The sequence below is a fragment of the Silene latifolia genome, chromosome 8, assembly GCF_048544455.1.
Source record: "Silene latifolia isolate original U9 population chromosome 8, ASM4854445v1, whole genome shotgun sequence".
Lineage (NCBI taxonomy): Eukaryota > Viridiplantae > Streptophyta > Magnoliopsida > Caryophyllales > Caryophyllaceae > Silene > Silene latifolia.
The window spans coordinates 109,467,300-109,755,657 of record NC_133533.1 but is presented as its reverse complement, the minus strand read 5'-3'; the positions used below and the strand labels follow the sequence as shown (position 1 = coordinate 109,755,657).

The window sequence follows — 288,358 nt, the reverse complement described above, 5'->3', positions numbered from 1 at the left end:
GATAGGTTTGAGGTGATTGTCGGGATGGATTGGCTAGGTAGGTATGATGCCAGGATAGATTGTAGACAGAAGAGAGTGTCTTTAAAGAGTCTCAAGGGTGTTAAGGTATCCTATAGAGGGTTTGTGGTAAAGCCTAAGTGTAGGTTTATAGCGGTTATGACTTTAAAGTCATGTTTAAGGAAGAAGTGTCCCTTAATCCTTTGTCATGTGAGAGATCACCGAGTAGAGCCGCCGACAACTTCTGAGATTTCCGTAGTGAAAGAATTTGAAGATGTATTTCCTGAGGAAATACCGAGTTTGCCTCCCAAGAGGGATGTCGATTTCAGCGTGGAGCTTAAGCCGGGAACGGGTCCTATATCTAAAGCACCTTATCGTATGGCACCTAAAGAGTTGACATAGTTGAAGAAGCAGTTACATGAGTTGTTAGACAAGGGTTATATCAGGCCTAGCGTGTCACCGTGGGGAGCTCCAGTTCTTTTTGTAAAGAAGAAAGATGGGAGTATGAGATTGTGCATTGACTACAGAGAGCTCAATCGGGTTACAGTGAAGAACAAGTATCCGTTGCCGAGGATTGATGATTTGTTCGATCAGTTAAGTGGAGCTGGTGTATTCTCTAAGATTGATCTGAGGTCGGGGTATCATCAGCTGAGGATAGCAAACGAAGATATTCCTAAAACAGCGTTCCGATCTCGTTATGGTCACTACGAGTATGTAGTGATGCCTTTTGGGTTGACCAATGCGCCAGCAGCTTTTATGGATTTGATGAACCGGATCTTCACACCGTTTTTGGATAAGTTTGTGGTTGTTTTCATCGACGATATCCTAGTTTATTCCAAGACCAAAGAAGAGCACTTGAGGATAGTTTTGCAGACTTTGAGAGAAAATCAGCTCTATGCCAAATTATCCAAGTGTGAGTTCTGGTTAGAGGAAGTGGCTTTTCTAGGCCATGTAATATCCAAGAAGGGGGTATCTGTGGATCCTAGTAAGATTGAGGCCGTTACCAAGTGGGAATCGCCGAAGAATGTTGCTGAGATTCGGAGTTTCTTAGGCCTTGCCGGCTACTACCGGAGATTTGTGAAGGATTTCTCTACCATAGCACGGCCTATGACATCCTTGATGAGGAAAGAAGTCAGATTTGTTTGGGATAAGAGTTGTGAAACGGCGTTTCAGACCTTAAAAGAACGCTTGACCACAGCTCCTATCCTAGCCTTGCCAGAGGGTTGTGAGAACTTTGAGGTCTATACCGACGCTTCAAAGAACGGTTTGGGTTGTGTCTTGATGCAGGGAGGGAGAGTGATAGCTTATGCTTCGAGGCAGCTGAAGCAATATGAGGAGAACTACCCTACTCATGATTTGGAGCTGGGTGCAGTTGTGTTCGCACTTAAGATTTGGAGGCACTACCTTTACGGCGCAACTTTTAAGGTGTTCTCTGATCATAAGAGTCTAAAGTATATCTACACTCAGAAGGAGCTTAACATGCGACAGAGGCGGTGGATGGAGCTGATTGGAGATTATGATATGGAGATCATCTATCACGAGGGTAAAGCTAATGTTGTCGCAGATGCTTTGAGTAGGAAGAGCGTTCATTCGCTATGTACATCTATGTCCTTGCTGAAGTTGAGAGATGAGATGTCTGGATTGGGGATCTTTATGATTCGAGAGGGGAATACCATCGGGGATTTGACGATCGAGCCAGAGTTGTATGAAAACATCAAAAGTAAGCAAGAGCTTGATCCTAAGATCCAGGAGTGGAAATCAAAGGTAGAGAGTGGAGCAACTTCCAGGTTCTCTATACATCCAGATGGGAGTGTTCGTTTTGATGGGAGATGGTGTGTTCCTGACGATGCAGAGTTAAGGAGAATGATCTTGTCTGAGGCTCATTGCACTCCTTATTCAGTTCACCCGGGTGGTGACAAGCTTTACAGAGACCTTAAGAAGACTTTTTGGTGGCCGAACATGAAGAGAGACGTAGCTGAGTTTGTGGCTAGATGTTTGACCTGTCAAAGGGTCAAAGATGAACAAAGGAGACCTCAAGGTAAGATCCAGTCTCTGACAGTGCCTGAGTGGAAGTGGGAGTCGATCTCCATGGACTTTATTGTGGGGTTACCTAGGTCACAGCAAGGTAACAACATGATTTGGGTGATTGTGGATCGGCTAACCAAATCAGCCCATTTCGTCCCCATGAAGGATACTTGGTCTAAGATGCAGCTTGCATTGGGTTACCGAAAGCATGTGGTTCGGTTACATGGTATTCCGAAAGATATTGTTTCCGATCGTGATGCGAGGTTCATATCAAAGTTTTGGCAAGAACTGCAAGAGTTGATGGGTACAACATTGAAGATGAGTACGACTTTTCATCCGCAACCGATGGTCGGACGTAACGGACCATCAAGACCTTAGAAGACATGCTAAGGGCATGTGTTATGGACTTTGGAGGCAGTTGGGAAGACAGACTTGATTTGATCGAGTTTTCATACAATAATAGTTATCATACAAGCATTGGGATGGCACCTTTTGAAGCTTTGTATGGCCGGAAATGCCGAAGTCCAGTTTGTTGGGATGATAGTTCGAGACAAAGTGGTCTTAGGGCCACAATTGGTTCAAGATATGGTTGAGCAAATCCAGTTGATTCGCCAAAAGATGAGAGCAGCTCAAGATCGTCAAAAGAGCTACGCCGACTTACACCGCAGGGACATTGAGTTCGCGGTAGGTGACAAGGTGCTTTTGAAAGTGTCACCTATGCGAGGTGTTATGAGGTTTGGGAAGAAGGGTAAGTTAAGCCAAAAGTTTATAGGTCCTTATGAAATTCTGGACCGTGTTGGCGAGGTAGCCTACAGGTTAGCTTTACCACCAGCTTTGGATAGAGTGCACAATGTTTTTCATGTGTCTCAACTCCGGAAATATGTGAGTGATCCGTCGCACATCCTCGAGATGGAGAACATCGAACTTGATGAATCCTTGTCCTATGCCGAGATTCCTAAGGAGATTCTTGATCGCAAGGTTCGTAAGACCCGGAATGGTGAGACGGTCTTACTCAAGGTCCTTTGGTCTAATCATAATGTGGAGGAAGCCACATGGGAACCCGAGGAAGCTATGCGAGACCGCTTTCCTAACCTTTTTGATCAGGTATGTTTGGTTACGGGGACGTAACCGTTGTCTTTTAAGGGGGTAGGAGATGGTCGCGATAGTGTTTTGTGTTTTCTTTGCTTTGTTTGATTCGTGTCGGGAGATGCGTTTTGGGTAACTTGTTGTGATGCTTGTGTAGTTCCTTGGAGTTGTCTCATGTGATTGTTAGAGTCTTGTGTCGTGGTGTTGTGCTTGTGTGTAGTAGAGTGTGAACTTCGGGACGAAGTTCTTTTTAGGGGGAAAGATTGTAACACTACGGATCTTCTTTGGAGCCTACTCGACCGAGTAGAGCCTACTCGGCCGAGTAGTGCTCTTAGTGCGTGTTATTTCGTTCTGCTGAGGAATACTCGGCCGAGTATAGCGAATACTCGACCGAGTATTGGACACTCGGCCGAGTGTTGTTGCACTCGACCGAGTGTCCGGTTTGGCGAAATTATATTTCGACGGTTTGATTAAGGAGTGATTAGGGTATTTTATATTTCCGCGTCAGTTTCTAATATCACTTTTCACAGCGTTATCATTTCTACGTTACCCTAATCATACCCAAATCATTCCCTAATCATTCCTTTGAGCATTTCGTAGCATCTTTGTGTGGATAATTGCGGTGATTCTTGCGTATAAGTTCTTGTTGCACTGTTGGTAAGTACATCTTTGTAATTATTGCATCGTTTCGGGTTGCTATACATTTATATGGAAGGGGATGTTGGGAATTGTATAAAGTGTAATTGTGTTGTATGATCATTGTATAGGAGAAGACTTCGTAGAGGAGCCTTTTTGATTGTCCGTGTTGCTTACTGCTGTGATTGCTAAGGTAGGGTTTCCCTACTCAGTTTACTGTGCTTTACATGACATGTTGTTGTAATTATCGTTGTCTGTTGATCATCGTAATATGGAGATTGTTATGACAGTGTTGGTGTGAGGGGATTGAGATGACAGTAATGTCATGTGATTGTGATTATGGTGGAGTCACTTGAGGGAGTGGCTTCACACCCTAGTTCGCCCTCCGTGGAACCCGCCACGGGAGGGGATGTGCACATTAAGGGACAGGGATCGTTGTCGCTCGTGAGGAGCTGGACTAGGTGGGATCGGCTGCGGTCACCCACTAGCGGCGAGGATTACCTGTTGCGATGGGTAATCTGGCAGGGCTACACACTTTAGTGTGTAGTCGGTTACTATGTGAGACAGGGTGATTGGGAGTTGATGATGATCAGACGAGTATTGCATTTGTTTGTCTTGTTTGTTGCATAATACTGACCCCGTTGTTGTTTGTGGAATCTGCGGTGATCCATTCGGGGATGGTGAGCAGGCTTGACAGGTTTTGCTAGTGAGAGCTTGGGGATTATCTTGGGAGAATTGCCACCACGAGTCATAGCATCACTGTCTGAGTTCTTAGCGAGTTTTCTTTTATTATTAAGACTTTGAAGTTGTAATTCATTAAGCAGTATTTGGTTTCGGATATTGTAAACTTCGCTTTTTACATTACTTTAATAAATGTGCTCAGTTCAGACGCTTTTGATATGTACTAACCTCGGGCAACCGAGATGGTAACGTACTCTCATGGTAGGGTGGTCCTGGTAAGGCACCTTGGTATGAGGGGGTGTTACAGGGAACCCCCCGGCGCAGGATTACTAGGTCCGGCATCAGCAGAAGACATGACAACGAATATTTAACAAGAAAAAGATTGAAGAATTTGTTTGATTACCTTGGAAGGAAATGTTACACCGAGTAAACGCTTCGAGAAATTAGAAAAAGAAAGGAACTCTGCGAAAGAAAAGCGAAACGAGAGGAAATTTTTGAGAAAATGAAATTTGGAAGGCCAAAATGAGGGGGTAACTGCCCTATTTATAGAGTAAAGCCCACTCAATCCGACCAATCAGAGCAAAGCCCATGAAGCGTCAACCAATCAACGCCGAGCCACGTGTCAAGCATGCAGCCATGGAATGTCAATCGACAAACAGTTACAAAACTTCTTCAACACGCTCCTTGACAGAATGCCAATCGACGTATCTTCTTCAAAACAACCCTTGGTATCTACTTGCCAAACGGCCAGCTGTTCAACCGAGCTTGGGAGCACCGGCTGGGGGCAATCAAAAGCACACGGCACTCGCAACCTTGATCTCGGCCAGCGCCATTCTCTTTTCCACATTTGATGCCCTTTACACATCCATGTGGAGGGGGGATACTACTTGGCCACTTGGCCACTACGTGACAAAAGGTGAAAGCCTATAAATACTCCTCAACCCTCATTGAGGAAGGGATCCGAAAATAAGCTAATAATCCACAATTAATCTGGTATAAACTCCCTTATATCTCTACAATATACTTTGCCAAGTAACACACAACTTAATCCCTTTAAGTTTACTGACTTGAGCGTCGGAGTCAGTTCGCTCGGTACCAAGCCGAGCCCTCAGTTTGTTCATTGTTTCAGGAGAGGCCGAAAGGAAGAGTCAAGCAAAGTCATCATTCTACAAGCTTACGTGGTCATAACACTGCTCCGTAATCACACCCGGAACAGTATTATTTTTAAAAACTTTTTTTATACCACAAAGTTAATGATTCCAATTTATAGATACTCTCAATTTTATTTTATGAAAAGAATAAAAATGATTTAGAGTCTTGTTTATACATAATATGAATAATATTAGTCAAGTCATTCTCAAATAATAATATCAATAAAAAAATTAATAGTTTATAGTTTTATATTGTTTATACTTTAGTTAAAATATTATAGTTCGTGAAAATTATAATATTTGATGAAAAGATTAATTTTAATGAAAAGAATTATATAATGAAATACATTATAATTATTAATTTCTTTATTTATTTAGTGAATACAATTAAATTATCAATACCTTCCTTATTTAAAAAGATGCTTTTTAGAGAAAAAAATTTGTGACTTCACCTATTCTTTTAGTAGATAGGGAATGGTCTTATGAGATCTACTAATTTGAAGATATTTTTTGAAAATATATTATCTGACGTGCAATATTTGACATGATTGACGGTATATTCTTTTTGGCAATGATTTTATATATTTCGATTAGAGAAAGATATATTTCGAGATTTATAATATATGAACCCAAATTTTTTGGCAATGAGCGAGGATTTTTTACTTCGAGATTTGTAATATATGAACACAAATTTTTGGCAATGATCGAGGATTTTTTACTTGTAGCAATATAACAATGATTGACGGTATATTTTTTTTTTTTTTTTTTTGCAATGATTGAGGATTTTATACTTATTTTTTGGCAATCAATTTTTACGTTATTTGTTGGGCAAGATCATTGATATGAGCAAGATTTAGCACATAGTAGAATAGGACGTTATACATATTTTTTGGGAATCATTTTTTACATTAGACTTAGCACATAGTAGAATGCAAAAATTAAAAGCCAATTAGAAGATAATATTTTAGGTGGGAAAAATCGTAGATTGGTCTATTCATTTAGTAAATAGGGGATATTCTTTTAGTAGATAGGGGATGGTCTTATGAGATCTGATAATTTGAAGATATTTTTTGAAGACATATTATCTGACGTGTAATATTTGGCATGATTGACGGTATATTCTTTTTAGCAATGATTTTATATATTTCGATTAGTGAAAGATATATTTCGAGATTTGTAATATATGAACCCAAATTTTTTGGCAATGATCGAAGATTTTTTACTTCGAGATTTGTAATATATGAACCCAAATTTTTGGCAATGATCGAGGATTTTTTACTTGTAGCAATATAACAATGATTGACGGTATATTTTTTTTTGGCAATGATTGAGGATTTTATACTTATTTTTTGGCAATTAATTTTTACGTTATTCTTGGGCAAGATCATTGATATGAGCTAGATTTAGCACATAGTAGAATAGGACGTTATATATATTTTTTGGGAATCATTTTTTACATTAGACTTAGCCCATAGTAGAGTGCAAAAATTAAAAGCCCAATTAGAAGATAATATTTTAGGCGGGAAAAAACGTAGATTGGCCTATTCATTTAGTAAATAGGGGATTATAGGACCTAGATGGTTAATAATATCATTAATCAATGTCTATTGTGGGTCCAAATGATTGCACCTTTTTTCATGAATGCGTTTGTTGTTCCCCAGATTAAGCCTACTATTATCATCTTTTCTATGTCTCCGATCGCCATTGTTGAAGTTGGTTTGGAGGTTTGTGATTTATAAGTGTTGATATGGGGGATCTGGGTTTTTGGTAATTGACTAATTGGTAGAGTCTGGACTTTAGACTTGACAATTGGGTCATTTCGTCCGGTTTGAAACGGGTTCAATTGGTTTAAATTTATTTGGATGGACTTTAGTTTCGGCTTTGGTTCACTTTGGATAGTCTAGAGAGTCTAGCGACGAGAGTGTAATTGGGTCGATAAATATTTTGGTTATTTGCACTTAAAATGATCTGATCTGAATTATTAACTAAACCCGAAAATAAATCGATTCTCGAGATAACCTGATGTTAGTAAACTTTGATAGAATGACAGCTGGGTAAGTCATGTTTGTTGAATTACATTTGATATTTTTAGGGAATTGTTTTTATTTGGATTGTTTTATTTTTAAATTAATAACTTTGACCATTATGCGATTTAGAAGGATTACGATGAATTGGTACGAAAATTCGAGATTTGGTAATTACTTAATGACTTACTTGCCTCAAAAGTGGCCTAGTGTATTATCGATAATATGATCGAGCTATAAGCAAATATCAAACCGAGTTTGTTCTGATAATAATGTGTTAATGTGTATGATTAGGTTTGAAATCCACCTTACAGCTCGGTAAAAAGCTAATTCTTGTTTTGATTTGCTAAATATATTGAGGTGAAAAACATTAGTGACCCTAATTGTTAACCAAGATTAAGACCCTGTTCTTTTGGACTGAACTTATTCTAGGTGGATAAATATTTTGGTTATTTGCACTTAAAATGATCTGATCTGAATTATTAACTAAACCCGAAAATAAATCGATTCTCGAGATAACCTGATGTTAGTAAACTTTGATAGAATGACAGCTGGGTAAGTCATGTTTGTTGAATTACATTTGATATTTTTAGGGAATTGTTTTTATTTGGATTGTTTTATGAATTGAAATTAAATCTAAAAGAGAAAAGTTTGTTGAACCGAAGTAAAAAAGTTGATTTGTGAAGAGAAAAGTTGAACTGAAATTAAATCTAAAAGAACCGAGCCTAAAATGTCCATGAATTATAACGATGAAGGTAAAATACTAAATAAATTTGTGGTAAAAAAATAAAAAAATGTCATGATGATAAAATAAATTTGTGGTAAAAAAAAGAATTAAAAAAAGTGGTGGTTCATGGAGATCAGGCCACAAGGCAATAATGGGCCAAGGCTGCACCGACCCGTTATCCTTCCACTGCCGAGAGCGGGAGGTATTCGCTGCTCTGTGAAACCAGCCTCACGCATTGCCCTCCGCTCTAGGGACCGTTAGATCCAGGCCTACGCCCAAACCAAACGGCCCAACTCTCAGTTTGGAACGGGCAGGCCAGTTGGACGCATGCCATTAGTCCTACCGAATGGCAATGAACCCAGTTCCACAACATTGATGCCCCCACATGAGTTACAAGCTTGCGTTACTCAGCTCGGCGAATGAGAATGCATGTGCGCTGCTTATAAATATGAGATTTTTGTGTTACTTTGTCGATGTGGGATATGTGTTACTCTTGGCATATGGAAACAAGCCTTGCAAACTACTCCGTATATTCTTTTTGGTTACTTTGTGTGAGAATTAATCTTTTAAGATATTTTTTAAATTATATTTTCAATACATTCTTTAGATTCTAATTATTTGTTTATCTTTAATTAAAATACTTTTATAAAAATAAACAAATGGATAAGGTAGAGGGAGTATGTTATATCCCGTGCCATTAAGAATAGAATTTTTTTAATTTTTAGGTCATCAAACTGGAAAGTAGATCAAAATTCACGTTATTAAAGTGGAATTAGTGAAATCACATTTGTGGATTTTGTTATCGAATGTTAAGAAATTATCATTTAAAAACATTCCCAATATGAAAAGGCTAACAAATATATAAGACCCTTAAATATGATATAGGTAAACTGAAAAGTAGATCAGAATTCACGTTATTAAAGTGGAATTAGTGAAATCACATTTGTGGATTTTGTCATCGAATGTTAAGTGGATGGTCAAATTATCATTTAAAAACATTCCCGATATGAAAAGGCTAACAAATATATAAGACCCTTAAATATGAAATAGGTAAACAAATGATCGAGACGGAGGGTGTATTTAAAATTTCGGATTAATATAAGATAATTTCATGCAAGATGTTCACCTTACTGAAAAACGCAACTTAGCCAACATAAATTAAATTACTTAACTATATTATTAACTCTAAAAAAGATTTAGAACTTTATATGCAAAACAAAAAAAATTAGATCAAAATCATAATTAATAACCCAAAAAATATAAAACATTGACTAATTAATGTACGATATTATAGGACCTAGATGGTTAATAATATCATTAATCAATGTCTATTGTGAGTAAAGCACAACTCTACCAAGTGTTCTTCCCAATTTTTCTCACTCTCTTTATAGTCATTCACTTTAAGTGACCCCCATATAAAATACAAACACCTTGTCCATGAAACATAAAACACTCAAACTTAAAAAAAAAAAAATTTAAATTATTTCTCACTATATATCAAATTAAAGTAAATGTTTTGTTGAAACAATACAATTAATTTTATATTTGTTCAAAATCTCAATTTTTCTAGTTTATTGGTATATCACTAGCTAGCGAATTTATAAGCTTATTGTAGATATCTGTATCTGTCACGATACACGTATTTATATATGGTGAAGTAAGAGTGATATATGTAAAGATTGATAAAAGGAGCTAATTTTATTGCATGAAGTGAATAGTTAAAAAGTTGTAAGGTTGTAGTTTTGAAAAGGTTAGAAATATTAGGTTAAGTTTTGTTAAGAAATGGCAGGAGGAGGATTTACAAGTAATGTTCCAGCAGGAAGGGCTGCTATGTATAAATATAAGATCACACCTTACTTCATCTTTGCTTGTGTCGTCGCGGCAAGTGGTGGATCTCTCTTTGGTTATGATCTTGGTGTTTCTGGTATGTCTTTCTTCTTTTCCACCATTTTTATGGCTTTCTTAATGGATCTTCTTTTGTTAGTTAAGGCACTAGCGGAACTAAGGGGTAGTAGGTCAGCTCGTCTCACAAATACTACTATACCTTCAGTTATATAATAAACGAAGCAAATGAAGAATTTTAATTTTTATTTAAATTTTCTTAAAGTAAAAAATCCGTGTGTTAAGAAAATGGGTAGAGAAATCCTAAAGTACAGGTCATTTTAGTTTCGCTTTAGTTTATTTCCTTTTATTGTGGCTCGTTATATATAAATCTGTGTAGATTTTTGGAGTAACTAGAACAACTTTTGTAATGATATACATTTATTTGTCGAATAATGTGTAATATAAGGACTATGGTCTCTTGTCTACGGCGAGGTAAGGCCATAAGGGGGTTCAGAGAGGTGGCCTCGCGCGAGCCCTCGACCATGGGTTGAAAATTTGTTGAAAGAGTTTAAATTGTGAATCCATTATTGTTAGCACATTTGCAATGTTCACCAATTTATGGAAAATGAGACAAAAGGAGCATGTTTACGGATTAATAAAAAGTTTATCCTATTTATACAAGTGGGGTATGTTTAACCTGTTTTCATGTTAAGATGGATATTGTCGTCTTAAGAGAAACTTACCGTTAAATTAAAATAGGATAGATGTTAGTAAAAGGTAATGTCTCTTAGTTATATGTACTAACCCTCCATAATTGAGAGACAAAAGTACTTCACAATATGAGTGACATAGATGAATTCGAGTCTCCTAGGATCGCTAGGGTAGCAAAACTTTGTGAGTTTTAACTTTTAACACTACTGTATTTCCAGAGCTCGAACATGGGAACTCTGGTTAAGATAGAACAACCTCCTACCTGTTACACTATTGTATTTTTATAATTGACTGAGCCTAAATTACGAATTTCGACTAGGTTACTAATGACAGTCAATTTATTTCTTGTGGTGTTAAATGAATTACAAGGGCAATACAATATACGTGAAGGGAATTCAAAGTTATTCAAACCTTCATCGTAATAAGTACCGTGCTTTTGTCTTGTTAAGACGACTATGATTATGTGGTACGTATGACACTCACTCATCTAACAAACATGTTGCAGGAGGAGTGACATCCATGGACGATTTCTTGAAAGAATTCTTCCCTAAGGTATTTGAAAGGAAGCATGCACACTTGCTAGAGACAGATTACTGTAAATACGACGATCAACTACTAACCCTATTCACATCATCCCTATACTACGCGGCTCTAGTATCGACATTTGGAGCTTCAGTTGTGACTCGAACCAAGGGAAGACGAGCAAGTATCTTAGTTGGTGGTGCAAGTTTCTTTGTAGGAGGTATTATCAATGCTTTCGCCAAAAATGTTGCCATGCTTATCATTGGAAGAGTTTTCCTTGGTTTTGGCATTGGATTTGGCAATCAAGTAAGCCTCATAACCCGCGATCCAATGCATTCATTTTCCGAATGTCTTAACATATTTGAATCGAGTCATTCAGATAGGATCAGCTTTGCCGATTCTTAGGTCTTTCAGGAGGACCATTAATGTGTCCTTCATAACCAATAACAAAGCTTCATCCCTATAAGAGCTATAAATATAAAGGTAAATATAAGGAAAATATTAACATCGGGGCTTCTTATTGGTTAGGCAGGACACATTAATGGTCCTCCTGGAGAACCTAAGAATTTTTCAGCCAGTATACCTGTTAGGGGGTGTTCATTGGCCCGGGACCGGAGCGGACCAGACCAAACTCTTTGGACCGAAGACCAAATAAGGGCTAAAAGGTGGACCGAGGACATTAATATTGGTCCGGTCTAATCTGGACCAGAAAAACGTGTGGACCGAACCGGACTGGACCGAATGGATCAAAGTGGACCAAATATGATTGTCATTGACATAGTTTAACATATAAATTATAACTTGAAAAGTTCATAACGATAAAAATAAGCAACATTTTCTTCTTACTAGATTTGAGTACATAATTACACATCTTACAATACGTGTGAACAAAGTAGAAAATAAAATCAATAATGTTACAATTTTAAAGATTATTTTCTCATATAAGTTCGGTCCATGGTCCGGTCCGTGGTCCATTTGGTTTGCTTCAGGACCGGACCGAAGACCAAAGTGGAGTAAATAGGTGGACCGGACCAAATAAAATTCGGTCCGATCTGGTCCGGACCAAATGGTCCGTTCGGTCTAGTCTCTGGTCCGGACCACCGAGTGAACACCCCTAGCTAATACCTGTTATAGTGACAACATGGATTAATTTCCTTCCTTTTTATTTTGTACAATGTTATAGGCAGTTCCTCTATACCTTTCCGAAATGGCCCCGGCCCCAATCCGAGGAGCAGTAAACCAACTCTTCCAACTAACAACATGTCTAGGAATACTAGTAGCAAATTTCATCAACTACGGAACAGAGAAGCTCCATCCATACGGATGGAGAATCTCTGTCGGGTTAGCTTGCCTTCCAGCAAGTCTAATGTTTGTTGGGGGTCTGTTCTTACCGGAGACCCCCAACAGCCTTGTAGAACAAGGCAGGGTCGAAGAAGGGAGGAAAGTGCTTGAAAAAGTACGAGGAACATCAGACGTTGAGGCCGAGTTTGCTGATTTAGTCGATGCAAGTGAAGCTGCAAGGGCTATTAAACATCCTTTCCGAAACCTTCTTGAGAGAAAAAACCGTCCTCAGTTGATAATCGGAGCTTTGGCTCTTCCAGCTTTTCAACAGTTGACAGGAATGAACTCCATTTTGTTCTATGCACCTGTGTTCTTTCAGAGTTTAGGGTTTACGACCAATGCTTCGTTGTATTCATCAACTATCACTAACGGAGCTCTTGTTATCGCTGCGTTGATTTCCATGTCTTTGGTTGATAAGTTCGGTAGGAGGGCGTTTTATATTGAAGCTGGGATTGAAATGTTGGTGGAAATGGTAAAATCAGAAACTCTCGGTTCTTCTTGCATTGTGAAGTAGGGCGTAAGCCTGTGTACGTTTTAGTAGACCTGACAAAACTGACCTGATTGAATATGCTAACAATCGGAACTGAAAAACTGACCTGACAAAACTGACCTTATTAGACCCGTCAAACGGGTCGGGCGGGTCGGGTCATACGGGTCGGGTCAGAAAACGGGTTGGGTCAGAATACGGGCCGAGTTAGATACGGGTCGGGTAATACGGGCCACAGGTCGGGTTAGAGTCAGAATACGGGTCAAGAAATAATTTTTAACGTCTTTTTTAAACGATTTTTTAAATTTAAAAAATATTTTTTTAAAAAGTAAATATATTTAAAATTATTATTTTAATCATATTCATCATATACAATAACTATATTGATATAATTATTAAAATAAAGTTTTTTTAATAATTATTTTATTATTAAATATTAGAAAAGTAATTTAAAATTGACTTTTTGGTTGAATTTTTAATTTTAAGTAATAAAAAATAATTTTTCAAATATAATATATAAATATTAATATTTTTAATAAAATTCATGATTTTCCCTTAACCCAACGGGTCGACCCGTTTGGGTCGGGTCTCGACCCTAAAATAACGGGTCATTTCGGGTTCGGGTCAAACGGGTCGCGGGTCGAAAAACCGGGTTTGTAACCCTAAAAACGGGTCGGGCGGGTCGGGTTTTCGGGTCGGGTCGAATTTTGATAGGTCTAGACCTTATTAATCCACTGAACTTGCTTTCTAATTTTCAGATAGCTGTTGGAGTTACTCTGGGAGTATATTTTGGAAATGCGTCGGGACAAATACCAGCAGGAGTAAGTTACTTCCTGGTGCTAATGATCTGCTTGTTTGTGTTAGCCTATGGAAGGTCATGGGGTCCACTAGGTTGGCTAGTACCCAGTGAGCTCTTCCCACTTGAAACGAGATCAGCCGGTCAAAGCATTGTCGTCTGTGTTAACATGATCTTCACCGCCTTGGTGGCTCAGTGCTTCCTGGTCGCGCTCTGTCATCTAAAATATGGAATTTTCTTGCTCTTTGCGGGACTGATACTCATTATGACGAGCTTCGTCTACTTCTTTCTACCGGAAACCAAACAGGTTCCGATAGAAGAAGTAAATTTATTGTGGAGGCAACACTGGTATTGGAGAAACTATGTTAGTGACGAGGATGTGATGGCGCACACTGGCGGTGGTGGCAAGTCTGACAAGTTAGAAGCATAAGCCCATGTTTTGTGAAAGTCGCGATCATGGATTCGAATTCTGTTACACATTTCATAGGCATGCTCAAAGTCGGAGCCCTTTGCAATAATCAATGTCTCCTCCTGAGCAGATAGTGTTTCAAAGACTCCCGCCTATGTCAGAACAAAAATAGTCTTGTGAGGTTCCGACAACAGTTGCAAGAAGTACATGACTCGCTAAATTTGTACAAAATGAACGAGAAAATGGAGCTCGATACAAAGTTTGTCTTTGGTCACGGACGAAAAGTAAAAGAAGTCACGATTTGAAGGCAGCGGGTTTTAAACAAAAGTCATATATGTCGTCACTCAATAGCTGTACTAGATGAAGAATAAAAACAAGATAGTCATATTCAATTCGTTACATATCATTCCTAAAGAAATTTTGTTATGAATGATTAAGGACTCAAATTGTTTGTTCTATCTCATTTACTCTGTTCATCACGGATTCACGGACTTTAACCAAATTAAAACAACAATAATGTCGTTATGAAATTGGTTTGATAGACCAAATATAAAATTTGAATGGATTTACGACCTTTTTGTAGTTCCACCACCATTACACTATTTCTTTTCCCAAAATCACTTCTAATTTTGAGATTAAAAAAACCAAGGAATATTCTCTCGTGTACCCTTGAACTTTTTCAGTTCATAGACTATACATCTGAGGTAGTACATCTTATTATTTATTTTCTGAGTTTTATTTTAAAGTTTTTGAGTTCTGTTTTAGTATAAAGTTTTTGAGCACATTTACTAAAATATTACACTAAAAAAATATAATATTGCTCAAAAACTATATTTATAAATGGTAATATGCTCAGAAAAAATGTGTATATGCTCAAAAACTACAAGGTCTGAGGTACTACCTCAGATGCGTAATCCTTTTTCTCGAACTTTTTCGTTTTCTAGGTGTACTCCTCGTTTTTTACGAAAAAATTTTGATCGACAATAATTCTCTGTTACGAGTTTAGAAAGCGGTAATTTTTTTTTTTCAAACCAATTATCTCGTCAAGACCTTAAATTTGAAAAAAAAAAAACACCGCTTTTTGAACTCGTAGCCGGTTGTGCTTTGATAAAAAGAATACTGTCATCAGCAAAAAATAAATGAGAAATTCTAGGAGCTCAAAAATAGCTAACATTATTAGCCAATATGAAAGAGCATCGGGACAGAAAATTAATTTTGATAAGTCGGAAATGGTTTTCAGCAAGAAAGTTGGGAATTCTTTGAGGGAAGCAATTAAATCATTGTTGGGTGTCCGAGAGGTAAATAAGCACGAAAAATATCTCGGATTACCTACTATCATTGGACGATCAAAGAAAATGCTCTTCACATGTCTTAAAGAGAGGGTATGGAAGAAGGTGAATGGGTGGAAAGAAAAGTTGTTATCCAAACCCGGGAAGGAGGTCCTTATCAAAGCGGTCGCACAAGCTATTCCGACATATATGATGAGCCTTTTTGCCATTCCGGAGGGCGTCATTGATGATATTCATAGGGTCTTAGCAAGGTTTTGGTGGGGCTCGACTGACACTCAACGAAAATTGCATTGGTTGCGGTGGGAGCGGTTGTGTGAGCCGAAGGCAAATGGGGGAATGGGTTTTCGGGATCTGAGGGTCTTTAATCAAGCTCTTTTAGCAAAGCAAGTGTGGCGTTTAATCTTTGTACCGAATTCTCTCATTTGGACGTGTTCTTAAGGCTCGCTATTTTAAAAATGACACCATATTGGAGGCGAGGAGAGGCTATGATCCTAGTTTTACGTGGCGGAGTTTATGGGGGGCTAAATCGCTTCTTTTGGAAGGGTTGAAATGGAGAGTGGGGAATGGGACGAGTATACGAGTATGGGATGATGCTTGGCTACCTGGTGAAGGCGCTAGTAAGGTTCCCATGCCAAATTTGGAAGCCGACCCGAATATGCGTGTGTCTGATTTGATTAACATGGATAATGCTTGCTGGAATATGGAATTTGTAAGGGAGATAATGGTGCAGGATGATGTAAAGCTTATTCAAAAAATACCGTTAAGTAGTAGGCTACTGGCGATGAATTGTTTTGGTGGCCCTCGACCGACGGATGTTACACCGTGAAGTCAGGTATTGGTTAGGGAGGCGTAGCACGGGCATGGTTAATGGTAGCAGCAACAATCCGTCGATTTGGAATACTATTTGGAAGCTTAAGGTGCCTCCTAAACTCATTCATTTTATTTGGAGGATTTGCACTAATATACTTCCTGTGAGAAAGAGTCTATATAGTCGTCATTGCTCCCCTACACCAACGTGTAATTTCTGTCCCCTCGATGAATGCTGTGACCACGCTATATTTGGATGTGAATGGGCGAGAAGGATGTGGGCTGATAGCGGTTTTGGCGATCTGGTTATGGCTGCCCCGAATGGTATTTGTGAGGATCGTATGGTTTGGATATTGCGCGGAGTTGATGAATTTGATAGGGGTCGTTTTCTTGCTATGATGTGGGCGATTTGGACCATACGAAACCAAAAACTCTTCGAAGAATCACCTCCTCCTGCAGAAATTGTGTGTTCAGGTATGGTGAAAATGGTGACCGAGTACCAAGGGTTTGCAGACCGTGTTTATAATAATCCACAGATGAATTCGGAGGTGGGTGAATGTTCTTGGTCTCCTCCTCAACCAGGCCATGTTAAAGTCAATGTGGATGCTCATTTGGCCGCAAATGGGGTGGTGGGTGCAGGGGCTATTGCGAGAGACGGAGGAAGGGTACTACGGTTCATGTAAGCGAATGGAAGCGGGATGGGAGGTGGAAGTGGCTGAGGCTCGGGCAGCTTTATTTGGCTTTGAAGTGGCGAATCGTTTGGGCATGTCGAGTTTTTCATTGGAAAGTGACTCTCTTAAGGTTGTGATGGCAATTAAAAAACAGAGCAGGGAACGGACCTCATTTGGACTTTGTGTGGATGATTTACGAAATCAGTTGTTGTTAGCTCCGTCTGTTAGTTGTAGTCATGTAAAACGTGGGGGTAATACAGTGGCTCATTATGTGGCTAGGCTATCTGAGTTTGATGGTGATGAGCTTGTTCTTGTATCGGACTTTCCGCAAGCTGTTCTTTCTCTTGCGGAGATTGATCTAATATAATTCCCATGTTTACGTTCAAAAAAAAAAAAAAAAAAAAAAAAAAAAAAAAAAAAAAAAACTCGTAGCCGGTAGTTATGGTTGATCAAAGCTTTTTTAACGAATAAAGTTTGACCGATCATAATTCTCGACTACGAGTTGAGACGTCGGTGAATTCTTTTTCAAACTGAAGACCTATTAAGGACGGTCAATTTGAAAAAAAAAATATCGTATTCTGAAAGAGTTATTGACGGTCAAAATTTTTTTGCAAGTAAAAAGGGGTACATCTTAAAAGTTCAGGGGATAAGCGAGAATATTGCAAAAACTAATAATCAGCACGACGTCGTTTTACTATTTCTTTTCCAAAATCAATTCTAAAATTGAGATTACAAAATTTATCATACGACGCCGTTTTACTCCTATTATACCGACAATTCTACAATCTCCAACACTTGAAATCTTCACTGCTACTGATAAAAGTCAAAAAGATTCAACAGGTATTCTTTCTTAACTATTCTCACTGCATTGTCAATTGGGTACTCACTTAATTAGTTTAGTCCGGTCGACTAAATAAAGGGTAAGGTTATCCAAACATTCCCGTATTACACTGCCATTAGGACTACTTGACTAATTTGATGTTTTTTCAGTTTAATGCACATTATGAGCTAATTTTATCATCAATGTAGTATGTTAATGTATGTTAGTTAGCTTAGCTGGTAAAGCGATTACATTGTGATACTTCTGACTTGTTTCGAAACTCGGGTATTTATTCATTATTGGGCTTGTTTCAGGAGATTGATTGATTGTATGTGCAGTGGTTTAACTTGGGCAACTCTTGATTTTTCTAATTAAGGAAATATGGCTGGCATGATCATGAAATTTGGCAGTCGTTTTCCGGGCAAAAGAAAGCTTCTTTATTTGATGGGTATTTTAGCTGCCCTGATAGTTTTCTACCAGTTTTCAGAATTTTCTATTGGCAGTTATTACTCAGAGTCGTCACCCGGTAAAGAGGCTTCAGTATTTGTTACATTTAGGAGTAGTCCACACCCCAGAATACCGACAATAGTGAATAAGACTGACCTGGTTGAAAGAGTTGATAACATGGCAATTGATGATGATGTCAGTTTTAGCAAGAATATGTCGCGAATGATGAGGTTTAGAAGTTTGTGGAATGGGACTGACTATAGTACATCAGTGGAAGAATCTCACAATGTGAATGCTTCCTCAGACTTTTCAGCTATATCAAGTCCAAATACTAGGGATAGAATGGAATCTCTGGGTACCATGTTGAACTCTCTGTTGGAAATGAACACCACAGTACCATCAACCAATATCGAGCAGGTTGTAGAGTTGGAGGCCGGGTTTAAGAATAGAGACTTGGAGTATAGTTGGAAGAATGAGTCTTGTATATTGGAAAGATATGTAAGGAAGATGAGAGGAACTACTGTAACTTTATCTGAGATGAAGTCGATGTTGCTTAATGGGCCTGCTTCTTCAATCTCGATGGTATGTTGGTGTGATTTTGTATTTTGTATTTTGTATTAAGGGTTTGGGATGTGTTTTAGTTGTTAAATACTTCTACTTCTTTGACTGATATTAGAAGCGGAAGTGGTCTTCACCTCGTGATCGTGAGCTTGTCTCTGCAAGCTTACGAATCAAGAATGCCCCAGTACTAAGGAGTTTTCCAGACTTGCATGCTCCACTTTTTCGGAATGCCTCTGTATTCAAAATGTAAGACAATTTGTTTTAATTCAGCTGATAAGTGCATGGTTTGTTTCACTCAGATTAAAAATTGAAAGCCGCCTTGATCTTGTGCCAGATAAATGACAATGTAGTCTGCCTAAAATTGATCACAACTAAAGAGATATGATGGCATAGTTGCGTATTAGATTCATTCCCCTGTACTGTATAATGAAGTTATAATGAATGCTTCTGCAGGAGTTATGAACTGATGACGCGTATACTCAAAATATATGTATATAAAGAAGGGGAAACGCCCATATTCCACGAGCCAAGGGTACGAGGAATATATGCTGCAGAAGGATGGTTCATGAAACTAGTTGAGAAGAGTAAACAGTTTGTCGTTAGGGACCCAAAAAAAGCTCATCTATTTTACTTACCTTTCAGCTCTAACTCACTGCGCAGCACCCTTCATGATCATAGTATGAAAGACTTGGAGCGATATCTCTCTGGGTATGTGGATATAATCAAGAAGAAACATCGGTTTTGGAACAGAACTAATGGAGCAGATCACTTTTTGGTTGCTTGTCATGACTGGGTGTGTTTTATTAATCCTATAATTATAAACTTCTCTCTCACTTTCGTGCTTATTTAGTTTTGAAAGCTACTAGGGTTTTTGCCTTCCCTATTGATGACGTTTGATCCATCAACTTAGATTTTATAATTTACAAATTTCAATATGGCGAAGAAAATCAAGGAACCATGCAATTAGGCATGTTACGACATGTCGAGTTTTTTTTTTTATTTTTTTTGATCCGAGATTCAGTGGAACATCCTTATCTCAGTCATGACCCCATGAATTCGGCCAATACCGCCTCGAAAAGTGACAATGGCAACTTTTGAGACCTTTCTTTATACTCCCGGCCTCTGTCACATTCATTTGTTTACCTTTTATTAAAATACCCTTCACAATGACTAAAAAAGGTAAACAAATAATTGGGACGAAGGGAGTATAATATATTCCAAAGGGCGCCACATGGGCTAATTTACAGCTCATGGATTTCAAACCTAGGTTCTGAGTATTAGCTTTCAATTCTTCACCAGCTAAGGTAGGAGTAGGCTTAAGCTCAACACTTTACGAGGCATTAGCCAAGTCTTCTCGGCGCCTGCCTTAGGAACACTTTGTGCATAAGACGTTGAAAGTGATGCACACCGCCATGGAAGCTCTAATTTTTTTTCCTTCTGGATACTTCTTTTTGCCTGCTATCCCTATATTGTATGTCAGTCCTCTTCGGAATCCAAAAGAGTATAAATTACAAACCTTTGTTTTGGGTCTATAGCATGTATTTTGTGCTATTTTAACTTGGTTCAGACTTCAGATAGTGTACTTTTGTGGTGTTTGCTTTACTGATAAAACGATCTTGCAATTAGGGTCCCCGAATAACGAGGACGCATATGAGCAATTGCATTAGAGCATTATGTAACACCAATGTAGCAAGAGGATTCAGCATAGGCAAGGATGTAGCTGTACCTGTAACTTATGTTCGTAGTGGAAATGAGCCTACAAGAGACATTGGAGGGAAACCACCTTCAGAGAGAGATATCTTAGCCTTCTTTGCCGGCCAGATGCACGGTTATGTACGTCCACTACTCTTAAAATATTGGGAGAATAGGGCCCCTGACATGAAAATTTTTGGCCCCATGAAGCGGGACGTGGAAGGCAAAGCAGTGTACAGAGAGTACATGAAAAGCAGTAAGTTTTGCATTTGTGCCAAAGGGTATGGGGTCCACACCCCTAGGGTGGTCGAATCGATCTTCTATGAGTGTGTTCCGGTGATTATCTCTGATAATTATGTGCCTCCTTTCTTTGAGGTGTTGGATTGGGAGGAGTTTGCTGTTTTTGTATTGGAGAAAGATATTCCGAATTTGAGGAACATTCTTGTTTCTATCCCTGAAGATAGGTACTTTGAGATGCACTTAAGGGTAAAGATGGTGCAAAAACATTTTATATGGCATAAAGTTCCTGAAAAATATGACTTGTTTCACATGATCCTTCACTCAATTTGGTATAGCCGAGTTTCACGGATGAGGCCAAGTTAAAAAGTATAGGTAGATTCAAGCGACAAGAAATGGGATACAAACTGGATCTAACACAAGCTCAAAAGAAATGTTTCACACAACTATTTTCGTATGACGGATCCATTTATGGACTCTTTTGCAGACTTGTTATCACTAAATGCGAGTTGGTTACCAGGTAAATGGATTTCTGTCATACATTCAATGCAACTTTTCATGTATTACCTAATATTTCCAGTTTAGTTTGTACTATTCATGAAAATCTGAAAGGGTTAAACTGTACACTAAATTATTTCTCGTTGTTGGTATTGATCAGTTATCTGCGTCTCTGCATTTCCAATCAGGACTTCCAGTGCATTACATTCAGAAACTAAAAATTGATCAGTTTTTTCATCTTTTCTTAGCCAGTCTATGAAGATAGGGAGGAGTTAATTCAAAATCACTGACCCTACAAATGACTCAGCACAAACTTGACCCAAGTTACACATTTCTCATGTCTACCATCTATATCGAAAATCATTACCTTGCCACAGGTGGGACTTGGGAGTCTTAGGAAAATGGAATAATATTGTTGTATAAGAAAATCGCATTCCACTAAACTTGGTATCTGAATTTCAGATGGTTGTTTGTGTCACTCTAGGTCTGTAGGAGTATACTTCGGAAATGAGTCAGGACACTTACCAGCAGGAGTAACTGGTGAACGGTGTTAATGATATGCTTGTTTGTGTTGGTCCATGGAAAGTTATGGTCCCCACTGGCTGGGCTAGTACCTATGAGCTCTTCCCACTTTAGACGAAATCAGCCATTCAAAGTGTCCTTGTCTGTGTCAACATGACCTTGACCGCCTTGATGGCACAATTCTTTTTGGCTGCACTCTGTCACCTGAAATACTGAATTTTCTTGCTCTTCGCAGGGTGGATACTTATCATGACAAGCTTTGTCTAATTCTATCAACCGGAAACCAAACAGCCCCCGACAGAACTAGTGATGTTCTTGTGGAGAAATCACTAGTTTGGAGAAATTATGTTTAAGTGATGATGATGATGTGAAGGGCCACCCTGGTAGCAAAACTTCACAAGTTATAAGCACACGTCCTTGATGTGAAAATTGTAGACAATGTGATCATGGAATTTGTTGCACACTTGATAAGCATGCTGGATCGCAGTTTGAATGTTCTTTTGTATATGGGTTTAACGATGTCAAGGAGAGGTATAAGCTTTGGCAGGATTTAAAAAAGAATTTCTGATGTTAATAGAGGGTCCTGGCTTGTTTGGGGGGATTTTAATGCTGTGTTGCATTCTAATGAGAGAATTGGTTCTATTGTTATTGCTGCTGAAACTAAAGAGTTTAGGGACTGCTCTGAGTATTGCGGTCTCCTGGATTTGAAAAGCTCTGAATGTCAATTTACTTGGAATAATAAGAGGTATGGGAATGATAGGGGTTTTAGTAAAATTGATAGGGCCGTGGGCAATGGTCATTGGATGATTAGCATGACTGAATTTGAAGCATAATATGCTCCTGAGGGGAAGTTTAAAACCTTTGTCTTGGATGGAAGGGAGGAAGCCTTTTAAGTATTTCCGTATGTGGAGTATTAATCCTGATTTTCTTATGGAAGTTAAGAATTCCGGGAGTGAATATAGTGCTGTAGTGCCAATGTTCATTCTTATTTCTAAGTTGAAAAACTCAAGGCGACTGTCATAATAAAATGCATTGTAATCCTATGGATACTGTCATAGCTGCTGAGGAGAGGGTAATTGCTGAGGACTACAATGTGATACAGAAGAGATACGTGGCATTTGTGGCTAAAAAATGCAAGGAAAACTGGGTAAAACATGGTGAAATGAACACTAAATATTTCAATGATGTCATTAAAATGAGATGGTGCCATAATACCATATTTACTGTTCAACACGAGACAGGTAATATGTTGCATTCTCAAAAGGTTTCTACTGCTTTCCTTGATTATTATACTTCTCTGCTAGGCACTGCTCCTGAGAGGAGTCCTGTTCATCGACACATTGTTGATTTAGGGCCTAAGGTTAGTAATAGTCTGCATAATGTTCTTTGCTCTGAGTTTACCAACCTTGATGTCAAGAATGCTCTTTAGTCGACGGATAATAATAAGGCTCTTGGGCCTGATGGTTATGGGAACAGCTTTTTTAAGGATGCTTGGGGTATTGTTGAGGAAGATTTCACTAAAGCTGTTTTAGACTTCTTTAAGAATGGGAAACTTCTCAGGGAGCTGAATGATACTTTTTTTACCATAATTCCCAAGATTCGGCATGCCTCAAAGGTGAATGTGGCCTATAAATGTATCTCTAAGATGGTATGCCATAGGTATGGCTGAAATTGGTCCTTAAAGACCTAGTGGCTGAGAATCAGGGAGCTTTGCCACATTTTCATCTGCTTCTGGGCTTATTGCCAATACTCAAAAACACAAATATTTACACTGCTAATATACCTGCTAGTGAGGTGCATAAAATTTTCCTGCTTTCTGATTTTCCCCTTTTAAGTATTTCGGATATTAATCTCTACCAAGAAGTTGTCAAAGATGGACTGTGAGGTCCTAGTTGGGATGGAATCAGGACCTGGGGGAGTAGGCATTTATCCTTACAGGCACGGTATGACCGGACAACTTACTAATTCCATTCTTCTTTCTCTTCACACTTATTGGAGTCCTCAAACAAATACAAGCTATTTGTAGAAGATTCCTTTGGGAAGGGAAAACTACTGGAACTAGAGTCCCATTGGTTGCGGGAGACGTGGTTTGTAGACCTTTGATTATGGGAGCCTGGGAGGGTTAAATATTAAAGACTGTTCTCTATGGAACTATGCTCTGCTAGGGAAGTATGTGTGGGACATTGGGTTCCCTTTGGGTAAAATGGGTTAATAGCATATATTTGAAGAATACGAGTTGGTGGTCGTACTCGACATGTTGGTTGTATGTGGAGACAACTGTGCAGGGGTAAAAAGAAGCTGGCTCCTGGTTTCAATAATAATCAGTGAATACTGAACAATGTGAAATATCTTATTAAAGATGCTTATAAATGGCTGCAGCAAAGGACTCACCCTACCTGGGTCAAAGTTCCTAGGCATAGAATACTTGTGACAGAATTAGCAGATGGAATACAAGTGTTGATGCTACTTGTCTTCTGTGGCAGGTCCAAAATGAATCTTTACAGCATCGATTTTTTGAGTGTAATGTCAATGAAAAAATCTGGGATGATGTGATGAATTGGCTTGGTATTCACATTCAATGTGGTGTCCTAGATGTCATTGATAAACGAATTATGAGAGTTAAAGGTGGCAAAGTTCGAAAGCTTGTTCTCACTGCCAGTGTAAAAAAAAAAAAAAAAAAAAAAAAAAAAAAAAAAAAAAAAAACTACTTTGACCTGGTGGAAAAAGTTGATAGCAAGGGAATTGATGATGATGTCAGTTTTAGTGCGGATATGTCGCGTAACCAGAAATTAAGAAGTTTGTCGAATGGGACCGACTATAGTAGATTGATGGAAGAATCTACAATGTGAGTGATTCTGTAGATTTTTCAGCTATATCAAGTCCAAATACTAGGGAAAGAATGGAATCTCTGGGTACCATGTTGAATTCTCTGGCGGAGATGAACAGCACGATACCATCAAGGCATTAACCAACATCGAGCAGGTTGTGGAGTTGGAGTGCGGGTTTGAGAATAAAGACTTGAACTATAGTTGGAAGAATGAGTCTTTGATGTTGGAAAGAAATGTAAGAAAGATAAGAGGAGCTACTGTAACTTTATGGGAGATGAAATTGATGTTGCTTAATGGGCCCGCTTCTTCAACCTCAATAATATGCAGGTGCTATTGTTTACGAGTATATGCAATCTTAGGTTTGACAGCTGAAAGTCCTTTAATGAGTCATAATTTGCAGTTCATCACATTTCCTACGCTTCTCTGCTTTGAAAGCTGTCCATAGCATAGCAGTGTATAGAAGCTTGATTGATGCTATTTGAAGAAGTTTTCTGTGGTGTGGGACTGAACATCGAGGTAGGGCCGCATCAAATTCCATATAAGTTTTTAGCAGTACTGTCAACAACCAAATTTGGTGTCCACCGGATCCACAAGGTCAGGTGAAGAGTCCGAGCATCACATATTACCCAAAGGTGACGACAGATTATTTAAGACGGGAATTATGGTACGCGATTATTGTTTTCCTCTTACAAGAGTTATGATTATAAACAAATTAAATACGGCTCTTTACCCATACTGGTCCTAGGATTTCCTAGGAGATGCATCAGAGCTCTCGCAGTCCGAGTTCTGATATGAGCCCACATTACCTTCATTTTCTTCATTATCATTTGTAAGATCATCGTCTTTTCCGACCACGAGTGAATCATCTCTAATATTATCCAGCAACGTCGTCAGTCCTACAAACAAAAATTATAACAAATTAATGTATCAAATTACTATCCAACTTTTGAGGCTCAAAACTTTGACTTTCACCAAAAGGATGAAATATAGCAATGAACTCTAGCATTATAAGAAACAAAAGGTTTCAAGCTTAAGACAGATATATCTGCCTTAAGATATATAATTAAAGAATAAAGAATTATCAAGAACATAGCAAGTTAGAAGCATAAAGCATAATTTGTATTCAAATGGAATAAGGTAACAAGGGTGTCACAGAAGGAGCAAAGTTGATACCTTCTTCGCCTACTACGCTGCGATTGGGACTATAGAATTCAACTTGGGACTGTGGAGAAGTCCTAGGGACCTTAAACAGTTCCTTGATCAGGCGTATTTCATAGTAACTCGCTGAACTATATCCTGTCACGTCTTGACGAGAAGGAATGATAGTGATTTTAAGCAGCTCCAAAACCCCAGCATTGCCTAACAAGTAGTTGAGTAATTGCAACAAAATATCCTCAAGCCATGCAACAAAGGGGTGTACTAATATCTCGATTCTCTTGACACGAGTTACTAGACATTGAGGTGCGGAATCAGGTATTGACCAATTATGCTTTGTTGGTTGTAAATATTCTGATAAGTCGAAGGTAAGGACCTCTAAGACAGGACACTGTTGAAGTAAACCCAAGCCGTCCAGGCCGTCCAATACGTATAAATAATCACAACACACTCTAAAGCGTAAATGAGTCAGGCACCTGAAGGTTGTCGAAGCTATGAAAGGTGTCGGGTTCTGATCAGCAGTAGTCAATGATCTGACACCGGAAATAACACTAGAAAGATTCGAAGGCAGGAAGATATCTCTACCCTGGTGATCAGTCCATGGAGAAATTGAACAAGTAAGCAATGCGGTTGGGGAATCCACAAACGATATTTTGTAAGACAACGTTTTGTTGTTGTTGTACTTGTTGGCATCAAAGCTCAGATACTCCAATTTAGGTGCATCGATTAAAACATGAATGGGCTCAGAACATTCCATCTCCAATCGCTTCAAATTCCGATTTGATAAGTTAACAATGGTAGGATTTTCATTCCAAGTATTATACGGTAAATAAATTTTACAGGACAAAACTTCAAGCGACGGGGAAGAAGATACTAGCTTTTCTAAAATCCAAGGATTACAACAACATAATAAATGGACAACAACTTTTTTCAAATTAGGGAGATGAAACGATGAATTACGATAATTATCAAGGTTATAGTCGAGCCTAAGCCACCATGGCTTAAGTTCAAGGACTTCCAAAGACGGTATTTGAAAAATCCAAAGTGGAGCATCCGGAAACATATCCGGCCCACCTTTGCCGAGTAATACTTTCAGTTTTCGAAGATGGTTTGTTTGATGAGATGCCCAATCAAACCATGAAACTATATTATCAGAGTTAGGTTCCACGTCATCTTCATACCCATAATCTCCATCTCCATAGCCACCGCCATCGTTGTGATAACACGGCTGTCGTGATGGCGGTTTTCAACGGTAGTAGAGACAGTATCTCCACTAGTAGGTGATCTGGTAATCCGTTCAATCCCTCTTTGCCTGCCATCCTATTCTGCTGAATTGGTATTTTTCAAAGGATATGATTTATGAAATAGTATATCCGATTACATTAGAATGGAGGGTATATTATATCAAAGTATTAAAACTCGGGTCGCATTAAACCCTACCGTATCCGCTATAACGTTAGCCGTCTCTATTCCAAGTTTTGTACCTATGAAAGATTCAAGGGAAATTTTTACTTATACGGTTATACCCCTCAGGTAGAGCTGATCATGGGCTGGGATGAAAAAAATGGCCCATATGTGTAGGTCGGGCCGGGTCAGACTAAATGAGAGGGCTTATATAGCGACCAAAGCCCAACCCATATGGGCTAAAATCGGGCGTTTGGGCCTAAATGAGCTCCTCGGCCCCTAAAATTTACGACTTCCCCAACAAGATAAGTAGTATAATGCCTTCAACTAGTACTTTAAAAACACACTTAGTATAAAAATCATATAAAGTATGATGAGGTGTGTTAGGCCTGGAAATTCGCACTACCGACAGGACAGGATACTACCCTGACCTGACAGTCATGGTAGGTCAGAAAGAATGATTCAAGTTTGGCACCAATCACCAAGTCTAGACTCCCATATCATCTTTAGGGTCAAGTTCAACCCTGACCTAAAAATCAAGGCAGGATGGTCAGGGTAGCCTGAGCCTGACACCAGGCAGGAGAGGACAACGGTCAAATCTAAGGTTAATATTTGACCGAGTCAAACATAGTTATAAGAGATTATTACCGCATCAATAGGGTAATTAAGATCACATTAATGATTAAGCGCATTTATATGGGCAATTAAGCACAATTAAGGAGCAATTAATATAGTCATTAATGGCAAATATCACGCCTTAATGAGGAAAATTTTATAGCCGTTTAGCCTGGCTATATAAGGAACAACATGAAGAAAGAAGAAACAGATAGGCATTCAAGCTAATACATACTCATACAACACTTAAACTATTTTGTCTCATTCTTGTGATAGTTACTCAAACCATAGTGAAATCCTCTTCTGGCTTGGTGCCCGTGGTTTTTTTCCATTTAAGAGTTTTCCACGTACAAATTCTTTTGTCTTATTATTTACGTTATTTGCATTATTTTTACGTTAACCTACCATGCCCTACTGTGTATATGGTAAAAACCGAGCTAGTTAACCGTGCATAAACCATTTTCTGACCTAATTAAGCCTTGCGCAAAATCCATACAAAATAATTGGCGCACCATTGGGCATCTAGCTCATTAAATATCTTTTTTCCTTTTTTCACAAAAAATCCAAAAAAAAACTTAAAAAAAAATGGCTCAACCAACCATAGAAGAACAATTGACTGTTGCACTACAAAAAGTAGCAGAGATGGAAAGCCTGAAGGAAAAAAATGGCTCAATCTAAGGCTGAAATCCTACAATTGAAAGAATCTGAGTCATCAGACTTCTCAAGATTTGGGAGTCCGAATGGCGCCAAAAAAAGTGATCAACTGATACGGGTCGTCGCAACCCTATCAGAAATAAACCCAAAACGTCTCTAACTAATGCAGCTAGGGAAGTCGGGGTCGAATTCACAGAGAGGCTATTTTGCTAACTACTTGCTAAACTAAGTCTGTCTTAATTGTCACAATTGGGAATTTTGAATTGATTTCTAAACTAAAACTAATCTAAAGTAAAGAGAAAGAGAATGCAAGGAATAAATAAAGAGTAGTTCAATAAGAGAGAGAAACTAGGATTTCGGTTCACTATAGCTGCGACGGTCTAAAATGGTTAAGGTCCGGTCCGGGTATTCTTAGAAGAGCAGTGAATATCTCCTTCCGGTCTCTATTCGCTCTAGATTACTGCTGACTTAACTTCCACCCTCATCAGAGTAATCTAATGCCTAAACTACTCTAGGTCCTTCCGGGCCACTAGGGTAGTCTATTGGTCACAGTCAGGTCCAGTCCCTTCCAATCTTCCGATCTAGGTCAGAAATTACCAAAGGTCTAGCTAGTCGCTGCGCATCGGTTTGCTAGTTAAACAGTTTAAACACCTATGAGGCAATTCTAATTGGTACCTATTCCAGATCTAGGTCATATAAGTTCGTCTACGCCATATATTCCCCTAATCCTAGCAAAGTAAACTAGCTATGCATAATTAAAACTAATCTAACAGAGATAAGGGCCGGGTTGAGAAACTAATCTAGTTAAAGGCATAAGGGGAAAGAGGAAATAATGCATAAAGGACAACTAAACTAAATCCCCCCTACTACTAAGAGAATAAAAATTCTCTTAGTTTTCCCTCCAAAAAGCATCTAGCTAAATAAGGTAATAAATAAAATTTTCTTTCATTACATTATTATCTTTTCAAGTAATATATTCTTATAAATAAACTCTAATAATTTTTTAAATAAATTCATAATTATGATTTTTCATTAAAATAAATAAAAATTGATATTAAATTATAAAGTAGGATTATAAGTTGCTAAATTTTTCAGTAATTCAATAATTATTATTGTAGAGAATAACTTGACACATGCTTACTATTAGCTTCGTGACAAAAAAACATTCACTAAAAAAAATCACAACTTAAATAAATTTTTTTATTAGTTTTCAATTTCAATTTTTTTTTGTTTCATATCAAAATACAATGGAGTGAGCTGATAATTAATGAGGTGCAAATTTTAAAAATATAAATCCTCCTATATATTAAGAGAATACAACTTCTCTAAGATTTTCCCTTCAAAGTGCTCAAACTTATATATGGAAACAAATTAGATTTTCATTTTATTAAACTAATTTTCCATTTAAAATAATCTATACATAAAAATGGTATCTCCTATTATTAACTTCGTGACGAAATTTTTTTTTTAAAAAAAATTTGATGTGGTTAAAATATTTTCATAAAAAAACACAATTCATGGAATTATTCAATTCTTTTGATTAATTTTAATATTAGTTATGTTTTATAAAAATTCGCGAGATATAAATCTAAAATCTATAACTAATACACTAAAAATTAAAATGTCTATATTTACCGCGCATTTGCGCGGGATCTACACTAGTAAGAGAATTAAAGAGAGAAGAGAAAGAATAATAATTCCGAATTTAAAGGAGAGAAATAGTTCATAGAGTTAAGAGGAAAGAAATTATATACTAGAAGTTTTAAGGGAAGAGAGAAAGAGTCAGGGAGATGATCTCCCCCAAAAATATGATCCCTAATACAATGATCTATGCTCCCTATTTATAATAAAACAAACTAGCTAGGTCTAACAAATAAAACAAAGATAGGCTTTATTGCGTCATTTAGTGCGTCGACCAATCTTTAGCAGCGGTCTTCACTCGATCGAGCCGTGGTGGCGTACGATCGAGTAGTTTCCTTAGCATAAGTCCTCGATCGAATGATAAGGACCTCGATCGAACACATTAAGGACTCAAGGTGGTCGATCCAAAAGAGTAGATGACCGGTCGAAATATAAAGAGTTCGATCGAAATGTGTATATTTCAGAGTTCTCGATCGAGAGCTTCAGCGCGTAATTTCCTGCTTTGCGCACTGAATTTCAAACCGCCGCCATTTCTTCGTTACTTGTTCGAATCAAGCGATTTTCATGGAGTTGGAAAGCTAAGATAATAAGCTTTCACCTCCAATTAGAATCAACTGATTATCTGTTGTAGAACTAGAGATATGGTTCTTCAAAGTAGGTACTAGTAGTTTGAAGCTCTTCCTTTGTCCGCTAAGCTTCCTTACTCCTATGCGCATCACCAAAATGGTAGTTCCTAAGCTCCAAATCTAATTGTCTCCTAAATGCAAGCTTGGAAGACGGTTTTAGGCTCAATTCCGCATCTTTAAGCACATTCTAGCAATTAATACAAGAAATCCCAAAGTACGCAATTCGGGGGCATATTCGTAGAAATAACTACTATAATAGCATAAAAATGCGCGCATTAATTTCCTAAAAAGACTATATAAAATGCATGCATCAAAATTCCCGAAACCAAACCTTTGCTTGTCCCCAAGCAAACTAATGCAGCTAATACGGACTAAACAGATAGGAGCAAAACATGGACTAGCTGAAAACCGTCGACTCAAACCATTTAATACATATGAATCAACTACTAATAGCTAAATGTCAAAGCAAACGAATTTATACATATTTCAAAAATAGTTGAACTTGCAAGACTTTCAAAATCGGACTCTCACGGGTCGCTCAATCACACAGTTTAGCACAAGGTGATATATAATGTAAGATAGAAAGAATAAAAAACACTCACCTAACTGCGACCTATAAGAACATGCATGCAATCTAACATGAATAAAGTCTCTACAACCGTACATATGCATTCCAACCAAACTAATGAACAAGACACATGCCGAGGACTTACATTTGGGTAAGTGAGGTAATGGGTAAGAAGGGGCTAAAATGAATTTGGAAATGTGGAGTTAATAGTCAGGCTAGCAACAACGGATCCAAATTTTGAAACTACATCCCAACTTCATACTCAATATATATCAATACAAAACAGTGCAAATTGGATGCACTCAACTCACAATACACCATAAACTTGTCAACTCCCCATAAGATACAAATAAGACATGGAAGTAAAAATCATCTACACAACTTTTCATTTTTCCGCATATGATTTTTTCTTTCTTTTTCATATTTCTTTTTCAACTTTTTATTTTTATTTTTTTTCATTCCAATACCTTTTCATTTTTCTCCTTCATTTTTTTTCACCCATCTTTCCTATAACAGGATACATTAACCAAAACGCAACACAACACATTCCCAACAGGCTACCATTACTAGCTCGGCTAGGGTAGGACAAATTTTGGATTGTAGCTATATGGGACAAAACAAACAATTTGGCTATGTGAAGCTCATGGGTAAAATGAAATAAAGGGGGATTGTCTCTCCTAACATGTGTCACCAACCACAGACCTGAATGCATACAGGTACTAAGTAGACTGAATTCATGCTTATGCAATTTGATGTTACATGCCTTATAAGGAGTAACTACTCACATTCCTACATAAACTGGTCATGAATGACACCAGTTTATAAAGCTCTAAACCTCAGAAAATTATTGTAGTTTGCGAAAATTTTCAGTCAAGTCTACTTGTTCAACATATTTTAAAACGAAATTCGAGATATTGCTAAAGAATTTGCTAAAAGATGTGAAACAATGCAAGGCTTAAGCAAAGAGAAAATTTACAGCAATGAAATACTCCAATCTGACTCAACCTAATATGCAAATTAAACGTGAATTTTTGAAATTTTCAAAAAAATTCAATTTTTATGGGTTTTTTTATTTAATTTTAAATGGGACAACAATGCATGCGGAAAAATTAAAAGTGCAAACAGAAATGCAATAAAAACAATATGCAGACACAGATATGGATGCATACCTTCCCCAAACCAAACCAGACAACGTCCCCGTTATACTCAGCAACAGTATAAAGGGAAAGAGAAATGCAAACTAAAGAAATGAAATAGAAAAATGGAGCTAAGAAACTCACAATAGTGCGAAGGAAGGAAACATGGACCTCCCGAAACCAGCCAGCAATAAGGGAGGTCACAGCCAGCAGCAACAGGTTGGCTAAAATCACGAACAAAATGCAAGAGTATCTGTAAGTTCGCAAATAGCAACCGCACAAAAATACTACCGCAAGAAAGCTAAATTGTCCATAGTCTATAGCCGAGTAACTAATTATTAAACAAAACAAAGCTAAAAGAAATGAAATAAAATGTTCCAAAAACAAACTAAAGAAAATGTTTAAACTTCGGGCTGCCTCCCGGTAGCGCTAGTTTCAGATAGGTCCCAGATCGACCTTCTTTTGATCATCAATCAACACAAATCAATGGCCCCCTACTAGGCTTCTGACTGAATGCAGTCGCTTCAGCGGTCATCAGCTTCACTTCTGGCCTCCAAATCACAGCAACAGAAAAGCAACGGCTCGTCATAGCATCGATCACACCACTATCAGCCCTCTTTCGCACTTTCTTCTTACGCGGGATAGATCCTTCAAATCCTCCTCCCGGGTCTTCTAACCTGTCAAGACCTGTATAAGAAGAAACAAGACGATATTCCTCCAACTTGCTCCCAAACTGGGGCGGAGGCGTCAAATCAACAGCAGTGTATAATTCAACGGAAGGAATAAAAGAAAGCTTATCATAATTAACTAAAGGAGTAGCATTACCTCTAATCGGATAAGATAGGTCCTCAATTACCTTCTGATCGTCACTCTGGATGGGCATAAATGAGGAAACATCATCATTAATAGCAAAGAAGTCCGTCTGCATGGGCTCTGTTCCATAAATTACAGCCTCCAATGCATCCAACTCGGCCTTCCAAATTGGAGAATCACCATACACAACGTCTTCTTTCATATCGGCATCCGGAATAGGCGTTAATTACGAATTGTTGTTGTCCATAGCTACATAATTCGATCGAGAAGGCATAGTGTTCGATCGAAGGCTTTCTTCATTCATATTACTCGATCGAACAGTGCTCGATCGAACAGTTCGTGTGTCTGTTCGATCGAGGTCCTCCTCAAATACACTGTTCGATCGAAGGCTTAAGCTAGCTTGATCGAATTTTTCATACGGAACAACATTGAAGTCTTCGTTTGATGCTTCATTTTCAACAATATCATCAATTTCTGAGTCATACATATCAACATCTTGCTCGACAGCTACTTGAGCCAAATGAAACTCAAGTCTCTTGATAGAAGCATATGTAAATCTCTCAGATTCTTGCACTTGAAGTGCAAGTGTCTTCACTAAAGATCTTCACTCTTGATAGTAGAAGGAGGGACTTGCTGATACAGCGGAAAAGAAAATGAAGGCTTTTGAAACCCCTGCTAATAACACGGATGTGGTGGTCGCACATAGGAATTCTGCGGCGGAAGTGGATAATAGTTTGGGTAATCTCCACTATGATGGTGATAATTTCCTCGCCTAAACAGCTGATAAGCAGAGGCTAGGTAATTATGCGACAAACAATCAATAACATCGTGCCCCACAGCACCACATCTCTCACAAAACACCACCTGCTGCGCCATGGGATGGAACATAGGTGGAGGATCAAAGGTACTCAAGCCTTCCCTTTGATGTTCTTTTTCCAAAATCCTATTTAGCTAGACCTGTAAGACCTATCAAAACAACACTAAAGGAAAAAGATAAGAACTGCCTCAAGGAATAAATTCCTTGAGGCTAAAGACAAACTTAAAATAAAACAAGCAAAAAGCGTCGCCTCCCCGGCAACGGCGTCAAAATTTGATACGGGTCGTCGCAACCCTATCAAAAATAAACCCGAAAGGTCTCTAACTATGCAGCTAGGGAAGTCGGGGTCGAATCTCTACGGTGGCTATGTTGCTTACTACTTGCTAAACTAAGTCTGTCTTAATTGTCACAATTGGGGATTTTGAATTGATTTCTAAACTAAAACTAATCTAAAGTAAAGAGAGAAAGAGAATGCAAGGAATAAATAAAGAGTAGTTCAATAAGAGAGAGAAACTAGGATTTCGGTTCACTACAGCTGCGACGGTCTAAAATGGTTAAGGTCCGGTCCGGGTATTCTTAGAAGAGCAGTGAATATCTCTTTCCGGTCTTTATTCGCTCTAGATTACTGCTGACTTAACTTCCACCCTCATCAGAGTAATCTAATGCCTAAACTACTCTAGGTCCTTCCGGTCCACTATGGTAGTCTATTGGTCACAGTCAGGTCTATTCCCTTCCAATCTTCCGATCTAGGTCAGAAATTACCAAAGGTCTAGCTAGTCGCTGCGCATCGGTTTGCTAGTTAAACAGTTTAAACGCCTATGAGGTAATTGTAATTGGTACCTATTCCAGATCTAGGTCATATAAGTCCGTCTACGCCATAGATTCCCCTAATCCTAGAAAAGTAAACTAGCTATGCATAATTAAAACTAATCTAACAGAGATAAGGGTTGAGAAACTAGTCTAGTTAAAGGCATAAGGGGAAAGGGGAAATAATGCATAAAGGACAACTAAACTAAATAAGAAAATTAAAGAGAGAAGAGAAAGAATAATAATACCGAATTTAAAGGAGAGAAATAGTCCATAGAGTTAAGAGGGAAGAAATTATATACTAGAAGTTTTAAGGGAAGAGAGAAAGAGTCAGGGAGATGATCTCCTACAAAAATATGATCCCTAATACAATGATCTATGCTCCCTGTTTATATTAAAACAAACTAGCTAGGTCTAACAAATAAAATAAAGATAGGCTTTATTGCGTCATTTAGTTCGTCGACCAATTTTTAGCAGCGGTCTTCACTCGATCGAGTCGTGGTGGCGTACGATCGAGTAGTTTCTTAGCCATAAGTCCTCGATCGAATGATAAGGACCTCGATCGAACACATTAATAACTCAAGGAGGTCGATCCAAAAGAGTAGCTGGTCGGTCGAAATATAAAGAGGTCGATCGAAATGTGTATATTTCAACATAATGCTATTGCTCAATCTTTTGAATTCATTGTCCATTACTTATGTCGTTCTAGTTCTCTAGCACCTTAGGGCTTAGATAAGTAAATGATGTCTTGTGATCAATAGAACACACATTCAAGGCTCAACTTAATTACTATGTTATCTTATGAATTTGACAGAAAGCAAAAAATGGACAACTTGGTTGAAGGGAATAATGTAGAGTACCATGCAACATTCTTTTGTACTATCCTTTCCAATTCACATCTTTGACAAACACTGGGGTCAAAGAGGTACCAATTACCATATATAATCCCTTAATTAGTCAGTGTTTGTAAATGATGTGAATTGAAAAGGATAGGATAAACGAATGTTTGCACTTAGGAGGGTGAGCTTTATTGCCCTTTAAATTATTCGTGGCTAAAATCCGAATTAAGCTGGATGTTTACTCAAAAGAAAAAAATTAATTATAGTATGCTCCATTTGTTAAAACTTCAAATCTGTAACATTTGAGATTAGATTTTTGGAGTCAGATTATCTTCTGCTTTTCTTTTCCCCGTCCTTTCCAATTCACATATATAATCCCTTTCTATATTGTATGTAATGCTTCTGTAAGGATTTACTTGTTTTATCCTAACAAACCATTTTCTGTAAACGTCTGTTTATTTTAATTCCTAACTATCACTAATATGTAATTTTGTACTTTTTGCGTCTATTCAGGCATTTACATCCCATCACTGGATGGTACGGATATAGAAATTGAAACCGCAAAAGAACAGAATTAGAGGAACGGGCAAGAAACTGAAATCGGTATGTTACTCGGGTCCTTGAGTCTTGTATAAGACCCTTTCACGTGCAAGGCCAACCCAAATCCTTATGGTTTCCACATTCATTCATAGGAATATGGGTTAGCCTGATATGTATGGCTGTCTCACACAAGTTTATGTGTATTGCCAATTATTAACACTCCCTCCAAATCTAATCCAAAGGCAACATTTACCTTATGACCATCCCCACGCAGAGGTCGCGCTAATTAGGTCGCGACCCGATTTACTCTTAATCCCACTTTATTTATCTTGACCTACTTTCACCCTCCCAAGCAGAAGGTTACGACCTAGGTCATCAACCCAATCATTTTTCACTTTTGAACCACTTATATCTCTCTCCACATTATATCATCTTTACATATATATATATATATATATATATATATATATATATATATAGTGATAAGTTCTTCTAAGTCCCTTTTTTTTTTTTGAGTCCATAAGTCCCTCCCACAACCCTTGGATCATGCATGGTGGAAGGTTGAGATTGAAAGCAAAAAACACACTTAACACTAATGAATTCACTTCTCTCTCTAGTTTTAATAATACATTCACTAATTCATTATCATACACAATTAACACCATATTTTGTCTTATACTTCAAAGTTTATGAAAATTTTGTTAACATTTTTCCTGTTTCGGTATTTTTTTCTTTTTTTTTTTTCTCGAGACAAGTTTTTGTTTGTTTTTTTTTTTTTTTTTTTTTTTTTTCGAGTTAAGTGTTCGACATTTTAGGATTTTACGAGTGTAATTCTAACAGCAAAAAGTGTAATTTTAAGAAATATTTTCGAGAATTTAGCGTTTTACAAGTTTAACTTCAATTTTTTTAGAGTGATTTTAACGAATAATATTTTGAATCTTTGTCATTTTATCACAAGTTATTGTAATTTAGCATTTTACAAGTGTTATTTTAATGACAAAAAGTGTTATTTTAGTCCAGGTAAGTGTAATTTCAGTCCAATGAGATTGTTATTTTTAGTCAAGGAGAATGTAATTTTAGTCCAGAAAAGTGTAATTTTAGTCCAGAAAAGTATAATTTTCAAAGTCAGGAAAAGTATAATTTCAGTCCACTAAGAATGTAATTTTAGTCCATTGAGAGTGTAACATTAGTCCAATGAGAATATGAGAATATGACCAAGTCCATTGAGAGTGTAACATTAGTCCAATAGAGATAAGTGTAATTCTAACAGAAAAACGTGTAATTCTAACAACAAAAAGTGTAATTCTAACAAAAAAAAGTGTAATTTTAGCCAAAAAAAAAGTGTTATTCTAGCAAAAAAAAGTGTAATTCTAACAGAAAAGTGTAATTCTAACAACAAAAAGTGTAATTTTAGCCGAAAAAAGTGTTATTCTAGCAAAAAAAAAAAAGTGTAATTTTAACAGAAAAAAGTGTAATTCTAACAACAAAAAGTATAATTTTAGCCAAAAAAAAGTGTTATTCTAGCAAAAAAAAGTGTAATTCTAACAGAAAAGTGTAATTCTAACAACAAAAAGTGTAATTTTAGCCGAAAAAAGTGTTATTCTAGCAAAAAAAAAAGTGTAATTTTAACAGAAAAAAGTGTAATTCTAACAAAAAAAGTGTAATTTTAGCCAAAAAAAGTGTAATTTCAATGGAGAAAAGTGTAATTTTAACAAAAAAAGATGTAATTTTAACAACAACAAAAAGTGTAATTTTAGCAGAAAAAGTGTAATTTTAGTAGAAAAAAGTGTTATTCTAGCCGAAAAAAGTGTTAAGGTAATAAAAACAAGATCTAATAAATATAAAACAGATTTTTGGAACAATATAAAACATACACCTATTAAAACTAGATCTACAATTTTAAAAATATATCTAATACGATTATGTCAAAAATCTACTTCATATTAATAGATCTAAGATTAAAATAAAAAAATTTACTTCATATTAATAACAACAAATCTATTTGATAGATCTAACATATAAATCAAAGGTCTAAAAAAAGTTCAAAAACTGAATTTGAATAAAAAAGAACCGTGTAAACAAAAGAAAAGCAAAAAAAAAAAAAAAAAAAAAAAAAAAAAAAAAAAAACAAACAAAATAAAGACACGACACACAACAACAACAAAAAATAAAACAAAAACTAAAACAAAAAAGGTGGGTGAAGATCAAAATAAAAGACAAATCTGATAAACACAAAACAAAAACAAAAAAAATCAAAAAAACTTTCAGATCTGAAAAAATGGAGGTGGACGCGGTTGTTGTCGGGTGGTGGTTGTTGGTGGCGTTTTTGGGGCGAGTATGGTAAGAGGTTGGGTGGTGGTTGTGTCGTCAGGTGGAGAGGGCGACGGAGGTGAGGCCGTGAGTGGTTGGTGGTTGATGGAGTGGTCGTGGGGTGGCGTTGTGGTGGCTGGGGTGTCGGGGTGGGATTTTTTTAGGTTTATTTGGGCGTGGGGTTGAGAGGAGAGCAGATCTGGGCGTGGTGGTGGACGGGTGAGTGATTGGTGGTGGCGTGGGTTCGGGTGGTCGTGGGAGGAAGGAGCGGTCGGTGGTCGTGGTGGTGAGTTGTTGTCGGGGTTGTGTGGCGGGTGTGGCAGTGGGGGTGGGTAGTGTTTATGGCGTGGGGTGGTTGTGGCCGTAGGGGTAGGGGTGGTGGTGGTGGCCGTAGGGGTGTCGGGGTGGGATTTTATGATTTTTTTGGGTTTGTATTTGTTTGGTTTCTGAAAAAGGGAGGTTTTTGAGAGAGATTAGAAAGGGAATGTGTTGATGAGAGATTATAGAATTTGTGTGAGATGAGAGAGAAATTAAATGAATGTAAATGTATATATATTAAATTAGTAGATAATTAGAGTTAGTTAAAGATTAATTAGTGTATGTAGAGAGATAGTGGAAAATTAGCTAATTAAACCCTCTTTTTTGCTTTCAATCTCAGCCCTCCAACTTCCCCATCCAAGGACTCTAAGGAGGACTTATGGACTCAAATGTAAGAGGTGGACTCATTATATATATATATATATATATATATATATATATATATATTTATTAATTATTAATATTGTCAGCCAATCACAGATCTCCATATATAGGCCATGAGTTGGGTCAATCTGCTCCACCAAAGGTCGCAAATTGACCACTTCTCTCCCAAGGTCACCATAATTTTTTGGCTAATTGGTGATTAGTGTGACCAAGCAAGGTCATGACCTAGCAATTGACCTTTCTTGGGGATGGTCGAGGTCAAACTTGAAAAACTTTTGAGCGTAAATATAGTTCAAAGTACGATACTTTGTATATTGAAACTACACATATTTGATTTGTCATATTTAAATGAAGAAAAGTACGTCAAAATGTTGCCTTGAAAACCACGCAAAAGTAAATGTTACCTTTGGGGTTTGATCGGAGGGAGAGTATTACCTATTTGACATTTGTGACTCACAATTTGTACAATTTAATCTCTCAGAAAACAAGCTCGACCACCTCAAAAGGAAGCACCAACACCAGAAGGAATACTTGGCATTAGTCTCTCCTTGTATTTTTCCTCTTTTCATCACTAGGGAACTCGTAGGTCAGTTGCTTTCAATCCATACATAGTTTATATGGTTCGACTTTTAGAAAGATCTCAGAAAGCATAGTTTGATCTATTGATGAAGGATTCAAAAAACCAAGAGAAAATTTGCTTTATGCTAAGATTTTGTCTCTCAAATTTTTGCCTTAATTGTCCATCAATCTTGGTGGAAAAAGATTAGTTCACAAAGGGGTCCATTAAGAGATCAAGAAATAGCATACTTCTGCATACAGTTTTTTCTGTTGTTCTAGTACTCCATTTTATTTCCTTTGGATTGGAATGGAACAAAAGCAAAATGACTCACCAAATTAGCCGAGGTTACTATTTCTATTGTGAAGTTGCAGTCATTTAGTGCAAATCTCTCTCGGGTTATTTGGACAATTACTTTGTTATGTTGTAACACAGAAGTAAGGTTGTTTATATTGAACTTCTCCTTATCCCACAATTTATGGAAGCCTTAAGAGTTCAGACACTGGGGTACTGTTGCTTCTAGTACCCGGTTATTTCTTCTAAGTTCCATTAGTGTTCATGGACATCTTTCTAATATCACAGTCGATTTTCCTAACACATTGTAAGGACTGAGGAGTAATAGTGTAACACATGTGGGCAACTTCTTTGTTACTGTCACTTCTATCAAGGATCACTTTTCTCTTTCATTTGCGATTATATTAACTACTAGATTTTGTGCCCGTACGTTGCACGGGTTTCTAATTTGTTTTTCCTCTAATTTTCTGGTCCTTTTCATTTTGTTTTAAATGATACCTATAAATTGTGTTTCAATTACTTAAATAAGGTACTTTGTACCGTTTTTTTAGTCCTAACTTTAATCATATTTTTAATCAAATAACTAAGCCACATTTTAGTTCTAATTATAATTAAATTTTAAATTAAATAATTGTGTCAAATGGATTAACACTTGATTTGCATCGTTTCTCTTAATTTCTTAATTATCTAATGTTAATTAAACCGTTTTGATTTATCTTTCTATTGTCCTATTATACTTCATTTATTAATAGGCTTATTAGATCTCAGTTGAACTTTTTTACCTATTGTTTGGTGCTTTTGTAAGAATGAAAAGGCTCTAACCAAACATATACTCTCTTAAATTTGCGTAATTGTACATACATTTAATTCGTCTTTGTATGCGGTAGTTTGAGTAATCTATCGCATTACGTTGTGACACATTATCGTTATATAATTAGACCATTTTTTATTAAGCGCTTAAACGAATCCGGTTGACACGTGTTTTTATATGTGAGTAATTCTTGTGTAAGACATTGTATGCATATTCGAACATAAAGTAAGTAGTGAGGAAGGGTCATTTAAAAAGTAGATAATCTTGTCGCAATCAAAATATACGGAAAATTACCGGTGTGATACATGTTCACTAATCCATAAAATTGCATCATACATAAAATAAATTATGTTTATCTTAGTCGTTTCAATTTCATTTCACCCATCACCCCCACAACTTACCATCGTCACCCTCCTGCCGAACCGCGCACCACCACCCATTTACCCCAATCGAACACCACAACTATTAGATCAACTACCCCCAATCGCTACCCCAACCTCAGATCTGTTTACCCATATGATATTTACTCGTTTCCGATTTCTATTAATTCCGCATCTATCTTAAACCCAAATTATGACTCATTATCATGGGCGATTGAATTTTACTTGTTATTTGCGGTCATTTTTTTCATCTAATTCTCGGAATGGCATGCAAAATCCCAAATCATGAATCTTCAATTCATCTAATGAGGTTGCTGTATAGAGTCTCTGCTGGATTCATTGCTTAATAACGACATCAACAACTATGAAATGGTGATGAGTTGTAATTGTTGGAATCTTCTATTGTTCCTGATTCGCTGGTTTCGTATTATCCCTCTAAGGTCCGTGCTTTCCCTTTTCGTTTAACATTCAATAGTACTTCCTCCGTTCCACTGAATTGTTTACGTTTGCTTTTTGGGCACTATTCATGAGTGAGAAGAATCTTCAATACAACTTCTAATGTATAACATAAAAGATAGTCATGTGCGATCTTATTTAAATTGTCTTACCGAGTGCATTATGAATATCAAATTTTTATAATTTTTAATAATATGTAACAAAAGATATGAACAAAAGAAAACAAGCATTGACATGCGTGTATAAAGCAAACGTAAACTATCATATGGAACGGAGGAAGTAATTTTTTATTATTTTAAATTAGCATATGGCAGGATGAATACCATTTCAAGGCAACAGTCCCACTGTTTTAAGAGAGACTTAATGATTTTTGCATGCAAATGATGTGGGGTTGTGCTTGATGAACTTGGCATTTGTTAGATTGAAGAGGGTAGTACATTTGCTGTGTTCTTGAATCAGTTGACGAAATCTGGGTCTCTAAATGAAGTTTCAATCGTGTTGCTGAATGAAACAATCGTGCACATGGTCATGGACAAAGGAAAGCATAGTCTTATTAAATTATCCATTGATTCATAACGGCCAAATACTAACTAACCTCTTTTTGTATACTAATAGCAGTATAGTTGAAATTATTGAATAACCGGTACATTTGAAAACACTTCAGTTCTGTTGCATCTGTTGCATGTATCTGGGGCTCCCGGTGAATGGTGGAGGCAGATATATCCTCTGGCCGATCGCTATCCCCATACCGTCTCCTTGTGTAATGATGGTTTTGTTACTTTTCCCGTCATTACTACCGTAGTCTTCGGTGTCTGGCGGGGCGGGTCTTATTTCATTGATGAGCGAATAAGATCTGTTGCAAAGAAAAACTCAACTTAATATAAATTAACTTAATACTGATTGGATGCAGGAGCGAAGACTACACTCAGAGAACATACCTTGGTGCCATATTTGCTTAAAGAACTTGCTGTATATTCTTTTCTAGAGGCAAGTTTAACATTGAAATTAGTTTCTTTATATAGTTAGGATTTTATGAGTTAAAAGATCAATTGGGACAAACGTGGGGGGCGTGGCAGCAACATAATAAATATATCAAGAGACTGACATATAATCATGAACTTCACACGGTTCGTCAGTCTCCATTAAAATAAAGAGAGACCGTCGGCTAATTTGAATTTCTTGACCTTGTAGGGTGAAGGAGTTCAGACAGTTTTCTGAAAGAAGTGACGTGTACAGTTTCGGAGTTTTTCTGCTGGAGTTGGTTTGTGGTCAGGAGGCAACATAATCATATTCACCAGAGTCCGACCATAATTTGGTTGAACGGGTAAGAATCTAAATCTCTGCTGGTATTTATTCTTTATTACTGAATATGAAAAGTATGTAATATCTAATGATAATACATCAATTATTTTCTAAGTAAATAGAAGTAGAAACTCATAGTATGTAGCTGCGCTGCATACAGCAAACTGTAGGTAATATCTAGGAATTGAAAGTAATAACTAATGGTATGTAGCTGTGCAACAGCATCACAGCCTTTATTAAATAATAACAACTAATATTGTGTTTTTTTTTATCCTATTCAGTCTTCCTTGAGATCTATTAAGTCCACCTCCTCGTGTCTTGTCTTCTTGTTACTTGACGTGCTGCTTAATCCCTCGTCATCTGATTCGTCCACGATATGAACTTGTCTTGAACGTTTTGGCTGAGTATGCTCTCCGTTGGTAGTCTGTATTTAGTGGTCGTGTTGTTAATATCCTCATTTGGTTAAATTGAACCCATGAAACATTTAGTAATATTTACCTCATTGAAGCACTTCTCTGAGATGTCAATGATGTTGAAGCTCTTTCTTCTTTTAAGACCATGATTATAATCGGCAACCTTTATTTTGAAACAGAATTCTTTTCCAACGAAGGTGTTGTATAACAGAGATCCGGAATGTGATTGTAGTCTTCATCATCTTCATCCCTCAATTGGTTGGGAATCAAATAAGGTAAGAGCATCTTGTCTAATAAGTTTTTTAGCTTCTTTGTCAAATCTGACGAAAGATGTAGTAGAAGTAGCATCTTTCACTTTTAACTCGATACGATACCTAACCCGAGGAACAGTCATACAGTTAGTTAATAAATATACTTATGCTCAAAAACAAGTAAAATATGAGGTAATATATCCGATGTAGGTTCCTTTTCTCCCGACTTTAACGATAAAGATTCAGTAAGGTCGTCTTACCGCTGAAAGATACGTTGATCGATTCTCAATTTATCCGATCATATTCCTGGGACTATTTTCACCAGTAACAGACCCTGTTACATTAACTCTTTTTTCAACCAGAACATTCCTCTTGTTCAAACAACGGTAGAATTCAATGACCTCAGGCATACGTCGCACGGCTAAACGGGGCCTCATCTGCAACTTGGATGGCAATGGTGGCGGCGGTGGTGGTGGTGGGCCCTTCAGAACCAGCTTTTCTTTGTTTACCATTTTCGGAGACACTGAAGCTCCAAACTCGGTACAGTCTGGTGGCGCGCTTTTTCTAACTTCATCTTTATTCCTATTATTCGTTACCTCTTCATCTATGAGGACCGTAGAAACATAAAGAAGCCCAGATTTGTTAGTAGGACGATAAACTTTGCACAATCTTGTCACACAAACCTTGATTTTCCAATTGTTACTGCCGGAGTCTTCGTTGTCAGGAGGCGTTGGTCTTAGTTCATTGATTAGCGAATAAGATCTGTTGCAATGAAAAATTCAAGTTAATATGAATATGAATTAAGTTAATAGTGTTTGTATGCAGGTACTAAAACTACACATGGAGAAGATACCTTGGTGCCATGTTCGTTGAAAGAGGTTGCAAGAAAGTTTCTTTAATCACAGGTAGAGGTAGATTTGACGTTGACATTAGGGTCTTTTTATAGTGATTGTAAAAATAGTATTTGAGTTATGGTAGAATGTGGAAAAGGAACGTGTAAATAGACAGATTTTGTGTACAAAGGAATAAGACTTTTTAATAAGACTATTTTAATATTATTTGATTTGTGGTAGTATGTGGAAAAGTAAGGGATTTGTGATAAAAGTTGATCACAAATAGCTGTTAGGATAAACAACTTGATCCAACGCAAGGTTGGAGTTCAGATTAATAATTTCAAAAACAAAAATTGGTAATTTTCGAAAGTTTTTATTTTTTTTATATTAATATAATATTTTAATAAGACTATTTTAATAGTATTTGATTTGTGATAAAAGTTGATCACAAATAGCTGTTAGGATAAACAACTTAATCCAACGCAAAATTGGAGTTCAAATTAATAATTACAAAAACAAAGTTGGTAATTTTCGAAAGTTTTTATTTTTTTATATTAATATAATAATTATAATTTTTATTATTATTTTAACTCGAGTGTTTAAAAAAACGTGGGGTCTCTAGAATTGCTCGAAAAAATCTCTATATATATATATATATATATATATATATATATATATATATATATATATATATATATATATATATATATATATATATATATATATATTCGGGATCATATGAGAACCACTAGGATGATGAGAACCATGAGAACCACTAATAATACTACTAATATTAACATTACTAATTAATAATCCTAATAATATTACAATTTACGCGCTCAACTCCCAAACCCTTCAACTTCAATCATTTCCCAATTTTCCCTTTCTCACTCATCTTCTTCTCTCTCTACCACCCTCATCATCCGCGTTTCCAACCGTCGCCATTTCCGTTCGTCTTCTCCGATCGTCGCCGCCGCTCATCTCTACCCTACCTTCATCGTTTCCGATCACCGCTTCTCATATTACGGTTCAATCCATTCGTCAGGAGCATTTTCGCGAGATTTATCAATCTCATTCCTACTAATTCAGGTACTATGCTTCCGATAATGGCGATTGTCCTGTAATTTTATCATGCATGTATTTTTCCCTTCGACATTCATCAATTCCTCCGAGATTCATCAATTCTTATTAAACTATTAACCCTAATTTGTAGTAATTTCCCTAATTAAGGTATTTTAATTGTTATTCTATAATGAATTCTTAGATTCGGGAATGAAATTGTAGTTTTAATGTGTTGAACACATTTGCATAGAAAATCGAGTTATACGTTGCTTATAGTTTAGTGATTTTGCATTTTTGTTTCGATTGCATGTTCAAGTAATTTTAAATAATTGAATTTGCTGGATTTATGAGTTTTTATTCGATTGCATGTTCAAGTACTTTTAGATAATTGAATTTCGTATTTTGTGAGAGTCTTTTGGTTTTAAATGATCTATATTGTTTGGATCTGAAAAAATAGTCGAGTTGCTTGTTGTTTTCGGTATTTTTAGCCAAGTAAGTTGAGGTTTTAGGATACTTGTCCTCTGTCCGTGCATGAAATAAGGTACATCGTGCATAAAATAGGGTTCAATGTGCATCAAATAAGGCCCTGTCCGCATCAAACACGTTGTCACTTTAAAATTAGCAGTAGGTTCATTGTCGATAAGGTGCCAATGCTTAATTAGTAGAGTGCCCTTGACTCGGAAAATCTGCATATTTACCAAAATCTAAATGCTCTCGGTTGTGCATTTGCCGAAATTTCTAATTTCACTTGTGTTAACATCAGTCAATACATTCACAGATATGAGGCGAAAAACTGTTGCAAGGAAGAAAAACACACCAGCCAAAATTACACAAATAAAAGGAGGTCGATCAGTGAAAGATTATTTCCCACCAAACCCAACAAACTCAACTATAAATGATGCTGTTGACCAAAGTATGTTGTAAGAAAACCTGCATAGTTTTGTCTATTTTTATGTTTCATCCCTTCCTTCCCCAAAATAATGATAGACTACATTTTAATGCTCTCTCTAAACTTGGATGCATTACCGTATTCTTTGGCTTAATGTGATATTTCCGAATTTATCTTAGTGTTTTTCGGCATGCTTTATGTGCTTTTCAAATGACGGATCGCTTGTACTCTTTTCCTTACTCGTTCCTATTTCTAGTTTTTTCATTCGAGAGTTCAATTTGTGATGTTTGTAGGTCATTCTCTTCTTGGTCAACTACTTATACATAGCCAAGTATGGCCAATTGGTGCAAGGGGTGGGTAGTCAATATTCATGAAGAAGATAAAGCACTTTTTGTCAAGAATTACGTAAGTGAAAAAAAAAAAAAAAAAGAGGCTATGGGTTTGTCATTTTTGCTCCTTAGCCAAAGTTCAGTTTTCGACAATCGTTATCAAGCCCTACTTGATGATGTTTTCAATAATCAAGATCTAGTGACTAACATATTTAACCAACTAGATTTTAACGAAGATAAGGCAAATATGGCGTTGGTCCGTAGGAATTGGTCTCAGCTTTTCCTCATACACCCAATCGCACCTCGCATTGAACATGCATATGGCATTTCTCTACGGACCAATGATATCAATGGTGTAAGAATTGTTCGTAGGGGTCCTAAACTAATTTATAAACGATGCAAATGCTTTATGATCAAGATTTGGCAGCTAAATTGCTCTCGCATCATCAACAAGAGAAAAATATTTTCCAAAGAGAACATCTAAATGCTCTTGATGATGCTGAACGTGCACATGTGAATGAGTTGCTTCATGCTTTAGCCACGCCATCTCCTGCACGTGACACAAATAGTTGCCATTTCAACAGACTTAGCAACTCGGGCCGCTTTGCCTTTTTTTCGGTTTTTTTCCTCTATTTCGGCCTTTAACGGTTCAGTCTTAAAGTTGCCCTAGTTTCAGTCTTTTGTGGTACTCTTGTATAATTCCATGTATTAAGCCACCTTTGTATAATTATGTAGTCGGGTTTTCCCATTTTCAATGTTGTAAAGCTTTGTCATGTATGGATGATATATGTTTTATTAATGAAGTTTCTTTTCCTTATTTTGTTAATCATCGAGCTTTTCATTGTTTCATAATTACATGAAGTTTTTGGATCTATGGAACAGCCTTGTAGATGCATCAAAAAATAATCTCAGTGCATTAAAATACCCCTGTATATGCCTCAAATAAGCTGCCTTCTTAACCTACTTACTTTGTCAGATAATCCTCCCAACCCAAGTACTCCAGCTGCAAAGCCAGGACAAATTCCTCCTCCACGTCGACAGAGTCCACGTATCCAACCAAGAGTTATCGAGCAAGTACCACCAGATATGCTTTCGGTAACAACAATGGTGAGGGTTTACCTTTTCTTGTCTCTTTTAAAGATTTCAAAGATATGTCGTTTGTTCGAATATTAATGGTGATGGTTTAAGGTGCAATACCCTTATGAATGCATCAAGTAGCGTTGTAGATGCATCAAAAAACAATCCATATGCATTAAACAACCATGCCTTGCGGTTTTCTTCTTGTTCGAATGACAATAGCAAGGGAAAGGGTTTAGGGTTGGATTAGGCGGACCCGCGGTAGCGGTTCCGCCTAATCCAACCCTAAACCCTTTCCCGTCCCGTTTTAGGACACCCGGTCCCCTTTCTAAGATCCCGTCCCCAAAAAAAGGGTTCACTAGTCCCCTTCTAGGGTGTCTTTAGGTTTTCGTGTTCGAATGACAATAGCAAGGAAAGGGTTTAGGGTTGGATTAGGCGGACCCGCGGTAGCGGTCCGCCTAATCCAACCCTAAACCCTTTCCCCTCCCGTTTTAGGACACCCGGTCCCCTTTCTAAGATCCCGTCCCAAAAAAAGGGTTCACTCGTCCCCTTCTAGGGTGTCTTTAGGTTTTCTTGTTCGAATGACAATAGCAAGGGAAAGGGTTTAGGGTTGGATTAGGCGGACCCGCGGTAGCGGTCCGCCTAATCCAACCCTAAACCCTTTCCCGTCCCGTTTTAGGACACCCGGTCCCCTTTCTAAGATCCCGTCCCCAAAAAAAGGGTTCACTCGTCCCCTTCTAGGGTGTCTTTAGGTTTTCGTGTTCGAATGACAATAGCAAGGGAAAGGGTTTAGGGTTGGATTAGGCGGACCGCTACCGCGGGTCCGCCTAATCCAACCCTAAACCCTTTCCCGTCCCGTTTTAGGACACCCGGTCCCCTTTCTAAGATCCCGTCCCAAAAAAAAGGGTTCACTCGTCCCCTTCTAGGGTGTCTTTAGGTTTTCTTGTTCGAATGACAATAGCAAGGGAAAGGGTTTAGGGTTGGATTAGGCGGACCCGCGGTAGCGGTCCGCCTAATCCAACCCTAAACCCTTTCCCGTCCCGTTTTAGGACACCCGGTCCCCTTTCTAAGATCCCGTCCCCAAAAAAAGGGTTCACTCGTCCCCTTCTAGGGTGTCTTTAGGTTTTCGTGTTCGAATGACAATAGCAAGGGAAAGGGTTTAGGGTTGGATTAGGCGGACCCGCGGTAGCGGTCCGCCTAATCCAACCCTAAACCCTTTCCCGTCCCGCTTTAGGACACCCGGTCCCCTTTCTAAGATCCCGTCCCCAAAAAAAGGGTTCACTCGTCCCCTTCTAGGGTGTCTTTAGGTTTTCGTGTTCGAATGACAATAGCAAGGAAAAGGGTTTAGGGTTGGATTAGGCGGACCAGCGGTAGCGGTCCGCCTAATCCAACCCTAAACCCTTTCCCGTCCCGTTTTAGGACACCCGGTCCCCTTTCTAAGATCCCGTCCCCAAAAAAAGGGTTCACTCGTCCCCTTCTAGGGTGCCTTTAGGTTTTTGTGTTCGAATGACAATAGGAAGGGAAAGGGTTTAGGGTTGGATTAGGCGGACCCGCGGTAGCGGTCCGCCTAATCCAACCCTAAACCCTTTCCCGTCTCGTTTTAGGACACCCGGTCCCCTTTCTAAAATATTGTTTTCCTGAAATAAGCTTGTATATGCATGAAATAAGTGTCTTCCGAAGCTAATCTGTGTTTTGTTTGGTGTGCACTAGTCTTATGAATTAATGGACTAACCTTGTATATGCATCAAATAACTGTTTAAGTGCATAAACAACATTCGTGCATGCATGAAATAAACTGTCTTCTTGAAGCTAATCACTGTTTGGTTTGGTGTACAATGGTCTTATGAATTCATGGACCAACAGTGTTTATGCATCAAATAACTGTTTAAGTGCATTAAACAACTTCTGTACATGCATGAAATAAATGTCTTTCGAAGCTAATCTTTGTTTGGTTTGGCGTACAATGGTCTTATGAATTCATGGACCAACAGTGTATATGCATCAAATAATCGTTGAAGTGCATTAAACAACTTCTGTACATGCATGAAATAAACTGTCTTCCTGAAACTAATCACTGTTTGGTTTGGCGTACAATGGTCTTATGAATTCATGGACCAACAGTGTTTATGCATCAAATAACTGTTTAAGTGCATTAAACAACTTCTGTACATGCATGAAATAAACTGTCTTTCTGAAGCTAATCACTGTTTGGTTTGGCGTACAATGGTCTTATGAATTCATGGACCAACAAAGTGTATATGCATTAAATAATCTGTTGAAGTGCATTAAACAACTTTCGTACATGCATGAAATAAACTGTCTTCCGAAACTAATCTTTGTTTGGTTTGGCGTACAATGGTCTTATGAATTCACTAACCAACCTTGTATATGCATCAAATAACTACCTATGTGCATAAAAGAATTTAGTATATACATGAAATAAGCTACCTTACTAATGCTGACTACTTTGACAGATAATTCTCCCAAACCAAACCCTACAGCAGCAGAGGCAAAACAAATTTCACCGCGGCAACGGAGTCCGCGTGTTAAAGCCAAAGTTCACGACGAAGTTGCACCAGAGTTGCCTCCTAACAAGAACAAGAGGAAAGCAGCATCAACAAGCAAAGAGCCAACGCAAAGTATAAAAAGAAGAAAGCGTTCTGACAAGTATAAGCCTCTCCTCACTCGGATGAGTCCTTCCTTGATCACTAATTTCATCAAGTTGGGGCCATCCGAACAGCAAATTGAAGCCATAAACAGTATGGGGTTCGGAGGGTTGTTACAACTTAAGTCAGAAGAAATCAATGGCCATCTGGCCAGATGGATTGTCGAGACATTTAATCCGTTCAATTGTTCATTGATGAACCGCGATCTTGTTATCTCTGATGAGGATGTCCACGTTGCAACTGGACTTCCTATGGGACCGATTGACATTGTTGCGGCTGGAATGTTCTCGTAAGGAAAAGGAGTACACAGAGGTCTGTCAAGAGGTATAAGGCTCGTTTACCACCTCGGATATTACGAAAAAGGTTCTCTTAGATAAGATGATGGAGCAACGGGATGGTGGAGACGATTTCAAGAGGAATTTCCTCATCTATATCGTCAATGTTCTCTTGATGGGGGTAGTAGGTGATCATCCTAGCCCTCGGATATTAAGCTCCCTTTCAAATCTCGCCGATGTCCCTAACATGAATTGGTGCAAATTTGCACGGACCCATATGATCAACAACGTCATGTCGTGGAAGGCGGCTATAGCTAATTCCCCTAAAACTTATTTTAAGGGACCGATTTTGATTTTCCAGATTATCTACTTGGATAGATGTGTTTTCATGACGAGAACGGTGTGTCGATCATTTCCCTTATTAGCGAATTGGACGGATGAGAAAATTAGAGAAAGGGTTAAGTTGGAGAAGCAGAAGGGGGATGGCTTTGGCAAGGGCTCTGTTGAACCCATATTTGCTTATGTTGCACCTCAACATGAACGTGAACCCTGCACTGTACGTTTACCCGAACTCGAACTCGAACCTCAAATTGAACTCGAACCTCAACCCGAACTCGAACTCGAACTTGAAGTCGAACCGGTTGATGAGAGGAAAGAATCCATCAAGGTTTTGGCAAGCACAACCATTCGACTTGCAGACATTTATGGTGACTTTACCAAAGCAATTAGAAATGCTAAGTGTAAGGCTCCCGCATTCCCTACTGTCACGCAAATGTCAAAGTTGGCAGATTGTTTATTTGAAGGATTTTCCTTTCACAAACAGAGTACGTAAGAAGGTGAAAGGGAAGGTCTTGATTGTGAAAGGGAATGTCTTGATTGTGAAAGGGAGGGTGCTACCATGGAGAACATGGAGGAGGATGAAGTGGAAAAGGACAATGAGAAAGATAAGAATGTATTGAAGGAGAGAAAGGAGGAGGTGGCAGTGGAGAAGGAGTTGAAGAAGGATGAGGGTAAAGTGGAGGAGGAGGAGTTGAAGGAGGAGGTTGACATGAGTTGTGCAGATGATGCGTTTCTAGACAATCCCACTGTCATGGCTGAATTAGAAGGGATCCTTAATAATGCATACACTCATGTTGGCAAGGTGTTTGATTCACATCATGAAAATATGTGGAACGAAAAAAAGGAAAAGGAAAAGAGGGATAAGGCGTTTACGGAAGGACCGTCTTTCACCTTTTAGTGGTGATGATGCGCTATATAACTCTCAAGAGTTCCTTGAGTCCAGGTTGCAGTCGCTTCAAGTGTTCCTCATTCAAGCACAACAACTACGATGTCCTGCATTCCGTAGTTCGTCCTTTATCGCCAATATCGCCAATTCCGATCTCATCCCAACCATCCCAACCATCGCTTTCGTAGTTATCTCCTCTCAATTATCGTTGGATGAATCGCCAATTGAGCCTTCTTGTCCAACTGTCCCCTCAGATTATGCCATTGAGAGGCAAGTGGCTGGTAGAAGGGTGCTCCCTAAGAGGTGTGTTGAAGTAGCGAATGTTTACCGGTCACCTTACTTTATCATAAACGTGGACATGGTTCGTGACTTGAGTCGATCGGAAAAACTGGTAGGAGACTATGCATTTTCAGAGGACTTAGATGAAGAGTATGTATCACTCTCCTATATTTTAATTTTATTCGGCATATATGTATTACATTTTCTTTGTATAACACTAAGTTTCATGTTATCATAAGCGTCTAGGGAGGTTTTATTTAGTCGGGTAAGACTCTCACACGAAGTCATATGAAGAGTTTGCTTCTTGATCGTCGAGTTCATACGGATGTCATTTCGTGTGGTGTGATTATTTGAATGAGGCCAACAAATTCAGAAATCGTAAATGCCCTTGCCGTCTATTTATCACGAGACAATCGACGTAAGTGTTCCATGGTCGTTCTCAACCTTGGGATGCATTAGTCTTTCGAATGCATGAAATAATCTTGTAGATGCACGAAATACCAACCTAGGTGCATTAAACAACACTGAACATGCATCAAATAAGTGCCCAATTATTACAAGTTTTTATTCTCTAATACGTGTCACCTAATTTAATGAACAGATTGACTCATTGGATGTCAAATTTGCAGACGTGGAGTTGGTAAGTCCTTCAATATTTTCACATTTCCATGGTTGTTCTCAACTAAGTGTCTTTCTTTTCATTATTGTCTTTGTTTTCAATGTCGTACAGGTTTTCATTCCTATAGTTACACCCTTGCCATTTGTCTTCTGTTACCATGTTAGTAAGAAGCTGTTAGAAGTGATGCACTTGATGTCTCCGTCAACTGACTATTCCCGCCATGTTAGACCTGTGGTATATCTTCAGATCTTTTTGCCATAAAGTGCCTGATTTTCGTCTAATTTTTGTGAGAGATTATTTACTTGTCATTGTTTTACCTTTATCAGAAGAACTTGTTGGGTACGCTTTCAAGTAAGATTCCAAACTTGGTGTCTTCATGGCTTTTGATTCCTAAGTTGTATATTCCGCACGTTGTCGTTGATGTCGAGCATGATACTGGAATCTACCTCATGCGTCATATGGAGATGTACAACGGGGCTAAGGGACGCTTAGGTTCAAAGGTGGGTCGTAAAGGGAGTAAGTCTGTATTATTTAATTCAACCTTTCCTTGTATGTGCATTAAATATGAAGTCACTGATGTTGATTTCTTTTGTTGTTATTGTTCAGAGAGTTGATGTTACACGTTATGTTGTGAGGGTTTGCAATGAAATACTAACTTGGCGATACAACTCTTATAAACTTCAAGTGACGGCTGCAGTAAAGGACTACAAGAATGGCGTTCAGCTTCGGTAATGCGAAATTTTAAGTAGCTTTGTTTTCCGTTTTTCCGTTTTTCCATGTTAATAAAGGAGCTTTTATTTTCCCCTTTTCTCAGTAATCAAGCGCCACATGATGATTTACCATATACAGATGCACACTTGATCAATTATATTCGGAATAATAAGAAGAACAAGGAGTAAGTTCTAACTGACCATACAGCTTTCTAAAAACTTCAGTTTTTGTCCACTCTCTGATGTTCCGTGTTTTCTAATCTAATTGCAACATGTGCATCATTAGTGAGGTCGTTGTAGAAACTGATTGGTTGCAAGTTACCCAAGACGCGCTGGCTGCAGACCTTTGCCGCCAGGAAATTGGGTAATGGATATGGTTATTGATGCTGTTGGTATTCGTACTACAATCGAAAACCCGAGTGTTGTGTATTTTCCGACAATCATAAAGGTATTCATATTCCTTATTGTGTCAAATGCTTGTTTTTGGTTTTTGAAATGACAAAGAATTTTGACAAATGTTCTCAAATTTCAGGGAGTTGTCGGTAAAAGGGGTTTCAAAGTCAATACGTCCTACTTGACTACTTGCCCCTCAATCTAAACACAACCCAACTGGTAAATAAATATTCTCTTACTTTTTTTCCCTTCTCCTTTTTTCGAATGCATTCTTTTTTCATTTGAAGTCGATAAATCCTACTTGACTAGTTTGTAATATTTCAGGCTTTCTTTCCTTATTGTGTGGAGAGATCACATTGGTTTGCATGCGTTGTTGACTTTGGGAAAAGGATGAACTTCATACTCGACTCCAACCTGCCCGGTGCGCCGTGAAGTCGGCAAAAATTTTTAGTTGAACAGGTATGATTTATTAGTTTTTGCACAAAAACATGTTACCCCTCACTTATTATATCCCAGGAAGGTCGCTCAACAGATTTTTGATCGCCCAAAATGCATTGTCGAATGAAAATACTGTTGGTGATCTTAATGTGCATGAAATACCCTTCTATGTGCATGACATACCCTTGCATGTGCATTAAATAGCCTTATACCACAATCACAATCACTCACTGTCTTGTTTTTGTATAGCTCCTGCCTGCTTTGGAGATCATCGCAAGAGACTCTCCAAGATACACAAGGTTGTTGGAGATCAAGACTTTTCAATGGGAGGTTGTGCAAGTGCCTCAACAAAAGAATGGGTATTCTTGTGGAGTTTATTTGTTAAAGTGGCTAGAAAATTTGTGTGATCAAGCATCATGGAGTGATGAGCGTTCTTACGAGGTATAAATTTTTAAACAAACTTTTGTAAACATTATTCAGTATATTTTATTTCAAGCATTTCAATATTTGTTGTCAAATAAAATTTTTACGTAGGATTTGGATGAATATGGTACGAGTATGATTGCACGTCTCATCAAATGGAAGCGAAACAAGAGACAGGTAAATATAAAGAACCTTGAATGCCTAATTTAAATTTTGCCTACTTTTAATCTTCTTTTCATTAGATTCTGTCTCGGAGTGACTTTGACGTAATGTGATATTTTCCCCCGTTTTTTTGTAGGATTATCCCTAGGTGATATTTTCTAAACACTTGAGTCGAGGGATGTGCAAAGGGAGTGGCAGATGACCTAATCCAAAATTCAAACACCGCCATTTTTTTATCGATTCCTTGAGTCGCTGGATGTACAAAGGAGTAGACCCTGGAATATTAGCTTCTTGTGGAGTTTATTTCGAATATGTAGTACACTAAGTCTTGAGAGTACATATTAGATTTTGGAATATGTAAGGCGTGTAAGACATGAAGTCATGTTTTTGGACTAATTCTAAAAACATGTCACGGGGCAACGAAAACGAGAAACAATTTTCAAAATTGGAAAACGAACATGTCACGAGGCAACGAAAACGAGAGACAGTTTTCAAAATTGGATAACGAAAAGGCTGTAATGAAATCTGAAAACATCGTAAATGCATTAAAAACTGTTCCACATGCATGGAATAACAGTGTGCATGCATGAAAAACAGGTTTATTAGACGACAAACTCGGGTTAGGAGGAGCGTTCGAGTTTCATCAGTAATTGCATATCATCTCATTACAAAAATGGTAGCATTTTGGTCAGCTCATTATTTACTACGGTAGATGTTACAAGTAGTTTGAATTATGCGACTTTTTTTGTCGCTTTATTGTAATTTTTTCCCACCATGGATTGAGTGATTAATAATGAATCAATGAAACGGAAAAGCACAGTAAAATTTAAAAACGCTATAAATAAAATGAGAACTTAAACCGTTACTTGCATAATGTGTGCATGAAAAACTGTTCCACATGCATGAAATACATGTGTATGTGCATGAAATACCATTATATGTGCACGAAATAATGGTGACAGAAACACTCGGGCTTTACATTCTAGAAGTGTTGCATTCATTCGTTTGAAGAAAAAAAGTCCAACATCTATCAAATAAAATAAAAAGTCACGAATTATTCAATAAGGCAAATGTCCAATATCTATCAAATAAAATAAAATTCCCAAATTTTTCAATAAGGTAAAATAAAAAATTACTCTACTCATTGTCGGTTGTCCTTCGGTCACAATTCCTACTGTCGTGGTTCGCCATCTCCCCACAGGCCCTGCATTTTCTTAGCGCTTTCTTGGTCACTTCCCCTGCTCGTTCTCTTTGTGAGATCAGCCTTTTCCCGAGCCTTTGTTTTTGCACCGCCTTGGAGGCAAAACCTTAATCTCACTAGGAATGTTTGTTCCTAAAAGCATCCCAATTTCAGCATTCTTGTCCTTTACCTTTGCAATACCAGTATTTCCACTTTCATCAGGGGTAATTTTTACCCTTTCCTTGAACTCACGCAAAATCCCAAGCAACTCATCACAATGCCCAGGACTCTGTTCAACAAGTGCCACACAAGTAAACAACTCTGACCATAACTCGCCAACTTTGTTTTTTCTGTACATCCATTGATGTACAATCAGCAAGCAACTGGCCATTAGGGCCGACGATTGGCTGGCAGGTTGCTAGTTTGCTCCACCGACTAAGCAGGTAGTCACTTGGAACTTTCTGAATTCCCTGATCTTTAAAGACACACAGAGCATGTCGACAGAGCATTCCATGTCTTTCAAACTTCTTGCATGTGCATACCATCGAAACATCATCCTTCTTAAAACCAACCTTATACGTTTTGTTTCGAAGTTGATCTATGATATCTGTGTATAGAATTGGATAGGTTTTATCTTTTTCTTTATCCCCAACACCACATGAATAGCAAGCTGCTTCAACTTCCTTTTGAAACTCGTCGAAAATTGTTGGAGTGTAGATTTCTGATGCATGCTTTTCTAGGGCTAATGGAGTCGACAACTGGGGAAGGAGTTTTTTGATTGTGCAACAAGTTTCGAATGAGTCCATCTTTGAGCATCCATTGCACTCTCAAATCTCATCCAAAACTCAACTAGGGTTAAATTAGGATTAGTGAAGTTCTTTGAAAAAGTGGTTTTTCGACTCGACTGGAGGTCGTTCTCATCAAGCCTCCTAAAAACAGATCACGAAAGTAAGTTGGAACCCACATATTTCTAATGTTGTACTTCTCCTTAAGCCACTCGTTATCCGACAACCCATGAGATTCAACTATTGTTGTCCACCTTTCCTCAAATTCAGGCGGCTCCACATCTTCGCTCCAAACACATCGGTTTATCTTCTTCAGAACTCAAGTATCTTTACATATTACAGCCCTACTTTCTCGTGCAACTTTTTTAGTATGTGCCACATGCAATATCTGTGTTGCACCTTGTCTTTCCAGGCTAATTTCATTCCTTCTTCTATCCCCGCATCTTCATCGGTTATCATACAAACTGGATGACGACCCCCATAGCCTCTACGAATTTCGTAAATAGCCAAGCAAAGGACTCCTTACTCTCATTTATAATAAGTCCAGCCCCAAAGGTCACGCATCTCTTATGATTATCCACGCCTGTAAAAGGACCAAATATCATCCTATACTTGTTTTTTCTAAAGGTCGTATCAAAAGAGGTCATGTCCCCGAATAGCAAATAGTTTTTAATACTAATAGGGTCAGCCCAAAACACATGTGACAATCGACCTATCTCGTCTACCTCAAAATCAAAATAAAAAGATGGACACATGTGTTTTATCTTCATAAAATGCTCAATAAGCATTTGAGCATCCCCCCTACGATAAATAATTTTTGATATCTCTAGAAAAGTTCTTAAAGTCTTCCAATGACGCACCCACATTCCTATAACCTCTAACATACTCCTTGAACAACCTATACGACTTAACTGGACCTATGTTATTTTTGGAGTTGTCAATTATCATTTTTTGTGAACTACATTCAACTCTCTCGTTTGTGTCAAATGTACCATTGTTGATGGTGTTTGTGGCATATGATTATGACCTTCATGAAAATCATATATTTGGTATTTACCCATATCAGGACCTTCCTCCAAAATTCGCTTAAATTTAATACAAGAAGGACATTCTATCCTAGTCCTTTGCCTCCCGTGATTTTTCCCTTTCGCTTCACATACTCCAGCCTTATTACACACAACTTTTTTATGCGTAACGACACCATTTTTAGACTTTTGTGAGCTTAATCTAGTCACAAACCCAGATTCTTTTGCATATGCTTCATAAAACTCAACACCTAGTTCAAGCTTATCGAATAGCATACCAATAAACGGCTTAAGATGGTTGAGACACTCAAAAACCCGATTCGTGTTGCTTGAAGAACCTTCTCTCGCCTCCTCGTCCTCCGCCTCCTCTACTATGATATCTCGCATATGTGGTGCAATTAAAGTAAGAAAGGCGAGGGATACAAAAGCATATGAAATGTACCTTTAAAAAGCTGAAAACATCAAGCAACTACCAGGATGAATAGAATTGTACCTTCAACAAATTCGAAAGTCACAACTTCAGAACATCATTCTCAATCGCTATTGCAGATATTTCTAATATAGGTGACATGCATTAGCTTCAACATTCGCTCCTTCGTTTGTAATGACATTTGAAGAAGTTTGTGATAGTATTGAGGAGTTGTCTTTTCATCATTATTGCTGCAACAAGAAATGTCAAAAATTAAATAAGCAACAATACAACAATATAATTCATGAAATTGAGTCCCCGATTTTAACAAATGTAGGCAATTTCACAATTTCTCCAACCCTAATTTCTCAATTAAGCCAATTTGATTCACAAAATCACATTTTGATGCACCTAAACAGAAATTTGATGCATATAAACAGGAATTTGGATGCACATAAACAAGATTTTGATGCACATAAACGGTCTCCAACCCTAATTTCTCAGTTTCCCCAATTTAATTCATGAAACCCTAATTTCTCAATTAGAACAATTTGATTCACAAAATCACTTTTTAATGCACCTAAACAGGAATTTGATGCATATAAACAGAATTTGGATGCACATAAACAAGATTTTGATGCACATAAACGGTCTCCAACCTTAATTTCTCAGTTTCCCCAATTTAATTCATGAAACCCTAGTTTCTGAATTAAGCCAATTTGATTCACAAAATCACATTTTGATGCACCTAAACAGGAATTTGATGCATATAAACAGGAATTTGGATGCACATAAACAAGATTTTGATGCACATAAACGGTCTCCAACCCTAATTTCTCAGTTTCCCCAATTTAATTCATGAAATCCTAAATTCAGAAGCATGATTTATCAATCCAGAAACTTAAGAGACGAATCAAACCCTAATTTCATGGTTTCAACAAATTTCTCAAATCCCCTAACCCTAATTTCTCAGTTTCCCCAATTTAATTGTCGAAATCCTAAATTCAGAAGCATAATTGTTCAATTCAGAATTCTAATCGGTTAATCAATCCCTAATTTCACGAACAATCTAATGTAATCGACTAAATCAACTAATTTCACAACAAATAATCATAAAGATCAAAATTTTACCTCGAATTTAAAGGCGTCATTGATTGAAGCAGCGTCGAAAGGTTGATTGTCGAAGAATTTATCGTTCGATTGTAGAGAAAGTTAAGGTTTGATTATCGAATAGGCGTCATTGATGGCGGAAGGTTTTCATAGTCGACGAGATGAGTTGAAGAAGAGAGAGAAAGCAAAATTAGAAAATGAGTAAGATTAGTTGGGTTTGGGTAGGACGCGCGAAAAAGTTTGGGCTTTGGTTGAGTTAATCTCAGCCTGTGTATTATTAGATTCAAGGGTTGTTAAGTGGTTCTCATGGTTCTCATTATATGGGTGGTTCTCACAGGATCTCGACCCTATATATATATATATATATATATATATATATATATATATATATATATATATATATATATATATATATATATATATATATATATATATAGAGAGAGAGAGAGAGAGAGAGAGAGAGAGATTGGATTTGGTGATTTTGGTTCTTATGGTGAGTTGTGAGTTGAGGGAATCTCAACCACTAGATTATATTAGAGATGAGTGGCCAAGATCAAATCTTACATGTCATATAAAACCATTGTCATTTACTTATTTTCTCTTTTTTCTAATGTTACTTTTTTTTTTCTCTTTTTTTTTACCTCGTGTTATTATGCTTTTTTTTTACCACTTTGATTTTTGTTTTCTCTTATGTTTTTCTTTAATTTACTCATTATGTTACCTTTTTTTCTTTTTCTTTTTGTATCGGATTTTTTTTTACTTGAAAATTTTTTTACTCTTATTTTTTTTACCTCGTGTTATTATGTTGTTATTGTGCTTTTTTTTACTTTGATTTTTTTTACGACTTTGATTTTTTTTTTCTCTTTTTTTTACCACATGTTATTGTGCTGTTATTGTTATTCCGCTGTTATTGTGATGTTATTCTAGTGTTACTTTGATTTTTTTTACAACTTTAATTTTTTTTTTCCTTTTTTTACCACGTATTATTGTGCTGTTATTCTACTGTTATTCTGCTGTTATTGTGATGTTATTCCGGTGTCATTTTGATTTTTTTACTACTTTGATTTTTTTACTTTTTTTTACCGCATGTTATTGTGCTGTTATTCCGGTGGTATTGTTATTCTATGTTATTGTGATGTTATTCCGGTGTCACTTTGATTTTTTTACTACTTTTGATTTTTTTACTCTTTTTTTTTACAGCATGTTATTGTGCTATTATTCTGGTGATATTGTTATTCTGGTGTTATTGTGATGTTATTCCGGTGTCCCTTTGATTTTTTTTACTCTGATTTTTTTACTCTTTTTTTACCGCAATGTTATTGTGCTGTTATTCTGGTGTTATTGTGATGTTATTCCGATGTCCCTTTGATTTTTTTTACTATTTTTTTTTCTTTTTTTTACCAACTGTTATTGTGTTGTTATTCTGGTGATATTGTTATTCTGGTGTTATTGTGATGTTATTCCGGTGTCACTTTGATTTTTTCTCTTTTTTTCCATGTTATTTGAGTAGTCCACTCGTTCACAAGATGACAAAGCATATTGCTGAGTTCTTGGCTTAGTTCCGAGTATATAGCTTTATTTGAGAATTTACGTACATCCTTTGGACTTGAGTATGCAGACTTTAAGAAATGTATATTAATTAGAGAGCCAAGAAAAAAATAGTATACCACATGTTTTATATATCAGCCCCTAAAATACTAACATTGTATGACTGTTGATCTTCATAAATGCCTAGTCCCTGAAAAAAAATCTGAAGTACTGTCAGGTTTGTTCATGAACTTGTTTCTACCTATGTTACTCGAGCGTCTCCTTTCCTCATTTGCCATCCCCCATGAACACCCTGACGGACTTTGAATCTATACTCCGAGCTCAGTTCGCCACAATTGCAGACCATTACACTCTCCCTGCTCGTGCACCAATTCTGAAACCAATCACCTGTCTTTATTCAAGCATCACCAGCAGCGTTCCGACTTCAAAATATCTACGCCTTGGTCACCACTCGACAATCGTACCCGGACAGATATTCCGGGGATCATACTGTCACCAATTAGTCACCACGTGCTGCTCACCTTGTTCACCGCCGCGCTACAAACAATCAGAAGCTTTCAATTCGCCCATCAGCAGCCTTGAACTGCCTACATGAGAAAATATGCAAGCGAAACAAATCAGCCAACAAGATTTCATAAAATGGATCTAGACTTTAGAGAAAGCTGCTTGAAGAAGGGGCTAAACGAAATTAAGCATAAAAGTTACTAAAATTCTAACGATTAGAGAACCGTAAATAATACAACCAGTTAACAATCCAACGCGCAGAGGCATCAAGAGTCTTCAGCCAACAAGCGTCAACCTTAATCTTAATAAGACTACAGGCCATACCGTTTCCTACCTGATTAAAAAGGATAAATGTTTCTAATTCTCTCCATAAGCTCCCCAGTCAAGGGAGGGACACAAACCCGAAAACTCAAAGCTTGAATAGCAGAAGCAACAGAATTAGAATACATATTGAAGAAACCAGTAATAAAAAAAGTCATACCCTTAAAAATAATTAAATTTCTCCAAACCCAAACGTTCCAGATGATCAAAACAAAATGAATAATTTTAACCTCAGAGCCATCTTGCTTACGCAGGTTCACAAACACATCTGTCCGAGTTGCGAGAATACTTATAAGTTGGTGGAAAGTATATGTTTCCCTCGTTCCAACCAGAAAATACATGTCCTTTTCTCTCTTCACTTCGAAGCTACAAACGAAAAACAAACTAACTAGGCTAAGAAAACTCAGTACTCCAACTGATGACAACCACCAAATGAAAAAAACAACAAATTAAGATCAGATTACAGTGTATAAAGAAGAGCTATTTTGGAAAGCTACAAACCTGATCCTTCTCCAACAAAGCCCGCCAATTTTGCAGCTCAACGAGTGCTCTAATTGATCGATAAGGGATAGTCATGCGGTAATTCAGATCTCCAAGCCAAATGACTCGACTGTGTCAAAATTATAAATGTTTCAAGATTAATACGGAGTATTACTGAATTAGACTCCTTGCTATTAGGAAGGGGTGCATTAAAAATGTCAAAACAATTATTTGTGCTTGATAAAAGATCCAAGATCTTACTCGTGCTCAACTATTGTTTCAGGGGATTTCTCGTCACCTGAATTAGTGATTGTATGAGAAATTGATTTGGGGATTTTGAGTTTTCTAGGGATCGCGATTTTGAGGGAGATGTGGGAATTTGTGGATACTGGAGAGATAGTGTTTTATGGACGTTTGATCTCAGCGGTTGGTTTCCTCTAATTCAATGGTCCAGATTTCCAAACTCACAACTCACCATAAGAACCAAACTCACGAGATCCCGCCTCTATATATATATATATATATATATATATATATATATATATATATAGAGATAGGTTCATATGAGTCCTTAGTTTTGGTTGAGTCCATAAGTCCTACTATCTACCATAGGATTAAGAGAAATGGATGGTGGAGATTAGATGGCCAAAAGCAACTCATTAATTAGAAAAAAAAAAAAATAAACGTGTGATTTGTTATCATTAATAGGTGTTTAGGTTTCCAACAAAACATCAATCATAATTACAAATTTGTTCACATTAATTGAAGCTTCTATTCCCTGTAAAACTTTCACCTTCTCATCCACTTTCATTATTCATTTTTTTTTTGTGTTCATCTTCTCCTTTCTGCCAATATTTTTTAGGTTCTTCATCTTCCCCTTTCAAAAGTGTTTTGCATGCAAGTTAAGGAAACAAGAAATCATACTCATACACGTTTATTGTTACGGAAATTTGTTCTTCTATTTTGTTGGGTGTGTTTTTGGATAAAACGTCATCACCATAATTTTCAATGTCGACATTAAACATGAATGATATGCAGATTGTGGAAGTAAACAATGGTAAGTAATTTGTTCTTCTATTTTGTTGGGTGTATCTTTGCTTTTTCTTTTTTTTTTTCGTTTTTTAGAGGATTAATAGAAGGTGAATAGTCTAAACGATAAAAGTTACATGAGTTGCTAGTTTAGTTATAATTTTTTTTGGAAGAATAGTTATGTAATTTTTAGTGAAAGACGAAAATAGAGTAGTTCGTTTTTTTGTTGTAGGATGTTTTTAAATGTTGAGATACATCTGCATGAAAACCCTATTTTTGGGTTAACAAACTCATTGAAGTTACATATATAGTATTATAGAGTTACATATTATGGCGCTAAAGTTTGAATAATATTTGATTGTTAATATTAAGGTGTTATTCTGATAAAATTACAGTATAATGAGAATGTAGTTTTATGAGCATTATTTACAGAATTGTTGATTTAAAAGTAAACGACTCAGTTTAGAAGTTACAATGTAGGTGCTTTGTAAAAGTTCTGACCTAAAATTACAGTAGTTGTGTAGTGAAATTACATTGTTCAGTGATAAAGTTACACTTTGTCTGTTATTTGAAAAGTGAATCAAAGTTACAAAATTATCAAGTTGAAGTTACATATTTGCAGAATAAATGAAACTTAAATTGTAGATTTTATGCGAAAATTTGATATAAAATTAAACTATTAACACAGTGTAGTTTTATCAGACTGTTGTCTTCGAGGACCAAAGCTGCTGCCAAATATGCTAAACCGAAACGGATGTGCAATAATTGTAAGCAAATGGCACACCATGACAAGAGGAACTGCCCCAATCCGTTTGCAGAGAGTCCACCAACATCAGTTCAATATTCTTTAGAGGAGAGTGAGAATGAGGAAGAAGAAGACGACTCGGAGAAGTTGTTTGAATTAGTTTGTATTTGGTTATTCAAGGTTGTGGAATTGTTTATTTTTGGATTATGGAGTAGTAAATTTTATATTAAGCTGGTTTATTACTGTCAACTTACAGTATCAACTGTACTTACACAATGTTGGATTTAAGTTATATGTTTTGTGAAATGAAGTTACAGTTAGTAGTATAATTGTTTTGGTTTTCCAAATCTTGTGTTTAAGTATGACCATCAACTTGACATTCCATAGCTGAAATGATGAAATGGCACTGCAGTTTGTTGAAATATAGTTCGAAATTGTTTGTCTAGTAACATTTAGAAGTGTAATTTTAGAACTAAATTGTGTAACTTCAGTTGGAGTTACAAATTGTACTACTTAAGTTACACAAAATGTGGACTGAAATAACGGAAAATATACTTTATAAATATATCAAGGTTGAGTAATTTCAAGTGAAAATAGTGTAACTTCAAAGCGCTACTCTGTAACTGTAACTGTGGCAAATGAAATTTAGCTCCTGCCAATAGTTGAAAAAATTTTAAGTCTGCCAACAGTATAAAATGGAGTTATAAAACGTAGGACTTAAGCTACAAGTTTTTGAAGTGGAGTTATGTCATTAGTATTGGATTTCCCAATATTTGTTTTAGTATGATTATCAACTTGACATTCCATATCTTACATTATTAAATGGGACTGAAACTTTGTTGACATATACTTTGTAATTGTAGGTATAATAGCATTTAACAGTGTATCTTTACGCGTTTAGTGTGTATCTTTACTTGGAGTTACACGTTGTGTGGCTTAAGTTACACAAAATATGAACTGGAGTTACAGAAAAGATAGGTTACAAATAACTCAAGGCTGAGTAACTTCAACCCCTTGTTTTGTAACTTCAGTGAATGTATTATGTATCTTTAAGCCATATGTGGTACACGATGAGATATATATACCAAACTGTAATATTGGCAAATGAAGTTACACAATACACTATGTGTAAGATAACAAAAATGATTAAAATGGTTACTCAAAACAAGGCTCGATAATCTTAATTTTAGGACATATTATTTGCTAAATAGAAACAACGTTTTAAGCGAAACTTAATATTGTTTCCAGGTACAAAACAAAACAATTGACATTAATTGATGTTTGCTACATATTCATACATAATCTAAGAACTTGTAGCCTTCCTCTGTGATTTGGAGGATTTTGAAAGTATCTTGGCAATTCTCCGCCTAGCTTGAATTGTCTCCCAAAGTTGGTCTTTTCCAGCAACAAAATGATTGATCCTCTTCAAAACTTCAGCTCGATGGCTGTTCATATCAGCTAGTATAAGGGACGCAGCCAGTTGAGCTTCATTCAACTTAAGTAGGAGTTGAAATAACCTTTTCACACGATATTTCACAGAGATTTGTTGCGTAGGAGGGTCCCCCTTTTCAACTTCTTCAACTTCTTGGTAATATTCTTCATCAGGCATCTATAATAAAAACGATTGAACAATTATAGAAGATTATACAGACAAAAAATTTAGAGAAGCATTAAAAAAAGGAACATCATGAATTTAAAAGGTAAAAAACATGGAACTTGACTAGAATTACAAATTCAAGGACTGGAGTTACATAAATATGACATAAAGGTACAAAACAGAATGTCATTTAAGGGTCTGCATGTGGGAAAAATTTACAAAACGAACTTGGTTGTAGTTACAAAGGAACTGAACTGGAGTTACAAACTCAAGGGTTGCAGTTACAAAGTGCTTAATTGCTTTAAATTGACAGATTTAGAATTTTAATATACCCAAAAAAAATCACAACAGAAGGAAAACAAACAATTTAAAAACTTTAGAGAATGAGAATTAAAAAAGGGAACATCATGAATTTAAAAGGTAAAAAACATAGGACTTGATTGGAGTTACAGACTCAAGCGCTGGAGTTACATAAACAAGGCATAAAGTTACAAAACAGAATGTCATTTAAGGGTATGAATGTGGGAAAAAGTTACAATGCAAAAACGAACTTGACTGTAGTTACAAAGTAACTTGACTGAAGTTACAAACTCCAGGGCTGCAGTTACAAAAGTGGTTTGTTGCTTAATTGGCAGATTTACAATTTTAATAAACCCCCAAAAAAATCACAACAGAAGGAAAACAAATCTATATAATTTTTTAAACCAAATTCAAAATTCAAACGAAATTAATAGTGAAAAAAACTAAACTAATTAGTCTCCCTTAAGTCTTGTAGTCCAAAGAAATTAGTTTGTCTTAAGTGTAAATTTTATATAATGCCAGGTTTAGCAAAAAAAAAGATTTAAGAGAAAAAAACATGATTGATACACAAATTTAGCAAAAAAAAAAAAACACACAAAAACACAGATTTTACAGAAAATAGAAAGAAATAGTAACTAATAATTTTAATACAAAAAAAAAATAACTCATACAAAATTAAATACAAAATAAAAACAGTAAATGAATTCCAATTACAATAAAGTACATAAAATACAAAGATAAATTGAAATTAATTGATAAAGAAAAATAAAGTGATTTGCATAATACTACAACATAAATAAAAGTACAAAAAAAAGAGGAACAATACCGTATCAAAGCGGGTTTATGCAAATGGAGATGATGATGCAAATGGCGGGATGAAGGAGATGATGATGCAGGGTAGAGAACTTGTTTGAAGGAGACGAAGGGTTTGATGAAAACAGTAGATTACTTGTTCGCTGGATGATGGAGTTTGATTTGATGAAAAATAAAATTTGATAATGAAGATGAAGGGTTTAATGAAACGGCTTAGTGTTGGTGTGAAGGAAGGGAAATGTTTTGAAAAATGGGATGGATAGTTAGAGTGATTAAATTAATTTACATGCATTGAAAATTGTTGTGTTGTATTTTTTTAATTGCATGCATAGATAACTACAAACAGTAATCATTAGTGTGGGAGAGAGTGAAATATGTGGGACAATGTAAACTAATCTCAACCATTCATCAAAACTAATCTAACGGCTTATATAAGGACTTACGGACTCAACTAAAAAACAAGGACTTACATGATCCTTTCTATATATATATATATATATATATATATATATATATATATATATATATATATATATATATATATATATATATAGTAATAAGATCATCTAAGTCCACCTCTTACATTTGAGTCCATAAGTTCCCTTTAGAGCCATTAGATGAGGAAGATGGAGGGATGAGATTGAAAGCAAAAAAGGAGGGATTAAAGGTCATTAAACTCACTCTCTCACTACCTATACTAATTAATCACTAACTCTTCCTAATTAACTACTAATTTAATATATATACTTTTCCAAACACCACTTCTCTCTCATATCTCATAATTTCACTCATTTTTTATCTCTCAAAAACCTCTCCTCTCTAAAAACCAAACAAATTCAAAACCTAAAAAAAAAAAAATCCCCTCTCTTCCTCACCAACCCTCCCCACCGGGCACCACCCAGCCCCACCGCCACCACCACAGCCACACTCACCCTCACACGACCACCCCACGACCCCAAAAAAATCACGCTCTCCCACTCACCACCACCCACCCCAACCCGTCACCCACCAGCCCACCACCCCGCCACCCACCAGCCCACCACCCCGCCAGCCGCACCCGCATCCCCACACGACCACCTCTCCTCTCCTCACCACCCGACACCACCACCACACCACCCACCGCATGCTTCCCCTTCCCCTTCCCCTTCCCCTTTCACGTTTTCCAGATCTGGTTTTTTTTTTTTTTTTTTTTTTTTTTTTTTTTTTTTCTTTTTCTTCTTTTCCAGTTTTGTGTTATTTTTTTAAAAAATAAAATAAAATTTGAGTTGGTGTTGTTGGTTGTTTTTGGTACTTTATTCTTCTTCTTCTTTTCAATAATATTTTCTAGATCTAGTTTTTGTTTTTTTCGTTTTTGTTGTTGGTTGTTTTTGGTGTTTAAATGGGTATTGTGGGTGAACTTGGTTTTCATATCTCTTTTCATTTTTTTTTTTTCAGTTTTGGCTGTTTGTTTTTTTTATTATTTTTTTTGTGTTGTGTTGTTGTCAGTGATGTTGTTGGATGTCGTTGGCGGTTTTATGGGTGAACTCGTTTTTTTAAATTTTAGATCTCACTTAATATCACTTTTCTTTGAGTAAAAGTTGTGTTGGTGTTTTTATGATGTTGGAGAGTTGATTTTTTTAAAAAAAAAACAAATGAAAAAGTGTAATGGGGTAGATGTCGTTTTTTTTTTTTAATCTTAGATATATTTAAAATATAGTCTTATTTTTAAGGTATTACACTTTTTTCATTAAAATTACACTTTTTTTTTTATTAAAATTACACTTTTTTTTGCTAGAATAACACTTTTTTCGGCTAGAATAACACTTTTTCCTGCTAGAATAACACTTTTTTCGACTAAAATTACACTTTTTCTGCCAAAATTACACCTTTTGTTGTTGTTAGAATTATACATTTTTTTGTTAAAATTACACTTTTCTCCATTAAAATTACACTTTTTTCTGTTAAAATTATACTTTTTTTTTGCTAGAATAACACTTTTTTCGGCTAAAATTACACTTTTTGTTGTTAGAATTACACTTTTTTCTGTTAAAATTTTACTTTTTTTTTGCTAGAATAACACTTTTTTTGGCTAAAATTACACTTTTTGTTGTTAAAATTACACTTTTTTCTGTTAGAATTACACTTACCTTTATTGGACTAATGTTACACTCTCAATGGACTTGATCATATTCTCATATTCTCATTGGACTAATGTTACATTCTCAATGGACTAAAATTACATTCTCGGTGGACTGAAATTATACTTTTCTGGACTAAAATTACACTTTTCTGGACTAAAATTACATTCTCCTTGACTAAAAATAACAATCTCATTGGACTGAAATTATACTTACCTGGACTAAAATAACACTTTTTGTCATTAAAATAACACTCGTAAAATGCTAAATTACAATAACTTGTGATAAAATTACAAAAATTCAAAATATTATTCGTTAAAATCACTCGGAAAAGATTGAAGTTAAACTTATAAAACGCTAAATTCTCGAAAATATTCCTTAAAATTACACTTTTTGCTGTTAGAATTACACTCGTAAAATCCTAAAATGTCGAAAACTTGTCTCGAAAAAAAAAACGAAAAAAATCGAAACAGGAAAAATGTTAACAAAATTTTCATAAACTTTGAAGTATAAGACAAAATATGGTGTTAATTGTGTATGATAATGAATTAATGAATGTATTATTAAAACTAGAGAGAGAAGTGAATTAATTAGTGTTAAGTGTGTTTTTTGCTTTCAATCTCAACCTTCCACCATGCATGATCCAAGGGTTGTGGGAAGGACTTATGGACTCAAAAAAAAAAGGGACTTAGAAGAACTTGACACTATATATATATATATATATATATATATATATATATATATACTGATTTTATTTTTACACTTTTAGGCACTTTTTCAATATATGAGTGACTTTTTCTAGCTTCCTTTGAGGCATTGGATAATGTTCCGAGTTTTATTTGGGTGGTGAATTATGTTGATGGTAATCTACCCCCTTTTGATTTCTCTTTTTCAGAAACGTATTTGTGCAGTGACAAAGTTAGGTAAACTTTTACATAATATGTGTGGATATATTGTTGTTGACATCTTTGTTTCAAAGAGTCAAATTTGAGTCCGCGTCCGAATGCAAATTTTTGTGACGATTTATATATTGATGAAAGGCATCCCCCTTTAGCATATGCTGTTATGTGGTGTATTTGAAGCTGATAATCGAGAAGAGCGCAAGAACCTATAGTATGATCAGTTGACCCAAGTACAATTAATCTGAGAATCAAGATCGTCTGGTCTTTTTTACCCCTCACTGTCGCTGCTCATGTGGCAAACCCCTCACTGTTTCATGTGCATTACTGGCTAGTAGAAAACTAATCTCAATTTCTGGAATTTTTTGTAGATACATTGTATTTGGGCTGCAGCAGAAGCATACTTAGCTCCTTCTATCGTCTTGACATCTCATACACATGATGGTCGGCATGTTTTTGATGATTTTAGAGAGGCCTATGCTTGGTTAAGCCACAACACAGAGGTGGATGATAAGGTGAATTTGAGTTTCTATCTTTAAGTTCACATTTAGATGTTTTGAGGTTACCTTTTTTAGGGTTTATTTTGCTTCAGGAGCTCATTTTTAGGATGTGTGCCTGTATGTAGGGGTGTTCATTCGCGGTTCGGTTCACCGAACCTCTAATTTAATTCGGTTCGCATACGGTTCGGGTCGGCAAAACTCCGAACCTAAACCGCACCGTTAGAAACGGTTATAAACGGTTCGGTTAACCACTTTAAACGGTTATTAGCGGTTCGGTTACCGGTTAATCGATAATCGTTCTATATTACTTTTTTTTTCAGTTTTCATTAATTTTTGGGAATTTTTTCTAATAGTTTAATTAATTTTCATTATATATTATGCCCAACAATAAAGTTAATAAACTAAACTTTAGCATTAATCAATTTAAGAAATTTTAAATTTGGATACACTAAGAAAATTAAACGAACGAACAAATTTTTATATAATATTTTAATTTTTTGCTTACTTTTTTGTGAAACGGTTCGGTTCGCGGTTAACCGGTTATCTAAAATTGCGAACCTTAACCGAACCTTTTCCATAATAAAGTTAACAGTTCGGTTCAAAGAACCGCTTTGTCGAAACGGTTCGGTTAATCGAACCTTAAAAATGGACGGTTTTTCGGTTTTGCGGTTCGATTATTACGGTTCGGTTTATTTTGAACACCCCTACCTGTATGTGTCATTGTTATTAAGCTTGCAAAGCATGAGATCTACTGATATAACTGTTGACAGTGTTTGTATCCGTCACACTTAGACCATCCGCATCCGTGAATATTCACCAATTTTCACTCTACACTTTTTCACCTATTATCTCTCCAATTCACCATCCACCTCACATTTCCACTCATCACCAAAATTCACCAAAAAACATCAAAAAAAAAACAACCACATCAACAAATACTCAACTTTCCTTCTCTTTCATACTTTACTATACCCCACACTATCCACCACACTTCATTTTAATTATTTGTAATCATATAAATTTTTCGATTTTATAATTTATTGTTATTATTGCAAATTCGATTTTCTTTTTTTTTTTAAACGGCTTTTTTGCATATAAATTAAGGTAAATTCGAAACTCTCATACTTTTATTCGTTTTAGGAGGATTCATATTATTGTGTGAGAAAGTATATTGATATTAGAGTCATTTTATAGAGGGTAAAAAATCATAAATTATGAATATTTTTTTTTTGTAAACAAAAAAAATATTTAATATTACATAAAAGAGCCGTTACATATAGTCATTGTGTGCAAAAAAAAAAGTTGTTGGACTATTTGCCACGTGGCAATCCCTTATTGGGCAGAAACAAAAACAAATTCCACAAAATTTGGCAGGCCCTACCTCCATAATTTTTTATTGATTCTCACACACACTCTCTCCATTTCTCGCACAGGTGAGAATTTTCACACCATTTCACACCCTCTCTCTTCCTTTCTATTATTTTTTATTAAAAAGTAACTTTTCATGAAAATTGTGAAGAGGCGTGAAGAGGCCGTTGTGGCTGTTCTTAGTGAGTGATGTGTTCTAATTCCTTTAAGAAGAAAACATTTGAAGTTTTTTTTTACCGAGGTACAATTAATATATTGGCTCTGATGTAGTGAAGCTTTACATTGGAAACATGGAGTAGTAATAGTACAGTAAATAGCTTGGAAAGCTAAACTAGGTTGGAGTGAGCTAGTAGTAAGCTAGGAGTAAGCTATTTTTTCACTAGACACATAAACAACAGCAGCCGGCAGATCTTATGCTTGGCTAGTTGGCTTTATCTTCAAATACTTCTAGTGGGGGATATATGATCTCCTTCACTTTTAACTTGGATGGTGTAAGGATCCACACCAGCTTCAGGGTTTTGTTCAAATCAATGAAGATTTGTTCAAGGGATGACAATTGAAGCTTCATGGTAAATTCTTGCAAGGCCTACAATCCATAAAACCCGCCTGTTATTCGTAGGCTAAGTAATTTCTGGTGCGAGCAGACAAAAATCAGTCCAGTCGGGGGAGAATCATGTTTCTTAGGAAGCATTAGTATTTCCAATCTTAGAGTTTCGAGGATCGGACAACTTGTAATCAAGTTGGACACCGAATCCCAATCCTTGGGACTTTCGATCCCTTGCTGCAGTAGTTTCAGATTTGGAAGATTTATGTCATTTGGTAGTTCAGTGATTTGTGTGCATCCCAGGCATAGGGTAACTAGGGTAGATGTTTTGTACAATATGGCAGGGATGGAATAACTGTGGCGGTGGCCGTGGGATTGGTAGCAGTAGCTGGGGGATGACCTGTTTTAACTGTGGCGGTGTAGGCCACAAGAGACATGAGTGCACCAGTGCGGTGAGTGGGGGTTTCCAGAGACCGGGACAGGGAAACTTTTCACAGGGTCCTGCACAGAGTTATGCGAGCAACAAACCGGCTGGGTCATGGAACAACAGGGGAGGCCAGAGCAACAACGGTGGGGGTAACCGCAATGGCGGTAATTCTTATCAGAAGCTAGCTACGAACACCAACAACAACCAGGGGTCGAGTGCTAAGCCGACTACCTCAGCTAGTACTGTCCAGGGAGGTGGGCAGAAGACCAGTGGAAAGCTGTTTATGATGGAGAAGAAAGCAGCTGAGGACGACGCTCATGTTATCACTGGTACTTTTCTTGTTAATGGTGTTTATACCTTTGTTTTGTTTGATTCGGGGGCGTCACAGTCGTTTGTATCTTCGAGTCATGTTAAAAGATTGGGTCTGAGAGAGTATGAGTCTGTAAGAGAGGAAGTTTTTATACCTTCGGGTGAGTCTGTATCGTGTGAGAGGTTGTATAGAGATGTATCCATGATAGTTGGGCAAGTTGATCTACCTGTAGACTTGTTAAAGTTTCCTTTAGAGGGCTTTGTGATGATAGTCGGGATGGATTGGTTAGGAAAGTATAAAGCTAAGATAGATTGTCATCAAAAGAAAGTTTCTCTGAGAGGTCCTAAGGGCATTAGTGTGTCTTATCGTGGGTTTGTTGCCAAGCCCAAAGTTAAGTTGATTGCAGCTGTGACCTTGAAGTCCTATCTGAGGAAGGGGTGCCCGTTGATCTTGTGCCATGTGAGAGATGACAGGATGTAGAGTCCGACAGTTGAGCAGATACCAGTTGTGGGGGAGTTTCCATATGTCTTTCTAGAGGAGATTCCGGGGTTGCCACCGAAGAGGGAGATAGATTTCAGTGTTGAGCTGAAACCGGGGGACGGGGCCAATCTCTAAGGCACCGTACCGGATGGGTCCTAAGGAGTTGGAGGAGCTCAGGAAGAAGTTAGATGATCTGATTGAGAGGGGATACATTAGACCTACTGTATCACCGTGGGGAGCGCTAGTTCTGTTTGTGAAAAAGAAAGATGGAAGTTTGAGGTTGTGCATAGATTACAGGGAGCTGAACCGAGTGACAGTGAAGAACAAGTATCCTTTGCCAAGGATAAATGACCTGTTTGATCAGTTGAGTAGCGCAGCAGTCTTTTCTAAGATTGATTTGAGGTCGGGGTACCATCAGTTGAAGATTAAAGAGGAGGACATACCAAAGACAGCTTTCACGTCGAGGTATAGACATTATGAGTATGTAGTAATGCCGTTTGGGTTATCTAATGCACCCGCTGTGTTTATGGATTTGATGAACAGAATTTTCAGTCAGTTTTTGGACAAGTTTGTGGTGGTTTTCATAGATAACATCTTAGTCTTTTCTAAGACTAAGGAGGAGCATGAGGAGCATCTCAGGATTGTGTTGCAGACCTTGAAGGAGCATGAGTTGTATGCAAAGTTGTCCAAGTGTGAGTTCTGGTTGGAGAAAGTTGCTTTTCTAGGGCATGTGATTTCAAAGGAAGGGGTAGTTGTGGATCCTGCAAAGATTGAGGCAGTTACCAAGTGGAAAGCACCAACAAATGTAGCTGAGATTAGGAGTTTCTTGGGTTTAGCTGGGTATTACCGACGGTTCGTGAAAGATTTCTCCAAGATTGCTAGACCTATGACAACTTTGATGAGAAAAGAGAACATGTTTCGTTGGGATGAGAGTTGTGAGACGGCGTTCCAAACATTAAAGGAGCGTTTGACCACAGCTCCAATCTTAGCATTGCCTGAAGGGAGTGAGAACTTTGAAGTGTATACAGATGCTTCAAATAATGGGTTGGGATGTGTGTTGATGCAGAATGGTAAAGTGATTGCCTATGCTTCTAGGCAATTGAAGCCTTATGAGGAGAATTATCCTACACACGATCTGGAGTTGGGTGCAGTTGTGTTTGCTCTCAAGATTTGGAGGCATTACCTATATGGGGCGACCTTTAAGGTATTTTCAGATCACAAGAGTCTCAAGTACATCTTCACTCAAAAGGAGTTGGACATGAGACAAAGGAGGTGGATGGAGTTGATTGGCGATTATGACATGGATATTATCTACCATGAAGGGAAAGCCAATGTAGTTGCAGATGCTTTGAGCAGGAAGAGTGTACATTCTTTGTGTACATCCATATCTTTGATGAGATTGAGAGATGAGGTTGGAAAGTTTGGGATACATATGATCCAGAAAGGGGATGTCATGGGAGATTTGACAGGGCAGCCTGATCTTTATGATGATATTCACGGTAAACAGGTGTTGGATCCCAAGATGGTGGGGTGGAGAGCTGGAGTAGAGAAAGGGACAGTGTCTAGATTCTCTATTCATACAGATGGTAGTCTGAGGTTCGATGAGAGGTGGTGTGTCCCTAATGATGAGGAGCTGAAAAAGACAATCATGACAGAGGCTCATTGTACACCATACTCGGTACATCCAGGTGGTGACAAGCTATACAAGGATTTAAAGAAGACTTTTTGGTGGTCTGGGATGAAGAAAGAAACAGTTGAGTTTGTGGCCCGTTGTTTGACATGTCAGAGAGTTAAAGGGGAGCAGCGACGACCACAAGGTAAGATTCAGTCTCTTGAGGTACCTGAGTGGAAGTGGGAGTCCATTTCTATGGATTTTATCGTGGGTTTGCCGAAGAGTCAGCAGGGTAACAACATGTTAGGGGTTATAGTGGATCGACTGACCAAGTCAGCTCATTTTGTGCCAATGAAAGATACATGGACTAAGGCACAATTAGCTATGGCTTATCGGAAGAATGTGCTGAGATTGCTTGGGGTGCCTAAAGACAATACTCCCACGATACTCATACTCTATCTTATTTTAATCACCTTACCCCACAACAATACTTATTTTAATCATCTTAACTCACAATAATACCTTCCCTCTCTCCAATTACCTTACACCACCACAATACTTTACAGTAAAATAATCCTACCCTTAATTTGCGTGCCCTTTTGAAAGGGGAGAGTTAAAATGAATAGGAGGGAGTATTACTTTTGTAAGATTTATTTGTGCTTTTTGTAATGAAATTAGAGAAAAAAAGGGTGTTATTGTTTTAAAGCTTTTGGTAGGGCTTTTTTTAGAACTTCTTACATTAGAAGCTTTTAACCACAAAGTTACTAGAATCGGACTGAAAGCAAAGAGTTACATGTGCTTAGCCTTTAACTTTCAAAGAACCACATAGAATTATTAGAATCGAGTTGAACGCGAAAGAGTATATGTACGAAGTCTTAAACTTTCAAAGAACAACATGCAGTTATTAGAATCGGCTGAAAGCAAAGGTTATTTGTGCGCTACCTTACCTGACTTGGTATAGTTATCAGTTACTATTGCTTCTATTCTCAGCTTGGTATTTACCTTAGAGTCCCTATCTATTTCATTTCCTTGATCTGCTTTTTCCTCCCTTGCAGAGCTGTGTTCTTATGGGGCAAGTGAAAAGTGAAGAGAATACTGCAAAAAAAAAAAAAAAGTGATGGTAAAAACGTAATCTTTATCTATAATCAGTTTATGGTAAAGCTGATGTTGAATTTGATGATGAGTATATGATAAGGACGATACTGATCTGTGATGATAGGCTAGATAATTATATTTATGGAGGTCATTTTGGGCCGATTGCATTTTGTCATTATTTTCATAATGTTTAATTGCATGTTCTTCAATATTAGTGTAGTTTTCAACTTAATTGCATGTTTATTGTCTGATCCTTATTGTTTGTGTAGTTGAGTATTCCCCATTTGCTGCTTAGTGTAGCTTCAGAATTAGTTCCATTACTATAATACTATGCATGCGGTTTTGAAAACTTCGTAAAAGCTACAATACTGAAAATTATACATTTCTTTTGTTTAAATTACTTTGCTTCAGAATTAATAGGATAGTTATGCATGCAGTTTAACAATTACATCTTCCACCATCTTCAGATGCCCTGATTTTAAAATGTTCTCCAACTTCCTAAAACAAAATATTATTACCACAGTAACCTGCCTTTCATACAAGTTATTTCGCTTTAAAATCACATCAGTACTTATGCATGAAAGTCTTAAATTTTTAAAGAAACAGTTAATGGTGAAATTCCACATATTTACATACGACGATTTATATTTGTTGTTGGCTTTTCCTGGGAGATAAAACACAAGCTCACTCACCCACCGGGAGATAAAACACAAGCTCTTCAAGGCTGGTAATACTTCGAAAATAACTAGACTCATTCCTTCTTACAAGAGAACACATGAATAAAGCTTTATCCAAATGACATACTACAGATTATAGATATTTTGCTAATGTAGGCGCAATCGACGCCAAACCAAACTCTCTGAAATGCAATCACACATTTTCGCTGTAAAACACATTCAAGGGCAAACAATCAACAACAAATGCAGCACTCCGCAAGAAAAAGGTACAAAACAAAAATCTTAACATAACTACACTTTATAAATTTTTACAACCACCTGACAATTTTAATTGTGTATGCTGGTGGGACAGGAAACTTGCCAATCACAGCATTCACTACTAATGCAGAAAAGATACGCATAGAGGCCCCTGACGTCTTCAGAATGACACACTCAGACATCTTCAGAATGACATACTCGGTACACATTCCCATGGCAGCTGCTACTGAAACTTTCCCCGAAACAGCAGAAAGTATCATTATAAAAGCATCAACAGATGTTGCAGACCAGAACAACACGCAATACCACATGAACACAACCAATGACCATTCCACCAACAAAGGGACATCTGCGGCAATAGCTGCACCTATAGCACTCAAGAACGGAGTCAAACAGACGCCCTGCCATTATCTCTATGGAAGTCACATGTATATTATGAACTAGACTAATGCTTTTGACTAATGCCCAGTACAGCCATACTTAGTAACCTTGTGTGAACACTGAAGCTTACTAAGCTAAGTGTTCTGTTCAAAAGCAATACACAATTTCTTTTGATCCTTTTCATCACGGATTGGGTTTATCACGTTTCTCGTCACTTAGACTGTCGATGCTATAATGTAAACCTTTTGTCATCAATGTATAATTTTATATCAACTTATTAACAGCATCATATTACAGTCTAATTATACATTGCTGCTCATTATTTAATTCCTACACCATTTACCAACAAACTACCAAAACAATTCCGATCAGCATTATGCCGAATTGGGGCACCGCGCCCGATAGGGCGCGGTGCAACAACTAGTAAAGAAATAAGAGTCTAGCTTTCAAAATACTCGAGCCTTCAAATGTTGACTTCTATTAAGATTACATTTCTGAATATTTTGAAAATAATTAAATGTTTTTTTATGAAAAAAAGAATATGCCAATGGCATCTGTTGGGTTCCTTGGATTGATGATGACATGTCCATTTAATATGTGCTTTCTTAGTTTTCCTTTTCAGGAATAATTGATCATTTGCAAGTCTTAATCAAGAAGTGTTGAACATTTGCTACCCAAGAAATAGAGTCCTTGTGTCAACTAATGTAAAGGTGAGGGAGTAGAGTACTTGCAATGGTAACCGTCAAGCTTACTGTTACACTCGCTGGTAACAGTAAGCTAGACTGTGACTTTGGTCTGTAACACTTGAACAAATCTTTCAATTTCGAAATTTATCTTTATATTCAAAATGGCATTTGGCTTAGGCTTAGTCTTGAAAGACGGTTTTCAGTTTCTTTTTAAAATAATGAAGGGTGGTTTTTTATGAAAAATGATACGCTAATTTCTACTTCAAAAGTTCTCAAATGTGCTAAAACATCCCTTTGGTTTTTTGTAAAACAAAGTTTGGTCTTTTCTATTTTGATCTCAAGAATTGTCTTCTTGTGATTGTTTCTACTCTTTGTTTTTGGAAAATCAGAAGCTCTTTTAGGATAATTACAAATCCTCTTTTCTTTCTTTTGCTTCTTAGAAAGGTGCTCTTTTAGATGCAAACATGGGAAGGTTAATGCTTTTGTCACATACCAAAAGCTTTGACTTGTAAACCCTAATTTGCTCCCTCTCAAATGCCTCCTCTATAAAAGGAGCACTTTCCTTCATTTTAAAACCACGACTTTTTCTGAGAAATTAATTGAGTTTGCAAAAATCTTTTCAAAGTTCAAAACTTTTCAATCTTTTGCAAAACTTTCTAAGCCTTCAAGTGTTACAATCAATACTACTGTTGCTTTAAGTATTAAACTCTCTTACCTAGAATCGTTTGATCTTATAAGTTGTCCTCCTCAATTCTTCTTAGAATAAGTAAGAGGAAACTTGATCTTGTAAACATTATAAGTTAGATTGTCGAGTTTTTAGACGGAGTAGTCTTTGAACTCTTGTCGCAACTAGAGTAGGTTGTTGGTCCTTTTTTTATTGTACGGGTTTTAATTAGTCGGAGTAGGTCACTTAAATAAGCAATAAAAAGAAGATTGGACGTAGGCCCTTAGAGTGTTGGCCGAACCAAAAAATCCCTTTGTTGATCTCTTGCTATTTTAATTTCCAATGCAATCTTTTCTTTACTCGTCACTCGCTTTTTTTGAAACAATCGTGAATACTGTCACATTCGTATAGTAGCTATTATTCTACTTGCTAAGGCGAATCAGTCACAGTCGGAACAACTGTCTCAGTTAGCTTTCATCAACTTACATTAAACAAAGTTTATTGACAACTTAAGTTCAAATCGTTCTTCAAAAGTTACAGTCTCCCATTGCAAAGCCAACAAGTCACAGTCTGACTTACTGTTACTCTGATCAGTTAAAAAATCCATATTTTAAACTTCATTTAAAAGAGGGCTTTGTTAGATACTCCCTCCTATTCTAGATAAACCTCCTTATTCATGGGGGCACTAGAATTAAGGAGATGGATTAAAATAAGGTAAAGTATTGTAGTGGGGTTATGTAATTGGAGAGAGGAAACATATTGTAGCTAATTCATCCCCTCCCCCTCTTAGCACCAAATCTCATTGAAGACGGCACGTATCCGTCACTTTGAAGTGACGGATACCATTTCCTCTCACAAATGACCCAAATAGAGGAGAGAGGGAAGCACATGGGGGTGCCCCCACCTTGTCCCCCCTATCCGTTTTGTGAGTGGCATTACCCGTCATTTGCTCCGACCCGTCTTCAGCAAGACTATCTACCCTCTTAGATACTTCGAATCCAAACTATTCAGCATCTTTTAAAAGGTATTTCTCAAAATGGCAAAATATTTTATCATGACTTTTGCAAAGTAAAACTTGTTTTTTTTCCAAAATTAATCTTTCAAAGTGTCTTTTTTCGATTGTCTAATTTGCCTTGTGACTGAATTTCAAAAACCTTTTTGGATTACTACAAAACTTCTTTTCTTCTTCACAAAATCTCATTTGTGACGTCACGTATCCGTCACTTTGGAGTGACGGATACCATTTTCTCTCATAAATGACCCAAATAGAGGAGAGAGGGAAGCACATGGAGGTGCCCACCTTGTCCCCCCTATTTGTTTTGTGAGTGACATTACCCGTCATTTGCTCCGACCCGTCTTCAGCAAGACTAATTGTTTCTTCTTTTACCTTTTGGAAATGTACTCTTTTAAGTGATTAACTTGGGAAGGTCAAAACCATTTGTCTTGTGTCAAAAGTTTTGACCTCGAGACTCCAACCCTCATTCTTCCCCTCTATAAAAGGAGCACTATTCTACTTCATTTCATAAGACTTTTTCTGAAAATTTTAGGTGTATTTTGCAAATTGTTTTCAAAACTCAAAGCATTTCTCTTAATTGCAAAATCTTCTAAGTCTTCAAGCGTCATAGTCTCTACTACTGTTGTTTTAAGTATCGTACTCTCTCACCTAGAATTGTTTAATCTTATAAGTTGTCCTTCTCAATTATTTTAAGAATAAGTTTGAGGAAACTTGATCTTTTAAACATTCTAAGTTAGAGCGTTGAGTTCTTAGACGGAGTAGTCTTTGAACTTTTGTCGCAACTAGAGTATGTTGTTGGTCCTTTTTTTATTGTTAGGCTTTTAAATAATTGGGGTAGATCACTTAACTAATCAATAAAAAGAAGATTGGACGTAGGCCCTTAGAGTGTTGGCCGAACCAATTTAAAATCCCTTTGTTGATCTCTCATTACTTTACTTTCTGCTGCATTTATTTTTCTTGTTCTTTACTCGCTTTTCTCTTTAGCAACAGTCCTAAATACTATCACATTCGTACTGTAGCCTTTACTCTATTTGCTAAGACGAATAAGTAACAGTCAGAAAAACTGTAGCTTTTAAATTTCAGCAACTTTTTCAAACAACACAAATTCTTGCACTTCTAATCATTCAATTTAGTTGTTGTATCCATTTTTATTCTCATATTGACAACCCACTTGCTTTAAGCAATAAAGGTTAAGTTGAAAATTTTAAAATAATACCTAATATACCCTCATCCCCTTTTAGGTACTTTGAATCCAAACTCTTGAAGGATAGTCTGTTCTTATATAATAAGAACTGTTCTTATATAATAAGTCTACGGTAAAACAATCTCATAATAAAACTTTGTGAAACCATGTATTAAAAGATCTCGATGCCTTTATTATGGAAAAAGTATTGGTTAGTGGAAATTATTTTATTAGTGAAATTTCTTAGCTTACTTTTATAATATTTCTTATATAAAACGGTTTTAAAAAAAACTAATGAAAATGTAAAAATCTGAGGAATGGGAGGGGGTATAAAAGATTGATGTGTACTTGTGGAGTAGTCTGGTAGACAAGGTTCCGCTTTTATCAAAGTAAAATGTTGCGGGATACCCAAGCAAGTTCTTATTCGATCAGATGCACCAAGATATCCATGATATGCTTTACGTTCGTTGAAAATTTGTACGAAGATCAAATTATATTGGATAATGTTGTTTTCACGGCACACGAAATGAAATTTTATTAAAATAATCTCTATTCGTCTCAATTGTTTATTTACTTATAATTTATAATGCTCATTAAAGAAAATAAAAAGATAACTAAACGAATCGAAGAGCCATGGCCCGCATCAAATTTTCAGGTTGTATTTCCAACCTAATAATATCGAGTCGTTTACACAATCAACAATGTTCCTTTCACCAAATCCAAATCGAAATAAGTTCCAGTCTTTAATTTAAGAGTGAATTAAAATTTACCCCTTTAAAAAAAAACATGCGGAATAAATCACCTAAATTGGAGATATGAAACAATTTTTGATAAAAGTGCATTTTAAAAGAGTAATTTTAGGAAAAAATTATATAAATGAGTAATTTAAAAAACTGAATATAATTTTAAAAGGGAGTAATTTTTAATTTACCCTTAATTTAATAAATAATACCATATGAAATTAATCTGCACCTTTCGTCGACATCATTTTAATGTCATGTATGAGACGGTCAAGATTACAATACGATGAACCTCCTTGAGTGACGCTTCTCTTAGCTGCTTCCGACATCCTAGCCATGGATTCTTTCAACTCATTCTTCTTCCCATCCAACACATCATTCACCATCTCGGCCACCACGTTCCGATCACATTGATCCTTCATGTCTAACCCAATTTTCCATACTTCACCCACATACCTACTGTTCACTTGCTGGTCAGTAAAATAAGGCCAACAAAGCATTGGCACACCTGCTGATATACTCTCCAGAGTCGAGTTCCACCCACTATGAGTCAAGAACCCACCCACGGCTGGATGGGCTAAGACTGCCTCTTGTGGGGCCCAGCTCACAATGCACCCTCTCGCGTTAGTCCCCTCTAATAGTCCTACCGGGGTAGGTAAATCATTTTCACCCCCGTTTACCAAATCAGACCTAATTACCCATAAGAAGTACTTATTACTCTGTACTAATCCTTCCCAAATTTCAATCATTTGGTCCCTTTTGAGGATTGTTGAGCTCCCAAACCCGACGTAGATAACAGATTCCATTGGCTTCTTGTCCAACCAAGATAGACAACATTGATCAACCTCCTGTAAACTACTCGAAGAGTTGTGTTTAAGGTGGGAGTGTTGGGGTCCTATGGAGTATACTCTTGGACATTTAGATCGAAGGAGCGAGAGGACGGGACCCTCAAGATCTTCAAATGTGTTTAGGATGAGACCATAGGCTTGACTTGAACGTTCTATCTCGGCTGCAAATGCTTGTTCGAGTCCCAAACAGGTAGTTTTGTCTTTGACTCTGCAGAAACTCGGAAGGTCGCGGTTGCGCAGGAAAGTGTTCATTCCGGGTACATTCTGGACTAGCTTATCCATGTCCTCATCTGTAGTTAGCATGTGTAATTGACAAACAAAATAGAGGACCTTTAAAGACTTGCCTTGGCTGAACAAAAACACTAATTCTCATTTCGTCTTGAAGGTTTCAAACGGTTTTATGTGACCATTTTTATGGTAAAATGCGACCATTTAACGACAAAATGTTGTAACATGTGTTTATTGTTTAGGTAATGTTTTGTCAAAAAGTGGTCACATTTTAGTGTAAATGGGTCACATATAACCCGTCTGAATCCTTCAGACGAAAACGAGCGTTTGAAGGGAGACCGTATGACTACAGATAAGGCGATAACACTCATAAGTCATAACAGTGTAACAAAATTGAAATTCCTGTCAAAATTTCATGTTACAAAACATATCTCTTATATACTTTTATGTCCTACTAGAAATCTAGAATGTTTAGATATCATTCATTTTGTCAAACACAACCTTTAAAAATAAATATGAAAACACCGTCTTTAAAACAAAAAGTTTAGGAAACACAACCTATAATAATTTTTTTTTTGTCAAACACGACCTTTTTTCCGGATTCCAACAACTTAAAATCATTTCCGTTCACTTGCAATGGGGTGACTTTCAGTCAAAGTTTGAGAGTATATGCTTTCGAGGGGTTGCCAACACAGTTGTCAAATGTGGCCTTATGTGGAGTATTTCTGATCACTTAATTGTTTTGCACTTGAGTATAATATTTCTTATTTAACTAGGTATAATATTTTACCTTCAGTTGGTCTTGCTTCAGACGAGTCATTTTGGTTTGAAATAATAAGACCAGATTTTGTAACTATTTTACAGCCAAATGTGATCATTATTGAAAAACAAGTTAGCATAAGTTGTATCATTGTAATTATATTTAATCATAAGATAATCACGTTCATCTAAAGCTTCAAACAAAAAGTTATTGTCTGAAACAAGAATTTGGGTTTTACCTTATACTCCCTCCAATTCGCTATAATGTTCTCTCTTTCCCGAAACGGATTATTCAAGTAATGTTCCCCTTTCCTTTAATTTTTTGGTAACTTTTACTCTTATTTTATTCATCACTCTCTCCTATTACCAAACCCCACACAACTCTTTTACTCTTATTTTATTACTTTTCTTAATGTTTTGGCCCCATATCTCCTTATTTAACTCATAATAATTCATCTCTCTCTCCTATCAACAAACCCCACATTTATCCTTTATTCATTTTTATTCATTTTTCTTAAGTATTGTGTCCATCTCAAATGGGATCATTATAATAAATTGGAGGGAGTAGTATAGCCAAGGGACTCATGTTTTCCTAGTATATTTCTTAATATTTTACCTAACCATTTTCCTAGCACTACTCCTTGTCTACTACTACACGTCTACACCTACCCTATGGATTTGAGATCTTCATACTTAGGTCGTGCCATAGTGATGGCAAATTCAATAATAGAGATATTTAGGATTAGTTTAAACGGAGTAATTTGGAAATGCTCTCTTTTCAATACGTGCACATACATGATACTTTATCAGTTTTGGTCTATTGGTGTCCTTTGATTTTGACACAAAAACAAAAAACGAGGAGATTAATTATTAAATGAAAAGTTGACCAAATTGAGTGTGAATGATCAAATTGCTTATCTAATGTATTCCTAAAATAGAAAGGACAACACTGAACTGGGATAGCCAAAAATAAAATAGTACAACAAAGACGGGGAGATTACATGTGTTGCAACTTGTAACAATAGTGTCCATGTGTATGATATTCACCAAAGATTCCGTTGCTCATTGACTTCATCATCATGTAGACGATGTAGTTTCAAATCACTTAAAACTGGATCTCTTTATTATACTTATAAATGCTCTTTAATTTCATCCGTAAAGGTGAAATTTAGTGGTTAAAATTTAGGTGAGATTTTGAAGAGTGTTAAGTTCAAACCTCAAAAAGAGTAATCTTGTGAGGGTAAAATGACCTAGGTTAGACCTGATAAATGCGTTATTTTGGGTTCGGATCATTTTTTGAATGGCCTGGGTTGTTATCAAGTTATTTAGAGATAACAGTCAGTATGTGATGAAACACTCGAGTTAGGTTAAATAGAATCGGGTCAATTATCCGGGTTTCAGGTCGGGAAAGGTCAGTTCTACCAAGTCCAAGTCTACTAGGGCCATGCCTTCTAGATTTCAAATTTGTTTTGACGTGGTATACACGGCTTGTACGTAGGCTATTACATATACTAAAAGTTTACGCAGTACCTAAAAAAAAAAAAATAACGGCTACAAATCTCCTCGTCATTCGAATAAGTGCTATTATTGATTTATTGCCTCCATGAAGATTTTTTTTTTTTTTTTGATAATTTAAATACCAAATTAGAATCTTCACGTGCTTCATGGAACAAATTAAAATAGCCTATTATTTGCTATCTTTATTATGCCGTATCAAAAATGATTTTGAAGATATAATAATATATTTTTTTTTTTGGTTTAAACCGGGGTGTCCACCGTCGACAACAGTGTATAATCCCCTCGCCGCGTGTGCTCTCACGAAGAGGTAAACGGCTGGCCAAAGAACTTGCTCCATTCCCATTGGCAGGGATCGAACCCCTGACCTCATGGTTAAGGGATGAGGTGAGCAACCACCACACCAAACACATTTGGTTAGATATAATAATATATTTTAAAGAATCATTTCAAACTTTTACATTTTACAATTTACAGATCAAATTTACGATCTTGCAATAGTAAATGAACTTTTTTACAAGCGAAATTTGAGCATATGGTATGGATAATAACATATATATTGTCCACTCTTCAAAATCAGTAACATGCATTCGAGTGATGGGACGTGTTAAGGTGTAAGAACCTTGATTGGACATCAACAATTATCTTAAGATTTTGGGACATGTTAGAAATATACTTAAGATTGATTTTTCGGTTCTAAATAAAATTCGAATCTAACCTCATCATCAATTGATAAAAAGAAAACTAGTCTATGATCCACAAAGTACAAAGAATTGTATACAATTACCTTGAAAGGGAACTTCTCCAAGTTGAACAAGGTTGGGAACACAGAAATAAGTCCAAACACTGCAAGCACTAGGACACCTAAACGAAATCGCCGGTATACCAATTTCATTTGCACAATCATACGCAAATCTCAAATACCCATCTACAATCAAACAACTAACATCACACCCTTTTAGCAATCTTTCTAAAACGGGCTTAGCATCTACAGCTAAGCCTAAAACCGACTCGGTGATCCATTGCATCACGTCGTCATTGTGACTACCGGTCCATTGTTTCCAAGACAGTACATTGGGTATGGGCTCGAGTCTAAACCCTGAGTAGCCAGCAAAGCGGGTTTTCGTGTCGGTGTAGAGGGTTAGACGTTCAAGGGAATGGCTTGTGATTAAGAAGGTTACTTGAAAATTTGCTTGGCAAAAAAGTTGAGCAAGGTTTAACATTGGTGTTATATGGCCTTGTGCTGGTAATGGAAATATTAGCACATGAGGTTGATTATCCATGCTAATTGCTAGTCAAAGTGAGATTTTTTTGAGACAAAAAATGAAAAAAAAAAAAAAAAACTTGGCTTTTGAAATAGGATTGTAAGGGTTGAAATTTCCTTTCTTTTTCTATCTAGCATTATACTTCATCTCTCTATTTATATAGTAGTACATATGTTAGCACGTACGAGCTTTTTTTTCTTAAATAATTAAGTGATCAGAAGTTCGATGTTGACTCTTGCGAATGGAGAAATCAAACTTAGGTAGAGTTTACTCATTAAGTTGCCTTCAGTAATTCGAAATTAATTGCCCCAATTGTTAGGGATATTCTCGGTGCGGTCAACAAAAAAAAAAAAATACATTTGCGATTTTATCTAGTTGTGACGTTGTGTACGCAATATTATGGAATTCTCTATATGTGTGGCCTTGGAAATAAGCAATGGTTTCTCTAAAGTTTATTGGGAGACTAATTATGAGCTAGAAATGGTAAATGAAGTAACGAAATGAGTAATTAGCATACTAATAAAAATGGGTACACTAGACCATAAAATGGTTATGTTTGTATGCAAACATGTATTAAATTAAATAAATGAAAAGATAAATTTTAGTCATGATCAATAATGAAAATTTATTATATTGATTAAATCAATTTTCTGAAAACACCATACCACCATTTTGAAATATTGAGTGTAGGGAACAATTAAGAGCCTCACCTCACTTGGAGCTCGTGTTTGAGAAGAGATCGGCCAATAAAGTAGCGGACGCACTTGCCAAGTTTTCCATCAAGGATACAAGCCATTGTAATGGATGTTTTATTTAGGATCACACACCTTCTTTTGTAACGGAACTATGTAGGATAGACTTCTTGGCGGCTTGTACGTCCCTTAATCCCGATCCCCCTCCGCTGACGCACTTGTGTAAACTTGGTCCATAAAAGCTCTTGCTTCTTTTAGCCCTTCTTTTGACCCGTCGCCAACCCAAATCTACAACATAGTAACGGATAAGTAGAACGGACGGATGTATGGGCAGGAATACCAATGTAATGATACAGAAAATAGAGAAACATAAATATCCTCTCCGTCTCATTCATTTGTTTATCTTTGTTATTCTTTGTAAACAAATGAATAGGACAGAGTCTTAATCCCAAAATGATTTGGGGCCGGTTGACATGAATCATCATTTAGGACCATACATGGGTGAACGCACACCTCAAAATGCGAAAAAAAAAAGAAAAACAAAAAAGTGAAAAACAAAAGTAGAATGAAACATAATAAAAAAAAGTCAGGTAAACTTATAGGTTTGAGGCTACTAAAGTAACAAGGATGTCATGGAAGGAGCAAAGTCGATACCTTCTTCAGCTAATACGCTGCGATCGGGACTATAGAATTCAACTTGGGACTGTGGAGAACACCTAGGGACCTTGAACACTTCCTTGATTAAGTGTAGTTCATTGTAGCTTGCTGAACTATATCCTGTCACGTCTCGATGATGATGAGGAATGATAGTGAATTTAAGCAGCTCCAGAACCTCGGCATTGGCTAACAAGTACTTAAGTAGGGGCAATAACATATCCTCAAGCCCAACAACAAAGCCGTGTGCTAATATCTCGATTCTCTTGACACGAGTTACTAGACATTGAGGTGCGGAATCAGGTATTAACCAATTATGCTTTATTGGTTCTAAATATTCGGATAAGTCGAAGATAAGGACCTCTAAGATAGGGCATTGTTGGAGTAAAACCAAGCCTTCTTGGTCCTCCAATTCGTTTAAATCACGACATACCTTAAACCGTAAATGAGTCAGGCACCTGAAGGTTGTTGAAGCTATGGAAGGTGCCGGGTTCTGATAAGCAGCAGTAGTGAGTGATCTTACACCGGAAAGAACACTGAAAAGGTTGGAAGGCAGGAAGATATCTCTACCTTGGTGATCAGTCCATTGAGAAATTGAACAAGTAAGCAACGCAGTTGGGGAATCGACAAACGATATTTTGTAAGGCAGCGCTTTGTAGTAGATGTATTTGTTGGCATGAAAGCTCAGGTACTCCAATTTAGGTGCATCGATTACAACATGAATGGGATCAGAACACTGCATCTCCAATCGCTTCAAATTCCGATTTGATAAGTTAATAATGGTAGGATTTTCATTCCAAGTAATATACGGTAAATAAATTTTACAGGAGAAAACTTCAAGCGACGGGGAAGAAGATACAAGCTTTTCTAAAATCCAAGGAGTATAACACTGTAAATCGACACAAACTCTTTTCAAATTAGGGAGATGAAACGATGAATTACGATATTTATCATTGTCATAGCCGACCCTAAACAAGCATAAATTAAATTCAAGGACTTCCAAAGAAGGTGCTTGGAAAATCCAAAGTGGTGTACCCCGAAACATACCCGATTCATGTGGATCGAGTACTATTCTCAATTTTCGAAGATGGTTTTTGTGACGAGATGCCCAATCATACCATGAAACTAAATCATAATACTCAAACCGGTCATAACGGAGGTGGAAACTCAAACTACGAATGAACGGAGATGTTAGTTTCGGGAGGACATTCTGTACGAGAGACCGTAGGTTACCAATACAATTGATATCGATGTTGATGTCAGTGAGATGGGTCCATAGCCATCGCCATCGTCGTGATAACACGGCTGTAGCCATGGCGGTTTTTAAAGGTAGTAGAGACAGTATCTCCATTAATAGGTGGTCTGGTAATCCATTCAATCTCTCATTGCGTTCCATCCTGTTCTGCCAAAGTATATCTAAATGGAGGGTATATATATAAATATGATATTCCTAGTTAGGTTATAGTTTATACTAATTTTATTTTATTTAAAATTTTATGGTATTATAATTTGATGAAAAAATTATATTTAAGCAAATAATAAAAGTTTAATTAAGAAAATCTAATTTATTTCCTTATTTAAGCCGTTGTACTTAGGAAAACTTATGTTTCCTATTTTCTCAGTATAAAGGATTATTATTATCTACTTTAACTAGCTTAAAACCCGTGCAAAATTACACGGGCATATATAAAAACATTTGAAAATGTTATAATTAAATAATATTTTGTTTAGATTTATAATGTAAGTTTGTAATTTGCATTATAAATTTTTTGCAAAAATCTATATAAAAAAATTAGAATTTTCTACATGGTGCCCTAGTATTTTTACGAATTTTATGTGGTACCCCTTACTTTTCAAAAATATCAGTGGTACCCCTACACTTTATGAAAACATCTTAAAATACACAAAATGTTCTAATCCTCCACTTTTAAATGTTTTGCTTTTGCATTTTTAATTGATTTTTTGGCAATAATTTATCATGTATCTACTCACCTTATTTTACCCTAAAAGTCCCCAAGGAATTGTTTTTTTTTTTTTTTTTTGCAGGAAGGAACATTAAATTAAGAAGAACACAGTTCAAAAGATCCAAAGTACAAACTAGGGAGGGGGGTCTGGTGAAAGGGGAGTACAAACGTGTGACAAGTCCGAGGAGTATACAGCCGAGACAAAAGATGGTACAGAGTTCCATACAGATAAGCCACTAAGTTTGGTTCAACTCATAAAGGTATGAGGTATGAGTTTGGAATGGGCTAAACTCATACCAAGTGTTTGTTTGGCAAAAATAGAGGTTTCATACCCATACCTCAAACCCTTGAGGTATGGGTTTCTCATACCCAAGGGGGGAGGTGGGTATGAGTTTGATACCCATGGGTATCAAGTAATAAAACCAAAAAACATGAAAAAAACTTAAATGAAACATTTTAAATGAAATTGTTTTTACATTTATTTGATCAACTCTTCATTTTCATGATTGTTTAGTATCAAAATAATTATTTTTAATGTTGTATTTTAGATTTTTTTAACTTTGATGAAGTTCGATCTCATTCCACCCAAAATTGAAACAAACACATGGTATGAGGAATTAAGTTCCAAACCCATACCATCCGGGTATGATTCCTGATTCCAAACTCATACCCACGCGCAAACCAAACACATATTTGAATCTTTAATGGCCTGTTTGGAAACAAGTATTTCATTTGCAATCCCGGATTTGGCCCAAATATGGTGTTTGGGCTGATTGCATAATTTGGATTTGGATTTGGTTGAAATCCTATCAAATTCTAAAGACTAATAAAACGGCCCATTCCAAATCCACACCCTTACCCCCCGTATTCCAAATTACAACTCCACTCCACAGTCCACATCTCCCTCATCTCGATTCATCAACATCAATTTTATCGACAAAGTTCACCCCCAATTTCTAGGGTTCGTGCGATTTTTCTTGGGTTTATAATCATCGTTTTTCTTCTCATCAACATCCATCAGAGCAATTCAAGTATGTTTACGCCTCTTTTAATTTTTCTAGGTTTAAATTTCTAATTACTCTTTGCTAAATTATGATTTGTTTGTTGAAATTTATCGTTTCATTGTTCATTGAATAGCTGATATTCGATTTTTTTTTGTGTATTGAAGTTTATAGTTTGATTAGTTGATTGAATTGTTGATATTCGATTTTTGTGGGTTGAAATGTATCGTATGATTAGTTGATTTTCAATTTTTGTGAGTTCAATTAATTTTTCGATGTAGTAATTTTTCAATTGTTCTATGCTTCGTAATTTTTCGATTTGTTCTATACTTGTGTTTCGAATTAATTTGTCGTAAAACATAATTGAGGTGAATAATAATTAGTAGGCCAAGAGTGACAAAGTTGTTTTTTCCGCAAATATGTTGGATAAACTCTCTGGATCTTTCTGCAAATTTATCGTTTCATTTGTTATTTTGTTCATTGAATAGCTGCAGCTTGATTTTGTGTTGAAATGTATCGTATTATTAGTTGTTTTTGAACTTTTCTATGCTTCTGATTTGCTTCAATTTGTCGTAAATGTGCGCCTTATTTGCCAGTGAATTGAGAGTTGAATGCTGATGGAATGAGTGAAAAAACTAAACAAAAAAAAAATGAACTATTTACATGATATAAACTCATTATAATTTTTCAGATTTGCGAGTATTGAGTAATATGGCGGGTAATAATGAAAGGGAATCACAGAAACGTGTCAGAATAGAAGAAGAAGAAGATGATGATATGGAGCTTTTCACGCTAGTTGTGGGTTATGTTGTCGTTATAGTAGGAGCGTTGAGTTACAAAAGGTATAAGATTAGGGATTTGGCTCGGAACGAACACGAACGTTCACAAAAAAGAGCAATATGGTTAGATACATTAAGAAACAATAGAAAATGTCAAGAGCAATTGCGTTTCGATAGGCGTTGTTTTGAGAAATTATGTAGGATTCTGAGATCAAAGGGTGGGTTAATTACCTCTAGAAACGTGACTAATGAAGAAGTTGTCGCATTTTTTCTCCACGCCCTTGCTCACAATTTGAAAAACCGAACTATTCAAGCTCTTTTTGCACGATCAGGAGAAACCATGAGTCACCAATTTCACACGGTGCTCCGAGCTGTTTTAAAAATAGGAAAATACTACGTAAAGGAAATTGATACTACCACTAGTTTTGTCAATGATCCAAAATTTAAATGGTTTGAGGGTGTGGTTGGCGCCCTTGACGGCACTCATATAGATATGACTGTCCCTTTAGAGGATCGAGGTAGGTATCGGGATAGAAATGGTCACATTAGCACAAATGTTTTAGCAGCTTGTGATCCAGATCTCTGTTTTACATATGTTCTACCCGGGTGGGAAGGGTCCGCTTCTGATCAACTTGTCCTCCGCGACGCTCTTCAAAGGCATGCTTATAATCTTAAAGTACCAAAGGATAAGTATTTTCTTGTGGACTTAGAGTATACCAATGGTGAAGGTTTCTTAGCTCCATATAAAGGTATAAGATACCACTTAAATTTATGGCGAGGGAACACCCCAACAAATTCCAAAGAGCTTTTTAACTTGCGCCATTCGTCAGCTCGTAACACAATTGAACGAGCATTTGGTTGCATGAAAAAGCGTTGGGCTATTATGAGGACCAGTAGCTTTATGGTAAAAAAAAACCCAAGTCAGAATCATAAATGCTTGTGTCATTCTACACAACTTCTTAAGATTTGAAAAAATGGATGAAACGACGCTAATGAATGAAGTAGAACAAGATTTACAAAATGCAGTGGTACAAGAAGAGGATGGTGGAGAAGATTATGTAGTGAGTGTTAGACAAACAGAAGAGTGGAATAAGTTTAGAGACGATCTTGCAGCAAAAATGTGGAACAATTATCGAGCTAGGAGGGGTATCTGACTATCCTCTAACTCCTTAAAAAAGAGGAAAATGATGGTGGTAAGTAGTCATAAAAAACTCTTCATTTTAGATTATGCTTCCAAGTCATGTTTATAAAACTTCATTCAATTCTTCTCTGAAAAACATGAGTTTGTTTGCTTATTCTGTCTAAAATCTTGCAGCAAAAATGATTGTCTTTCTTTGGTTAAAAGAAACTGTAGAACATTATTTGACAGTTTCTGCTCAGTTTTTCTTTGCTGATCTGTTAGTTTGAGTCTGTAGAACATTGTTTGAGTCTTGATCTGTATTGTGACAGTTTCTCTCTTCTTCGATTTTCTTTGCTGATCTGTCGTGATTCTTTGTTTCACCCTAACTTGAATGTTCTTGGAGCTTATATTGTGTTGAGTTACATAGCAGGGGCCATCAGTAGGAGCTTATCATCCCACTTGATTTAATGTTGTAGATTCTGACCTATCTTTTTATAGGTGATGGCTGAAAAAAGAAAGCAAGTTTTGGTTCCTACACAACCCAAGAAGAGAGGATATATTTCTTGGAATAGCCAAATGGATGCTCTTTTAATTTCAGTGTTGTATAATCAAGTAAGTCAAGGAAACAAGGGAGATGGAGATTGGAAGCCTCAAGCCTACCAAGCGGTGGTAGATGAGGTAAGAAGCAAGCTAAATGTATCCGTTACTACTGAAAATGTGAGGAATCGTGTCAGGATTTGGAGAAGGCACTATGAAACTATCATGGAGATAAGAACCAAAACTAAATTCAAGTGGGATGAGGAGAGAAAGATGGTGTTAGTATCAAGTGACGATCAGGATGAATGGGATACATATATCAAGGTAATCCGTCTGCCTTCTATTCTATTTTTTTTTTGTTCTGGTTACCTGCTTAATTATGATCAAAGATTGTACTGGCATATTCCTTTTCGACTGTACGGAGGGATATTTCTTTTGCAGTCTGTTAGGTGAACGTTGGATTATATTGCTTCATTAATAGCATTCGTAGCTGCGGTGACATCTAATGTGGCATTGCTAGTTTTCATGGCCATTGCATTAGTGACAGTAACTGTATCATATAGTTACAGATTTACATTTTACAGTGCAATCTGTGATCATAATTAAGCATTTAAGCATCATCATACACCTGTATGAGTTAGGTTCAGCTTGTGTATGAGATTGTCAAATTGGTTAGCTGCAGTACAATGGCAGATGCATAGTTGTAGTTCAGCTTGTGGGACTTTAATGTATTATGTGAGCAGACCTTGTATTTTATCAGATTATTTTATTATAAGCTTTTGAGTTGAGACCTTGTTTATCAGACTAACATGTATTTATCAGACTAACATGTATGTGTCTTTTTTCTGCATACTCATTGTAGGCCAACCCACCTGCTTCATCTTATGCCAATAAATATATCGAGCATTGGGATAATATATCGATATTACTTGGATCCGATAGAGCTGTTGGTGATGGAGGGGAGCACTATAAAGAGGGTACTACTATGATGGATGAGGAAGCATGTGATGGTTCGACTTCTAGCATCGATACTACTTCAACAAGCTCCAAAAAGAAGCAAAAAAGTGATAGTCTAGCTGATGCGGTTACTCAAGTTGCTAACACACTCCAAAGTTATGTTGAAGCTAGACTAAAAGCAACTCCAACTTTGAGAGGAAAAGAGGTATTTGATGAGGTTTCCAAAGTTGTTGGCATCCTACGTCCTCAGATTCTACAAGCCGTAAGTATGTTCGTGGAGGCGCCGGTGAAATTTCAAGTTCTCAAAGACCTTCCGAGTGATCAAAAATTAGATTGGATTTTGCTTTGTCTTGATGAGCGTAATCGAGCATTCTAGTTGAAACTGTAAACCGAATTTGAGCATTCTATTTTGTATTGCGGAAAATTTTAGCCTAAAAAACCTTGCAATATGAGTTAACTATTGAGTTTGGATCAAATTTGGATTCTCAAATTCTTTGTATTGCCAAATATAAAAATTGGATTTCAAATTCTAAATTTCAAATCCCTTGTTTCCCAAACAAAGAATTTGAATTTGAGATTCATGATTTCACATTTCTAATTTGAGATTGGTCATTTAAAATGAAATTCAAGTATCCAAACGGGGTCTAAAGAGAATTTGGAGATGGCATCCGCAACACGATTTGTGGACCTTTTCTCAAAGATGATTTTTACGGAATGTGAGACTTTTAATCGAACCCTGCACTCCAAAATGATTTTCATATGAACCGTTTAAACGCAACTTTGGCTGTTGTTTTGGCATTGTTCTTTTCTTGCACGGACTACAAATACCTTTGCTATTCCCTTCTGTTCTCCTTTCGACATCTCTTTCCAAAAACTAGAAAATCACACACACCATTTTTCTCTCAATCAGTCTGTCACCATTTTTCTGTCAATCTGTAATTTATCGAACCTGATTCATATCTATTTTTAATTAGTTTGATTTCATTTCACTTCCTCCTTTCCCGTCTCTTATTCCCTTTCCCCTTTTCTCCTTCTCGGCTGCTTATTTCAAAAGAGATGCTGCATTTATCGAAACTGATTGATTGATTGTTCGAATTTGATATTTTTCAGCTTCCGGATTAGAAGTGATGGATTTTGTCAAAACATTAGCAGCATAGATAACCTTGTAAATAGTTAATGAATACGAAATCGAACAAATTGAGTTCCTTCCAGTTAACAACTATTGAAATGCTGGAACTGTAAAAGCCCCGGTTATCCTCTTGTTTACACAAGTTTCTGGTTTTCCTCTTCCAGTTAACAACTTGCGTAATCTGATCTTAAAGCATACTATACTTGTTTACGCAACTTTCTGGTTTTCCTCTTGTTTAAACCTTATTTAAGTCGAAAAGCCAAGAGACGATTAATAAGCAGCACTTTCACGTTTCAATGACATCAATGCATCACAGCAACTGAACTACTGAACTAGACAATAAATCTAAAACAAAATTAGGACAACAAATCTCACAAATGGTATTCTGATTAGCGGACGCATGTTCAAAAACCTTGGTGAAGAAATGGTAGACAGGCGAGACTCAAAATCTCGTGCTAAAGACCGTGGAGTTCGAGTCCTCTTCAAGGCATAAACTCGAGAATGCTGATTGAATTCCAAGATCTCGAATTGGTATATCAGTAGACCCGCTGACGCACTTGTGTAAACTTGGTCCATAAAAGCTCTTGCTTCTTTTAACCCTTCTTTTGACCCGTCGCCAACCCAAATCTACAACATAGTAACGGATAAGTAGAGAAACATAAATATTCTCTCCGTCTCATTCATTTGTTGACTTTGGTTATTCTTTGTAACCAAATGAATAGGACAAAAAAGGGAGTATAAAATAATGCAAAACAACAACAACAACAACAACAACAACAACAATAGAGCCTTAATCCCAATATAATTTGGGGTCGGCTGACATGAATCGTCCTTTAGAACCGTTCATGGGTAAACGCATACCTCAGCCTACGAAAAAAATACTCCCTCTGTTCCGGTCAATCGTTGTCATTTGGTTTTGGCACAAAGACCAAGGAAAGAAAATGGGGCCAATTACTAAATGACAAGTGGACCAAATTTATTGTTAATGATAAAATTGCTTTTTAAATTCATTCTTAAAATAGAAAGGACAACAATTGACTGAGACACCCAAAATGGAAAAAGGACAACAAATGAGCGGAACGGAGGGAGTAGAAAAGAAAAAGTGAAAAACAAAGGGGAGTGAAACATAATACAAAAGCGAGATAAACTTATAGGTTTGAGACTACTAAAGTAACAAGGAAGGAGCAAAGTCGATACCTTCTTCAGCTAATACGCTGCGATCGGGACTATAGAATTCAACTTTTGACTGTGGAGAACACCTAGGGACCTTGAACACATCCTTGATCAATTGTACTTCATTGTAGCTTTCTGAACTATATCCTGTCACGTCTCGACGAGGAGGAGGAATGATAGTGATTTTAAGCAGCTCCAGAACCTTGGCATTGCCTAACAAGTACTTAAGTAGGGGAAATAACATATCCTCAAGCCCAACAACAATTGGGTGCGCTAATATCTCGATTCTCTTGACACGAGTTACTAGACATTGAGGTGTGGAATCAGGTATTGACCAATTATGGTTTTTTGGTTGTAAATATTCGGATAAGTCGAAGGTAAGGACCTCTAAGATTGGGCATTGTTGGAGTAAAGCCAAGCCTTCCAAGTCCTCCGCCTCGTTTAAATCACGACGCAGCAAAAACCGTAAACGAGTCAGGCTCCTGAAGGTTATCGGAGCTATTAAAGGTGTCGGGTTCTGGTCAGCAGTAGTCAATGATCTTACACCGGAAATAACACTGAAAAGGTTGGAAGGAAGGAAGATATCTCTACCTTGGCGATCAGTCCATGGAGAAATTGAACAAGTAAGCAACGCGGTTGGGGAATCCACAAACGATATTTTGTAAGACAACGTTGTGCGGTAGCTGGACTTGTTGACATGTAAGTACAGGTACTCCAATTTAGGTGCATCGATTACTATATGGATAGGATGAGACAACTCCATCACCAATTGTTTCAGATTCCGACTTGACAAGTTAACAATAATAGGATTATTATCATTCGCAGTAGTCGGTAAAAAAATTGAACAGGACAAAACTTCAAGCGAAGGGGAACAAGATACAAGCTTTTCCAATATCCAAGGATTGTCGCAAAATAAATTAACAGTAACTTTTTTCAAATTAGGGAGATGAAACGATGAATTACGATACTTAACAAGGTCATAGCCAAACACAAACCACACAGAAAGTTCAAGGACTTCCAAAGACGGTGTTTGGAATATCCAAAGCGGAACTTCCGAAAACAACGTACCCGGCCAATAATTTGGGTTAAGTAATACTCTCAATTTTCGAAGATGGTTTTTATGACCAGATGCCCACTCATACCATGAAACTATATTATCCGTGTTGTATTTCTCTTCTCCATTATCCTGATCATGATTTTCAAATCCGTCATAACGGAGGTGGAAACTCAAATTACGAATGAACGGAGAAGTTAGTTTCGGGAGGACATTCTGTACGAGAGACCGTAAGTTACCAAGACTATTAGGGTGAGTGTAAGTAGGGTACGAGGTGATATCGATGTTGATGTCAGTTAGATGGGTCCATAGCCATCGCCATCGTCGTGATAACACCGCTGTAGCCATGGCGGTTTTTAAAGGTAGTAGAGACAGTATCTCCAGTAACAGGTGGTCTGGTAACCCATTCAATCTCTCGTTGCGTTTCATTCTGTTCTGTCGAATCGAGTTTTCTCGAAATAGTATATTAGAATGGAGGGTGTATATATATAAATATCGGTATTCCTAGTTAGGTTATAGTTTATAGTAATTTTATTTTATTGTATTTTATTTAAAAGTTTATAGTAGTATTATAATTTGATGTAAAAATTATATATAATGAAATAATAAAAGTTTAGTTAAGAAAATCTAATTTATTTCCTTATTTAAGTGGTTGAACTTAGGTAAACTTGTTATTTTTCCTATTTACTTAGAGCAACTCCAATGGTAACATGTAGCTTGTCTTTCCCATCACTTTTCTAAACAACATAGTTTTCGAGCTACATCGTCTTTTAATATTAAACTACAATACATTGTATGCCCCACATAACATTAAATATTATATTTTAAATTATTTTCTTATTTTTTAATTGATTATTTTTTCCATTTAAATGTCAAGCCTTGTAACTTGGTAGAGTTACAATGGCTTACAAGGAGTATGCTCACCATTGAAGACGAAACATATTATTTTTCGTCTCCAATGGTAAGCATACTGCTTGACAATTTTTAATAATTACAAGCAAGTCCCTAAATACAACTATTGGAGTTACCCTAATAGCCCACTTAAAGAAAATGTATTGCTCGAGCAATAAATTTTTTTTTTTTCAAGTTAACATTATTGTGTCACACTATTACTACTTTCCTAGTGCAAATCTTGATTCATCTTAGTATAAAGCAGAGTATTATCTATTTTAATATTCCGTGGACATTGACTATGTTGAGTTATTGCCTCTACGGCTCTACTACACAATGTATTTCCTAAATTAAGTTCGCCTTACATCCCTTGCTTGGGTTTGAATCTCCGTCTTAGTGATTCTGACATCGAAGAGTATGTTCGTCATGTTTGCTTATTACTACATTTGAATTATAATTTCTGTCTTATGCTTTTAATTTGGTATGGGATGAATGTATTTATTTAGACAACAGATCATCACATACCGCCATTCCGGTTCAAGTTTGACTTCAGTTCTATGCAATCTGCCAAAGAATTTCAGCACGCTCTGTTAGCAACAATGTCCAACGCTACAAACTCAAAGACGAGGCAAACCGCATCACATTCCATTTAATTGTTTCGAAATCTGGTCTTCATGTTAAAAACTAATCTAGAAAAATCTAGAGTTAAAACATAAAAATCTTCTATGACTACACTTTCATGTATCTAGATTGTTTCATGTAAAAATCTAGGCTATTGGTCTAGAGATTTCTGAAATGTACAAAAATGTATAAGAGGAAGGCATGTCATGAAACCACCGACATAATATGCCTATAAATAGGCAGTGTAGTTGCTTGTAACAAGTAAGAAGATATCAAATAAACAAATCAATAACAAAACATTCACATTCACAAACAATCAGCTCTCCCTCATTTCTAATACCTTGCCCATACACAAATACATTTCTAATACCTTGCCCATACACATTTACTTGTTTATGCAACTTTCTGGTTTTCCTCTTGCTTGAAGCTTATTTAAGTCGAAAAGCCAAGAGGCGATTAATAAGCAGCACTTTCAATGACATCCATGCATCACAACAAGTGAACTACTAAACTAGACAACAAATCTAAAACAAAATTAAGATAAATTATTACTTAATACCTTAAAAAATACATAAGTTTTACAAATTAATTACTGTAAGCAAATCCGTCAACAAGTGAACTACTGAACCTCGAACAATCTTTCGATCAATGGTACTTCATCATAGAAAATTCATAGTTCATACGCCCCTACACCATACTGGTCCTAGTATTTTTAATGAGATGCATTAGAGCTCTCGCAGTTTGTTGGTATTCTGATTAGCTGATGCATGTTCAAAAATGTTGTGTATACCCGCCAACGCACTTGTGTAAACTTGGTCCATAAAAGTTCTTGCTTCTTTTGACCCTTAACTTTGCAATATCAGGTTTTCGAAATTGCAGAGAATTTCCTTACGCCAACCCAAACCTACAACACAGGAGAACAGTGATACAGAAAGTAGAGAAACATAAATATTCTCTACGTCTCATTCATTTGTTTACCTTTGTTATTCCTTGTAAAAAAATATATAGGACAGAGAGGGGGAGTATAAAATAACAAGAGCACCAACATATTAAGTTGGGATATTCTCTCGTGTATCCCTCAACTTTTTCATTTTCTAAGATGTACCTCTCTTTTCTTACAAAAAAAACATTGACCGTCAATAACTCTTGGCTACAAGGTCAGAATACGATAAAACTTTTTTTTTTTCAAATTGACCGTCTTTAAGAGGTCTTCAGTTTGAGAAAGAATTCATGGATGTCTCAACTCGTAGTCGGGAATTATGGTCGGCCAAAGTTTATTCGTTAAAAAAAACTTTGACCAACCATAACTACAGGGTACGAGTTCAAAAAGCTGTGAATTTTTTTTTCAATTACAAGGCACAAACATATTAGATGACATGAGCCTCTATTACCTTCATTTTCTTCATTTGTAACATCATCTTTTCCGACTAAGAGTGAATCATCTCTAATACTGTCCAGCATCTTCGCCAATCCTACAAAAAAAAACAATAAGCTAAATACGGATATGTTGGTCTTAAGAGAAAACGATTGAAAAACATAAATATATATTTTCATGAACTGCATAAATAATGAGACTAATAAAGTAGCAAAGTCGATACCTTCTTGACCTAATACGCTGCGATCGGGACTATAGAATTCAACTTGGGAGTGTGGAGAACACCTAGGGACCTTGAACACTTCCTTGATCAATTGTATTTCATTGTAGTTTGCTGAACTATATTGTAACACCCATAAATTTCTCATTTTGACATTTAAAATTTATTAAACCGTTTAATCACTTTATTATATATTTTTGAATTACTCGATTTAATTAATTTTATGTCAAACACGATTTTTATAAACGTATTATATAAAAGCTCGTTTATATAAAAATACGTACGATTAAATTATATCTTTAGGCATGATTTATATAATAAAATATGTATACGTATTTTTGGTCGGATAATAATAATGATTGTAATAATAATAATTTCCGTCTTAATTTTCGTCTAACATTAGACCGTCACATTTTATTTGAGAATCTTATCTTAACTCGGACCAATCGTATGTCGACAACACATATCCTATCCACCCCACACTCTACTTTCACATATTATTATATAATAGTATATATATTATTGTTATTATTTACGGAGTACTACATTATTATTATTATTATTATATATAGTATGGTTAGTAGTAGTACTACCCGTGTGACGTCCACCCTGCACACCCTTGCTTATTATTATTATTTTATAAATTATTATATATATATTAATATTATTATGTTTGTGTAGGGACTTTTGTTGTCACCTTATACGCCCCACCTCCCTTCTTTTCCCCTTCTTCTTTTGACTTTCTCTGCACAATGCACATCCAACTTTCACATATTATATTATATGTATTATTATTACAATCAATCTTCCTTGTGTTGGGTTACCATTTGTGGCTCATAATTTAAAATGATAACAAAATGGGTTAGTGGAGAAAGGGGATTACATGAATAGTATTACAAAGAGATAAAAAGTGGGTATTTTGTAAGGCAAAATGGTATCCGTCACTCCAAAGTGACGGGTATATCATGTCTACCGTAAGAATTTGTGTTATTATTATATATATTATTATCACTATTATTATTGTTGTTGTTTGTTCATGCCATCATGCGTGTCCCTGCTTATACTATTATAATTCTATTATTATTATTAAATACCTACCACTAATCGTATGATGACAAAACAAGCATAACACAACCTTTAAGCCTACATATACCTACCCATTTGAACGATAATTCAAGAACAATACAAGCAACCTTTCACGCAATTCGAGGGAGAAAAAGTGAGGGCAGGCCTTGGCAGTGCAGCAGGGAAGGGCTACGGCCATTTGTCGACGGTCATAGGCGGCTGTGGTGGTGGTTTTAGTGGCGGTAAAGGTAGTAGTTCAATCCATGCTCTGTTTTTCTCGTTTTAGAGTCGGGTTTTGGTTGGGGTTGCGTGTCTCAGGGAAGGAATAAGGGTGGTTGGTGTCGGGGTAATGGTGTTGGGTGGTCTGAGTCGCCTCTTTTGGTGGCGGTCAGGTGGGCTGTAGGTGGTGGTGGTGGTAGAGGAAGGTGGCAGCGACATGGGGGGGTGTTTAACGGGTTAGTTACGGTTTTCAGGCGAGTTCAGGTGGTTAGGATTGGGGTGGCGCCACCGTTGACTCGGGGGAGGTCGACACGGTGGTGCCATGGTGTCTAGATGCGTGGTCTGACGACGAGTAAGGTGGTGGTGATTTGACAGGTGCTAAGTGACAGTCGCGGTGGTTGTAGGATGAGGTTCAGAGGGTGTTTGGTGAGGTTTAGCGGTGAACCTGGCCATATGTCAGCCCTGGCTCGACTCGCCGGCGGCGGTCGACCAGGCTGGCGGTGGTTGTTGGTGGTGGGGTCGAAGTGGGCAGCATGTGCGGTGGCTGTCGTGGTGGTGAAGGTGGCGCGTGAAGGGTGGGGGTGAGAGCGAAGGTGTGCGTGTGTGTAGTCGGGTTTGATTCGTTGTCTTTATTATTTAAATTATCGTGTTTAGTAGTTAAATGAACTTCCGAGTTATTTAAAGACGGGTTTTCATAATTTAATCATTATATTTCGTAATGGGTCGCATTCTTAATTAATTTATTAATTCCCGAGTGCATTTAAATAATTAAAGACGGGTTAAGACGGGTTGTGAGTTGTTCAATAATTAATTCGGGTTTCTCTTAATCGAATAATTCGTTTAATCCTTTAATTATCATTTGATTTAATTCCCGAGTCATTTGAATAAATGATTCCCGAGTCAATTAAATAATTTATTTAATTTAATCCCCGAGTTGATTAAAATAATTAGAGATGGATTTTGAGTCGGGACTGGTTAAAATGGAAAGTTACTATATCGGGAAAGTTTCTATTTTGGGAGATCTCTATATTTAGTAGTTAGTAATTATATTATTATAATTGTTTTAGGTGACGAATTCGTGATGGATCGATAATCAAATTCATTGCTTTATTTTCGGGACTGCTTAAACTGCTTAATTGGATTTGCTGGCACTTTGAGGTAGGGAAATACACTTGTCCTATTATCGTCATAGTGGAATTGTGTTGACTTGAATTCCTGGTTGTTAATTTACGTTATCATTTATATTCGGAAAGGTGATTGACTGATTTGATCGTATTGAGTATGATATCACAACATCGGGTAACTGGCATGACTTTATGATTTATCAGTTCAGTGAATTATATACATATTGCATTACATTAATTACTGTTGAGCATTTCATATGCATTGGAGTTGGAGGATGATGTGGTGGTGACGGTGTTGAGATACGATGTGATGTTGTGATAAGGCCCAGGCGGGTTCTGCAGGACTTGCCCTGGTGTCCTCAGCCATTGAGCTGGTATATCGACGACGGTCGATTGTTGTGTCTGCCGGGGATCGGTATGGCCGGGCGTAAGGGGATATGAGATATGAGATTGAGTTGAGATGGCGATGGAGGTGGCGGAGTATCATGCATATCATATTTATTGTTTTATTGTTTTCCCTACTCAACCTCGCGGTTGACCCTGTGTATTCGTGAACACCTGTGACGACCCAAATATTGGCGAGCAGACTTGACAGGTTAAGAGATAGAACGGGAGCTGGATGGGCGTGAGACACTGGAACAGACGACTTAGTAGCTAGATCATCATCTAGAAGACTTTCACTTTTATTTATGTTAGTTCTTGTAATTCGACGTAAAGAGGTTTTGTAATAATTAAGTTAAAATATTATATAAATTGCCTTGGAGTTTAATTTGTTATTCACTACCTCGGGAAACCGAGATGGTAACAGTCCGTTTTATTAGGGAATGTCTTGACGAGGACTTCTTTTATAAACCGGAGTGTTACAAAGTGGTATCAGAGCGAACGATCCTCAGGCCTAAACCAATGAGCCCAATGAACATAGGAAGAGTCTAAATAAAATGAACCCGGGATAGAACTGTTAGGAGCACACTACGGTAAGGTACGAGTTAGGGGCCCCCTCACACCGAACCTGTGGTCCTCTCAGTTGAACCGGAAACCATGAGTGTATACGAGAGAAAGGGTAGAATAGTGCTTGAGGTTGAACAGGAAATTCCTATATCGTTGCATAAGTGTTAATTGATCGATACATTGCTTATTGCAGGACAACGCTACGGTAAGTAAATTGTATGAATGATGTGTTGATAGTACTACTATGACTAAGTAATATGCGGTTATGTGATCCCGAAGCCATGTTAGTATAGTCTGGTGATAGTAATAAGAAACACGATAGAATTTCATATCTTTAGCCATAACAATCGTGATTTAGATATACAGAGTAGATCGAGATGCGAAGGGTATTTATGGGATAGATGTTTACGTAAGTACAATGTTGGATTTAAGTCAGGACGGATTAGTATCGATAGTATAGTTGTAGGAATTGGGACATAGAAAATGAATGACATAGTGCTGAAACTCGTTTTGGTTGATGTTACTCTTTAATTGACCTTACTACCATTTCTTTTCTGTTTGTTGCCTATCGATAAAAATTTTATGGGAAACAGCCTCGTGAGTTAGTGATCATTTGACGTTGGTTTCACACTTATATGACATACGGATTATGAGTAATAAATACCTTAGTGAACTGTGGTTAGGAAGTTCTTGTGCAGTGATGTTTAACCCACGATTCTATAAAAGAAAATCCTCATTTAAATTGTGTTAATAATTCTCGCATAATTCCAACTCCACCGATCATAAAATTCACATGTGTTTTCAAATTGATAAGCCACGAAAAATCTTGATGTCTCAATATTAAATAATAAGTTTTGCAAACTGACCCAAGTTTCAGACCAATTACTGTCACATGCTTGTCTTGATCAATTGAATTACAAAATTCTTTTAAAAATGGAATTCTTGTGCTTTAAACCTAATTCTTTTTCCCTGTGTTTTTAACTCTCCGTGTTTTATAAAAGTAATATGAATCAAGTTTTATTCGAACGGTTATTTGTTCGTGGTCTTTGGAAGTTACAACGTGAATCATGACTTGTAAAATGTGCGTTCTATGTTGAGTTTTCATACAATTGCTTGGTTATTTCATGAGCCTTATTAATGTGACCTTATAATGTTTTTATATGATGATAGTAGCACGCATGTTCAGTAGTTATGTATCTTAACAAGTGATAAAATTAAAGTTTAGTTGATAATTTTAGTTGAAGTTCTTGAAAGAATTTTGATTCTTACGATAAGTGACCTTTTAAATGTTTTGGTTACCGATTCCAAAGATCCGGATTTGTTTTATATAACCTTTCACTTCTACTTTCAAGTTTCGAGGACGAAACTTTTTAAAAGATGGGGTGATTGTAACACCCATAAATTTCTCATTTTGACATTTAAAATTTATTAAACCGTTTAATCACTTTATTATATATTTTTGAATTACTCGATTTAATTAATTTTATGTCAAACACGATTTTTATAAACGTATTATATAAAAGCTCGTTTATATAAAAATACGTACGATTAAATTATATCTTTAGGCATGATTTATATAATAAAATATGTATACGTATTTTTGGTCGGATAATAATAATGATTGTAATAATAATAATTTCCGTCTTAATTTTCGTCTAACATTAGACCGTCACATTTTATTTGAGAATCTTATCTTAACTCGGACCAATCGTATGTCGACAACACATATCCTATCCACCCCACACTCTACTTTCACATATTATTATATAATAGTATATATATTATTGTTATTATTTACGGAGTACTACATTATTATTATTATTATTATATATAGTATGGTTAGTAGTAGTACTACCCGTGTGACGTCCACCCTGCACACCCTTGCTTATTATTATTATTTTATAAATTATTATATATATATTAATATTATTATGTTTGTGTAGGGACTTTTGTTGTCACCTTATACGCCCCACCTCCCTTCTTTTCCCCTTCTTCTTTTGACTTTCTCTGCACAATGCACATCCAACTTTCACATATTATATTATATGTATTATTATTACAATCAATCTTCCTTGTGTTGGGTTACCATTTGTGGCTCATAATTTAAAATGATAACAAAATGGGTTAGTGGAGAAAGGGGATTACATGAATAGTATTACAAAGAGATAAAAAGTGGGTATTTTGTAAGGCAAAATGGTATCCGTCACTCCAAAGTGACGGGTATATCATGTCTACCGTAAGAATTTGTGTTATTATTATATATATTATTATCACTATTATTATTGTTGTTGTTTGTTCATGCCATCATGCGTGTCCCTGCTTATACTATTATAATTCTATTATTATTATTAAATACCTACCACTAATCGTATGATGACAAAACAAGCATAACACAACCTTTAAGCCTACATATACCTACCCATTTGAACGATAATTCAAGAACAATACAAGCAACCTTTCACGCAATTCGAGGGAGAAAAAGTGAGGGCAGGCCTTGGCAGTGCAGCAGGGAAGGGCTACGGCCATTTGTCGACGGTCATAGGCGGCTGTGGTGGTGGTTTTAGTGGCGGTAAAGGTAGTAGTTCAATCCATGCTCTGTTTTTCTCGTTTTAGAGTCGGGTTTTGGTTGGGGTTGCGTGTCTCAGGGAAGGAATAAGGGTGGTTGGTGTCGGGGTAATGGTGTTGGGTGGTCTGAGTCGCCTCTTTTGGTGGCGGTCAGGTGGGCTGTAGGTGGTGGTGGTGGTAGAGGAAGGTGGCAGCGACATGGGGGGGTGTTTAACGGGTTAGTTACGGTTTTCAGGCGAGTTCAGGTGGTTAGGATTGGGGTGGCGCCACCGTTGACTCGGGGGAGGTCGACACGGTGGTGCCATGGTGTCTAGATGCGTGGTCTGACGACGAGTAAGGTGGTGGTGATTTGACAGGTGCTAAGTGACAGTCGCGGTGGTTGTAGGATGAGGTTCAGAGGGTGTTTGGTGAGGTTTAGCGGTGAACCTGGCCATATGTCAGCCCTGGCTCGACTCGCCGGCGGCGGTCGACCAGGCTGGCGGTGGTTGTTGGTGGTGGGGTCGAAGTGGGCAGCATGTGCGGTGGCTGTCGTGGTGGTGAAGGTGGCGCGTGAAGGGTGGGGGTGAGAGCGAAGGTGTGCGTGTGTGTAGTCGGGTTTGATTCGTTGTCTTTATTATTTAAATTATCGTGTTTAGTAGTTAAATGAACTTCCGAGTTATTTAAAGACGGGTTTTCATAATTTAATCATTATATTTCGTAATGGGTCGCATTCTTAATTAATTTATTAATTCCCGAGTGCATTTAAATAATTAAAGACGGGTTAAGACGGGTTGTGAGTTGTTCAATAATTAATTCGGGTTTCTCTTAATCGAATAATTCGTTTAATCCTTTAATTATCATTTGATTTAATTCCCGAGTCATTTGAATAAATGATTCCCGAGTCAATTAAATAATTTATTTAATTTAATCCCCGAGTTGATTAAAATAATTAGAGATGGATTTTGAGTCGGGACTGGTTAAAATGGAAAGTTACTATATCGGGAAAGTTTCTATTTTGGGAGATCTCTATATTTAGTAGTTAGTAATTATATTATTATAATTGTTTTAGGTGACGAATTCGTGATGGATCGATAATCAAATTCATTGCTTTATTTTTGGATCGCTTAAATCGCTTAATTGGATTTCTTTGGCACTTTGAGGTAGGGAAATACACTTGTCCTATTATCGTCATAGTGGAATTGTGTTGACTTGAATTCCTGGTTGTTAATTTACGTTATCATTTATATTCGGAAAGGTGATTGACTGATTTGATCGTATTGAGTATGATATCACAACATCGGGTAACTGGCATGACTTTATGATTTATCAGTTCAGTGAATTATATACATATTGCATTACATTAATTCTTGTTGAGCATTTCATATGCATTGGAGTTGGAGGATGATGTGGTGGTGACGGTGTTGAGATACGATGTGATGTTGTGATAAGGCCCAGGCGGGTTCTGCAGGACTTGCCCTGGTGTCCTCAGCCATTGAGCTGGTATATCGACGACGGTCGATTGTTGTGTCTGCCGGGGATCGGTATGGCCGGGCGTAAGGGGATATGAGATATGAGATTGAGTTGAGATGGCGATGGAGGTGGCGGAGTATCATGCATATCATATTTATTGTTTTATTGTTTTCCCTACTCAACCTCGCGGTTGACCCTGTGTATTCGTGAACACCTGTGACGACCCAAATATTGGCGAGCAGACTTGACAGGTTAAGAGATAGAACGGGAGCTGGATGGGCGTGAGACACTGGATCAGACGACTTAGTAGCTAGATCATCATCTAGAAGACTTTCACTTTTATTTATGTTAGTTCTTGTAATTCGACGTAAAGAGGTTTTGTAATAATTAAGTTAAAATATTATATAAATTGCCTTGGAGTTTAATTTGTTATTCACTACCTCGGGAAACCGAGATGGTAACAGTCCGTTTTATTAGGGAATGTCTTGACGAGGACTTCTTTTATAAACCGGAGTGTTACATATATCCTGTCACGTCTCGACGAGGAGGAATGATAGTGATTTTAAGCAGCTCCAGAACCTCGGCATTGCCTAACAAGTAGGTAAGTAGGGGCAATAACATATCCTCAAGCCCAACAACAAACGGGTGCGCTAATATCTCGATTCTCTTCACAGGAGTTATTAGACATTGAGGTGCGGAATCTGGTAATGACCAATTATGCTTTGTTGGTTGTAAATATTCGGATAAGTCGAAGATAAGGACCTCTAAGATAGGGCATTGTTGGAGTAAACCCAAGCCTTCCAGGCCGTTCAATGCGCCTAAATCATGACACACCCTAAAGCGTAAATGAGTCAGGCACCTGAAGGTTATTGTCGAAGCTATGGAAGGTGTCGGGTTTTGATAACCAGAAGTCAGTGACCTTACACCGGATACAATACTGAAAAGGTTGGAAGGTAGGAAGATATCTCTACCCTTGTTATCAGTCCATGGTGAAATTGAACAAGTAAGCAACGCGGTTGGGGAATCCACAAACGATATTTTGTAAGGCAGCATTTTGTAGTAGATGTATTTGTTGGCATGAAAGCTCAGGTACTCCAATTTAGGTGCTCTTGTACTCCAAGGTTTTCAAACAACCCAATTACGGAGTAGTATTTATATTTGAGGGCTTCACCACTAGATTTCACTTGATTTCGAAACGGGTTAATTCGGTTCGGTTAAACTCGGGTTGACTTTAATTTTGGGGTCAGTTTGATTTCGATTGAGTTCATTTCAGTTAGCCATTTGTCCTATTTTGAGTCGGATACAATTTTGGTCAGGTTAATATCAATTCGGTTGAGTTTCAAGTTATACTTTTCTCGAGCTAAGGGTAACAAAAAAAACTAACTTAAATGTACCTTATGCTTTTCAATTTAAGTATAATAATTCATAATACCAATAATAAATAAAGAATAAATAAATAAAAACTAAAATATGAGTGTTTTTATTAGAAAATAAATATTTTGAGTTTATGTCAACAAGTTCCGGTTTTATCGGTTATATTCAAGTTCCAATATCATTCGGTTATTATTGAATTCGGTTCAGTTTTAGTTCGATTCGAAATGAGTCGGGTTTTTGGTACTATTCATGTTTCTCAAATCGGGTATTCGATCAGTTATCAATTTAGATCTTTTCGATCGATTGTTCAGGTTCAGGTTCAGGTTCATTATATTTCTCATGTCGGATAGGAATAAATTTTAGAATTATTGACTCGATACTTGACCACTACGGTTTCGGGTTCAGCTCGACATTAGTTTTATGACTTGATATACGATGTGATATCCATGCTAATTGCTAGTCAAGGTGAAATTTTTTTGAGCAAGGTTTAACATTGGTGTTATATGACCTTGTGTTGGTAATGGAAATATTAGCACATGAGGTGAAGTTGAGCCTTGATTATCCATGCTAATTGCTAGTCAAAGTGAAATTTTTTTGAGGCAAGAAATGAAAAAAAAACTTGGATTTTGAAATAGGATTGTAAGGGTTGAGATTTCCTTTCTTTTTCTATCTAACATTATACTTCATATCTCTATTTAATATATAGTAGTGCATATGTTACTACCATGTGAGCTTTTTTTTCTTAAATAAGGGTCAGAAGTTCGATTTCTAACTCTTGCGAATCGAGAAATCAAACTTAAGCTGGAGTTTACTCATTGAAATCAAATGAAGTTCGATTTCAAGTAATCCGAAATAAATTGCCCCATGTCTAGTTGTGTACATAACGTTATGGAATTCTCTATATGCATGAGTGACTTGCAAATAAGCTAACAAGTCCTGTAAGAGATGGTTTCTCATAAGTTTATCACAAATTCTTGTTTCAGACGGACACTTTTGGTCTTATTTGTAAGACGGATAAAATGTTGCCATTTTTTAAGAAAATGTAACCAATTAATTCACAAAATGTTATGACTAGAGGTGTCATTTTTTTACCCTGAAAATGATGTGAACAATAATGGTAACATGTTATCAGAAAATAACAACATTTTATTGTAAAATGATGACATGTTACCCGTCTTATTTCAGACCAAAAGCAATGGTCTTAAGAAAAACGGACTGTAAGTTTATTAGGAGACTAATTATGAGGTAGAAATGGTAGCTGAAGTAATAAAATGAGTACGAATAGTATAAATGAGCGTACTAATAAAAATGGGCACAATAGACCATAAAATGGTTATGTTTGTTATGCAAACATGTACTAAAAATGGGCACAAGAGACGATTAATAAGCAGCACTTTCAATGACATCAATTCATCACAACAAGTGAACTACTGAACTGGACAAGAAATCTAAAACAAAATTAGGACAACAAATCTACTAAGCTCTCACAAATGGTATTCTGATTAACGGACGCATCTTCAAAAACCTTGGTGAAGAAATGGTAGACACGCGAGACTTAAAATCCTCGTGCTAAAGAGCGTGGAGGTTCGAGTCCTCTCCAAGGCATAAAATCGAGAATGCTGATTGATTTCCATAAAAACTCTTGCTTTTTCTGACCCTTCTTTTCACCCATCGCCAACCCAAATCTACAACATAGTAACGGATGAATTATGGGCAGGAATACCAATGTAATGATACAGAACATAGAGAAACATAAATATTCTCTCCGTCTCATTCATTTGTTTATCTTTGTTATTCTTTGTAAATAAATGAATCGGATCGAGAAGGGAGTATAAAACTCAACAGCAAAACAACAACAACATCAGAGCGTTAATCACAAATTGATTTGGGGTTGGCTGACATGAATCATCCTTTACAACTGTCCATGCGAAAAAAATAGAAAAGAAAAAGTGAAAAACAAAAGGGGATACCTTTTTTAGCTAATACGCTGCGATCGGGACTATAGAATTCAACTTGGGACTGTGGAGAACTTCTAGGGACCTTGAACAGTTCCTTGATCAAGTGTAGTTCATTGTAGTTTGCTGAACTATATCCTGTCACGTCTCGACGAGGAGGACTGATAGTGAATTTAAGCAGCTCCAGAACCTCGGCATTGCCTAACAAGTAGCTAAGTAGGGGCAATAACATATCCTCAAGCCCAACAACAAAGCGGTGTGCTAATATCTCGATTCTCTTGACATGAGTTACTAGACATTGGGGTGCGGAATCAGGTAATGACCAATTATGCTTTGTTGGTTGTAAATATTCGGATAAGTCGAAGGTAAGGACCTCTAAGACAGGGCATTGTTGGAGTAAAGCCAACCCGTTTAAATCACGACGCACCAAAAACAGTAAATGAGTAAGGCAGCTGAAGGTTATTGTCGAAGCTATGAAAGGTGTCGGATTCTGATCAGCAGTAGTCAATGATCTTACACCGGAAATAACGGTAAATAAATTCGAAGGGAGGAAGATATCTCTACCGTGGTGATCAGTCCATGGAGAAATTGAACAAGTAAGCAACGCGGTTGGGGAATCCACAAACGATATTTTGTAAGACGATAGCATTTTGTAGTAGCCGTACTTGTTGGCATGAAAGCTCAAGTACTCCAATTTAGGTGCATCAATTACAAGATCGGTGGGATTATATAACTGCATCTCCAAGCGCTTCAAATTCCGACTTGACAAGTTAACAATAATCGGATTATCATTCACAGCAGGCCGTGAAATAATTGAACAGTACAAAATTTCAAGTGACGGGGAAGAAGATACAAGCTTTTCCAAAATCCAAGGATCGTGACAACATAAATTAACAAAAAGTTTTTTCAAATTAGGGAGATGAAACGATGAATTGCGGTACTTAACATGGTCATGGTCATTGTCGAGGATAAACCACATTGGAGTAAGTTGAAGGACTTCCAAAGATGGTGTTTGGAATATCCAAAGCGGAGGAACCGGAAACGACATACCCGGCACATGTGGATCGAGTAATACTCTCAATTTTCGAAGATGGTTTTTATGAAGAGATGCCCAATCATACCATGAAACTATATTATCAGTGTTGTATTTATCTTCACCTTTATTATCCTGATCATGATTTTCAAATCCGTCATAACGGAGGTGGAAACTCAAATTACGAATGAACGGAGACGAAGCTAGTTTCGGGAGGACATTCTGTACGAGAGACCGTACATTACCAAGACTATTAGGGTGAGTGTAAGTAGGGTACGATGTGATATCGATGTTTATGTCAGTGAGATGGGTCCACATCCATCGCCATCGTCGTGATAACACGGCTGTAGCGATGGCGGTTTTTAAAGGTAGTAGAGACAGTATCTCCAATAATAGGTGGTCTGGTAATCCATTCAATCTCTCGTTGCGTTCCATCCTGTTCTGCCGAATCGGGTTTTCTTGAATTAGAATATTTGAATGGAGGGTATATATATAAATATCGGTATTCCTAGTTAGGTTATAGTTTATACTAATTTTATTTTATTGTATTTTATTTAAAAGTTATATAGTATTATAATTTGATGAAAAAATTATGTTTAATTAAGAAAATCTAATTTATTTCCTTATTTAAGTGGTTGCACTTAGGAAATTAGGAAAATCTAATATTTGTTATCATATTCCGTATGATACCAATCCCCTATATACTAAATGAATAGGTGAACTCTATCATTTTCCCGCCAAAAAGCATATTTCAAAAAGGAAACTAATGATAATTATATTTACTAAATAAGGAAACTAACAATGACAATTTATTTCATCTATTATATTTTCATTAAAATTAATCTTTTCAACAAATTATATTATTTTCACTAAACTCTAAAATATATTATTTTAATTAAAATAAAAAAATTTGATATAAAACTATAAATTGCTAAATATTTTATTGACCCATATTCTGTATAAAAACGTTCGTTGTTTATTAATTTCGTGACAAAAAAATTGAAATAAAAATAAAAATTGAAACTCATTAGTTTTATGCTATAAAAATGTTCTCATTAAAATATATTTCAACTCATTACTCAATTCTTTTAACTAATTTTCAATTCTAACTTTTATTTATCAAATCAAAATACAATGATGACAAATGTAAACAATTATAAGGTACCAATATTATATAAGTAATTTTATAAAAAAAATATTAAACTTTAAGTACCGTGCATATAATGCACGGGGTCTAAACTAGTTCGACATCAATATGGAGATTGACTATGTTGAGTTATTTACTCTACTACACAACGTCTTCCCTAAATTAATTTCGCCTTAGCTTACATCCCTTGCTTGGGTTTGAATCTCCGTCTTAGTGATTCTGACATCGAAGAGTATGTTCAGCGTGTTTGTGACACGATTCGCTATGTCTTGCAACCCTTATTACATACTCGTATTTAATTATAATTTTTCTCTTATGCTTTTAATTGGGTATGAAATGGTTGTATTTGTTAGACGAGAGATACAGATACTCTCTCTATATGTAGTTTTTGCTTAGACAAGAGTCACCGGTATTACAATAGTCCATCAGGAGGCGGGTTAGGAATAATGCTACAATAACAAAGTCAATTTTACGAAATGAATTAACAAAGCTCGGTACAATAGTCCATCAGAATTTTCCATTGTTTGAAACTTCTTTATATATAGTTCATGAAACTGTTTTTGAAAGTAAAAATTATTGGGGCAACTGCTTTGTTTGTGTCATGGGCGAACCCTGGATTTATTTTCCAGGGTATCAAAAAAAAAGTATAGCTTGGAGGCTTTGTCTCATCAACTCCACTATTAGTACCATTCCCTCTCACTCCATGCAATGCATTCGCCTCCCCTCCTCCATCCTCAGTGATATTGATAAGATTACTAGATCCTTTCTCTGGTCGGGAGCCTCTTCCAAAAAGCTTCACCTCTCGAACTGGGATCTGGTGACCCTCCCTTTGGCCCATGGGGGCCTCGGTGTCAAGGCTGCCCGATCTCTCAACGATGCCTACTCGATGAAACTCAGTTGGAACATTCTCCTGAACAAGAACTCCCTGATTTCCGTCGCTATTCGAAGCAAGTACCCGACCCCTTCTCCCTATTCCTTTCGATTGGGCTCCCACATCTGGAAAAATGTGGGTGTCGGTCTCCCCCTCCTCCAGGACCACACCATTTGGTCCATCGGTGATGGAGCTTCAGTCTGCCTTTGGTCAGACTGTTGGTCCTCCCTTGGCCCCCTCCGTGCGGTTATTCAGGGTCCCCTCACCTCCTCTTCTTCCAATGCCAAACTGCAGTCTCTCATTATTAATGGCGCTTGGATTTTTGACAGCCTTGACTTTGTCCTCCCTGACGACATGTTAAACACTATTCTTGCCATTCCCCTCCCCTCCGCCAGCAAACCTGATCTCCTTACCACTAACCTTGCCCCTAAGGGTAAATTTTCGATTAGTTCTGCCTACTCCTCCCTGCTCAATTTGAGTAACCACCCCCCCACCTTCACTCCTACCCTTGAGTGGCTTTGGGACCTCCCCACTCTTCCAAAAATCAAGTTTTTCCTTTGGCTTGTGTGGTGGGACAAGTTACCACACAAGTTGACTCTCTTCAAAAGAAACATCATTCCCTCCCCGTCTTGCCTCCTGTGCCCCAACCCCTCCCTTAAGGAATCATCTCTCCACCTCCTTCGTGACTGTAGTATTGCTTCCTCCGTTTGGTCCCTCCTCAATGTCGACCATTCTTTCTTTTCTCTCGACCTCCAACCCTGGATCCACGAGAATTGTACCTCTCGTAATTCGTCTTGGGCTACCCTTTTTTCCGTTATCTTGTGGCGCCTTTGGGTTCAAAGATGTGACTCTACTTTCAATGCCACCCCTCCCAGACCGTCCCTCCTTTTCCGTGATGCCACGATCAATCTTGCCTTGTCTTGGGCCGCTGCTTCGTCACCCAGTCTACCACCCTCTCCATCCGTGGTTACCTCTGCCTCTTGCTACCCTTGTAGCTGGGCCCTTCCCCCGCTTGGTTGGTTTAAAATCAACGTTGATGCGGCTTTCTCCCTCCCCTCCTCCTTAGCTTGTATTGGGTGTGTGGTCAGGAATGATTTAGGGTCTTGGGTGCGGGGTTGGTCTAGACGTTTTCCTGCCCCTACCCCCTTTGTTAGTGAGGTTTTAGCCATTAGGGAGGGTCTAAGAGCCGGCCTTGCGTCCATGGATAGTGTTATTATTGCCTCGGACTGCTTCATTGCGGTTACTTCTATTTTGAGCGAGGCCCAGCCCTGTGGTCAATTTGCTAATGTTATTCTTGAGTGTAGGGACCTGTTGGAAAGCTCCACCCGGTTGAAGATCGCTTTTGAGAAGAGATCGGCCAATGGTGTTGCAGATGCTCTCGCCAAAGCCGGTTTAGTTGATAGTAGTCCTAGTAATGGTTGTATTAATTGGGACTTCGCCCCACCTTTCGTTCTTCGTTTATGTACTATTGACTTTGTAGCGGCTATTGAGCCCCTCCCTCCCGACCCCCCACCGTGATGTCCCCGAACTCTTTGTACTTTTTTCTTGTGTTTTAATTTAATGTACTACTTTCTTCCAAAAAAAAAAAAAAAAAAGTATAGCTTATAAATCAATACTATATATTAATTCCAGAAACCAAGGGACCTCCATGTAATTAAATAAATCTATATACATTAATTATACTATATAGTTTTAAATCGCTAGCGTCGTGTGATGGACCTGAACAAGGGACTTCAATGTAAATATTATATAGTTTTGGTTAAAAGTATAAATTTAGAGAATATTAGAATATGGCGAGTTTCCTTAAATAAACGGGTCCCACTTATGGTATTAATTAGTATAAATATGTTAATTATTTAACATACATAAATATAATATAAGTATATGTTATATTTTGGAAACTATTAAAAGGTAAGTAAATCAATTCAGATTTCCAAAAATATAATATTCCATAATTCATTAGATTTGTAATTTAATTAGTAAATAATAATGATTACTCTTAAATAATATTCTAATCTAATATTTCAGATTTATTTAAATAAATAACTCTAATACAACTAGATAATCAACTATTATGATAGTAACCTTCCATGTGAGTAGTAAAAGCAACAATAATATATAACAATGGGAGTAGTGAAAGTCATACTAGCAGCAACGAGGTAGTGAAATTAACAATAATAAATGTGGGAGTAGTGAAAGAAAAAATAATGACGGCGGGAGAAGTGAAAGTAATAATAGTCACAACACATGTAATGAAAGTAACAGTAGGAACAACAGAAAGAGTATGAAAAATTAACTAACAATTCAATTTTAAGAAAATATTAATTTATTTAAATATACGAGTTTGACAAAACTAACGGGTTAATCGTAAAAATAGCATAAATAGTAAAACAAACAACAGTAACCGAAGAAGTAGTAAACGTAATAGTATTAACAGGGGATGTAGTGGAAGTAATAATATTAACAGCGGGAGAGGTGAACGTGTCTCATATTGATTAATTTTACCTCTCATCATAATTTCAATATAGAAATTGTAAATGTATGTGTTAACCAAATTTAGAGAAATCATATTTCATAGAAAATAAAATTTAAATGTTAAATAAATATAGCCCGGGCGTAGCCGGGCACCAAACCTAGTATAAAAAATATTGAGAGCCAAAAAAAAAAGGAATATACATGCAATGGGATTTGAACCATAAGAAATTTATTGTTCATTTAATGGGATAACATTTACTTATCTACTCCCTCCGTCCCGGTTAATTGTTGTCAATTGGTGTTTTGGCACAAAGACCAAGGAAAGACGAAGAGGCCAATTACTACATCCAAGTGGAACAAATTGAGTGTGAATGATCAAATTGTTCATCAAGTTCTTTCTTAAAATAGAAAGGACAACAACTCATTGAGACAACCGGGAGGGACAGAGGGAGTTTTATTTAGCAATATTTCAGGTAGCAAAAATCCGTCTTCTAAACCAATGTTTTCATGTTTATTCCACGGGCGTTGTTGTCGCTATTACTCTTCTATTTTTCATACAATCCATATTACAGTACAATTCATAATATTTGAGTATGTTCCGTCTATCTTGATATTTCTGCTGTTTTTGATATGTATATACTCACTTTCTTTGTCAAACATTAATATATCAAATTCAGCAATTTCTCCTGGTCGAGCTACTGTTCCATCCCGGAAACAATGTCCAGGTCAACACGCTCAAAGACGAGGCAAACCGCATCACATCCCATTTAATTGTTTCGAAATCTGGTCTTAAAAAATACATAAGTTTAAAATTAAATAGTAGTACCGAATATTAAAGCAAATCCGTCAACAAGTGAATTACTGAGCCTCCAACAATCTCTCGATCAAGGGTACTTGATCATACATCATACGGCCCTACACACCATACAGGTCCTAGTATTTTTTATGAGATGCATTAGAGCTCTCGCAGTTGGTGTTCTGATTAACCGATGCATGTTCAAAAATGTTGTGTATACCCGCCAACGCACTTGTGTAAATTTGGTCCATAAAATCTCTTGCTTCTTTTGACCCTTCACTTTGCAATATCAGGTTTTCAAAATTGCAGAGAATTTCCTTACGCCAAGCTAAACCTACAACATGAATCGGCAAATATAGGTATAACGGACGTATGGGCAGCAGGGCAGGTACACCAATGTAATGAGAAACCAGCATACAACACAGGAGAATAGTGATACAGAAAGTAGAGAAACATAAATATTTTCTACGTCTCATTCATTTGTTTACCTTTGTTATTATTTATAAAAAATGAATAGGACAGAGGGAGGGAGGGAGGGAGTATAAAATAACAAGAGCGCAAACATAAGTTCAATGCATAAACATATTAGATTACATGAGCCTCCATTACCTTCATTTTCTTCATTTGTAACATCATCTTTTCCGACTAAAGTGAATCATCTCTAATACTGTCCAGCATCATCGCCAATCCTACAAATAAATAAAAACAAAACAAACAGTTTTAAGCTAAATACGGATATGTTTGTCTTAAGAGAAAACGATTGAAAACCATAAATAATGAGACTACTAAAGTAACAAGGATGTGATGGAAGGAGCAAAGTCGATACCTCCTTCGCCTAATACGCTGCGATCGGGACTATAGAATTCAACTTGGGACTGTGGAGAACACCTAGGGACCTTGAACACTTCCTTGATCAATTGTATTTCATAGTACCTCGCTGAACTATATCCTGTCACGTCTCGACGAGGAGGAATGATAGTGATTTTAAGCAGCTCCAGAACCCCGGCATTGCCTAACAAGTAGTTGAGTAGGTGCAATAACATGTCCTCAAGCCCAACAATAAACGGGTGCGCTAATATCTCGATTCTCTTGACATGAGTTACTAGACATTGAGGTTTGGAATCAGGTAATGACCATTTATGCTTTTTTCGTTGTAAATATTCTGATAAGTCCAAGGTAAGGACCTCTAAGATAGGGCATTGTTGGAGTAAACCCAAGCCTTCCATGTCCTCCGCCTCGTTTAAATCACGACGCACCAAAAACCGTAAATGAGTAAGGCACCTGAAGGTTATTGTCGAAGCTATGAAAGGTGTCGGATTCTGATCAGCAGTAGTCAATGAACTTACACCGGAAATAACAGAAAATAAATTCGAAGGGAGGAAGATATCTCTACCCTGGTGATCAGTCCATGGAGAAATTGAACAAGTAAGCAACGCGGTTGGGGAATCCACAAACGATATTTTGTAAGACAGCGTTTCGTAGTTGTTGTGCTTGTTGGCATGAAAGCTCAGATACTCCAATTTAGGTGCATTGATTACGACATGGATAGGCTCAGAACATTCCATCTCCAATCGCTTCAAATTCCGATTTGATAAGTTAACAATGGTAGGATTTTCATTCCAAGTACAATACGGTAAATAAATTTGACAGGAGAAAACTTCAAGCGACGGGGAAGAAGATACTAGCTTTTCCAAAATCCAAGGGTTACGAGAATCTAATTTGACACAAACTTTTTTCAAATTAGGGAGATGAAACGATGAATTACGATACTTATCATGGTCATCGCCGAACCTAAGCCGCCATGGATTAATTTCAAGGACTTCCAAACAAGATGCTTCGAAAATCCAAAGTGGAGTATCCCAAAACATACCCGGTCCATTTGGGTCGAGTAATACTCTCAATTTTCGAAGATGGTTTTTATGACGAGATGCCCAATCATACCATGAAACTATATTATCAGTGTTGTATTTCTCTTCACCTTTAGACGTCATACGACGTATATTCTGAAATCCGTCATAACGGAGGTGGAAACTCAAATTACGAATGAACGGAGACGATGTTAGTTTGGGGAGGACATTCTGTACGAGAGACCGTAAGTTACCAAGACTATTAGGGTGAGTGTAAGTAGGGTACGATGTGATATCGATGTCGATGTCAGTGAGATGGGTCCATAGCCATCGCCATCGTCGTGATAACACGGCCGTAGCCATGGCGGTTTTCAAAGGTAGTTTAGACACTATCTCCAATAGTAGGTGCTCTGATAATCCGTTCAATCCCTTATTGCCTTCCATGATAATTGTATTATTGATAATTATTGTAGTTGGAAATCTAGAATAGACGATTAGAGCGTATAAAACTCGTGTCCCATGAAACCCTGATCAATGGTGGATGGCCACCATATCTGCTGATTCCGCTCTAACCCTAGCTTCTCTTGTTCTCCAAGGTTTTCAAACTACCCAACTTATTAGGGAGTAGTATTTATATTTGAGGGCTTCACCACTAGATTTCACTTGACAGTGGGAAAAATAAACCTTGCAAAGGGGTCATTCGGTTTAGTTTCGGAACGGGTTAAATCGGTTCGGTTAAACTCGGGTTGACTTTAGTTTTCGGGTCAGTTTGATTTCGATCGAGTTCATTTCAGTTAGCCATTTGTCCTATTTTGAGTCGGATACAATTTTGGTCAGGTTAATATCAATTCGGTTGAGTTTCAAGTTATACTTTTCTCGAGCTAAGGGTAAAAAAAAAAAAAAAAAAAACTAACTTAAATGTACCTTATGCTTTTCAATTTAAGTATAATAATTCATAATACCAATAATAAATAAAGAATAAATAAATAAAAACTAAAATATGAGTGTTTTTATAAGAAAATAAATATTTTAAGTTTATGTCAATAAGTTCCGGTTTTATCGGTTTAGATATATTCAAGTTCTAATATCATTCGGTTATTATTGAATTTGGTTCAGTTTTAGTTCGATTCGAATTGAGCCGGGTTTTTGGTACTATTCATGTTTCTCAAATCGGGTATTCGATCAGTTATCAATTCAAATCTTTTCGATCGATTGTTCGGGTTCGGGTTCATTATATTTCTCATGTCGGATAGGAATGAATTTTAGAATTATTGACTCGCTACTTGACCACTACGGCTTCGGGTTCAGCTCGACTTTAGTTGACTTGACCACGTTTGACTCAATTTTCAAGTAACTCGACTGTCATCATAATTTTCATAAATCTTGATCTCTAAACACTTTACTCATAGATGCAGAATGTAAAATAAATATCACTCAAAACCCGCTTTTAATATATCTAAAGCACCGAAATATTCTTTTCTTAATCCCTATTTAAATTGTCTTAGAGGGTGTTTGTTTCATGCGCGGGGTGATATCGAGTTGAAACTTTATACCTTATACCTTGTGTTTGTTTCAATTCTAGGTAGTATGGGGTTAGAAATCAATCAAAACTAAAAATCTTTATAATACAATTTTTTTAATAATAATTTTTAATACTATTAACGGCTTGCTTGGATTGAGGGTAATAGGAGGGGAATGAATAGGGGAGTAATATGTGAGGTGTATTTCTCATGTTTGGTATGCGGGTAATTATTCACCTCCTGGAACTATTACCCTTGTGAAGGGGTAATACATTACCCACCCTCCCCCCTGGGTAATGATTAAGGGAGTAAAAGATCTACTCAGTAATCATTACTCTTATGCCAAACATGAACTCATTACCCCACTAATTAATTTCCCCAGTAATTATCGCCCAATAAAACTTACCCCCTTAATAATTCCATGGATTCCAGGCAAGCCCTAAATCATGTAGATAAAATTTAATCCAATAAATATATACAAACATTTTGTTTACAATATATCATAATTGTTTTTTATCACTTTTTATTATTTCTATTTTGATACCCAGGGGTATCCATCTCATACCCACCCGGCGCCGCCCCCTCCGTGGGTATGAGAAACTCATGCCTCATGGGGTTTGAGCCTTGAGGTATGGGCTAGGTAGCACGAATACCTCTCCTAATCAGTCATCCCGTGTCCGACACCGACACTCCTCTGACACACGCCGACACGTGTCGGAAATCTATAAAGTCGTGTCTAACTTTCTACATTTATTTTGGCACGTGTCCGACGCGTGTCCATGGTATTTGGGTTGTGTCCGACGCGTGTCCGTGACATTTGGACATCATTTGGGGAGAATGATGTTCTTTAAACGAGAAATGAGCTGTCGAAAGAGATTGATTAGAGATGCGTTTGGATGGTAAATGAAAATGAGTTATAATTAAGGGCAAGTTTTACCTTCATTTATTTAAATTAATATCAAGTACTTTTATTAAAATAAAATTGAATGTACAATTATAAAATATACAATATATTTTATTAAATTTAAATAACGTGTCTCGTATCCTAAATTTTATGGGATGCTGTGTCACGTGTCCGTTTTGGTGCTACCTAGGGTATGAGTATGAAATCTTCATTTCCATCAAACAAACACCATAATATGGGTTTGCCTCATTCCAATTTCCAACCGCATACCTCATACCTTAGTTGAACTAATCACTCTCTTATAAGTATGCTTTCTAAAGTTACTAATACAGGCAGGGCCGGTCCTAAACATTTTGAGACCCTGGGCAAAACTGTAAAATGAGGCACCCGATTTATTAAAAAAAATTTGTTCAAGTAATTCATGTGTCATTGTCCAATATTGAGAATATTTTTTTTCCTCCAATTTTAAAGATGAGGTTGATTTTTGAATAACTCTAAAAAATTTAGAAGAAAAAATGATTTTGGATTTGGAGAATTAAAGAGAATGTATCTTATAATTTAACCCTTTTATTGTCAAAAAAATGCAAAAGATCGATTTTTTTTCAAATTTTAGATATAGCTCCGTTAGATGAGTCCATTAAATGTATAATTCGTAGAAATTAAATCTTAATAGCATGGTAATATTTTATTTTAATTCAATGGCCCGCTAAAATATAAGTAAATGACTAAATGGATGAGTCGTGGGCCTATCATTATAGTGAATTCTTTAAAAAAAAAAAAAAAAAAAAAAAAAAAAAAAGATATAAGGAATTGAGCACAATACCTCGAAGTAATTGGTAAGATGTATAACCACTAGACTACATTACTTATTTTGTTATTTAAATGAAACAAATTTTATTTAACAAAGGACTCGAGTTAGAGACTATATAGCCAATTTCTAATTCCATCCTTATGAGCCCTTTCTAGACTTGGGCCCTTATCATTTGCCCATGTAACCACCCCTTAGGGCCGGCCCTGAATACAGGAGCACGTATGGATCGATAAATTTTCGTTTCTTGGAAAGTACAAAGTACCCTGTTTCACTTGACATTGGAAACCTTCTAATTGCCTCTTTGTTTTGTCAGCCCATTTTTAAGTTTAATGGGGATGGTCTAGTGGTAACAAGCCCATTAAAAGTTTTATTTTGATAATAAGCCCAATAAAAGTTAAGGTTATTTAATAAGGATAAGGGTTTTTTTGTCAAAAACTACCTTTTATTTAGGTGTATTTATAAAAATACTATCTTATATTATTTTTTTTGTTTTCAACTACCTTTGTTTTATTTATTTTTGGTCAATAACTACCTACGCTAAGAATCTAGACATATTTGGTTTATTTTCCGGCTTTAACATATCTGACCTGACTCTTTTATGATTTAATCTTACTAAGGCCCGATTTTAGGAAGTCATAAAGTACTTACGCTAAACTTTTGTAGATGTTTGTAGTTATTATTGAAATGTGAAATTCATTAATTTTGCTTATCTGAAGTTAAATTTTGGTTTGGACGCACTTGATCATTGTTGTTTGATGTTAAGAAAGTAATGTGAGATAGGTTAATGACACTAAATCGACCTAATCTCGCCATATTTTCAGCGTAGGTAGTTTTTGACCAAAAAATGAGAAAACAAAGGTAGTCTAAAACAAGAAAAATAATATAAGGTAGTTTTTTTACAAATACCCCTAAATATTAGGTAGTTTTTAACAAAAAAACCCTAAGGATAATAATTTGAACTATAAGTTGTATTCTTATATTGATCTCAACTTCAATTAATCTCAAAATAAACCAAACTATTGTCCCCTTTTGTCTCCTAAAGGTGCCAAAACAATTGAAGAGCAAGGACAACAATTCAAGGGATGCCAACAGACATCCAAAGGGTTGCCATCAGCCGTGTATATGGCTTTCAAGGCTGCTTTATTTTTTTGTCATGTGTTTTGCTTTAAGTGTAAAATGTCAACTTGTACTTTTGTCTATTTGTGCTTTCATTGTAGCCTTTAGATCTTACTTTTAGATGGAGGGACAAGATGTAAAGTGAGACTCCGTATATTGAGCTCACATATCCTTGTAAAAATCAGATTTTGAGAAATGAGAATATAAGATTTTGAAAACCCTAAGTCCCTTGCTTAGTGTTTGGGCATTTTTTCTTGCTTAGTGCGAAAAATCCCGCATTACTTAGTGTTTGAAGAGAAATTAATTTATTCGTAGTGATCTTGAACGAAATTCCGAGTCTTGAGCTTGCTTCGTGATCTCGCTCAAGTCATATCCTTATCTTTTCCATTTCATGTTCCACAAATAAAACCTCACAAAAACAACTCAAAACCGAAACAATACAAACACATGAAAACAGCTTGCTTCAATCGTACTTAAACAGTCCGCATGATTGTTTCGTTTTGTCATTTTGGTCTTGTATTGTGTCGATTGTTAGTTGGGTTTGTTGTTGGTTGTGGCTCCGCCTCCATTTTTCATTTGCTCATGCTATTGCGAGAGCTAGGCAGATTGGAGTCGAGCTAAACAGTTTCCAGGACTGTTCTATCCCTAGCCCGGTTTTAAGCTTCCTTATATCTTGTTGTTGTGTCATTTGTAATGGTCTCGAGTAAGGTTGTAATTGTTGTTGTTGTTTTTGTTGTCCATTTGTTAATGTTTCGGGCTGTTTTCGGACCACCTAGAAGGGGCCTCGTCGTTTTAGTCCAAGAAATCCGTGCCCATGCACGGTGGAGCCCGGAACGCACCAGGCACGACGGGCCTGGCATAGTCCGGCCCGAAGAATGGCCCGTTGAAGTAGTTGTTGAAGTTTATAGTTGTTGTGTGTTGAGTGTTGAACGGTTGAGACTTGAGCACTCATAGACGTCATAGTACTATTGTAGCTGTTAATGGTTGTGTACTTAAGAGTGTTTTTTTTTCTAATAATTTTCAAACTCTATAAATACCACCTTAATTCAATTCTTTTCTTCACAATTTATTCCATTTCTTATTCTCATGTACTTATTTTAATTCTTACAAATTACAATCTTACAATATAAATTATAAATATATAAAATCTTATATAAAATATTAAAGCACATGGGCCGGCCCACGGACAATGCACAAAAAGCCCATGGGCCAGGCACGATCCGAGCACGAAAATAGTTGTCCCTTGAGCGGCGGCGTGGGTTTGGAACAGTGGGTCTGGCACGGCATAGCCCGAGAAGCCCAATATGCGTGCCTGGGTCGGGCCAATTTTAGGGAAGACACGACGGGGCGGTCCCCGCAAGCCGGGCCAACACGGCCCATTGCTTACTCTACTCGCAAGTGAAAGCAAACCACCACCATCATTTTTAATTTCTTCATCTTCGAAAATTCTGCCAACCAGCCCAAATCACCACCACCATCACTTCATCATCCTCGTCACATACGAAACCAATCATCGTCCACCCAATATACTATCAAAAACATCCGACCAAACCATTTTCAGAAACCAAACCTAACCAAACCACCACCATTAAAACTTACTCCCTTCGTCTCAGTCAGTAATTTACATTTGCTTTATTTCCCCCTCAAAAAATAAAGTAAATGTAAATTATTCACTGGGACAGAGAGAGTACCTTTCTTCATCAAAATATTGAATTGGGCAAAATCAATACTTCGTGGCATAACATCATCGAGATGCAATGCGCAATGCTCGATTTTGATTCTTGTTAACCAGGAGTGAACCCAGGTGTGCGCACAAAACCTCACGTGCGACCGTGTGCACCCTTGGTTGGTGTAATTTTTTTTTTTTTTTTGTAAAAAATCAAGCATAATAAGTACGTATCCAATTCCTATGCTATTATGATAACTATTGGTAAAGCGGCTTAGCGAATAGAACTACTCTGCTTGTATAAGAGGTCACGAGTTCGACTTCTCCTAAACATGTTTGCTTTTTCTTACCTTTTTTTTTTTAATATCTAACTTCCATAATACGCATCTAGTATCTTCCCTCTTTTTTTTTCTTCCCAATTTTGTAATTAGGTTATTAATTTGAAATTCTCTTTGAATTAGGTTGTTAATTCGAAATTCTCTTTAAATTATGTTGTTAATTAGAAATTCTCTTTGATGAATTATTTATAGGATGTTTTGTAGTTTTATTTTGAATGATTATATTGTCTTTTGAATTTGTGTAGTGAATTTTGATTACCTGCTTCTTACTAGTTGCTAATTCAATTCACATCCCTAATTGTTGATTCATACAACCGTAATTTAAATATTTCAATTAAAATTCTAAAATACTAGTTTTAAACCCGTGCAAAATTGCACGGGTATGTATTTGGGCCGGTATTAATGTTTTTGGATGTATTTTTTTTTTTTTTGTATTTCTATTGTACTTATCTAGTTGGTCTAAATCAGCGATCTACATAATTAATGTTTAAACTTGTTACAAATACGTGTTCACATGCAATGGTTTAAGAGGAAATAAAAAAGGATATTTTTTTTAAAAAAATATATCGTACTATCTAGTTTTTAAAAATTATGCATGTAATTTATTCGCATTATATGTAATTCAATCCCGTAATTAAATGTAATTCCTTCTCGTAATTATTTAATTTTATTATTATTTAATTTTTTTTTTTTTAAATTATGTAATTCATTTATTTGTAATTAGTTTCATTTATTCTGATTTGTAATTCATTCCGCTTATATGCCATTAATTTCATTTATTCGGAATGTATAAAATTATTTCATAGTATTTGTTCTAAGACGGAATTTGTCGCATGTTTGTATAGCCGGAATTTTGAAGAAATAAATACATTGCACACTAACGGGTCCCGCCATAACATGTATTTCCAAAAAAAAAAAATTGAATTAATGACGTGGCACGCCCTGGATTGAGTATTGTCTTCTGAATTAATAAAGATAAGATTAATTTGAGACTTTTTTTTGGTATGATTTATATGATTGTCTTGAATATAGTGTTGCAGTATTTTGTTTTTATTGTTCTTTAGCATTTGCATTATTTGTCATTTCTATTAACTTGTTACTTAGTTTAATTAATTAGATAATCAAAAATCAATTATTGTTCGACTTAGCTAAACATTAGAATATAAACAATTGGTAGTCACTTTGCTCTTTGTGTTCGACCCTCATCTTCTAGTGCAACGATTCTGGTTCACTTGCAAGGTAATTAAACTACATTATTCATTTTATGGGATGAATGTCGTGTTATATATCCGTTCTATATTCGTATTCGTTTCGGTGCTACCTAATACTAAGAATACAGAAGATGGTCTCGAACAAAAGTAAAAAATTAAATAATTATAATATGTCTCTATCCATGTCATGTCTATGACATGGCCTTCTTCATTAATTTCTAAAAGAAAAAGATGGTTAGTACGTAGTCTACGCAGTACGTACACCTTTTTCTACTTGCAAGCTTTTAATTTCCTTTTGTACAATTATATGTCCTCTTTAGAAGTTACTCTCTGTAATTTGTAATTCCTCTTTGCTCCACCACTGCAAAATGCATATAATATACAATAATATAAGGGTACCCATAATATAATTATGCTTTCACAAATTTTCATTAATAAAGACGGATATTTTTCGTTACTTTAAGAAGACAGGTTAAATGTCGTCATTTTAACAAAAAAATATGACCATTTATCAGGACAAAATGTGTTAGGAAACCTAGGAACAACCGTCATAACGTAGCCGTTACTTCTATAATAAATCACAATATTCTAAACCCTAGACGGTAGTCCTTGTAACTCATAACCTAACCCTAATTCCTTTAACAACATGTTATAGCTTAGAAAATTGGTCTGGTTACATTTCATCTTAAATGAATCACATTTATCCCGTCTTCAGCTTGTGACGAAATGCGACCCATTTTTCACCAACAGTTATTATTATTCCTTTCATTCGGCTTTTACCTTAAAACGAAATAGAAATGCAAACAGTTCCAATATTACATTGCACTTCCCATTCCTTTTCACCGCCAACATCCAAGTTTCCCTCTCACTTTCAAACTACTATATAAGTCGAGTGTGTTTAAAGCGTGTTGCTTTGGCTTTATGCAAAATTTGTCACTATTAATTTAAGGAAAATAAACGTTTGTATTCACTGTAACCAGAAAAATTGATTATATATATAGTCGTAATAATCGTTACAGTGAGTCTCCCTTGTGACGGTCACAAGCTCTCTCTAACTTTGCTTTCTCACTTGCTCTCTTGTATTATGTGAGAAGTCATAAACTTGTGACGAAAAGTGTCACAAATGAGAATTTGGGTAATCGTTATTGGTTCATTGTAAAGAGACATCGTAATTTTTTCAAGAGAGTTACTCCGTAAGAAGGGTTTATTTGTTTCTGACGAGTTTTGAATTAAGGTTGTGATACGTGAGTACCACCTCTTATGATTTTATAAATTAAGCTATCTCATATTGCGAGTGCTTGTGTCTTGCTATTTTGGAAAATGAATATTTTTACTTGATTTGGCTTTTGTATATAAATAATACAAATAGGTTGCACCAATATTGAACTTTAACTTAAAAACTCAAAGGGATATAAAAATGTGATATTTGAGATAAAAGACCATGGTTTTTCATAAAGATACAAGAACATTTAAAAAAAAAGGTAAAAATAGATTAGTCTACTTTTTTTAGGCTCCTTTTGGACTTTTGGTCATATAATAACTTTGTAAATATTATTATATTTATTTAGGTAAATACTTGTATTACTTGAGATATTTCAGTAAATCTCTATTAAGACAGGTTTAACGGATTTATTCGTCTTAAAATTAAAATGGGTCAAATATACACCTTGTTGCTTACATAGGACAAACGATTTGTTATTCCCTACGCATTATTCTTTTGTCTCATATATACATGTCTTAAGCTTAAGACGGATATTATCGTCTTAAATAAGAATTTATAAATTAATAATAATTAGTTTATCACAGATATTTTAGTCTAGTGATTCAGACTGAATCATTGAATATTATTATCTTAATTAGTTCGAATTCTCCATATTTATTGTAATATATTAATAACCTTAGAAAAAAAAAATTGACAATAGTATAAAATGCATGTATGCCCATCATGGATTTTACTATTTTCTTATCAAAAAGAAAAAAATGGACTTATTTATTACTTACACATTTCCACACTATTTGCATTAAATGGCACTAAATCACATAGAATGGGGTCACATTACTAGCTACATGCCCTCCACATATACAGTGTTTCCTAACTTCCTATTTCTTCACAAACAATGTACTCAAATCAATTTTGTTTACACCTAAATAGTAATTTTAATTATACATAAAAGCATACCTCTCGTAATAATTAATTTTACAACTAAGATCCTGCATTAAAAGAGTAAAAAGTATTAAAAAGTCATAAACTTTATACTTAGATACTCCCCTCATGTGCCTTTGTCCACACTCTTTTCTCCTATATAAACCCCCTTATATTCCCTCCTTAAAACTTAATTTCTCCTTAAGATTATATTTCCTCACTAATTCCCATTAACTACAATGACTTCATCATCATATGAACCCGATACACCAACTTCCTCGAGCTCAGCCTCAGATGAGACTGAGCTCGAGTTATTAGTAATACAGGGTAATAATAATAATAATAATAATAAGTCGAAGAATAAAAAAGTTCAAAAGGATACAAAACACCCGGTGTACCGCGGTGTGAGGAAGCGGGCGTGGGGGAAATGGGTATCGGAGATCCGAGAACCTAGGAAAAAATCTCGGATCTGGCTCGGGACTTTTGCTACTCCCGAGATGGCGGCACGTGCTCATGACGTTGCCGCCCTTTCAATTAAAGGCTCCTCCGCTGCTGTACTCAACTTTCCTGATCTTGCACCGTCTCTACCACGTCCGGTTTCTAATTCCCCACGTGATGTCCAAATCGCGGCAGCAAAAGCTGCCGCGATGGACTTTCCAACAACAACAATGACTACTACTACTACTAATAATAAAAATAATAATAATACGGCAATAACAACTAATAGTTGTTATAACAACAATGACGTGATACCGTCTTCACGGTCCATTCCATCTCCTTCGCAGTCTTCATCAACAATAACGACGACAACGACAGCGACGATGGCATTATCATCATCAGCATCATCAGCAGCATTAGCATTGGCAGAATCAACAGCGGCGATATCAGACGAGGAGGAAGAACATTTACTAGGGGAAATAGTCGAGTTACCGAGTTTAGAAGACGAGTCGATAGTATATGACTCGGGCGAGTTCATGAAAGGGCCATGGTTGACGTACGAGTACGAGTCGGACCCAATATTGTCGTCATGGTTAAATGGTAATAATAATGTTTTAGAAGGGTATTTTGGGGAACAAAATTTAAGTCATATGACGACAACTTCTACTATTTCTTCCTGTTTTGACGCCTTATTATGGCATCCTCATTAATTACCAAAGCATCATTTTCATGTTATTTTGCAATGAAGTTTGGAAAGACTTGGAAAGAACCAAATATCATATCATTTTTTTGTAGTCTATTTTTTTTCCTTTTTAATTTTGTACTAGTCGTGTCGGTTTTAGTCCAGTTTCTTCGAAAAGAGGTAAGATTTCGTACATTTAAACTTCTTTTCTGATATGACATTGATATATGATGAGACGGTCATTTAAGACGGTCATCTATTATTAATAATAATAATTTGAGTGTTTAGTTAATGACCGTCTCACACTGTAATATAATATAAGACAGCTTTATGTTATAATTATGATTTAAAATATTTCATGTAGTTGTATAATTTTTTTTTTTCATGTGCCTCTTGCTTTCTTCTCATTTTAACTAGTCATTACACGTCCATTGTAAAAAAAAAATGTTTAAATAGCATCACATTTTCCCATGTATCAATGTATGTATACGTTAAAAATAGTTAAAGATTGCTAATTTAGGTCTAGAATAGTGTGAAAATACTATGCTTTGACTTTCATTATTAGTTTACTACATACCTTAAAATAATGATTGGTATCTTTTGGAATATGAGAAGGGTTGACATGATCATTGATTTTCCTGATATTTTTACCATATTTTCCTGATCATTATTAGTAAAAATTAACTGAATATGAAAAAGGGTTTTAAGAGCAAGGCCACTGAGTTTGTGATCCTTGTCTAGTATTAAGCACAAAAAATAATATACAAAGTATTTTATACTTATAACTTTATATGCGAGTTATATGCTTGTTTGTAAAAAATAAAATAATTGTATACTCGCAATATATTTTTCATGAAGTTAAAAATGATTTCATATTCTCTAATTTTGTATTTTCTTTTGTAAAATGTAACAAGCGCCAGATACCTTTATAAAGGTGTAAGTGATAATACAACATTTCTACTCATAAAATCAATTTTGATTTTACTGTCGAACTGTATTACTAAGTGATTATTTCTTTTGTTATTTATGTAAATTACAACGAGTACTGTGATTATTTGATTTAATTACCATTTGGCAAAATAAAATCGGTAAACAACTAAACAATAATCCTTGTACTCTTTTTTTATTATATTATCTTATTATAGTAATTTTCGAATACAAACGAATATCAGTCAATGCACCACGCTACCACATTCAATCGTTCCTTATTATAGAGTACCATCAAAATAAATTTATCTATGACATTTGACTGACTTACCAATTATTTTTGTTGTGCAATAGGTAAATAATGTAAGTAAAAATGTACTTACTTAACTAATTAAATGCAAAGGACAATATTGTAGGACAAGAAAAAAATAAAAAATGAAGAAGTAGGGTGTGTATCCTTTAGAGATTCTTAATCGATGTCATATCGTAGCCTAAGAAAAATGGGACATTATGGGATGGAATACAGCTGAAGGGTACAGATTCGCAATCAATATGACAACAATCACGCAAATTAAATAGTGGCACATGTTGCTGTTACACACTACTCGTCTTGTAATAACTAATAACCACACGAAATTTTGCATTATTTGATTCGTTTGTTTAAGGGAAAAAAATGGCCCATCTATTTACTTACTTGTGTGTAATATGTAGGCTTTAAATACAAGGGGTACCAACTAACCTTGATCGGCCTAATCAATTTTGTAACGGGTCTTATGAATTTGCAAATAGTGAAGTGATGGAACATCGGAACATCGTTACCCCCCTAGTATAATGAAAGGAAAATGTAGGTAGTGATTAAAACGGAGTAATTATGTACAATAAGTCGTAGGTTTGAATCTCTTTTTTGTTTGTAGCGTACTGTTTTTTGCGGTTCTTTAAACTTAGTATCAAGATGAACAATGATTTGTGTTTAGATAAGCCAATAGTCTCCTCATTTGTTTACTCGTTTCGTAGATCCCCTTCAATAAAGAAGATTTAACCTTTCGAAGAAGGGTCGCCAAACGAACGGGCCAACACAATCTAACCCGCCTTGCGGGCCGCCATTCTCAGTTTGACCAACCCAGCTTGCTAAAAAAATGAAAAAGAAAGGTAACATTGGTCGGTTCAGGCCTGAACACACCCGGGATACAGAAAAATGACCTAAATGATCAAAAATTGAGAGAAATATCCTACGTTAACAACGAGAACATGCGAGTGATTTCTTTCAATAAATTGGTTTTAGGTCAAATAATATCGAAATCCTTGAGCTCGTTTATTTTGGGGAATAAACCTAGACTACCTGGTCATGAGTAGGGTTATGGCTAGTTCAAGGCCAAACATGAACTCCCCTATCCCTACCCTTGCCACGAGCTGGTTCAAGACCTCGACTGATTGGCCCAGTCAATTGCTGGTTGACCTGCCCTGACCTTAAACCGATACTTCCTCTGTTCCATTGAATTGTTTACGTTTGCTTTTTGGGTACTATTCATAAGTGAGAAGAATCTTCAATACAACATCTAATGTATAACTTAAAATATAGTCATGTGAGATCTTGTTTAAATTGTCTTACCGAGTACATTATAAATATAATTTTTTTATAATTTTTAATAATATGTAACTAAAGATACGAACAAAAGAAAACAAGCATTGTCATACGTGCATAAAACAAACGTAAACTATCATATAGAACGGAGGAAGTATAATATAAACTAAAACCAATTGACATAATGAAGTCACTCGCATGTCCCCGCGGTTGATGTAGGATATCTCTCTCAAATTTTGATCATATAAGTCATTTTTCTTGGGGTAGAAGAATAGGAGAAGAAAAAGAAAGATGCAAGAAGATAATGGTCCAAAAAACACAATATTCATGCGCATCCCACATTTTGACATTTATTAGTAAAATGGAAACAAGTGAGGATTTATTCTGTGTCCTACTTCATACACATCTTGATATATCACTTGGTGTAAATAAAAAATACACAATAAATATGGTATTATATTGATGTGTCAAAATGTGTATTGAGTGAGATACGGAGCGAGACACTAAATGAGACAAAGGATCGTCTGGATGACAAGAGGATCCTAATTCCTAATAGGCTACGTACATACACTAGTAGCTGTATATGCTGATCAGTAACAACTAACAAGAACAATGTACCAGGCCATCTCTATCAGTATGGAAGCATATAGAATATTCAGTGCACAATTATTCATACATTCTATTAACTATAACGTACCAAATGATCAAGAAAGCTAATTAGTGATTAGCTATCTTGATTATGAAACGTCTATGATTTGCACCTATTTTCGTGTATATAATTAGCTACCTACACTACCACAATTAATTTGATTTGTTTTGTACAATTATATTGATTTGACGATGGATATCATATCATGTTTTGTTTTTTGTAACAAATAGTACTACAGTAGTCATTCGGAATTCGAGTTAAAACACGTCTTTAAATTCAATATTAGATCACACATTCTTATTTAAGACGAATATATCAGTTTTAAACAAGAAACGAGTCAAATACATGTCATTTAACAGTGTTAAAACTCATGAGGAAAAACTTTGCCGCCCTAATGGTCATACCCGGCTTGAATCTGGACTACATCGGACGGTTTACACAAAAAAAAATGCAACAGAATTTGTCCTTAGAAGTTAGAACCCTTTTAAAGATTACGTATACCTCAATCCTAAGCAAAACCTATTGTAGATAGATATGTTAAAAACTTTCATTTGGGACTTTATGTATGCAAAATTAATAGGGAAGTCATATTTTTCACATATTCCCATCATAATTTTACTATAAAATATTATGTACTCAAAATCATGAGATCTTGAAACTTTGTTATGTATTTATAAGGTGAGAAGGCATGTATATAGAGTCGATTCTTGTACTACGGAGTATATGTTTGGGCTAATGCCTAATGATCCGACTTAAATCTAAAATACTCCCTCCGTCCTAGTCATTTGTTGTCCTTTGGTTTTGGCACAAAGACCAAAGAAAAGGGAGGGAGTCAATTACTAAATGACAAGTGGAATAAATTGAGTGTGAGGAGTCGTTTGGTTGATCAAGGAATTTCAACTTCCTAGGAACTTGCAATTCATAGGAATTAAGTTCCATCATCTAATTCGGGTGAATTTGGCAAAGTTGTTTGGTTGCCCATATAGGAATTAAATTCCACAAGAATTTCCAATGACCAAGGGGGGAGTAGGTAAGCCACTTCCCACATCATGTAGGCATTGGAAGTAAGTTCCAATTCCTACATTCTGCCCAAAAAATGGCAATCAAACAACCTTGTTTTTTTAAAATCATGGGATTTTCTAATGCCTGTGTTTTTCAAGTGGTAACCAAACGACCCCTGAATGATCAAATTACTCATCAAATTCATTCTTAAAATAGAAAAGACAACAAATGACTGAGACACCCAAAATGGAAAAGGACAACAAATGACCGGGACAGAGGGAGTAGTTATTTGCATTCTCCATTTTGATTATTGCAAATTCTCATTTAAGACGAGTATATCCGTCTTAGACTTAAAATGGGTGAAATATGCTCATTTGGGAGGACATACTTTAATACATTGAGAAAACATAAAATTTGTCTTATATACGTATGTGAAATGATAATTGTCCCCTTTCTATTATTAAGACGGGTATTTTGTCTTAAGAAAATATACCCTCATATTGCATTCTCAATTTTTGTAAAGACTGTTCTTACTGACACTAACATTCAAGTCAGGCATATCAACCCTGAATTCCTCTACTATTAATTGAGTAATTGACCCTACACAATTTCATGTACAAAAATAAGTGTATACAGATATTTCTGTGTCAATTATACTCCAATTAAATAAATAAAAAAATGGAAAAAATGAAAGATCTTGAAACAACAATGAAAAATCTTCAGGTATTTCACATGGAGGCATCAAGTGTATTTAATGATGATACGTTGTTTCTTGCTTGCTTGTTTGGTCGGTTAAGCGACCACGGGATTCTCGTTAATTGCTCATCATAAGTAACTTTTACGCCGTAGTTAAGTTAGATACACATTTACTCCGTATTAATACTCTTAGGGGTGTTCGATTGGAGGTATTCCGAAAAGAGTAAGAGAATTATTATATTTTTTTTAATTTGTTGTTTTTTTAGAAGTATCATCCTTACCCGTTACAAATTCAAAAAAAGATTACCTCGAGAATTCATTTATGTTAGAGGAACATTTTAAGCAAAATCTTAAGGTGATAGATAATTGATGATCAACTAATATATTTATATTTTATTACGTACCCTCACTCAAATGTCCATCGAGCTTGAACCGTGGTTAGTGCAGAGACTTCCCCATACCTTGTGTGAAATTCCACTTTTTGAAATATTGAAAGCTGTCAGGATTTGAATCTATGACTTTTTGGCCACCTGACTCTGATGCCACATAGGATTTTTCATTTCATTACCCTACTACCTATAACCTACCTCACCATCACTACAAGTTCTTACATCCACCTTCAACACCAACCACCTTCATCACAACCAGAAGCACTACTAACATCATGCAGCAGCAACGCTGATGACGCTAACTTCTAACACGCTGGACGCCTAATCCGGCAGCCTAGACTAAAAGTCATGCCCTTATTGATGAAATCACGATCCCTAATCCCATTAGATTTGGTGTTTTAGGGAGTGAGGAAACTCCTTTCCCTTTCCCTAATCCCATTAGATTCGTTGTACTTGGTTGTTTGTAAAATCGTTCTAGTACGCGTTATTGGTTTATACACAAATGTTACTTACTTCATTTTTTATTAATTTTTTCATTAGTTTTCCCACATTAATTAAGAAAATTGAGAGCATTTTACACCTTTATAGCCTCACCTACCTACATATTTTTAAGAGTAATACGATAAAAATGTGATGGAAAATGTGCTAAAAAGGAAAGAAATCCGAAAACCTGACACGCACTCGAGCCGACACCCGAAGTGTGGACCCAAGCTTGACACTAACACGAGCCAATATATACATGAATGTTTATTTTTGTACATGAACCACTATCTTTAAAAAACTGGAAAGTAACAAACTCGAAAAGGACCAAAACTTTAAATGACTCAACCCAACTCGATCTAGCTCCAAATTCTTGTATACTCGAAAATGACCCGACTTGAACTACACCGGCGAAAAAGGACCAAAACTTTAAATAACCCAACCCAACCCGGTTATGCATTGTCTTTTGTCACACTTTAATTTTAACAACGGTTTTTGCCATAACTGTGACACCCTTATCTAGCCTTAATTAATTACGTAAATTCTACAGAAAAACTGATAGGATATGTTTGTAATTGGTTCAACTAGCCAAAAACCTGTAATTTCAAAAAATTTTCTAAACCAATCACAACATTTCCAACATTCCCAAGAGGCGGGTGCCAAAACCTGCAATGCTAACGAACTACTTTACATGCCATAGCTAAATAAGAAAATAGAATGATACAAACCAAAAATAGAAAAGGGAGACATATGTCCCTTCAAATTATATACAAAACCAAAAGGTAAAAGGTTTACTAATAGAATAGCCAAAACTAGGTCCAAGGTTCCTTGCTCACTAGCTCGTCTGTGACCCCAACAAGCATCAACAACCTGTCAATCGCATTTTATACAAACACGAAAGCCACAATTCAGTGGGGAGTAACTTCGAGTCCTCCCAGCCACGAATCGTCAAAATTAATGTAACATGTAGTAAAACATGTAAACAATATGATAAACAATGTAATTATCATGTAAATCTAACCTATGACCCCTAAACTGACCAAACTAAACTATCATGTGAATCATATAATTCAAATAGTAATCCAAACTTTATCAATCAGAACCGCTTACATCTCACCTATTACGAGTTCATAAAATCACCATACAAGAAAGGGCAATATATCAAAGACAGGCATAAGTTCTTAGCACGGTCAATAGTCACTCAGTAACTCGAGTCTATACCACGAGGTAGGGAAGGTAATCGAACCGGTATCTTGGCTCGGCGGTTAATATTAATAAAACATGGCCAAGAGACAACACAACCCTAGCCTAAAATCTCTTGAGACCTAGACATGCGGATACACACCACCGCACCCAAGCCCCACAATTTTTCTAAAACAAAGTGAGTACCCTAAGGAGTCCACCAAAGGGTTGGCTAGTACTTAAGTTGACCACTTACTATCAAAATAAAATGGCGAGGTCATGCCCCAACTTGGATATAAATCCACTAGTCGGGAACACAAAGGCTATCAAGCAGTGAACATATACTCGTCAAAGACTATAAAGACCTATCTATGATGAAGGCCGAAATACTCACCTAGGACCTAGTCCCAGCTAGTCCCAGCTTGAATACTTTAGCCCACACCACACAAGACTCACCACACAAGTCAAGTAAGACACCCACTTAACCAAAAGAGGGCAAAGAGTCCTACTTACCAACATAAATTCTAACATTCTATCATGTGAAAGGCTATATAAATGTCTATTCAAAGATACAAATCCAACAAGTATCCTCAATAAGTATTAAATACCAATTTTCAATTCTAACAATATTAACCATATTAAAGGCTTCAGGGAATCTAGGGCCGTTTCTACAATATAAGAAGCTACTTAAATTCAACTAATTACACATGTGAAATAGAGATATAATAAATGGCCTAAAGCAAGAAAAAGGCCGATTATCTAATTCATTCAACCGAATTTTTACCCGCAACCCTGACCTGCGACAGTGCGGGTTAAATTGCGGTGACCAATCACTCAATTAATCGACATCGCATCAGTCAAAGGGACTAAGGCTCAGTTTTCGGCACAATCAACAAAACATGGCAATTATTGCTATAAAATTTACCTTGAGCCTAATCATTACAATTTCATCTTATAAACTATCCTAACATGTGATAATTATCAATATAAGCTTAATTTTACCAACCTCATTATCTTTACTACTAACATTATTCATTTTAAGCCTTTTTATTACCATTTCATTTTATAACCTATACTAACATATGCTAACTACCAATATAAGAATAATTTCGACTACTAGTATGATTCAATTTATAAGTGTACTCATATGTGACTTATACAACTTTAACATTAATTAACCCGAAATGACCAATATTGTACGAAAAATCGCGAAACAAGCAACGGACCGACCCGGGCCAGCCATGGGCCAGCCGTGGGCCTGCCGGGCCCGCTGCCGCCACCATTACTCCTCTTTTTTTTTTCCATTTTTATTCATTATAAGACCGTCTGAACATTAATTAATCGTTCCCATACTAATATCCTAACTTAAACTAACCAAAAGACATGAATTAACCATGCATGCATCAAATTTAAACATGTGAAAATTTCTACTCAATTAAAAATCACCCAAACATACAAAAATCAAAGCATGTGACGATCTTTCGTCGAGTAACTCGAAATATGTTACCTTAAGCTAGAAAATGAGCAATTAGCACCTTAAAAACCCAACCCTAATATGCAACTAGCCGCTATCTTCGATAATATACGAGTCCCCAAACTCGTCCTCCAATTCTTCACCTAAATAAACAATTAAAACACAATAATAAGTACTTAAAACCGAAATTACCGAAAATTCATCTTAAAACAACTTCAAGAAAACTGAAATTAAATTATACCAAGTTGTAGATCTCGACGAGGGGATTCCGGAAATATAAATTATGCGAAAAACCGATAAGAAACGCAAAAGTTATGGTGAAAATGAGCTTTGATTTGATAAAAATGGTGTTTTCTTATTTTAGAACATTGAAGATGTTGATGGAAGCAAAGGAAATCAGAAAAAAGAAAAGAAAGGGGGAGGGGAGCCGGGTAAGGGAGAGGAAAGGAGGGAGAGCGGGTTTGAGTCGGGATTTTTCGAGTCGGTTTTGACTCGTTTCGATAATAATTAAAACCGTAAGTCAAATGCAAATTCCGACAAGACCAAAGTTTTTAAACACGAGATTACAAGAAAATTGAATACTCATACGACCCATTTCCAAATTCGTTTACCCAACGTTCAAAAGAATTGTCATTTTCCCCCCGATACGCCCTTATTTCGAAATAAAAAGTTTTACACGGTTTAAACTATTTTTAAACATCTCGAAACTATCAAAATAAATACTTTTCTTCAAAATATAATAAAATTATATTTCTTTGAATTATTTTTACTTTAAATACTTAAATATCAAATTTTATTTGATTAATAAATTATTTTCGAAATATATTAACGGTCCGAAATTACGGGGCGTTACAATAACCATTGTCTTTGTCATACTTTTAACATCGGTTTTTGCCATAACCGTTGTGTTTTGTCATACTTTTAATAACAACGGTTTTTATCATAGACGTTCTCTTTTAATTATTACTACGGTTTTTGTATAACCGTTGTCTTATTTTAACAACGGTCCCGTGTTTTTGAGTAACCGTGGTAAACATTTAACAACGGTCGTTTATACAACGATTCTGTGTCTAATCCTACAACGGTTTCTACATTATTGAGAAAGAGATTATTATCATTTAAGATCCTAGTAAAAGACATATTTAGTACTACATTTGCATTGCTCACTTGAGGTTGTTCAATTGTTATCAACTCAAAATAAATCTCCATTGATCCCTCCTTTGAATGACATATACTAACCCACATTGGTTGTTGTTCCGGGTGTAATTACGGAGCAGTGTTGTTACCACGTGAGCTTGTTGAATGATGTCGTAGCTTGACTCTTCCTTTCGGCCTCTCCTGAAACAATGAACAAACTGAGGGCTCGGCTTGGTACCGAACGTACTCACTCCGACGCTCAAGTCAGTAAACTTAAAGGGATTAAGTTGTGTGTTACTTGGCAAAGTATATTGTAGAGAGATAAGGGAGTTTATACCAGATTATGAGATGTTTAGGTTATATTCTCGGATCCTTTTCTCAATGAGAGAAGTGGAGTATTTATAGACTTTCACCTTTTGTCACGTAGTGGCCAAGTGGCCAAGTGGCAGAGCAGGTGGAAAAGACTGTTCTACCCTCGGCCGAGGGACCCATGGCAGGCCGGCTGGCCTGGTTGACTCCATGCCGAGGGGTCTTGGATATGAGTACGCGGATATGTCTCCCGGCTGGCTGGTTGCCTAGCCGAGACCCAAGAGACAGGCCGACAGGCTGCGTCGGTTAGGCTGTCTAATATGTGGACTTTCTGTCTTTTGGCTTTGACCTTGCTCAATATGTTGACTCGGTCAGCGGGTGCAGAATATGCCCCATCAGTTGTAAAGAACGATCATTGTTAAGAGAAACAACCTTAAAACATCCAATAGTAGGATACTTCATTTTCAACACTAATTTATACTTAATACTATCACTACTACAAATCCAGGCAACTACAACGGCCTTTAACAACGCTTATTCACGAAAATCATCAAAACACGTTGTAGAATTGATGCCGCGAATTTTACCAAACTTAATTACAACGGTTCTGTGTTGTTAACCGTTGTTATTGGTTTTAACAACGGGTCATACTTGAAAAACCGTTGTTAATATAAAAACTAATAACAACGGTTGAATCTGTAATACATTTTAACCGTTGTTAATAATTTGGCGCAAAATTAGTGAAAAGTAATCACAACGGTTATATTAGAACCCGTTTTTAATACTTTTTAACAACGGTTGTAGACTCAATAACCGTTGTTATTAATGTTATGAAAATCTTAAAAACAATGATTGTTTTATTTCGCTATACGCTACAAAACACAAACACAAGCTAATCTTTGCTACTATATCGTCCTCCATTCCTCCTCGATCGTCTCTCTGTCTTCATCTCCGTCTTTGTTGTCACCGTCTTCTCTCCTCATCGTGTTTATCAATCAGGTATATATATGTTTCTTAGCAACGCTTATAGATATAGGATTTTTTGGGTTATTATCTAATTTGTTGATAATTTAGCTTAATTGCTTTCCTGAATTTCGTTTATTTGTTTGCCTATTATTGTATTTTCTGAATTAGTTGCCTATTATTACGAATGTAGAATAATGACTCGAACTTGGATGATTGATGCAAATATGAGTGACCGCACCTACAAGGATGGTTTAGCTGAATTTTATGAATTCGTTTCGAACAATTTGAAAGGTTCTTCTAGTATTGCATGTCCTTGTGAAAGATGTGGTAATATTAGCTATATTGCTTTTCCGGACGTTAAAATACACCTAGAAAAGTGGAGATTTAGTCGATCCTATACACGTTGGATTTTTCTTGGGTAATCATTAGAGGAAGAGAATAACTCTGAAGAAGATGATGTTGAGGTACACGAAAGGCTAAGCGATGATCCCGAGTTTGCCGAGTTTTTGAGTTGGAAGAGTTGGAAGTAGAGAAGTTGAATGTTGGGTCTATAGATAATGAAGAGAATGATGATGAGTCGATTGCTTTTGAAGATGTAGGTGATGACACTAGTAATTGGGATGACCTTAACAACATGTATGAGAAGTTGTGTGAGTCTGAAGCACCTCTGTATCCTGGTTGTAAGTTCACAAAAATGTCGGTTGTGGTGAAGTTGTATAATATCAAGGGGGCAAATGGGGTGAGTGACACGTGTTTCACTAGTTTTTTACCCTTGATAAAGGAGTTGCTTCCTGATGGTAATGTTCTACCTATTAAGACATATGAGGCGAAAAAACTAATAAGAGGAGTGGGTATGAAATATGAGAAAATACATGCATGTCCAAATGATTGCATATTGTATCGGAAATTATATCAAAACTTAACCAATTGCCCTAAATGTTTGGAGTGGCGTTATAAGGATAAGGAAGGGATCCCGGCTAAGGTGTTGTGGTATTTTCCATTAATACCAAGAGTCATAAGGATTTATGCGAATCCCGATGATTCAAAAATGTTAACTTGGCATGAAACAAGAAAAATAAATGATGGAAGGATAAGACACCCGGCAGATGGTATGAAATGGAAATCGTTCGACGCTAAGTATCCCGAGTTCGGCAATGAACCTAGAAACTTACGTCTAGCGCTGTCCACTGATAGAATGAACCCACACGGAAACATGAGTAGCCAACATAGTACTTGGCCAGTAGTGTTGGCTATTTATAACTTACCTCCATATGTGTGCATGAAAAGAAAGTATTTGATACTGTCGTTGTTAATTTCCGGCCCTAAACAACCTGGAAATGATATAGATGTATATTTGGAACCTCTTCTAGATGATTTGCGATTGTTGTGGGATAGTGGGATAGAAGTATTTGATGCATATAAGAACGAAACTTTCAATTTGAGAGCGATGTTATTGTGTACAATATCTGATTATCCGGCTTATGGCGACCTTTCTGGGCACACAGTTCATGGGAAAGAGGCTTGTCCATTGTGTGGGGAGGATATCGAGTCTGAATACTTGAAGTCTTCTCGTAAGAATGTGTATATGGGAAATAGGAGGTTCTTGTATCATGAACATTGTTATCGCAAGATGCAGAAAGCATTCAATGGAAGACAAGAACTTCGTCAACCTCCTAGAATTTTGAGTGGGCATGAAGTTTATCAGAAAGTAAAGCATATTGAGATAGATTATGGGAAGAAGAGCGGCTCTAAATTGTTTACTCGTGAGTATAAGAAGAGATCCATATTTTTTGATAAACTTCCATATTGGCCTGACCTGGAGGTCAGACATTGCCTCGATTTCATGCACATTGAGAAAAATGTCTGTGATAATATTATCAATACCCTTCTGAATGTTCCTAGTAAAACAAAGGATAATGCCGCAGCTAGGGAAGATATGAAAATGATGGGTATTAGGCTAGAGTTGGCACCACAGAAGAGAGGTAATCGTACATTTTTACCGCCAGCAGCTTATATCCTTTCACGGAATGAGAAAAAAGAGTTATGTGCATGCTTGAATGGAATTAAAGTGCCACATGGTTATTCGTTGAACATCAAAAGCCTAGTGTCGATGCAAGACCTAAAACTCACCGGGTTAAAGTCACATGATTGTCACACTTTGATGCAACATTTACTACCTGTGGCTATTCGTTCCATTTTACCTGAAAAGGTAAGATATGTTATAACTAGATTTTGTCTCTTCTTCCAGTCCATATGCGAGAAAGTCATCGATCCCGATGACGCGGATTCATTGCAGGACCTCGTTGTAACCTCTCTTTGTCAGTTGGAAATGTATTTTCCACCCTCTTTCTTCACTATCATGATTCATCTGACCATTCACTTGGTTAGGGAGATTTTGTAGCTTGGGCCCGTGTACTTGAGATACCAGTATCCTTTCGAAAGATTGATGAAAGTCTACAAGGACTATACATCTAATCGGTATCGTCCGGAAGGTTGTATTGCTGAACGCGCTATTTTTGACGAAGCTCTTTCATATTGTTACGCTCATGCAAAATAGTGGTGTGAGTTCTGAATTTGAGGCAATGCACTTTGCTACTTCAAAAGATAAAAAGCCTATTTGGGGAAAATGCCTTTATTATGGTGTTATTCAAGAAATATTGGTACTAGATTACATTGATTTCACAATGCCTTTGTTTCGATGTAACTGGGTTGATAACAACCTCCATTGTGTCCGAAAGGATAAGATGGGATTTACGTTGGTCAATCTGGGTAAGGTTGGCAATAATAAGGATGATCCTTTCATAATGGCATCCCAAGCTAAACAAGTGTTCTATGTCACCGATCCTATGGATAAGAAGTGGTCTGTTGTACTGTCTATAAGGAGTAGGAGGAGTAGTCCATCCGATAATGGTGATGATGATCAGGATGTCGTTTTTGAGGGAATGGATCACTCTACCACTGTATCTTATTTCGACGATGTTGACACTGATCATGAGGACACTGAAAGCATATATATGCGTGACGACCATGATGAAGGTATTTGGGTTAACGAAGAAACTATGACATCCAAGAAACGTCCCCGATCCTGAGATAGTTCATCAGGACACAGTGATATGGACGACCAACATTTTGAGTCATTTTCAGACCAATAATTTGATGGTTTAATTTATTGGTAAATCAATAATGGTCATTATTAAATAAAAATTCCCAAATTTGCATGGCATGGTAAATCCTGTAGCTTAGATATGCAGTATGCATGCATGCTGGTGTTGTCTTATTTTCTTGATTTTATTATTAGATGTGGATGTTGGTGTTGAATTTCTTTGAATAATGTTGCAAAGATATGGTGCTTCTATTTACATTACGAGTATGTATTGTTACAGGTTTTGACTGTAATGGAATTACAGTAATTTTAAAAAAAAAAAGGTTCAACAATAACAACGGTTATATTTAAATTACCCGTTGTTAATACTTTCAACAACGGTTATATTTACATTACCCGTTGTTATTACTTTCAACAACGGTTGTAGTACCCCTACCCGTTGTCATTGATTTTTTTGACATATTTCATTTTGGCGCAAATTTGGTGAAAATATATTACAACGGGTATATTTTAACCGTTGTAATAAAGTTTTGACAACAGTTGACTTTTATTGACCCGTTGTTATTAACATATAACAACGGTTTTGCTTTGAGCACCCGTTGTCAATAGTTTGTCTTAATAAAAAACTAATTTACAAACACATACAACATACCACACAAACACACACACACCAGTTCAACCGTTAGTTTCCTGAGTTTATTCTTCTCTCTTCCTCGCTTTCTACATTATCGTTGCCGGCCGTCGCCCAGTTTCCGACGCCCAGATTCTGTTACCTTCCCTTATCATCCTGCTTGTTCTCTTTATCATCATCATCATCAGGTATATTCACTTTAATTTTGTGTTTCGTCATTAGGGTTTTAAGACGATCATCTTTTTTCTTTTTCATGCATCTGTTTGTTTTTCGTCTTCTTTGTTATCTTTATCATCCCGCATCATCTACTTCACTCCTCTTATTAGGGTTTAGGATTTTAGAAGCTCAATCTGTTGTTTTAAATTTTCATTCCTATTAGGGTTTAGGGTTTTAGATAATACTCTGCATGTACGTTGTTAAGTTGTTCATTTCCTATATCATTCATATTTGGGTTTTAGGATTATCATGGGTGAAAAACGGAAAAGAAGTCAAAAGAATAATAAGTCTGGGGATAATAAGCCTGGTGAGATGGGTGCTACGAAGTGCCCGAAAGCCCTTGCAGCTATAGCCGCTAAAGACCCGATGAAAATAACATGGAGCTCGAAGGGTTTCCCTACTGGTCCAAATGCGGGTTATTTATCCAGTTGGATTGGATGTTGCACAAGACAGTTTGTGCCAATCCATTTAGATGATGTTAGAAATTTGAATCCAAAATTGGCGGAGTTATACTTGGCTCGTGTAAAGGAAGCCTTTATTATACCCGATGAAAGCCATGATAAGTATTTAATGCATAAGGCAACGGATGTCCACAGGCAGTGGAGGTGTGACGTTGCTAGGGATTGGTTGTATGTGGACAAGGCAACGGGGGAGATGCGTAAGAGCCCACCGGCAAACAAGTGTCCCACCATCAGTCGGAACAATGGGATCTTTTCAAAGAGATGAGAACTACTGAGAAGTTTCAGGTTAAATATCCTCGCCTTTTAACAATTTACCTATCATTTTTTTAATTAATGAGTCCTTTATATAATCTTTTTATTCTCTCATCTACTTGCGCTTTTATATAATTATTTGAAGGCCGTTAGCAGAAGAAATCGTGCTAACATTTCATGCAAGAAGGGGAAATGGTATGGTTCTCGAGGCGGTTACAGAAAGATAGAAGAGAACCTCGTAAGTAGCAAGCATTATTCCCCTGTGAAGACTTTATTTTTTTAATCACACTTGGCCTGGACTTGCATTGATACACATTTACATGTATAAACATTACCATGTTAATGTGTAGGTGGCAAAGGGAGTGACCAACTTGGATCGGCATGTAACTTATAAAGAAGGGCACACGCCTAAAGGATCCCGGTCGCGTGACAAATATGATGAGGAAGTGTTGGCCAACATAGTAAGCATTATTTTATTAAGACGAGTTCATTACTAACTTTATTATTTTAGTCACAAATATAATTTGAAGTTTATTTAATATATTATAGGACAACGTATTGAAGGAGGTAGAAGAAGGGAAATTCACTCACAGTGGTCGTAATGACGTTCTTGCTAGAGCGATCGGCCGACCCGAACATCCAGGTCGTTTGAGGGGCGTCCCGTTACAGGTTGGAGTAACGAAATATTATGGGACAACTGCCCCGATAAAGAAGAAAAGGAAGACTAAGTCTGAGAAAGCTGACATGGTACCATTTATTCTATTATTTTCATTTAAGTTCAATTCACATGTTATTGTTGGGATAAAAATTGCTGAAACATTACATTCTTGGCACGCGGCTTCAGTTAATGGCATCCGTACTACTAAAGTTGAATGCTGGAGGCAAGCTTTCCGAAGAAGAAGTGAAGATGATGGAGGATGTCATTTATAAAGGGGGTAATAAGGTACAACAGATTGGTCAAGAGGCCGCTACTACCTTGGCAATACATGAGAAGGAAGTATCGGTCAACGAGATTCAGAAAGAACAGGTACCTAATGGTTCTGAAGTTGTAACAACTAAAGCCGATCAGGTACCTAATACTTCCTTATTTTTCTTTTCTTTTTTTTTGGGTAAGATCAGGGGGTGTGTTCCCTGCCAGCTCTAATGCTATAACTTCTGACATCGTGCCATTGGTTAATTTTATTAGGTAAATAATGGGTCTGAAAAGGAGATGGAACCTGAAAGCACGGCTGATGGAAAACAGCATACATCTCCTTTAAGTCAGTTCCCTGTTTTCAGTAAGGTATGCATGAAGTGTTTAATTAGTTAAATTTATATGGATTCTATTAAATTTTGGGATATAATAATGTATGTGTATATTCTTCAGGCCGTAAACAAGAGACCAGTTATTCTTGCTGACCCTAAATTCGTAAATCCATATGTGCGTGTTGGCCGGGCTATCGTAGAAATGCCCACCAAATCAGCAGCGGAAACTGTAGTGGTTGTTCATGGCGAAAAACTTTTGCCGAATCATAGAAAAGTAGAGATAACTACAGTCTTTCCAGGCCATGAAAACTTGCAACTGCCTGTCCCAGTTCGTGATGAAATTACCATTCTGGGAGATGCGGTTGGAAGTTTCATCCAATGGCCTGAAACTCACATCTACTTGGCGAAGATATCTCCGCCTCAGCAGCCGAAAACAGTTGGGGTTAGAAGAAATACCTTTATATATATGTTACATTTTTAATTGTTGAATGTTTTTATATGTTAAATTTATATGTTATTTTTTTTTGTAGGGAACAAAAAAGCCTGCTTTGGCGGATTAGCCTAAGTCCACAGGCATGCCAACTACCTCGTCGAGACAACAACTTGATGAGGTATTTAATTAAATTCTCCATTTTTATGAAAACCTCTCTTTAATTTTTTTTTGTTTCTGTATTTCTAAAAAGCATGGAAATTTTTTGTATGTAGGGAACAAAAAAGCCGGTTAAGGCGGATAAGCCTAAGTCCACAGGCATGCCAACTACCTCGTCGAGACAACAACTTGATGAGGTATTTAATTAACTTCTCCATTTTTATGAAAACCTCCCTTTAATTTTTTTTTGTTTCTGTATTTCTAAAAAGCATGGAAATTTTTTGTATGTAGGGAACAAAAAAGCCGGCTAAGGCGGATAAGCCTAAGTCCCCGGACATGCCAACTACCTCGTCCAGACAACAACTTGATGAGGTTTTAATTAACTTCTCCATTTTTTTAAAAACCTCGCTCCCTTTATTTATATTTTGTCTGTATTTCTAAAAAGCATGGTAATTTTGTGTAGGGGACAAAAAAGACTGATAAGCCTAAGTCCCCAGTCATACCTGCTACTACTACCTTATCATTGAAAGAGCAGGTTGATGAGGTATTTAGTTAAGTACGCTTTTATTTTTATTACTCCAACTAGGATATGTTACCTTTGGATTTTTTATCATTTTAATTATCTACATGTGTAGGCTGGTGGTAGTAGCACAAAATCAAAGAATCATTATTTCCCCGACCTTCAAGAAGTTAGGAGTTTAAACTCCACAAAATATTTTAGGAAGGATTACATGCTGTTAGTAAGAACGGTGACGATGAGGAAACTGCATGAGGAGGCCGACCGTCGCATAGCCAATGAGCAATTGATAATTATTCCGCTCGAGGAGGATATTCTAGGGGTTGAGCGCGAAGCACTTATGTCATGGGATATGCTAGCCATTTGGGCTGGCCTAGACCAGATTGATGTCCAACACCTATTTGTTTGGATGAAGTAAGTTTCTTAATAAATAATTTCATATTCTAATATTCTGACTACTAGATAGTGTTTTAAATACTGGAATTAATACCGTAATAATGTAGGATATTGAAATTGATCGTGATCCCCGAGAAGAAGATTCCATCTGATCAATACGGATTCCTGTGCCCCTATGTTTTATCTTTATTTATTGCGGAATTCTCGTTCGAAGATCGGGTAGATTATATTGCTCAGCAATTGGCGACAACCAAGAAGCTGATTTTTGCCCCTTATAATGAAAAAGGGTAATAAACAAATTAATATTACGTTTCCCCCTACAATTGCATTTTCATAACTAATACTTTGTATATGTACTTGTTAATATATGATGTCTCTTGATGTAGGACTCATTGGGTGCTAGCAGCCATCATGCCGACAAAGAAGAAAGTTTTTTGGTTGGACTCTTTACATAATCAACCAAGCGAGACTTTTAAGCGCTTGATTAATAAGTAAGTTTATAATACTGATTTATTTATAATAACATTATGTTTCAATTTTTATTTATAGCAAAAAGCTCATTTTTGCCCCTAAAAAAATGAGTTTCTGCCTCCTTTTTTATTTTTAAAAAAAAGGGCCTTTGAGAAGAGAAGAGCTAACGAGCAGGATCAACCCACGAAAGATTCTGATGTTGGCCCTGATTTTATTACGATAACAGGGGTACGTGCTCAAATACAATACATTAAGTGCAAAAATCTGTGTTTAATACTAATACAATACCTAAAGTTCAAGATTCTGATGTGAGCCTTCTCTCGTCTGTTTGTTTTTATGTAATAATAGGTCCCTCGCCAGCCGGATAACATACAATGTGGATACTACGTTTGTCGGTTCATGTTGGAGATTATTCGGCGAAGATATATCCTTATTCCAGAAAAGGTTAGTATATATATAATGTGTTTATTACTTTTTTTAAATTAGAGCTGATGTTGTCTTGCTTGCTGCTATACCATGATGTTTCTATGCAGTATTTGATGTTGCATTGTTACAATAATGTCTTGTCTTTGTTTTTTCCGCAGTATGTAATCAGCAACCCGCCGTCACAAGAGATCCAGCCGTACAAAAGTTTAGATATAGACGAGGTAAGGGACGTGTTGGGCAAATACGTCTTAGAACATAGCAATGCTCAAGGCTAAATGCATGATACTCAGAGCTTAGATCAGCTTATTAGTAAATTTTTTGTTGAAGTTAGGGAATGATTAGTTCATGTAAATTTAACTCCTTGTAAATATATATATATATATATATATATATATATATATATATGATGCTGCTGTTGTGGTTGAATTGAATCTATTGAGTTCTGATGAACCCAGCTGCTGATATATGCAGGTTTTTGAATGGCATGAAACAAATTTAATTTTTAAAAACATTAGGAGTTCGTAATAAAAACGGTTACAAAAAAAAAAACCGTTGTGAATACCTTTAACAACGGTTACTAAAAAAAACCCGTTGTGAACTCCTTTCACAAATACCGCGCATAATATTCAACAACAGGTTTTAAACGAAGAACCGTTGTTAAAAGTCTTCACAATTTTGGAGGGAAAGTTACAACAACGGGTTTTAAACGAAGAACCGTTGTTACAAGTCTTCACAATTTTGGAGGGAAAGTTACAACAACGGTTATACATATGACAACCGTTGTTACAAGTCTTCACAATTTTGGAGGGAAAGTTACAACAACGGTTATACATATGACAACCGTTGTTATATTATTCCCACCAAATTTTTGAAACACTTTCCACAACGGCTTACACGCAACAACAACGGCTTTTAACCGTGGTGAATACTTTCGACAACGGTTTATGTAAATAACCTAACCGTTGTAAATACCTTTTACAACGGCCGCTTTAACAACGTCCGCTTTTTGTTTTTACAACGATTTTTACCCGTTGTTATAGACTGTATCTGTAGTAGTGTATCAACACCAATAGTTGTGTATATCTCATCAAGTATATCATTGTAGCTCATGTTACTGTTAGCAAAAATAAAAGACTCATTTCCACCTATATAACTCACCCACCCATCTCCTTCAACTATTTCACCATCCTAATAACTCAATAAGGAAAAATGACTTCTCTCTATAATTATAACAAAAAAGAATTTAAACTAAAACATCAACAACCATCTAATTCAACACAACAATCAAGTATATGGAATAATAATCACAAAACTAAAACAAGTAGCTAATCTAATCAACTATTAATTAAGAATGTAACTAATAGCTAATACCTTGGATTTTTATGTATATTGAACAAGAAAGACACAAATACTTATTTGATATTGCTTAGAGACTAATAAATTGAGTTTTCAATTAAACTAATTGATTGATTTAAGGTGGTTTTTGAAGAAAAAATTGAGAAAGAAAATGTTAAGAGTTTCAATTTTTATTTTATTTTGAATGAATGAAATGAGGGAGGAAAGGGGGGTTTGCTAAGAAAATGGGTTGCGAACAAATTAAAGTCGCTCAGCTGATGAGCGATTTCCCCTCAAATCGTCCTCCGGCTAAGCGACTTTAATCCTTAACTCAGCTTCGCCAGTGCCAATATCTTACATAGACCTATTTTGGGTAATTAGTTTCAGAGTCACCCCATTTTATTTTTTATTATTCCTCTAATAAATCAATATAGCATGGTTTTTTTTTTTTTTTTTTTGGATAAAAGGGGAGCATTAGAATTAAAATAAACGGTTCAAGAGTTTACAATACATCACGGGGGCGGGTCTGGGGATAGAGGCACGCAGGCCAAAACAGAATCAGAAATACAGAGTTCAACAACAAAAGGAGGGGGGTAATCCCACTCAAAGCAGCCTGACGAGGAACTGGTGTCACAGAAGGAATGATGGGCAAGGGCATCAGCAACACGGTTAGCCGTCCTTTTTTCAAAAACCAGCGTCAAATGGGGGGAGTCCTGCAAGAGGTCCCTACACTCAAGAATAATGTTAGAATACGGACCACAGGGGGGGGAGGGGCGTAAAATAGAGGTCACCGCATCAAGACAATCAGAAGCAATCAGGACATTGTTCACATGGACTCTAGAGCGAATGATCCCATCACGGATGGCAAGAACCTCACTAAGGAAAGGGTTAGGGGCAAGGAGGCGGGTGGACCAACCAGATACCCAGGAACCAGAAGGATCTCTAATAATACACAAATTCTTGTTTGTGACGGCACATATCCGTCACTCTTGAGTGACGGATACCATTTTACCTCACAAAGTACCCACTTTTTCTCTCTCTGCAACACTATTCATGTGGCCCCCTTTCTCCACTAACCCATTTTGTTACCATTTTTACTCACAAAATATCCGCCACAAATGGTAACCCGTCACAAGGGAGACCAATTGCTAATAATATAGCATGGTTTGCTCAATAAGATTGATAGTACAATCAGTTAATTTGTGTGACGTAGAATTCAATTTTATGTCAATCAAAAAGCTTATACTCCGTTACTGATTTGAAGCCTACTGATCTATTCATGAGGGTAATCTACACAAATGTAAATTATTGAATCTCCGCTAAACTTGCATGGTTCATTAAACATTGTTTAACACTAATATGAGAATTAGCGTACTTAATCTCATGTTGGAATTGGGAAAGAGTTCAGTTTAAGCAAGTTAACAAGTCATTAGATTCAAGAATAATACTCCGTATGAAAGAAGTCAACAAAAGTCCAAAGTCTAATAATAACGCGGAAACTTGATCAAATCGTTTTAATTCTAGTTAATAACTATTCTTGTATAAAATCGTTATTTAGTGATGGCGTTACTATTTATATAAAGGAGCTTATAGATCATTATCGTGTGGTACGACTATGTCATTATTTTATGATATTTTTAGAAATGATGAGTCAGTATTGTAAAAACTTAACTGTTCCGGGTGTAATTCCAGAGCAGATGTTTGATACCACTCGTAGCTAGTTGAACGATGTCCTTGCTTGAATCCTCCTTGCGGTCTCCTGAAATGATGAACAAACTGAGGGCTCGGCTTTGGCCGAGCGTACTCACTCCGACGCTCAAGTCAGTAAACTTAGAGAGGTAAGTTGTTGTTACTTGGCTAAGAGTATATTGTAGAGAGATAAGGAAGATATTACCAGATGAATAGTGGTTATTAGGTCAATTTGTGGATCCTTTCCTCAAATGAAGGTTGAGGAGTATTTATAGGCATTCACCTTTTGTCATGTAGTGGCCAGGTGGCCAAATGGCTATCAGGTGAAAAGACCGTTGTACCCTCGGCCGATGGACCTGTGGCAGGCTCGCCGAGGGTCTTGGATATGAGTACGCGGATTTGTGTCCCGGCTGGCTAGTTGTCTGGCCGAGACACAGGTGGCAGGCCGATGGGCTTCACCGGCTAAGCTGTCTAAGTCGTTGACTTTGCTGTGGATACCCTTGACCTTGCTTAATATGTTGACTCGGTCAGCGGTGCAGAATATGCCCCATCAATTTGCCCCCAGCGTAGTCTATGCCGTGGCATGGGCTCCGATGTATGTTGAGCGTATATTCTGCGCAAGTATTTTGCAAAAATTTTCTGCGTCGGCTTCTTCTGATGCATCGGCTTGATCATTCGTAGGCCTACCATATCCCCCCTCCACATGGATGCGTAAAGGGTATCCGATGTGGGAAAGAATGTGATGCCGGCCGAGACCAGGGCTGAGAGTGCGGGTTATTTCTGATTGCACCCGGCCGGTGCTTCCTGGCTTGGTCGATCATGTGGCCGGCGGAGAGCAGGTGCCTAGGAATTTGTTGTGGGAGATGAACAGGCGAAGAGATGTGAATGGGCGTGTTGAATACGCTTGGTAACTGTAGCATTGATTGACATTCAACTGTTGCAACGATTGACATTCCGTGGTTGCATGTCTGACACGTGTCTGCTTGCTGATTGGTTGACGCTTCATGGGCTGTGCCCTGATTGGTCCTTCTTCATGGGCTTTTCTCTATAAATAGGGCAGTTATTCCGTGATTTTGGCCATTACTTTCATTTCCTCAAATTTTCGAAAATTTTCTCCCAAAATCTCCATCTCTCTAGACTTTCAAGGGCTTTCTCTTCTTCAAATCTTCGGTCCTCGATCCGGCGAGTGTATTTCTTCAAGGTAATCAAACAAATTTCTTTTATTTCGTTAGTAATTTGTTGCGAACATGTCTTCTGCTGATGCTGGACCTAGTAAACCTGCGTCGGGGGGCTCTAGGTCTCCCTCTCCTGAAGTTGATCCTCAAATTCTTGAGGAATGGGAGGACTCTGATTCCTATGGCGATTTTGGTGATGATTTTGGTGATGAAGTGGAAGAGCCCCGTCGTAATGAAGGGAGGCAGTACGTTATGGATCACGGCAAGGCCTGTAAGGTCCTTCTTGACCGTGCTTGGACTCATAAGCTCGCCAGTTGTTCAGGCGAGAAATTTTTCGAGGGTCATTTTTTCTTTGGTAGGGGATACGAAATTGTTATCCCTGAGGAGGGTCAGGCCGTCTGTTGCCCTCCACCGGGCCATACCGGCGTATATATGCAGCATTTGGAGTTTGGGCTCCGGTTTCCGCTGAATGGGTACGTTGTGGCCATTATTAGAGCCATGAACGTTGCCGTCGCACAACTGCACCCGTTGGCTATGAGGACCATAATCGGCTTTGTCTGGCTCTGTCTCTTCAAGGGAGAGGCCCCAACGGTGAATTTATTCCGCCGGCTTCACCATCTCAAACCATTTTCTGGCCGCGTCGGATGGTACAGCGTGGAGATGGAGTCTGGCTATGTCTCTGTTAACAAACTTTCTTCTTGCAAGGACTGGCAAGGCCGATGGGTGTACGTTAAGGTGCCGGATGACTATCCGCTGCCCTGCTTTTTCCAGCATCGAGTTAACTTGCGGTGTGAGACTCAGGCGGAGCACGATAGATGGGTTTCCCGGAAGAAGCTCAAAATGGATGCCAGCAGTGTCTATCTCCAAAACGATGAGAGGCTGGCAATGAGGCTCTTTGAGGTGGACAAGAGTGGGGTGCCGAAAAAATGGATTCCCCCGACGCAGATCATCCTTCAGGATGAGCCTCTCTGCCACGTTGGCCTCATACCGGCCCTAGCACAGGGTGAGTGGGGTCGGTGTGAGGCCCATCGCCGCTCTTAATGCTCTTGCTCCTCGAATTCCGGTTTACTTCTTCTACTTAACTCTTGCTTTGTTTCTTTCGCAGACCACTTTGGAAAGGACTTGTCTGAGGATCTTCTTCGGAGAATGGGGCTGCACAAAGATGGGACCGTTGCTAACTTGCATCCGAAGGCTCTAGCCCACGACCGTAGGAAGTCGCCGAGTGACCTTATGGAACAACGGCTGAAGGGATTGAGCGTGGAGGAGGCTCAGGCGAGGGTCGTTAGCGGTGTAGTGCGTCGGACGCGGAAAACAACGTCTGCGGCGCCGAAGACGTCGACGCTGGTTCCAATTCCCACCCCTCCTAAAAAGGTGGAGGTTGTTGATATTCCTTCTGAGGGGGACTCCGATGCGGAGGAATCTCCCCTTATCCGAAAGAGGAAGGAGACAGCCTCTACCGTTGGCAAGGAAATGCCTCCCCCAACCAAGAAGGCCAAGCACGGTACCCACTCATTCTGTGGCTCAAATTTAGCCGTCATTGGGTGCTCCTGATGACTTGTTTTCCGATATGCCGACGCATGTTGATACTGATGCCTTTATTAAATTTTTGTAGGCCAGCCGCAACCGGCTTCTGCTGTCGTTGGGCAGCAGGTGGAGGGGACCTCTGCGCAGGTTGGTGATCAAGGCACCACCGTCAACCCTTTATCCCAGAAGGCTTCCTCCTCCCAGCCGCAGGTTGGTGGTCAAATTGTTACCACCGTCCCTTCATCCCAGAGGGCTTCCGTCTCCCAGCTTATAGAGGAAGGCACGAAGCTAATTAGGAAGCTGGCGAGGTGGAACGTGGTTACCAGTGCTCGTCTCAAGGAGCAGGAGAAGGCCGTGGCTCGAGCTGTTAACGAGCGTAATGCCATTAAGCGGGTGGCTGCGTCGGCAAAGCTGGATCTCCTCAATGAGCGGACGCTTAGGGGAGACGCCGAGAAGGCGCTCTTGGCTGAGAGAAAACTCAGGGAGGACGCTGAAAAGGAGGTCCTTGCTGAGAGGGCGAAGGCCGAGGCTGCGGCAGCCGAAGCTGTGAAGCTGTCGGAGAAGTTTAGTTTTGTTCAGGGGCGTGCCGACCTCTTTCTTCGGCAGAGGAACGAGTCCAGGGACCTGTTTGAGGCCCAGGCGGAGGTGGTCCGGAGCAAAGAGGCCATCATCAAGCAGAAGGAGGCGGACATTGAGATGCTCCAAGCCGTCATGCTCCCCAACTGTGCTTATTTGAATTTAGGGATTTGGCCGAAGGAGCTGCTAGGGAAGTGATCGAGGAGCTTTTCCCTCTTGAAGATTCCTTTCCGTGGGACAAATATAACGAGCTGCTTGATGATAAGCTTGCGGCTAAGGAGAAAGCCATGGCGGAGAAGGCCCAGGAGGCGGTGAGGGCGAAGATTGAGAAGGAGGCGGCCGCGGAAAAAGCTGCTCTTGCTGAGAAGGCTAAGGCGGCCAAGGAGGAAGCTGATAGAATGAGGGCGGCCGATGACGCCGAGGCCAAAGCTGAGGCTGCTAGGAAAGCTGCTGGGTTGCCTATTGGAGAGGATGCGGCTACCGTTGCTGATGGTGAGTAGCAACAGGCATAGGAAGGCGGGCGGTCGTCACCAGGCTCACCCGGCGTCTCAGATAGCTTCAGCTCCTCACTAACACCATGGGCTGCTTGATGAGAACAAGTTTACAGCAGATCTGCTTCAGCTCCTCGTACTTACTATGTGCTGCTTGATGAGAACAAGTTTATAGCAGATCTGTTTCGGCTGTTCGGGAGCCAATTATTTAGGCCTTCCTCCCTGCCATCTTTTGGCGCTTCAAATGACATTTGCAATTTTTGCTTTTCTTTCCTTGTATTTTGTACAACTTTGGTAGGTTGTGTTTCGGCTTACCCCAATGGGGACGGCCGTCGTCTGTATTTTTTTCAGCTTGTGAACTGTTATTATTAATAAGAGTTCGCTTCTCTTGCCTTTGTCATGCCAAGGTCTTTACCTTATTTCTTTTGAGCGTCTCAACGGTGTTTAGCGTTTCTATTTTGCCTCTGGCTTGGCCGAGGTCTTTTCTCACTTTTGTCTGAGTTGCCCTCGTACGTCATTAATTGAGCGTCTCTTTTTGTTTCCGACTTGGCTTGGCCGAGGCGGTTTAGAGTGTGTATCTCAACTGTTTTTAACGTTTTCAAGGCATTTTGATTGTTTATCAACTGCGCTGGCCGCGCGATCGTCATGTGTCTCGCTTCGATAGAGATGCGCTCGCTCTTGTCGATTGACGCGGTAAGAATCGGCGTCCGGATAGCGTGTTACGCGGCGTCTACCACTTTAAGTGATCTGCCAAGCGTCTACTATTTGGGGTGATCGCCACGGCGCTACATTTCTTCATGGGGACCACCGCTCGTGTCTATGACAAAGGTGAGGTGGCGTCCGGATAGTGTGTTACGCGGCGTCTACCACTTTAAGTGATCGCGAAGCGTCTACTATTTGGGGTGACCGCCACAGCACTACATTTCTTCATGGAGACCACCGCTCTTGTCCAATCGACAGTGTGAGTCGGCATCGTCGTTTTCACAACGATTGCCGCTCTTGTCCAATCGACAGTATGAGTCGGCGCCGGTTCTTCACAATGACCGCCGCTCTTGTCCAATCGACAGTGTGAGTCGGCGTCGTCGTTTTCACAACGACTGCCGCTCTTATCCAATCGACAGTATGAGACGGCGGCGACTTCATTCTTTGTAACGACTGCCGCTCTTGTCGAATCGACAGTATGAGACGGCGCCGGTTCTTCACAATGACCGCCGCTCTTGTCCAATCGACAGTGTGAGTCGGCGTCGTCGTTTTTCAACGATGCCGCTCTTATCCAATCGACAAGTATGAGACGGCGGCGACTTCATTCTTTGTAACGATCGCCGCTCTTGTCGAATCGACGATATGAGGAGATTGCGCGGCTTCTTTCAACGACTGCCGCTCTTATCGAATCGACAGTATGAGACGGCGTCGGCTTCTTGATGGCGTCTAGCCTGAAAAAGAATGAACATTTTGATGAAAGGCTTGGTCGTTTTTACATTCGATATTAACATGCGTCGGGGTGCCCACATCTGTTTTGGGCACCTCCGGCGCAATACAAGGTCTATCAGTTTCCTAATGCCTCACTAGAGGCGCTCTTCCCCCGTCAGCCGTCGGTTGCATCCATAAGGTCGCCCTTTGGTTGTGAGGATGAGCTTTTCCCCTTCTCCGACTGTTTTGCCACTTTGAGGGATTGCATGTTGCATCCTCTGGCAGATATCTGGATGTTGACCACCTCGTCCTTCTCGTCTTTGGAGACGAGCTTATGCGCTTCCCCCCGGTCCGAGACATACATTAATGTCAGGGCCCGGATGGACATTACTGCGTCGGCATCGCTCAGAGTAACTCGGCCTATCAGGGCGTTGTAGGCGGATGAGCCGTTGATGACGACGAACTCGGCTAGGACATTCTTGGCCGCATTCCCCTCGCCGAACATCACCGGGAGTCTGATTGAACCCAGGGGTACCAGGCCAGCCCCGGAGAAGCTGTATAGTGGATGGGTGCAGGGGCTCAAATCCTTGAGTCTAAGGCCGAGGCTGTTAAAGCACTCCCTAAACATGATGTTCGTGTAGGCGCCTGTGTCAATCAGGCACCTTTTTACCAGGTGGTTGGATATGTCTAAGTTGACTACCAGCGGGTCGCTGTGAGGGGCGATGATTCCCTCGTAGTCTTTCCCCCCAATAATCATATCGGGAATGCTGGAGGCGGGGGTCGCTGTGTTGGGCACAAAGTTGATGGCCTGATACAGCTCGTTCAGATGTCGTTTGTGCCCATGAGCCGACCCACCGTTCTCATTACCTCCGATGACCACGTGGATGACTCCTATTCGTTGAAAAACGGATTTCTTATCTGAGCCGCTGGCGTCAGTCTTCTGGCCTTTGGCCACATACTTGTCGAGGCACCCCTTTCGGATTAGCTCTTCAATGGCGTTCTTCAGGTGCCGGCAGTTGTCAGTGAGGTGGCCGGCACAACCATGGTACTCGCAGTACTGGTTCGCGTCACCGTCTCCCTTGGGCTTGGGAGGCCGCTCCACTCGGCCCTCGTTTACGCTCGGGCGAAGACCTCGGCGGCCGATGTGACCAGAGGGGTTTTATCATGGTAATGCCTTTGGTAAAACATTCCCGAACTCCCCCCGGCGCCGGTCTTGTCCTGCTTCCTGGCAGATCTATCAGACCGTGACCTGTTATTGTCACGGCGTTTTTCATCAGACCGCGACTGTTAGTGTCGCGGCGTCTCTCATCCGGCATTTGTCATCCGGCGGCTTTTCTTCTCGAGGTCTCGGCCTCGCTGGGGCCTACCTGGTCTTGTGGTAATCTTCCACCTTGATGGCCTGGTCGGCCATCTTTCGTGCGGCGTCCATGCCAGGCCCCGTGCTTGATGAGCTCGTCTTTTAAGTTTCCTTTGGGAGGCCCTTCATTAGCGCGAACGCCGCCGGTTCGGGGTTGATCTCCCGAATCTCTGTACCACTGTCCTCGAACCTCTTCACATAGCCTCGTAGGGACTCGCCCTCCTCCTGTTTGATAGTTAGGAGGTCTGATGTCTCCACGGCCCTCCTTTTGTTACAAGAGTCTTGGGCAAGAAGGCGTCCTTTAGGTCGGCGAAACAAGATATCGAGCCGTCGGGAGCCCCTTGTACCAACTCGAGCCAATCCATGCAGGTCGTTGGGAAGACCCGGCACTGGACCTCGTCGGGCTGCTCCCATACCGACATGTGAGACTCAAAGGCCTCGGCGTGGTCGGTTGGGTCACTATCTCCTTTGTATGTGAGCGTCGGCAACTTGACTTGGGTGGCACGGCGGTGTCAGGACATAGTCACCGAGGGGTTGTTTGACCACGTGTCTAATGACACGCGGCGACCGACTCCTCGCATTCCTAGTCCGGCTTCTCTCCTCGTAGCGGGAAGGACTCCTTCTCCGACTTGGGCTTCTTCTCCACTCTCCGAGTCGGGCCCACTGGTTCTCCGGGGTGTGCCTCGTCGATGTTGCGGCGGTGTCCTCTCCCGAGTGCGAGAAGGACTTATGTTTACCACGACCACCTTGGGCTCCTCCGGCGTCTTGATCGGGTCTGCTTCTCCCAGTGCTTCGTTCAAGTTTCTTGGAGTCACGCCCTGGGCCCTGGTCTCCTGGATGGCTTCCGTCGCTCGTGTCGGCGTGCCTGCGTGAGCTGGTGCACTCCCAATTAGGTCCAGGAGTGTTTTCAGCTTTGCTATGTCAACCACCTGTCCCATGATGGTGACCTGGTTAACGGGCGGCGGTGTGTCCGGTGTTATCGGCATTCCGAATTCCGGTTGGACTACTCCGCCGGTGGAAGGTTGCACTACCCCAGAATGGTGAAATGTATCATCCTGGTGTGGCTCGGTTTCGTCGGTCACGACTACATGTTGTTTTGACATCCTCTTAGCTTTTGGGGTGGGTTTTTCTTGTGTTTTTGTTTTTGTTGTTTGGGAATGAATGTGACTAGCTTTTAGTGTGACTTTCCCCACAGACGGCGCCAATTGTTCCGGGTGTAATTCCAGAGCAGATGTTTGATACCACTCGTAGCTAGTTGAACGATGTCCTTGCTTGAATCCTCCTTGCGGTCTCCTGAAATGATGAACAAACTGAGGGCTCGGCTTTGGCCGAGCGTACTCACTCCGACGCTCAAGTCAGTAAACTTAGAGAGGTAAGTTGTTGTTACTTGGCTAAGAGTATATTGTAGAGAGATAAGGAAGATATTACCAGATGAATAGTGGTTATTAGGTCAATTTGTGGATCCTTTCCTCAAATGAAGGTTGAGGAGTATTTATAGGCATTCACCTTTTGTCATGTAGTGGCCAGGTGGCCAAATGGCTATCAGGTGAAAAGACCGTTGTACCCTCGGCCGATGGACCTGTGGCAGGCTCGCCGAGGGTCTTGGATATGAGTACGCGGATTTGTGTCCCGGCTGGCTAGTTGTCTGGCCGAGACACAGGTGGCAGGCCGATGGGCTTCACCGGCTAAGCTGTCTAAGTCGTTGACTTTGCTGTGGATACCCTTGACCTTGCTTAATATGTTGACTCGGTCAGCGGTGCAGAATATGCCCCATCATTAACATTTTCCGAAGGAAGCCCGTGAGTAATAGTAACTTTGTGGTTCCATTCACTCGTCACTCGTCAGTATGCGACACTCACATATAAACTCTTTTAATTTATTTTTTGTTTAATTTTATTTTTTTACCTTAAAAAAAATATTAAAAGGGGAGAACATGTGCAGGTCACGTGTAATCAAGTGGTCAAAAGTCAACGATGCTGCATGAAATACTCACAGTCACACGGTATACCACTGTCAATCTGCTGTATGTGATTGGCTGAATAAGAACCTGACCAGAAACACAGATGTATAAATGTGGGACCTACATAGGTATATAATACTCATACCTACCAAAATTACATGCAATCTTCTTCTATTATTCCTTTTCTAGATTTGCGGCTGTCGACACAAATATATTGTCACTAATTTGTAAGCCTTTTTAATCGTGGTATGTATATGCACAAGAATATGATTTGGACATACATTAAGTTATTTTTATTCCATTATTTATTTACTTTTTTCTTCAAAAAGTTTGTTTTTTTATTCTTCTCACTACCTTTTACTTGTTTTTAGCCCTAAAATTATCAAAAATGCATTAATAATGATTGTTTGGGGACCAAGGAACGATGAAGTGCATTAGGATCATGGAGAGTCAATTTCCTCTCAAAACTTTGTTATTCCCTTATTTGTAGGCACAATGCACAAATCTAGAACCGTTAAATGTTGTCAGAATGCAATCTGAATCGTTATAAGAAAATAGACTCTTTATTTCTTTTTAGGAAATGGGGAGGATATGGATGAACTCCGATGAAGTATACCTCTTCCGTACATTGCTTGGCATTTAAAAGAGTGTTATTAGATTATTTATTATAGGAAGAAATTTTTAAAAAAAAACCTACGACAAATGCGAAATAATGATAAAATTACTATTTGCTTTTTTTTGTGTGTAAAGGAAGTCACGAGATAATTTTAATGATGACGAAATTTGAACTCAAGTCGTGACATTAAAATCACCTTTTATGACTTTACCAACTAAGTTAATTGACATATGCACTATTTACACTCTTTGACATGAGTTCATGACGAATGAGGTCAGTGTTTTATGTCCATATATTAGGCTACATAATAATTATTCTTTGGCATTTTTTCTTCATAGACGGCCAAATTAATTAAATTCACAAAATTATAATGACAATAATCAACGTTCAAGAAGTACGTAGTCTAACTTATACGTATATATTGGCCTACATATGTTTCTGCATGGGATGCATGAAGAGTTGCCGTCTACTTCGTATCTTTAAAAATCTTGTGCGTATTGACAATTTTAGGAGGGTGGCTACATTATTAGTGCTCAATGCTTTTACCACGTTTATACCCACATAGGCCACATTCATACAAATTATAAGGCTAAAGCCACCGTCGTCCAAACATTAGCCATGCATACATGCATTATGGTGGACCAATTATGGCACCGCGTAATTATGTAAATTTGTCTTAATGTTACGGAAAATAAGATAGCGTTATCGAGTCTCATTACCATCCTCAGTTCTATCGCAATAAGGTTTTAGTTTGTATAACATTTATAGTTTAGTTGCACAACATTTATCAACTTAACCAAATGTTTTGAGGTCGAGTACGTCCTGTCAATATAATTGTACTAGAACTCATAAGACGCCTTATGTAAAAAACGATTTACATTGTTGTTATATATTCAGGCGCACCTGTAGACACATAGACTTTCGTGTCAAAATAACCCTACATTTTAATCAATTTGAGTAAGTGAAAAAGCGAAATTGACAAATTATTTATCTTTAGGTCATAATCGTCAAAATCTTTATTCAAAGAAAAATGAGATTAAGGTCATGTTCTTTTTAACTTAATTTCAACTCTATTAAGTTTAATTCAGTCACCTTCATAGTTCATTCAATTAAGTTCAATTCATCTTTTCATAAATTAACTCTTATTCCACCTCCATTCAGTTCAGCTAAGTTACATTTAATTCAGTTCAGCTCAACTCAGCCTCATTCAGTTCAGTTCAGTTCAACTATGAACGATCTCACAATAAAGGTGGTTACTTATCCTATTTCATTCTTTTTTTTCTTTAGTTAGTTATTAGCGTATTTTATGATTTGTCTCAAAATATTCCAAAAAGGAAAATGAGGCTATCTTATACGAGACTTAGTTTACTCGAAAAATGACGGAATAAAAAACTAGATGTATAATAATCTACGTGTGATTGAACTGACTGTCCACAAAAAAAAAGTGTGATCACTGTTCTTTTAACGATGGCTAAAACTTTTACATCAAAGGGACACAAGATAGAATGAATGATAGTGGGAGACTAATAAAGAGGCATACATAAAGGATAACATGATTAAGTGCATTGCTTTTGTTAATGCTATTTTTGTTGTTTACTTGGTGTGTGCCTTAATTATGTGACTAGTATACATAAAAGCTTATGCATAAGAGAAACAGTGTTGGTAAAGGATGACGAACAAGAGAAATAATAGAAACTTCGATTATTCAAGTAAAAGGATGACGAATAAGAGAAACGGTGTTGGTAAAAATGTAAAAATAGTTTTAAAAATTTAATTGTTTGGCTAAAAAGTTGAATAGAAGTAATTAATGAAATTTAACCACCTTAGACATAGTAACTTATTGTTAGACGAATCTATATATATATATATATAAAAGAGAGTTTTTTCGAGCGATCTGACAGCGTCCACATCATCAAAAATCAATTTAGGAAAGTATAATTTTTGATGTAAAAAATAAAGTGGAAAATCTTTTAATGTATATAATATGTATATTTCCTAAATTATATTCAAGTGATATTTCCAATTTTTATATCAAACTTTTACATTTCATTTGGCAAAAAAATATCGTTAAAAAAAATTATGAAAATAATATAATTAGTTTTGTGGTAAAAAATGCTATTATTAGAGTATAAATTTCATATTATTTGCACATATTAAAGATGGTGTACTTCTTAATATGTAAAATTGTGTAATTTTTAGTATGTTTTGTCCCACATTGGAAAATAACGTAGGTGTGGTGAATATACACTACTACAAATACAGGCAACCACAACGCCCCTTTAACAACGAGTATTCACGAAAATCACAATAGACGTTGTAGAATGTATGGCGCGAATTTTAGTAAAATAAATTACAACGGGTATGGTTATAAAAACCGTTGTTATTAGTTTTAACAACGGGTCACACATGCACAACCGTTGTTAATAATTTGGCGCAAAATTGGCGCAAAGTTAGTGAAAAGTAATCACAACGGTTGATTTTGGCACCCGTTGTTAAAACATATTTCACAACGGTTGTTGTTTAATAACCGTTGTCAATACTTTCCATACTATAAACCACACAAACAGAAGTCTGCTGCAGCCACAAAACACAACCCTTAATACACAAACACAAACACAGCAGACAAACAAACACAAAACACATACACACTCTCTTTCTCTCTTTCTCTCTTTCTCATCGTCCCTTTATCTTTTCTCGTCACCGTGATTTCATCGTCTATTACGTTCGTATTTATCGAGGTAAATCTCGCCGTCACGTTAGTTTCATCGTCATTATTTTCTTTTTCTATTTATTTCTTTTGCATGTATGTGTTTGTATCGACCATTATGTTATTTGTTTAAGTATTGTTCGCATAATTAGTTAGTAAAACAATGAAGAAGCAAGATGAAGAAGTAAGATAAACATAATTAATATATATATATATATATTTATAAATACATAAATTAAAAAAAAAATTACATATGTAAAAATGCAATTCTTATATATTCATAGAGGATCTTATTATGCTCTATCGTATCCGTCCTCTCCTCCTTAGCTATTTGGAGGTTCCGTTCAGCATTTGCTATATCGTCATATAGCTGCAACTGCTGCTGCTCCGTCAAGCCATCTTCTTTGGCGTACTTGATGCAGTGGATCGAGCATCCGCAAGGTAGCTCTGAAACTTTCCTCAATATGGAGGAACCGGCGGATGAAGTTGTTGTTGTTCTCGATCATGGTAAGAGTCTTAAGGATGAAATCATTCATTTTGTTGGAGTTTTTGGAGTTTGTTTTGAAAGATTAAGTAGAGTTTGTTTTAGCAGTTAGGGTTTGGAGATGAATATATTGAGATAATGGAAATGTTAGTTGAGATTTGCAATGTATTTATACTAAGCAATGTGTGGGTTGAGTTGCTTTTTAATTAATATATATGTTAGGAAGTTGTGCCATAATCATCATCATATCTCTCAATAATGCTGCTTCAAATCTTATTACTAACCCTTCTCATTCCATATTATCCGTTCATATGTACAGTGATGTCAGTAATAATGCATGCATCGGAATTCTAACAGGCCGTAATTATGCATGCATCTAGTAATATTTAATTTAATTTTTTTTTATTTTTTAAGAACAAACAACAACGGTTATTTTAAACCAACCCGTTGTCTTTAGTTATAACAACGGTTTTGTATATTAAAACCCGTTGTTATAACTTTCCCCCCAAAATTGAGTCACACTTTCCACAACGGGTTTTTATACTTAAAACCGTTGTTAATAGTTTTCACAACGGTTTCCTTAATAAAACTAACCGTTGTTAAAACCTTCTACAACGGTAGCTTTAACAACGTCCGCTTTTTTATATAACAACGGTTTTTGACCGTTGTTATAGCCTGTATCTGTAGTAGTGATACTACATATAAATAGTAGAATTGTCCCACATCGAAAGATTAATATAAGATGATGTGATCCTATGATTATAAATAGGAGGCATATTTAGAACTTATGTATCCACCCAAAATTTGTTGAGTCTCATAAATATTGTTTTAAAGAGCTCTTAAGATTTTCTATCATTATCTACGATATGATATAAAAAATAAAGTGGAAATCGTTGGGAAATACCCGGGAAAGAGTTAAGAACATGAACATAAAAATCAAAAAATATAAAACTAAAGGTTTTACTAATGGTTGTCTTCTGAATGCAGTAATAAGGCGTTAATGAGTCGTTATATGTACGATGTAGAGATCCCTATCTAATTAATGATCGAGACTAAGTGGTTTTACCTTTAAAGAAAAATAATATGTATACAGTAGTGGTTTTTTTAAGAAGAGACATGTAATTCTTGGTATGTTATATCTTTCACATTGAAAAATAATGTAGGCATGATGAACATACTATGTCTAAATAATTAAATTATGTATCTCACATCGAAAAAATAGTATACGGAAGAGTGATTCTATAAATATAAATATGAGGGATCCTTGAAACTTAGGTATTAACCCAAATTTTTTTGATATAAAAAATATACTTTTTAGTATGTTATATGTCCCACATTGAAAAATAATTTAGGTGTGGTGAATATATTATGTATAAATAATAGAACTGTCCCATATATATACATTTTCTATATTATATTAAAGTGATGTTTATAATTTTGATATAAAAACTTTATATTTCATTTAACAAAAAAATATCGTATGAAAATTATATAATTAGATTGTGACAAAAAAATGTTATCATTAGATTGTAGATTTTATTGTCATTTCTCATTATTAAATCGGGTTGATGTCAAAGTAGGTACAAAAAAATGGTGTATTTAGTATGTTATTTGTCCTACATTGAAAAGTAATGTAAGTGTGGTGAATATACTATATATAAATATTAGAATTGTCCCACATCGGAAGATTACCATAAGGCAAAGTGATCTTATGATTATAAATAGAAGTCATAACCCAAAATTTTTTGATTCTCTTAAGTATTGTCAGAGAGAGCTCTTAAAAGAGTTTGTATTACTGTCTCTAGAATAATGATCTCTAACCTAAGTTAATCTTTGAAAAATCTTTTAGTTATTATATATAATATATACTCTGTATTTCTTATTTTATATTCAAGTGGTAATCTGGGAAAGAAAAAGGTGAACACATGGGTACCATTTGTAGAAACTTAAAATTAGGGGTATCATGTGTAATCTATCAAAGTTCAAGATTACCATGAGAAATTTTCAATATTATAATAATATAGTAGTTAATTAAATTTTCATTTAAAAAAGAGAGAAATATGTACCAATAAAACAATAAAAGTGGTATTATTTTTTAATTTTTATTTTATTGTCACGCTATCAAACTTAACGTCCATTTAACAACCTTTACATTAGGGGTTACCATGAGCAAAAAAAATGGAGCCTCAAGGGTACCATAGGCAGATTCTTAAAAGTAGGGGTAACATGGAAAATCTGACAAAATTAAGGGGTACCACGGGAAATTTCCGTATCTCAATTATGATAAAATAAAAATTGAAGAAAAACAAAATACAAATATTAATGGAGAGTACTTGATCATATTATTAAATTTAAATATAACTATTAGATAAATGAGTAGCAATTGTCCGTATTCGGTATTCAGGATCTGGTTGGATGTTGAACTAAGTGCCAAAAAAATGGTGTAACTTTGAGTATGATATTTGTCCCACATTGAAAAATAATGCAGGTTTGATGAATATATACTACGTATAAATAGTAGAATTGTCCCACATCAGAAAAATAATCCAAGTTTGGTGAATATATTACTTATAAATAGTAGAATTGTACCACACCAAAAGATTAGTATAAGGTAGAGTGATTATATGATTATAAATAAGTTAACCCACGTATATATTAATCCTTTATTTTTTTTGAAAGAGATATTTTAATAATATGTAAACATATCATTAGAAATAGTCTCACATAGAATATAAATATTAAACCCTTATAACGTTTTTTTTTGCATTATAAATAAGTTAATTACCCCGTTGCAACGCACAGACACTCAAACTAAGTTAATGTCGAACATTATTAATGGAGAGTACTTGATCATAGTATTAAATTTAAATATAAATATTAGATATAATGAGTAGCAATTGTCCGTATTCGGTATTCGGGATCTGGTTGGATGTCGAACTAAGTGAAAAAAAAATGGTGTAATTCAGAGTATGATATTTGTCCCACATTGAAAAACAATGCAGGTTTGATGAATATAATACTACGTATAAATAGTAAAATTGTCCCACATCAGAAAAATAATCAAAGTTTGGTGAATATATTACTTATAAATAGTAGAATTGTACCACACCAAAATATTAGTATAAGGCGGAGTGATTATATGATTATAAATAAGTTAACCCACGTATATATATTAATCCTTTATTTTTTTTTGCAACTCACGTGAATTCAAACTAAGTTAATGTCGCAACATTATTAATGAAGAGTACTTGATCATAGTATTAAATTTAAATATAACTATTAGATATAATGAGTAGCAATTGTCCGTATTCGGTATTCGGGATCTGGTTGGATGTCGAACTAAATGCAAAAAAGATGGTGTAATTATGAGTATGTTATTTGTCCCACATTGAAAAGCAATGCAGGTTTGATGAATATATAGTACGTATAAATAGTAGAATTGTCCCACATCAGAAAATAATCTAAGTTTGGTGAATATTACTTATAAATAGTATAATTGTCCCACATAGAAAGATTAATATAAGGTGGGGTGATTATAAATAAGAGTTAACCCACGTATATATTAATCTTTTATTTTTTTTGAAAGAATATTTTAATAATATGTAAGCAAATCATTAGACATAAAATGTGAACATTAAACCCTTATAACGTTTTTTTTTTTGCATTATAAATAAGTTAATTATCCCGTTGCAACGCACGGGCATTCAAACTAGTATATTGTATATATTCTAGTAAATATTATCTTACTTAGTCAAATATGTTGTAACCATATTTAGTTATACTAATTACTATCCTCTTATTTAGGAATGTATTTAGGTTGTAATCTATTATATATATATGGTATAATAAGCAAAACCCTAATCAAGGGATTCCATCCATTGACATGGTATCAGCCTGCGGAGAATTCTTTCGATAATCTCCTCGGTCCTTCGTCCCTGTAAGTGTCGTTCCTGCAATTTTTTTTTCGAAAATCTTGTTGTCTTCATCATGACTAACGATACTCCTCCTCCTCCTCCTCCTCCCAAATCCCAACTCCATCCCGTTTTTACCGTCACAAATATCCAAAATCGAGTCCGTGTCCTTGATGGCACCAAAGTCACATATGCGTCTTGGGTTCGCCTGTTTAAACTTCATGCCCGAGGTTATGACGTTCTCTGTCACATTGATCGCACGGCCAGCCCTGCCAAAACAGATTCGTCATATGCCGATTGGTATAAAGTAGATGCACATGTCCTCCAATGGATATACGGTACGGTTAGCGACGAGATTATCCCCCGTATTCTTGAAGATGAATCTACTGCTCGTGAAACATGGCTCCGGGTCGAGAATATCTTCAACAATAACAAAGGAGCTCGCGCCGCTGCTCTTGAGTCCGAGTTTAATAGCCTTAAACTCGAAAGTATGCCATCTTTAGAAGCGTATTGTCAACGACTCCGGGAACTTGCTGAGATGTTGAGAGATGTTGATGCTCCGGTTACCGAGCGGCGGCTCGTCATACAACTGGTACGTGGCCTTACTGGTGAGTATGATACTGTAGCCTCGTATATTAATCAATCTTCTCCGAATTTTGAAACCGCTCGTAGTATGCTAGAGCTTGAATTGCATCGTAAGTCTGGCCGCGAAGAAGCTGCCCTTGCCGCAGCACCCTCTCACCCATGGGTTGACCCGACACCCAAGACCACGCCTTCGGCTCCCTCTCGTCAGCCCCACAATAATTCCAATAATAAAAATCGAAACAATCGTCGCAACAACAACAGAAACTCCACCAACTACCAACAAAATCGCTCTCCACCCTCTGTCCCTCACCAACCAACTACTTACCCGTGGGGACCTCCCCCTAGTTGACCCACTCTCTGGACACCACCACCCTGCCCTTACCCTACATACCCCGCTTGGGCCCCACAATGACCGACTCAACAGCAGCAGCCGCGTCCTCAACAAAATCGCGGTGGACAGCCTCGCTCTTTTGGGCAAGCATATGTTACGGATAACGAACCTCCTCAACCTGCTGATTTGAGTCAGGTTTTTCAAGCTCTCTCGGTGCAGAATAATATGGATACGGGCGCATCGTCTCACTTAACCTCTGATCCAGGTATGATTAAATCTCCCTTTAATACGAGCAAAATTCGTTCTATTTATGTCGAAAACGGCAATAGCATTTCTGTTTTGGGTTCCGGTACCTCCACGATTACATCCCCTGACCGTACCCTCCTTTTAACCCAAGTCCTTCACACACCTCACATTATTAAGAACTTAATTTCCGTACGCAAATTTACCCGAGACAATAATGTTAGTGTTGAATTTGATCCATTTGGTTTTTCTGTGAAGGATATTCTGACTGGAAAAACGATTTTGCGGAGTGATAGTGATGGAGAGCTCTACCCTGTGCCAGCCGTCTCTGGTCCTCATTCTACTCAACCCACTGCTTTCTTGACCCACGGCCCCGACATTTGGCATTCTCGACTTGGCCATCCCGGGAATTCTATTTTAAGTTTTTTGCATTCATCGAGTCGTATTTCATGAATAAATCCAACATTTCTGGTTCATGCTCATCGTGTCAAATTAGCAAACATAGACGATTGCCTTTTAATGATTCATCTTCTAAGTCTCTTGCTCCTTTCAATATTGTGCATAGTGATTTATGGACTTCCCCTATTTTAAGCACACACGGCCACAAATATTATATGGTGCTCATCGATAATTTTTCCCAATTTGTTTGGGTATACCCTCTTAAATACAAGTCACAAGTCTACGAAAAATTTATTCAATTTCACACTTATATTCATACTCAATTCAAATCAAAAATTAAATCCTTTCAATGTAACTTAGGCCGTGAATTTGACAATGATTCATTCAAGACATTTGCTAATAAACATGGCTTTGTTTTCCGTTTCTCGTGTCCACAAACATCACCCTAAAATGGTAAATCGGAACGCATGATTCAACGACTTAACGATATTACCAACGTCCTTCTCCAACACGGCTCGGTTCCCAAGCACTTTTGGGTCGATGCCCTTCACGTCGCCACCCATCTTCACAACATTCTACCCACCTCCACTCTCCAATTTCGAACTCCCACCTCCGTTCTCTACCTAAAAAATCCGTCATATGAACATCTTCGCGTGTTTGGTTGTGCTTGCTATCCAAATTTATCCGCCACACGTCCACATAAAGTTGCCCCAAAATCCCTCAAATGTGTCTTCCTAGGATACCCTCCTAATCAACGGGGTTATAGATGTTGATAAGTGCATATTTTATACATTTTAACCCCTTATATTAGTTTGATTTTACATATCATTTAGCACTTATCAAAGTGTTTTTAAGCTAATATTGTGTTTCTAGTGCAATTGTGTGCTCAAGTGTGTTTTGTAGGAAAATGAGCTAAATGAGCTAAATTACTATAAAATGTGCCAACACTAGAAGCAAGGCTAAGTATGAGAGCAAGATTGGACTAAGTGTTGGAAGTGCATGGATTTTGCATGAAGAAAGTGTTGGATCAAAATGAAAATGCAAGCAAAGTCAATATGCAAGTCAAGCCCAAATTCAAAGTCCAAATTATGGTGGAAAATATTGGATGCTAAGAAGCTTTGGATGCTAATATCACATTTAACCATGTGATTAAAGAGACATTAAGAATTTGCATGGGATTCCTTTTGACAATTACTCAAGAATTGAAGGAAAATTAAGAGTGTGCTTAGGATGCCATTTTGGGATTCCTCTACAAAGTTTACTCCCTTATTTCCTATATAAGGGGTGCTAATCTCACACACCCTTGACACCATTCTTACATATATTTTTATTCCAAAATTCTCTCTAAATATTATTAGTTTAGTTTAGTTTAGTTTAGTTTAGTTTAGTTTAGCTTATATTAGTTTGTTACAACATTTCTATTATCAAGTTCAAGATTTAATTTATTCCAAGTTATTTCCAAGTTATTTCCATTTGCAATTGTTCTTCTATTTCCATTCAAGGTAATTCTATCTTTATTTTAATTATGTTATTTATCATTTTATTTAGCATTAGTTTAGTTTATATTTTCACAATGTTAGAATAATTTACCTTTGTCTAAGGAATAAAGGAAGCCATGCATGATTAAGTAATATGTAAATGTCAAAATGAGGTTAAGCTAAATTGATAAATTGTTTCTATCACATGTTTGCACCTTAATGTTTAATCTATGTTTAAAGGCCTTATTCATTTATTAAGTTTGTTCATTCGTTCTAAAAGTCGAGAGGCACGGAATTGAATTAGACTAAACATGTGTAGTAGGACGACCTAGTCATGGACGAGAGTTTCTCTAGGACCCGGTCTATGGTTGACACTAATATCGTAAGGTGGGTGTCTTTAAGCCTAAACATTTATCGTAAAATCAACTTCCTAACTTGACATGCATGAGCATTTACATAATTAGCATGCGTGACCCGGCTTCCCTAGACAATTTCTTTATTATTGTTTTATCATTACCAAACCAATCAATCAATCGATAATCTACCATGGTAAAATTCAATCCATAATAATTAATTAATAACTCCCGTCTCCTTTGGGTTCGACCCCTAAGTACTACATTAATTTGTTGTCTAGGGTATAAATATTATCTTTGTATAGGTGTGCGATAGCCTATCAGATGTCTCGAAATTGCCACTGGAAAACTTTATGTCTCCCGTCACGTTACTTTCGACGAAGGAGTTTTCCCATTTCAGGAATCGTCCCCTGCCCCTAAACCCCCTAACTTCGACCTGCCTATTTCCATTACCCAACCCAGCCCTGACTCTCCCCTTAACCCGCACACCAACCCTCCTCAGACACCACCAAACTCCCCCACCAGCCAACCTCCACCCAATACACCTGCCACTCCGCATACTCCTGCCTCCCTACATACCCCTACCACTCAAACATCCACCTCATCACCAGCTTCCGCTCCCTCTCCTAGCCCGCCGTCACTCCCACCTCCACCTCCCCCTCCTCGACGTCCCATTATCCCTACGCATTCTATGTCGACCCGCGGCATGAATGGTATTTTTAAACCAAAAGCCCTCACATCAACCTCCCTTTCACCCTTACCTAAGTCCCCTCACCTAGCCGCCCTCCAGGACCCAAATTGGAAACGTGCTATGCAGGACAAATTTTCCGCATTACGGGAAAATCATACTTGGGACTTGGTTCCTAAACCGACTGATGCGTCTATTATTCGTTGTATGTGGCTTTTTCGTCATAAGTTTAATGCAGATGGTTCCCTCCAGCGCTATAAGGCTCGCCTTGTGGTTAACGGTAAAACTCAGCAAATTGGAATCGACTGTGAGGAAACTTTCAGTCCTGTTGTAAAGCCTACTACTATTAGAACAGTTCTTAGCCTTGCTATTTCCAGGTCTTGGTCAATTTATCAATTGGATGTTAAAAACGCGTTTTTACATGGTAACTTGGAAGAAACTGTTTACATGCATCAACCACCGGGATTTGTTGATTCATCTGCTCCTACTCATGTGTGCAAACTCCGAAAATCGCTTTATGGCCTTAAGCAAGCGCCCCGTGCTTGGTATCATCGGTTTGCCACTTTTATTCTCTCAAAGGGTTTTGTTAGCAGTAAATGTGATTCTTCGTTATTTATTTACAAAACCCCAACTGCTACGGTGTATCTATTACTATATGTTGACGATATTTTTATCACCGCATCTAGCCCTCATCTGCTACGGACCCTGATCCGTTGTCTCTCACGTGAATTCGCCATGACTGACCTCGGCAGTCTCCATCATTTCTTGGGCATCGCTGTAAGTCGCTCTTCTCGTGGTCTTTTTTTGTCTCAAGAAAAATATGCTAATGACATTATTAGCCGAGCAAAAATGGCATCTTTCAAACCGTGCTCCACAACTGTTGAGACGAGCTCTAAGCTCAGTGCTAATGACGGTCCTCCAGTCGAGGACCCTGCTCTTTATCTTAGTCTGGCCGGCGCATTACAATATCTTACTATTACGCGACCAGATATTACTTATGCGGCGCAACGGTATGTTTATTTATGCATGATCCACGTGCTTCTCATTTTCAATTTTTGAAACGGATCCTACGCTACATCAAAGGCACTACTAGTCACGGGTTGACCATTAAACCCACTCGTACACATGCGCTTACAGCTTATTCCGACGCCGATTGGGGCGGCTGCCCGGACTCTCGACGATCCACGTCGGGTTATTGTATCTTTTTGGGTGATAACTTAGTCTCCTGGTCCTCGAAACGTCAAGCTACTACTTCTAGGTCCAGCGTAGAGGCTGAATATCGCGGGGTTGCTAACGCCGTCGCAGAAACTAGTTGGCTCCGTAACTTACTGTTTGAATTACATGTGCCGCTTCGCAAGTCTACTCTAGTTTTCTGTGACAATATATCCGCTGTGTATCTCTCTGGTAATCCGGTCCAACATCAACGTACTAAACATGTCGAGATTGATATTCATTTTGTTCGTGATAAGGTCCAAATTGGTGAAGTTCGTGTTCTTCATGTCCCAGCTGAGTATCAATATGCCGATATCTTCACAAAAGGACTCCCTCGACATCTCTTTAATCGGTTTCGAGCCAGTTTGAGCGTTCGCCCCGCTACCACTCCAACTGCGGGGGCGTGTTAGACGAATATATTGTATATATTCTAGTAAATATTATCTTACTTAGTCAAATATGTTGTAACCATATTTAGTTATACTATCCTCTTATTTAGGAATGTATTTAGGTTGTAATCTATTATATATATATATGGTATAATAAGCAAAACCCTGATCAAGGGATTCCATCCATTGACACTTATCATTTGAATAACAACAAAAGTGGAATTTAACCCCCTCTATTCAATTTCAAACAAACTACTAGTTTTATACCCGTGCAAAAAATACACGGGTCGTAATAGCAGGCGTTATCATTAGATACATGAACATATAATTGAGCGGAATTAAGTGTTCAATACCGTGACAATATAAATGGTCCATATTCGGAGATTCCAATATTTGATAAATATTAGATTTGAATATCAGATATATACAACCGTATTTTATTAGAATTATATTAAAAGTATTTGACATGTTAGACCCGTTGAATGTATGTAAATTACAACATTTTATGTAAATTGTTTCATTTTAACTTATGTTTTAACATAAGTAATTAAAATAAGAATATGAGATCTCTCAAAAAAAACTCTCTCTAAAAAACCCTATAGCCTCCATCATATTATACAGGGGCTCCCATCGATTATCAATCGATCGATGGTAAGCCCCAAAATTATTTCAAATTTCAATCAATAGTATGCATATCTATCTTCTATTCAATAAAAGTCTCCCTTTTGGTGAGAATCGTTTTTCCGTCCCTTATTTCGGGGTTTTTCCATTTATTCGTGGCGTTAGTTTCATCAGTAATATAGTTAAGAGTAGTTCGTTGATGGTTTGCATCGTGTTCTTTCAAAGGGTAAAAGTAATTTGTCAACGATCTTTGGAACCAGTCAGAAGTAAATTTTATCTCATAAATCAAACGAAGGATCCCCTCAAAAGCTACATGAAGATAGCGATAATAGGACGAGCCGAATTGTCAAATGCTGTTTTGAGATCCCTAGTTTATAAGAAAATTATTTTTCTTTGGTTTTCATTAGATTTGTTTTCGACTATAATTATTCTTTGTAAGTGTCGTATGGCGTTCTATTAATGAATTGTTCTTTTCTCTATAAAAAAAAAATAAGAATATGAGATATGAATAAGAAGTGGATTGAGGAGAGAGGGTAATTAAATAGAATATAAAACATGGGGGAGCCATATGTAGAAACGCAGCAGCCAATCAGAATCTAAGAAAAAATTTGGCTTTTATACTATGTAGATTTCGCTTTTACACACTGTCGAATGCACAAATTATGACCTAAATATCTTTAATTTTAATTTACATCATAAAAAATATAAAGTTTGATATTCTAAGTGTATTTGTAAAGGCGAATCAAAGAAAATTCTGTGTGACTATATTTTTTCGTATTTATTGTAAAGAATCTTGAAGATTTTGTTCACTCATAAATAGTGTTAAAAGGGTAAATGATGAGTTTGAATATAAATGGAGGTAGTAAGTCTAATTCAATTAATAATAGAAGGGAATAAAAGGAAAAGTGAGTGATAATCACAAATAACATTATAACTCCAGTTGTACAATAGCATCATACAACCAAATTATATGTTATTGAGCTTATGTATAATTTTTTTGAGCTTTCTTAAAGGTAATTTTTTTTATGTTTAAGTGAGTGAGTTCAAAAATTTTATGGTATAGCTCGACTTCTTTGAAACAAAACTCGAAAACTTTATTATATAGCTCGGGTACAACTGGTTGTAAGATCTATTAGCTGAGTGATAATGTGGAGAATAGATCAATTTATACTTTTTTATTAATGGTTTTTTTAACAAGTCTTTTTGGGACAAATATTAAATATTAATATCGCGGATCTGTAATTTTAAAATATGAATCATTTATTATGTCAACATTCTGTAATGTTCTAATGTAGAAGGAAAACTTAGTCGATGGAAATGTGCATAACTATGACCCTATTCTTTTGGACCTAAAGTCATTCTCTTCATTTCAGATCCTATAATATCAATTTTGAAAAGTTTAAATCCTATAAGTTTAGTTCGAATCATATATATATAAGTTCAGTTCAGAAAAGTTCAATTCAATCATACTCACTTTCATATAAGTTCGGTTTAGAAAAGTACAATCTTATAAATTCAGTTTATGAAAGTTCAGATAAATTAAGTAGAAAGAACAGGATCATGATGAGTAGTATGATAAATATATCGGCCATTATTAGACGTTGTGTTCATGTAATCTACAATTAAAACAATAAAAATCCAAGCCAACCATTTTGCTCACATCTCTCAATGACTCAATCCTTACGATTATATGAAATAAACGACCATCTCAATGCCTCAATAACTCTCGCAAATTAGGGGTAAGGAAGAGTCGGATGTAAGCAGTCTTATCCTTGTGTAAGTAACACAAAGAGATTGTTTCCGCGTGAAATCTATACATAAAAAACCTATACAGAGAATCATTTACGGAGTAAATTTATTATAATGAGCTAATTTTGTAAAAAAAAATTATCTTATATTCACTTTTTAAAATGTGCCTTAATAACAAACGTTAGAAAAATCGTTTTATCAAACCTTATACAGCATTGCTTTCCCTTCCTACTCCCTTTGGAGTATTAATAGAATTGTGAAAGGGTTTCTTTGGTCTGGGAATGCGTCTGTTAAAAAAATTCACCTGGTTAATTGGAATTCTGTCATCCAGCCAAAAGCCGCGGGGGAACTAGGTATCCGTTGTTCTTCTAGCCTTAACCTTGCTTATGCTGCTGGTTTGTGTTGGAGAACCTACTTTCTCCAATCTAACCTTGCGAGCCTTGCTCTCCATAGCAAATATATATCTAGGAGATCTAATCCCCTTCCTTTTGCTAAAGGCTCTCACATTTGGAAAAACATTGGGAAAGGATTGCCCCTCTTTGCCAAATCCTTAACTTGGTCAGTTGGAAATGGTTCTAACATTAACCTTTGGTTTGATTCTTGGTGCCCTCTTGGCCCACTAAGATCTCTCGTCCAAGGCCCTCTCTCCGAGTCTGCCCCTTTGACCTATCTAAGCACCATAATATCGAGTGGATGTTGGGATGTCAACCGTGTTGACTACCCCCTTTGTTCTGAGATAGTCACCGCCATTCTCTCTACTCCCCTCTCCTTCTTACCTAGGACCGACCTAGCAACCTCTGCCTTCACCACCAATAATTTTTTATACCTTCATCTTGCCTACACTAGCATCCTTGGTAACAACTCCCCTGATCTTCACCCTCCTTCCCCTTCTTTTGACTTAAGTTGGATTTGGAAGATCCCCTCTCAACCTAGGATTAGGGTCTTTCTGTGGCTCGTTTGGTGGGATAAGCTCCCTCACCGCTATATTCTCTCTTGAGTCTGAGAATTCACTCCACATCTTACGTGATTGCTCTTGCTCGTGTATAATCTGGAACTCTATGCCAACACCCCCCCCCCCCCCCCGCCCCCCGACTTTTTCGTTTCCAACCTCCGTGATTGGCTTAGCACCAACCTCAAATCCTCTCGTGTCTTCTCGCCCACCCTTTTCTCCTTCATCTTGTGGAGTTTTTGGACTAGGCGCAATGAGCGCCTCTTTAGTAACCGCCCGCCCTTACCCCATCATAACCCGTGGCTCGATCGCGTGCTATAGCAAGCCTATGCTTGGGCTGCTGACCAGCCCAAAACAGGCCCTCCTCCCTTGCCCTATTCTTCTGACCCCACCTTTAGCCTCACTCTAGGCCCCTGGCTCCCACCCCCCACCCCCGTCATAAGATTAATGTTGATTCTTCCTTCTGTCCTACTTCATTTTCTTGTGGGATCGGGTGTGTTATAAGGGATTGGAATGGTAGGTGGGTTCTAGGATGGCCGGATGGGCGCGTCGCTGCCATGCTTTAAACCCGTTGTCCAGCGAGCTTTACGCTATTAGAGATGGAATTGAGTACGCGGTTAAGTCCAAGGGTATTTTTTTATCAGCTCTGATAGTCAAGTCGCCGTTAACCTTATTTGTTCCAATATCACCCCTTTGTGTCCTCTTGCTAACATTATCATGGAGTGCAGGGAATAATTAAGAGCCTCTCCATACTTGAAGATCCTATTCGAAGGAAGATAAACCAACTTAATTGCTGATTCGCTAGCTCGCTTCTCGCTTCATGACCAATCATCAAACAATGGGAATTTCCGATGGATTATTGCACCAAGCTTTGTTGATTCGTTTTGTAAAATTGACTCCGCTATTGTAACATAATCCCCTAACTCGCCCCCGTAATGTATTCTTGTAAACTTTTAGACTCTATAATTTCCGCACCTTTATGCCAAAAAAAAAAAAAAATTATACCGCATAGCCCTAATGATACAAATTTCAGATACCAAATTACTAGACCATTTCTAATTAAATTAAATGGCAAACAGTAGTTTCAAATAAAAAGTAAACATTGAACCAAAGCGGCTGAAAATTTGCATACATACAAATGTAAACAACCAAAGAGTCAATGCCAAACTTATAAATCACTCCCATCAACTCATTATAGTTAGAACTTGTTATCAACACTTTCTCCAATATTCCGGATGAAAGTATATTGTTATTTCTTTCTTATTGTCGCATTTCAAACTCCGACCGTACCAACCAATTAACAAAGGTTAGAAGGGTAATTCCTTATCAATCACATTACACTGCTAGCTTCACAGTTCACACTAGTGACATGCATTTAGAATTTTTGTTTATTTATAAATATAATAACTACTCCCTCCCCATCCCGGTCATTTGTTTATCCTTAATTTCGACACAACACCAAAAAAGAGGAAACGATCAAATATTTAATGACAAGTGGACGAAATTGAGTGTGGAGGATCAAACTGTTCATCAAGCATTCCTAAAATGGAAAGATAAACTATTAACTGAGACACTCTAATATGAAATAGATAAACAGATAACCGAGACAATGGGTGATTTTAACTATTTTTTTTCAATGAAAGAAAAAAAATTAGTCCATTATAATTAGGGTTACGTAAGACTTATTTACTTGCCATCTCATTTTACTTAAAATAAGGTTAGGCTGATTTGTATGGCGTGTTTGTGAGAAACACGCTATTCTAAGTTGCGTGTTATAATTAACTCTTTTTAAGGTAAAGAAGGCCAGACCTTTTTGAGGATTTACCGAAGTATTTACAAATTTACTACTAATAGGGTTATACTTTAAGATAAAGGTAATCGAACTCTTGATCTCAAAGTTAGAAGTCATTCTCTTTATCATTAGGGTTAACCCTTATTAATAATCGCGTGTTTTAATCAAATGAAAGTTTGAAGTAAATTACTGTAAAAGATATAAATTGAAATACGCCATGAGGGAGGGCGTGTTTGATGTGGCATGTTTTCCTTTTGAAACAATCCATGCAAAGTGACTCGTTTCTTTGAACCCTAATTTAGTAAATAAAGTTTTATTTAATTTTATTTTGTAACTATATTATTTTTCAACATTATTTAAGAAAAAAGATTCAAACTCTCGTAATTTGCGGGAATCTTGGAATCACTGAAGTAATATTGTTGTTATTGTATTTAAAGAATTGAACTAAAAATGAACAATAGTTAACATCAAAATTCATACGTAAGCGGTTCTATGTGTGCAATTTATTTACATATACTCCGTACTACAGTATAATTATCATCAAATAAAATGTAATAAGAAATGAGGCCAACAATGTTATTTAATAGTTTGTTTAAGTTTGTACTATTATGTTCTCCATCCAATATTCATATTGATTTTCATATGGACGTAAACTCATAAGCAACAGTTTATTTAAAATAAAATTTTGAGAAAATTTTTGAACAAATATATAAAATAAAATAGATTGGAAAAGTATATATATTACTCGTATTTCAAAGTGCTAATTGGTAACAGATGGCCAGCATAAATGAGGATGTAAAAGCTTGTGATAAGGTGTTAATCTTGTTGACTTTATGGTGAAATGATTATAATTTGACCAATATGACCATAATTGATGAATTACACTATTACTGTAAAAAGACCTGTGCTGAATGGAATTGAACTGAACTGAAATGGGTTAAATGGAGGTAAAATGAATTGAAATTTTTTGAGATAAATAAAGCTAAAATAAGTTGTGTTGAGTTGAACTGAACTGATATGAGCTTAAGTGAACTGAATGGGAGCTGAAATTAAGCGGAAAAGACCAGGGATGACGGTCTTACACTATGACACGGTCTTTTATATAGGAAATACTCATTTATAAATAACTATATATATATAATGAATACTTTTCTTACACAAAAGCACCGTCTTACATGTAAAACAGTCTTATTCTCAAATTTGTAAATTACAAATGATTAGACACTAATATAGAACAGTGGAAGTATACATTTAAACGAGAGAATTTAATTGGCCCGACACATAGTGTAGTAGTAAGAATTGAAAGGACGAGGGACAAGAATATATGGTTCATATGTGTAAGACATTAACTTTAATAATCTACTATGTAAGATAGATAATGACTGATAAAGATATAATTAGTACTATTCATGCATTTCTATCTATGCCAACTTTTTCTTTTATGAATATGAATGCATCAACACTATCTATACCATATAGTCACAGGCAACTAGCTCAATCAAAAGATAATGTTAAGGATTTAAGTATAAGGTTGCATGTTTGTGACACTTTTAGCTTGTCAAGGCTACTTTATAAAAGATCCCACATGGAGTAGTGGGGAATCCAAAAAAAAAAAAAAAAAAAATTGTTTAAATTTAGAATCATAAAGCACAAAAAAAAACCGAAATTTTCAGTGTCTGATTGCCATGGATTTATTATGTGCATTGGCCATTGGGTGAGCGTATTTAGAGTCAATATCGGTGTATTTTAGAGCAACGACAATAGTTTGGGGTTGATACCAAGAACTTTATTTTAAAAGTTCTTTTATTGCATTTAAAAGTATATTTTTTATTTTTAAGAACCAATTTCTAAAATAAGAATCAAATTTGTAAATACTGGAAAATGTACAACCAATAAATATAGCTTTGTATTTTAGAGCAACGACAATAGTTTGGGGTTGATACCAAGAACTTTATTTTAAAAGTTCTTCTATTGCATTTAAAAGTTTATTTTTTATTTTTAAGAACCAATTTCTAAAATAAGAATCAAATTTGTAAATACTGGAAAATGTACAACCAATAAATATAGCTTTGTATTTTAGAGCAACGACAATAGTTTGGGGTTGATACCAAGAACTTTATTTTAAAAGTTCTTCTATTGCATTTAAAAGTTTATTTTTTATTTTTAAGAACCAATTTCTAAAATAAGAATCAAATTTGTAAATATTGGAAAATGTACAACCAATAAATATAGCTTTGTAAAATGTGAGAAATCATTTAACATTATTTATTTTATAATTTTTTCCATCTAAGAATTTTATATAAAGTTCTTTTATTTTAAACAAAAAATCTTAAAAATTAGGGTTGGTATATTATGACATGACATGTAAAGAACTTTATATAAAGTCTACTATTGCTCTTAGTTTGTGTAAAAAACTGAGATTATGTAAGAAAGACTTTTTCTAATATCACGAAAGTTTATATAATTTTCACGATGTCATCGCTATCATCTAAAATCCAATCTTCGTGGAATTATATTGTCCCTTTATAATACTTCTTTTAAAGACATTATACGTCGTGTACACCTAAAAGAACTACCTAAAATATCCAAATATTAAATGTTTATGCAAACCAACCCAATTACATTTAACACGACAATGATTCTGTCCTAAAATAAGTTCACTTAATTCGACATTGATCACGCTCTCAAACCTACATGACTTGGAGTTGTATAAACTAATAGGGTGATTTATTGAAATGAAAAAAAAAAATAACTCTCGCTAATATGACAATATTTATCGATCAAGCATAATGTATATTTTGTAAAGTTCATACTCCCCATGTCCCATCCATTTCCATACGTTTAATTTTGACCGCGGATAGTTAAGAAATATATAAAGACACAGAGACTATATTTTAAAGATAAGAAACAATAAACATAGGAGAAAGATTAGTAACTTCAAACATTTATAAAAATAGAAATTTAAAAACAATTAAAACACTCAAATAACAAAAACATAAGTATCAAATAGAACGGGGGGATGTATGATGAACCGCCAAAGAAATGTGTGCCCAAAATTTTGTAAATTATACAGAGGATTGTTGCTATCTACCTTCTCCTTTCAACATTTTCCTTTTACCACCGATTGAAATATTGTATATTTTGCGTAGTTCATTTGGCTTTCAACAACATAATATTTACATCGATTTGGCAAGTTTTAGACAAATCCGCAAATAGATACTTAAAAATTAAAATAGACAAGTGGACATGTGAATATGTGATAGAATAATTTAATTTTTTTTTTTTACCCACAGGCCACAGCTGGGGCAATCTCCTTCGGGTACTGAAGACAATTTAATGGGTTGACCCCTCCCAAATTTGCCTTTTTCATTCACAAGAGTCAAGAATTGAACCCCTGACCATTTGTTTAAGAGATGAGACCCCTTGCCATTCATACCGGCCAACTTTAGTATAGAATAACTTAATTTATGATATGATTAATTTTCACGACATTTTTCTTATTTCCTCGGTCTTTGGGTAAAAGTACTCATCTATCCCGATTATTTGTTTACCTATTTCATTTATGGGTGTCTCATTAATTTTTTTTACATTTCTATATATTAGGAATATTTTTAAAGTATAATTTGATCATTCATATAACCTATTATTGAAAATAGGTTTCTAAAGCCAAAAAAAGACGTGTCGGTTAGAAATACTATTAGTAAGGAAGAAATTTGGTGGGAGAAACCTAAAAATGGGTTTCTAAAGCTAAATTTTGACGGATCGAAAATAGATGGTAATAAAGCTGCTCTAGAATATTCTATAAGAGATCATAATAGTAAAGTCGTTTTGCTAGGAGCAAAAAAGTGCGGATCTAATAGTATTCTTGTTGCTGAAGCTCTCGCTTTAAAAGAAGGCATTTTAGCAACTAAATACTTAGGAATCTAGAAGTTAATGTAGAAGGTGATAATTTATGTGTCGTTATCAACTCTATCCGTAGTATTACTTGCCAAATTCCTTGGGAAATTTCTAGTATTATCAAGGATGTAAAATTAGATCTTCAGTTCTTTGATGAAGTGATAATTAAACATTGCTTTCGTAAAGCCAATAAAGTTGCTGATTTTATGGCTTCTATTGGACATTCATGTCCAACTCTTTCGAGGTGGTTTGAAAGCTGGTGGCTTTAACTTACCTCTATCATTCGAAAGGATGAAATAGGTTGATCCTACCTTAGAGGATCAATCTAGATTTGTCACTTTTCCAGCCAGGCAAGCTCGGGAAAATAGCCTAGCAAGAAAAAAAGACCCTTCGGGTGTCTCGATGATACAAAGAAAAGACGCAAAATAAACTACAAAAGGAGCATTTGAAAATACGAAAACCGGAGAAAGTCGGGAACCGTCGATTACCTTTTGAATCCCCGGTAACCGAGAAAGGCTAATAAAGCCTTGATGGAACCTTAAATAAAGAGAATGATTAAAGAAATTATTTAATTAAACTATGCTCCTAAGAGCGAGCCCTACTTCTTAGTGTGGTGTTATAAGCTTTGAATGGAAGCCCCATTAAACGGCGGCAGTAACTCTAACTCAAGGAGGAGAAACTCGATAGGAACTCTCAACCATGCTAACACTCGAAACAAATAAGTTGACAGCATCCAATCAATATCAAAGTATTTGTATGGCAGACCATACACAAGGATTCATCACTATCATATATTCATATGTATTTATTTACTGTACGGTAATACGCACATGTTCGTGCACTTGATGTTAACCCAACAAAAGTAATGATACCCCCAATTATTGGGCTTTTTTATTTAAGAGAAACATATCACTGATTACTATGCAACGCAGGACACTATTTTCCTCTCCTTTATTATTCGGTCCGGATTCTCTCCATTACTTGAAAAGAAATGGATGTCCATTACTTTTAAACGGTGCAGATTAAATCTTGGAACGATCTAGTGGTTGTAATTATTTCATAAAAGTAATGTTTAAATGGATGGAGAGACAAAATATATTAGAATAAAATGTATTAGAGAGGTAATGGAGAGGATCCAAATTCTGTATTATTAGCCTAATCGGTTTCAACAAAACTAAAATAATCGAATTAAACGGAATTGAACTGAAAAGCGAAAAAAAAAACTAAATTCAATTTAATTAAATGGAACCGGACTTATAGAAACTAAACTTACAAAAATAGTCTTTAATATAAGATAGAATAAGGCCCATAAAACTAAACACAAACATTAAAATGTTATCAAGTATATTTGAATAGGTTCATGGTCGAATGATTCATCAAATAATTAGTCTCTTAAACGGATATTTTAAAACAGGCCAAGTAGTATCCCCTCATTTCCAATCAATTCTATATATTTGTGTTCCGGGTATAATTCCAGAGCAGATATTTGTTACCACTCGTAGCTAGTAGAATGATGTCCTTGCTTGAATCCTCCTTGCGGTCTCCTGAAACGATGAACAAACTGAGGGCTCGGCTTTGGCCGAGCGTACTCACTCCGACGCTCAAGTCAGTAAACTTAGAGAGAAGTTGTTGTAACTTGGCTAAGAGGGTATTGTAGAGAGATAAGGAAGATATTACCAGATGAATAGTGGTTATTAGGTCAATTTTTGGATCCTTTCCTCAATGAAGGTTGAGGAGTATTTATAGGCATTCACCTTTTGTCACGTAGTGGCCAGGTGGCCAAGTGGCTATCAGGTGAAAAGACCGTTGTACCCTCGGCCGATGGACCTGTGGCAGGCTCGCCGAGGGTCTTGGATATGAGTACGCGGATTTGTGTCCCACTGGCTAGTTGTCCGGCCGAGACCAGTGTGACAGCCGATGGGCTCCATCGGCTAGTCGTTCGAGTCGTTGACTTTCTTGTGGATACCCTTGACCTTGCTCAATATTGTTGACTTGGTCGGTGCGAATATGCCCCATCAATTTGCCCCAGCGTAGTCTATGCCGTGGTATGGGCTTCGATGTATGTTGAGCGTATATTCTGCGCAAGTATTTTGCAAAAATTTTTGCGTCGGCTTCTTTCGATGCATCGGCTTGATCATTCGTAGGCCTACCATATCCCCCTCCACATGGATGCGTAAAGGGTATCCGATGTGGGAAAGAATGTGATGCCGACGCGACTGGTGAGAGTGCGGTTATTTTTGATTGCCCCACGGGTGCTTCCTGGCTTGGTTGATCATGTGGCCGGCGGAGAGCGTATGCCTAGGAATTTGTTTGAGGGAGATGAACAGGCGAAGAGATGTGAATGGGCGTGTTGAATACGCTTGGTAACTGTAGCATTGATTGACATTCAAGCTGTTGCAACGATTGACATTCCGTGGTTGCATGTCCGACACGTGTCCGCTGCCGATTGGTTGACGCTTCATGGGTCGTGTGCCCGATTGGTCCTTCTTCATGGGCTTTTCCTATAAATAGGCGATTATTCCGTGATTTTGGCCATTACTTTCATTTCCTCAAATTTTCGAAAATTTTCTCCCAAAATCTTCATCTCTCTAAACTTTCAAGGGCTTTCTTTTCTTCAAATCTTCGGTCTTCGATCCGGCGAGTGTATTTCTTCAAGGTAATCAAACAAATTTCCTTTTATTTCGTTAGTAATTTGTTGTGAACATGTCTTCTGCGATCTTTGGACCTAGTAAACTGCGTCGGGGGGCCCTAGGTCTCCTTCTCCGAAGTTGATCCTCAAATTCTTGAGGAATGGGAGGACTCGATTCCTATGGCGATTTTGGTGATGATTTCGGTGATGAAGTGGAAAGGCCCCGTCGTAATGAAGGGAGGCGACGTTATGGATCACGGCAACGCTGTAAGGTCCGTCTTGACCGTGCTTGGACTCATAAGCTCGCCGATTGTTCGGGCGGGAGATTTTTCGAGGGCCATTTTTTCTTGGTAGGGGATACGAAATTGTTATCCCCGAGGAGGGTCGGCCGTCTGTTGCCCTCCACCGGGCCATACCGGCGTATATATGCAGCATTTGGAGTATGGGCTCCGGTTTCCGCTGAATGGGTACGTTATGGCCATTATTAGAGCCATGAACGTTGCCGTTGCACAACTGCACCCGTTGGCTATGAGGACCATAATCGGCTTTGTCTGGCTCTGTCTCTTCAAGGGAGAGGCCCCAACGGTGAATTTATTCCGCCGGCTTCACCATCTCAAACCATTTTTACGCGCGTCGGTTGGTACAAAGTGTGGAGATGGAGTCGGGTTATGTCTCTCGTTAACAAACTTTCTTCTTGCAAGGATCGGCAAGGCGGTGGGTGTACGTTAAGGTGCCGGATGACTATCCGCTGCCCTGCTTTTTCCAGCATCGAGTTAACTTGCGGTGTGAGACTCAGGCGGAGCACGATAGATGGGTTTCCCGGAAGAAGCTCAAAATGGATGCCAGCAGTGTCTATCTCCAGGACGATGAGAGGCTGGCAATGAGGCTCTTTGAGGTGGACAAGAGTGGGGTGCCGAAAAGATGGATTCCTCCGACGCAGATCATCCTTCAGGATGAGCCGCTCTGCCATGTCGGCCTCATACCGGCCCTAGCACAGGGTGAGTGGGGTCGGTGTGAGGCCCATCGTCGTTCTTAATGCTCTTGCTCCTCGAATTCCGGTTTGTTTCCTCTACTTAACTCTTGCTTTGTTTCTTTCGCAGACCACTTTGGAAGGGGCTTGTCTGAGGATCTTCTCCAGAGAATGGGGCTGCACAAAGATGGGACCGTTGCCAACTTGCATCCCAAGGCTCAAACCCACGACCGTAGGAGGTCGCCGAGTGATCTCATGGAGCAGCGGCTGAGGGGCTTGAGCGTGGAGGAGGCTCAGGCGAAGGTTATTAGCGGCGTTGTTCGTCGGACGCGGAAAACAGTGTCTTCGGCGGCGAGGGCGTCGACGCTGGTTCCAACTCCCACCCCCCCTTCTAAAAAGGTGGAGGTTGTTGATATTCCTTCTGAGGGGGACTCCGATGCGGAGGAATCTCCCCTTATCCGAAAGAGGAAGGAGGCAGCCTCTACCGTTGGCAAGGAAGTGCCTCCTCCGGCCAAGAAGGCGAAGCACGGTACCTATTCATTCCGTGGCTTAAATTTAGCCGAGTCATTGGGTGCTCCTGATGACAAAGCTTCCCGACATGTCGATATACGTTGATACCGACGTCTTTATTAAATTTTTTGTAGGCCAGCCCGCAGCCGGCTTCTCGCTCTCGTTAGGCGGCGAGTGGAGGGGACCTCTGCGCAGTTGGTGATCAAGGCGTCACCGTCAACCCTTCATCCCGAAGGCTTCCTCCTCCCGGCCCGCAGTTGGGGGGCAAATTGTTACCACCGTCCCTTCATCCCTTAAGGCTTCGTCTCCCGACTTATAGAGGAAGGCACGAAGCTAATTAGGGAGCTTGCAAGGTGGAACGTGGTTACCGCCGCTCGTCCGATGGAGCAGGAGAAGGCCGTGGCTCGAGCCGCACGAGCGTAATGCCGCTAAGCTGTGTGGCTGCGTCGGCAAAGCCGGGTCTTCTTAATGAGCGGAAGCTTAGGGGAGATGCCGAGAAGGCGCTCTTGGCTGAGAGAAAACTCAGGGAGGACGCTGAAAAAGAGGTCCTCCGAGAGAGCCAAGGTCGAGGCCGCGGCCCGAGGCCGCGAAGTCTTTGGAGAAGTGTAACCATGTTCGGGGCGTGCGACCTCTATCTCCAGCAGAGGAACGAATCCGAGGGCCTGTTTAAGGCCCGGGCGGAGGTGGTTCGGGGCCAAAAGGCCATTATCAAGCGAAGGAGGCGGACATTGAGATGCTCCAAACCGTCATGCTCCCCAATCTGTGCGCCGAATTCCGGATTTGGCCGAAGGAGCGCTAGGGAAGTGATCGAGGAGCTTTTCCTCTTGATGGTTCCTTTCCGTGGGGCGAGATATGACAAGTCGCTTGATGACAAGCTCGAGGCTAAGGAGAACGCCATGGTGGAGAAGGCCAAGGAGGCGGTGAGGGCGAAGATTGAGAAGGAGGCGGCCGTGGAGAAAGCAGCTCTTGCTGAGAGGGCTAAGGTGGCCAAGGAGGAAGCTGAGAAAATGAGGGCGGCTGATGACGCCGAGGCCAAAGCCGAGGCCGCTAGGGAAGCGCTCGGGTTGCCTATTGAAGAAGATGCGGCTATCGCTATCGACGGTAAGCAGCACAGGCATAGGTTGCTTGATGAGAACAAGTTTATGGAGATCTCGCTTTGACTCCTCACACACCATCATGTCTTTCGCTTGATGAGAACAAGTTTTACAAAGCAGATCTCGCTTCACTGTTCGGGGGCCGATCATTAAGCCCTTCCTCCCCGCCATCCTTTGGTGCTTCAAATGACATAATTGTAGCTTTTGCTTTTCTCCTTGTATTTTGTATCCTTTGGTAGGTTGTGTTTTGGTTTATCCCAACGGGACTACCATTATCTCCATTCTTTTCGCCTGTAAACTGTTATTATTAATAAGAGTTCGTTTCTTTTGCCTTCGGCATGGCCGAGGTCTTTACCTTATTTCTTTTGAGTGTCTCAACGGTATTTAGTGTTTCCACTTTGCCTCTGGCTTGGCCGAGGTCTTTTCTCGTTTTTGTCTGAGTTGTCCTCTTACGTTATTAATTGGGCGTCTCTTTTTGTTTGAGCCTTGGTTTGGCCGAGGCAGTTTAGAGTGTGCATCTCAACTGTTTTTAACGCTTTTAAGGCATTTTGATTTGCTTATCAACTGCGCTGGCCGCGACTGTCGCGGTGTCTACTTTCTGATGGAGACTGCCGCTCTTGTCGGTACGACAGTAAGAGTCGGTGTCTGGATAGCGTGTTACGCGGCGTCTACCACTTTAAGTGACTGCCGAAGCGTCTACTATTTGGGATGACTGCCACAGCACTACATTTCTTCATGGGGACCACCGCTCTTGTCTATGACAGTGTGAGCTGGCGTCTGGATAGCGTGTTACGCGGCGTCTACCACTTTAAGTGACTGCCGAAGCGCCTACTATTTGGGGTGATCGCCACGGCGCTACATTTCTTCATAACGATCGCGCTCTTGTCGAATCGACGAGTATGAGACGGCGTCGGCTTCATAACGATCGCCGCTCTTGTCGAATCGACAAGATGAGACGGGCGTCGGCTTTTAACGATCGCCGCTCTTGTCGAATCGACAGTATGAGACGGCGTCGGCTTCATAACGACTGCCGCTCTTGTCGAATCGACAGTATGAGACGGCGTCGGCTTCTTAACGATCGCCGCTCTTGTCGAATCGACAGATGAGACGGCGTCGGCTTCTTTTAACGATGCCGCTCTTGTCGAATCGACAAGTATGAGACGGTGTCGGCTTCTTTAACGACTGCCGCTCTTGTCGAATCGACAGTATAAGACGGCGTCGGCTTCTTTAACGACTGCCGCTCTTGTCGAATCGACAGTATGAGACGGCGTCGGCTTCATAACGACTGCCGCTCTTGTCGAATCGACAGTATGAGACGGTGTCGGCTTCTTTAACGACTGCCGCTCTTGTCGAATCGACAGTATGAGACGGCGTCGGCTTCTTTAACGACTCCCGCTCTTGTCGAATCGACAGTATGAGACGGCGTCGGCTTCTTTCTTCCTGCCAGTGATTTACGGGGAAAATGGACATCTTCATGGGAGACTAGGTCGATTTTACATTCGATATTTAACATGCGTCGGGGTGCCCACAGCTGTTTTGGACACCTCCGGCGCTATACAAGGTCTATCAGTTTCCTAATGCCTTATTAGAGGCGCTGTTCCCCCGTCAGCCGTCGGTTGCATCCATAAAGTCGCCCTTCGGTTGTGAGGATGAGCTTTTCCCCTTCTCCGACTGCTTCGCCACCTTGAGGGATTGCATGTTGCATCCTCTGGCAGATATCTGGATGTTGACCACCTCGTCCTTCTCGTCTTTGGAGACGAGCTTATGCGCTTCCCCCCGGTCCGAGACATACATTAGTGTCAGGGCCCGGATGGACATCACTGCGTCGGCATCGCTCAGAGTAACTCGGCCTATCAGGGCGTTGTAGGCGGATGAGCCGTTGATGACGACGAACTCGGCTAGGACATTCTTGGCCGCATTCCCCTCGCCGAACATCACTGGGAGTCTGATTGAACCCAGGGGTACCAGGCCAGCCCCGGAGAAGCTGTATAGTGGATGGGTGCAGGGGCTCAAGTCCTTGAGTCTAAGGCCGAGGCTGTGAAAGCACTCCCTAAACATGATGTTCGTGTAGGCGCCTGTGTCAATCAGGCACCTCTTTACCAGGTGGTTGGATATGTCCAAGTTGACTACCAGCGGGTCGCTGTGAGGGGCGATGATTCCCTCGTAGTCTTTCCCTCCAATAGTCATATCGGGAATGCTGGAGGCGGGGGTCGCTGTGTTGGGCACAAAGTTGATGGCCTGATACAGCTCGTTCAGGTGCCGTTTGTGCCCATGAGCCGACCCACCGTTCTCGTTACCTCCGATGACTACGTGGATGACTCCTATCCGTTGAAAAACGGATTTCTTATCTGAGCCGCTGGCGTCAGTCTTCTGGCCTTTGGCCACATACTTGTCGAGGCACCCCTTTCGGATTAGCTCTTCAATGGCATTCTTCAGGTGCCGGCAGTTGTCAGTGAGGTGGCCGGCGCAACCGTGGTACTCGCAGTACTGGTTCGCGTCACCGTCTCCTTTTGGCTTGGGAGGCCGCTCCCACTTCTGGCCCTCGTTTCTGCTCAGGGCGAAGACCTCGGCGGCCGATGTGACCAAAGGGGTTTTATCATGGTAATGCCTTTGGTAAAACATTCCCGAACTCCCCCCGGCGCCCGTCTTGTCCTGCTTCCTGGCAGATCTATCAGACCGTGACCTGTTATTGTCACGGCGTTTCTCATCAGACCGCGACCTGTTAGTGTCGCGGCGTCTCTCATCCGGGCTGTCATCCCGGCGGCTTTTCTTCTCTGATGGCTCGGCCTCGCTGGGGCCTACCCAGGTCTTGTGGTAGTCTTCCACCTTGATGGCCTGGTCGGCCATCTTCCTTGCGGTGTCCAGGCCCAGGCCCCCGTGCTTGATGAGCTCGTCTTTTAAGCTTCCCTTTGGGAGGCCCTTCATTAGTGCGACCGCCGCCAGTTCGGGGTTGATCTCCCGAATCTGCTGAACTTTGCCGTCGAACCTCTTCACATAGGCTCGTAGAGACTTGCCTTCCTCCTGTTTGATAGTTAGGAGGTCCGATGTCTCCACGGCCCTCCTTTTGTTACAAGAGTACTGGGCTAAGAAGGCGTCCTTTAGGTCGGCGAAACAATATATCGAGCCGTCAGGAAGCCCCTTGTACCAACTCTGAGCCATCCCATGCAGAGTCGTTGGGAAGACCCGGCACCAGACCTCATCGGGCTGCTCCCATACCGACATGTGAGACTCAAAGGCCTCGGCGTGGTCGGTTGGGTCACTATCTCCTTTATATGTGAGTGCCGGCAACTTCAGCTTGGGTGGCACGGCGGTGTCTAGGACGTAGTCACTGAGGGGCTGTTTGACCACGTGTCGAATGACGCGCGGCGACCGACTCCTCGCATTCCTAGTCCGGCTTCTCTCCTCGTAGCGGGAGGGACTTCTTCTCCGGCTCGGGCTTCTTCTCCGACTCTCCTGAGTCGGGCTTCGCTGGTTCCCCCGGGGTGTGCCTCGTCGGTGTTGCGGCGGCGATGCCCTCTCCCGAGTGCGAGAAGGACTTATGTTTACCACGACCACTTTGGGCTCCTCCGGCGTCTTGGTAGGGTCTGCTTCTCCCAGTGCTCCGTTCAAGTCTCTTGGAGTCACGTTCTGGGCCCTGGTCTCCTGGACGGCTTCCGCCGCTCGTGTCGGCGTTCCTATGTGAGCTGGTGTACTCCCAATTAGGTCCAGGAGTGTCTTCAGTTTTGCTACGTCAACCACCTGTCCCATAATGGTGACCTGGTTGACGGGCGGCGGTGTGTCCGGTGTTATCGGCATTCCGAATTCCGGTTGGATTACTCCGCCGGTGGAGGGTTGCAATACTCCAGAATGGTGAAATGTATCATCCTGGTGTAGCTCGGTTTCGTCGGTTACGACTACTTGTTGTTTTGACATCTTCTTAGCTTTTGGGGTGGGTTTTTCTTGTGTTTTTGTTTTTGTTGTTTGGGAATGAATGTGACTAGCTTTTAGTGTGCCTTCCCCACAGACGGCGCCAATTGTTCCGGGTATAATTCCAGAGCAGATATTTGTTACCACTCGTAGCTAGTAGAATGATGTCCTTGCTTGAATCCTCCTTGCGGTCTCCTGAAACGATGAACAAACTGAGGGCTCGGCTTTGGCCGAGCGTACTCACTCCGACGCTCAAGTCAGTAAACTTAGAGAGAAGTTGTTGTAACTTGGCTAAGAGGGTATTGTAGAGAGATAAGGAAGATATTACCAGATGAATAGTGGTTATTAGGTCAATTTTTGGATCCTTTCCTCAATGAAGGTTGAGGAGTATTTATAGGCATTCACCTTTTGTCACGTAGTGGCCAGGTGGCCAAGTGGCTATCAGGTGAAAAGACCGTTGTACCCTCGGCCGATGGACTGTTGGCAGGCTCGCCGAGGGTCTTGGATATGAGTACGCGGATTTGTGTCCCGGCTGGCTAGTTGTCTGGCCGAGACCCAGGTGACAGGCCGATGGGCTCCATCGGCTAGGCTGTTCGAGTCGTTGACTTTACTGTGGATACCCTTGACCTTGCTCAATATTGTTGACTTGGTCAGCGGTGCAGAATATGCCCCATCAATTTGATTAAAATATAACTCACATATAGCTGAATCGAACGGAACTGAAGTTAATGGAACTGAACTAAATAGAGCTGAACTGAAATGAATAGAGTTGAAATTAAGTCCAAAAAAGCTAGGCCTAAGTTATGGTTAGTCACAAAAAAAAGGTTATGGCAACGCCATTATGACCTTTTGACCTGCTATACCAGGTTAACTCATATCGTGTAAAATTTCAAACGTTATTAATAATAATAAAACTTGCAAAAAATTTAAAATATAAATATGATAAAATTAAATATCCAAAATAGTAAACCAAAATAAGTTATTTAAGGATAGGCTTATATATAGAATTTTAAAATCTCACTAAAAAATTCGTTGAGACTATATAGCTAGTCTTATAATGAGGGCTGATTTTCATCGACGACGTTTTTAAAAAAAAGACGATAGCTACCCTTGCACTCACACACTACTTTCTCTCTCTAAACAATTTCCTCTCAAATTCTAGTAAAAATCAACTAAATTAAAAAAAAAAAAAACCAACAACAACAATTAACAAGATTAATTAACATGACGGATCCCGAATCACCGGTACGTAAACAACTTAATCGCTTCATTATTTGCTTAATTTTCATTTTTTTTGCTCATCGTTAATTCTATTCGATAGTTGATTTATGTCACGTATATATTAACTTTGTAGTAGCGAACATTGCGATTTTTCTGCGTAAATCTGAAATTTGTGCACCCAAGGTTGAACCATGGACCAAAGGTTGAGATCCAACGTTCAGCCATGGACCAAACGTGGGAAACCAACGTTTGCCAAACGTGGGAAACCAACGTTTGCCAAACGTGGGAAACCAACGTTTGCCATGGACCAAACGTTGAAAACCAACGTTTGCCATGGTCCAAACATGGGAAATCAACGTTGGCCATGGTCCAAACGTGAGAATCCTTCGTTTGCCATGGTCCAAACGTGAGAAACCAATGTTTGGCCATGGTCCAAACGTGGAAAACCAATGTTTGGCCATGGTTGAACGTTGAGTTTCCCTGTTTGGCCATGGTTGAACGTTGGTTTTCCCTGTTTGGCCATGGTTGAACGTTTAGACACAATGTTTGCTCATGGTCGATTTTTGAGTCTCGTGGTTTACCCATGGATTACTCGTTTTATCTTGTTTTGCTTTCGTTTTACGCAATTTATTTAGGTTATGTATCGTTTTTATTGTCTAACTATAGTCCGTATTGCTTGGAACATGTTTCGTGGGAGACTTTTGGCGAGAATTCAATTGATTACAACCCGTTGTTCGTGACTACTTTAGATTTTGAAACGCGTGACGATGCTTTCAATTGGGCTAATAAAGTTGCGTTCGAGAATGGGTTTGCTTTGGTTAAAGCAAATAACGGAGCAAAAAACAGAAAAGAGAACGGGTTGTTGGCAAGTTATTTTCGATGTAAAAGACATGGGTTACCCCCGCCAACGGGTTGTTGACAAGTTATTTTCAATTGGGCTCTTAAGGCAGTATTTCCCAGGGTTGATCATTTTTTGTGTTGATGGCACGTGAACAAAGCCATCACTGCTTATAAAACCGAGAGTTACAAGAAACATGTCATGACAAATCCAGAATCGGGTTGGTGTCATGTGATTGATGCACCTACCGAGCAAGATTTCCAGCGTTGATGGAGGATCTTCTGTATCAAGTGGCCTGTTATGACCGATTATATCGGGAGCCCTTGGGGTGAGCACGTGGGGAAGTTTATACTATGTTATACAAACGAGTGCTTCCATCTTGGTAACACGGCAACTTCCCGTGTTGAGTTAGCCCATTCTCTATTGAAGGCTTGGTTGAAAAGCAGTCATCTCACACTTGATACCATGTGGTCCCGTATCCACGGCATGCTAGAAGGTCAACACTCTAAGATTAAGAAAGAACTCGAAGATTCAATAAGTAAACCAATGATAACATCCCGTACTTTCTCCTTATTGCAAGGGAACGTGTCTACTACGGCCATAGAGTTAATGGAGAAAGAACTTTTGAGAGGCCTTGGTTTGGGTATCGGGGTAGAGGATCAATGTGGACACGTGGTACGAACGACTCATGGATTACCTAGTGCTTGCAAGTTGGATTCATTGAAGAAAAGAGGTAGGAGGATCCATCATGAGGATGTTCATGTCTTTTAGAAGACATTGGTGTATGATAGTCCTCAACAAATGCCGAAAAATGATGGTGATTTGTTTGAGGAATTAGTTGACGGTGTGAGAAACAGTGACCCGGTTTATCGAAGGGCATTCATAGACTTGTTGCGTGACTTCTCCCACCCGGAGGACCAGGAGATTTTGCCACCCCCAATCAATGAGCATCCGAAAGGCCGTCCGAGAGGTTCTACAACTCTAAACAAGTCGGGTTTCGAGCATGTACAAAGGAAGTTCGGGACACCAAGTACTGACGGTTCAACAAATGCACCACCATCACAACAAAGACTTGGTGATTTCGAATCAGGAGCTCCCGGTACTCCGTTGGGAAGGAACTTTACCATTGGCCTTATATCATCATGGGCCAAACGGTGGGGTGTTCCTGAGGTTCTTTGGGGCCACTTTGATGGTTGGGTGGATGTTGGAGATGACGGTCATTGTGGGTTCCGGGTTTTATCTCACGCCCAGCGGGGCCAAGAGACAGATTATATAGTTATGCGGAAATGGTGTGCGAGGGAGATGAGGAGCGACGATATATACAGACAGTTGTTTGGAATTTATCCATCAGCGACCACCGGTCTGTCAGGGTTTGAGTTGGCACTTGAACGAGTTGAGCTTTTTTTCTCCGATTAGTTGTGGGTCGGGTTACTGGATGTGTGGTGACAATTTGCTAGTGTTTGCAACGCTTTTCAACTGGACCATATGTGTGATTGGTCATTTACGAAAGGTAGATGGGAAGAAAATTTGGGACAGAAGTTGCAACACTATCATGCCATTGAAGACCCCGATTGAAGGCAGACAATCGTACGGTATTATGTGGATTGTCCTATACCATAACCATTGGATGCGGTTACATTCTAGAGCCCCCCCCCCGAGAGTCTACCTATGCTGCCACTTCACCCCGCTTGGTTGATCTACCGAGATGCTAGTGTTGCTCACCTAGATACGTTGTAACAACAGAACATTGAGAACTGGCAAGCATTCATGGGATCGACACCGAGAAAACGTCGTAGAAGCCGAAATTATGATACTGTGAAAGTTATCTCACTTGACAGTTGTTTGGATTGAAAAAATGTAACCGTTACTGACGATGTAAAAAAAAATATTAAGTTCACTTGTGTAGTATATTTTAAGTTCGTTTGAAATTCAAAATATTGTTACCGTCTGAAATTTAAAAAAAAAAACGATCAAAATTTAAAAATCTAACCGTTTGAAATTCAAAAAATTGTTACCGTTACCAATTGGATATAAATACCCCTTGCTGATGTTCATACCAATCACAACATCCCATCTTATTCACTATTAAAAATCCCGATTTCTCAATTAAATTCATTCACAAGAATACTAAAATGGCCACAAATGCTCAAAAAATCAGAGTGTACCAACAAAAGATCGACTCAATGGTTGAGGATTTACCAGTGTTAGTGGCTCGTCTTCAATTATTTGTCCCAAGTAACACTGTATGGTACTTGCTTGAGGAGCTGCCAATTGGCTCTCTGTGTAATATCTTAGCCGGAAACTGGGAGGATTTCGGCGCTCCTGCCGTTACTGACGATGTTGTGTCAGCAGAAACATTAGCATAAAAGATGTGAGAGTATCGGAGGTTGCGAAGTGATGTCATCACATATTTTGAGTGCATACTGACGGTGCTCGATTACGCAACACTTTTCGATTTGTGTGCCGGTAGAGTGTTCAACCTCGGAAATTCCAAAATCGACATCATAGATATCTAGAATCAATATGTTGCTGCTCAACCTGAAGAAATTGAGGCCGGAGACGATGTAGCAGATCTGGAATCGTCATCTTCATCAGCCGAAGATAATTAAGTTCTAAATTAATTTAATTACGTTTTAATTAAGTTGTATTTTCAATTTATGTCGTTGTTTAATTTCCGTTAACTACGTTTCAATTAGGTTGTATTTTCAATTTATGTCGTTGTTTAATTTCCGTTAACTACGTTTTAATTAAGTTGTATTTTCAATTTATGTTTTACCTAATTATGTTGTATTCCTGTATTATGTCCTATTGTTAATTTGTATCGTGTTTAAATTATGTTTCCGGCTACGTTTAATTTCCGTTAACTACGTTTAATTTCTATCGTTAACTACGAGATTGATCAATAAAATGATTACTAAAATTAAATTAAGGAAAAAAAACATAAATATAAATATCCATACACATTAAATTAAGGAAAAAAAAACATAAATAACATAATCCGTACAAAGAGACAAACATAAAAAATAAAATAAACTAGTCGTCATACACGTCTTCATAGTAGGGACGCATGTCCGCAAACAAATCCTCTAGACACTCTCTCTCCATCTCCTCACTGGGTTGTTGGAAGACGTTCTTGAATTGACGACTAAGAGCTAGGGCGATCTCCGGCTCTTCATGTGACTCGACAATACGAAAATGGAGGCGGTATGAGGGGGATAGAAATAGGGGTGTGAAATCTCCGCATACCAACTCATGTACCCCTCAGCATACTCGAAAGGCATAACTGCTTTAGTTGACAGACGCCGTAACGATATGATAGAACTTGCGATCCCCCATGTCCTATCGGGCTCTTCCCCGAACTGAAGCGTGTAATTCCCGTTCGCCGGGCGAGACTCAAGAGACGGAATCGGCATCGGGTACGGGATAGTCTAACGGTACCCAAACTGACGCATGAACCGATCAGGCTGGTACGGCTCTACTATATCAAGATGTCTGATAAAACCCGAGTAAAGCGATACTCTGCAAGATACCTGGGGACGGTTCCCGTAGGGCAACCATCGGACATGCTCCGACCTAAGATCGTATAAACTATGGCGATACATCTGAAAAGTCTGAGAATCACCCTTAGCCCGAGGCAAGCGGGCCCAAGCCTCGACTAGAGGTCGGTCCTCAAGAAAGAATCCGGCGTCGGGTCGGAATTTGGAAAAGTACTCGTATATCCATGCCTGGAGTAACGGTAGACACCCACTAACACCAGTACTATCTCGGCGCGATGCTATCCCTAACTGTCGGTACAAGTAAGCCAAACAAGCGGCACCCCAAGCATAGGAATCAACCCCATCAAGACTATCAAACAAGGGCAACAACTGAGCGTTCACCTTATCACCACTCTTATCCATGAAAAGAGTATGACCCAGTAAAATCAAGAGGTAAGCCCGTAACGAGTCATGCTCATTCCCTCGCTGAACAACATTCCTCAACTCTGATGTAAGTAAACCACCATTCTTATAGCGCGGTGGTACAACCGGAACTCCATAAAACCTCGCAATCTTCCCCCTCAGACCACTGCCATCAGCCTCGGCCAAACCGTCCACAAACACCCGCTCACCAGTAACAGGTATCCCAAGAATATGTTGGACATCATTGAGCATGATACTAATCTCTCCAAAAGGCATATGGAAAGTGTTAGTATCCGGGTACCACCTCTCAATAAAATCACTAAGGAGGTTATTTTCTAAACCGGTGGTAAAACACCCACTCAAAATCCCAAGCTCGCTCGCCTCTTCCCTAGCGGCAACAACCGTGCTGAGATATATCTCCCTAAACTCCCTCCCAGCTTCCAGCCTCTCGTAGAGCTTGATCCACGACCTCATATTCTTCGGGTTAGGGTCCAACCAACACTTGAACGCAACGTGTCCACCAAAACTCCGTAAGATGACAATGTTACTAGGACCACCAGGAACGGGTTCTCTCAGGATCCAAGAAGTATCCCGCTTCGGCCTCCTCGACCTATCCGTGCTAGAGGACGTCTCTCTAACACTCGAATAACGTCCTCTATGATCCCGGCCCAACCTCTGAGTCAACAATCTCTGGGATGACGGGTTCTCTTGGACCCGATACTCTCCAATATCCTCCTCCTCCTCCTCCTCCGAACCCTCATCCGACGGCTCATCCTCTATAACATGTCGGTAACTGCCGGCAACCTCCCGTGACCTCGCCTCCTCCGAATCACTACGGACGTGACCGGAAGTAGGCATTATAACCATGCGATTCGGCTCTCGAAGTGGCGGTGGCTCTTGGTGGGCCTGCTTAACACGCAAACAACGCTTCGACATCGTAACAATCCGCCCATCGGTACGGTCGTGTACGGTTGGCGGAGCTTGCATGATGGCCTTTTCTCTCTCATTTCGATCTCTCATCTGCATTAATAAAATTAAAATTTTTAGAAAACACACTAATCGACTAGAAAACTTATAAAATAAAAAAAATCGACAAATAATAGCAAAAAAACACGGTTTTTTTTAAAAAAAAATTGATCGTACCATGGTCAAAAGTTGACATTCAACAATCGACCATGGACGAAAGTTGAATATCAACGTTTGACCATGGACAAAAGTTGAATCTCAACGTTTGACCATGGATCAAACGAAGAGATCCAACGTTTGACCATGGCCCAACGTGCAAACCCCACGTTCACCATGTCTCAACCGTCCTACCCCCACATTCACCATGGACGAAACATAGGAATCTCACGTTTCACCATGGTTGAAACGTAAATTTCCACCGTTCACCATGGTTGAAACGTTGGGATTCCACGTTTCACCATGGTGTTCCCTTTCCCATTCGTTTTCGACTCAATTTCGAGACCAACAACAACATTAATCGACATATAATTCAACCTATTTTACGCAAACAACTATACAATTACAACTAATTAGCAAGAAATTCACAAGAAAAACAACAATACAATTACAACCTATTTCAAAAACTAATTCAATTAAGTTTAATAAAACCTAAACTAATCAAAACAAATTCAATTAACTAGCCAAATCGAAGCATATAATCAATTAAAACTAACAAATAAAGTCATATAATCTACTAACAACAATAATAAATGATTTAATTTCAAGTTTAACTTTAATTACAAAGATAATTTAAAAAAAAAAAGAATTACTAACCTTATTGACTTGCGGTGGTGGCGGTTTGCGGCAGTGGTGGTGGCAGTGGCGGTGTGGCAATGGCGGCGTGACTGTGGTGGTGGCGGCGTGGTGGTAACCGGATAGGTGGTGGTGATGGTGTTTGAGGTTGGGATTATTTTGGGAATTTTTGAGTTAGAGAGAAAAGAGTAAAGTTAATGAGATGTGGGGGGAATATCGTCTTTCGGAATGAACACGTCGTCGCTGTTACTAAAACGTCGTCGATGTTTACGAACCGGGCTTATAATCCTTATAGTACGAGGGTTAGGCAAAAACTTTCAGAATATATCAGTGATATAATTTATGTTAAAAAGAGAAATTGTGTTGGATTTCACTTTTTGTCAAAGTTATGGAGCCTGATTACTAAATTTGTAACATATGGGACTTAATTTCATAATTGGCCAAAATTAAGGGGGCTAATCACCACTTTCGCGTTTTCCAATGTGTTGTAAAAAAAATTGTTGCATAATTACAAATGTAGAAAGGTTGAGTAATAAGCTCAACCTTATAAACTTATAAACTTTGATAAGCTCAGAAAAAATACATATATGCTCAAAGACAAATAAAGTTTGATTAATAAGCTCAGAAAAAATACACATGCTCAAAAACAAATAAAATTTGAGGTAATATATCCGATGTATGTTCTTTTTTCTCCTGGTGCAGTGGTGTGTTCTATCATCGAATAGTACCATACGTCCATACGAGTATCTTTTAGCATTAAGTACAACCTCCTACGTTCAAGCCGATTTCATAAATTAAAATACACCTTACACATATATTAAACAAACGTTTAAAAGTTAAAACTGCCATTTCTGGTAAATTATACAAGATTACAATTAATAGTGGGAGGAGCCTAGTAGTAGTAACATTTTCTGCATTTTACAAATCTACATTACATTTTATGTGACATGGTTATAAATGCACTAGAAGGAAAAGGCATGCCCGAAGGACTCAACGACACCCATTTGGTTCTTATTCCAAAAGTAAATAACCCGGAATTAATCACCCAATTCCGCCCGATCAGCTTATGTAATGTAGCCTACAAAATCATTAGTAAATCGCTGGCAAGTAGAGTGAAACGAGTTCTTCCTCATGTTATATCAGAAACGCAAAGTGGGTTTGTTCCGGGGCGACAAATAACGGACAATATAGTTATTTTCCAGGAAGCTATTCATACCATGCGTAAAAAGAAGGGAATAAAAGGCTTTATGGCCATTAAAATTGACCTCGAAAAAGCGTACGATCGGCTTCGTTGGGGTTTTATATACGACACTCTCAAGGATATGGGTTTTCCTCAATTAATGGTAGATGTTATTATGGAGTGTGTATCCTCTACTCAAATGAGGATTCTTTGGAACGGAGAACCAACTGATCAATTTATTCCATCGAGGGGAGTCCGGCAAGGTGATCCCTTGTCATCGTATTTATTCGTCATGTGCTTGGAGAAGCTTCAACAAGCTATCGACCAGGAAGTACGTAATAACAACTGGAGACCGTTTAATTTCTATCGCAATGGACCAAGCATAACCAATTTGTTCTTTGCCGATGACATGGTTCTATTTGCCGAAGCCACGGAAGACCAAGCTCTCGTTATACGGTACGTTCTTGATAATTTTTGTCGGGCATCAGGAGAAAAAGTTAGTGAGGCAAAATCCCGAGTCTTTTTCTCTAGCAATACGGACCCTGGTACAAAGGAAGCAGTGAGTTCCATCCTTCAATTTGAAGAAACAGATGACCTATGAATCTACCTAGGAATGCCGACCATTAATGGCCGTGTTACCCGTCATACATTACCCCATCTTGAGGAAAAAATTAACAAGAGACTGGCGGGATGGGCCACCAAGCGGTTATCATTAGCGGGACGTTCTACTCTCGTACAATCTACCTTAAATACAATTGTCAATTATAGTATGCAATCGGCTAAAATCCCACGCTCTATATGTGATACTATTGATAAGAAAACTCGAAGATTTTTATGGGGCGGGGATAATAGCAAGAGATCGATCCATCTTGTGTCTTGGGAGAATTTACAAAAGCCAAAATCTATTGGTGGTCTAGGGGTTGTTTCAGCGAGGCAAGCAAATGCGGCCTTTTTAACTAAGCTCGGATGGAGGGTTCTAGCTGAGCCAACACGACTTTGGTCACGAGTTTTACGCGCAAAATATTGTAACAACCGATGTAATATCGACATATTCCAGCCAAAAAATGGTATGTCCAACGTTTGGGCAGGAATAACGGAGCAATCAAAGACCATAATTCGAGGTACAGCTAATGCAGTCGGTAATGGAAGGCGTACTTCATTTTGGAATCACGCATGGGTAGACGGGATTCGTCCGTCTGATTATATTTTAACACCTATACATGAACAACTTCAAAACGTAACTGTTAGCGATATGTGGTGCGAAAACAATGGTTGGAAGTGGGACGATTTCTCTAATTACCTGCCGCAAGATGTTCTTCAAAAAATGGCCTCAATTCATATAGAACCCGACCCCGAGCTCGAAGATACCTTGTACTGGTCAGGTACATCATCAGGGAAGTTCTCTATTAAGTCTGCATTGGGTTTCCTGAAAGGCGATGAACTTTCACTCTTACCCGAGTCTCCGGCATGGCGAATGATATGGCGATTACCAGTCCAACAACGCATCCGAATGTTCCTCTGGCTTGCGGCCCATGGCCGTCTCATGGTAAATGTTAACCGGGTGATAAGAAACATGGGTGATAACCCATTACGCCCCCGCTGCGATAATGAGGAGGAGACCACGGAACACTTGTTAAGGTCTTGTCCCGTGTCTAGGCAAATTTGGAGCCTGATAGGTGTTCGAAATTCAAATACAACCTTCTATAATTCCCCCTTCCCGACTTGGATTGACAAGAATGCTAGCAATGAAGTTCTAAAGTCCGAAGAAGATTGGCCTATGCAATTCGCTATTTTTTTTTTTTGGTAGAAGGTAAGTCTTCTCATTAAGCACAAAAGCATCTATTACAAACTAAGGATGAATAATTAAGAGAAGCTCCTATACTATAGAAGCTATCCAGTTTGCATCTAAGTTTGTTACAATTTTACAGCTAGTCATTCTTAATTTGATGCATTTTTGAATTTGGGAGATCACTATGCTCGGTCTTAAGATGATCCCTTCCAATCTTGCTTGATTTCTTTGATGCCACACTTCATAATAGACTGCCATGATAGCAGCCAAACAGACGTTTCTCTTCAGCAGGCTCCAATTTCTTCTTCCCACCCATATTAGTCCATTCACAGAAGGACAAGGAATGCTTAACCAAGCACAAACCCCTGCCAGCACCATTGATGTATACTGGCAGTCTTTAAACACATGCTCAACTGTCTCATGTCCAACATTACACAGGCAACACAATTCGCTATTACATGTTGGTGGATTTGGAGATGGAGGAACAACATTGTTTTTGGAAGGGACAACGAAAATCCAACAAACCCGCATGCATTCTTGGCCCAGCAATTTGCGACTTCGAAACATGCTTTCGATTTCTATGACATTTTCATTCCTAAGCCTAGAAGCCCGAATGTCGAAATCTTTATTCGATGGCTCCCCCCTCCACACGGTTGGGTTCAATTGAATACAGACGGAGCTTCCAAAGGTAACCCCGGTTCAGCAGGAGGTGGTGGTATTTTTCGCGATGAGACGGGTAATTATATCAATGCCTTCTATTTTTCCTGTGGCACATGTTCGTCAATGAAGGCATAGTTACTGGCGCTTTTGGTCAGATTGAAGAGAGCTAAATCACTTGGGATAAATAAGCTCTTAATCCATATGGACAATTCGCCTTGCGTAAAGATCGTGTTAGAAGACTAGCTCGTGAGTAATAGCCTTAAATTTATTGTACAAAGCTGTAAGAAGCTTATAGCCGAGCCTCAATGGGAGGTAAAATTAGAGCATACTTATCGGGAAGCGAGTAGAGCAGCAGATCTTCTTGCCAACCGAGGAGTACAAGCCAGCACGATAGTACAATTTCTAAATTATCCGTCTTCGGACCTACGTAACATTCCTAGAGAAGATGTCTTTGGGGTAGCTATTCCCCGTGTAATAGCTAGTAGTTAGTTATCGGGGCTTTGACCCTCTTTCGTACCAAAAAAAACAAATCTACAGTACATTTCTTGAACGCGACCGCTATTAAATTTAGTGAATAGCTTTTGCAGAGACTTTAAAAGTTCAGCCACAATTAATAAAAAGCCACAATAACTTTAAAAATATGAGATGTCTATTTAAAGCATAAAAGCCAAAATAATCTTAAAAAAAAAAAAATCCCACATGATACTCATGCTACAATTGCCCCAACAAACCCCCACTACATTACAAAGACATCCATGATTGAGGCCACCGGCTCGATAGTTAAACCGTAGTTAAGCTTAGTTTGAAGGCGTAAATTGAGCTTGGGTTTGAGGTGGTTGAGCTCGTTTCCTTTTCCTTCTGGTGGTTGAGCTAGTAGTTAGTTATCCAGGCTGTTGCTGTCAAACGAAGAGTACGAACTACGAAACTGTCAGTAAGCAAATAGCCAAGAATGTACTATAAAGTATAAATCATGTACCAACAAGCTAATAATGAGACTGACTTACAAAGTAGGGTCAAATACTCAAATTAATGTCCCTATAAATAAATGGGGATGAACGCGTAAGGAGTTGGGTGGTGGTGGTGGTTGCACGTGAAACCGTCCCATATAAAACTCGTGGACCACGACACAACATTGAATCACCAAGTCAGACTGCTCATATTAGTCATACACATAAAAAGCTAATGAGATGGTGAACCACCAAGTCAGACTGCTCATATCCGACTAAATCGGTACAACGCAGCATTGAATATGCCCAGACTGTTCAGAGATAGTCTTTATGTTTAGCACAAATTCTCATTGTAGACGGACACTATCCCGTCTAAAGCTGAAGACGGATAGTGTCCCTTCCATAAAAGGCTATGCCCTGACTGTTCAGAGATAGTCTTTATGTTTAGATACAGATGCAACTGCTTAGAATGATTTTAAAAAAAAACGATACTATAAAGTATAAATCATGTACGAGTACACTAAACCTTATGAGTCAGAAATTTAGCGACTGTAACTACCGACTGATTACAAGTGTAGTCGGTAATTTTCAGTCAGCGAGCCGCTTAGTTCTTGTAGTGTGCTCCTATAAATAAATGGGAATGAACGCACAAGGATTTTGGGGGTTGGTGCAAATGAGACCGTCTCATACAAAACTAATAGACCCTAATAGCATAAAATAGTGATCTTTCTGAACACTGTACTTATCAATTAAATATTAACTGAAGCCTTTCCAACATGTTTTTAATACATACCTTATCATAAAGAGAAAAGCAGATTTTCAAAAGAAAACATTGAATCAACCACGATGCAACTGTTGTAGAAAAAGTACACATGAACAATAGCCATAAGACATAAAAGGGTTATGAAATGGTGAATCAACCAGTCAGACTGCTCATATCCGACTAAAACAGTAATTCAGTACAGCGCAGCACTGCATACGTCCTGATTGTTCAGAGAAAGTCTTTATGTTAGATACAGATGCAACTGCTTAAAATGATTTTTGTTTTACTAGTAAATAAAAACATTTTTTTATTGTATCCAAGCTCGATTTTGGTCAGGATTGCGTTCTTGGCCGCAAAATTGTACTAGGGGTGAGCGGCTGACCACAGATTGCAGAAACTTTCACTACTTGACTTAACATTGAAGCCGATATTACAAGTGATCCTTGATATTAAAAAAAAAAAAAAAAAAAAAAAATGGATCCAATACTTTAAGGCTGATGATATTGCCACAGCCCACAAGTCTAAATCCCTCTTCCACGGTCATTTACACTTGTAAAAGCAAAATGTAGCCATCATGCGAGTAAATAAAATCCGTGACCCAGGTGATACTTCCTCCAGCATTGTATTATGCATGCTCTTTTTTTACTGTTCCAACAGGTTTGACGAACATGACGTGGTAAATGTGAAGGCGACAAACAGTCTTGAGACTCTCGACAGCTACATCGATAAATCTCGTGACATGCTAATATAAATGATGTGTAGTTCAACATAAAAGTAAATGCATCAAGCCAGATCAACACACAGAAAGGAGCTAGCTCAAAACCATTTGACTGTAAACCAAAAGCATTGCCATTGTCGGAAAAACAGTCACCAAGTTTACAAATAACAGCAAACTCACCTTATTGTCCACCTCTGTGGCTTAGCATAGGCCTCTCTGAAATCGTCAACAACATGCGACCATCATGTGTATGAGACTACGAGATGTCAAGACAATTGAAGGAGCTGAATTTGCTTCTGCTCAATGTACCTGCAAGAAATTCAAAATTTTAAGCTAACTTCTCTTCCAGGAATTGTAGCAATAAAGAGTATGAACAATGCGCGCAGGTGCACCGGGGGTGGGGAGTAGGGAAGGATGTGATGCAAAGTGTGTATAACAACTATGGGGAAGAAATACTGCACGGTTTCATTATATCTCAGATCAAGATGCGCTTAGGTTAAGTGTTTGGTCGGATCGTCTAACCGATCATACAGAATGCAAAAGCTTTGCGTAATCAGCTTCAAAATACACAACGTTAGAGAGTATGCTGAAAGGTCAGGCGTCATCAAAATATAATATTCAAGTATCTAACCATAATAAGAGCTAATAATTTGCAATGGCGCTCAGCTACGACATGCGACTCTAAAAAACAAAGAAGATATCCACAATCATCTATTTACACACAAGTGGCATAGGTACCAGATTAACATCAACACTATTAGGAGCAAACAAAAAAAAAAAAAAAAACGAAAAAAAAAGTCAGCATTATCCCACTGCCTCAAATGAACTTTCTAACTTAGGCAGGGCACAGAAAAGTAGCGAGTCATTGCTAGAACAAAATTGTGTTGAATGATATCAGATGTAGTACAAATTAATAGAGTACCATACCACATAAAACCCACGCAGTAAAATATTAAGACGGTGATCAGAGATGCTTCAAATGATAAAACAAGAAGCCTTCTCTCACACCCGAGCCTCAAGGAACTATTCCTGGCAGATTACTTCTCCTTCATTACTCTTTTCTAGTCCCTCCTTTATAACATCATCATTTTATTAACTTCAGTCACACCCTTTTGTAGCCCAGTTATGCCAGAAGTGAGACCTCCTGCCTTGATGGTCAATGCATTAATGAAAATATATCAGCTACAATCCAAAGATATAACTTAAGAAAGAAATACATGTCACCTCAATTTCTGAAAATATCCAATATTGCAGGAAACTTAAATGTTTAATAGATTGAGTAAAAACATCGAAAGCTTCAGAAAGTTATATTCAAACAATATGCACGCTGCTGAGGCAGGTACAAGCACAACACGCGGCTAGAGGCAGACCAAGAAAGACAAACATAGATTGAGAAAGTGCTTAATGGCTAAAGATAAAACTGTACATAATCCCTCACAAATAAGTGATCCCTTGGTTGAGCACTTGAGCTCGCGTCAGACAAAAGTAATAAACACGCAAGCACAACATAGCCAAGAAAAGAAAAGCCACACGTATCACATAGGTATACTAATAACAGAACTCTGAGGATCACTATGAATTAAGCACAATAAGAAAACAATAAAATTACTCCTGGCAAGCACCCAGAAGGCCAAAACAATAAAATTACTCCTAGCAAGCATCCATAAAATAAGGCGAGCAAAACAATAAAATTACTTGAACTAGAATTCCGTCCAGCAGGCCAAACAATTGATCAGATGATCAAAGGTTAAGATTATGAACTGTGTACCTAGTTTTAACTTTTAACCTATACACTGTCAAATTTGTGAAAGGATCTGACCCTTGTAGTTCTGCAGATACTGAATGCAATTCAAATTGCAGAGACATGACAAGCCGCTAGTGGCTGATATTCAGTGACGTCTATAGTATACTAGTGAAGGCTGTAGTCAGAATCTTTAGGACATAAGGATATGTGTTAATATTGCCTAATGTAAATAATTAAAATAAAAACTACCCTCCCCAGTTTGTCCTGCTTCCTGCAGACCCCTAATCAGAGAAAGCAAACAGTGTAAATGAATTGCTTTCTCCTGAACCTCAATCTTTCTCCTGAAAATGGGTCCATCACTCCATCCTATAATTACAGTAATCTTTTGAGTTGAATAAGCACCAAACTTAATGAAGAATATCAGATGTTAAAGTATATAAGCATTTCATATTCTATGCTTTGCCCTCAAACAGTGTCCCATTATAAGCATCTTCTCAATTTCCCTGGTTGTCTATATCCAAATTAAAGCTATAAAATGGTCGGGTCAACAGAATCTTATTGGTAATTGAACATAGTTTATTTTTATAAGGAAATGAAACTAAGTCGATTGCTCCTACTTCGCAATTAAAAGGAAGCGAACTAGTGTAGTGAGTCACTTTGTTTTATTTCATCATAATCGAAAACTAAAAAATCCCGAGTCTTTAATTCCATACTTCCATTTGAAATGGAACCTAGACTAATTCTATAAATCAAATGAAAAAACAAACCTATTCTAATGTCTTCCTTTCTATGACATTAAAATTTGTTTATGTCTCTATCTGCACCCTTACAGATTATGAGTATGGAACTCTGACTTAGGATTTATACAGTGGTTAAAATTCATGGACAACTGAAGAAAAAGGCTCTGCAAAGTAATCAAGAAATGATGAACTCAAGGAAGGGAAGACTTGAGACTTACAGAAAAATTATATTACGGATTACATGGTTATCCTGTACCTCAAATTATACCAGATATCTCCTATTCAGCACACATTTTCAGTTCATTTTTTTTGTTGGTTTTTGGAGTGTGTGTGGACAGTAGATCCCAATACATTGTTCTCTATTTCTCTAGTCTACCTTGTCGTTCTCGGATTCTTTTTTACGCTCCAATTTTCTAATAAAAAAAAAGATGTAAAATGTCTGATAAAATAGTAAGCAGCAATGTAAAAAAAAATGGAATAGAAACTATGGAGACCTACTTTGCATTAGAAAGTTACATAAATTGAGCCAGAAAAAAGAGTAAGAGTAAGAAGCAATGTAAAAATGAAACAGAAACTATGAACACCTACTTTGCAATAGAAAGTTCACATATAATGAGCCAGAAAAATACCTACCGAGACACGAAGGTTTTCCAAAACCAAGCTTCACTTCATACTTCTCAGAAGAATCTGGTCTACGAAAGAATCCATTTCTTACGAAAAGCAGTTCTTTTGCATTCCTTTCTTCTAGAATCATTTCCAGGAACCAAAATCAATACATTGAAGTGATATATCACCTAAATACAGGTCTTTTAAATGTTGTCTGCACAACCCAATTCGTCTTCTATTCAAACTGGGATGAATACAACTGGAGAATCCTGTATTCCAACCAGGAAACTTCTGTCGTTCCATAACATGGAGGGTGTAAACACATGGCGCTGAAGCATTGCAACCAAAAACAAAACAATTACATGGTCGTGATACGCTAACCAGTCGAGCAAGAGACAGTTGACATACCCCACTATAAGTAATTCCATACATCAATCCTTCATCATAACCAAAACTAAATGAATCAACTGAATTTTCAGACACATCACCCTCCAGGTCATGGCTAAGTGGAATCCTACTAAGCTCTGACTCAAAACGTTTCTCGATCTCAGATTCGTGTATTCTATATTTTAATGCGAGAGTCCGTATGCAAGACATTCTAACTTTATTCAAAATAATGAGCCGTATCTCCCCAAAGTTCTCACAATCACCAAGCCATTTGACCCATCTGGAAACAATCCCAGAGAACCAGTCAATGATCTGGCATTTATCCTGTAAAATGAGGGCTTGGACTGCACAACCATATCCTCTGGCATTGACTATTCCATAGCGCATAAGGCGCTTCTTTATCAACTGGACAGGTGCTAGAATCTTTGTCATGGTCAGACATTCCTGAGACATATCAGAAGGTGGTAAAAGCGAAAGAAGAGTTTCAGTTTCAGAAGAGCTGTATTTTTCTACTTGTCTCTGAAACTCATAAAATGAATCCCGTAATGTTGGGGGAAGTGAAAGCTCAGCAATGCACTTAGATAAGATAAATTCCTCATTTATAGCAGCTTTTCCCTTTACCTCTTGCATCATCCAAATCTTTAGTAAGTGTTTGTACCAATGATCTGTTTCCATGCCAGGTTTACGGTAATGAGAAATTTTGCTCAAAAGAAGATTATTTTCAGATAGATGTCTAATTTCCGATTCTTTTACCTTCTTCACACCATGACCTAACCATTTCTTGCCTATTCTAATAGTACCAGCATCCCATACTTCCTGTTTTTGTAAGGCAAATAATGTCACTTTTTCCTTTAACTTGTGGATTGCTCTCACTGCAGGAGAATCCTTTTGAACTTCAACAACTGACACGCCACAAAAACGAATGCCATGGCGGTGATTACATGGTGTTATTTCACAACTGTTATGCGTATCGAGAAGTAGGCAATCATGGAGGTAATTTAGTACTTCAGATTTCAACGAACTAGCAGTATCTATTGGACCAGTAACAGCGAAAAATATCTCGTCCATGAAACGACAACAGTGTACTCTCACACCAGAAACCTTTAAACCAACAATCTTGTCGGAACTGCTTCTTATTTGCCTTCTGAACCAATCACGCAACTTTGATTGTAGCGGCTTTTCATCAGCGGAAGAACATGAATCAAGAGCTTCATATCTCAACGACACTTTATGGAACTCATCATCAAATAGGTCGAGATAAATATTCATCAATATAGGGGATAACACCCCCTCTTGTGGGAGACCTTGGCCTTTAGGGAAACCACCAAATTCTAAATTAAGGGCTTGCGCATCAAACATTCTTTGGATCATACCACTAAGTTGAGGGTCGTTAATCTTATCCTCTATGGTCAAAATCAACTTGGCAAGCATAGGAGAATCAAGCTTCTTGTTCGGAAGCACAGTGAACCACCAATCAGGCTTTCCGATCTCCTTGCGAATGTACTTAAGGGCTGACAATCGCCCTCTTCCACTTCGACCACCGTGAGAGATTTTCGAGAAGTGTGGCCTAAAGACAACTTCCAAAACTATCCTAATGGCTTCTTGAACTATCTTCAACTTGAAGCTAGGGAGCACAAGTACTTGTTTTTCATCATGCCCCTTTGTCGAGACGGTAAATGTATTAGCTTTAACGTCAAACATCCCATTGACAAGCTCTTCCGAGAACGAATCAAAACAAATCTCCGTGTTCTCTGACAAGCCAACAACCACATTCGAGCATACTCTCAAAGAATTACAAGCATCCACAAGAGTCCTAGGATCAGCAACAACCTTCCTAAATAAATCATGAAACTTGCCATCCACATAATGCTGCTTAACTCTCTTTTTTACCCGCATTTCAATCATCCGTTTCATGTCAACTCTAGTAATCTGAGGTTTATCAATGACCTTACACTCCTCAACCACAATCGACGCTAGACTTTGTGCTAATGGCACCTTCACCACAACATCACTCTCATTTCCATGAAAGGTTGAAAAACTAGCTTCTTGAGCTCGATATCTACCTGCATAAATCCGCAAGACCTACTTGTTTAAAAAATGTAACACTATCATTACAGTTATCACCTATTTCTCTCAATCAACCAGTAAAACAAAAGGACTCATCCAATAATGACAAGCAAGCAGCATGTATGATTTCTGTTACCAGAAATCTCTTTCCTTGTATCTGCATTCCCTTTTATTTTGATACCTATAGGTTTCGCTGGACTTTTGTATTATGTTTCCTTCCCATACCCTTTTCACACTTTTCTTTTTACCTCGTTGCATTTTGAAGTGTGCGATCAACGATTCTACAGGATGATTTATTGATTCATGTCAACCGACCCCAAATCATTTTATGATTAAGGCTCTAATGTTGTTTTTGTATCTACATGCACCAAAACCCCAATTTTCTACCCAAATTCCCCCAGTGCCTCAATAGCTCCCGCATATAACGAGGTAGGAGTTGAATGCACTAATAGGTTATTTCTGGATGACCCAAGATAATACTCCCTCTGTCCCGGTCATTTGTTGTCCTTTTCCATTTTGGGGTGTCTCGGTCATTTGTTGTCTTTTCTATTTTAAGAATGGACTTGATGAGTAATTTGATCATTCCCATTCAATTTGTTCCACTTGTCATTTAGTTATTGGCCTTTTCCTCATTCCTTGGTCTTTGTGCCAAAACGAAAGGACAACAATTGACCGGGACGGAGGGAGTATCTTCTACCCAAATTATCTCAAATCCTCAGGTGCCCTCCTTGCATATAGCAAGATAGTAAGTCGGATGTTCGCGGTCTTACCCTATCCTAAATTAAAACAAACAAGCGATTTCGGAAGGACCCATGATGAAGTTTTCTAATCAAATTGTGAAAATTTAATCTCAACATTAAAACCCAATTATTTAAAAATCCCATATATCAAATCGAATTAATAAAAGAAAAAAAGTAAAATGGGAGAGATATATACCTGGTAAAGTTGAAGGCATAGTATGGAAACGGAGAAGAGGGATAGGAGGAATAACAATGCGCTCCAAAACCTGTTTGATTGAGTATGGCCATCGATTCACCATAGTCACCAGTTCAGGACTGAAAAGACGATGAAGGAAGAGCACTTAATTTGAGTTTCACAAAATCTCATTGAAGACGGCACTATCCGTCACAAGCTGAAGACGGATACTGCCCCTCTCACAAGATGCAAGTGGCAATATGCATGAGTGCTCTATTTTTCATCCCATTTGTCAACCCACTTGTTTTATTGTGAGAGGTCTTCAGCTTGTGACGGATATTGTCCGTCACAAGCAAGACGCCAAGTTTGAGTCACTTTAGTTTTAGCTTAGCCAGTTCCACTCAAATTCATTCAGTTTAGTTCAAGGTCCGGTCCAAATAGAAAACGTCTTAGTTGGTCTTATTTTATTACTCCGTATTTTATTTACGAGTATTATTTAAGAGAATTTTGTATTTTTGTTGTTACTAAATTAATCTATGTAATTAGTTGTTTACTAGTATAGATTCCGCGCGAATGCACGGTTTTTTAGATAAGAATATTAAAGAAAATAACAATTATACAACTGATATTTAACTCAATTTGAAATTTAACTGTAAAATTTATTATTATTAATGTTTTGCATTAATTGGTGGAAAAGGGAATGTTCAGTATAATCCAGTTGTAAATATAATATAAAAAAAGCACAATTAAAGATATGATATAATAAAAGCCCAATTACAGATATGATATAATAAAAGTCTAAATATAGTCAAATTCATTTAGGCGGGAAAATTTGGGAGATCTCTTATTCTTTTAGTATAAGGGATATTACTTAGTTATGGGATCGAAAATTTTATAAGTTTGTGAGTTTGTTAATTGACGGTTTGATAAGTCTGTCCCTTAATTATCGAGATTCCTTCATTTTGCTGGAGAAAAGAATGGCAACCAAACAATTCTCATTTCTCATATTTGCAATTCATGAAATTTTCTAATTCCTACACTTTGAAATGATTAGCTGATTAATTTGAAGTGCTTTTATTTCGTCCATAATACATTGTTAACTCTTTTTATTTCATCGGAGTTATATCATAGAATTTATCTAGAATTGAACGAAATCAAAAATAAATTCCCTAGCTAGAGTAATAATATACTCGATTAAGAGGTGAGAATACTCGAACTCGGGTTCAAACGCTTTTTCATAATCAATTTCATTACACCTCGACCTTCTTCCGTATTGCTCTATTTTCGATGTAACTGAGCTAACTGCGAGATTTCTACTAATTACATTTTTATAAATCCTGAAATTTCACTTTTTTCGGCTACCTGAATTTTAAGTTACCTTTGTAGTCTAATGCTAGCACTTCACCGATATTCCCACTTTAAAAGCTTCGGATGAAGAGGGATGTATGTAATCGTTCGTTGAACACTGAACTGGATCACGGTCATTGCCAAATCAAGACCGATGACTACTATTGCAACTTGGAATTAGTTGATCATGTTTTTTCTCTCTTCACGCTGACCATCCATGCCAAAAGAAATCGTTCAGATGTTCTATCATAACTACAATATACACTACTCTGATCATGAGGAATAACCGATCTTTTTAATGGTACTAGCAAGGCTACATCATAAACAATGCACGGTTATTCTTGCATCTTATGAATGCAAGTTAAGATATCAGATGGTCTGTTGCATCACATTCACATCTCACTTTAAGCTTGATAAAAGTGACAGTAACAAAGAAGTTGCCCATATGTTAGTTACGCCTCAGTCCTCGCAATGTTTTAGGAAAATCGACTGTGATATTACAAAGATGTCCATGAACACTAATGGAACTTAGAAGAAATAACCGGGTACTAGAAGCAAGAATACCCCAATGTCTGAAGGCTACCATAAAAAAGTTCAATATAACACAACCTTACTTCTGTGTTGCAACATAAGAAAATAATTGTCCAAATAACCCGAGAGATTTGCATCAAATGACTGCAACTTCACAGTCGAAATAGCAACCTCAGCTCATTTGGCGAGTCATTTTGCTTTTGTTCCATTCCAATCCAAAGGGAATAAAATGGAATACTAGAAGCAACAAAAAAAGGTATTGCAAAAGTATGCTACTTCTTGATCTCTTAATAAAATCCCCTTTTGTGAACTAAACTCTTTCCACCAAGACTGATGAACCAAGGCAAAAATTCGGGAGACAAAATCTTAAGCATAAAGAAAATTCTCTCTTTGTTTTTTTTTTTTTTAATCTTTCATCAATAGATCAAACTATGCTCTCTGAGATCTTTCTAAAAGTCGAATCATATAAGCTATGTATGGACTGAAAGCAACTGACCTACGAGTTCCCTAGTGATGAAAAGAGGAAAAATACAAGGGAAGAGAGACTAATGCCAAGGATTCCTTCTGGTGTTGGTGCTTCGTTTTGAGGTGGTCGAGCTTGTTTTCTGCAAGATTCAAGTGTACAAATTGTGAGTCGCAAATAGTCAAATACGACGTAGGTAATACTACTCCCTCCAACCCAATCAAAAAGTAACATTTACTTTTGCATTGTCTTCGAGACAACACTTTGATTTTTTTACGAAGAGCATTTTGTGAAAAACTTTTTCATGACAAATCTAAATATGTTAGTTCCAACTTCCAATATTCAAAGTTTCATACTTGGTACTATATTTATGAAGTTTTACAAGTTTGACCTTCAAAAGGTAAATAAATATTACCCTTGAATTGGATTTGGAGGGAGGATTAATAATTGGCAGTAAAAATACAGACAAACTCGCATGAGACAGTCATACAAGTAAGGCAACCCGTATTCCTATGAATAAATGAAGAAACCATAAGGATTTGGGTTATACAAGACTAGTGGACCCTAGTAACATACCGATTTCAGTTTCTTGCCCTTTCCTCTAATTCTGTTCTTTTGAGGTTTCAATTTGTATATCCGTACCATCCAGTGATGGGATGTAAACGCCTGAATGGACGCAAATAGTACAAAATTACATATTAGTGATAGTTAGGGATGAAAATAAACTGACGTTCACAGAAAATGGTTTGTTAGGATAAAACAAGTAAATCCTTACAGAAGCAATATAAAACAGAGAGATTATATAGTGAATTGGAAAGGACAGGGAAAAGAAAACCAGAAGATAATCTGACACCAAAAATCTAATCTCAAATGTTACAGATTTCAAGTTTTAACAAATGGAACATACTGTAATTAATTTTTTCTTTTGAGTAAACATCCAGCTAATTTCGGATTTTAGCCTCGAATAATTTAAAGGGCAATAAAGCTCACCCTCCTAAGTGTAAAACATTCGTTTATCCTATCCTTTTCCATTCACATCATTTACGAACACTGACTAATTAAGGGATTATATATGGTACAATTGGTACTTCTAAGACCTTTGATTAAGCTTGATGCTCAAGGGTGCCATTCATAACTCTTAGACCTCAATGTTTGTCAAAGATGTGAATTGGAAAGGATAGTACAAAAGAATGTTGCGTGGTACTCTATATTATTCCCTTCAACCAGGTTGTCCATTTTTCCTTTCCGTCAAAGTCATAAGATCACATGGTAATTAAGTTGAGCCTTGAATGTGTGTTCCATTGATTACAAGACATCGTTTATTTATTAAGCCCTAAGGTGCTGGAGAACTAGAACGGCATAAGTAACAGACAATGAATTCAAAAGATTGAGCCTATTGCTCTATGTTAAAGATAGAAAATATAAAACAGCTACTCAAAACTACAGTACCTCCTCAAAGTGGGTAAGCTTGAAATATTTCTTTCCAATCTCAGTCCTCCGCACCCTATCATATCCCTTGCCATCTGTCTCCACAAATCTATTTACAATAAGAAATGTTAGGGGTTGTTGCACGCTAGGGAAAAATTCACAGGTAAACTACCGAGATCAAATAAAGTAATAACCTGTAATAACAGAGCTTGTACATCAAAGAATTTAGCATGGTTGGTGTTGCCTCAGAGTCAATGCGATACTGGCCGTCTCTCTTTTCACCAAACACGCAATAAGTCAGAAAATAACCACTATAAGTCAGCTAATTCACTGACTAAAATATCATCTGCATCTCCTCCTTTTCAATGGCACTTTAAATACAACTTATGGAACAAAAAAAATTGCTTAAAAAGTCTACTTACCAGATAATCAGGTTCCTTGATGTGAGGGAACTCACCTCCTCCTATCCGAACCATCCACAAAAATTTATTGATATCGTCACTTGGGTATCCCACAAGACCTACATGAAACAATATGTCAAATGAAGTTTCAACAGTCTTTTAAGTAAGAGCAGCACTCACATTTTCAAACCAACCTCCAAATACAACAAGCACATATTTGACATCCAGAGAGTCAAATATTTCCCATGCTGCCTTTTCAGGAGAGGACATGGCAGTTCCAACAGTAGCAATGTGAGTGTTATTCCAGGTATTATTGTCGACAATAACAGTGCGATTAGCCATTGCTGTAGTTTGGTACCCATAATCCCACCAAGAAGCCACCTGCAGAAAAGCAAAGAATAAGGATCTTACTCAGTATTCTGCTTAGACAGATATAACTTAAAAGATGTCTTTCCAGTAAAATTTTCATACAAACATTTTTTTTTTAATAGGAAAATCAGATTCCAAAAAAAAGCACATTATCCCAGTGCCTCGCAAACTCCCATAAATGGCGGGGTCAGGAGGGTTGGACGCGCCCAGCCTCACCTCCGTGCTAACAAATGGGGAGACTGTTTTTAATGACTCGAAATGAAAATTGTGTCCGATAATTGCATTTAATGACGGCTACTTCATGGTGAAAAGAAGTGCAGCGAGTCTAGCGAGTCATTTTGCATATCCAATATACTCCAGAAGCATAGAATATCGAGTCTTTGACTCCACGCATATTATAGTCATAGCTTATAAGACACAAAAGACAAATGAACTGGTGAATCAGCCAACTCAGGCTGCTAATATTTGACGAAATAATACGACAAAACATTAAATAGGCCCCGTTTAGAATGGTTAAAAATATTCATGATTTATTGTATTCGAAGATCAATTTCAGTCAGGGTTTTAGTAATGGTAACAAGATGGTTTGCAACTGGGGTAAGCCCAAAAGGTTCACTAATTGATCTCACATCAGAGCCAATATATTAATTGTACCTTGGTAATAAAAAACATCAAATGTTTTCTTCTTAAAGGCATTTGAAGAACACTCACCAAGTGTGAAGGATACAACACTGTCAACAGTTATTCTCATGCTATGCAAATTTAATAACAATGACACACATACAGGAATATATCATAAAAGTGAACTCCTGAATTAAAATCAACCTAAAGAAAAAGGTAACCACAAAACATCTAACTGTGAACTTAAAGACCGGCTTTTGGAAACCAATTATGAGTTGAAAAAATCAAACATCATACCAAGATAGAAAGTCAAACTCACCTTATCGCCCACCTCTGTGTTGTGGCTTAACCAAGCATAGGCCTCTCTAAAATCATCAAAAACATGCAGACCATCATGTGTATGAGATGTCAAGACGATAGAAGGAGCTGAGTATGCTTCTGCTGCAGCCCAAACACAATGTATCTACAAAAAAATCCAGAATTTGAACTTAGGTTTCTACAAGCCAGTAGGGCACATGAAACATGAAACAGTGAAGGGTTTGCCACGTGTGTATAGCACAGTGAGGGGGGTAAAGACCAGACGATCTTGATTCTCAGATCAATTGTACTAAGGTCAACTTTGGTTACAATGTATAATTGATCATACAATAGGTTTTTATTATCGGCTTCATATACACCACATAACAGCATATGCTGAAAGGGGAGGCCTTTCATCAATATATAAATCGTCACAAGAATTTGCATTCGGACTCGGACTCAAAATTGACTCTTCGAAACAAAGATGTCAACAACTATCTATCTACATATTTTATATAAAATTTTACATAACATTGTCACTGCACAAATATGTTTTTGAAAAGGGGAAAGCCAAAGGGGGTAGATTACCATCAACATTATTCAACACCCAAATAAAACTCTTAACATTATCCAATGCCTCAAAGGAAGCTTCTAAGCTACTGGACAGGATTCTGACAAATAGTAAACTGTTACTAGGAAAAAAAATAATAATAATTTTAAGAGTAACATACCACATAAAAACCTCCAAGAAAGATAATTAAGAGTAATGCGATGATAGATGCTTCCAGTGGTAAAACAAGAAGCCTCTTCTCAAGACGGGACTTCAAGGAACCAGTCCCAGCAGAGTCCTTCTCCTTTTCCTTCTCCTTTTCCTTCTCCTTCTTTTTGCCCTTTTTCAGAGGTCGATCCTTTGTAACATCGTCACCTTTATTAGCTTTCACCACATCCTTTTGTAGCCCAGCACTGCCAGAACTGATAACTCCTGCCTTTAGTTAACGCATTAACAAAAATACTTCAGCTAAAATTCAAATATAAGTTACGAAAATAAATAAAAGTCTAAGTATCCTTAATAATCACCTCATTTTCTGAAGTATCTAATATTGTAGGCAACTGGAATTTAATAGACCGGGCAAAAACATCAAAAGCTTCAGAAAGTGCTATTCCGGACAATATGCATGCTGCTGGGGCAAATACAAGCATAAGACGCACCTACAAGCAGGCCGAGAATACAAATCACTTGTATATTGAAAAAGTGACTAAAGTGTAAAAATAAAATAGTTAATATAATCGCAAATGAAAGAGAAAAGTGATCCTTGATTCCTTACCATGACTCCTGAAAAGTAAACTGATGTCACTATGTAGAGGATTACGAATGAGCTTGCATCAGACAAAGGTAAGAAGCACGACTGCAAGAGACATAGCCAAGAAATGAAAGGCAGCATGCATCATCGAGGTATCCTAATGAGAGAGCTCTAAGATCATTATAATACTAAGTCCCGTAAAAAAGGAAAAAATTTACTTACAACAATTCCAGCTGGCACCAAGAAGGCCAAAACATTAATGTCCATGAAGTAAGATGGCCACGTAGGCGGTTGGTGTTCACTGACACTAGCAATGATCGGTATATATTTGCTAGCGTAAGTTCTGTTTCACACAACCACACAAAACAAGAGGACAATTAGTCAGAAATTTAGCCATCTGTAGAGCATATTACTACCATGGAAAGACACATATTAATTGGTGAAATTGTATGTTCAGGTGAAAGTATCGTGCATGCTTTGGTATGATGCAAGAAGTAGCTGCGAAAAAGAGAATTTATCTACAATACCCTATCCTCTCATACAGTCATAAGAGTGTATTGCATCAAACTATAAAATATTGCTACTTTATATTTTTTATCCAATTATTACAATTATTGTCCAAATATTAATTAACAGCAGCCAAAAGAAAGTGGTAATGGAGTAACGGCATTCAATTCTAAGATGTCGAAGAATCTGCCGCTTACGTATACACGTGTGTGTGTGTGTCTTACGGAGCCCATACACAACTACATATAGAAATTATATGCACAAATAGCTACATACGGATCAAGAAGGCTAAGACTTCGTCCACTCCATCCCATTGTTGGACTTGAAGCAACCAATGCCACAAGTACTGCTGCTACAGCAAAACAAACCGCCCTAATGAAAAAGAAAATGTTAGTAATAGTCAAAAAATATACTCCCATGATCGCAGATGCAAAGAATGAAGATGTTTGGAAGAATTTCACAAAGAAAAGCAAAATGATAGTGTCCCTCTCCCCATTCATGGGTTGAGATGAAGGAGGAAATCCTAAGCAAATAAACCCCAACCTCTTAGTACAAGGAGGTTGTTTCCGAATGACGCAAGATGACAATTGCGTCGAGAACTACATCGAAGGACTGGTACTTCACAATAGAAAGAAGGGCAACCATTTTCATTTATTCCATCATAATCCAGAACTAAAGAGTAATGAGTCTTTGACTCCATTGGAAATGGAAACAAAATTATCCAATAACAAATGTGAAAAATCAGTTCAGTCAGAAAGAGAGAGGTCAATGATGGGATTTAAAAAAAGGGAGTAACCGGTAAGGTGTTATCATAAGTCAATAACATATTTTCTTCAGATCTATTTTTTTTATCAAAGCCTTGCCCTCCTCCCATTATTATGCCAAACAGTTTTGTGTTAAATCTGAGCACTGATTGCTTCTTAGCACAATAGACATTACCCAAGAAGCTCCTCTATTTTGTTGCATCAAAATCCCACAAATTGCTTATATTTGGAATCAAGCGGACAAAATCCATAATCCGAATCAACACTTCTAACATGAAGATTCAGACTACATTCTCTTTGCTGCGAGAGTGTTAAAAAGGATAATAATTTCCTAGAGACTCTCATAAGTCTCATCACAAAGATTACTTACATGCCAATAGATACGACAAGAGTTACAGCTACTTTGAACATCTGCGGTGAAAGAGTTCCCTTGATGTAATACACAAAAGCAACCACGTGGAGAATAATGAACACCTGCAGCAATTTCACTAATTAGACTTGCCAAGAGAAATTCCAGGTATGAGACCTCATCATGACAGTGGAACAAGTGTATACATAGCAACCATTAGCAAAAAGAACTTTCACACAAATTAAAACAGCTATCTTAATGGCCCAATCAGAACTAGAGACAGCATCTATAAACTGGCTTACCAAAAATGATGCAAAATGTTCTGAAGTCAAAACTGCATTAAAACCAACAACAGGAACCAAAGCAGCCAACAGTGTGCCCAACACAATCTGCAGTAATGATTCAAAATTTTAGATAAACCAATTTATGAGGAGATAAATTAAAATGAGCGTCATACATGAAAGATAAATATGAAATTAAATTAATTATTCTAGGTTTCCATTAGCAAATAGGTTACCCCTGAAATGATGCAAATGTCCATAAAAAGAACGCTAAAGCTTGACATTTAGTTGTTACCCTAAGCTAAAAGAATATGCTGTATATTGAGATTCCCATAGAATTGGCACAGCTGAATAGGAACTTGATAGTTCAAATTTCCAAGCTTGGAGGTGTCTACATCACCTGATTGGTTCTTAACTAGGAAGATTCTATTGACAACAATAAAACCTAAAAAGGATAGAACTTACCAGAGGAGCATATGCAATATACAGCCTGTGAGAATATCGACCAGTAACAATGCACAGAAGAACATGCATGGGAATAAGGTTAATGATGAAGGTGTATCCTCCCCAGGAGCAAACCTAAGAGGAAATATCAATATCAGATAATTACATGATAAAACAGCCCAGCAGGTAAATTAAACTTTCTCATGATGCATACCATATAAAAGTACGCCATTGCATTCAAAGTTGCATAGAACAGAGAACCGGTATTCAGTGTCTGCATTCCAAAAACAACGCTTCACCAGTTTACAATCATAGCCAAAAGAGCGAGATATGAAAACCAACAAAAAGCGTACAAAATCCAACAAAAATATAACTTCAAACTCACCTTCACATAAAGATAGAAAGTAAATATCAAAGCAAATATAGCCACAGCTTCATTGTCATAGCTGCCTGCTACAGATCGAGATATATAGGATGGCACCTTCATAAAGAATCCCAATGGAGAAAAGGTCAAACTAACGTAAGAGGATTAGAAAATGTAGTTTTCAGTACACCATTCAATATTTTAACGAAAAAAGTATAGAACATGTAGCTTAGAGTTTGGATGAACAAAACAGCTAATGGAGCCGTTTAGGCAATGAGAACTGAGAGGTCAGAAGAGCCGTGCTTACCATGCCTAAAAGTAATGCAGCTGTCAGTCCAGCACCTGTGCCCTTCACTTCCTGAAAGAACAGATGACCAGGCATCAACCAACCGATTTGAAAATTAAAATTTTATTCTTCCCTATATAAGTGTATAGAGTGGTATCAAAATCGACCTTTGTGAGAAGATAGGTTGCCCATGAAGCAAAAGCCGAAAATATTGGTGCAGTAAACACACAGACAGTTTCCACAGTCAAAGGAATGTTCAAAGAATTCAATAACCTGTCATGACAACGGTATAATTAACTTTCACCCCACTATGGTTCAATTGCTCAAACCACCAAACTCTACAGAAATATAGAAATTGTACATACAATTACAAAAAAAAATCCCCAAATGAACATACAAGGATAATAGAGCATCTTCAGTAAAGGAAGTGAGCCAATAAACCAAATTTTGATCACTAGGGTGAAACTTAAAACCAGCATCCAAACTTACCACCATAGTGTGCCTGCGGTGAGTGTTAATCCAGGATACACTGTTCCACCAATTACTCGACCCAATGGATACCTTCCAGAAAGATATGACATTCAATATACAAGTCATCTATAAACCAAATGACAAGTATTGCATTTTCTTTGCCATAATGTAACAGTGATTACCAGGTCCTGTCGTCAAACCAGTTCCAGAAGTCATATATGCCATTCTTGGTAAGAAACTGTATTTGCCAGGAAAAAAAAAGTGTTAACCATCAAATAACCGTATCTGCATATTACACAAAGCAGGAGACTGGAATGCTATTAACACAATAAAGAGCCAAAACATCAGTAGTAAACAAATTACAATAACAAGTGACCTGCAGTGTTATGCATGTCTGAGAGTACACACATTGGCCTATTTCATTGTTAACACACTAATCGAGGATTCATAATTTGAGTGCAAAAACAAATTAGAGCCAGCTTCAAGTTCCAAAACCAAGTATTAAGGAAAGAAATTTAGCAGTTTTCATAGTTATTCATTTTAACATCAGCAGAACTAATTACAGACACAGTGAAGCTTTTCAGCCAGAGCCAAACTTGATAATACTATACCAACTGATCGGAAAATTCAGTCTTTGCAGAAGACTCAAAGTACTTATACTAAGTAGGAGAAACTGGGTAGAATCCTAAAGAAGTATCCGCCAAAGTGCCCCAATGGCACAAACTCATGCAGGTCCTTACCTATGTACTAACCGAACCCGCTCTTCACATGTGCACATGTGCACTACACTAACTCCTAATGAGAAGATTCTCAGCATATAGCCATATACCAGTTAATCTACTATGTTTCCTCAAAACATTGAGCAAGAGAAAAAAGATAACTCATTCCTCAAACAAGTGGTTTATATTTCATTGCTTCATGCAGAAATTTCCCTTTTTGTTAAAGATTTACAATGCTCTACCATTCCATTCACATAGCAAGCTTTTGTTGATCTATTGAGGAAGATATCAATCAACCTCTGATTTTCTTGTGAATGAAAATTAGCCTAATCCAAGGGAACATGAAGCCAACGAAATACAATATCAGAAAAGCATATTTCATGGAAACTTGCAACCACGTGGTCTTTCAGAACTGTCTTCTACAAGATCCTCGTCACTTGAAAACAAATCATGCTATTACCTATAAAAGTAACTTTGTAGAGTTATAGAACTTATAGCTCTTTCGTATGGTATGTGCATACTCTTGTTTGGCAGCATAACAGACTGGATTTAAAGACGATTCACTTATCAAGTTTATCACAAGTTTCCCATCCTTCACTCATTTTTTCACACCGGTTGTTCGGAAGGTAAACAGGATTCACTTCAGGCAATAACTCTCGTTCACTATAATATTTTCATGTGTTTAAAGCTTTGCAATAGCTTATAGAGACATGTATACACTTGTTTCAGCTAGAGGATGAAACAGTAGTGAGCCTTAAGGGAAGCACAATTTCATAATTTCCTAGTACTTCAACCATGAAATACTGTTGATGGCAGAGTTGACCCCTCATAAACATCCTCCACTCAATTGTTTTCTTCTTCACTCGATGTCTCTTCGAAGACAACTAAAAGTGTTGAGCACTTGGGCCCCCTGCTATCATTTACCCAAGTTTTTCCTTCTTCCCTCAATGTCTCCTCCACAACAATTGAAAGTGTTGACCCTTCACAGTTCACACATATTGTACACTCAGCATCTCAGCTGGTTCCTTTCTCACTTGGGGTCTCATCAACCACAATTGCAATCATATTTTCCTCTTCACAATTAATTTTGCCCAAAAATTAAAGGCGTGTAATGACATAAAGAACAATCCTTGATCAATTTTTCCTCCCAACAGAACTAATCCATCAATACAGTAGCTTCGTTGCATTGACGAAGGTAAAGCTCTAGTGGTTTATCCCCAATAAAAGTAAAGCCATGCTAAAAGATTATCGAAAACTTAGTAACCTACCCTTGCAAACTAATCTTAGAATATACTCAATTCCATATCAGATACTCCCTTTAGTAAATTTACCAAAACAACCACAAGCGCGGGGTTTTTTCAGCCTCGTATTTTAGCCTAAAATTGTATCACGTTTAAATCAGGACCCAATATTCAACAACCAAAGCAATCGACAACGCACATTTGAACCAATTCCTATTTCCCCAACTTGAAAATTGCAAAACCATGAAAAAAGTCAATAGATTGTCAATCTAACACCTCCACTACACATCTGCACCTAATTAACCTCAAAACGTATTTGCACAAGAAGCAAAAGGGTACTGCAGTTAGCTGAAAATTGAGCGACGACTAATCTCGTTAATGAACATTCACCAACTGGAGCAATCAACAAAGCACATTTAGCCAAATCATATGTCCCTAAGTTTGAAAATACCAATCCATGGAAAAGTCAATAGATTGTCAATCCAACAACTACACTACCAACACGGCTACACCTTATTAACCTGCTAAAACTATTCATAAAGAAGCAACAGCCTAAATTTGCGAGCCGTATTTGATCAACAATCACCAGCCGAAGCACTCAACAACGCACATTTGAGCCAAATCACATTTCCATGGAAAAGTCAACAAATTATCAATCCAATACAACCTACACTACACCTTAATCGAAATCGTTAAAATCATTCACAAACAAACAAAAGTAAACAGAAAGAGTAAAAGATCGATCAACCTGTGTAACACGATAGTTGAAATAAGGATCAAACTCATGAATAACACTCTCATACTTAATAACCTGCAAAATCACAACAACAAAAACAATTTTCGCAAAGTTCAACAACTACAATTCAACAAACCCTAATTTTACGAGTAGATCTAATTGAAAAGAGGAAAATAAAAGAAGAGGAGTTACAGAGAAGAGACGGATCGAGAAAGAGAGAACTCCGATCAAAATGAGAATGAAGACGGCAAGCACATTTCCGGAAGCGTGACGTAGAGAAGATCCATTGTTAATGGCGGACTCAGTGGCCGCCATTGATGAAGGTATTGGAGCTTAGAGAGAGGATTTGGAGAGAGAAGGGGTTTTAGAGAGGGACTGGTGAAGTGAGTGATGTGTATCCGTTTTGTTGAAGGTAATGCTCGTCGAGATGACTTTGGAGGTCAAAGTCTTTGCACATTAATTAACGAAATTTATTTTCGTAATACGCCAATACGTATTTTAGCATTGATAATATTATCGTGACAAGTATAATTTTTGTAAATAAAAATAAGTGAAAATAGTGAAATGTCAAGTGCACATCAAAATTTTCGTAATTTATTATTCAAAAATAATTAAACATATATTTTAAATAATTAAATATTAAATGTGACGATATTACAATAATATTATTGAGAGATGAGTCAGATGACCATGTATAACATAACAAAAATAATACGCGTAAATTATATATTTATTATGATAATCTAAATAGACAAATGGGAGGAACATAAATGAAAACAATGATATTATTTTTGTTAAATTATTGAGTATCGCTCAAAATGTGAGTCTATGTGACGATCTTACATATTATTCCGCTCATAAAGAGACGGTTTATTAAGATGATTTACGGAACATATGGAAAACAATGATACTCCCTCCTATTCGGAATAAGTGTCCCATTTGGACTATGGCACGAAAATTAAGGAATATAGTTAAAATAATGAAAATTATTGTATAGGTGTTAGAATATAGGAGTTAAATAATGAAAAGTATTGAATATGATGGGTTATGGGTGGTTGGGGTGGTAAATAAAGAAAAGAGTCAAGGGTAGGAAAGTAAAAAACCATGTCCAAATATGGCAAATGGGACAGTTATGTGAATTGACGAAAATGGCAAATGGGACACTTATTTAATAGAATAGGAGGGGAGTATTATTTTTGTAAAAATATTAAGGCTAATTGATAGCATTATATTAACAACACTAGTTTACATCCCGCGCAATGAATGCGCGGTATTTATAGACTTTTAATTTTTGTATTACTTAATCATGCTAAACTAATAGTTCATTAATTTTTCATATTTCACGTTATTACATTTTGAGGGAAAAACTGAACAGTAAAATTGAACTGTAAAATAATAGTGGTATCCCATAAATTGTTTATTTTTCTTGTTATTATATATTGTTTCGAGCAAAAAAAAAATTAAAACTGAAAATTAATCCAAGAGGATTGAGTTATGTGCTGAAATACATTTTTTTAAAAATATTTTTTATGCCACAACGCTAATGATGCTAATTTATAAACTCTCTCAACTTTTTTTTGTTATGAAAGTAATCAAAACTAGTTATAATTTTGTTTATAGATAGTATGAACAGTATGAGTTAAGTAATTATCAAATAACAATATCAATAAAAAATTAATAATTTATAGTATTATAGTATTATTTATACTTTAATTAAAATATAATAGTTTAGTGTTTAGTGAAAATTATATAATTTGATCAAAAGATTAATTTTAATGAAAAGAATTATACAATGTAATACATTATAGTTATTAATTTCCTTATTATTTAGTGAATACAAATTACCGGGACAAAGGGGTATCATATAAGGAGTTCCTTATCGATTGTTTTACACAATTCGGGTTCAGATCAAGCTTTGATCCTGAATTTGGGTGTAGGGTAGGGTTATTCGGATCAGGTCAATTTTGACACTTGCCAACCATATATGTATAGAGTAGGTCTCCTGAGAGACGGTCTCTTAATAAGCTTTATTGAGAGATTATTGTACAATTTTAAGAAAAAGAGGTACTAAAAGTAATAAAATAGGTACAAATCATGATTAATGATAAAATGGGTACATTTATTATGTAAATAGGTACGGAATTACTATGTCACGATCAACAATAAAAAGAGTACGAAATACAAATAAAAGGGTACGAAAGATTGGTCTCTCAATAACTTGGTGAGAGACCGTCTCTCCCAAGTTTTAGTGATATGTATATACTGTGTAGCATTCGAAAAACTCAAGGGTATTATATAGAAATAACCATAAAAAGAACTGTAAAGCATGTAAATCCATAAAAAAATAATTAAATATATAACACGGGTTGAAAATGTCGGGATAAACACGGGTCATTACGATATGAGACAATTCAAGCTGAGTCGAGCAGCCATATGAACTTTGATGTACTGGAAGACAATCGTTTGTTAAGTGTATTTAATAAGAAAGATTTTTTGAGGGTTTTAAACTTTGTTCCCGTGGTGAATGGTAGCTCAAAAATGGGTTTTACATCGTATGATTCGTATCTATAATAGTCACCTCAAATAGTTTTTTTTTTTGGGCTGATATACAAGAAGATAAAATGAGCGTGATGCACATCATGTATGCTTTTAGGGCATGATAGTTTTTAATGATGGGGATTGATGTTGGATATACAAATAGTTATATACTCGATTAAAGACACATAAATGAGTTTTTTAACATATAAAATATGAAAATTACAATTAATATAAATATTATTTATAATGCAATTTTGAAGATTGCCCGTGCGGGCACGGGTTCAAAGTCTAGTACATTATGATTATTAATTTCCTTATTTAGTGAATACAATTAAATTACCAATAGCTTCCTTATTTAAAAAGATGCTTTTTGGAGGGAATATTTGTGAGTTCACCTATTCATTTAGTAAATAGGAGATTCTTGGATGATTGATAGCTTCCCTTTGTAGTGAACCAGTGTATATGATGATGAATTATGCAACGAGAAAGACAGTGATACAATTGCTTAAATATTTCATATGTTTGTATTATGGGTTTTCAATTAGATATGTGTTTTAACATCAAGAAAGCTTTTTTTGGGTTTGTAGTTGTTGGTTTGAGTTCTAGTTTCTAAAGACACCAAATATGAAGACTGGAAATTGAGTTGTGGCAATCAAAATGTCAAAATATTGCACATGTAGGGAAGTATTGTTAATGTGTCGTCACAGACACCTGAAGTGCCTAATTTGGAGAGCATAATCATTCATTTGAATAGAAGAATACAAATCTTGTGGGAGACCCTTACAAAAAATCTAAAGCTGAAGAAGATATACAAGGAGCCGGATACAGAGGGTTTCGAAAAGGAGAAATAACCTATCTTGTGGCTATCAAAATTATTTTTTGGTGAGTACACCTATTCTTTTGTGTATACTCTATATAGTATACAAATGATAGTGGCAGTTATACTTCTTGGATGAACATTGGATACAGAAAGTTTTCAAGAAGCAGAAATAACCTACCTTGTGGCTATCAGCATTATTTTTTTGGTGAGTACAACTATTTTTTTGTGTATACTGAGTATACAAATGATTGTGGCAGTTATACTTCTTGGATGGACATTGGATACGGAAGTTTTCGAGAAAAAATAACCTACCTCGTGGCTATCATCATTAGAGTACAGCTATTTTTTTGTGTATACTGTATAGAATATACAAATAATGGTGTCAGTTGTACTTCTTGGATGAACATTGGATACATAACAGAAATTTTCGAGAAGCAGAAATAACCTACCTTGTGGCTATCATTATTATTTTTTTGTGAGTACAACTATTTTTTTTTGTGTATATTGTATATAGTATACAAATGATGGTGGCAGTTATAATTCTTGGATGAACATTGCATACAGAAGTTTTCGAGAAAAAAAAAACAACCTACCTCGTGGCTATCATCATTATTTTTCGGTGAGTACTATTTTTTTGTGTATACTGTATAGAATATACAAATAAGAGTGTAATTTATGTTTCTTGGATGAACATTGGATACATAAGTTTTCGAGAAGCAGAAATAGCCTACCTTGTGGCTATCATTATTATTATTTTTTGGTGAGCACATCTATTTTTTTGTGTATACTGTATATAGTATACAAATGATGGTGGCAGTTATACTTCTTGGATGAACATTGGATATGGAAGTTTTCGAGAAGCAGAAATAACCTACCTTGTGGCTATTAGCATTATTTTTTGGTGAGTAAAGCTATTTTTTTGTATATACCGTATAGAGTATACAAATGATAGTGGCAATTATCCTTCTTTCATGAACATTAGATACGAAAGTTTTCGAGAAGCAGAAATAACCTACCTTGTGGCTATCAACATTATTTTTTAGTGAGTACATAGTGGCAGTTATACTTCTTGGATGAACGTGGGATACAGAAGCTTTCGAGAAGCATAAATAACCTACCTTGTAGCTATCAGCATTATTTTTTGTGTATCTTGTATAAAAATGATAGTGGCAGTTATACTTCTTGGATGAACATTGGATACAGAAGTTTTCGAGAAGCAGAAATAATCTACCTTGTGGCTATAGCATTATTTTATGGTGAGTATAACTATTTTTTTTTTTTGGTGTGTATACTGAGTATACAAATGATTGTGTCAGTTATACTACTTAGAATACGGAAGTTTTCGAGAAAAAAAAAATAACCTACATACAAATAATAGTGCCAGTTATACTTCTTGGATGAACATTGGATACAGAAGTTTTCGAGAAGCATAAATAACCTATCTCGTGGAATAATGTGTAGAGTATTACAAATGATAGTGACAATTATACTTCTTGGATGGAATAAAGCAAATTCTAGCGAACATTGGATGAACAATAGTTCTTGTTAGTGTTTTTCAGTAATGAATGAACAATAGTTCTTGTTAGTGTCTTCATTAGTGAACAATGAGCATATACGGTTACGAAATTTCAATAACTGATAGTTGCTAATTTGCAGTGATAATGTTGCTAATGTTGATGTGTTCTGTAATAGTTTCAGTTACATCCCTCACTTCTTGTTTACATCATTGCTCACTTATTGCAATACCCAAGTAAAACAGTTTCTGCAACATAAACTTTAACGCTCAGACCTTGATAGCTAGTCGGAGAAGCTTGACAGATACGATAGGTGCAACATAAACTTTAATCCAGGAATGTCAAGCTCCTATTGCAGGGTAGGCAATATGGTTAGCAGCAAGGTCATATGGATTCTTGAATTTTGTAATCTAAGCGTCTGAGTGGTTTGTGAAATGAAATGCTAAAAGGAGGTTGTATTTGCCCAATAGCAGATTTTGATTTACTAGTTGGTGCACCACGTTGTAGTAAATATTTAATACTAGGCGAAAGCTAGTATGTGCTTTCTGAATCAGAAAAACAGAGCAGCGGGGTTCTAGTTATTTTACATAGTACGCATTTGTTGAGTTTATGGATTCAAGTACCTAAGAGGGGGAGGGGGTGAATTAGGTACTATTTAAAAAATTATAACTACAACTTTATTGAATTAAAGTGAGTTACGAGGACAAAAGAGATTAGGAGATACTTTGAATAATATTGAAAGACTAAACAAGTATCACGATGAATGTTTGCTGAAGTATGAAAGTAACAATCGTTCTGACTGTAGCTATTTGTCTCAGTTTGTGGAATACGACTGCAGACCAAATGTGACAGTATGATGAACTGTTACTTCGAAGGTTTAAGTAAAGCAAAGCAATATAAAAAGCAGCGGAAATAAAGTAAATCAATTGAACACGAGATTTTTGAATTGGTTCGGCAAGAAACTCAAGTGCATACGTCCAATCTACCTTTTTATTGCTTTCTTTTAGTGATCTACTCCGACAACTAAAAGACCCTTACAATAAAAGACACCAACCTACTCCGGTTGTAAAGCTAGTACAAGAACTACTCCGTTCTTATGACAAGCTAACTCGCAACCTACTCCGGTTGCCAAGAGTTAAAGACTACTCCGTCCTAAACTCTACTAACACACTTAGAATGTTATAGGATCAAGTTTCCACTAACATATTCTTAGCAAAGAATAGAGATGGACAACTTTTACAAGATCAACAATTCTTAAGCAAGAGAGTTTAGTATTATAAAGTAACAGTAGCCACGACTGTAGTAACTTGAAAACTCTTTAAAGGTTTTGCAAAAGACACACGGTTTAAAGCTTTGAAAAACAATTTTTGCAAATTTGAAATTAATTTCAGAAAGAAGTCTTGAGATTTTATGAGGAGGATGGCTCGCCTTTTATAGAGAGAATGGGTGAGGAGGTTGCTAGGGTTTTGAAGGGTCAAAGACCACACATGTGAAGGGTATTAACAACCACCCAAAACTTGCACCAAAGAGGGCTCTTTTGCAAAGGGAAGAATAGAGAAAGAGTGTTTGAAAGATATCCTTAAAAGCTCATGCAAATTCAGAAAACAAAGAGAGAAAAGACAAGTCACATGATGACAAGTTAACACCAAAATGGCAAAAAACATTCTTTGTTTTCTTAAAGAACCAAAGGGTTGAATTTGCATAAAGAGGAAACATTTTGAAAATAATAATAATTCAAACCACTCTTTATAGAAGACCAACTCCTTAATAAAAATCTGAATTTTATCTTTGAAAAATAAGAGTCACGTGAAAGGCTTTTGAAAGATAAAAAGGGACTTCAAGTTTCGCGAATTGTGGCAACAATCCAAGCAGCTGTTTACTAACGAAAGCAACAGTCGTCTGGACTGTTTCTATTACTCTAAGATACTCTACTTTCTCGCTTGTACATTAGATGACACTAAGACTCAATACAATGAGATGATTAACAACTTCAACACTTCTTAATCCATGCTTGATTACATCATTAATCCTGAAAATGTAAACTAAGATAGCACAAATCAAATGGGCATGTTATCATCAACATAAGGAACCCAACAGCATTGTCCTTGCAAAATACATTCGCCTGCTCTACCCTTGATCGCTGACAAAAAATGCAAAGTGCTATTGCAGGGTAGGTAATATGTTTAGCAGCAAGGTAGGTAATATGGTCGCTGACCGCAACATAGGGTCATCTGATATGCTATATATTCACCAATCTAGGGAGTGTAGGCAAAAGTTATCTACCTTGCCGCTTAAATCTGAACAAAGAGTTATCCGCAGATTACATTTAGGAGTCGAATAGGCTGTCTGCACCCTATTGCAGCTTAAAAACCCTTTATCGTGTTGCGAACAGCCTATCTAATAAACATATGTAAGACCACCCCCGGAAATATCTGCTAATTACATTGAGATACTGGGGTAATGTTGTTGTTGCATACTTATATCGATGAACTAAAGTACTTATTTGTAAGTATGCTACTAACTAAGCATTTAGTGAAGCGAAGAAGCACTTACTAATAAACATTTGTAAGACCACCCCCGGAAATATCGAAATATTTCGTTGAGCCTTGACGATGGGATAGTGAGTGAGTCTGCCATAGCTAAACGTTTTGAGATTAATGAAACTAGTTGGGCAATGAAGGGAGATGGGTGAAATGTCTCCTTTAGACGGCGTTATTGTTTTAAGCTTAAGACTCATTAAATACCTATCACTTGTTTATATAAAAATGCATAGGGAAGAGCAATATACTTGTACTATGATACTTAACTCATTTTAAACTTAAACAGATCACAAGTTCTTGTTTCAAACAGATCATTTTGGTCTGGAATAATAAGACGCCATTTTGTAACATTTTGGGGTCAAATGTAACCACAATGGTCCCGCCAGTATTAAAACTTATGGTAACTTGTTTTTCAAAAGTGGTAACATTTCGCTGTCAAATAATGACCACAAAACCCCACCTTATTGTTTCATATCAAAATGGCCCATCTGAAGGGAGACTAACTCAAGACCGATAGTGTTTTCTTAAATGAGAATTTGTATGTTTTTTTAACATGAATTCTTATTTTTAACGCGTCATAAATTTTTGAAGTCTCGTATGTTACAGTCGATTAAAATAATATTAAAAATGAGATATAGTTTGTGAAATGTCACAAGTTATTTTCCATTATAAGCAACAATAGTTGTTTTACATAAGAAGCTGTTACTGGTACATCACATTTTCCAAAAATTACCAAATCTACAAGAAGTAGCTTATTTATTTGAAGACCACAAAATTGATGCTAGTCCCGCCCGGATTTGTGACCTATTACGATCACAACCATTAGCGCAACCATGACTAATACTGCATTTTAATACCATGGCCAGATCAATTTCCAGCCATTCTGACCGACTTTCGCAGCTTAACCCGAATTCGAGAAAGATCTCATCCATATCTTCATACATTAGAAAAGGAAAGATGCATACAATACATCAATTTTCAGTTTCTGGATCTGATGCACTGGATCTTGATCTGGCATGCAGAGTCAGAGACAATGATTCACTGCAACAAGAAGGATTAATTTAGTGTATACAGTTTATCTTTTTGGATTTTAAAGAGGACTAATAAGAATTCAGATAGGGGTAATGCCGTAATGGGGTACAAGAAGGGCAAAATAAAAGATGTTGAAGAAAAAAACATTGAACATGCATGACAGTGTGCATCACTTACTGCATCTTATGCACAAGTTGCTCCTCAGGGTAACCGAGTAGATGTAGATGATGTCAATGTTTAATGCTCGAGAGGAAGCTCATTTTATATTACTGCAGATCCTTTGTCGTAGATAGTCTGACATGAACAAGATTGCATTAGAGAATTAAAAACCAACAATCAAGAACATGAAGAATTCATAAAGTGCGACGGGATTTTTATGCTGGCTTTCATAAATCTACCACAACCCTCCTACTCTATCGTAACACACTCAAGTGCGACGGGATTTTTACGCTGACATGAACAAGATTGCATCAGGATTGCTGGAAGATTGCAGGACACTGTCTAAAGCCACTAGATACGACTATGCAGAAACAAATTCCCCCCTCTCCCTGACCGTACAACAGAAAGTCACTGATCAAAATTAAAAAGAGATTAATGACGATGCCGCCTCAGAGGCCCCAAAAGTTCTGATTATATACACTTACATGCTTTTTTGACGTCTTTACAACTATGATCAGCTGTATACTGTTTTCCGCAAGACACGACTAAAGACATAAAGAACCTATATCTAAGACCTGGCAAAACTGACCCGACCTACACCCGATTTAATGCAACCCGGCCCGTATATTTATTATCGCATATTGAATGTTGATCCTAAATAACTTGATTACAAACCCACCTGAAAACGACCCAGGCCAGGAATGACCTGGCCGAACCCGACCCGGTTGACCCGTTTGCCAGTTCTACCTATCTGACAATAAAAACCATGGCTTAAACCAAAAATGAACTTCAAAACTGATGAGTTTTCATATGATGCCTTCATTTGTTTTGTTGCTTTTTTTTGTCTTACTTATTTTAAGATTTGTTGTCTATTTCAGTAGTTCACTCGTTTGATGCAGTGTAATTGTCCCAAGTGCAGTTTGTTAGTCATCTTTAGGCTTTTTTAACTTAAATATAAACTAATTATAGTGAAAAAAAAGTAAAAAACCAACTACTGTAATTTTTATGGGATTACAGGCTACTTATAGAAGTATTCATCCTTAAATTAGAGGAAAACCTGGTCCAGGATTCAGAACAACTAACATCTGCCACTGCTTAGATTCTTAGAATAACAGAAAAAAAAAAAAAAAAAAAAAAAAAGTTTCACAATGAAGTACCTCTAAGACATAACCACATGGGCTCAAATCCTGAACTCGTGGTTTTCTGGTGCCTGTTTTCATGTGAGAACCATATAAATAATTTTAGTAAGAATGGTTATATCTTTTCACCTAACACTGCTTACAATCATTCATTAGTCCAACAAGCAGAATGTACATAACCACAGGAAGTTAAACTTGAGCACCATCATTAACCATATCGTCAGCAGGAATACTGAGATCCAGTAACCAAAAAGATATAATAAAACTCATCAGTTAACTCGCAAAAATAAAACGCTAGTTAAAATTGACGGGCTCTAAACTAGAACCTCTGCCAAGGGTAACAACCCACAACCATAAACTCCCAACAACACAAAAAAAAAAAAAAAATCAAGGGATCTACAAACCCAATAACCTAACGGTGACGTACTTACCAAATTATTAAGCACTATGAAGGTCTGTAGGTCGAAATTGAAAAATTAGGACATTGAAACGAAAGAGAGACCTTTTGCGATAGTAAGCCAGCAAGCTGTTGAGTAAGAGGGCGTCCAGAGAATCTTTTTATTGGTAGTGACGGTGGCTCCTTCCTTTCTCTCTCCTCTCCCTCCCCATTCTTCTCTGACAGATTACCTGAACCCCGAACTCGAGCTTCAACCAGAGTGACGTACCAGAATTTGATAAATAAATGTTTGAAAAGCAAGTAAACAGTCATATCAAACACAGTGAAAATATTAAGATAAACAGAACATATGAATGTTAGTATAGATTGCATGAAAATTAGCCAGGAAACAGTAAAATGACGACAACACCATGGGACAAGTGTTGTGTCTTCCAACAAGACCGCAATAGCAACTATGTACAGCCGCAGCAACGTCACTGCTCAAATTCTTATAGAAAGACTCAAAACGGCACAAACAAGGTACGGGAGGCTGCTTCCAAAGCAGAGAAATGTAGAAAATGTAAACCTAATTTGCAACAACATTCCTATTCTATAACCCCACAAAAGAAAAGACCCAGAAAAGCAAGGTTACTCCAACAAAATCACTCTAGAAATAATGTTATAGTACTGCTATTTTTACTATCAACACAAACCAAGTGGTTGCCACAATAATAACATTCGTTAACAGGTTCATGAATTTCATAAAGAATTTACAAGAAACACACTCATCACGTACACTTTTCAAGAAACAGAGAAAACCATCTCCGGAAATCTGATGAACGGCTATAGTTGTCTAAACAAACACATCACATAGCAACAAATTAAAAGCGTAAAAGAGGAATTATTATTCATATGTAATACCGTTACAAGACATAAGGATCCTTATACCAGGGATCTTATCGAATAGTTGAAGACTACTCATGTAACGGGGTTCTCAGGGATTGATCTGACATGATACCTCCACCGCCAAATACTCTGCAATTGGGACTATGAAATTCAACTCCGGACTGTGGAGAACTCCTCGGGACCTTGAACAGTCCCTAGATCAAGGGTACTTCATCATAATTTCCATCATAAAGTTCTTTCAATTCTCCATGAGAAGCAGTGATCGTGATTCAGAGCAGCTCTAAAGCCTCAGCAGTGCCTAACATGTAGTTGAGCAGTTGCAACACAATATACTGAAGTCCAGAAACAAAGGTGTGAGCTAACATATTAATTCTTTTGACATGAGTAACTAGACATTGAGGCGCAGAATCAGGTAATGACCAACTAAAGTCGCTCAGAAATAAATATTCGGACAAGTCATAGATAACTAGATAAGGACCTCTAAATCAGGGCACTGTTGGAGTAAAGCCAACCCGGCCAATGCATAACCCACCTTGAATAGCAAATGAGTAAGGCTTCTGAATGTTACCGGAGCTATCAAAGGAGACGGATTATGATCAAGAGTGCTGAGGTATCAAACACCGGAAATAACATTGAAAATGTTGGAAGGCAGCAAGACATCATCATCCAGACCATCGGTCCACCCACAAATCGAACAAGCAAGCAACAAGGTTGGGAAATCGACAAATGAAATTCTATAATGCGGTTGTTTGAGGACCTTACCGGCACAAACAGTCATACAGTCCAAGTTAGGTGCATTGATTACAACATAGAAGGAACAATTAAAGCGCATCTCCAATCACTTCAAACTCTGATTTCATAAGTTAACAAGTAACAACAATACGATCATCATCATTCCCCCCCAGTATTTCCCATACAATGAATCTTAAAGGACAAATCTCCAAACAAAGGGGGAAAAGACACAAGCTTTTGCAAAAACACTAGGGTTCCAACAATTCAGTTGGCTTCTGCGTAGTGTGTTTTTCATAGTGTGTCTTTCTGATGCTAAATTTCTTACTGTTTTTACCTTCTATGGAGTATCAGCGAAACAAGCTTGATGAAAATAACTGCAACAAACTTGACCAGAATCGTATCAAGATTGCTGGGCACTGTCTCAAGCCACTGCACTACAGAACGTTGAGGCCAAGTTTGTTGATTTAGTCGATGCGAGTGAGGCCACAGGGGTTATTAAACATCCTTACCATTTCTTTCACAAATCAATCTGAAAATGAGATTACAAATTCAAGAATCCACAGAGCATCAGCAAATCACCACTTGCGCTCAAGAAGATACAAACTGAGGTAAGAAACAGAGTCCCGAAGAAGACTTACAGGCCTCTACACATGAAAGATTAGCAGGGGTTAAGTAGTATGTTTTTATCTTACCTGCTTATCTTTTGTAATTGTGATCTTAAGTGATATGTTGGGAACTGATGTATGGTGTTCTAAGAAAGTTTATTTAATTACTATATTTACCTTTCACCCAAAAAAAAAAAAACAAGATTCCACACAATGCCATCTATACTACAGTTCGTACAATGTCACTCCTTCTACAGCATCTAACACTCGTTACTTAGACACAGGTTCAACAAACATCTAACACTCGTTACTTGGACTCATCAGTTCAACAAGCAGAGTGTACATAACCACCAGAAATAAAACTTGAGCACCATCATGAACCATCTTCAGTAGAAATACTAAGACTCGGTAGCATAAAGTATATAATAACACTCAATAGTTAGCTGGCAGAAATTAAATGCAGGTTAAAATTGACAAGCTCAAACTCGAACGTCCGCCAAAGTAAGAACCTTACAAGAATACCTCTCAACATTTAAAAAATCAAGGAATCTGTAATTCGAAATTGAAATATTAGGGCATTGTAACAAAAGACGGACCTTTTCGGGTAGCAGGGGAGGTGGATGGCTCCTTAGTGAGGCAGCAAGCTGCTAATAAGAGAGCCTCCAGAGATTCCTTGGCACATTACATCGAATCGAACTCGAGCTTGAAGCAGAATGGTATGTGATGATTTGATACATTCATGTTTGACAAAGAAAGTGAATACATATATTATATCAAAAACAGCAGGAATAACGAGATAAATGGAACATACGCATAATTATGAATATAGTGGTATGGATCGTATGAAAAATAGTAATGAAACAGTGCCAACGACAACGGCACTGTGGGACAAGTGCCGTGTCTTCCAATAAGATCGCAACAGCAACTATGTAAAGCAGCAGCAATGGCACAACTCAAGCGCCTATCGAGAGACTCCCACACTACAAACAAGGTACGAGGGGCTGCTTCCAAAGAAGCGTAGAAAATGAGAAAAATAAACTCAAATTTTGACTTTGTAAAATCAGAACTTTCAGCTTTCAAACCTTCAATTGCATATACTCAAAAACAATTTCTGCAAACGACCCGGCAAAGTAAGATACTCAAACATAACCACTCTACTATAATGTTATAACAGTAGTCGTACTTACTGGTACTTTCTACTAACCACACAATTGGCACAAACAAAGCAGCGGCCACGATAATTTTTACTTTCGGAAACAATTTCATGAACTAAATACGGAATTTCTTGAAGAAAAAGATCACCATCTCCCATAATCTGATGAGCGGTATCTATATCGGTTATCTAAATAAATACATTGCATAGCAAATTAAAAGCATAAAAGAGAAACAATTATTCATATGTACTTGTAATTAGGTTACCATACATAGGGATCCCTTTATCAGGGATACTGTCAAATAATTTAAGACTACTAATCTAACAGGGTTCTCAAGGAAGAAGCAGACTTGATACCTCCTCCGTCCATTACTCTGCAACTGGGACTATAAAATTCAACTCGGGACAGTGGAGAACTCCTAGGGACCTCGAACAGTTTCTTGATCAAGTGTACTTCATCATAACTTCCAGAACCAATTCCACTCAAGTCTCGATGAGGAGGTGTGATAGTGATTCTAAGCAGCTCCAAAGCTTCAGCATTATGTAACAAGTAGTTGAGCAGTTGTAACAAGATAAACTCAAGCCGAGAAACCAAGGGGTGTGCTAATATCTCGATTCTCTTGAGACGTGTAACAAGACATTTAGGTGCGGAATCAGGAAATGACCAACTAAAATCGGTATCAAACAAATATTCGTGCAAGTCATAGGTAAGGACCTCTAACGCAGGGCACTGTTGTAGTAAAGCCAACCCGGACAACGCATAACCAACCTTGAATTGCAAATGAGTAAGGCTCCTGAAGGTTATCGGAGCTATCAAAGGAGACGGATTCTGATCAAGAGTAGTGAGGAATCTAACACCCGAAATAACACTGAAAAAATTAGAAGGCAGCAAGACATCGTCATCCAGACCATCAGTCCACCCCCAAATGGAACAAGCAAGCAACGCTGTTGGAGAATCGACAAATGAAATTCTGTAACGGGAAGGTTTGGGGACGTTATCAGCACGTATGCTGATAGAGTCCAAGTTAGGTGCATTGATTACAACATGGATGGCCCAAGTAAAGCACATCTCCAATCGCTTCAAACTCCGACTAGATAAGTTAACAACAATATCATCATCATCACCCCAAATACCAACCTTAAAGGACAAATCTTCAAGCAAAGGGGAACAAGACACAAGCTTTTCCAAAGCCTTTTCGAAAACCCTATGGTCCGAACAATAGAACTCAACACAAGCTTTTTTCAAATTAGGGAGATTAAACAATGTAGTAGTATCAGCGTAATCGTCACGTAAAACTAACCAAGGTTTAAGCTCAAGTTGTACCAAACAAGGTAATTGGAAAACCCACAGCGGAATTTCCGGAGATATGTGCGGATAATCAGTTACGAATCTCAATTGACGAATATGTTTATTTCGACAAGCTGCCCAATCAAACCATGAACTAATATTGATGTCAGAACTACTAACAAGACGGAGATTCAAACCCAAATAACGAATATAAGGAGATGTTAATTTAGGAAGGACATTATGCAGGAAAGGTAATAACTGATTATAATTGATATCGATATCAATGTCGAAGAGGTTAGTCCACAGCCATCGCCAACGCCGTGATAAGACGGCGGTGGCGATGGCGGATTTAAGAGGTAAAAGGGAAAGAATTACCAATAATAAATGGTCAGGTAATTCGTTCAATCGTCCTTGCTCACAATTACAATTTTCCGTCGTCTTCTTCCTCTTTGTAATCCTTGTTCTATCCAAATCTATGTGACACATTTTTTTATTTGTGATTTTGTTTTCTTTGGATTTCTGGGTTACGGACTTCTGTATTTATGAAGAGGGATTGGGTCGGAATTAGGAAAGTATTTGGGTCGGGCCGGGTTATTTTTTTAGTCTTCACGGGCCAGCGGATTGGGCCCTCAAAATTAGGGTTGAGTAAAACCGTATATCTGATACGGTTTTAGAAATCGTATGGGATATCTAGTTTTTTAAACCTTATTAAACATTTAATCCCGTGCAATTTCGCACGGGTATAAAACTAGTGAGAGAGGTATAGTCGGAATAAAGGGGGGAAAATGCGCGGGATTGAGTAAATTGGCGCGCGGAATTTAGCAAGTCTCATAACTTATTAAAACACCGTCTCTCTCAAGTTTTAGTGAAAAATAAGCTAGCTGAAAATTTTGTCAAAAAAAAGTATTTCGATGAAAAAAAAATACCTAAAATACGCTACCAAACCGAGCCTAACATAGAAAATAGTAAAAGTAACCGTTGGTCAGTTGTACGAGTACCATTTAAGATTACAATATTTCCTAGCTAAAAATGATAACTCTAACAATGAGTATCAAACTATCAATTTCCCAAACAAAAAGTAATTACATTATCAACTTGAGAAAAGAAAAAGATTAAAAAAAAAAAAAAAAAATTAAGCCGACTACAACAAACTTTCCATAAAAAAACAAACGCAAAAGGTATAAATACACACATCTATTCCGTTTAGGAAACTACGGAGTATTATTCATCATCGAGTCGTATTTAGGAAACTAGGAAAGTCGGTTCTAAATTTACGAAGTATTTAAATACACAAATCCTAATCATCCAGCCTTTCATTTACAAAGGCAGCTCATTCATTAGTTCTCCTCTACACACACAAATTTCTTTAGATTTCTTTATCAAAAAACTGTGAAAATCATTGTTGATTAATAATACGGATATTTCCCACAGCACTTAACTTTGGCTAGAGAGATTACACACGTGTGACCCTCATTTTAAGCTTTTTACATATATGCACTTGTGTTTACCTTTTTCTTTCCCAAAATGCCCTTTACCAAATTCCGTCATCACTCCGTTAGTCCTCTCACTATTGACCCTTTATTTTTGTTAATTAATACACTAATAATACATAAAATCCTTATTAACCATCATCTTCTTCAATCATCATCTTCAAAATCATCCCAAAAAGTCTCCACTTTCACCCACCACCACCATCATTTTCGACCACCACTGCCCACACCAACGACAACCACCACCAACCGCCAACAATAACATCAACTCAACAACAACAACCACCACCAATACTACTCAAAAAAAAAATCAATCTGAAAAAAAGCTCACCAAAAAAAGTAAAAAGGCGGCGACATCACCCTTTCTCCACCAGCTCCACCGACGGCCACCAATCGTTGTCGACACCGGAGCTCCGGCTGAGGTCATGCGCGCATCCCTGTGTTCTGCCCGGCCAGCACCATACGAGCCACCATCATCCTCTTACTTTTCTCCCACCATCATAATCATCCTCCACCTCCACCAAAAACAAAATAGGATGTCATTAGACCCTTCTTATATGCAAACATCAACTTTATAATCGATTTCACGCCATAATCAGACGGCAACATTGGCGTCTTGAAGAGTCAACGGTGACGATGATGGTGGGAGATGATCAGAGGGATTGAAGGAAGAAATGTTGGATTCTTTGCGAAGTGCGATTTGGAGTCGATTAATAAGGTCCGGTGATACCTCGCACTTCACCATTGATGAATGTTGATTGAAGATGATTGTAATTGATTTGGGGATTTAGGGTTGATAAGGGTGGTGGTTTTTATGGTGGCTGCTTTTATTTGTTTAACGGATTGGTGGGAGGGAAATAGGAAACAGACGGCACTGGTGGGTTGTGGACTGGTTTGGCAACATCGACATGGTGGCGTCGGCGTGGTGGTGGCGCCGGCGGGGCATGTGGCGGCAGTTAGGAAGAAGTTGGTGATAATGGGTGATTTTGGGAATTAGATATTAAAGTTAGTTTATAGAGTAATTTGAGGGATTAGTGTATTAAATAACAAAAAAATGGGTGATTGGTCAAATAAGTAACGGAGTGATGACGGAATTTTGGTAAAGGGTATTCTGGGAAGGAAAAAGGTAAATACAGGGGTACCATATGTAGAAACTTAAAATGAGGGGTACCATGTGTAATACGGCAAAGTTCGAGGGTACCATGGGAAAAAACCGTTTTATTTAAGACGGGTATATATATTAATTTAACCCGTTTTATTACTAAGGTTGGATATCTCCGTCTAAAGGGATCGTTTTCTCCAAAAAATGGTCAAGCTTTGTGATTTTACTCATTATTATCTCCGTCTAAAGGGAATGTCAATTATACAGGTAGCATTAGTTCCAGGAGAGGCATTTGGGGATGATAGTTGTATAAGGATCTCGTATGCATCATCCCTTCCAACCCTTCAAGATGCCATGCAACGGATCAAGAAGGCGTTGCTCCAACTCAAACCTCTTGTTTCTCTTGCATAACATGCAATGACTACTAATGCCTCTAGGCGATGTCGATGTTATCGTGTTTGAAAGTGAGAAAGGAGTTACATGTTACTAAATTTCGGCACCACCAAGATTTAAATCAAGTGTAATTTTCTTATAATTTTTAAACTTCTTCCAATGTTTTTGAATTTCAAATTGATGAACTAATAAAAGATGCTCTGTATCATAATAAAGGGTGTTGATTTTTGTATTACAAATTTTACTTGATGCAGTACACATTTCCCAAATGATGAACGTAAGGGACTTATTAATAAGGAGGCCGGATATGGACACATTTCCAAATGATGAACGCAAGGGACTATGTCCTCAGAAAGACAACCGTCGGAAGAGCTGATGGCAAGCTATCTCTAGCTTAAACAAAAAGACACGATCTATGCTATGGCTAAAATGGTCGGACCTAGGTTCAAACAAGAATGAGTCATCTAGGCTACGGCCACAAAGGATGAGTACTCAAAAAAAATTCCCGACTTAGGCAAAAAAAGCACGACCTACACTAGGACTAAAATGGTCGGACCTAGGCCCGAACAGGAAGGGCTAGTCTAGGCTACGACCGCAAAAGGCGAGTACTCAAAAGTGTTCCTTACTTAGGCTGAAAAGGCACGACGTATGCTACGGCTATTATAGTCGGATTTTGGTCCAAATAGTAAGAGTCCACCCAGGCTAGGGGCTACGGTGGGAAGGGCAAATACTAAAATAACCTGAATCCGTTTTGTGAAATAAGAGTTGGTTGGAAAGTATTTCCAAGCATAGAGGCGACACTGAATCGAACGATACTTTTGAACGAAAATGGAAATTTTTGTTGAGTATTTGATGTTAATGATGATAGCAAGCCAAATGCTCCTAATGATTAGACCTAGTAAAATTGTTTTGACCCGAATAACCCAACTTGACACCCAAACCCAAAAAACGAGCTTGATCCAAATTCAAATTGACCCGACCCACTATAACCTGACCCGAATCTCAAAGTGATTCTTCTCTTACAATGTTGCATAGATTAATAATTTAAGATGTACCCTCTCTTAGTTAGATCTAAATTGAATCTAGGTTGAATGTTATTAGAGCTAATTGCTTTAAACTGTAACTAGGAAACCATTGAACACGTAAGCCTATAGTGTAGGCCGAACTATTCAAAACCCTTGTGTTGAATTTATCTTCTTTGTTTATTTCCCCGGCAAATCTTAGTTAAATGAGTTAAATTCATTCATCGTTTTTCAACATAACAGTTTACTATATTTTCAGTTTGATTGGTCTGTTGCTTACAATACTACCAAAGCCAACAAGTTACCACCTGTCTCAATGTTACTCTTGTCACTTGAACTATACGCCTTTTAACTTCTTCATTTAAAAGGGATATTTATTAAATACTCGAGATATCATTCCACTAGACTAACATAAATCAACACTACTACAGATACAAGCTATAACAACGGGTAAAAACCGTTGTTAAAACAAAAAGCGGACGTTGTTAAAGCGGCCGTTGTTAAAGGTTTTAACAAGAGTTGGTTTTTTTAAGAAACCCGTTGTTAAAACTATTAACAACGGCTAAAAACCGTTGTCGTTATGAGACATTAGTTGTGGAAAGTGTGACTAATTTTTGGTGGGAAAGTTATAACAACGGTTACAATAGAAAAAAACCGTTGTTATAACTAAAGACAACGGTTTTTTTTAATAACCGTTATTGTTTTTAAAAAAAATAAAAATACAATTAATTATATATTACTAGATGCATGCATTATTACTGCCAAAATCTCTGCATGAAAGGAATGCGAAAGGTTATAAGATTTGAAGCAGGGATATGACACAACTTCCTAAACAAAATTAGTATTAATTTAAGCATCAAGCCCTAAACATATTAATTAAAAAACAACTCAAACGACACATTACTAATTATAAATTCATTCCACTATCTCAATAACCAATCCATTATATCACTATCTCCAAACCCTAAACTCCAAACCCTAAATCTTTAAAACCTAATAAACTCCAAACTTCCTTCAACAATGAATGATACCATTCGTTTAACATGCATTATGACTTAGTACAACAAAAGTTGCATACGCCGCTTGCAAAAAATCGAGAGGAAGTACTTGCTCTTCCTTGAGGATGCTCGGATCGCACTCAAGGACGCCAGAAAAATGGCTTGTTTGAGCCGCAGATAATGCAGCTATATGAAGATATTGCATCTGCAGAACGAAACCTCTAAATAGCAAAGGAGAAGAGGATGAATATCATAGAAGAGAATGCATCCCTATATGAACATCTAAGAATTGTATTTTTAGCAATGCATTAAGTTTATGTATATATATCAATTAATTAAGTTTATGCATTAAGTTTTACTATCCTCTCCATCATCTTCTTTGTTTTATTTTATTTAATTTGTTTTACTAATAAACGCAGAAAAACTAAGCGAATAATAATTAGAGAAAGAACAATGACGGAGAAAAACACATGCAAATAAATAATTAGAGAAAGAACAATAATGACGGAGATGACAAAACCTAAAACCATAAAGCGATAGATATATACCTGGTAATTAGAGAAAGAAAGAGACCATGACAACAACAGTGACGGAGATGATAAAGCGACGATGAGAAAGAGACGATGAGAAAGAGTGTGGTTGTGTGTTTGTGTTTGTGGCTATAGTTGATATGTGTTTGGGTGGTATATATTGTGGTATTTGCTTGCAAGTATTGACAACGGTTATTACACATAAATCCGTTGTCATTAGATAATATATTAACAACGTTTCCTTTGACAACCGTTGTTAAAAAGTATTAACAATGAGTTCTAATATAACCGTTGTAATTACATTTCACTAATTTTGCGCCAAATGATTAACAACGGTTATAAAGTATTACAGAGTAAACTGTAGTTATTAGTTTTTATATTAACAACGGTTATGTAAGTTTTACCCGTTGTTAAAACTAATAACAACGGGTGACAATACAAAACCGTTGTAATTAAGTTTAGTAAAATTGCGCGGAAAAACAATAATCCATTCAACAACGTCTTTTCGGAATTTTCGTGAATAAGCGTTGTTAAAAGGCCGTTTCTCCGTGCTGTCTCGTGTCTCCTTTACGAGAGATCTGATATGAGTAAGTTGAACTCGCATAAGTTGATGCTTCTGATGGCATACCTTAACCCCGAGCGGACTGAGAGAGTGACCTTCAGTGCTCCCGCTATGGTGTGTGCCAGTCTTGCCTTGATGGCCTTGTCTAGCACTAGGATCCTGAGTTGTGGTGCTATTGCCACCCGTTTATCTGAGAAGCTAACTTCCTTTGAGACTTACTCGGAGTACACCCCTCTAGCCACCCCGGTACCTACCATGGACAGAGCTTATTTCCTCGACCTGAAATGATTGAGAACCTTGGACGATGGTAGCTTAGCGTGGAGAGTATGGGGCATGATTTGGATGAAGATACTGATCCTGAGCACCTCCCACCGACAGAGCCTTTAACCGCGGCAGTAGTAGCTGCCGATTCTGATGAGGAAGAGGATGAGGGGGCACGTCCTGCGAGGCAGACGTACTTCATTGACTCGGAGCTTCTCCAAGTCATGCCTGAGCCGAGGAAAGAGGAGAACGTGAGAGTTGAGGAGGATTGACCTAGGTTAGGTAGGGGGCCATGCCGAGTGAGGGAGAGGGTGGCTGAGACACAGCCACAACTGGCAGCACCACCACAGTACCCATTTCCTAGTTACCCTTTTTTTGATACCCCGGAGACGCGTGAGAGCTATCTGGCCGAGAGAGTGTCCTCTACCTTGACGCTCCGGAACATGAATAAGATGGCATATACACAGGGCATTGGAATCTCGGGACCACATCCGGTTTGGTGGAGGGGAGCAACGGGGTTTTCCATCCTACGGGGTGGATATGTACACATGGGGAGCACCTCAGCTATACCCTTACAGCGGCTTGACCCCTTTGTATGTGAGACCAGATACTTGAGCCGATGGTGATGCGGGTCTGGGTACGTCAGGATAAGGTGCCTCGGGTGGTGGTGGAAATGAGGATTATGTCATGGATGAGCAGCAGCAGCAGCAGCAGTGATACTCCGTTTCTTTTATCATGTTTGTAGTTGTGGTGGATGTTAGTTTGTTTTGGTTGGAACCTTCTCTTTTCGTAATTTTCGTATTTGGTTTGTATTGGTGCCCATAAGGCCGTACTTGCTTATTCCTAGACTTGTGTTACAGGATTTGTGGACAGGTTGTTATCTCGACTCGTGATTATGCAATCGTATATAAAGTGTTTGGGAAAGTTTGAGTAGTTTTGTCCTGAAGCCACTCGATCGAGTGCCCCTCACTCGATCGAGTAGCTGCAGGTGTGTCTAATTGGAGGTATTCTGATCTCAGGCTACTCGATCGAGTTGGGCCAACTCGATCGAGTGCCTGACCCACTCGATCGAGTAGCACTGTTACATGAACTTTTGGAAATTTAATTTGTTTGAATGTTTAAATTTTGGGGTATTCTACATTAGACATGACCGTTAATGGATGGTAACATGTTTTAGCCTCATTGTTAAACACGTGTTGGCTTATGCTTGAATTTTAAAGGAAATTGTGCGATATAGGTGTGACAGAACAACAACACATATTGTTGCGGGAACCTTACATGCAAGTAATGTTATAAAAGCTCATATTTCGTGTGTATACGTATCTTGACCTTGGTAGTAATGGTTATGTGGCGTCAGGTGTCACGGGTGGACATGAATTTTGAGCAATACAAACACTCTTAATAATATTTGTATTACCTTTTGTAGCCATTCACACAGTCATAATAGTAGTTTTGTTGCCTTTTAGTCTATATGCGCGCAACATCTGTCATGATTACTCGGGTAACATGTTTATAATGCTCTAATTGCTTCAGTATGGTTGTCTGTTATCAGGAGGTTGAGAGGTTTCTAGTCGGTCAAAAGATGTATATAGATGTGTCCGTGAGTACCATATAGTTCCAATGGTTTACGTTTGTGTGGGTTGTGATCACATAATGTCCGTTCATAAGATGGCATGTGTATATAAATTCTGTCAGTCATGATTAGTGAGTAATGTCAATAAGGTACGATATGTGTCAGGATAAGGGGCAGGGTAGTAATTTGATGGTGAACTTCGGGGACGAAGTTCCTTTTAGAGGGGAAGAGTAATGTCGCAAAAGAAAAAGGCCGAAATTATAACAACTTTGCCGTATGCTTGTAATGTTTTATAATGTCTTTGTTATATTTCAAGTACGAGTTTATAATTATTTATAATAGTTTTGTGGAGGAAATTTTTTGCGTTAAGTAAAAATGAATAATTTACGGGTTATAATGAGAAGATGGCTATAATGAGAAGATGATGTCTTGAACAGTAGCGGTGGGTTGTCATCGGTAGTTGCGTTGCGTGTTTATGAATCATACATTGTTGAATCTGTGATAGGATCGTTTGTGCATGTGGTGTGTTCGGTAAATCAAATAGTGGTTTTAGAGGTTTGAATATGTGGTATGTGGTGGGTAGTTGATGATGATGATGATGATGTTTATCGGACATGCGTAGTGGGATAATGCTTCTAGAGAGTTGTGGACCTGTGTCGGGTGAACGGTGGTGTCAGCCTTGGTTTCTTGTCGTGTGGTTTGAGTGAGGATGAGTCGAACTTCGGGGACGAAGTTCTTTTTATGGGGGGAAGACTGTAATATCCGCCCTTTTAAGGGACCCGTTGACCAACATTGACCGACCTTGGGGGCATTTGATAGCCTTTAGGAATGCGGGTAAGAGATGCTTGTGTCTTGTTAGACTTTGGGGATGAGTGGTACTCGATATAGTAGAGGCTACTCGATCGAGTAGCTTGGGTACTCGATCGAGTAGGTGCCAATCGATCGAGTAAGTAGGTTACTCGATCGAGTAGTGTCTTTTCAGCGAGGGTTTATAATCGTGTTTTGATAAATCGCAAATCATTTCCGCCTCCTTCCTTCAAACCTAGATGCCGCCTTTCTCCATTCCCTTCACCATAATTCCTTCTATGGGAGCCTATGAGGATGTTAATGCTTTGAGGATGGGTTGCTTGAGTCGGGTAGCGGTCTTAACGCCGTTATGAGATGCGTAGGTATGTCACTATCATCATCTTTGTTGTTGTTGTTCCTAGTAGGGTTGTGGTAGTAGTAATAGGTGTTTATGCTGTTTGCTTAGGGTTTTGCTTGCTTGGTTGATATCATGTGGTTGAACAAGGAATCGCTGCGATTGGCTAAAGGTAGGTTCGCCTACTCAGTTTCTGTTGGTTGTCTAGTGTGTCAGTTATTGTGTTGACTGTAGTGTCGATGTGGTTATTTGATTATGGTAATCAGTTGGTGTTGTGTTGTTTTGTTTGTTGTTGTTGTTGTGGTACAACTGTTTATGGATGATTGTCTGTGGTTCTCGAGGTGCGTCCTCGGCTGAGTGGAGTCACTTGCGGGAGTGGCTTCACGCCCTAGTTTCGCCCTCCGTGGAACCAGCCACGGGAGGGGATGTGCACATTAATGGGACAGGGTTTATCGCTCGGTATGATGAGCGAGGATTTGGTGGGTACGACTGCGGTCCCCCACTGGCAGGGCTGGTCCAGTGGACAGTCGGTGACGGCGATTGGCTGGAGTGGTTGTGACTTGTGTGTGTGCTTGGTTATGTTTGTAGTATGTTGATAGTTGATGCTGTGTCTTGCCTCAGTTACTGACCTTGTGTGGTTGTTTCTTGTTTGTTTCTATTGTGTCTGCCGTGATCCCTTATGGTGAGCAGTCAGTCTTAGCATGTGATGTCTTGGATGGTAGCTGGAGTCTTGGCGGGATGAGTCTTCACGAGTCATGACAGAAGTAGTTTACATAGCGTTGATGAGTTGTATCGTTTGTATCAGTAGTTTTGGTTTAGTCTCTTGTAAGATAATTATAAATGTTCTTTTATCGACTTTTGAATATTGCTTTCTTCGGGCAACCGAGATGGTGACGCCTTTATATGCTAGGGAAGGTCTTGTTAAGGCTCCTTGGTATATGAGGGTTATGGATGGCAATGGGTAGGGTCTGGGTAGGGTCCGCCTAGACCCGGACCCGGACCCGAGATTTTCCCTTTGGACCCATACCCGACCCAGACCCGCAAGGGTCTAAAATTTGCGGACCCATACCCGGACCCTATTGGTAAGGGTAGGGTCTGGGTCTACCCACGGGTCCGAGTTTCAGCCACTTTAGTAACAAGAATAACAGTTATGGGGTCTATAATATTAAAAAAAAAAAATCCATACTACTTTAACATTATGAGTTTATTAATCTGCCGTTAATGGTGGTTGTCGATCGCCGCCTATTAGAGAGGTGGTTGTCAGTCGCGTATCTGATAAGGCTAAAGTCGTATCACCTTAATCAAAGTAAGCCTAAACTACTACTAATAAGATAGCTAGCGGTAAGTCAGGGTCGAATCCACAGGGAGGCGGTGATTATCTAGTTTGTTTATATTTAAATCTGTCTTAAAGTAACCAATTGTGGGGGTTTGTTTTGTTTGTATGATAACCAACTAATTGCAAGTAATTTAAAGGGCAAATAACAATAATATTAAAGGTCTAGGATTTCCGGTTTACTAGGTCAATTATATGGGGCCTATTAATCAATTGCTAGATCTGTCAAGCTGTCTAAGGTCATAAGATCGGTCGACTCTATTATGCTCTTTAGATCGATTCTAACATGCAGTCGCTATAATTAGATACAATCTATTTGATTATCGCAGCCTATATTAATTCTAACCCGGTCGGTGAAAGGATTAATTCGCTACACTAGTTAACAACTCAGGCCTAAATTAATTAACTAGAATAAGAACAATAATCAAACGACAACTTATATGATTTCCCTAGCAATTAATCAATTTTCCTCTTTTAATTAACATAGATCCCCTTCATCCTAGATGAGGAAATTAGCTACGCATAATAGAAAGAATAACAATAATAGTAATGGAAAACATGATGAACAATAATAAAGATAAACATGTAATTGAAATAATAATTGAAGAAAGATTAGAACAATACCATAATTAAAGGCAATAGATCCGAACAATAATTAAACTAAACTAAGTATTTGAGAGAGTTTTCTAAGGAAGCTATACTAAACCTATGTAAAATAAAGTATCCTATAACCTAGAGTACGAGTTTTGGTATTTATAGTAGTCATAACCGACTTAAGGAAATTTGCGGAATATTGCGGAAACTAGTGGTTCCTCGTTCGAGCCAAGGTGCACTCGATCGAGGCACCAATTCCCAGATACCCCAACTCTCGACATTGGAAAGTTTATTGATTAGGTTGGTTCCTCGATCGAGTCGATAGGTGACTCGATCGAGCATGAAGTTCCTCGATCGAGCCAAGGTTGCCTCGATCGAGGCACCAATTTCCTGCTTTGCGCACTGAATTTCAAACGGCCGCCATTTCTTCATTACTTGTCAGAAACAAGCGATTTTTGCGGCGTTGGAAAGCTAAGAAGATAATATTTCACCTCCAATTGGAATCACTTGAAAATCGGTTGCATAAATCGAGATATGGCTCTTCAAAGTAGGCACTTATAATAAGAAGCTCTTTTCTTCGTCTTTTCTTCTTAACTTCTCTTCCTTCATTCTTATGGATTCTCGTGCCATGCTTCATGTATCCCTTCATGCTCACTCCGCGATGCCCATTTCATTCCTTTGCTCCTCAAATGCATCATTCCTGCATTAAACATCAAAAGGCGGAAGTATCAACATTCTAACATAAAAGGCATGTAAATGATATAAACTAGCACGAAAACCGTATCAAAAGTAATTAAGGGGAGGCATAAATATGTATATAATTATGACTCATCAGTATCAGTGCTGTGGTGGTGGTTTTTTTGTGTCTGTGGTGGAGTGGTGGTATTGCCAGAAGAGTTTGGTTGGGTTTTATTACTTTATGGGATGAGGGAAGAGAGAGATTTTAGTTGAGTTTCTACAGTCTGCCAGTATGAATTCAGAAAAGTTGTGATTTTGATTTTTTTTTCTTTAATAAAGGGTCTAAGGGTCTGGTATGGGTCTCATAACTTAGACCCGGACCCGAAATATTTTCTTAAGACCCATACCCGACCCATACCCATTGGGTCTGAAAAAATGAGACCCATACCCGACCCATTAGGGCCCGACCCTCAGGGTCTGGGTCGGGTCCCCGACCCACTGCCATCCCTAATGGGGGTGTTACATATTACTCCAAAATTCAACTTAATCTAATTTAATCCCTCGTATTTCCCTTCCTTCCCAAATAAGACCTCACACCTTGTGCCGGAGCAGATTGTTTACATGCGATTCCTATTCCGCATTCTTTTTCAATAACGACAGTTTTGACTCACATTTCATTGTAAGGCGCTTTTGTTTCTTTTAGGGGAAATAAATATTTTCGCTTAAAGCAGAATTATTAATATTACGACTCAATAAAAGAGATTTTGACATGTATTAGATTACGAAAGATGCAAGAAGTTAAGCCGAGCACAAACTATAGTACAAGACGGTCTTGCTTGTCTTACCCAAGTAGCTAAACTACTTCCATCAATTATATTGCCTCAATCATGCACATACACATACACATACACATACACGTACACTAAAATCGTTATATTGAAACCCCCGAGAAAGCATAAGATCGTATTGGGATTGGGACAATGACAAGCAAATCCCTTGGGTGAAGGTTATTCAATCGCATGGCAAAATGTTAAAATACCCAAGAAATTAACCGACGATTCGTAGCATCTTTCCAAGTCGACATTGTCTCTTTACATATCAGCATCACATGATACTATGTAGTACTTGGTACATAATGACATGCCATTCACACTAAATTAATGGTATATAGTTCAAGTTTGATTATTCTATTAATTTACTTGATAATAATAGAAGGGTTGATATTTTAATGATCGCGTTAACAACCCACCCGGCCACCCCGTCTTATGCTCTTCGGGTATCAAATCTCTGATTCTGATTCTGTAACTGTAACAATCTCGTTTAATAAACCAAAGACTGTGTTTCGTACAAAGGGAAATTTGCATCCCATGTGCCCATTAGTCATAGTTAGGATGAACCTTCAAGACCACATGTATGATAATACGCGTGGGATTAACATTTGAAAGAATAGTGTGTAATTTTTGGAGCACCATCAGCTTTCTCTACCGACATCATCAATCTAGGGTTCCAAGATTTTTTATAGTTAGCTCTGATTGCCATAAATTACGAGTTTTCAATGTCGTGTCTTATTCCAATTAATATAACCGTACACATATATATATATATATATAAATTAGTTGAAAAGCGAAGTGAAACACGTCTACTGATGAACATGATACAAGTGATTAAGTCTATGTTTGGTAAGATTAGCTGTGAAACCTGAAAATATAGTTAATAATGTAATTGAAAATTAGGAGCTTTTTAGTACAGCGTTTGCTTTGTACATGTCACAACTATCCAAGAAATCGTTGATATGTTCGTTGGGGTTTTCGGTTGCTCCTCCTCCAAATTGGTTTCCTTAGACTAGTTGCAACAATAATGTAGCTTTCAAATCAAAGTGATTGGCTTGGATGGGTGGCTTGACAATGCGTGGGTTGACCACCGTTTTAGGAGCTAAACGGTCTCTCATGGGTACCGTTTCAACTATGATGGCTTCCTCAAGTAAACCAAGTGGATTCTCGAAATTTTCTTGGTGTATGAGTACTTCTTCTATCAAATCTTCTTCTACCCTAGGAATTTCAACCCGTCTTTTTTTTTTAGCGTTTAACCTTCTTGCCGTGCTTCTCAATTGGTTGACCTCTACGGGATCGTCTACTCAAGCAAGATGGCTTACACACTCAAGTAAAGAGTTAGTAGCAAAGATGGCACACCAAGGTGTGCAAATAGGACACTTGACCTAGTCTAGACAAAACTAAAATTAATTAATATACAAATTGGCTCCCCGACAACGGTGCCAAAAACTTGATGTGTTCTAGAATTACCGTAAGTGTACGGTATTGTTGTAGCACTTAAGGGTCGGTTCACGGGGAGCTTGTTATGCAATACTAGTCTAGCTATGATGTTTAGCTAAGTCGACAATAACTGAGTTTGATTTTTGACTAATCAACTAAACTAAGTAAAATAAGGTGCAATTAAACTAGATATGGAATATGAAAAAGTAGAAGTAAAAATTATAATTGAATAGAATAAAAGGCCTAGGACCCGATTTTCCACCAACAATTCGTAATTATCATCGTGATTCCCTTTTACTAGCAATTGGTGTGATACGTAAGGAGAAGGTGACTCTAATTCGCCTAGCACCCTCCTCTCGTGTTCGCACTAGGACACTAAACTTCCCAGCTACCTTCCCTCTCAGGTTCGGAGTTAGCACCCTTGAGTTAAGTCCCGATTACCCTAGAAACGTGCACTTTCCCAAAATACTCTAGCATCAATTAAGATCATTAAGCTCTCATCATATCCAGAGTCATTCCACTCCTCCTCTTGGAGATCCTTTCAAACTCAAGACTTGAGGTGCCCTCCCTTGGTTCTCCTTTTTGGTGTCAACCTAGGTTAGCAATAGGCCTAATTTGGGTACCGGATTCCCGACCTAACCGACTCTCGTCAATGGACAAGGTTCACAAATCAAGATTACCCACAATAAACCATTCCCCAAATCAATCCTCTAGTCAACCCTTACTAATCCTCCCTAAAAAATATTTTTATAGGAATCAATCAAATAAGTAACTCATGTTGGGGTTAATCGAGTCCTAGTTAAAGGACCACTCACTAATCTTTTTTTTTTTTTTTTTTTTTGACAGGAACAAATAGCATAGCTTACACAAGAGCTCCCTGAGCAAGATTATGAGCTACCCTATTCACTCCCCTAGGACATAAACTAAGAGAGCAACAATGAAAATGAGACGCAATAGACTTAATATCATGGATAATGCAGTTAATAGATGCAATCGGCTTTTCCGCTCCCGCAGCCTGCAAAGCCAAGTTAAGACAATCCGTAACAAGTTTAACATGAAGGTACCCCTCGTCTAAGGCCCATTTAAATGCCATGATAGTTGCATGTCCTTCGGCATGCATGACAGAAAAGGCAAACGAGCGAGCGTGAGCAGTATTCTTTAAGGTCCCATTACCATCCAGTAAACACCACCCTATGCCAGCACTTCTATCACCCCTCCAAGCAGCATCACACTTGACTGTACAAACATTTCCGCACCCAGGTCCACCAACAATCCAATAGGGGAAGGAGTTCCTAATCCTCATCGCTAACCGAGAATCAGGGGAGGAGTCCAGCAAGGACGCTAGAAGGAGGCTAGCATCCTTACTGCACACAACCTCCTTTATACACTGAATGTCACCAAGAATAGAAAGAAGAGCACCCATAGGCCAAGGGCGACGATTCCTGAAGACCATATCATTCCTGCAACCCCAAATCCTCCAAAGGGTAGCGATAAGGGGGGAAATGAGGGGGTTAGGATCTGGGCCACTTAGGAAATAAGTAACCCAGTTAATAACCCAAACCCTAACATCAATGTCCACTCCTCCCGTGATTTTAAGACCTAAAGGGCAGGCAAACCATAGAGCCTTTGCAAAGCTACAATCTCTAAAAAGGTGAGAAATAGATTCCACACAAGGAGATAAGCCATCACAAAGAGTACAGGAGGAGCGCCAATTCATTTTTCGTCTAAGGAATTCAGAGCCCACTGGAAGGGCATTAGCCATAATTTCCATAAGAACACCTTTAGTTTGTTAGAGATAGACAACTTCCAGAGTTTAGATCTGCAAAAAGCCACAATTGTTGCAGACATTCTAGAAAGATCAGCAGTCGAGGTAGGTCTATTGGTTAAGGCCATAGCAGCGACATAGTATCCCGACTTGACAGTGAATGCACCATGTTAGAACACATTAGATTGATGATGCCAAGTCCCCTTGTTATTTGATTGTTTGCTCTTAGTTGAAACAATTAGTGAATGAAGCAATCAAATGGACTTTCAACAATGATTCAAGATGATCAAGTCAATCAAGGAAGTCAAGACAATGATACTTCCAAAGCCATAGTCGATATATGTAAGAGTAAGTGTAACATTCTCATTTTAGTCAAGTAATAGCAAAACCATGCAACGGTATGCTATACCGTGGTTTCTGGTACTATCATACGGAGGAGTTTTCGTCCAAATGTTTTTAAGTGTCAAAACTTTGCAAACTTTAAACCTTAAACATTTGAATTTTCAGAAACTTGAAAACAATCTGAAATTTTGGAGTCACAAGCCCACTTGACTAAGCCTCTAGATTTGTGCAAACACCTTTTACCAAAAATGGCAAAGAAGACTTGTCAAACTTCTAAAGTAAGAAAGGCTTTTTGCCATTTTGGTAAATTGTCACATGTTGAGTGTAGAAGCTTAAGTTTTCTAATTTCTTAAGCCCCAAGCCTACAAGTCTAACACTTACCATCACTCAAAGCTATCATTTTTATATTGGATTTAATTTTTCAAAGTGTACTTACCTAAGACTAAATCCACTATAAATAGAGTGTCTTAGTCACATTTATTTCTTAAGACTTCCAAAGCATTTATTGTAAAAACCTTGCAAATCATTTGTGCATTAAAAGCTTTGTTCTTCAAGTATTTGCAAAACGTTTTTCTGGTTTTAAGTCTTCAAAATTGTTTTCGAAAAAGCTGTAAAACCTCCAAGTATCAGTTCGATGTACTGTGACATGATGAGTTTGTTCCATGATTCTCGTGTTAGATCTTCATTGTAATCTCCATGTTCATTTAGTGAACTCTTGAGATTCAAGACTCTGTAACACCTTGAGATAGAACCCATAAACTCTTGAAGCGGAGTAGCTTTAAGTTTGAGTGCAACCGGAGTAGGTTGGCGAGTTATTTTCATTGTAAGGGGTTTAGTAAGTTTGAGTAAATTTCTAAACAAGCAATAAAATAACGGTTGGACGTAGGCCTCGGAGTAGAGGCTGAACCAATTTTTAAATGTCGTTTGTTTGTTCATTTACTTTTACGTTCTTTCACTTTGCTATTTCTCGCATGTACCTAATCAAGTTCTGTGTCACAGTCACCTATACCGTGACATAGAACTGTTGTATCTTCTTGTGAACTTACATCCAATTAAGTTTCTCAAGTCTTGTACTTCACTCATTCCTTACTTAAGTTAATTAATTAACCAAGTTAAGGATAAATTTTTAAAAGGTACACCTAATTCACCCCCTCCCCCTCTTAGGTGTTAATCGTTCTTAACTCTTCAATTGGTATCAGAGCCTTGTGCTCTTGATATTGGTTAAATCCAAAGAGTTGATACTATAGTTATGGACGATTCAAAACACACTAAGTATCCCATTTTCAAGGGAGAAAACTATGCCTGGTGGAAACATCGCATGGAGCACTATGTCAAAAGTGCGGACTATGAATGTTGGTTAATCATTCAAAAGGGTCCCCTCAAAATCGAAGTGACTAATGCTGATGGCACTAGCTCCTTGAAAAGTGAGGATAAGTATGTTGAGGCCGACTATAAGAAAATCGAGAAAAACTCTAAGGCCATGTCCATTCTTCAATATGGGATCGGTGACCAAGAGATTAATCGTATATCTGGATGTGCTTCGGCCAAAGAGATTTGGGACACCCTAAACCTTGCCTATGAGGGAACGTCACAAGTCAAAAAATATCGTATTGATCTTCTCATGCAACAATATGAGATGTTCAATATGGACCGAGATGAGTCAATTAATAGTTTGTCTTCACGTTTTTCTAGTATTGTCAATGACCTTAAGAGTTTAGGTAGGAGTTTTCAATCTGAGGATTTAGTCCGTAAAATCCTTCGTAGCCTAACTGAAAAGTGGCAACCGAAGGTTACGGCTATTGAGGAAGCTAAGGACCTTTCATTGCTCACCCTTGATGAACTTATGGGCTCACTTATGGCTCATGAGTTAACTCTCATGAAGCGTTCTAGTGAAAGCTCTAAAGGGAAAGGACTCGCTCTTAATGCTCTCTCAAGTGATGAGGAGGATGAAGATGATGAGTTTGCAATGTTCACTAAAAACATTGTTGGCATGATCAATGGTCAAAACTCTCAAAGGTATAGCAACAACTCTAGTAAACGCCGTTTTCCTAAGAGAAGATCTAACTCCACTGTTGGTTGCTTTAAATGTGGTGATAAAGGTCACCAAATCAAAGAATGCCCAAAGTGGAACGATATCAAATCTAAGGAAAAACGTGACTTTGCAAAACGTGATTACAAAAACAAGGTAATGACCGCTATTTGGGGCATGTCTGATTCTGAAGAGGACGATGTCCTTGAGGATGAATTAGACGCCAAACTTAGCATCTCGTCTAGTTCCTCAAAAAATGCTTCCAAATCATCAAAGAAAGAAGACATCAAGTGTCTTATGGCTCACTCCGTGGATTCGGACTCGATTCGGACCATGAGGTAATTAAGCTCAAGAAAAAGTTCGATCTTTCTCTAAAGACAAAGTTTGTCTCCTCCTCGATCAATTCATAGATAAGTGTCGTGTCCAAACTAATAAGTTGGAAGCTATGCAAATCGAAATTGAGGACATAGCTGAGGAAAATGTAGTCCTTAAAGAAAGTCTAAATGAGAATGATCAACCTAGTTCCATGTTGGGTCTTGAAAAAGAAATCAAAAAACTTCGAAAACAAAACCTGTTTTTAGCCAACAAAGTTGATGAAACCAGTGCAACAGATCCTTGCACTGTTGCATCCAGTTCTAAAGGAAATGTGTCATCACTAACACACGAACGTGACCAACTTTTGATTGACTTAGCTACTTGTCACAACGAAAAAGATGATCTTGCTAAGATTGCTGAAATGTTAAATGATGAGTCGAGTCATGTCAAAAGTGCCTTAGAACGAGCTCAAAAACTAAATGATGACCTTCTTGCTCAAAATGAGATGTTAAAGAAAGCTGAACAGACTCATGCCACAGAGGTTTCTACTGTGGCATCTGATTCGAGAAAAGAAATAGATACTCTCACGGAATTAGTGTCTTCTTTAACTAAGGAACGTGACACTCTTCTAGCTGACCTCAAATTATGTCAAAGAGATAATAAACAATTGGAACAAATTGGGATGTTACTTAGTGACGAAGCAAGACTTGCAAAACAAGCGTTTGACAATTTAGGTAAATTGAATCTTAATCATCTTGCTAAAATTGAAACATTAACTAAAGAGCTAGATGAGGCTAAGATGTTTTACTTAAAATGGGAAGGAAGTCAGAATGTTTTGGAGTTTCTCTTGAAACAATCACAAGAGTACGAAAAATTTGCAAAGAATCTTTGGACTTGGTTTCAAATGCAACAAAGAGTAGCACACACTTGTTGCACTCGAAACCAGGATCCAAGTCAAACCGACTTAGAAGAAGAAAGTATCTTTGGTCTTCCCGAGTACATCATTTGTAACTATTGTGGCAAAACAGGTCATGAGTTTAATGGTTGTGACAAAAGAGTCCGTGACTTAGAAAGAAACACTAAGAATGCTAAACAAGTGTGGATAAAGAAAGAAGAAGTCAAAAAGGTCGTTGTCAAGAAGGAGCCCAAACTTGTTTGGGTTCCTAAACTAAATGTTTGATTTCTTATAGGCATTAGTGAGGGGCAGCAGCAATTGGTACTTAGACAGTGGATGCTCTCGTCACATGACGGGAGATGAAAACCAATTCCTCTCGCTAGAAGCCTACGATGGTGGCATGGTGACTTTTGGCGACAACAAGAAAGGTGAAATCGTTGGATTGGAAAGGTTGGTAAGTCAAAGTCATTATGCGTGGACAAAGTGTTGCTTGTCAAAGGTTTGAAACACAATCTCTTGAGCATTTCACAACTTTGTGATCGAGGTAATATTGTTGAATTTCTTGCTAGTGAATGTAGAATCATCAATGGTAAAACTAGAGAACTCATACTTGAAGGTAAACGTGTTAAAGACGTCTATATGACTAACTTGTATGCATTGTCGGGTCAATCACTATCATGCATGAGTGTTCAAAAGAACGACCCTTGGCTTTGGCACAAACGACTTGGTCATGTAAATGCTAAGACACTTAACACCCTTAAGAAACTTGATCTAGTTGACGGCATTCCTAACATTAAATTTGAATTTAAATCACTTTGCGATGATTGTGTTAAAGGAAAACAAGTTAAGTGCTCTTTTAAATCCAAAAGGGTTGTTAGCACCTCCTTACCTCTTGAACTTATTCATATTGATTTATGTGGTCCCATGCGAGTGGTGAGTAGAGGTGGAAGTCGTTTTATTTGTGTCATTGTAGATGACTTCACAAGATTTGTTTGGCTTCTCTTCTTAAGTTCTAAGGATCAAACATTTGATGAGTTCTTAATCTGGGTCAAAAAGGTTCAAAACAAATTTGGATATAAACTTGTCTCATTAAGATCCGACCATGGAACCGAGTTTGAGAACTCGTCATTTGAGTCCTATTGTAATGAGTATGGTGTTAGTCATAACTTTTCGGCCGCAAGAACCCCACAACAAAATGGGGTTGTGGAACGAATGAATCGAACTCTTGAAAATATGGCTAGGACCATGCTCATTAGCTCTAAGGTTCCTAAGAATTTTTGGGCCGAAGCCGTAAACACATCTTGTTATATTTACAACCGTGTCATGATTAGAAAAATCATTGAGAAAACTCCCTATGAACTACTACGAGGAAGAAAACCTAATCTTTCACACTTAAAATGCTTTGGTAGTAAATGCTTTGTGCACAACAATGGAAAAGACAACCTTGGCAAATTTGATGCTCGTAGTGATGAAGGAGTTTTTGTTGGTTATTCCGATCATAGTAAAGCATATAAAGTCTATAACAAAAGGACTATGAAAATGGAAGAAAGCGTTCATGTAATATTTGATGAATCTAGTCTTTTTGTGTCAAACACACAGGTTGATGATGAGGATGATGAATATGATGATGATTTTGAGATTGGTATGATACGACATGAAATGGATCAAGTGGTAGAAGAAGGCGAGCAACGATTAGAGCCTTTGTTGCATGAGGAGGATGTGCAAAATTCGGGGGAACTAATCGTCCTCCTACACAAAATGATGCTACCTCATCCAGGGGGAACAAGGATGGTGAAGAACAGCCCAATCTAATCATAAACGAACCACAATCACCTCCTTCAAACATTCCTCATGCAACAGTCCCCTCATTTTGCAGGCATTTAACAAACCGAATCTTCTAACTCACTTATCCCCAAGAAATGGAAACACCAAAGCTCACATCCCCTATCAAACTTAACCAGTGACCTAACCTCTGGAATAAAAACCAGATCATCGCTTCAAAATTTCTGTGCACACAATGCCTTCATCTCAAAAATCGAACCAGACCATGTCACAAAGAGCCTTGATGATGAATGTTGGATGATTGCAATGCAAGAGGAATTGGAGCAATTTGAAAGGAACAAGGTATGGCATCTTGTCCCTAGGCCCTCCCAACGTACTGTAATTGGTACACGGTGGGTCTTTCGCAATAAGCTAGATGATGTTGGAGAAATCGTAAGGAATAAAGCTAGACTAGTGGTGCAAGGTTTTAACCAACAAGAAGGAATTGATTACGATGAAACCTTTGCACCGGTAGCTAGGCTTGAAGCCATACGAATGCTTGTAGCTTTTGCGTCTTTTCAAGGTATAAAGCTTTTTCAAATGGATGTCAAAACCGCATTTTTAAATGGATACCTTGATGAAGAAGTGTTCGTTGAACAACCTCCGGGCTTTATAAACAACGAGTTTCCCAACCACGTTTTTAAACTAGATAAAGCACTCTATGGTTTAAAACAGGCTCCTAGGGCTTGGTATGATAGGCTTTCAAAGTTTCTATTGGAAAATGGTTTCATATGTGGGTCCGTGGATAAAACGCTGTTTATCAAGTCACAAGGAGATGAACTGTTGCTTGTGCAAGTATATGTCGATGACATTATTTTTGGTGCAACTAACAATGTTCTTTATAAGTACTTTTCTGATTTGATGACTTCGGAATTTGAAATGAGTATGATGGGAGAACTTGGATTCTTTCTTGGTCTTCAAATCAAACAATGTGAAAATGGAACGATGATTCACCAACAAAAGTACTTAAAAGAAATGTTAAGTAAGTTTGGGTTGACTGATTCTAATCCTATGCCTACACCAATGGTGCCTAAAATCAAGCTTGATAAGGACGAAAATGGTAAGAGCGTTAGTGAAAAGATTTATCGAGGTTTCTCGGATGCGGACTATGCCGGTGACACATTGGATAGGAAAAGCACTTCGGGCATTGCTACCTTCCTAGGACCGTGTCTCATTTCATGGGCTTCGAAGAAGCAAAACACCGTTGCATTGTCCACGGCCGAAAGCGAATATGTGAGTGCCGCTCTATGTTGTGCACAAATTCTTTGGGTACGTCAACAATTGCATGATTATGGCCTTACTTTCGAGACTACCCCTATTTTTTGTGACAACACTAGTGCAATTAATATATCAAAGAATCCTATACAACACTCACGAACTAAACACATCGACATACGACATCATTTTCTACGTGATCAAGTTGAGAAAGGTCATATTTGTCTAAGCTTTTGTAAAACGGAAAATCAAATTGCGGACATTCTTACAAAACCGTTAGAAAGAGAACAATTCGAAAGACTTCGGTCGGAAATTGGTTTATTGGGTGACATACCGCTAAATTAAATTACGTTTTCCAATGATTGATTAGAGGGAGGAATAACATGTAATTAAATATTAGTTAATATGATACAATGCATGCAAATGTCGAACAAAATGCAACTGACAAACGTATGAGTGCACTTGAGTTATTATTGCATTGAGCTTCCAAATCACTTTATGTCCCATCACACTTAAAAGCCTACACCCTAGCCTCACATTATCAACACTCAACCGTCCCTTCACCTAGATTAACTACACCAACCCCTCATTTACTCCCATGTTTCCACTAAAGACACCCTATTACCCACTAAATAAACAACCAACCCTCACCTTTTTCGGATTCCCAAAACCGTCAAAACCATTTCCCCTTCCACTCTCTTAAAATGCCTCCAAGGTTCTCAAAAGAAGTTCTTCAACTCAGAGATACATTTAATCCAAAATACATTGCCAAAAAGATGGCTCCCAAAACCGCTGCCAAACCAAATGAAATCACCTCTGCCACTGCCAAACCAACCGTTGCACGAAAGAAGACAACCGCCAAAAGGGGCGGTGGTCGTGGCAGAGGAGGAAGAAGTAGGAATCCTCCTATTTCTCTCCAATTAGATGCTGAGGTGGACATTGACACCGATGAAAAAGACTCCGGTTCTAAGGGAACCAAAAAGAATGAAGATATTCAAAAATCAAGTGATGTTGTCGAAACAAGTGAAAAGGGAGATCACTCAAGTGAGATGAAAGAGGGGGAACTTGAAGGAGAGAAATCAAAAGAGGGAAAAGAAAGTGAAGAAAAATCAGAGGGAAACAAAGAAAAAGAAAGTGAGGAAAAATCAGAGAAATCAAAAGAAAATGAGGAAAAATCAGAAAAATCAAAAGAAAGTGAAGAAAAATTAGAGGGAGACAAAGAAAAGGAAAGTGAGGAAAAATCAAAAGAGAATCAAGGGGATTCAAAAGAAAAGGAAAAGAAGGAGAAGAGTGACGTTGAGAAAGATGTTGTTGAAGAGAATGATGATGATGTACTATTGAAAGATTTGGTGAGTGAAAGTCTAGAGAAGAATGAGATTGGTAACATTGATGCAACGGTGGCCTCCACTGTTGAAAAGGAAATCAGTTCCAATGCTGAAAAAATTGATGAAGAAATCGTTGATGTTGAGGATCATGATGATGCCACAGTGGTGTTTGATGATGGGCTTGACCCATTATTTTCAAAACCGGCATCAAGAACCCGATCCAAGCGAAAGATGCTTGAAATCTTTGGTGATGATGATGATGATGTGACACCGGAGGCATCCCCTCCAAAACCCAAGGTTACTCAAAGAAAAAGGGGATCCGGGTCAAAAACCAAAGCAACCAAAAGGGCTCGTTATCATCGGGATTTGCCGAGCATAGATGAAAATGAGATCATTGAGGAGAAGGTTCCTCTCAACACATGCATGGATCTTGTCATTGCTCCCTTTGCCGAATCATTCAAGAATGACATCTTCAACCATCTTAATTCTCTCGATCTCCCGGAGGAGATCTTCAAGCTTTGCCACGGTACACTGATTTGTTGCTTCCACAGTGGAAGACGTTATAAGAAATCTTGGTATGACACATCTCCTGCTTTTAAATACTTCAAAGAGGCTATGTATGCACAGGGTTGGGTGAATCTGTTGGACAAATATAGTCCCATGTACTTGTCCGAAGTCATCCAATTCTATGCAACAGTCAAGGTAGATGTTGAACTGGAACTCTCGGCTTTTATAAATCGAAACCCTTTGTCTTAACCATCGACCAACTTGCTGCTCACTTGGATATTTGTGATGTCGGGCTTACCTCCTTCCCCAAACGAGATTGGGGTGAAATTGATGAGGTTACCTCTAGCCAGGTCATGAAGGTTCTTCGACCTCATGACGATGATGGCCCTACCAACATATATGCCTTTGAATTAACCGCCCCCATCCGGTTCATCTTCAACCTGGTTTTTCGTAACCTTGTCCCTTCCAACAATAGCCGTGGGAGATGTTCTCTCCTTGACATGCTCCTGATTCATCACATTGTCAAGCACAAACCCATTAACCTTCCTCGCCTCATGTTTCACCGAATTCTTGAGATGTCCACTGAGTTCCAAAACGGCAACTTTGACAAAAATGCCGTGGTCCCTTATGGTATGTGGCTCTCGATCATCTTTATGAGGGAGGGGTTAGTATTGAAAGGAAGCCCTGCAATTGAGAAATTAACTGATGAAATGACACCGGGCCTTCTTTCTCGGATGAACTTGGAGATTAAAAATGGTAAATTGGAAAGGAAGAATCAGTCGGGTTCTACAGTGGGTTCTACCGTTGAAATGGGTGTGGTACTAGCCAAGTTGGATGAGCTTCTTGGGATTGTGAATCGGCTGGTCAAAGAACAGGGTAAGTTGAGGGATGAAGTTGGTGATCTTCGCACCATGAATGAAGATCTTCTTGAACGTCTTCAGAATGCCTCCTAAACTCATGCCTCTTTAACCCGTCCTTCCTTATGAACTTTGGCTCCTTGTTTTAAGACACTCTCTTGCACCTTCGGTTGTTTGCTTTTATCTTGCTTGAACTATTTGCGTGTGTTTTAATCGTGTTGCTTGCCTTTTGAACATGTTTTCTCCTCCTTTGACGATGTCAAGAGGGGGAAGTAGTTTAATTATGTGTGTGATCTTCTAACTCTTAGGCTAACGTTCACCTTAATTATGTCTTAGCTTCCATGATTAGATGTTTTACTTTGGCCAAGCATGTTGCACCTTTCGAATACCTTGATCATGCTTATTAATCATGTTTATGTTGAAATTGACCAAAGACCGACTAACCATGGGCTAAGGGGGAATATCACACATGTTTGGACTTGTCATCATCAAAGGGGGAATTTGTTAGAACACATTAGATTGATGATGCCAAGTCCCCTTGTTATTTGATTGTTTGCTCTTAGTTGAAACAATTAGTGAATGAAGCAATCAAATGGACTTTCAACAATGATTCAAGATGATCAAGTCAATCAAGGAAGTCAAGACAATGATACTTCCAAAGCCATAGTCGATATATGTAAGAGTAAGTGTAACATTCTCATTTTAGTCAAGTAATAGCAAAACCATGCAACGGTATGCTATACCGTGGTTTCTGGTACTATCATACGGAGGAGTTTTCGTCCAAATGTTTTTAAGTGTCAAAACTTTGCAAACTTTAAACCTTAAACATTTGAATTTTCAGAAACTTGAAAACAATCTGAAATTTTGGAGTCACAAGCCCACTTGACTAAGCCTCTAGATTTGTGCAAACACCTTTTACCAAAAATGGCAAAGAAGACTTGTCAAACTTCTAAAGTAAGAAAGGCTTTTTGCCATTTTGGTAAATTGTCACATGTTGAGTGTAGAAGCTTAAGTTTTCTAATTTCTTAAGCCCCAAGCCTACAAGTCTAACACTTACCATCACTCAAAGCTATCATTTTTATATTGGATTTAATTTTTCAAAGTGTACTTACCTAAGACTAAATCCACTATAAATAGAGTGTCTTAGTCACATTTATTTCTTAAGACTTCCAAAGCATTTATTGTAAAAACCTTGCAAATCATTTGTGCATTAAAAGCTTTGTTCTTCAAGTATTTGCAAAACGTTTTTCTGGTTTTAAGTCTTCAAAATTGTTTTCGAAAAAAGTCAAAACCTCCAAGTATCGATTCGATGTCTTTGTGACATGATGAGTTTGTTCCATGATTCTCGTGTTAGATCTTCATTGTAATCTCCATGTTCATTTAGTGAACTCTTGAGATTCAAGACTCTGTAACACCTTGAGATAGAACCCATAAACTCTTGAAGCGGAGTAGCTTTAAGTTTGAGTGCAACCGGAGTAGGTTGGCGAGTTATTTTCATTGTAAGGGGTTTAGTAAGTTTGAGTAAATTTCTAAACAAGCAATAAAATAACGGTTGGACGTAGGCCTCGGAGTAGAGGCTGAACCAATTTTTAAATGTCGTTTGTTTGTTCATTTACTTTTACGTTCTTTCACTTTGCTATTTCTCGCATGTACCTAATCAAGTTCTGTGTCACAGTCACCTATACCGTGACATAGAACTGCTGTATCTTCTTGTGAACTTACATCCAATTAAGTTTCTCAAGTCTTGTACTTCACTCATTCCTTACTTAAGTTAATTAATTAACCAAGTTAAGGATAAATTTTTAAAAGGTACACCTAATTCACCCCCTCCCCCTCTTAGGTGTTAATCGTTCTTAACTCTTCACACCATGTTTAGAGAATTTCCAATATAAGGAGTCATCCGAGGGTTGACACGGGATATAAGTTGCGAGGATTTTCTTTGTAACTCCCTCACCCGGATCGAAACCAAGAGAAGAGAGATCCCATATCCTATGACTATCATGAAGGTCACCAACCAGTAACGCGGGATCAATAGGAGCATCACAAAACTCCCTACAAAGATCTTGAAGACTATCACCCTCTAACCATTTGCTCTTCCAAGCATTAAGATGAGAAGAAGATCCAATAGTCCAAGCAATATTATTGAAGATAAGATCAGATCCCCAAACAAGGCTTTTAAGAGCCCAAGACGAAGCTTGGGGAGCCTTCCAACGGGTCTGGAATAAAATATCATCTTGAACCCCAAGCTTGGGAACAATAACTTTACTGATAAGGCTTCCCGGAACACATAAGATTCTCCAAGCAGATTTGGCAAGAAGAGCTTGGTTAAAGCAACCAATATTACGACGTCCAAGGCCCCCTTCACCCACTGGCCTACTAAGGAAATCTTTACTACACCAATGAATAGACTTATTATTTCTAGTTTCACTCCACCAAAAAATGCACCATCAAGGACTGGAGTTTTGATGTTACACTTACCGGTATACGAAATACCGATAGAGAGAAAAGAGATAGTGAAGACAGAACAGAACGAATAAGAGTCAATTTACCAGCCGAAGAGAGGAGAATGTTATTCTAGGAGGATAGCCTTCGCTTAGTCTTATCAACAAGAAATTTAAATAAATCCCTTTTAGAAGACCCAATACTCGTAGGTAGGCCAAGATACTTGCCAAGATCATGCTTAGGAGCAAATTTAAACTCAGTCAAACACTTCTTGACCGTCATTAGTGAGCAATTTGGACTGAAAAGAATAGATGACTTATCTTTATTAAGACATTGCCCATGCACACTTTGGACAAGGTTGCATATGTTCCAAAGTTGCGGCAGAATTTAATTTCACTTAGTCAACTAGACTCCGAAGGTTATGGGTGTAAAGCTCATGGGGGAGTAATGAAAGTTACTAAGGGTTCTATGGTCCTCATGAAGGGGGAGTTACGTCGTGGTTTATACCGTCTGGATGGATATGCAATGAAAACCTCACAGGATAGCTGGAAACGTAAAAGTCGTGCACGTGTTTCGTTCGCGGAAGAGGCGACGAAGGTAGATTGTTTTCGAGTTCTGAGGCGACGGGCGCAAAGGTAAAATTCCTGCTGGTAGAAAGGTGGAGAGCAAGAGGTTTCTCTCCGGAGTCAAGTAACGTCATTGACTGGGTTTAGGCTGTACACGGTGCATTGGTCGTGATATTGAGTTAGGGGTGAGGACCGGATACTAACTCGGGTGTGCAGCTGGTAATTTTAAAAGGCCAATGGTTGATTCCTCGGTGGTTGTCACTTGTGTTGGAGGGGGAGATTTGTTGGGTGAAACATCCAACACAAGGCATTAAGTTTTGAAAGTGTTACATGTACAAATTATGGATTATGTACATGTAACATTAGGTGTGATTAAATGATGTGAATTAATTTGTTTTTTACATTACGTGAAAAACATCTGAATTGTTTTAATTCATTGGTGAGTAACGTGGAGTGATTTTATTATTGTAAAATATAACGTCACTTCACATTACTAAAGGATGACAAATCCTTTGGAAAAAAAATATCTCACAAAATTTAATCAAACAAAGTGACTAAAAAGTCGGGGTTTGAGGGTGAGGTGGAGTACGACGGGTTTATACAATAATTTAGGAGGTTACTCTAGGGGTGATATTTGTGGCATTGACTAATATTACTGGAGGGCTAGAGGTTGTTATCTTATATTATTGTGGGTTTCGAATTGGTATTAATTCGGGACAGTTACGTTGTACTGATACTATATTATTATAGTGGATTCTAGTCGATTTGGCTAGTGGGTTTTACTTCCGGTTTGAAAGGTTTTGCCCTGGGTTTGACCCTAAAATACTGTCTCATCTTATTATTGCTTACATTTATTTACTTTTACGGTTTAATTGTCAATTAGTAGCTTCCGTTGCGCGTGGGAGATTGGTGCTAATTTCCCAACACAAAGAACTATCGTCATTTAAATTAGTTCTCATAAACCTCATGGTTAAGATTTCTCATAAACGTCATGGTCATATTCCGACTTTATTAACGTGGTAGACAACACAGTGTATAACATCGGAATTTGTTCTTGCGATAATAAACATTGGTTACTCTTCTCTTCCAAAGAACTATCGTCATTTAGAATGTCCCGATAATTGGTTCTTGTACAATAATTTGAAAAAAATTATAAAGATAAGGGTAATTTGATAACTTATACCTTGAATAAGTCACTTTTTCAAATCTTATACCTAAGATAACTTTTTTTTAAATCTTATACCTAAAATAATATTTTCTTCCAAACTTGATACCAAATAAGAAAAAAAGCCTTGAATTAACAATCTTACCCTTACTAATTAAACATTATCATCATTTGCCTCACCTATTAACACACACATCAACCATTTGCACCACTAAAAACCATCAAATTAGTAAAGGCAAAATTGTTAATTTAGGGATTTTTTTAAGATTTGGTATTAAGTTTGGAAGAAAATGTTATTTTAGGTATATGATTTTAAAGAAAATTATCTTAGGTATAAGATTTGAAAAAGTGACTTATTTAAGGTATAATTTATCAAATTACCCAAGAGATAATAACGACCTCCAGAAATGTAGAAACCCTTACATAAATAATATAGAGTTGGTTATACATTATACTCCCATCAATTAATACAAGACACTCTCAATAGACTGATTACATCATATTAATACGCGACACTTCTGCGTTCTGATGGACGGATTATATATTACATTGCATCAGTATCACACAAGTGGCATTTTTTCTCAAGTTATATAAGAAAAATTCACTTACTTAAATTAGTTACTACTTACTAGTAATAATATTAGGCTGCATGATTTCCTAATCACACAAGTGAGTTCCTACAACCTACTCTTGCCTAACGGAACACTTCACGAAGAACCGAGGGAGCACAGCAAATAGGTTTCTCACCTTGCTCTTCCATAATCATTTTGAACAAGGCAGAGCCTGCAACCTTCCAAGCAAAGTTGCATTTCTGTGGGTCGTTTACGTAAGCTGCATACTCGTAGGCAGCACTATACACTGCTAGTGCATCAACTCGAATATCATTCCACGATTTCCGACTTTTCTCCAATTCATCAGCTTCATCTTCAGGACCGATGCCATACAATATCTACTCAGAAGTTAACAAGTTACAAACATGCATCATGTGTGTGAATTGATGAAACAAAAACAAATCTTCCTTCGTTTCTTCGAATATTTCCAATAGTGAATATGGAAAACAAAAGGAGAGTGATAAATTGCCACTGTGATGCTCAGACGCTTAGGGTTAATTCAACTCTAGTGCCATGAGATCTGTGCTAATTCTACTTTAATGACACGGGTTTTGAGCTATCTTCCAGTTTGATGATTGGAGGTTCGAACATTCTCACCTATCAGTGACCTAAGTTAAAAAAATAGTCAAATTTCTTTGATTATTTCAAATAACGAAATTTTGACACAATGAAGTATAGTTCGGACAATGATACCTAGTTTCCTCCACTACTTCCCTTTTCATCATACTTGGAGCCAGAGTGAATGAGTTTGGTCATTTTCTTTTAAGAAGTAGCCCAAATATGGGTTTGTATGTTATTGAGAATACGGGTTTGTGTTCACCTTTTTGTAGAATCGATAAACTGCTGTTGCAGATTCATTTTTGGACTCCTGACCAACGTTCATGGCAGCACTCATTACGCTTCTGTACTCCTCATAAAGCGCTCGCCATGCTTGTCGACATGCTGCAGGAATTTGCTCTATTTGCTCCTTGAAATATGGCAGCATCCAAACTAAAATGAAAAGCAAAATGAAAACGATCACCTCAAGAATGTGACTTTAATAAGACTTGAGTAAACCATTTAATTTCCCAAACAATTGTACAAATATAAACTATCTTCATTATCTTTGATTTGAGTACAACAGCGAGGTAAGGGGTTAGATGTAACACAGTAACACGTTAATTGTTAGCAAATAATAGAGATTGTCTCTGAATAAGAAGTAATGAAATTTATGCAAAGATGCCATTGAATTAGTCTACTTCACAAGGAGGAAAGTAAGGAGAAGATCTTAAATGGATAAAGTAGTATGGTGGTAAGCGTCTTTGCTCACATCTTATATAAGAGAGAGAATATCTTTACACGAAAACTACGACTTGTTAACGCATCAGCGAGTTCAGGATCGGCGACTAACCGCCCCAGCAAGTTTGTTACTTCAAAAGCGGGTTCACGTAAAAAGAAAAAAAAGGGGAGCAGGGGGAAGTAGAAAGTTAATAACCATTTTTGCTTTATAACACCCATCATAAGCTGTAACAAAGAATAGCGAGTATTTGATCGAAATTTGTAGGGAATAAACGAGTGCTACAAAACTTATCATTCCGAAAAATGCCCTCACCTTTGACTTTATCAAGGTGGTGGTTATAATTATCTACTTGATCATATATCTCGCCCAAAATAGAATTTGAGTGGTAAGTACAATTCTCCCCTCTCTCCATATGGTGTGGAAATTTGCCTGGCATCAAGTGTGGTGGAACCTCAATCTGCATCAAAGTACAGACATGAAAGGGAATCCTCAGGAAAACAATAATAATATATGATATTAAAACCGCCAATACAACAGTAAAAAGTTTATCAAAAAATGACACTGATGCACTTTTCAGCGCAATTGTCATCTGGGTCATTTGGAAACAGCTTCAAGAGTGGGACTGCATACATCCTAAATTTCTATCCCCGTTACCTTGCTACTTTTTCATATTTAAAGATTCAGATGCCCCGACAATAGAAAAGAAGTCCATCATGTGCGCAAGTAAGCCTACACGAAACATCACCCAAGTCTTACAAATTTATTCATCAAACCCCTGCATGGTACCGCAGAACAGTGCCATATCTCATATGTGTTGCTTTCGTAGAAATTTATGTTGGCCTTCGTTTTAACCAGAATAACTCTAAACACTCACTTGTCAACTCCATTATAATTCGACAAAATGAGTAATCCCTATGTACCGTACTTCAAGCAAACACAAAGTCGATAGCAATCATGTGAACAACAGAACTGCCGGCCCCAATGTATCAATTTCATTACAATGCATCCATTTGACCAAAAGCCAATAATTCTAATGACTTGTTTTACAATAGTGAGAAAGAGTCCTGCTAATTGGGTCGACCTAATACGAAATTATGTCAAGAAAATTGAAATGGGGGGCGAACAAGCGAGAATCCAATTGCCATGAAGGGTAAATAGCATCCGGAGTATGTCTGTTGGGATGCCAAGCCCTAAAAATTTGCTAATTTTAATCCATTCTAGCAGGACCAAAACAAGGCTAGCAGTGCAAACTTTCAGATTTACACATTCTCTCACAAGTAACATTTTTTTTTGTGAGAAGTGGGTGGAATAGCCATTTTGTATGATGCCATTAACCATTCCCTAAAATTAATAGCAGACATTAGAAAAGAAAAAAACTCAACTTCTGCATACGCTACTTGAAAGGTAGAAATTGCTACAATACCCAAAAGGATGCAACGTTTTCTCAGAATGAAAAAGATTACACTTAAAACGCTTTTTACAAAATAATTAATACACTTAAAGTTTAAACTAACCTTTATCCCTTTCTTTGGCGCATCCAAAGCATCATAATATCTATCAATCAGCTTCCAAATTTTTTGCTTTACACACTCTTTCTCGACTGAGCATTCATCTCCCAGTGTCAATAGTCTATCCATGTATACAAGCCAACAATCTGCTGCCACACCCATAGCCTTGCTGAATATGCAACCCCAGCATTAGAGGACAATTTACTTAAAAAGGAGATTCGTATCCCACATTTAAGAACACATAGTCAAATAATTTTTAGTTGATGCATTCAAGGCTAATGCATATAGGATTAGGACAATCAGCTTAATATGCCTGACAGATAATGCAACAATAAACTATGTTCGAGCAAGTGGATAAGTTTCTAAAACTACAAAATTCACTACAATTCAGTCATTCACTTCTCTCTAACGTGTAAATTCGAAACCAAGAGGGCATTAAGGAGGACAAATGCCATCTCAGTAACCCATATTAAGGGGAGGCAATCAAAATTAGCACCTTTACTTAAGAAGGGATAGAGTGTAGCTATTTTAGCAATGTCGCCTAGTTTCTCAGTGTAGCTATCCAAGCGCTAAATTTGTTATAGAATGCACCTAGTAACTCTCATCTAGTCTTGTAGAACAGTCTTACAACAACTAAACATCAAACCACATCACACTAAATCCAAAAGAACTACTTGCAGCGATTTCACTAATTATGTAGAATTGTTACCAACTAAACACCTTCGTCAGTAAAATGATGAAAACAGTATGACAATTTATCAGTAACCAAAAAGGGTCCCTTGAGAATTTGAGTTACTCAAAAGCGTAAAAAAAATATCATGTAAGGTGTCACTTAGATTTTTGGGTAAAGTGGTTTGACCAATATTACTATAAGGTGGTTTTATACAAGTTTTGATGAAATTTTCAGGAGGGAATGTGCAAGTGAATATTTTCCTTAGCTTATATTCTTACATTGACTTGCATCTATTAGCACTTACTGTGGTTTCATTGCCCCCTATCACCAGTGTAAATACCTTTTAGTTTGTCCGTTATCAATACAAACTGTGAGCATTTTCCCATTTACCATTGTCATAATGTATTTACTTGATGTCAAACAAGCTGTCACGGTAAAAACAAATAAGCGAGCTCTTTGAAGACAATAAATAACTTTGAAGGATGGCAAATGTAATGGCTTGCAATCACAAACGCCATGGCATTATGAGGTTCATAATAATCATATAAATCATAGAGGTTAACAATTGGGAAATTTATTATACGTAGTATATATTAGCATCATTGTCATGAGTATATACAGAAGAAAAATATTCACATGTAATAATTAATGAATGAAAATTTCCTAGAGAAACCATTAATCTAAAACGGACCTTGGCTGAAACCTCGACCTCAAATACAGACGAAAAAGCTCACGCTCCAACACCTCATCTGAGAGGCCATCAACTTTCCTGCTAGATGAGCTAAGTGAAGAAGGGCAGCTTTTCCATGGTGAACTAGGTTTGAATTTTGCAAGAAGCTAAAACGAGAATAATCAGAACATATTCTATTTATAATAAAGACAGCTTAAGAAAGATATACCAATACACAGCAAAACATAATGCATTGAGTTGCATTGGTTTACTAATCCAAGAGAGGTCTATACTGGACATATAGGTAGCTCACAGCCATACAGAAAGTGTTTGGTTTATGGCCGGGGTCAAACTGTTCACAACATTGAGTAAAGGCAGCTGACAGCCATACAGAAATTTGCACAAAGGGTGCATAAAAGAAAGACAGCTTATTACTGAAATTACCAGCACAAAACAAAGCCTTGAAAGGTGGGGGCAATAAGGTTGCAACGGCACTTGGCACTAAATCAACCATGACTCATCATTCCTTATCAGTCATAGCAAAAAAGCCAGTAAAATACAGATTAAAGGAAAAGAATAACCACAGAAGCCAACCTCGGGATCTCTGGACACCCAATACATATCTCCATCATAGTCACCACCGGCAATTTCATCAGCCATTGATCTTGGTCCTTTTGAAGGAAAAAATATCCCATATTTGGAATTTCCCACAATTTCTTCCAAAGCTTTAACATATCTGGCGTTAACTACATGTATGTCCCCGGGGTGAATGCCAGGATTCCTGTACACCAATACAGGACCTGAAATTTGTCCATGTTCCCTACAAAAATAGATGAATCAGCAAGCAAGGTAAAATAATTATCACAACCACAAAAGGGAAACCACAGAGAGTAGATGAATCAGTAAGCAAGGTAAGGTAATTTTCGCAACCAAGAGAGAGAAAGAGATGTATGCATGCTCTCACGTAACATCAGATTTTCAAGTAAAATGGCATGTAAGCTACATACAGGATGACACAAACTTCGCCGCAATTTAGAGTATCGGTAGGATCAGCAGTGCCCATCACATAGAAACTATTACTAATGGGAATCTTCCCTGCCTTCAGATTCTTCCTTTCCTCTTTAACAATCTCAGATAATCGATGTTGGAGAAAGGGTTCATCAAGTGGAAGTCCTGATAAAATCATCCTTGCTACTGTGAAATCTTCATCAGCATCCCGGTTAATGGCAACTGTAAATTGATGTAAACAAAAGTATAATTTATTTGACATAAGAAGCTTGATTGTCAAGTAAGCACTATACTGATAAAAAATCGTACGTTAAGACAATAGGTGTAAGTGGCAACAGCCGCCAACAGGAGCAAATCAACACTAGTGATGGAATGGAATATAAGTCCTAGAACCAGATAATTACCTTTCAGTGCACCTCGCTTCTTATATAGTATGGAATGAACATCCTTAAGAGCATCATCAAGCCTTTCCAGAAAGAATTCCTTAGGTACACCCCCATAGTGAAGCAGAGAAATCAAGTTTTTTGAGAGACGGGGCCTCTTAGGTTTGTTGCTTCATAGAAAGAAACTTTTATCAAATTAATGATTCAATTTCTCTATATTTGAGAAAAAAAGAGAGATATCTTATCAATCAAATAAAGATAAAAATCAGAGGACAGCTGGAAAAGCTACAAAATTAATCCAGCAACCACAAGATCAGTCTGGAGAAAACATTATACATCTAGAAGATATCCGATAGAACATCAAACATAGACATCACACAGAAGCAAGCGCAGAACTTCCATCGACAGATAATTTACCTAGTGCCCACAATCTCAAATCTATTCAGTGTAGGTGCACCAGCAAGCTCAGGATCAGCTTTAATTTTTATCATTGACGGCCGTACCTGAATTGTTTTCGGAGGAAGCTAAAAAGAGAAACACGGGGGAAGATAGGAGCCATGGAGAGAAGAAAGAACTTCGGTTAAGTGAAGTATGAGGATAATATATTTTATTCAAAATGTTTAGAAAAAAGTCGTGCTTGCTAATAATGAATACAATTACAAGCAAACAGTATACCTTTCGGTTCAAAAGAACAGTCCCCTTAATGGCTCTTCCTTTATGGAACATACGAAATTGTATCAGCAGTGGCTAGAAGTTCAGGAAATTTAAAATAGTTCAGTAGTTTTCCAGCATAAGTTAACATAACTAAACCACATAATCAGGAGTTTAGAACAGTTTAAATTACTGGTTCAAGATTACGAGATATCAACTGGCTCGTCTCTGGAAGTTCACCAACAAGCCTCTGAAAGTAATTTATATCACATATAGTATCAAGGAAATGTATAAAACAAAGGCAGTCTATAAGTAAGCAAAGATGGACTACATGTTAAGGAGACCCATGCTTGAAAGAGATATATCGGTGTGGTTTATTAAGAAAAAGGCCAAAGACAGTATTAATAGCTTCTGACACACTAATTTTCTGCAACAGCGATTGATATCTCAACGAGAAAAATAGTCAAATAACTAAATAACAAAAAAACAAACAGTAACAGCTGAATACATCACGATGATCTATTAGAGGTCAAACAGAACATGTCACATTTCATAAATCTCATTCAAGTTGAAGAAATGAGAATAGTCCGTGAACTTATTACAGAGCCCTCAATCCGCACTTTGCAACTATGGAGTCAACTATGAAGTCAGAAAACCTATTTTCATTGATGCTAACTTTGTGCTAAACAGAGGTATGCCCTCCGCTCCTAAATTACACTCCAACTACCCAAACTGGATCCTCTCTCCTGCCCCCGCGTTCGCAGGGACAGGATCATTGGTTAATAAGCCAAAGAACCATATTATAAATGGGCATAAAGGCCAAGAGTCAGCATACACACCTTGATGTTGTTTTCATCAGGAGCAAAACCCATAAAACAGTTCAGAGGGCATTTCAATGCAAGGTCTTCAGAGATAAAACCCGTTCCATCAGTATGTATGTGAGGTTTATCAACATCCATATAAACAGGTTCTCCCTTTTCGTCCTTGAAAAAAGAAACACAGGATAAATAACAACATTCACATCAGTGTACATCCAATAAAAGGATAAACGAGATGAAAACCTAGTGAAATGAAAAGAAAGTGAACCCATACCAAGCAAAGCACATCGTCAATATCTTGTACGTGCACATCATCTAAGTTTACATCTAACGTAACCGTTTTTGATAAGATGAGTGAAAACCTGATAATTTAGTGAGAGCAGATTGATGTAAGTGACTACGTGACTGAGAAACCAATCAAAAATTAACAAGTAGAGTTCACTTCAACCTTGCCATATAATTTGCCACACTTGATGCCTTGTGTATGTGCATAAACATAGACCTTGCATCCTGGATAGTTTTTCTCTGGAAGAATCGAGATCCTTCATCAAAGAAACTAGCAAACGCCTCTTTATTAACAAAATAGCACTTTACTGGGCTCGAAGCTGGGTTCTTCTTCTTCTCCGCCTTTCCACCATCTTTGAACACTGAGCAATAAATACATTGGAAAAGCACGAGCAAACCAGATTAGATCATGAAGAATACAATGATAAGTCTCAACTGAACTTTAATTCCATGTGAATTTGGCTTAGGCCTACCAAATTATGTGGGATATCAGAAAGAAACAACACCATAAAGGACAAAACATAGCTCATATTGAAGCATCTCAAAAGTATTATAGAAGTGTTTTAGCTCTGCTCGCACTTAAGAAGCTATTACTATGTAATTATGGAGTCGTAAGCAAGGTGTCCGCTAACTCGCCAAGTGGGAATGTGGGAGAGCCATAGTGGAGCTCTAGTTGAGCTAAAAAATTCAATGTCCAGAAAATCATCCAAAAAGGATAAGGGCTTCGTCCTTCCTCGTTAGAAACTTCTAGTCCTATGTATTAGTTACGCTAACATCCGAACACTTTGGTGAGTTTGTTCACATGAATAACCTTGGTTACAGAAGAATGGTCACATAATATACCTCTGATTGCAGCCTAATATCAACCTTACCTAAAATTGAGAATATAAAAGAACTCACCGAAGAATTGGAAGTGCTTCCGGCCGACAAATATTCCCTCTTGGGAAATCTTATTAAATGCAGGACATGACATAACAGACCGTGATCCTGATTCTATGCTTTCTGTTTGGTCCTCCAAAAATTTAACAATGAGCACATTTTCATCTCCTATTTCTTTCTGTAAGAGAGTGGTTGTCTTGTTTAAGAAGGGACCCTATATCATATCAAAAATGAAAAAAAAAAAAAAGATTAAGATTAAAAAATGCGTAAAAAGAAAGAATGCAAATATATACAGAAGAAATGAATAATATATAAAATATTTAAAATGACATGCTTCAGCAAGCCTACTATGGGAAATAATGGGGGTTGCAGGCATACACCCACAGCATTTCATGAACACAAATGTAAATCCTCAAAACATAGTATCATGACACCATAAAGAAGAGCATGCATCAAGATTATCCAGTTGCAGGGAACACAAAGGCATAAAACCATACCTTGAAACTGTAACTTGCATCTCCATAAACATGGCAATGATAGGTGAGATACCTTCCTGACTCCCAATCAAGGTACTGCTCGAGAATAAAGGACAAGAATACAAATATATACATAAGAGGACTTCGTTGGTAACTGGAAAGGCATAAAACTAAGTGAAGCAGTCAACTCGATCCTTAGCAGTAAAATATACCTTCCTCCTCTCATTTTCCTTGCAAATACCACGACCAAAATCATTCCAAATGTGGAACTCAAAACTATTCATGTCAAGCCTGCTAAGGCTTCGAATCTTTTCAGCAGTAATTACGTCTTCAAGCTGCTTTCTGCACAGAAACATATATCAAATTCTGCACACACATACACACACACACATAAAATGAGACTACCTTACCTCCCCTTGTAATTTAAAATCAGAAATGCCTTCCTAAATTCAAGTTCTGTCAAAGCATCAGTTAAACTATCCATCATCCCCATATCCGCTTTTTCCTTGCTAGCAGTGGCTGAGCCGATAAACTGGTCAGTTTTTGTATCAACCATAACCTCACTAGTAGTCGATGCAGGAACAAATACGTCCAGGAACGATGCAACTACATCATCTGCGTTACTTTCAAATGCTTCCATTAGCGGATAATAGAATGGAACGTACATTGTCCATTTTCTGATTCTAAAAACTGTGAACAGGTTATAAAGTAAGGTACCAAGTTATGAAGATAGTAAGGACATGTCATACCAGGAAAATTTAAAGTCCTCCTTCGTTTATTTGGTGGTAACGCATCTCCTGCAAACACAATAACGCTTTTGAGTGAACATGATCAATCAAATGAAATACAGCATCTCGATAAGAACCCATTCCTAGAGCTACCGTTATAGAGCCTGTTGGAGACATTCCAAAATAAGTTAAAAACTTTGCGTAATGTATTTTTGAGAAAGAACCAGGATAGCTCCTAACTATACAGTTATGATATCTGTAACTGCAATTATGTACATTATATAATTTAGAGCTACGGAGCGAGGAAAAACTCAAACGGAATTCAATTGACTCGAGTGAGGGTACAATGAAAACATATGATAACTTAATGCCGTACTCTGTACTAAACAATGTGATCAACCTTCTTTATGTACATTCCCCCCAATCTTTTATCCTCACAAATCACTAGCATACGATTACATTCTCCAATCTTCTATCCTCACACATCACAAAAATAATGTTTTTTTCTTGCAACAAGACGAATAAGAGAGGGAAATATAGTATTTTAATGATTTGTGAGCAGAAAAGGTCAGAAAGAAGCTTGAAAAGATAATGTAGATAGTATACCTCCTCCTTACGATACATACCGATTCTTGTGTTTAACTCATTTCACTATATTAAACAAATTCTTCATATTTTGAAAAATATACCAGAAATCTTGCTTATTCCCAGTCATTTCTACGTTTTCCTAATTTGGATGTTGCTGACATTTCTTCACATTTCCGTTTTTGATACATGCAAATTGCAAATTACAGATGTGTTGGTTTTTGATACATGCAAATTACTTTTTCCTCTTTTTATATGTCTAAAACCACGTCATCTTCCCTCTCTATGAGCTTTGTGCAAAAGGCAAATGTACAAAAAGGAAAGGACGGAGGGAGTAGTAAAATACAATGAGCACGGACAAATACCAGCAAAATACTAACTCGAATTACATTTGAAAAAATTAATGACCAAAGTTCGAACCTTTCACTACAGGTAACATCCACGGGAACTAACCAATACGAGCAAAATACTAACTCAAATTACATTTGAAAAAATTAATGACCAAAGTTTGAACCTTTCACTGCATGTAACTTCAACGAGAACTAAACAATACCAGCAAATATCTCAAAGTTCATAATTTTACACGCATGATTAATAAGAAAAAGAAATTATGAAACAAAATTGTATAATCCGTCCATGAACAAAATTGTATTTCCTTCTCCGTCATTAAAATATCTCAAAGTTCATAATTTTACAAGCATGATTAATAAGAAAAAGAAACAAAAAGAAATTATGAAACACAATTGTATAATCCGTCCAAAAACAAAATTGTATTTCCTTCTCCGTCATTAAAATATATCAAAGTTCATAATTTTACACGCATGATTAATAAGAAAAAGAAACAAAAAGAAATTATGAAACAAAATTGTATAATCCGTCCAAAAACAAAATGTATTTCCTTACCCGTCATTAAAATATTTCACATTCACTTTTTACGGTCAAAGATTTGAATATTTTGATCATAGCTAACTAGCTAAGTAATAAATCTTTCAAAAATTCATTTTCGGAAAAGAAGGCAATATATAAATGTCGAAATTTATAGTCAAACTGTCGCATTGGACACCATGTTATGCAACCATGGAAGATCATCGTAAAGGAGGTATAACAAAGTAAAATCCTAAGTTAGATATAGAGTTCATTCGTCATTAAAGAGTGGTGTACGATGACATGTTACACAGCGATCACTAAATACTCCGTATGAAATATAAAGCGATACGATAAAATAGATATAAAAACTGGTAACAAGCTGAATAGTGAATACTATCAATGAAATATAACGAGATACGATAAAATGAGTATAAAAAGCGAAAACAACCTATGGGAGGAGTATTATTGGTGGAAGAAGGCGAAGCGAAAGCGTCGGAACGATGAGTAGTAGTGACGGGATTAGGAGAACCCTTAGTAGGAGAGAGACAATCATTATCATTCATCTTCTTCGGCTTCTTCTGCTTAGCCAAATGAACAATTAAAGCGCTGAAATTGATGATGGTTGTGCGCATACTAAGTATGGTACTGAGAACGTCGATCGATTGTTCTTCGCCGATTTCCGCGAGAAATTTTCGCGCGACGGCATTCGCCGGTGGCTGGGATTTCTCGCGCGCGGTGATTTCTAGAAGGTTCTCCACCGCCGCCGACAGCACCATGGATGATTATTGGGTTTGGAGTAATAATTAGGGTTTAAAATTGGGGGAAATTTTGTAGGGATGAATAACTGAGTGATGAAGTGATGATGAATTGATGATCAGTGAGTGATGAAAGACTAAAGAAACGCAGTTTCAACTATTAAGTGGGTACTGACTGTGTAGTACTACAGAATCTTTTGAAAATTAAACTGTTCCTTTTTGGTTTTCTTTGAGTGGCTCTATTACCGGTTCAGATTCTCTCCATTATCTTTTAACGGTCTAAATTTTGTTCCAAAATAATCAACGGTCAAGTATTTTGATGAGGTGAAGAGAGTATAAGAATTTTATAATAGTGTTGATGGGGCATATTCTGCACCCGCTGACCGAGTCAACATATTGAGCAATGTCAAAGATATCCACAGCAAGTCAACGTATTAGACAACTATTAGACAACTTAGCCGACGCAGCCTGTCGGCCCGTCACTTGGGTCTCGGCTAGGCAACTAGCCAACCGGGAGACATATCCGCGTACTCATATCCAAGACCCCTCGGCATGGAGTCAACCAGGTCCGTCGGCCTGCCATGGGTCCCTCGGCCGAGGGTAGAACAGTCTTTCCACATGCTCTGCCACTTGGCCACTACGTGACAAAAGGTGAAAGTCTATAAATACTCCTCAACCCTCATTGAGGAAAGGATCCAAAAATAATCAAATAAACTCACCATTCATCTGGTATTAACTCCTTTATCTCTCTACAATATACTTTGCCAAGTAACACACAACTTAATCTCTTTAAGTTTACTGACTTAAGCGTCGGAGTGAGTTCGCTCTGTACCAAGCCGAGCCTTCAGTTTGTTCATTGTTTCAGGAGAGGCCGAAAGGAAGAGTCAAGCAAAGTCATCATTCTACAAGCTTACGTGGAAACAAATCCTGCTCCGGAATTACACCCGGAACAATTGGCGCCGTCTGTGGGAAATAGATACTAAAAGCTAGTCAAATCCCTTACAAAAAAAAACACAAAACAAAACTCACCCGGCAAGCTAAGAAGATGTCAAAACAACAAGAAATAATTGTGAGCGACGAAACTGCATTCTATCAGGATGACACAGTCCCTAATTCTGAGATTGGGCAGTCCCCCACCGGCCGAGTAATTCAACCGGCGTACGGGATGCCAATACTACCAGAAACACCGCTGTCTGCCGGCCAAGTCACTATCATGGGACATGTGGTCGATGCAGCCAAATTGAAGCTATTCCTGGACCTGATGTAATACCCCGTATTTTATATAATATAATCAATTAAACGGATATTATTATATATTAATTATTATACATTTTATAATATTAATTAAGTCGGGTTAATTGTTGAGTCGATAATCACGTTAAATTATTTTACTCAACCCGCGTTGTATCGATATAAGTTAATTAAGACGGGTTTATATAGGATTCGAATTGTGAGCTAACCCAGTGAGTTGGCCCATTAACTGTTCAGACCAATTAAACCCTAAAGCCCAATTAACCCTAAACCCTAATAACCCTAACCCTAATTATAACCTAAACACTACCCTAACCCTTCCCTCAACCCGCCTCCCTCACGCCTCCCTCCTTTCATCAGCTCCAACTTCACCCTCACGCATAGAGAGAGAGAGAGAGAGAGAGAGAGAGAGAGAGCTGGGTGTTGGCGGCGCGGCAAGGAAGCCCTTAGGGTGGTTGGCGACGACAGTGGGTGGCCCTGGTGGCCGTTGTGGTGGCAGAAAAATGGTAAGAGCAACTCCTTTCCTATGTTTTTTATATTTCTGTCGTGGGTTGGTTGTTGTTTTGTGTCCTATAGAGGTGTTGCTGGTGGTTGTTAGCAGGGTAAGGGAGTAGGGTGGTAAGGGTCGAGTGGGGTGGTGGTTGTTGAGGTGGTTTTAGGCAGTAGGGGTGGCTGTGAAGGGCGGCATCGACAAGGGGGTAGAAACGGGTTTATGTAGTGGTTTTCAGACGGGTTTAGATGGGTAGGTTTGGGGTGGCTCCACCGTGGACTAGGGGGAGGTCGAGACGGTGGTGCCACTGTTTGTGGGTGCGTGGGCTGACGGCGAGCAGAGCCGTGGTGGTTTGACAGGGGTTTGGTGAGTGTTGCGGTGGTGGTGAGTCAAGGACAGTGGGCGGTTGGTGAGGCTTGGCGGTGAACCAGGCCAAATGCCAGCCCTGGTTCGACTCGCCGGCGGCAGTCGACTAGGCTGGTGGTGGTTGTTGGTGGTGGGGTCGAAGTGGGGACCACGGCTGGTGGTTGTCGCGGTGGTTCAGGCGGCGCGTGAGGAGTTTGGGGCGAGTGAGAAGTCACGGGTGGTGGAGTCGGGTTTTTCGAGTTGTTTTTATATTTGATTCGGGTTTTCTTAATCGTTTAAATTCGTTAATCTTTTAGTTTATCATATTTAGTTAATTAATTTAATTCCCGAGTTATTCAAAATGTTTAAAGACGGTTTTGAGTCGGGAATGTTAGAGTTGTTCAAATACTTGATTCGTTTCATCGTATAATTCGTTTAAATTCTCTAATTATCGTTTTGGTCTAAGTTTCGGGTTACTTAAAATAAAATAATAATTAATTAATTAAAGACGGGTTTTTGAGTCAGGACTGGTTCAAGTGGAAAGTTACTATATCGGGAAAGTTTCCATTTTGGGTGATTTCTATATTTAGTAGTTAGTAATTATAAATATTATAATTGTTTTAGGTGACGGATTCGTGAAGGATCGATAATCAGATTCGTTGCTTTATTTTCTGGACTGCTTGAACTGCTTAATTGGATTTGCTGGCACTTCAGGTAGGGAAATACACTTGTCCTATTATCGTTGTTGTTGAATTGTGTTGACTTGATTCATGGTTGTTGATTTACGTTATCATTTATATTCGGGAAGGTGATTGACTGATTTGATCGTATTGAGTATGATATCACAACATCGGGTAACTGGCATGATTTTATGATTCATCAGTTCATTGATTTATATATATATTGTGTTGCATCAATTTCTTTTGAGCATTCATAAGCATTGGAGATGGAGGATGTTGTGGTGATGCGGTGTGATGATGACGATGTTGTGATAAGGCCCAGGCGGGTTCTGCAGGACCTGCCCTGGTGTCCTCAGCTACGAGCTGGTATTTCGACGACGGTCGATTGTTGTGTCTACCGGGGATCGGTATGGCCGGGCGTTCCGGGGTATGAGATGTGTGTGATGAGTTGAGATGGAGATGGAGGTGACGGAGTATCATGCATATCATATTTTACTGTTTAATTGTTTTCCCTACTCAACCTCGTGGTTGACCCTGTGTATTCGTGAACACCTGTGATGACCCTATTGGCGAGCAGACTTGACAGGTTAAGAGATAGAACGGGAGCTGGATGGGCGTGAGACACTGGATCAGACGACTTAGTAGCTAGATCATCATCTAGAAGACTTTCACTTTTATTTATGTTAGTTCTTGTAATTTGACGTAAAGAGGTTTGTAATCATTAAGTTAAAAATAATTATATAAATTGCCTTGGAGTTTAATTTGTTATTCACTACCTCGGGAAACCGAGATGGTAACAGTCCGGTTTATTAGGGAATGTCTTGACGAAGGCTTCTTTTATAAACCGGGGTGTTACAAAGTGGTATCAGAGCGAACGATCCTCAGGCCTAAACCAATGATCCCAATGAACCTAGGATGTGTCTAATTAAAATGAACCCCGGGATAGAACTGTTAGGAGCACACTACGGTAAGGTATGAGTTAGGGGCCTCCTCACACCGAACCAGTGGCCCTCTCAGTTGACCAGAAACCCTGAGTGTATATGAGAGAAAGGGTAGTAAATTGCTTGAGATGGAACATGAAATTCATATATCGTTGCCTAAGTATTAACTGATTGATACGTTGATTATCGCATAATCGAGTTGATGTATACTTTGAGACCCATATATTCTAACCCTTATGCAGGACAACGCTACGGTAAGTATTTTGTATGAATGATGTGTTGATAGTACTACTATGACTCAGTAATATGCGGTTATGTGATCCCGAAGCCATGCTAGTATAGTCTTGTGATAATAAATAGAAACACTATTGAATTGCATGTTTATAGTCATAGCAATCGTGATTTAGATGTACGGAGTAGATCGAGATGCGAAGGGATTCTATGGGATAGATGTTTACGTAAGTACAGTGTGAGATTAAGTTAGGATGAGTTAGTATCGATAATATGGTTGTAAGAGTTTGGAACATAGAAAATGAATGACTTAGTGAGGAAACTCGTTTGTTGAGGTTACACTTTAATTGACCTTACTGCCATTTCTTTTCTGTTTATTGCCTATGGATGAAAATTTTATGAGAGATAGTCTTGGGAGTTAGTGATCGTTTGGCGTTTGTTTCACGCTTATAGGATATACAGACTAGGAGTAATAAATATTTTAGTGAGCTGTGGTTAGGAAGTTCCTGTGCAGTAATGTTCGACCAACGATTTTGTGAAAATCCTCATTTAAATTGTATTAATAATTTTTACATAATTCCAACTCCATCGATCAGAAGAGTCGTATATGTTTTCAAATTAATAAGCCACGAAAATTCTTGATGTCTCTATATTAAACGGTAAATTTTGCAAACTGACCCAAGTTTTGGACCAATTGTTGTCACATGTTTGTTCGGACCAACTGAGTTGTAAAATTCTTTAAAAATGGAATTCTTGTGCTTTAAACCTAATTCTTTTTCCCTGTGTTTTGAACTCACCGTGTTTGTAAAAGTAATATGAATCAAGTTTTAATCGAACAGTTATTTATTCGTGATTTTTGGAAGGTACAACGTAAATCAAAACATTTAAAATGTGTATTCTAGGTTGAGTTTTCATACAATTGTTTGGTTAATTCATGAGCTTTAATAATGTGAATTTATAATGTTTTATATGACGATAGTAACACGCATGTTCAGTAGTTATGTATCTTAACCAGTGATAAAATTAAAGTTTAGTTGATAACATTATTGGCATGATAGTATGAGTAAAATTGAATAGCTTAAATTGATTTTTAATCAAGGGTGAAATATTTTATACGAGTCCAGTTGTTTGCATATTTTATATACATTTGGCGTGTTGTAATATCTCTGGTGTGTTCATCATATTTGCATAGTGGTCGGATATATATAAATATAAAACTATATTGTCATATCTTGGAAAGTTGGTGGCGTTAAAAGTTAATTTGATTGTTCTAATGCCTTTTATGTGAGTCGGTGTGCCTAAAGTTATACTTATAACTTTCATTTCATTAAATTATTTCAGTTAAACCTAAACCTATAACATGATAATAAACAGTGTTGTTGTTTCTTATTGGATATATTCGTTATTACATTGTCATAAAATGCTAGAATGATTTTTGCAATTTCAGCACGACATTTGACATATCTATATTCTCGAGTCGTTACTATCAATTATATTTTAATAAAGATTGTTTATGATAATTATATTAGCAAATTATAATGGGATAACCCTTTGATGATTCACATGATATGCGCTGGTTTAAATGATAGTCGTTATAGTTACGTTTAATTGAACCGTGAATATAATTGAGTAAAGAAGTGCAATTAAAATCCTAATGTTGAGGTAATAGTCGCTCATTAGTAAAGGTAGGACTGAAATGAATAAGATGAACCTGTAAATTACAATATATGAGTCGACACCTAAGCTCGTTTTGTTTGGAGGAATTGAATCAAGTTTATCTGATTTTGAGTTCGTAGTAAGCTGTAAATGAATTCTATGGACGGCTCTGTTATAAGATTATGTTAAGGAAATTATTCACCGTCCAGTATGAAAGTAAAAGTTTTGAAAATGAAGTTAAATTTTGTCGTGTAAGTATAAATTCGGAATGAGATTTCCAGCCAGTGTCTGATTGAATGGTTTCATGATATTGCTAGTCTGGAGTAATGAAACTAGAACGGAGTCACAAGTAGCGGGATAATTTAGTCATGTTGTTCGTTCATATAGCGAATTGGTGGGTGTGGTTAATTACGAATGTCCAAACGGGAAATGTAATGTGGTGATTTAAGTGAGTTGTGTGTCAACATGGTACGTTAATATTAGCATGACAGGTAACGAATATTTGTAAAATTGGTGTAGTTAAATACATTAATCTTTTATGTCATTGTGTTGGGTGCAGTTTAAATATATTCAATACCAAGAACGAAATTTTATGTATGATAGTCTTGTATGTTAACTTTCCAATATCGTTGTTTACTCGCTTGTTTGACTCGACCAATAAGTTTGTAAAATTTGCCAATCAATGTGTATTCGTCGTCGTGAATAAATCCCAAACCCTTTGTTATGAGGATTAAAAATATTTCTAGGATGATAAGTACTGCGAAACTGGTTGT

The 288,358-nt window shown here is 37.6% G+C and overlaps 13 protein-coding genes, 3 long non-coding RNA genes and 1 pseudogene across 30 annotated transcripts; 5 read left to right on the top strand and 12 right to left on the bottom strand.

The window, feature by feature from the left end:
• Positions 1-9,760: 9,760 nt before the first annotated feature.
• Positions 9,761-14,724, top strand: LOC141597284 (sugar transport protein 14-like). The gene is made up of 4 exons (XM_074417681.1): positions 9,761-10,251; positions 11,368-11,690; positions 12,568-13,197; positions 13,971-14,724. Exons 1-4 carry the CDS (start codon positions 10,110-10,112, stop codon positions 14,436-14,438), a joined length of 1,563 nt encoding a protein of 520 aa, XP_074273782.1. The 5' UTR covers positions 9,761-10,109; the 3' UTR covers positions 14,439-14,724.
• Positions 14,725-17,891: 3,167 nt separating this feature from the next.
• On the top strand, positions 17,892-25,670 carry LOC141597283 (putative glycosyltransferase At3g07620). 3 transcript variants are annotated; one of them, XM_074417677.1, is made up of 6 exons: positions 17,892-18,024; positions 18,319-19,033; positions 19,128-19,258; positions 19,466-19,805; positions 20,639-21,461; positions 22,197-25,670. In XM_074417677.1, exons 2-5 carry the CDS (start codon positions 18,386-18,388, stop codon positions 21,305-21,307), a joined length of 1,788 nt encoding a protein of 595 aa, XP_074273778.1. In that variant the 5' UTR covers positions 17,892-18,024; positions 18,319-18,385; the 3' UTR covers positions 21,308-21,461; positions 22,197-25,670. The 3 variants fall into 3 exon arrangements, with proteins under 3 accessions (XP_074273778.1, XP_074273780.1, XP_074273779.1); XM_074417679.1 differs by lacking the exon at positions 22,197-25,670 and adding an exon at positions 21,924-22,175; XM_074417678.1 differs by lacking the exon at positions 17,892-18,024 and having other exon boundaries at positions 18,052-19,033.
• A 35,711-nt stretch (positions 25,671-61,381) lies between these two features.
• LOC141597282 (uncharacterized) lies at positions 61,382-63,015 on the bottom strand. The gene is made up of 3 exons (XR_012522731.1): positions 62,643-63,015; positions 62,302-62,507; positions 61,382-61,903 (listed from the first exon to the last, which is right to left on the bottom strand). It is a non-coding gene; the product is annotated as an uncharacterized LOC141597282 (long non-coding RNA).
• A 19,267-nt stretch (positions 63,016-82,282) lies between these two features.
• On the bottom strand, positions 82,283-86,694 carry LOC141595724 (7-deoxyloganetic acid glucosyltransferase-like). Its single transcript, XM_074415689.1, has 2 exons — positions 86,199-86,694; positions 82,283-83,199 (listed from the first exon to the last, which is right to left on the bottom strand). The coding sequence occupies exons 1-2, from the start codon at positions 86,692-86,694 to the stop codon at positions 82,283-82,285; spliced, it is 1,413 nt and encodes a 470-aa protein (XP_074271790.1).
• On the bottom strand, positions 84,110-282,216 carry LOC141597281 (putative RNA-dependent RNA polymerase 5). 6 transcript variants are annotated; one of them, XR_012522729.1, is made up of 21 exons: positions 281,685-282,194; positions 279,806-279,853; positions 279,467-279,671; positions 279,269-279,398; positions 279,078-279,152; positions 278,602-278,794; positions 277,865-278,063; positions 277,691-277,778; positions 277,438-277,581; positions 276,792-276,848; positions 276,623-276,694; positions 276,365-276,471; positions 275,969-276,117; positions 275,564-275,786; positions 275,151-275,376; positions 274,578-274,723; positions 273,220-273,382; positions 272,018-272,162; positions 271,247-271,416; positions 270,380-270,764; positions 84,110-84,135 (listed from the first exon to the last, which is right to left on the bottom strand). XR_012522729.1 is itself a non-coding variant. In XM_074417674.1 (20 exons), the coding sequence occupies exons 1-20, from the start codon at positions 282,010-282,012 to the stop codon at positions 270,510-270,512; spliced, it is 3,123 nt and encodes a 1,040-aa protein (XP_074273775.1). In that variant the 5' UTR covers positions 282,013-282,216; the 3' UTR covers positions 270,235-270,509. The 6 variants fall into 6 exon arrangements, 4 of the variants coding, with proteins under 4 accessions (XP_074273775.1, XP_074273774.1, XP_074273776.1 ...); XR_012522730.1 differs by having other exon boundaries at positions 279,467-279,575; positions 281,685-282,140; XM_074417674.1 differs by lacking the exon at positions 84,110-84,135 and having other exon boundaries at positions 270,235-270,764; positions 281,685-282,216.
• On the bottom strand, positions 87,982-89,418 carry LOC141595723 (F-box/FBD/LRR-repeat protein At5g22660-like). Its single transcript, XM_074415688.1, has one exon. It carries the CDS (start codon positions 89,416-89,418, stop codon positions 87,982-87,984), a length of 1,437 nt encoding a protein of 478 aa, XP_074271789.1.
• LOC141595722 (uncharacterized) lies at positions 91,699-94,756 on the top strand (annotated as a pseudogene).
• Positions 96,675-98,165, bottom strand: LOC141595721 (F-box/FBD/LRR-repeat protein At5g53840-like). The gene has a single exon (XM_074415687.1). It carries the CDS (start codon positions 98,163-98,165, stop codon positions 96,675-96,677), a length of 1,491 nt encoding a protein of 496 aa, XP_074271788.1.
• Positions 101,460-105,324, top strand: LOC141595856 (uncharacterized). Its single transcript, XR_012522321.1, has 3 exons — positions 101,460-102,156; positions 103,195-103,285; positions 103,838-105,324. It is a non-coding gene; the product is annotated as an uncharacterized LOC141595856 (long non-coding RNA).
• LOC141595720 (F-box/FBD/LRR-repeat protein At4g26340-like) lies at positions 111,143-113,010 on the bottom strand. Its single transcript, XM_074415684.1, has 3 exons — positions 111,558-113,010; positions 111,448-111,505; positions 111,143-111,272 (listed from the first exon to the last, which is right to left on the bottom strand). The coding sequence occupies exons 1-3, from the start codon at positions 113,008-113,010 to the stop codon at positions 111,143-111,145; spliced, it is 1,641 nt and encodes a 546-aa protein (XP_074271785.1).
• LOC141595719 (F-box/FBD/LRR-repeat protein At5g53840-like) lies at positions 118,650-120,155 on the bottom strand. The gene has a single exon (XM_074415683.1). The coding sequence runs from the start codon at positions 120,153-120,155 to the stop codon at positions 118,650-118,652; it is 1,506 nt and encodes a 501-aa protein (XP_074271784.1).
• On the top strand, positions 129,378-130,735 carry LOC141595855 (uncharacterized). The gene has a single exon (XM_074415806.1). The coding sequence runs from the start codon at positions 129,660-129,662 to the stop codon at positions 130,566-130,568; it is 909 nt and encodes a 302-aa protein (XP_074271907.1). The 5' UTR covers positions 129,378-129,659; the 3' UTR covers positions 130,569-130,735.
• On the bottom strand, positions 137,000-139,302 carry LOC141595854 (uncharacterized). Its single transcript, XR_012522320.1, has 3 exons — positions 139,163-139,302; positions 138,955-139,064; positions 137,000-137,135 (listed from the first exon to the last, which is right to left on the bottom strand). It is a non-coding gene; the product is annotated as an uncharacterized LOC141595854 (long non-coding RNA).
• On the bottom strand, positions 204,557-213,176 carry LOC141597278 (nuclear intron maturase 4, mitochondrial). 5 transcript variants are annotated; one of them, XM_074417666.1, is made up of 5 exons: positions 212,924-213,176; positions 209,561-211,983; positions 207,371-207,591; positions 206,624-206,752; positions 204,557-204,932 (listed from the first exon to the last, which is right to left on the bottom strand). In XM_074417666.1, exons 1-2 carry the CDS (start codon positions 213,024-213,026, stop codon positions 209,678-209,680), a joined length of 2,409 nt encoding a protein of 802 aa, XP_074273767.1. In that variant the 5' UTR covers positions 213,027-213,176; the 3' UTR covers positions 204,557-204,932; positions 206,624-206,752; positions 207,371-207,591; positions 209,561-209,677. The 5 variants fall into 5 exon arrangements, with proteins under 5 accessions (XP_074273767.1, XP_074273768.1, XP_074273769.1 ...); XM_074417667.1 differs by having other exon boundaries at positions 207,371-207,587; positions 212,924-213,106; XM_074417668.1 differs by having other exon boundaries at positions 204,557-204,911; positions 207,371-207,587; positions 212,924-213,106.
• LOC141597277 (dolichyl-diphosphooligosaccharide--protein glycosyltransferase subunit STT3A) lies at positions 215,170-226,305 on the bottom strand. The gene is made up of 23 exons (XM_074417665.1): positions 226,015-226,305; positions 225,835-225,897; positions 223,309-223,364; positions 223,145-223,216; positions 222,823-222,928; positions 222,677-222,727; positions 222,391-222,486; positions 222,220-222,279; positions 222,027-222,140; positions 221,583-221,669; positions 221,302-221,405; positions 220,444-220,539; positions 219,883-220,003; positions 219,685-219,765; positions 219,437-219,568; positions 219,091-219,345; positions 218,382-218,525; positions 217,267-217,453; positions 217,094-217,191; positions 216,866-216,945; positions 216,693-216,780; positions 215,820-215,909; positions 215,170-215,385 (listed from the first exon to the last, which is right to left on the bottom strand). Exons 1-23 carry the CDS (start codon positions 226,135-226,137, stop codon positions 215,326-215,328), a joined length of 2,364 nt encoding a protein of 787 aa, XP_074273766.1. The 5' UTR covers positions 226,138-226,305; the 3' UTR covers positions 215,170-215,325.
• LOC141597275 (F-box/FBD/LRR-repeat protein At5g53840-like) lies at positions 233,873-241,156 on the bottom strand. 4 transcript variants are annotated; one of them, XM_074417663.1, is made up of 5 exons: positions 238,780-241,156; positions 236,067-238,107; positions 235,583-235,635; positions 234,440-234,560; positions 233,873-234,334 (listed from the first exon to the last, which is right to left on the bottom strand). In XM_074417663.1, the coding sequence occupies exon 1, from the start codon at positions 241,108-241,110 to the stop codon at positions 239,653-239,655; it is 1,458 nt and encodes a 485-aa protein (XP_074273764.1). In that variant the 5' UTR covers positions 241,111-241,156; the 3' UTR covers positions 233,873-234,334; positions 234,440-234,560; positions 235,583-235,635; positions 236,067-238,107; positions 238,780-239,652. The 4 variants fall into 4 exon arrangements, with proteins under 4 accessions (XP_074273764.1, XP_074273765.1, XP_074273762.1 ...); XM_074417664.1 differs by lacking the exon at positions 235,583-235,635 and having other exon boundaries at positions 233,873-234,275; positions 234,444-234,560; XM_074417661.1 differs by having other exon boundaries at positions 233,873-234,560; positions 235,583-241,156.
• Positions 255,434-256,333, bottom strand: LOC141595717 (uncharacterized). Its single transcript, XM_074415682.1, has one exon. It carries the CDS (start codon positions 256,331-256,333, stop codon positions 255,434-255,436), a length of 900 nt encoding a protein of 299 aa, XP_074271783.1.
• Positions 282,217-288,358: the final 6,142 nt, after the last annotated feature.

What these genes read in the sequence shown, in the direction of transcription:
- LOC141597277 (XM_074417665.1), bottom strand. Translation starts at nt 226,137, where the DNA reads ATGGCGGCCACTGAGTCCGCCATTAACAATGGATCTTCTCTACGTCAC. An exon ending in TCAACTATCGTGTTACACAG is followed by an intron (nt 223,365 to 225,834) that starts GTTGATCGATCT and finishes TGGCAAATACAG; the next exon opens with TTTCTTACCAAGAATGGCAT. An exon ending in ACCGCAGGCACACTATGGTG is followed by an intron (nt 222,929 to 223,144) that starts GTAAGTTTGGAT and finishes TTGTCATGACAG; the next exon opens with GTTATTGAATTCTTTGAACA.
- LOC141597278 (XM_074417666.1), bottom strand. Translation starts at nt 213,026, where the DNA reads ATGGTGAATCGATGGCCATACTCAATCAAACAGGTTTTGGAGCGCATT. An exon ending in TATGCCTTCAACTTTACCAG is followed by an intron (nt 211,984 to 212,923) that starts GTATATATCTCT and finishes GGATTTATGCAG; the next exon opens with GTAGATATCGAGCTCAAGAA.
- LOC141597283 (XM_074417677.1), top strand. Translation starts at nt 18,386, where the DNA reads ATGGCTGGCATGATCATGAAATTTGGCAGTCGTTTTCCGGGCAAAAGA. An exon ending in CTGCTTCTTCAATCTCGATG is followed by an intron (nt 19,034 to 19,127) that starts GTATGTTGGTGT and finishes GACTGATATTAG; the next exon opens with AAGCGGAAGTGGTCTTCACC. An exon ending in AATGCCTCTGTATTCAAAAT is followed by an intron (nt 19,259 to 19,465) that starts GTAAGACAATTT and finishes ATGCTTCTGCAG; the next exon opens with GAGTTATGAACTGATGACGC.
- LOC141595720 (XM_074415684.1), bottom strand. Translation starts at nt 113,010, where the DNA reads ATGGAACGCAACGAGAGATTGAATGGATTACCAGACCACCTATTATTG. An exon ending in CAGCGTATTAGCTAAAAAAG is followed by an intron (nt 111,506 to 111,557) that starts GTATCCCCTTTT and finishes TCGCATGGACAG; the next exon opens with TTGTAAAGGATGATTCATGT. An exon ending in TTTGTGATTAACGCTCTGAT is followed by an intron (nt 111,273 to 111,447) that starts GTTGTTGTTGTT and finishes ACTATGTTGTAG; the next exon opens with ATTTGGGTTGGCGATGGGTG.
- LOC141597284 (XM_074417681.1), top strand. Translation starts at nt 10,110, where the DNA reads ATGGCAGGAGGAGGATTTACAAGTAATGTTCCAGCAGGAAGGGCTGCT. An exon ending in TTATGATCTTGGTGTTTCTG is followed by an intron (nt 10,252 to 11,367) that starts GTATGTCTTTCT and finishes AACATGTTGCAG; the next exon opens with GAGGAGTGACATCCATGGAC. An exon ending in GCATTGGATTTGGCAATCAA is followed by an intron (nt 11,691 to 12,567) that starts GTAAGCCTCATA and finishes ACAATGTTATAG; the next exon opens with GCAGTTCCTCTATACCTTTC.
- LOC141595855 (XM_074415806.1), top strand. Translation starts at nt 129,660, where the DNA reads ATGACTTCATCATCATATGAACCCGATACACCAACTTCCTCGAGCTCA.
- LOC141597281 (XM_074417673.1), bottom strand. Translation starts at nt 282,012, where the DNA reads ATGGTGCTGTCGGCGGCGGTGGAGAACCTTCTAGAAATCACCGCGCGC. An exon ending in TTGACGATGTGCTTTGCTTG is followed by an intron (nt 277,582 to 277,690) that starts GTATGGGTTCAC and finishes TCTTTTTTCAAG; the next exon opens with GACGAAAAGGGAGAACCTGT. An exon ending in CTGATGAAAACAACATCAAG is followed by an intron (nt 276,849 to 277,437) that starts GTGTGTATGCTG and finishes AATTACTTTCAG; the next exon opens with AGGCTTGTTGGTGAACTTCC.
- LOC141595717 (XM_074415682.1), bottom strand. Translation starts at nt 256,333, where the DNA reads ATGGCTAATGCCCTTCCAGTGGGCTCTGAATTCCTTAGACGAAAAATG.
- LOC141595719 (XM_074415683.1), bottom strand. Translation starts at nt 120,155, where the DNA reads ATGGAAGGCAATAAGGGATTGAACGGATTATCAGAGCACCTACTATTG.
- LOC141595723 (XM_074415688.1), bottom strand. Translation starts at nt 89,418, where the DNA reads ATGGAACGCAATGAGAGATTGAATGGATTACCAGACCACCTATTAATG.
- LOC141597275 (XM_074417661.1), bottom strand. Translation starts at nt 241,110, where the DNA reads ATGTGTCACATAGATTTGGATAGAACAAGGATTACAAAGAGGAAGAAG.
- LOC141595721 (XM_074415687.1), bottom strand. Translation starts at nt 98,165, where the DNA reads ATGAAACGCAACGAGAGATTGAATGGGTTACCAGACCACCTGTTACTG.
- LOC141595724 (XM_074415689.1), bottom strand. Translation starts at nt 86,694, where the DNA reads ATGGATAATCAACCTCATGTGCTAATATTTCCATTACCAGCACAAGGC. An exon ending in TGGAGAAGTTCCCTTTCAAG is followed by an intron (nt 83,200 to 86,198) that starts GTAATTGTATAC and finishes TGCTAACTACAG; the next exon opens with ATGAGGACATGGATAAGCTA.